The 288,358-nt window shown below is 40.6% G+C and overlaps 1 protein-coding gene across 1 annotated transcript; it reads right to left on the reverse strand.

The window, feature by feature from the left end:
* Nucleotides 1-15,008: 15,008 nt before the first annotated feature.
* cbln4 (cerebellin 4 precursor) lies at nucleotides 15,009-190,937 on the reverse strand. The gene is made up of 3 exons (XM_063031269.1): nucleotides 190,310-190,937; nucleotides 188,809-188,925; nucleotides 15,009-16,204 (listed from the first exon to the last, which is right to left on the reverse strand). Exons 1-3 carry the CDS (start codon nucleotides 190,580-190,582, stop codon nucleotides 16,007-16,009), a joined length of 588 nt encoding a protein of 195 aa, XP_062887339.1. The 5' UTR covers nucleotides 190,583-190,937; the 3' UTR covers nucleotides 15,009-16,006.
* Between the last annotated feature and the right edge of the window lie 97,421 nt (nucleotides 190,938-288,358).

The raw sequence follows: 288,358 nt of genomic DNA on the forward strand, positions 1-288,358 counted from the left end.
GCAGTAACACATTCAAGTTAAAAGCAAAGTGCAGCGAGAAAAAGTGGAGTTAAGAGAAAGCATAGCTCATTTTTATTCCTCTGAGTAGCAAGTATTCTTTGTAACAGGATAGATGATTGAGAAAGAAGAAAAAAATGCAGTAAACAAAAAAAATCACTGACTCATAAAGAGTGAATACTGGGTGATAATAATTATAAAAAGATCAAAATTGACATATCGGAAAGATTGACACATTTTGATTACACAATGGATACCTGGCTTGTGCACACTGAGCTAATTGAGCAGCATTTTGAAGGAAATTATATAGCTAATGAGAAGCAAGTACAAATTTTGCTGAGTTCATTGAAATTAAAGGCATGCAATTTTCTTCAAAGTTTAAATGCTCCAACCAAACCAGCTGAAATGAGCTTTGCAGATATGGTGAAAGTAATGCAAGAACCAAAACCATTGTTGATTGCAGAATGCTTGAGATTTCAGAAGTGGAATAAAAAAAGAAAGGGAGTCCAATTGACTGAAATGAAGAGATTGTCTAAGCATTATCAGTTCAATGGTGGGCTTAATGATGCACTGAGAAATAATTTAGTTTTTGGAAACTTACAAGAAAGCATTCAAAAATGTCTCCTAACTGATGCACAACTCATATTTAAAAGTGCAGTTGAAATTGCTGTATCAATCGAAACAGCAGAGAGAGATGCAATTGAGTTGCAGTCAGAAATGAAAGTGAGCGTGAACAAAATTGCAGCGTCTAAACAGAAACAAGCCTGGTGATCAGATTGTGTTACTGTTGTACCAGGGGCTCACATTCACCAGACAAATGTAAGTTTAAAGGAAAATTTGCAGAAAAAGCAACAAATTAGGATACTGACAAAGAGCTGTCGGGCAGACAAAGATAAGCAGGCTGCATAGGAAAGAGAAGAAGATCAAAAGTCAAATTGCGGATTTAAAAAGAGCACTAATCTGCTTGATGTCGATAAAAATCTGATAATGATGAGAGTGACACATGACTGAGTAACTTTCAGATTTACAATGTAAAAAATAACAAAGACAAGCAATATGGCTTACAACAGAAGTGAACGGCAAATTAATTAAAATGGAACTGGACACTGACTCAGCTGTTTCAGCCATTCCACAAAATTAGTTTGAATGGCATCTCAAGGGTACTGAACTGAAGCCTGTCGGTATCCATCTCAGTAGTTATGGTGAAGAAAACATTACTCCTGTGGGAATAACATTTTTAATAAGCATCCATTAGTCTCATGAGACCATGGATTTGCGCCTTGGAAGGTTTCCAGGGCGCAGGCCTGGGCAAGGTTGTATGGAAGACCAGCAGTTGCACATGCTGCAAGTTTCCTCTCTCCACGCCACCGATGTTGTCCAAGGGAAGGGCATTAGGACCCATACAGCTTGGCACCAGTGTTGTCGCAGAGCAATGTGTGGTTAAGTGCCTTGCTCAAGGACACACATGCTGCCTCAGCCAAGGCTCGAACTAGCAACCTTCAAATCTCTAGACAAACACCTTAACCACTTGGCCACACACCAACACAAATGAAATTTATAACAGTGAAATACAACAATCAACAAGCCACATTGGGCTTATATGTAGTAAAAGAGGAGGGCCTACATTGTGAGGTTGTGCATAGCTGAGACAACTACAACTTGATTGGAGAACCCCTGCAAGAGAATCAACTGACAGTAAATTAGGAAATGTACTGGATAGTGCCACAACAGTGTTCAAGAATGGCATTGGAAAACTCAAGCATATCAAGGATAAAATAGTGTCAAATGAAAACACCACATCCAAATTCTACAAAGCCTGTCTGGTTCCTTATACCATCTGTGATTCGGCAACCAGTGAGCTAGATCTCAGAGAGACTAAAGGAGTTCTTTACAAGGTTGACTGCGCAATGCCAGTGGTCCCAGTTGCCTAGAGGAATGGATTTGTCGGGATCTGTGGTGATGTTAAGGTCACCATGAACCCAATACTGAAAGTAGATCAATACCCTCTGCCTAGGATAGAGGATATCTATGCCAAGCTGCTTAGAACGAAACACTTTAGTGAAGTAGGTTTAACTGAGGCCTACTAGCAGATGGAGATTGAAGAAGAATCAAATGTGTTTCTCACCATAAACATTCACAAAGGGCTTTATCATTATAATAGGTTTATTTGTGGAGTACCATCTGCACCTACACTCTGGCAGAAGGCTATGGACTAGGTGCTGCAAAGATGTCCAGGCACCCAGTGTTACATGGATAACATCATTGTTACCAATGTGGTTGACAAAGAAAATCTCCAAAAAGTGCAATGTTACGATAATCATAGGAAATTTCAATACGCAGCTAGATTGGGAGAAAAAGGTTCCCAGGAGAGAGAATTTCTTGAATGCCTACAGGATGGCTTTTTAGAGCAGCTTGTGGTTGAATCCTCCAGGGGATCAGTTATTCTGAATTGTATGCAGTGAAATAAACGGGATTTGATTAGGAAGCTAAACGTAAAGAAACTCGGGGAAGCAGTGATCATAATAAGATAGAATTTACTCAGCAATTTGAGATGGAGAAGCTAAAGTCAAGTGTATCAATATTACAGTGGAGTAAAGGAATTACAGATGCTTGAAACAAGAGTTGGGCAAAGTTGATTGGACGAGGAAACTAGCAAGGGAGATGGCAGAGCAACAATGGCTGGAGTTTCTGGGAGCAATTTGGAAGGTGCAGGAGAGATACATCCCAAAGAAGAAGTATTCTGAAGGCAGGATAACGCAACCTTGGCTCACAAGGGAAGTCAAAGCCAACATAAAAGCAGAAGAGATGGCATATAACAGAGCAAAAATTTGTTGGAAGTTAGAAGATTGAGAAGCTTTTAAAAACCAACGGAAGGTAACTAAAAAAGCCATTAGAAGGAAGAAGTTGAAATGTGAATAAAAGCTAGTCAATAATATCAAAGAGAATACCAAAAGATTTTTTGAGATATATAGAGAGCAAAAGAGAGGCAGGAGTAGATATCATGCCACTGGAAATGACGCTGGAGAGATAGTAATTGGGAACAAGAAAATGACAGATGAACTGATTAAGAATTTTTCCTCACTCATCACTGTGGAAGACACTAGCAGCATGCTGGAAGTCTGAGAGCATCAGGGGGCAAAAGTGAGTGCAGTTGCTCTAGGTAGTGAGAAGGTGCTTGGGTAGCTGAAAGGTGTGAATGTAGATAAGTCACCTGGGCTAGATGAATGACACACCAGGTTTCTGAAAGAGGTAGCTGAAGAGATTATGGAGGCATTAGTGCTTATCTGGCATAGTTCTAGAGAAATGAAAAATTGCAAGTGTCACTCCATGTTTCAAGCAAAGGCGGAAGCAGAAGCAAGGAAATTATCGGCAGTTAGCCTTACCTCAGTGTTTGGGAGCCTGTTGGACTTGCTTGGTAAGGATGAGTTTTTGAGGTACTTAGAGGCAGATGGTAAAATTAGCCAAAGTCAGCAAAGTTTACTTAAGGGAAAATCTCGCCTGAGAAATCTGTTGGAATTCTTTGAAGGAGGACAAAGGAGAATCAGTGGATGTTATTTACTTGGATTTTGATAAGGCTATCGATAAGGTGCCACACATGAGGCTGCTTAACAAGATAAGAGCCCAAGATATTACAGGAAAAATACTAGCATGGATAGAAGGTTGGTAGACTGAAAGGAGGCAAAAATTTGAAATAAAGGGAGTCTTTTCTGGTTGGCTGCTGGTTGACCAGTGGTGTTCTGTAAGGCTCCGTTTTAGGACTGCTTCTTTTCATGTTATATGTCAGTGATTTGGATGACGGAATTGATGACCTTGTCACTGAGTTTGCAGTTGATATGAAGATAGGTGGAGAGACAGGTAGCGTTGAGGAAACAAGAAATCTGTAGAAGGACTTAGACAGATTAGGAGAATGGGCAAAGAAGTGGAAGATGGAATATAGTGTAGTGAAGACTATGGTCATGCACTTTGACAGTTCGAATAAAGGCGTAGGCTATTTTCTAAATGGGGAGAAATTTCAGAAATCAGAGGTGCAAACGCTCAGGATTCCTCATATAAGATTTTCTTAAAGTTAACTTGCATTTGAGTCAGTGGTAAGGAAGACAAATGCATTGTTAGCAATCATTTTGAAAGGTCTAGAACATAAAAGTAAAGATGTAATGTTGAGGCTTTATATGGCATTGGTCAGGATGTACTCAGAATTGTGAGCAGTTTTGGAGCCCCTATCTAAGAAATGACGTGCTGGCATTGGAAAAGATCCAGAGGAGGTGTACAAGAATGATTCCAGGAATGAAAGATTTAATGTATGAGCAGCGTTTGATGGCTCTGGTCCTGTACTTGCTGCAGTTTAGAAAAATGAGTAGGGATCTCATTGAAATCCATCAAATACTGAAAGGCCTAGATGTGAAGAGGATATTTTCTGTCGTGGGTGATTCGAGGACTAGAAGAAACAGCCTCAAAATAGAGGGGCTTACGCTTAGAACAGAGTTGAAGTGGAATTCCTTTCACCAGAAGGTGATGAATCTGTGGAATTATCTCAATTAGCTCTGAAGGCCAAATCATTGAGTATATTTAGAGCAGAGGTTGATAGGTTCTTGATTAGTCAGGACATCAAAGATTATGGAGAGAAAGTAAGAAAATCTCTGTGGAGAGGGAAAATAAGTCAGCCTTGATGAAATGGCAGAGTAGACCCGATGGCCCAAATGGCCTAATTCTGTTCCTCTCTCTCATAGTCTTAAGGTCTTAGAATACCTTCAAAAGCGTACCCACTACTAGCATCGGGCTCTAAGGCTTACAATTTCCTTGCTTATTCTTACAGCCTTCCTTAAATAACAGAACAACAGTCTCTCTCATCCAACCTTCTGGCAGCTCACCTGTGGCTAAAGATATTTTAAATATCTCTGCTAGAACGCCTGCAATTTCTACACTCACCTCCAACTAGTTAAGAGGGGACACTTAGTCAGGTCCTCGGGAATTAGATTATGAAGGACCGCAGTCCTCTTTTGTTGTCATTTAGTAATGCATGCATTAAGAAATGATACAATATTTCCTTCAGTGTGATATCACAAAACACAGGACAAACCAAGACTGAAAAAAACTAACAAAACTACATAATTATAACATATAGTTACAACAGTGCAACAATACCACAACTTGATGAAGAAGTCCATGAGCACAGTAAAAATTCAAAGTCTCTCAAATGTCCCACATCTCACATAGACGGGAGAAGGAAGAAAAACTCTCCCAACCATACCAGACCACGGTCCGACTCTGAGTCATCCGAAAACTTCGAGCTCTGATCAGCTCTCCGACACCGAGTACTGAGCGCCATCTCTATCTGAATGATTCGACCGCCTTCTCGGTCGCCAACAGCAGGCAAAGCCGGGGATTTTGAGGCCTACCCTCCTAAAGATTCCTGACCGCGCAGTAATGACAGCAGCGAATGAGCGTTTCAGAAATTTTTCCAGATGTTCTTCTGTACTTTCACGTCCATCTCCATCAAATCAAAATTGTCCACGGCCCCTATTTAACAAATACGATATCATTTTTCACCAGAGGGCTGCGCACACGCGGCGCGCTGCTTCTCTCTCCTCCCGCCTTATCCACTTAATCGTCTTAATTATGCACTTAATTTTCCTCAAGGCATCAAGAACCTTCTCCTCTGAAATCTATATACGGTCCATGACCTCCTTGCTGTTTTGCCTTAGTTCTGTAGACTCTGCGTCTGTCCCCCAAGTAAATACAAATGCAAGAAACCATTGAATATTTTCCACATTTCTTTAGGCTCCGTGCATAGATGGCCATGCTGGTCTTCAAGAGGGCCACTTGTACCCCTTGCTGTCCTTTGGTTCTTACTATTTAGGATGGCATTGTACTTGTATGCATTGGTGCCTCTGGGTCCAACTAAATGTGCAACTTTTCATCCTTTATGACTTTTTATGATCGCAAGATACTGCTGGATATTAAGAACATCAAGTACTGCAGCCCACCCCATCAGTGGGCTGCTTGATAGCGATGAAGCTGGAATTATTGCGTATCATTGTCATGTTGTGGCCTGGGCTTGTTGCACGCAGTTATTGTGCTGAAGCTGTGCACCGTCTTGGATATTTTTCTTGCGATTGTCAAACCCTGTTGGAAATTGGGAATGTAGAATTCTACAAGTCCGGTTCACTGGTTCATTGGCAAGACTGACGGTAGGGGAGTGGCATCACCTTGGTTGTGGGATGGACTAGGCCCTTACGCTGTGTGAATGTTTGCTGCAGCCACCCAGGGAGAAAATGCTGGAGCTGGTGTGGGAGAGAGCAGAGATCTCGGTAGGCATGCTGGAATGTGTACTGGGTTGGGTGCTGCTCTCCTGTGCTTGCTCAGTGCTGCTCTCCAGCGTTCACTTGGTGCTGTTTTCCGTTGTTTGTTTGGTTCTGCTCTCCAGTGTTCAGTTAGTACTGTTCTCCAGTGTTCACTCAGTGCTGCTCGCCAGTGTTCAGTCAGTACTGCTTGCCAGTTTCTACTCAATGCTTCTCTCCAGTGTTTGCTTGGTTCTGCTCTCCAGTGTTCGCTTGGTGGAAGAACAGACAAGACCAGGACAACATCCCATGCACCATCAATCTACAGGGTATGCCATTTAGGGACTTGGGCTATATTATTTTCTTTTGTGATTATGTTTTTCTGCTATCGTAACTATTTGTGCTGTGTGCTGCTGCTAATTTATTTTCACCTCGGCCCCAGAGGACTATTCATCTATGGCTGAATGATAATTAGATTTGAACTTGAACGCAGCCTTGTCCTTCACCTTGCCTGGTAGAGCAACCTTTTAGTCCTCCTAATTTTTCTTTTGTGCTCTCTTGTATTTCTTCTACTCCTTAAATACTTAATTACTTCCTTGCTGCCTAATCCTGCAATGCACCTCCTTCTTCTTCTCAATATCTCTTGAAAACCAAGTTAGCCTTGCCTTTTCTTCACAGGAACATAGAAATGTATTATATGATCTCAACTTTGAGCATCCTTTACTCAAATATCATGTTTGAATTTTGCATTCAGTGTTCTTCCTTTGCAGTTGTGCTGAAATTTCACTGAACAAAAGGGAATTTTGACACCTTACCTAAATTTGACTAAAACTTCCATTTTCAATCTATCTGTAATATTCTGTTAGAAATGACCATACCATTATTCAAATGGGGCGATGTGTACCTACTTCCATTTTTATTTTCAGAGCACCACTGGCAATGAATTTTCTTCCTCTATCTTTACCTTCGGTATTTCCTCAGAAATCCACGCTTTGTCTTTTCCTATTTTTCAACTACACACTGCCCTTCAAAACAGTTATCCAAAAATAGCAACAGTTTCCAACAGCACACTGACATCGCCTAATTCTACCTCACTAGATACTCTTTCAATCCCTCTCCCTCATTATCCAACATTCAGCACTGGATGCAGAAAAATATCTCTCCCAGAAATATACTTCCCATTATTTTTGGTCCCTTCCTGAGCCATGACTTCATCTCTCTCCCTACAGCTTTTTGGAAACAGATCCAAAGATAAACATTGGACTATATAACCTTGCCATAATAAAACCTTCTGTTACCACTTTCATAGCATCTCCCTTCACCCCATTCAATTTATGCAATTTCTCCTGGAATGTTGAACTGTGACTTTGCTACCTGTATAATTAATAATCTTATATATCTTAGGACAGTGCTAATTGTTCTACACTTTTGTAAACTTGCGTCCCAACTAGTGCCATATAAACTCTTAACTAGCATCACATACAGTACATTCAACCCTGAACTCACTGCCGTGGTTAAGCAGAGTTTCTATTTTAAAATGCTCAGACCTATATTCCAATATTCTTAGCTGTGACACTATTCTCTGTCTTCTATGGCAAGCCGAACCCCCTCAAAAATTCATTCCAGTTTGGAAGACGTGACTTGCCTCACACAAAGCCATACAGACTACCTTAATCAGGCCAAATCTTTACAAATGTGGTGAAATCCTATCCCTATGAATCATCACCAATAGCTTCCCAATCACTAAATGAGATTTACTGGCCTATAATTTCATGGATTATTATATCTCCTTTCATGAACAAAGGAACAACGTTTACTTTTCTGTAGTATTCTGTGTCCTCACTGCTGTCAGTGATGTTAGAAAGATCTTTGTCAAGGATTCAGCAATCTCCTCTCTCAGTTCTTTCAGTAACTTAGGATATATTTCTTCAGATGATGAGGAAGTATCCACTACAATGCTCTTCCAACTAACCTAACATATTAGTATGCCACACAACTTTCATTATCTTCCACATCCTTCTCCTTGGTGAATCCCATCACAAAGTAGACATTTTTAAAAATGTCTTGCGATATGCTTAAATGCAAGGAATTTCATTGCCCTCTCGCCCCTTCTATTTCCCTACTTGATTTATTTCCTGATTTTTCATATCGTTAATGGTCCTGTCTAGTTTTCACTATGTAAACCTTATACATGCTTCCTTTTTTTTTGCCTTTTGACTAAATTCACAATCTCTCTTGCCATCCAAGGTTCCTTTATCTTGTCCTTCCTCCTTATAGTATGGCAACATGCTGGCCCTGAAATCTGATCACCTGGTCTTTAAACAACTCCCACATACCAGATGGGGACCTGCCTAGATTATAAAAACTTCCAAAGCGGCCGATGTCTTTTCTTCGCTGTGTGCTCACTGTAAATAGTTGTAAGGGATAAGGTACAGGAGTATTAGGTCACATACCAACAGTTGTTACCCTACAACCATCAGACTTCTGAATCAGTGTGCATAACTTCACTTATCTCAACACTGAACTGTTTCCATTGCCTAGAAACTCATTTTCAAGGACTCTACAACTCATGCTCTCATGTATTAATTATTTAATTCTTTTTCTTCTTCTTCTTCTTCTTCTTCTTCTTATTATTATTATTATTATTATTTGTTCTGCCATTTCCACAGTTTATCTTTTTTTGCATATTGGATGTCTGTCAGTCTCTTTTGTGTGTGGATTTTCATTGATTCTATTGTATTTCTTTGTTCTACTGAGATTGCCTGCAAGAACACGAATTTCAGGGTATTATATGGTGGCATATATATACTTTGATAATAAATTAATTTGAAATTTGAAATAGACAATCAGTAATAGATCTTCTGAAACCTACTCTCTCAACATTGTTGGATTGTACCCAAATCACATGATATAATCCTTAAAGGGATAAACATTAATACTACCAATGATATGCACTGTACATGCTGCATTTTTTTGTAATAATGAGAAACAAAATCTATGCTTTGGCAGATAATTATATGAATACAATGCAGAACATACTCAGCTATTATGTTCTCACACTTTACTGCTGAATGATGCATCCTCTAGTAGCTCAATACCTGCTTTTATCCACAAAATTTCTCCAATGGTCTTCCTAAAATGATTCTGCTGATTGAGATTATTCATCCACCATAACCTCATATGATCTGGAGTGTGAGGTAGGTTGCAACACTGCTGCCTGATGTCTGATGCGGGTTTCATCCTCATTATAACTGCATCCCTAAATCATGACAGATCTTCAGTTCCTGTATGGCGAACGTGTCATTTTTAGATGCTTCTAGTGTCCTGTCATAATATATCTTTATTACTCCCATCCGCTAGACTACATTACTTCCAGATAGGGGTGTGACATCTCTCCAATCATATGATGAAAATAACCTGATATCTATCATAATTTTTTTGGACTTCCACTCTTGGAGAGCATTTCTACAGGTTTCAGTATAGTCTTGTTGTTGAACAACAGCAGGTCTCACTGTTTTTAATCTTAAGGTTGGTTGCCAGTTTTGAGGACATTGTACTTTGCTCCTGAGAGAGATGAAATATCACAGATTGCCCTTGCATCAGTACCTTAGTGTAAATGCATCCAGTGGGTCTTCCATCTTGGCATGAGGCCATTGTGTTCAAGTGGAAATCTGAATCTAATTTCCTCACAGCTTATTTCATCCACTCCTTGGACATTTGATCATCTCTTCATGGTGCCATATTTATAGGATTGAGTTTCCAGTCTACATGATGCACATTTTTCTCCAAACATGGTACATTTCTTTTACAATTGCTATATTTTTGTCCATGATACACGTAAGAGCTGTCTGACTTCAGCTGTACTTTCAGTATTCTACCTTTTGTCTTGTACTTCACTGCTTCCTCTCTTTTTGCTGACCACCCGACAATTCTCCAAGCTTTAAATGGTTCCACGCATCTCTATTTTATGTCATCTCTGTTTCGCTTAGTTGCAGCTCCCTCAGGTTGGATTTCCAGATTCCAGAAATAATCCACTATCGCAAGATTACCCTTCTAATCAGTGATTCCAGAAAAGCATTGATGCTTCTAATGTAGGGCGCTGATTTGAAACACTAACTCTTCATCTTTTTTTTCTCTCTCAGAGCGTGGTGGATGCCTGAATGCCTGGTATGGTGGTAAAGGCAAACATATTAGAATTTTTAAGATATATTTAGATAGGCACATGGATGTAAAGAAGATGGAGGAATATGGACATGGTTTAGGTAGGAGGGATAAGTGTTGGAGTGTTTTTGTTGCTTTTCAGTTGGTTTGGCACAAAATTGTGGGCTGAATGGGCTGTTCCTGCACAATACTGTTGTATTTTCTGCTTTATGTTCTACCTATGTTGTATGAGTTATGGAATATTTCCTTCTGATTATATCATCCCTGTTAAGAATTACAAAAGGATTTCTCCCTGTTTCTCTTTTCCTGATTATCTGGGAAAAACAAGTACTGGTCAAGTGTTTCATTTCTATCCAGCCTGCAATGTATTGATATTAAATGATGTTCCATGGTTTGACAAGACCCTCCTAGTCTATGAGATATAATTGTTTTTTCTGTTGATGATCAACTTAAGATATATATATTTATAAATTCTTTTATTTTTACATTTTCTTCATTCTTTAAGTGAAATGCTTGCTTAGAAACCCAATGGCTTAGGCGTCCTCCTTAGTGTGGCATGTATTTCACTTGAATTAGGCAGCTTGTGCATATATGGGTTACCTTAATGTTCAGGCAGAAAATCTAAATTTTATGGATTTATTATACATTTCTGACTCTGTATCACTATCACTTTGTAGGATTTAGGAGGATAAGTTAAACTAACTGATTGATTGCACAGAAGAGGGACAAATATCCTTTTCCTGTTTATGTGCCTGCCTTGCGGAGACAAGCATCAATGTTCTGGAGAGAGAGAGAAATGTTTTGGAAGCTGTACTCTGAATGCTGTTATAATATCTATAGTGAGTATCTGCTCACTTGCTACAATCTTTAAATGTCTAATTGTTCAATATTCCATTGCATAAAATATATTCATGCCATGTGCTTTAATCCTCTTGACCATTTTCGCTTTACCAACCCCATCTCATAATTTAAAACCAAACTGTTTTTTTTGTCAACATTCCTGTAAAGCATACTGGGTATGCTATAAACTATGCTAAAATCACTAGAATGTCTTTTCATAATCTACCATTTGGGCCATTTTTCACTTTAAACAGCTGATTATCAAACATGGAGTTTTTTTCTGATTTGATGACTTTTTGTCTATTCCTTTACAATATGAACCATTTTCATTTGAAACATTTATTTGCTTTCCTACCCCATTCTGAAGACTTTCTGTAACTGAAGATTTAGGATAGTAAAGGTGAGCCACATAATCTACAGCTCTACCACTCTACTTTTTAAGAAGGGAGGGAGACAAAAGACAAGAAATTATAAACCTAGGTAGCCTGACTTCAGCGATTGGGAAGATGGAGATCATTTTTAAGGATAAGTTTTCGGGGTACTTGGAGGCACATGTTGAAGCAGACCAAAGTCATCATGATTTTCTTTTAAAGGGAAATCTTGTCTGACAAATCTGTCAATGACTTAAATAATGGAATTAATAGCTTTGTGGACAAGTTTGCAGATGATATGAAGATAGGTGGAGAGGCATGTAGTATTGAGGAAGCATGGAGTCTGCAGAAGGACTTAGACAGATTCAGAGGATGGGCAAAGAAATGGCAGGTGGAATATAATGCAGGGAAGTGTATGATTATGTACTTTGATAGAAGGAATAAAGACATCAACCATTTCATGAATGGGGAGAAAATACAGAAATCTAGAGATGCAAAGAGAGCTTTTATTTTATTTATTGTATTTATTTAGAGTTACAGCGCAGAATAGGTCCTTCTGGCACCATGAGCTGCACTGCCCAACAATCCAATATCTAACGCTAGCCAAATCATAAAACAATTTACAATGACCAGTTAACCTACTAACTGGTTTGCCTTTGGACAGTGGGAGGGAACCAAAGGAAGCACACACGCACATGGGAAAAGCGTACAAACATTCTTGCAGAAGACAGCAGAAGTGAACTCTGAACTCTGACACACTGAGCTGGAACCGCTGAACTACTGTGGGAGGATTCCCTAAAGGGTAACATGTAGGTGGAGTCGGTGGTGAGGAAGGCAAATGCAATTTCGCATTCATTTCAAGAGGACTAGAATATGAAGGCAAAGATGTAATGCTGAGGCATTACATTGGTCAGACTCCACTTAAAGTGTTGTGAACAGTTTTGAGTCCCTCACCTAAGATGTGTTGGCATTGGAGATGGTCTAGAGGAAGCACACAAGCATGATCCAGACAATAGAAGGGTTAATGTACGAGGAGCCTTTAATGGCTCTGGGCCTGTACTTGCCGGAGTTTGGAAGAATAGTTGGGGGATCTCACTGAAACCGATGGAATATTAAAAAGCCTAATTAGAATGGATATGGAGAGGACATTTCCTATAGTAGGTGAGTCTAGGTCCACAGGACACAGCTTCAGAATAGAAGGACATCCCTTTAGAACAGAAGTAAGGAAGAATTTCTTCAGCCACAGGGTGGTGAATCTGTGAAATTCATTGTCACAGGTGGCTGTCGAAGGAAAGACACTGGGAGAATTTAAAGTGAAGATTGATAGGTTCTTAATTAGTAAGGGTGCCAAAGGTTACAGGAAAAGGCAGGAGAATGGGATTGGGAGGAATAATATATCAACCATGATGGAATGGCAGATCAGACTTAATGGGCCAAATAGTCTAATTCTGCTGCATACTTTAATACTCTGCGGCTTATGGAAATAGCACTCATTAGAGCCCCCCCCCGCCCCATTTTCCGCTGAGTCAGGAAGCAAGCAACTGCTCAATGTTCAACATGTCTAAAAGTGGGAATTCATTATGAACTATTGCAAACAAACGTTAAGTTTCAAACAGTAAAATTGAATATGATAAAGCTTCAATGCACTTCACAAATTTTATATTTATGTTGAAAATATCCACAACTGATTAGTTTTAATAAGCGTTCCACAGAACTGACATTGAGCTTAGAAAAACCTTGTTGACATGTAAGTCACCCAACTATCGTTCATTCTATTTTAGACATGATCTTTTGGCACAAATGGAATGGGAAATATGTCTGACATTTCTGTGAAGTTGTCTTACTAGGGTCAACATATTTATGTTCTTATGGTTAAGGATTAATTTTTGACATGTTTTGATTTATTAATATGTGCTCATGCAACTAGAATGAAAAAAAAAGTTTAACAAGATTGAAATATTCTCTGGAGACTGTTCATTAGAATTTTGTTTTTGTACTGTTCCTACTTCCATATCGTGTGGAAAGTATTATCGATCTTATCCACACTCATTATTTAAACTGCAATTGAAACTTCTAGTGGAGTTCAAAAGAGAAAGAGATCATTTATTTTTCAAATTATGAATATCAAACTCAATTATTATTTTAGTTCTGCTTTCAAATATTACCTGCACACTAATACAATTGCATTGCTCATTTGTTTCCTATATAAGTATATTAAAACCAACAGGAAAAGAATGTTTAATAGTTATCAATAAGCTCTTTTTGTACATCTTGCACACCAATGAAACAAAGATGTGTTTGTTATATTTGGCTCATGCTGCTCTCTTAACAGGTGATTACCAGATTTCTTGCTCTTTCAAACTTCTGAAACAACAACATTGAAACAAAAAGATTACAAATGCTAAACACTACAGATGCAGGAGATCTGAAAACCACTTTCTGCACAATTATAGTTGTATTTTTGCTATTTCCAGTTAGGGAAAAAACAAAGTCCAGTAGGAATGCTATTTCTTGGTGACCGTTGCTAACCGACAATGTGTTTGCATTTTGCTACCATTAGTTTATTCCAGGTTAATAAATTGATTCTGCCTCCATTCTGGTAAAATCAACACTATACTCAAATAAAGGGAATCTTCCTGTAAATATTAAGCTGAATAAATGTTTCTTGGGGTTCCAGCTGGGTATAGGTATTGATTATCCCCGATGAAGATGGCAGGGTTGGTCATCGAAACATCAGTTAATTGATATCTGTACCCAGACAGAAGCTTGAGAAGAGTTTATTCGTCATCTACGCCGGGAAGGCACTAGATCCTTTTTCAAATATTAAGCTATTGCTACAAAAGGACCAACCACAAATTTAGTATGCCAATACTGTGTTCAGAAATAATATATTTATGTTATGGACATTATTGAATAAATCATTTGTTCAATTATATTGTTCTTGCATCATTACTACGCTTAGTTAAATCTTTAGGAACAATGACATTATGAAGTTGGACTATTCTTGATCTGAAATACTAATGAACTCCTTCCCATTAATTTTGTCAGGCAAAACTATATAAAATATGTTGAACTCATCTATTTTGTTTCCTGTTCATTCAGTTGGGAAATGAACTAGATTGAAAATTATGCTAGCAAGACATTCCACTAAATTATCTGAATTCAGCTCAGTAGTAAAGTCAGTTTCAGATTCACCAAATCCTTACTATTATAATAATCAATGTTAAAATTCAAAGACTATGCTGTGGTTCTATGGGTAACAAAATGCGTTTATCACATTTATATAAACTTGATCACAGAAAACAAAATGTTTGAGAATCTAAACATGGAGCAATGTAGCTTTATTAATAAATGAGTCAAGCCTCTCATTTCTCAACAGTAAATGAGTCATGAACTGAAAAGAAAGTGCAACAATAAACAGAGTTGGGATATTATTGACCTTTTCCCACATGTTAACTCCGTGTATAGTCATTTCAAGTTTACATGCATGTGCCAGAAACAATGCTACCATATGTGGCTATTTTCACCACTTTCAAACTGCATCAGCTGGAAATCCTCTCTGATATTAAATGTTCTGAAGGCGGCATAACATCTGTACCATTAAGCAAATAATATTGTTCCACAGTATTCTGCTCATATTCTTGAATGTAATTAATAAAGTTCATTTGGTCTAAAATCATTTAATTTCAAAATAAGAGAATCCTCGGGTAGAGTGCATTGAAAACCTAAAGCAACAATCCAATTTTCAATATTAAGAATACATTATGACAAAGTAGAAGTGTACATCTATTTCCATGTATTTTAAGGCAATGTAAGCATACATAGCATGGTAATGAACATATTGCATCCCAAATCCACAATACATTTATGGTAAATTAGTATATTGTTCTCCTCATTCTGATATATTAAATAACAGAACAAAAATTTAAGCCATTTTAAATGCATTTAACCTTATTAGCAAGGCTGTTAAAGGCAAAATAATATTTGTGAAGGTACACAGACGTATTCAGTCCAGACAATTTGTCACTAATGTTACAGGCAAACTGTTTCACTTTACATCCACTGCAGCAAGGGTATGTACCATTTGTTTACCCTACTTTAAGTCCTATCCGGTTTGCAGGGAAGAGATAAGGGACTGAAAACTTCCCTTTTCTTCCAAAGGTCTTTAAAGCGGTTTGGAAAAGAAAACGGACAATTCAGATCCACCAGACTGTTAGCTTCATACGACCAGGTATAGTCCAGATTAAGATTTGGAACAATGATCCACAATTTTTAAATAATCCTCAAAAACAACATGTAGGACAATCAGTTCATATCAAGAAAATTACGTATGTGGATTCAAGGGTATTCAGTTGGTCTTTACAGAGGGAAAACCAAGAAGCCAGAAAATGTTGAATATTGCCATCCTCCAACCAGGTTACCTTTCTCCAGTTTCAGATATACTTTGTCTTCTTTGTCTAAGTACAACAGGACTCCATTAGTGGCAGCTTCACGAGTCACATCCTTATCCCCAGCAAAGGCTGAAATTACTGGTTTACCATTTAGCATAAGATTGACCTGTGATTAGAGAGAAAGAAAACAGTTGATTACCACATATTGAGAACCCAAAAATCATTTTAAGCAACAAAATATATACTCAGTCGCCACTTTATTAGGTATACCTGTCCACCTGCTCATTAATGCAAATATCTAATCAGCCAATCATGAGGCAACAACTCAATGTATAAAAGCATGCAGACATAGTCAAGAGGTTCAGTTGTTGTACAGACCAAATATCAAAATGGGGAAGGAATGTGACCTAAGTGTCTTTGACTTTGATTGTTAATGCCAAACAGGGTGGTTTGAATGTCTCAGAAACTTCTGATCTCCTGGGATTTTCATGCACAGCAGCCTCTAAAGCTTGCAGTGAAAAACAAAACAACATCCAGTGAGCAGCAATTCTGTGGGTGCAAATACCTTGTTAATGAGAAAACACAGATGAGAATGTCCAGACAGATTCAAGCTAACAAGAAGGCAGCAGTAAAAAATAACCTCAGATTACAACAGTGGTGTACAGAAGAGCATTTCTGAATGCATAGCCTTGAAATGGATGAGTACAACAGTGGAAAACCACAAACATACACTCAGGGGCTACTTTATTAGGTACAGGAAGTACCTATTAAAGTGGACATGGAATGTAGTGGATTATTATAAATCTGCCATATTCCAAACAGATTAACTTTTTATCAGAGCCGGATCTAACTGCCACCCTAAATCCTTAAATGTATTTTTCTATCAACATGATCTATTCTAAATATATTTGATGCTTAAAATTCCTTAACCAACTAACCTTGGCTCCAATGGTCAGCTACACCATGGATCCAAGCAACATCGCTGTTCAAGCTGAAACTAGTGACATCATAAAACTGGTTTGTTGTTAACTGATGTTTTGAAAGATCTTTATGCCTTTGTCTTTTCACTTGCTATGGTATTGCTTGCAAAGTACAAAAAGTTTGGGAACACTAAGCAGCAGGCTCAAAGGCAGCTTCAGTCTTGCTATTATAAGGCAATTGAATGGACTTCTTATGCAACGAGGATGAACTCAAACTCTCAATATACTTGGTCGTGGCTGTTGCACTTTGTCTGTGTTGCCCTTTCTCTGTAACTGTAACACTATAGTCTGCATTTTTATATTTTTACTTTTTACTGTTTGGATACATTTATGTATGCAATAATCTGTTTGGATAGCATGCAAACAGAAGTTATAAACCAATGATCAATTACCAATTATCAGCCCTAAAATACAAACTCCTTCTTAAAGCCTTACATTTCAGTATTGTAGATATCTTTATGGTGCTATATTTTTTAAAACATGACAAAATGCTATCATATTCATGGAATTCTTACCTGATTAGGCACTCATTACATGATAAGCTTTTTCAATTGTTCTATGTCTTTCACAGGTTGTGTTGGCTCAGGCAGTAGGATGCCTCAATGAACTGCATTAACAAAATCTATCCAAATGTAAAATCACAAAGGGTGATGAATACGGTACTGAAGGTGTTACATTTAAACTCAAGCAGTGTGTGGAATAAGGTAGGTAATCTTCTAAAACAGCTAGATACTGGTTGGAATGACATTGTGAGTGATGGCTGATAAGATCATACTTGGTAACTTAACATCCAAGAATACACATTGTATTAAAAGGACAGGCAGTTAGACAAGGATGTGAGGTGGGTCTGTTGGTAACAAGATGAAATCAGATCCTTAGAAAGAGGTGACATAGGATCAAAAGAAGTAGAATCCTTGTGAACAGAGTTAAGCAACTGCAAGGGTACAAAGACCCTGATGGGAACTACATATACAGGCCTGCGAACACCAACCAGGATACAGGTTACTAATTACAATGGGAGATAGAAAACACATGTCAAAACTGCAATGTTATGATAGTCCTGGGGGATTTCAATAGGTGGGTACATTGAGAAAATTAGGCTCATACTGGATCACAAGAGAGAGAACTTGTAGAATACCTGCAAGATGGTTTTTTAGAGCAGCTTGTGGTTGAGCCCACTGGGATGAAGGCTATTCTGGATTGGGTTTTGTGTAATGAATCAGATTTGATTAAGGAGTTTAAGGTAAAGGAATCCTAAGGAAGCAGTGACCATAATATGGTAGAATTCACCCTGCAATTTGAGAAGGAGAAGCTCAAGCCAGATGTATCAGTATTATAGTGGAATAAAAGGAATTATAAAGACATGAGAAAGGAACTGGACAAAGCTGATTGGAAGGGGACACTAGAAGGGATGATGGCGGTACAGCAATGGCTGGAGTTTCGGGGAGCAATACAGAAGGTGCAGATAAATACATCCCTAAGAAGAAAAAAATATACTTCAGGTCAAATGACACAACTCTGGCTGACAAAGGAATTCAAAGCAACAGAAAGACAAAAAAAAGGAGGGCATACAATAGAGCAAAAGTAAGAGGAAAGTTAGAGGATTGGGAGGCTTTTAAAAACCAAGTGAAGACAACTAAAAAGCCAGGAGGGAAAAGATGAAATATGGAGGTAAACTAGCCAATAATATCAAACAGAATACCAAAAGTTTTCTTTCAGATACAGGAAAAGTAAAAGAGAAGTGAGAGTAGATATGGGGCAGCTGGAAAATGACACTGGAAACGTAGTAATATGGGACAAGGGTACGGTACAGAAACTAAATAAGTATTTTGCATCTGTCTTTATGGTGGAAGATACTTGCTGTGTGCCAGAAGTTCAAGAGAGTCGGGGGCAGAGGTGACAGCAATTTCTATTACTTGAGAGATGGTGCTTGGGAATTTGAAAAGACTGAAGGTGGATATGTCGCATGGTTCTGAATCAGGTGACTGGGGAGATTGTGGAGGTATTGGTAATGCTCCTTCAGAACTCACCAAATTCTGGCATGTGTCCAGAGGACTGGAAATTTGCAACTGTCTTTCAATTCTTCAAGAAGGAAGGGAGGCAAAAGAAAGAAAATTATAGGTCAGTTAGGCTGGCCTCAATCTTTGGGAAGATGTAGGCATTGATTATTAAGGATGAAGTCTCAGGTTACTTGGAGGCACATGATAAAATAGGCCAAAGTCAGCATGGTTCCCTTAAACAAAAATCTTCCCTGACTAATCTGTTGGAATTCTTTGAGGAAATAACAGACTGAATAGAAAAAGGACACTCAATGAATGTGGTTTGCTTGGATTTTCAGAAGACCTTGGACAAGGTTCAGCAGCTGAGGCTGCTAAACAAGATAACAGCCCACGGTATTACAGGAAAGATACTGACATCAGTAGAAGATTGGCTGACTGGCAGGAGGCCAAGAATTGGAATAAAGGGGGGCCTATTTTGATGGTCTGCTGGTAACAAGTAGTTTTCCACAGAGGTCAGACTGTCGGGACTGTTGGGACTGCTTCTTTACACATTAGATGTTAATGATGTGGATGATGGGATGTATAGCTTTGCTGCAAAGTTTACAGAAGATACAAAGATAAGTGGAGGGGCAGGTAGTTTTGAGGAAATAGAAAGGCTACAGGAGGACTCAGATTAGGAGAATGGGCAAAGAAGCGGTAGATACCGTGTTAGGAATTGCACGGTCATACACTTTGGTAGAAAAAATATAAAAAGAGTTGACTACTTTCAAAATGGAAAGAAAATACAACATTCTGAGGTGCAAAGGTACTTGGGAATCCTTTGCAGGATTCCCTAAATGTTATTTTGTAGGTAGAGTCTGTGGTGAGGAAGGCAAATGTGATACCAGCATTCATTTCAAGAGGACTAGAATATAAAAGCAAGGATGTAATGTTGAGACATAATAAAGCACTGGTGAGGCCCCGCTTGGAGTGTTCTAAACAGTCTTGGGCCCTTTATCTAAGAAAGGATGTGCTGAAACTGGAGTGGGTTCAAGGGAAGTTCACAAATGATTCCAGTACTGAATGGCTTGTCATATGAAGAGTGTTTGATGGCTGTGGGCCTGAATTCATTACAACTCAGAAGACTGAGGGGTGACCTAATTGAAACCTATCAAATGGTGAAAAGCCTTGTTAGTGTGCATGTGGAGAGGTTGTTTCCTCTGGTGGGACAGTGTAAGACCAAAAGACACAGCCTCAAAATAGAGGGTTGTCCTTTCAGAATGGAGAAGAGGAGAAATGTCTTTAGTCTGAGAGTGGTGAATCTGTGGAATACATTGCACAGGCGGCTGTGAAGGCCAATCATAGTGCATATCTAAGGGTAAGGCTGATAGATTCCTGATTAGTCAGGACATGAAGGGATACAGGGAGAAGGCAGGAGTTTGGAGCTGAGAGGAAAAATGAATCAGCCATGATGAAATGGCGGAGCAGACTCCATGGGCCAAATGGACTAATTCTGCTCCAATATCTTATGGTCTTAATTAGAGTATAATTTTGAAATGTTTACTTCAATAGCTTACTGCAATTTTGGAAATAATGGTAGCCTGAAATTCTTTGCTGGCCAATAGCTGAAAACAAACTATATGATAACAACAGCCCATAGTACTCTACCTCAGAAATTCACTCCTCTGAAGTCAATGGAACGATTTTCAGATGCAGAGTGCCATGCACTGTGTTAGCAGGGATGATAAATTTCTTGGTAAGGATAGCCCATAAAACTTGTCAAATTATGGTGCAGAGACACACATTCGTCAACTCTATATGCTTTGTTTAGTAGAACTTGTAAATTAAGTAAGAGAGGTAATTAAAGGCAACTATCATTACATTGAATCCTGAAGAAGGGTCTTGGCCTGAAACATTAACTGTTTGTTCATTTCCATGAGCGCTGCCTGATCTGCTGAGTTCCTCCAGCATTTTGTGTGTGTTGTTTGGATTTCTAGTAACTGCAGAATTTCATGTGTTCATCATTACATTTACCTTCTTCCCATAGTGTAGTGACCTGAACTGCACACAGCAAGCTGTACCGTGACATACCTGCTCTTATATTCTACGCCACACAAAAAATCCACATGCCTTCTTCAGAAAATGTTGGAGGAACTAAGCAGACCAGGCAGCATCTATGGAAAGAAGTACAGTCGACGTTTCAGGCCGAAACCCTTTGCCAGTCCTGCCAAAGGATTTCAGCCCGAAATGTCGACTGTACTTTTTTCCATAGATGCTGCCTGACCTGCTGAATTCCTTCTGCATTTTGTGTGTGTTGCTTGGATTTCCAGCATCTGCAGATTTTCTCTTGTTTGTCATATGGCTTCTTCACCTATTTTTAAACTGTGGTGCATTTTTCATGGACTTCTTGTACACGGATGTCATTCTTCCCTCAGTACTCCCTTATATGCTACTATACATTGTGTATACCTACCCTTATTTATCCTCCCAAAGTATATCGCCTCATACATACTGTACCTCATACACTGTTGAATTCTGCCTATCATTGCTATGGGCCCTGTGTAACAGCTTCTTAAATACTTCAAGGAAGCATTTGTTAAGGGGAAACATCAGTGACACATGGTAGGAGAATATATTGGCATGATGCACATAGAAAATTGTATTTACTATATGTACTATGAACAAAGTTTATTTCTGGAAAAGAAGTATGGTGTCATGTTTTCCATCTAGTATCTTTTTAACCACTCTGCTAGCAGAGTAAATAAGGGCCCTTATTTTACTGATAGGTGGGACTGTTTGGTCAGCCCTTTCTGGCCATAGTAAAGAAAGAAGAGGAACACCAGCAGCACCAGGTAGGATATCTTGGAGGCCCAGGGAGTCTAACAGACCATTCTGTTCAATATTTCCTTGCATGGCAACCCACTTCATCCAAGAGATCAAGCTAGCTCACCATCATTGTTTTTTTTATTGTAATAATGACCTTCTTTTAATGAAGAGGCTATTAACAATATAAATGCTACCTTGCAAGAACCATATGTTATACACTTTATGTGAAAATTACACTTTCTAATTCAAAGTTGACCTAGTGTATATTCCTTTGCATGCTTCTTGTGTCCTTCTCACATGTCATCATCTATCTTTGTATTGTCCACAAATTTGGTTATAATACAGCCCTGTCTTCCACGTTATTAATGTTTGTTATAAATAACTAAGGTCTCAAAAATAATCCCAGAGCAGTCTGTTGGTTATAGCTTGCCAAGGTGAAAATGGCCTGTTTTTCTTTTGTTCATTTTTTGTTTGTTGGCTCATATTTTACGTTAATGAAACTTCCTGAAGAAAGATAGCTACTCACACCAGCTAGATTCCACTCAATAAGTTTCAGCTGTTACAAAAACCAACATTAGCTGAGGGAATTGAAGAGAATATATATGTATCACTTCAGTCGCATTTTCTCTGCAAAGATATAGCTCAGTACTGTCGCTGAACGGAAGGTGATTTTTGAGGGTTATACTGAATCTTCCAGCAGTATTGTTACTCAGCCTTTCAATATCTGAGAAGCATTCAGTCATTTATACCTAAATCTGTGTTGCATTTCAAGGTCAGCTTTTGTTTTCAGTCAGTGGTAATGTTCACGATCATCTTCAGTTTCAATATTTCCTTGGGTGACTGCCTAACATTTTAGCAGACAGGGACTTGCACCTATTCCTTCTGCATCAAGACTTCCTCTGCTGCATCACTGAAGCAAGGAACCTTGCAAATATATGCATCACAGCAGGTTCTAAAAAGTCGTTGATTTCCATATTGAAAGGGACATATACTTCACAAGGAGATATAAAACACTATTTTAAGTAGCTATTGAATGCTCATAAATCTTTCTCTCCAAACTGGGAACTTGGAGATGTGATTCAGTTAGAAGTTGATGACCTGACATATTTCAGCCTCTCACAGTTATTATTTGATGTGGGTCTCTTGTACTTCCATCTTGCAAAAAAAATCTTAAAATAAAAACCACAAAAATTGCTACATGTGCAATGATTTTAAAGAACACAGAGTAAATATCATAAAACTTTAAAAAATACTCACTATGGTATCTATATCTGCTCTCATGCCCTGTCAGCTCCTGCTGATAACCACAGTCTGCTAACCATTTCTCCATGCACTTGCATCACAGGATAAAAAGCACCAGCCAGAAACTCATTCCTGGTCACCAAAATAAAGCACATTATACAATACTTTGAATTTTGCCTTCAAAATCCAGCTCCTTTGATGCTGCCATACTGTCTATTTAAGACTACTGACTGAGAATTAATTATAAGGTTGTGACCTAGAAATCTAATCACTTACAGCAATTTTTTCTGCACTACAGCATTAATTTGCAGCATAAAATTGATCAAAAAGTGTGATCAGGAACTGATAGTGCTTAATGCAAATTTTCAATTATGCAACTCCATGTATGCAGAGGTTTCACAAACAAAGCAGAGCATAGGGATGTGACATCAATAATCGCACAATATCCATTGCTGCCATCCTTGGAAAACGGATTCGCTTCATGCAGTCAGCACACACTGAATGCATATACCAGGAAGTATGAATAGTGGGAGTGGGGGATGGTAGTGAGGCTTCTACTACAGATGCAAGCATCTGCAATTAGTGCAGGTTTATTGAGGGGGTTGCAGGTCAAATGGATGTGAGTTTATTATGTTAAATACAGCTGGTATAAGCTGGTTAAATTCTTGCAGCAACATTGGTGCCATCTGACTGAACAGCGACCACAGTGTTAGAATGACAGCAGTGGTCAGTGGTAGGTGGGAGCCTGTTTTTTGCCATCTCTCAGTCAGCACATCGGCTATATGAGTGACCTACTGAACCATCAGTTTCTCAAAATCCTCAAAGCACCAGACAAGGATACAGCATTCTGAGGTAGGATGGCAACCAGTAGAATTTGGAAGGAAGGAGTGAGAGTTTTTACTACACTCCTCATACATTAGATAGCTTCTGCACGTTTAGTAGAGAGGCACTGACCTCTGCCATTGGATGCTGCACACACTGGCTGGGGCCATGAATGCTGGCATTGTAGTAGTCACCACTTCCTTGCTGAGAAGCATCGGCTCCAGGCTCCATACAATGAACTGTATAACTAAAACTGGACAAACAAGTAAACTGGATATAGTTCAAGCATTTTGGGATGTATGCACTATCAGTCTTCATCTGTTGGTTATCAGATTTTAGTCTTCATGTGAGCTCTCCATTACAGAAAATTTACATAAACTAACCTTCCAGAGAGTTGGCACTTGACCAATATGAACCCTTAGCCTGGGCGTAGCCCACCCATGGGTGATAAATCACCATGTGCAGATCAACCCTCTAATTCCACTAAATGTCAGAAATTGAGCAGATGGATGAACTGACACACCAAGTTCCATGATCTTACTGATCTTGTTGAAATATACAAAATTCTCAAAGCAGTTGATTTTGCTGGCTTACGTGGCTAAAACCAAGGGTCATAATCTCAAGATAAAGGATTGATCATTCAGGACCAAGATGAGAAGGAATTTCTTCCCCCAGAGGGGAATGAATCTTTGGCATTTTTGACCTTAGAAGCCTGTGCAAGCACAATCACTAGGTATATTCAAGGCAGAGAGCAATAGATTTTTTTTTAGATATGAACAAAATCAAAGTAGGTGGGGGTTAATGCAGGAACTTTGTACTGAGGTAAAAGATCAGCCATGAAATTGAAAGCAAAGTAGGTATGAAAGGCTGAACAGCCTATATCTCTTCCTACCCATGATTTTAATGTTTTGTTGATGTCTATTTTCTCCTCAACTTCCAGGCAATTATATTCAAGATTTCCAGATTGTTTAACAGTACACTAGTGTAAAGGAAAATGGAATAATTACAACTCCAGATCTGATGCCGCACAAAAAATATATAAGATAAAGAACACAATAATTAAAAAAAACAATAAATATGAATACATAAGATAGCTAATATACATAGTTTGTTTATATGACCATATCATCCACAAAAAATATCAATAAGTTTACTGATGACAGAACTTCTGTTGACAGAATTTCAGATGGTGATGAAGACGAGTACAGGGGTGGGATAGATCAGCTGGTTGAGTGGTGTCCCAACAAAAACCTTGCACTCAATGTCAGTAAGACCAGGACATTGATTGTGGATTTCAGGAATGGGAAGCCAAGGGAATACACAACAGTCCTCATTGAGGAATCTCAGGAATGGGAAGTCAAGGGAATACACAACAGTCCTCACTGAGGAATCAGCAGTGGAAAAGGTGAGCAGTTTCAAGTCACTGGGTGTCAACATCACTGAAGATCTATCCTGGGCTCAACAAATTGATGCAATTACAAAGAAGGCATGACAGCGATTAGATTTCATTAAGAGTTTGAGGGGACTTGATATGTCATCAAAGACGCCTACAGATTTCTACAGCTGTATCGTGGAGAGAATTCTAACTGGTTGCAAAACTGTCGGCTATGGAGGGTGGGGGGGAGGGTGGAACTGCAAAATCAGAAGAAGCTGCAGTAAGTTGAAACTCAGTCAGCTACATCATGGGCACTTGCCTCCCCAGCACTGAAGGCATCTTCAAAAGTTATTGCCTCAAAAATGTGGCATCCATCATGAAGGGCCCTCTTTACCCTGGACCTGCCCTCTTCTCATTGCAACCATCAAGGACAAGATACAGGATACACACATTCAAGGTTGAGCAGCAGCTTCTGTCCATCCACCATCAGATTTCTGAGTGGACAATGAACCCATGAACACTGCCTCACTATTTTTTTTTTGCTCTTTTTTGCATTAATTATTTATTTTATTTTTTTTAATATACTTCTTATTGTAATTTATAGGTTTTTATTATAATTATGTATTGCAATGTATTGCTGCTGTGAAACAACACATTTCCCAACATGTGCCAGTGTTATTAAACCTGATTCTGACTCTGAGGTTATAATAGGCAGAGGCGTGGCAGTACAGAAGGAGACTGACAGGAAATAATAAAGTAGTGGTAGCGGGGTCTGTGGTGGAGGTGCTCATCAACCTAACTGCTTGGGGAAAGTAACTGATTTGAGTCTAGCAGTCCTAGTAGCCTTCTCTCTGATGGGAGTAGGGCAAACAGTCCATGAGCAGGGTGGGTGGGATCCTTCATGACGTTACTGGTCCTTGTCTTGCATCTTTGTGTGCATATGTCCTTCATTGTGGGTAACTGGTACCAATGATATGTTGGGCAATTTTGATTATCCCCTGTAGAATCTTTCTGTCCACTGCAGTGCAGTTTCCATACATTGCAGTGATGCAAATGTTCGGATGCTCTCTACTGTGCACCTGTAAAATGACTTGACTGTAGATGTGCATAGTCCAGGTCTCTACAACCACCACAAAACTAGAGGCATTGGTGAGTATTCCTGATTGTGTAGGAAGTGTTCTGGGATTATGAGAGATGCAAGATTTGCACTCCCAGGAGTTTGAAACTGTTAGCAATTTCCACTGCTGTGCCGCCAATGTAAAGAGTGGTGTGGGTAGTGTGTATTTTTAATGAAAAGTGCATGAAAATGGTGAGGAGATGTTGCAGGTGAGGTGGGTATTTGTAAACAACTTGTGCTTCATAAAGCAGAAATGACTGTGGGATGAGGAGGCTGTGCAATCTGAGAAGGAGACTGTGGTGTGAGCAACCAGGATCCTCCATGAATTCGGAGCCTCTGCTGTCCACTTACCCTGTGGCAGTCAAGTCCAATCATCACCAATAACCTCCAACCAGATGATTAATCTAATCAAACATATTATCTGTTGCTGCTGCCATTTCATAAAATTTTCATAATTTCTTACAGCATAGAACATACCCAACAACCCAATGCTACTTGCAAAAGAGAGAGTAGATTTAATAAATCTTGTAAAGTAAATGCATCCTATACCTACTAGATCACACCACAGCAAGAGGATGTGAAAAGACAGTGTGAGAGCACAGGAAGAGTGGAAAACATGCAGGCATGGCATTGCATTTGTTGCCTGATGGCTCTTGTTGCTAATTCCACTGACTTTGGACACCTGTACAAGTTCAGTCAATATTTTCCATCTCTGGGCACTTATCATCAGAGAATGATTCCATCAATTTAGCTCTATGTCTAGTACCTCATTCTGGGACCATTTCATCCATTAGTAACTTCCTGTGTGCATATATCCTTCCAGATAACTAACTCTTCATTAGGATCTACAGGCCAATATCAGTGAAGTGGATGTCATTAACTCACGCATTGTTGTCAGTGCACCCGTACAGCACAGTATTGATGGCTGAATCCAATGGTCAGCTCCTCTTCAAATGACACTGACATAACACAAAGTTATGGCAAGGGTTGGTTAAAGTTGTGCATGGGGTTGGAGAACGTATGCTAAAAGAGAAAGGATGAAGTCAGGCACTTTCTCTGCTCTCAAGTACTCACATAAGATACCAATGTAGTATATTTGATAGTTCAGTAAATTTGAAAAATGTAAGTACATTGCTTGATTAAGCATTTTTTGTTTGTTTACATAATTCATTCTGGATTATATGTGAAGAGTGTGTAAATACCAAATGCTATCATACTACCACATCATACTTCAGTGCCTCACTAAAAGAAAAACTAAGTAGACAAGCACCCTAGACTCCCATGTTTGTCTTTTGCTTAGCTTCTGGAGTTACAAAACATTACAGTGGCAACAGGGAGGTTTTAAAATTAACCGAAAATGACTAACTATTGTACCTGTTGAAGTGCAGCACGTTTTGCTTCGGAAGTGGGAGCGAGACATTTAAGTTACAAAAAAAAATGCAACATTTGTTTCATTGAAAAGGGAGAAAGATGGTCGAGTTTAAAAAAAGGCAGAAAAGAAACAAAATTAACAGGTTCATAAACAGTGAGTACCAGATAATAATGGTAAATTTAGTAAAAATCAAAAATGGCTGGCTATATTGGAAAGATAAATACATTTGATTGCACAACAGATAACTGGATGATGTATACTGAATGAATTTGAGCAGTATTTTGAACCAAATGAAATAGCCAATGAAAAGTAGGTGGCAGTATTATTAATTGCAGTAGACAGAAAAACATATAGATTGCTTAGAAGTTTGGCTACTCCAACCAAACCAGCCGAAATTAGCTTTGCTATTATCGTGAACATAATGCGGGACGATTTGGAACCAACAACCATTGTTGAATGAAGAATGCTTCAGATTTCATAGGCAGAATCAAAATGAAAGGGAGTCCATTTCAGCTTACATGGTTGAATTGAAAAAGTTATCTGAGCATTGCCAATTCAGTGGTGGGTTAATCATGCACTGAGAGATCATTTAGTTAGTGCAAACCCGCCTGGCCGAACAAATTGTGTTATCATTGTGGCAGGGGCTCACATACACCAGTCCAATGCATGTTTAAAGGACACATACAAAGAACATAATAAAATAAAAGGACTGCACAGAGAAGAGATAGACATAAAAAGTCAAGTGGCTGTTTCAAAAAGAGTACCAATCTACATGTTGTTGATGAAAAATCTGATAATGATGAGAGTGACACAGGACTAGTTAGTCTTGAGATTTACCATGTGAAAACTAACAAGAGACAAGCAATGTGGCTTACACCAGAAGCTGAAGGGCATATGAAACAAAATAGAATTGTACACTGGGTCAGCTGTTTTAGTCAATCCACAAAGTGAGTTTGAGTAGCATTTCAAAAATACAGAACTGAAGCCTGCAGATATCCAATTAAAAACTTATGCTGGAGAAAACGTAACTTCTGTGGAAATGACATTTGTAATAGTGAAATACAGCAACCAACAAGCAACATTGGTTGTGTGGTAAAAACAGGAGAGTCCGCATTGTGGGGCCATGAATGGCTGAAACAACTTCAACTTGTTTAGAGATCCATCCACAATTTGCATGCCACATCCCCTGCAATGAAGTCAACTGAAACGGAATTAAGAAAGGTAGTGCATGATGCCAGAGCAGTATGCAAGGATGAATTTGGAAAACTCAAACATAGCAAGGGTAAAATAGCATTAAGTGAAAATACCACACTCAAGTTTTACAAAGCTTCTCCAGTTTCTTATACCATCTATGATAAAGAACTACTGAACTAGATTGCACAGAGGTGGAAGGAATTCTTTCCAAGGTTGAGAGGAGCCCATGGGCATCACCAGTTGTCCCAGTAGCCAAGAAAAATTGGTCTTTCAGGTCTGTAGTGATTTTAAGGTCACCATTAACCTAGTTCTGAAAGTAGATCAATATCCTCTGTGCAGGATAGAGGATATCTATTTAAACATTTCTAGAGGGAAACAATTCAACAAAGTGGACTTAGCTGAGGCCTACCTACAGATGGAGATGGAAGAAGAGTCCGAAGTGTTTCTCAACGTAAACACTCTCAGTGGATTTTATCATGAGATAATAGGCTTATTTATGGAGTGGCATCTGCACCAGCACTCTGGCAGAAAGCTATTGACCAGGTGCTGCAAGGCTACCCTAGAACTAAGTGTTACTTGGATAACATCATTTTTACAGGTAAGGATGACAAGGAACATCTTTAAAATCTCAAGATACTGTTAAAAAGGGTAGAAGACTCTCGGGAGGAGGAAAAGATGGCAGCGCGACGCAGGGCGCTCAGCCTCTCTGGTGATGAATGTCTGTTATCTGTCAAGTAGGAGGCCGTGCACAATTCTGATTTGATGGAGGCAGACGTGAGAGCACAGAGGAACATCTGCTGAAAGTTCTGAAATGCCTGCTTCGCTGCTGCTTCTACTATGTGATCCAAAATCTCTGAAGGGGAAGGCCCCGAATCCTTGGCTTTACCTATTGCTTGGCAGCCGGGGCTGGGGTCAAAGGGCTTGGCAGAGATGGTGCTCGGTGCTTGGTGTCGAAGGGCTGGTCGGTGGCTCAAAGTTTTTGGACAGACTCAGATTCGGACTGTGGTTGGGTGCTTCCAGGATGCTGTATCAGCAAGTTTGCAGCGCTGGAAGCTCATAGTAGGGAGAGTTTCTCCCTTCTACCTTCTCCCTTCTCAAAAAGTTCTTTGAAACTTTTTTTTTACCGTGCCCATACTCTGCTCTTATCACATTACGGTATTGGTTTGCACTGTTGTAACTATATGTTATAATTACATGGTTTTTGTCAGTTTTAGTCTTGGTCTGTCTTGTGTTTCTGTGATATCATACCAGAGGAACATTGTATCATTTTTTGATGCATGCATTTCTAAATGACAATAAACGAGGACTGAGTGTCCTCATAATCTAAAAAAAAGATTATGGACTCAGAGCACAATGGAACAAGAGTGAATTTTTGATGCACAAGATTTACACAAGAGTGTTGAGAAAATTCATGCAGTGGTGGATGCCCCAAGACCAAGGGATGTGTCACTTTTTCAGTCCTCTTGAGGATTTGTCTATAATTATAATAAACTCTACCTAACCTGGCTACTATGCTCCACCACTTGAACTCTGTACTATAAATCAGGAAGAGATGGCTTTCCAAAAGGAAGAGGAAATTGTGATGTCAGACACTGTACTCAAACATTATAATTCGCAGCGTCTAGTGAAGCTTGCCTGTGATGCTTTGCCTTATCATATAGGTGAGAAATGTCACATGTTATAAGTGAAGGAAGTGAATGCCCCACAGCCTTTGCTTTCTGTTCCCCTACCCCTGCAGAGACAAATTACGCACAGATCGACAGAGGTATTGAGTCTGGTTTGGAGTGTAAAATGACATACCAAGTCTCTTCAAACTCTTAAAAGTTTTAACCAGTACTTGTATGGGAGGGAGATTACCCGCATTACTTACCATTAACCATTGGTGTCCATTTTCAATCCACAGAAAAGTGTTCCACTAAAACAGCAGCATAAGTGCAGAGATGGGCTCTGTTTTTTGGAGGTCGCAATGACAAGATTGAATTCAAGAGAACAACTAGTGATGGAAATCCTGATGTATTGTCCTGTTTATTTACATAATTCAGAGAAGTGGACACTCTTCATGATGTATCCTCTTTCGTGCAAGTCGGAAGTCCCCTATTACAGCAGAGATGATTCAAAGGGAAACCAGAGAAGACTTGATACTACCCCAGGTCTACATGGCACCCCAAAATAACTGGAATGTGTAACAGAAATTCCAGTTCCCCCATATTTACCAGTGCCCGAATGAACTTGTCCTTGCCAGGATTTGCCTTATGTGGGGATTGAGCATTGTTGTTCCATCCAAACTGAGTGTTGGATGAGCAACATGCTGGTCATTTAGGTGTTGTCAAAATGAAAGTGTTGGCTCAAAGATTTGTCAGGTGGCCTGGGATAGATCAATAAATTGAGCAGCGTTATCTCACAGACTGGTGTTCCAGAACACTTAGTCAGTGACAAATGACCACAGTTTGTTTGCAGAAAAATTTCAGTCATTTCCGAAAATGAACAGAATAAGATATACTACATCTGCATGGTTTCACCCAGCTATAAATGGCTCAGTAGAAAGTTTTGTTCAGAGTCTAAAGAACGCACTGAGCAATGTCAGCGGAACACACTGCAATGACACTGAACCAGAAACTCGCCAATTTCCTCTTTACTTATTGCAAAGCAACACCATCTACAATCAACAACTTACAAGTAATGCTGTTCCAGGGTCATCACTATGCTCTCACTTGGATCTTCTCAAGCCCAGTCTCAGAAAGGATATGCAGCTGAGACAAATTGAGGGCTCCTCAAACAAGAAGTTTTGACAAGCTGTCCTGATGAGGGACTACAGTGATGATCCATTTGGGTACTTGAAAAGATTAAGACAACTCTCCTATAGAGTGGAAGTTATGTCTGATATCGCTACACTGCAGTGGTCCCCAACCACTGGGCGGTGGACCAGTACCGGGCCGCAAAGCAGGTGCTACTGGGCCACGAGGAAACGATACGAGTCAGCTGCACCTTTCCTCATTCCCTGTCACGCACTTTTGAACTTGAACATAGGGTTGCCATTTGCTGGGACATCCCGTATATTGGGCTAAATTCGTTTGTCCCATACGGGACCGCCCTTGTCCCATATTTCCCCCGCTAAGGTAGAGCATTCCTATGAAACCTTTTGTGTCGAAATGGGGTAAAGCGCAGAAGCAATTACCATTAATTTATATGGGAAAAATTTTTGAGCGTTCCCAGACCCAAAAAATAACCTACCAAATAACACATAAAACCTAAAATAACACTATTATATAGTAAAAGCAGGAATGATATGACAAATACACAGCCTATATAAAGTAGAAATAATGTATGTACAGTATAATCGGGAAGATTAAGCCAAAACCGATTTGTGGAAAAAAAAACAGTACGTACGTGCATGCACACGTCACGCATGGGCACACAGTTGCCCACGCAAGGCTTCATGGTCATAGTGGTCTTTCCTGAGGTAAACACAAGTGTCCCGGGATTTGACTGCTACTTTTGTCCATAATTTGGGAGTGAGAAAGTTGGCAACCCTAACTGTAAAAGACATGTTGGGGTGAGTTTAACCTTACTTGAACACCCCCCACCCCCCGCCCCCAGTTGGCTGGTCCGCAAGAATATTGTCAATATTAAACCGGTCCACGGTGCAAAAAAGGTTGGGGACCCCTGATCTAGACACATCGATTAATTGAGGAGAGCAGAGTCAATTGTCAGAGAAGAAGTGTCCAGAAGTGTCCAGAGCTTTTAGAACCACTTCCTGCAGTCCCAGAGTCAACTCCTACAAACCCACAGAGGCGGGCCACAGAATGTGAGACTGTAACTCTGTATGATGTTCGATTAAGCATTCTTTGTTTGTTTACAAAATTTATTTTTGGGTTATAAGATCATAAGACATAGGAGCATAGGAGACCATCTGGCCCATCAAGTCTTAGAATTAGACCATTCAATCATAGTTGATGCTTTTTTTCTATCTCCTCCTCAACCCCAGTTCCTGGCCTTCTCCCCATAACCTTTGATGCTATATCCAATCAGGAACCTATCAATCTCGGCCTTAAATACACCCAATGACCTGGTCTCCACAGGTGCACGTGGCAACAAATTTCACAAATTCACCACCCTCTGACTCAACAAATTTCTCCGCATCTCTGTTTTGGATTGATGCCTCTCTATCCTGAGGCTGTGCCCTCTTGTCCTAGACTCTCCCACCATGAGAAATATCCTTTCCACATCTACTCTGTCTAGGCCTTTCAACATTCAAAATGTTTCAATGAGATCCCCCCTCATCCTTCTGAATTCCAGTGAGTACAGACCCAGAGCCATCAAACATTCCTTGTATGATAACCCTTTCATTCCTGGAATGATTCTTGTGAACCTCCTCTGGACCCTCGCCAATGCCAGCACTTCTTTTCTTAGATGAGTAGCCCAAAACTGTTCACAATACTCAGGGTGAGTCTTCACCACTGCCTTATCAAGTCTTAATATCACACCCCTAGTATTCAAGACCTCTTGAAATGAATGTTAACATTGCATTTGCTTTCCTCACCACCGACTCAACCTGCAAGTTAATCTTTAGGCTGTTCTCCACAAGGACCACGCATTTTCCAACATTGTATTTCATTTGCCACTTTCTTGCCCATTCTCCTAATCCATCTAAGGTCTTCTGCATCCTGTCTATTTCCTCAACACTATCTGCCTCTACAACAAGCTTCATATCATCTACAAACTCGTCAACAAAGCCATCTATTCCATCACCTAAATCATTGATATACAGCATCAAAAGAAGCGGTCCCAATACTGACCCTTGCAGAACACCACTAATCACTGGAAGCCAACCAGAAAAGGATTGTTTTATTCCCATTCGCTGCCTCCTACCTATCAGTCAATGCTCTAACCATGTTAGTAACTTTTCTGTAATACCATGGGCTCTTAACTTGGTAAGCAGCCTCTTGTGTGGCACCTTGTCAAAGGCCTTCTGAAAGTTCAAATATACAACATCCATTATATGACACCCAATCCAGTATAGCTGATCCCCTAGTTGGCTCAACCACAAACTGCTCTAAAAAGCTAACTCTTAGGCATTCAACAAACTCACTTCTTGAGATCCATTACCATCCTGATTTTCCCAATCGACTTGCATGTTAAAATCTCCCATGACTACCATAACATTATCCTTTTGACTCGCCTTTTCTATTTCCTGTTGCAACCTGTAGTCCACCTCCCAGCCGGTATAAAACTGCCAGCAATGTCCTTTACCCTTGCATTTTCTTAACTCAACCAACAAGGATTCAACATCTTCCAATCCTATGTCACATATTTCTACTGATTTGATGCCACTCTTTACTAGTAGAACCACACCACTCCAACACCAGCATCACTTTATATGTAAGAAGTGCCTGAATTGCATACTGTGTTACATCATCACATCATATGTAACCACCTCACTAAAAGACAAACTAAGTACACAGGTATTTCCCCAGGCTTCCATGTTTCTCTTTCACTTAATTTCTGGAATTACAAAACATAACAACCCACACATAAACTCATGCTCAAATGGAAACAAGGCAAAATTACTGCAGATTTCTTACACAATATCATTTTTATGCATGTTTTAGTGTATCACTAAATCCACATCACATGGGAATCATTGCTGAGTCACAACCTTATATTAAGAATGTTAGTTTATTCTACCTTGTCATTATATTTGTATCTAAATAAATGAATCATGATAAATAGAATATTAAGCAAAGCAATATTTATTTCTTACATGAGCTTCCCAGGATTCAATCCTCCCCATCCTAATCATTCATGCTTGTGGAAAAAAAAATCCAAGTTGTATTTTAAATCATTAATCTGAGTGATTAACCAACTCTTATTTTAAAGCCTAACCTTTGGAGCTCACAACTTAAGGGCGTACAGAGATTAAAAAGAATAGCTCTCATTGTCACAAAGGACTGACCGCCTTAAAATTTATTTTCAGTCAACACTGCTAAATATTCTATGGAGTAGCATGAATGAATTGTAATCTGTCTGTAAAATTAATTTAATAACACTAATTTGCAGCATTTAGTTTTTCTAGCAATGCATACATTTCCAGGCAAACAATATCTTCATCTCATTTAAGTTTTTACAATCTAATATAGGCCAAAACACAGTTTTTTTTCCAGCTCTCTCAAGATGAGGTGGGAATGTAAATACTTAACGTCTGTGGTACTTTGTGCCAAACAAGATCAAAACTCAGTAGTATAAAAAATATAACTACAATACAGGTGCACATTCTTTTATCCGAAATTCCGAAATCCAAAAAGCTCTGAAAACCGAAGCTTTTTTCGCCAACAGCTGACGACACTCAGGTGTGAAGTGGCAGCACTAGCAGAGGCCGCCAGACGTCAGTTGTGGCTCAGCGCTCGTATTGGTTACACATGCATTTGCTGTTCACTGATATTTTGTGTTCACTGTTGACTTTGTGTTTAATTTCACTGTGAAAATGTCAAAAAGAGCTACAGATACCCCTATGGATAACAATGAGAAAAAGAGAAGGAATCTTCTCTATCAATAGTGCAGAAAGTGGGGTTACTACAGAAGCTTGATCGTGGTGTGTCTGTGCGGCGTCTTACTGAAGAAAATAGTGTCGGAACTACCACTGTATATGATTTAAATAAACAGAAAGACAAGGTACTGAAGTTTTATAGTGACAGTGACAGTGATATTCTACATTTATTCCAATAAGTCATCTACCATGTGTTTGATTTGATTTGTTTGAAGCTGGATATTTTTATGTTTTATTGAATGTTTTTGTTGGAAATAAAATTTCTTCTCGTCATTATTCCCTAAACAATACAGTATAACAATTACTTACACAGCATTTACATTGTATTAGGTATTAAAGTAATCCAGAGATGATTTAAAGTATACGGGAGGATGTGCATAGGTTTGGTGCGCCACCGGGTCCTAGAGACCACTGCACTGAGACAGGTTAAATAAGGGACTTCAGCATACGTGTCTTTTGGTATCGGGGGGGGGAGGTCTGAAATCCGAAAAATTCTGAATTCCAAAATGCAACTGGCCCCAAGGATTTCAGATAAGGGATTGTGGACCTGTATAACCAAATGATAATCCCTCTTTAATTACAGTCTCTATTGTCTACACAAAAGATAAAATAAATACAATATTTTGCACACCTCTTCTGTGATGTATGCCTTCCAATGTCCTGATCATTGGGCTATTCTTGGATTTCTCTGCTTATACATATTTATAGGAAGTTGACATTTATATTTTGCTCTTAGTCATTCGACTACAAAAAATGTTTATTGTAGTCACACAACACACATCAAAGTTGCTGGTGAATGCAGCAGGCCAGGCAGCATCTGTAGGAAGAGGTGCAGTCGACGTTTCAGGCCGAGTCCTGACGAAGGGTCTCGGCCTGAAACGTCGACTGCACCTCTTCCTACATATGCTGCCTGGCCTGCTGTGTTCACCAGCAACTTTGATGTGTGTTGCTTGAATTTCCAGCATCTGCAGAATTCCTGTTTATTGTAGTCATATTTCTTTCTTATACTCAAATATTTATAGTGTCTTCTATTCATTACATGGTGTCATATTTAATAGTAATGGTCTCTGTGAAAGTTACCCCCTTGTTACCATTTGCTTTAATCCAATCACTCTTCTATGTTCTAAAAATATATTCAGAGAGATGTCAGATGGAAATCATTCAGCTAGAAAACAACAACAAATTCATAGATACATTAATTTTAAATAATTAACTGATATTTATGATGAAATAAGTCAACAAAGTATGTTTATAGTGCCGGACTGCAAATCCATCTTTACTGAAATTTGCACTTTATAATAACATGTAGCACACTTACAGAATGTAGCTCCCTTTATTCATCACAAGACAGCTGTATCTATTCCAGATAATCTGAACAAGTGTCCAGGATGAGAGTCTTCCAAATTAAATGCTTGTGAGTTTATATTGATTACTAGTCAGACTCATATATTTCTTGTTGTTTCCAGTCTTGGAGAGAAATAAATCATTCCCAGTTCCTTCTTATATTTTATGTACTTGCACTTCAGTTATTTTTCAAAAATATATGTGAATAAATTGTGCTTTTAAAGCTGAAATACAGATTTTCTTCAATTCATTTCCTTTAGTGAAAATATATAAAATGTGTAATGAATTTATCTAAACACTTGCTTTAGTCTATCAATCTTAATTTTGTCAATGAATCTGCATGTATTTAACAGAGACCTTCATCCTAAAATATATCCCTGTAATGCTGGAAACAAAATAGAAAATGGTGTTCTGTTTTTAAAGGTGGCAGATTAACAACTGTTAATGTTCAAAGGAACGTTGGTGCCATACAAAAATCACTGAAAATTAAGATGTAGGTGGAGCAAGCCATTAGGAAGACAAGCAGCATGTTGGATTTACTGAAAGAGGATTAGAGTTCAAATGTTATGACAAATGTCCTTTATCAGACTTTGTGGAATATAGATCTAAAATATTGGTATAGAAGTCTGGTCTTTCAACTAATAAAAGAATTTACTTCAAACAGAAGTACAATGAAGATTCACCAAATTGATTCTTGAGGTATTGACTTTGTTGTATGAGGAAAATCCACGCAGAATGTGCCAGGAAGCTTCAGGGTTTAGAGGAATAAAAGGATGAAAGGTGATCTCATTGAAACATACAAAAGTATTAAGGGGCTTAGAAGGTCAGGTAGCATCTATGGAAGGAAATGAACAGTCAATGTTTCAGGCTGAGTTTGTTCCATAGGGCTCAGCCTGAAATGTCATCTGTTCATTTCCCTCCATAGATGCCGCCTAACCTGTTGAATTCCTATGGCGTTTTGCATGTGTTGTTCAAGACTTCCAGCATCTACAGAAACTCTTGTGTCTCTTAGAGTTTCACAGGCTGGATGGAAGGATGGTGATTCGACTTGCAGAGATATCCAGAATGAGGGGTCATGTTCTAAAAAGGGGTTATCCATTAAGGATTAGTTGACAGGGAATTTCGTAAGAAACTCTCTACCCATTTGGGTTTTGAAGCTCAATCTCTGAGCATATTCAAGACAGATCGATTGTTGAATAGCCAGAGAAGCAAGAATTGAGAAACTATTGCAGGAAAATGGTACTAAAGTAATACATTAGCTCTGATCTCACTGAATGTTGGAATAGACACGGCATGCTAAATGGCCCACTATGGCTTCTAGTTTCTATGCTCTCATGTCCTTCTGAAATAAGGTAAGGATTGTTCAGATGAAAATACACTGAGGGCCTCCTAAGAACAAAGAGTAAATGTTGAACCATTGTATGATATGGAAAGGTAAAACAACATTCAATCCTAACAGCAATCTTTCTAAATTGGTGCACACAGTTTGAACATAGTTATAATTGTGGAATGAAATGAGATCACATAAATTTATAAGATGACAAATGGTTCACATTGAGCCATGACCAGTTCTATGGGCAATAATTGTAAAGTGTATCACTGCAAGAAGTGAAAGTTTGAAAACACTGAACAGGTTAGGCAGCATATGTAGACAGTGAAATAGAGTTAAGGTCTCATTTAATTGCTTCTCCCAATCTCCAATAGCTCCAAGTAGCATTTAGTTTTCTTACGTCTACTTTCAATTGCTTCTCTATATTCTCCTTGAGTAAGGACTCCGCAACTTTAGTTCTGGAAAATCAAAGGCAAACTGTCTACCTCATTGATATTTTCCTGCACCATACCTCGATGACTTCAATATCTAGAAACCTATTGTTGTCTGCTTTGTATGAACTCACTGACAGAGCCTTCAAGAGAAACATCTCTTGATGCTATTTATAAATGACCCAGTAATTATTCATTCACATTTTTTGAGAAATAATGACTTATTACGATGATTGGTTCAAGATTCCTTAGCCAGGATTCACATCATTCCTGCAAGAAATCTGTAAATTGCAACAAAATTTCTCATTTTTTAAACTCCAGAGAATATTGGCCTGATCTGCCGAAGCTCGCCTCATATGACACGTCTGCCATTAATGGAAGTAGTCCAGTGAGTGTTCACTGCATTGCCCTTATGACAAGTGTATTCTTTATTCGGACAAGCAGACTAAATCTGTATGTCTAAGGTCCTAGATATTTACAGCAAGAGATCTGTATTCAAATCCTCTTGCACTGAAGTCCAGAATATCATTTTCCTTCTGAATCAATTGTCTTACCTGCATATTGGCTTTCCGTGAATTCTGTACATGAGTACCTACATCCCTTTGAATGAACAGCATCCCCTATTCTTAGGGATAGGACTTATGAGCCATTAGAAAAACATTACTAAATTCATGATGGTCAGGATCACTTTATGCAGGGGAGGTTCTGTTTTGTTAATTTGATTGAAATTTTCGAAGAGATAACGGTGGTGATTGATCAAGTTGATTGTCATTCAACTGTACACATGTACAATGTACAACAAAACAACACAACATTCCTCCAAGACCAAGGTGCAAACCTCAGTACAGTGCATGAAATAATGCTAACACAATGATATTAACAGAAAATAACAAAATATTCTGTGGATTTAGAAGTTGACATAAAGGACTATACAACATATAGCTAAATATACAGTACAACAGAATAGTGCTGTTATAAATGATGTGTACTGGATGGTAGCAAGGTGTTCAAAAGTCTCACAGCCTGGTGGGTGAAGCTGTTACCCAGCCTAACAGTCCTTGCTCTTATACAGCGGCACCTTCTGCCTGGTGACAAGAGGTCAAAGAGATTGTAGGACATATGGGAGGGGTTTTTGATGACGCTGAGGACTCTGTGAATGTAGTGCTTCTGGTATATGTCTTGGATGGAGGGAGAGAGGCCGTGGTGATTCTCTCAGCAGTTATCACCATGAGTTACAGGGTCTTGTGGTGAGGCCTTGTAATTCCTATACAGATGTTGATACAGCTGGTCAGGGCACTCTTGATGGTGCTCCCATAGAATGTAGGGCAGGGAGGCTTGATCTCCTCAATCTTCTCAGGAACTGGAGGTACTGTGTGCTTTCTTGACTGAAAGGATGGTGTTGAGGAACCAGTTGACATCATCTGCTATGTGCACTCCAACAAACTTGGTGCTGATGCGCTGTAGGAAGTGGTCAGTCTATACCTACGTGAAATATCATCCCTTTAGTCTGGTCCATGCTGAGACTCAAGTGGTTTGCGCCAGTGCACAAGCTGCTCTACTTCCTCTCTGTATGCCAACTCGTCATTGTTTCTTGATGAGGCCAGCCGTTGTTTTGTCATTAGGAAATTTTATGATATGGTTAGAGCTGGATCTAGCAATACAGTTGTGCTTCAGCGGTATGAATTGTGGGCTAAGCGCACAGCCCTGCGGGGCACTGGTGCTTAGCATGATAGAGCTAGAAATATTGTTGTCAACATGGGCTGCCTAAGGTCTCTCCAAAATCCATTTACAGACAGAGACATTGAGTTCCAACAAGGACAATTTATCCACAAGCTTCTAAGGACTAATCGCATTGAATTCAAACCGAAGTTGATGAATAGCATTCTGATATCAGAGACACCATTCTCCAACTGGGACTGGGTAGAGGGCAGAGGTCACTGCATTGTCAGTGGATGATAATACCTACATGGATTCCAATAAGCTGTTTGACAAAGTCCTATTGAAGTTGATGACCGGAAAATTAAGAAGCACAGGATATACTGTATATACACACATATTGGCAGAGAAATGGCAGGTGGAGAGTAACCCAGGCAAATGTGAAATGTGGCAGATTGGGAGATTGCATGTCAAGAGACAATACACAGTTAATGTCAAGACACCTAACAGTGTTGATAAGCAGAGGGATTTTGGAGTCCAAGTGCATAGTTCCCTGAAAGTAGCTACATAGGTTAATTCCATAACTCAGAAAATATCTAAATCCACTGCAGTTCATCTACAGAATCAATAGATTTGCAAATGATGCAGTTTACATCAATTAGAACTTTATGCTACAGAAACTTGTCATATGTATAACATCTCTGAGCTTCTGCAAGGGAAACTCTCCAAATTTAATATACCAGGTCCTATCATCAGGTGGGTCTCAAACTTGCGCTCTGACAGGAGGCAGTATATGAGACTAGGTAAGCACATCTGCACATCCTGCTCATTCATCAGTGATGCACCACCTGGTGTTCTATTCCCTCTCCTATTTTCTCTAGGCACCAACAACTGTATCTCCAATCATCCATCAGTTAAACTGATAAAGCTTGTGAACATCTCCTCTGTCATAGGACTAATCACCAGAGGCGACGAATGCAAGAAGCACCAGGAAGTAAACAAGCTAGTGTACTGGTGTATTCACAATAACTTGGAGCTGAATGCTCTCAAAACCAAGGAGATGCATATCAACTTCAGGAGAAATGTGTCTATTCACCACCCACTCATTTAACAATCCTAGTTAGCATCATTTCAATATTAATGCTTCTGGGCATCATTATTTTGCAGGACCTTATTTGGAAAACCATATTCCCTCCATTAACAAAATGGCTCAGCAGAAGATGTTCTTCTTGTGGCAGTTCGTAAAATTCCACCTTCCCCAGAACATGCTGGTGCACTCTACGCTGTCATCATAGAGATCATCCTCCTATCATACATTACTGTCTAGTTTGGTGCAACATCTTCTCACAATGTACAAGAACTACAGCAAACTGGCTGGTTAGCTGAAAAGATCATTGGCTGCAGTCTACTATCATTGCAGGGCACGTTCCCTTCTGGAAAGCCCTACAGTGCTATTAAAATAAAAACCACGCCATCATAAAAGTTTGCTGGCCGGTGATGTAATGACATCCACACTGGACGTTGAGGCGAATGGTCACAAATTCGAATCTGGCCAGCTCTTTTCACACCTTCCATAGAGCTGGGTTGGCGCCAGATGTGCCACAAGGCATGGAGAGGAAAAACAATCATTTCTTCCCCCATGCAGTTAATCTGATCAATCATTCTAAGAAGCACCCCCCCCTTCACTCTATCTATTATTTCAGTTCCTCCAATCTAAACACTAAGACATTTTTGTAATTTCCTCCACAATCTCCAACAGCACAGGTGCACCAAAAGGGAGTGTGCGTAGCCCCCAGTTCTACTCACTTTACACTTATGACTGGGTGGCTCAGCACAGCTCCAATGCCAATTTTAAGTTTGCTGATGACACCACTGTCATAGGCAGAATCAAAGGTGGTAATGAATCAGCATATAGGATGGAGATTGAAACTCTGGCTGAGTGGTGTCATAACAACAACATCTTATTCAAACAAGAGAAAATTTACAGATGCTGGAAATCTGAGCAACACGGTCAGGTTGATGAACTCAGCAGACCAGGCAGCGTCTATGGAGAAAAGTACAGTCGACAATGGTTTTGGCCTGGAATGCCAACTGTACATTCTTCCATACATGCTACCTGGTCCGCTGAATTCCTCCAGCATTTTGTTTGTGTCAATCTCTCACTAAATATCAGCAAGACCAAGGAGCTGATTATAAATGAGCATGGTCCATGAGCCAGTCCTCATCGAAGAATCAGAGATGGGGAGGGTTAGCAACTTTAAATTCTTTGGTATTATTACTTCCAAGGACCTGTCTGGGGTCCATCACGTAAATTCAATTACACAGAAGGCAAGGCAGCTCTTTGGCTTCCTTCGGAGTTACAGACATTCAGCATGAAAACTAAAACTTTGACAAACTTCTGTAGATGTGATGTGTAGATTGGCTGCCTCTCAGTCTGATATGGAAACAATGTCCTTGAATGGAAAATCCTACAAAAACCAGTGGATACGGCTCAGTCCATCAAGGATAAAGCCCTCCCAACCATTGAACACAGCAACCCTAATGAAACAATGTTGCAGGAAAGCAGCATCCATTATTAGGGATCCCCACCACCCCGGACATACTTTCTTCTCACTGCTGCCATCAGGAAGAAGGTACAGGAGCCTCGGGACTCATACCAACAGGTTCAGAAACAATTACTACCTCTCAACAATCAGGTTCTTTGTCAAAAGGGGATAATTACACTCACTTGCCCTATCATTGAAGTGTTCCCACAACCAAAGAACTCACTTTCAAGGACTCTTCATCTCTTGCTCTCGATATTTATTGCTTATTTATTTCTTTTTTTTTCTTTTTGTATTTGCACAGTTTGTTGTCTTCTGCAATCTGGCTGAATACCCTTGTTGGGTGGTCTTTTATTAATTCTATTATAGTTATTATTCTGAAAATTTATTGAGTTTGTGGTGACATATATGTACTTCGATAATAAAATTTACTTTGAACTTTGAATTTGTAATGATGCTATTTATGTTGCAAATGTATGCTGGTATTTATGCACATTTTATTTCATACCTATACTTCTAACTTTATTTTTATATAATTTTTCATCTTGTATAATTGCTGAATATTTCATCTTTTGCTGCACATAGTGACAACACACCATAATAATTTCATAATACATGTAAATACATATGTGAATGAAATTGATCCTTGATAGGGTGGTAAAGTTGCATATGACATACTTGCTTATATTAGTTGAGGAACTGTGTTCAAGAGTTTGGGAAGTTATGTTGCAGCTTTATAAAATTCAGGTTGGACTACACCTGGAGTATTGCATTCATTTTTGGTTGCCCCATTTTAGGAAGGATGTTGAGGCTTCAAAAAGGGTGCAGAAGAGGTCTTCAAGGATGCTACCTGAATAAAGGGTGCGTGCTATAAGGAGAGAGTAGAAAAAGTTGCATTGTTTTCTGTGGAGCAGTGAAGGCTGAGGAGAGAACTGATAGATATTTATAAGAATATGAGAGGCATTTCCTAGGATTTAAAAGTCTAATACCAGAGGGCATGTATTGAAGGTGACAGGGGAAAGTTGTGGGGCCATGTTTTTTTTTACACAGAGCAGTGGGTACTTGGAATGTGTTGCCTAGGGTTATGGTGGAGGAAAATACAAAAGGGAGTTCAAGAGGCTATTAGGTAGACATGTGCATGTGCACGAAAAGGGAGGATTTGGACATTATGTAGACAGAAAGGATCAGTTTAATTGGGCCTTGAATTTCTAATTTATTAAGTTTGGCACAGTGTTGTTGCCCAAAGAGCCTGCTTCTGTGCTGTATTAGGTTCTATGTTCTAAAATTCCATCTTACATATTTCTGTCCGTTCACACAGTTTGTCTATATCCCTTTAGAGGTTATTTATATCATCCTTCCTATCCATAATTCTACCTAGTTTTATCTCATCAGCCAACTTGGAAATTTCATCCATGTAGCTAAACTGTGGACATAGATTATGAATTATTAGAAACTAAGGTCTGATCCCCTTGTCATAGCCAAAAAAACCTGAGGATGGCCTATTTATTCCTATACTCTGCTTCCAGTCAGTTAACCTATTCTCAAGCTGTATTGTAACATTGCCTCTAACCTAGTGTACGCTAACATTGTCAACCAAACTTCTATATGGGACCTTATCAAGCCCTCTGAAACTCTAAGTACACCACAGTTGTTCCCTGTAGTTCCAGTTATATCATCAAGGAAAACCAACCTGTTGATGAGACAAATGTGATTTTGCTTCCACGTTGAATCCACTCAATCTTAGTATTCCTGGAAATTCCAGCATTTGACATAAGATTGTCAAGTTTGTAGTTTTGTTTTCTCTCTCCCTCCTTTTCCAAGTAGTGAGTTCACTTTTACTACCCACAAACCCACAAGGTTAATTCAAAAGTCAACTTTGGATGATGATAACTACAACACCCACTATGTCTATATGACCTACTTATAAACTCTTGAATTATACATCATCAAGTCCTTCATATTTGCTTTGTCTCACAAATTTCTGTAGCACTTTTTTTAAACTAATACTTAGCTTCAGCATTTTCTCTTTGTATGTAATACTCTTGCTCCTCCAACATTTCTGATGGGTTTTTGTGTCTTCTTCCATAAAGATACATCAAAAATAGTTGTTAATTCTTTTGCCTGTTCCTTATTTCCCTACAGTAAGGGACCCTAATGGATCCTTTCCTTTTTGCAGACTTGAATAAGTTTTTACTGAACACTTTTATGCTCTCTGATAGTTTAAGTTCCTTATCATTTTTATCAGTTTCTTGTTTCTCCTTAATGCAATATATCATTCATTAAATATCATTGATATAATGTCAGCTGAGTAATCAGATATAACCAATTCACAGAGGCTCTTGGCTTTTAGACAATAGGCTGCTTACCTACATCCAATGTAACCAATACAAGTAATGTTGCTGAGAATAATTTGTTTATATTTACTTCAAATTTATCATTGAAATTTTGAAATGCTTAGAAAAACTACCATTGATGATGCAAGCAATTCCAAAAGGAATTTCAATTCTAACTATTAAGGAAATGGATACCAATAATAGATCAGCTATGCTAGATGACAAACACTATTAAATATGCAAACCAGTTCTAAAGTATAATTTATTATAATTAGTATTAATTATAAGGGATCCAAACAATAAAATCAACAAATAAAATCAAATAGCTTTAATGGCAATCTTTATGGATAATTCTGTGTTATTTTCTGGAGAAAAGATCTGCCACTCTCTGTAAGTGCTTGTTCTTTAGCTTAGTATCTTATAGCTTCAGTAACAAAAATTAATTTTCATCTCAGTGTTCATGGTTATTATTCTCCTGATTTTTAAATTTATTGTAGTTCAAACAACAGAATCTGTCTCCATGCCAATAATTTTCAAAGTGTAATATATGTGTGTAGCCACTGATATACCATTGCAAGGTTTAATTTATTTTTCTACTTCAGTTATCACATGAATTCTGTATTATTTTACTTTTCTGCATCAGTGCTGTAAAATTTGAAAATGAAATGTAATTTTTCCCTTTAAAATTAAGGCTTACCTCAACACTACTAAAGGCATCTACTCCTTTTGTCTTGTTATTGAATTTATGTCTTAAAAACTCCTACAACACACAGCAGCTTATTTTAGTGATGGTCACCTTGAAAAATATAGAATTAAGGGAGTCTTCAGTGGCATTTTCTACTGAATCAAACAGTGGCATTTTCAATTCCCTTTAACTTTTATTCAAATGCTGCATGTAGTAGGTAAACTCATAAAATGCACTTAATATGATAAGATGAAAGATTGCAGGTAATGAGTTAAGAGGATTATGTACAGAATAGGGAAAATGCCTGTTTACAATTGTTCAGCTATTCTCTTTGTTATGTTCTTTCCTTCAGAAGTGGCTAAAGGGACTTGATTAAAACAGTACCCTAAACGAATTTGCTAAGCCATTGGGACTCTTCTACATTTCGTGGCATATTCCATCACAAGAGAAACTTGCCAAGGATGAACATGGTATTCCTGCCTTTTACACAATGGCTGGTAACCCATAGTTATCTTTCAGAATCCTAGGTTGCAAGCCAATTACAGGAGTTACTGTGCCAGTACAATACCAAAAACCCACTGCTGTTTACAAAATATAAATCAATATCTGTCAGTGTGCCAAACTAATTTGTTTTTTGATACCTCAGAAGTATCAAGAAGGGCATTGTCTCAGGACAGGATGTAGAAAGCCTTTTTCACCTTTTCTCCACAAGGTTGTAGCTAAATATTAGGATTTTAAATGTTTTATCCGGACAGTCAACATCAGTATACATTTTACTCATAGCTTAATTTAAAAGTTATCTATTCCAAACTGAACAAATTAACAGAGATTGGCACGAAGAGCAGGAAATGTATACTCAGTACAAACAGCAAAATATTGCATCTTGGGACTCTAGACTGGATGAACAGATTTTTCTGAGCATTGGATATTTCTTCTCTTAGTACACAACCACATTTTACTTCAGTTTTTATAACCATATAACCATATAGCAATTACGGCATGGAAACAGGCCATCTTGGCCCTTCTAGTCCGTGCCGAATGCTTACTCTCACCTAGTCCCACTGACCTGCACTCAGCCCATAACTCTCCATTCCTTTCCTGTCCATATAGCTATCCAATTTAACTTTAAATGACAACATCGAACCTGCCTCAACCACTTCTGCTGGAAGCTCGTTCCACACAGCCACCACTCTCTGAGTAAAGAAGTTCCCCCTCATGTTACCCCTGAACATTTGCCCTTTAACTCTCAACTCATGTCCTCTTGTTTGAATCTCCCCTACACTCAATCGAAAAAGCCTATCAATTCTGTCTATCTCCCTCATAATTTTAAATAACTCTATCAAATCCCCCCTCAACCTTATACGCTCCAAAGAATAAAGACCCAACTTGTTCAACCTTTCTCTGTAACTTAGGTGATGAAACCCAGGTAACGTTCTAGTAAATCTTCTCTGTATTCTCTCTATTTTGTTGACATCTTTCATATAATTCAGTGATCAGAACTGTACACAATACTCCAAATTTGGCCTTACCAATGCCTTGTACAATTTCAACATTACATCCCAACTCCTATACTCAAAGCTCTGATTTATAAAGGCCAGCATACCAAAAGCTTTCTTCACCACCCTATCCACATGAGATTCCACCTTCAGGGAAATATGCACCATTATTCCCAGATCCCTCTGTTCTACTGCATTCTTCAATGCCCTACCATTTACCACGTATGTCTTATTTTGATTAGTCCTACCAAAATGTAGCACCTCACATTTATCAGCATTAAACTCCATCTGCCATCTTTAAGTCCACTCTTCTAACTGGCCTAAATCTCTCTGCAAGCTTTGAAAATCTACTTCATTATCCACAACTCCACCTATCTTAGTATCATCTGCATATTTACTAATCCAATTTACCACCCATCATCCAGATCATTAATGTATATGACAACCAACATTGGACCCAGTACAGATCCTTAAGGCACATCACTAGTCACCGGCCTCCAATCTGACAAACAGTTATCCACCACTACTCTCTGGTGTCTCCTATCCAGCCACTGCTGAATCCATTTTACTACATCAATATTAATACCTAACGATTGAACCTTCTCAATATTTATACCTAACAATTGAACCTTCTCAATATTAATACCTAATGATTGAACCTTCCATAGTCACATAATAAATATTTCTGTTCCATAGTCACATACTGTAATAAATATTTTTATAAACCTAATAATATGAAAGGGCAGTGTATATACCCACCCTGGATCTGGTTGCAAACCTACTCACTGTCTGAACCCCTGTCCTGGCCACACTCCAGAAATATAGCTCACCTTCTTGGCTAGTGAGTGAGAGAGATGCTAGCTAGACTATCAGGATTTCTGAATAAAATGATGCCAAATTATCAGAAATTTACTACATTCTATAATTCCATGGACCAAACATGGCTCCAGCGTGATCAAGTGCCAGTTAAACTTCAAGTTGAACCCAGTTTATTGTCATCTGCACAAGAATAATTACAATGAAAAACCTGATTGCAACAGGCACATAGGGACAGATAAAACACAGAAAGAAGTCTAACTGTCAACTTTTTTTGTCTTTTAAACTACTTAAAGTACAAAAACTTATTGTTCTTCTTCACCCCTCTCACTCCTCAAGCAGTAAAGATGATCAGCACCTCCACCCATTAACCTATCCTATCAAACCCCCCACAACCAGATCATTTCCTGTCAGTCACCTTATGTACATTCACTCCTGCACATGGCGTCCCTTTATGTACATACAATCAATATGTGTCTTAAGTATTTATATTTATTGTGTTTTTTATTATTGCCTTCTTCATCTTATTGTGCCTTTTTGTGCTGCATTGGATCGGGAGTGGCAATTATTTCATTCTCCCTCACACTTGTGTATTGGAAATGACATTAAACTTTCTTGAGTCTTGAATCCTGAATCAATGCTGAGAATCTTAATTGCTTCTTATGTTTGAAAAAAGGACTGAAATATTATAACAATACCTAACCTCATTCAATGGTACACTACAATCTCAATCTTAACATAAGAGGCACACTGTGAAAAAAAGAAACGTTCTGAACTTGGCAGATGACATGAGAAGATGTGATTTATTTCCCTTGGGGAAAGATCATGTTCCTTCATAACAGTTGTTCTGCATTAAATCTTTTGAAGCCAGCCCTAATCCATGTTGAGTTACAAGACACAAATTAAGCTTGGTGATGACATTTTACAAAAATACACAGAGGTTTTGTTGTAAGATACGCTGTCCATCAACTTGATGTGTTAGACAGCAAAGATCTTTACATGGAAAATCAGGATAATGAAAAGAAAAATACAATACATACCACATACTGAATGAGTTTCTGTTAAAAACTAACCTCCTCTGGTATTACCCAGAAAAGTCCAAGAATACAACCTGAATCCTTTAAGAGCAATGAGGAACTCTCCTGCTTCTATTCAACCTGAAGTTTTCTTTTCATTAATTATGTCTTACACTCATCTCTAATACACAGATTGGTTAAAATCTTCCACCTATACCATAATTTCTGTACAACTCCGTGTTGCACCTCAAACCAGCTTCCCATCTTTCTAGTTTCCATTTCTTTTTTTTTCATTCTATATTTGTTTTTTTCCCATTGTGACCTCTGTAAAATTCCCCCATCTTCTTTTATCCCTTTCTATTATATACCCTGCTACCTTCCTCTTTTTGATAGGGTTTTGTAGAAAAGAACAAATTAGAATCCAACAGTAAAGCTGTTGGAGTCTTTCGTTATGGCAATCCTTTTGTCTCACATACAAGTGCATTAGTTTGGTTCCACTTATCTTTCTCAGTTTCACTTGACTTTTCCCTGTTCCTTCAGCAGAGGAGATCCTGAGCTTCCTGCTGCCCAGCAGTTTAGTTCCCGCTCCCATTCTGACCAGTGTAGCTGCCACCTCATGTAACAACCATCCCCTCCCCTGCACTGTGCTATTGAAACCCAATGGAAGACTGAGTAATAGCATCTCATCTTTGTCTGGGCACATCACAATCTTTGAATTCAACAATTTCAGGCGACTTGTTTTCTCCATTTAGGTCAGATTTGACAGTTTTGATGAAAGATAATTCATTTGTTATGTAAACTCATTTACTCCCTCTATTAATTAGACAATCAAGATTTGAATAGATCGCACTCAGCAGAAAGCAGCTGATTGGGCAGTCGAAGTCAGGTGACCAAACATTTTGAAAAGCTCAAACAGATAAATAGAGGGGTAGCTCAAGCTAAGCGGCCAGTGAAGGAGTGGAGCTTTGAGGCTCTGACTTGAGAGGCTTCGACGAGAAGATGCAGAGGAGAAGCTAGCTCGCAGTTAGTTTTTACAATGTCTCCTGAGACGGTGATGTGCCTCTCATGTGAGATGTGGCAGTCTTGGGGGAACTCCCCTCTCCCGCAGAGTCATATCTGCCAGAAGTGCATATGGCTGGGCGATCTGGAAGACCGTGTAAGGAATCTGGAGCAGCAGCTGGATGATCTTCGACTCATAAGGGAGAATGAGGCAGTCATAGATGAGAGATACAGGGAGGTAGTCACACCTAGGCTGCTGGAAGCAGGTCGTTGGGTGCCAGACTGAGGGGGGAAAGCGAAGGTGAGCAGACAGGTAGTGCAGAGCACCCCTGTAGCCATTCCCCAAATAATAAGTTTACCATCCTGGATACTGTTGGCGGGGACGACCGACAAGGTGTGAGCCACGGTGGCAGGGCCTCCGGCACTGAGTCTGACCCTGTGGTGCAGAAGGGTGGGACGGAGAAGAGGAGAGCTGTCGTCATTGGAAACTCTATAGTCAGGGGAGCAGACAGGAGATATTGTGGACCTGAGAAGGACACCCACATGGTTTGTTGCCTCCCGGGTGCCAGGGTCCTGGATGTCTCTGACCGGGTGCATGACATCCTGGTATGAGAGGGAAAACAACCAGAGGTCGTGATACATGTTGGGACCAACGACATAGGCAGGAAGAGGGATGAGGTCCTGAAGTGTGAGTTTCGGGAACTAGGCAGAAGGCTGAAGAACAGGACCTCAAGGGTGGCGTTCTCCGGATTGCTGCCAGTGCTACGTGACAGTGATGGTAAGAATTGGAGGAGATGGCAGTTGAATGCATGGCTGAGGAGTTGGTGCAGGGAGCAGGGTTTTAGATTTTTAGATCATTGGGATCTCTTCTGGGGAAGGTGGGACCTGTACAGATTGGATGGGTTGCACCTGAACTCAAGGGGGAGCAATATCCTTGCAGGTAGGTTTGCTAGCATGGTTCGGGAGGGTTTAAACTAATTTGCGAGGGGGATGGGACCCAGAGCGATAGAGCAGTGAAAGAAGTGCATGGAGTAAAGCCAGATCTAACATACAGAGAGACTTTGAGGAAAGAGAAGCAGAATAAACGGTGTAAAGACAGTAAGGTAGAAGGGCTGAAATGTGTGTACCTCAATGCAAGAAGCATCAGGAACAAAGGTAATGAACTGAGAGCTTGGATACATACATGGAATTATGATGTAGTGGCCATTACAGAGACTTGGTTGGCACCAGGGCAGGAATGGGTTCTCAATATTCCTGGATTTCAGTGGTTTAAAAGGGATAGAGAGGGCGGCAAAACGGGAGGAGGGGTGGCATTCCTGGTCAGGGATACCACTACAGCTACAGAGAGGGTGGGTAAGAAAGCAGGATCTTCTTTTGAGTCAATATGGGTGGAAGTCAGGAACAGGAAGGGAGCAGTTACTCTACTGGCGGTATTCTATAGGCCCCCTGGTCGCGGCAGAGATACAGAGGAGCAGATTGGGAGGCAGATTTTGGAAAGGTGCAAAAATAACAGGGTTGTTATCATGGGTGACTTTAACTTCCCTAATATCAATTGGCACCTGATTAGTTCCAAGGGTTTAGATGGGACAGAGTTTCTTAAGAGTGTCCAGGACAGATTCCAGTCACAGTATGTGGACAGGCTGACCACGGGGAATGCCATACTAGATCTAGTACTAGGTAATGAACCGGGTCAGGTCATAGATCTCTCAGTGAGTGAGCATCTGGGGGACAGTGACCACCACTCCCTGGCCTTTAGCATTATCATGGTAAAGGATAGAATCAGAGAGGACAGGAAAATTTTTAATTAGGGAAAGGTAAGTTATGAGGCTATAAGGCTAGAACTTGCGGGTGTGAATTGGGATGATGTTTTTGCAGGGAAATGTACTATGGACATGTGGCTGATGTTTAGAGATCTCTGGCGGGATGTTAGAGATAAATTTGTCCCGGTGAGGAAGATAAAGAATGGTAGGGTGAAGGAACCATGGGTGACAAGTGAGGTGGAAAATCTAGTCAGGTGGAAGAAGGCAGCATACGTGAGGTTTAGGAAGCAAGGATCAGATGGGTCTATTGAGGAATATAGGGTAGCAAGAAAGGAGCTTAAAAAGGGGCTGAGAAGAGCAAGAAGGGGGCATGAGAAGGCCTTGGTGAGTAGGGTAAAGGAAAACCCCAAAGCATTCTTCAATTATGTGAAGAAAAAAAAGTTGACAGGAGTGAAGGTAGGACCGATTAGAGATTAAGGTGGGAAGATGTGCCTGGAGGCTGTGGAAGTGAGTGAGGTCCTCAATGAATACTTCTCTTTGGTATTCACCAATGAGAGGGAATTTAATGATGGTGAGGACAATATGAGTGAGGTTGATGTTCTGGAGCATGTTGATATTAAGGGAGCGGAGGTTTTGGAGTTGCTAAAATACATTAGGACAGATAAGTCCCCGGGGCCTGACGGAATATTCCCCAGGCTGCTCCATGAGGTGAGAGAAGAGATTGCTGAGCCTCTGGCTAGGATTTTTATGTCGTCGTTGTCCATGGGAATGGTACCGGAGGATTGGAGGGAGGCGAATGTTGTCCCCTTTTTCAAAAAAGGTAGTAGGGATAGTCCGGGTAATTATAGACCAGTGAGCCTTACGTCTGTGGTGGGAAAGCTGTTGGAAAAGATTCTTAGAGATAGGATCTATAGGCATTTAGAGAATCATGGTCTGATCAAGGACAGTCAGCATGGCTTTGTGAAGGGCAGATCGTGGCTAACAAGCCTGATAGAGTTCTTTGAGGAGGTGACCAGGCATATAGATGAGGGTAGTGCAGTGGATGTGATCTATATGGATTTTAGTAAGGCATTTGACAAGGTTCCACATGGTAGGCTTATTCAGAAAGTTAGAAGGCATGGGATCCAGGGAAGTTTTGCCAGGTGGATTCAGAATTGGCTTGCCTGCAGAAGGCAGAGGGTGGTGGTGGAGGGAGTACATTCAGATTGGAGGATTGTGACTAGTGGTGTCCCACAAGGATCTGTACTGGGACCTCTACGTTTCGTAATTTTTATTAACGACTTGGATGTGGGGGTAGAAGGGTGGGTTGGCAAGTTTGCAGATGACACAAAGGTTGGTGGTGTGGTAGATAGTGTAGAGGATTGTCAAAGATTGCAGAGAGACATTGATAGGATGCAGAAGTGGGCTGAGAAGTGGCAGATGGAGTTCAACCCGGAGAAGAGTGAGGTGGTACACTTTGGAAGGACAAACTCCAAGGCAGAGTACAAAGTAAATGGCAAGATACTTGGTAGTGTGGAGGAGCAGAGGGATCTCGGGGTACATGTCCACAGATCTCTGAAAGTTGCCTCACAGGTGGATAGGGTAGTTAAGAAAGCTTATGAGGTGTTAGCTTTCATAAGTCAAGGGATAGAGTTTAAGAGTTGCAATGTAATGATGCAGCTCTATAAAACTCTGGTTAGGCCACACTTGGAGTACTGTGTCCAGTTTTGGTCACCTCACTATAGGAAGGATGTGGAAGCATTGGAAAGGGTACAGAGGAGATTTACCAGGATGCTGCCTGGTTTAGAGTGTAAGGATTATGATCAGAGATTAAGGCAGCTAGGGCTTTACTCTTTGGAGAGAAGGAGGATGAGAGGAGACATGACAGAGATGTACAAGATAATAAGAGGAATAGATAGAGTGGATAACCAGTGCTTCTTCCCCAGGGCACCACTGCTCAATGCAAGAGCACATGGCCTTAAGGTAAGGGGTGGGAAGTTCAAGGGGGATATTAGAGGAAGGTTTTTTACTCAGAGTGGTTGGTGCGTGGATTGCACTGCCTGAGTCAGTGGTGGAGGCAGATACACTAGTGAAGTTTAAGAGACTACTAGACAGGTATATGGAGGAATTTAAGATGGGGGCTTATATGGGAGGCAGGGTTTGAGGGTCGGCACAACATTGTGGGCCGAAGGGCCTGTACTGTGCTGTACTATTCTATGTTCTATGTTTAACACTTCCAGAGCAGATGGGCATTTTCTACAGCTTCTGACCTGCAAGGCATATTATTACAAGTTCCTTTATTAATTCTCTAACTACTCATCATCCAATTGCTTTATCAACAGCTTATTACCACAGAAACCCTGGCCTTGCCCTATAAGAGATCATTCCCTTCTCCTAACCCTCTCTTCCCCACTCCTCACCCCCAAAATTTCTGGGACTTAACATTAACTGGCTTTCACTCTATTCCACTTCTAGACACTAGACACTAAACTCTAGAGACTAGAATACTACTGCACAGTACAGGCCCTTCGACCCTCGATGTTGTGCCAACCCATATGATGAAGGATGTTTCTTGATGCATCTACATTGCCTATCTGCTGAGTGTTTCCAGCATTTTTAATTTATTTCACTAAGTTTTTATCATTCTCTGACGCTAAGTTGAAATTATTTACTGAAATATAGAGGTTTTTTCCATATCTTTTAGATAAAACCTAGAACACTACTGCACAGTATGGACCATTGGTCCCCCAATGTTGTGCTGACCTTTTAACCAACCCTTTCCTCCTACATAGCCCTCCATCTTTCTATCTTTTGAAATATTAAGACAATATATTTTTTATTTAAGACTTGACCCACTATTTTGGAACAGACTACGTCAAACAATTATGAAAAAAAATCTCATTTCTCAAAGCCATTGCTGACTCCTAAGTCTTCAGAATCCTCTATTAACTTCTGACATATTGTTCGCTTATTTCTTCTGTCCCTCCTTCAACTTGTGTCACTTTCTGCTAAACTTTTCCTGTCTGAATCCCTTCACCTCTTGATGCTTTTTGTTGATCCGTTGTTAAAAAAGGCTCTAACTCGGGAAATTATAGTTCAGTGAACCTGATGTGAGTGATGGGTAAGTTATTGGTAGGTATTCTAAGGGAGCAGATATATAAATACTTGGATAGACAGTTCCTAATGAGGGACAATCAACATGGCTTTGGGCATGGTACATTGTGCCTAACCATTTTTAGGGAGTTTTTTAAGGAAGTTACCAAGAAATTTAATGTAGAAATGGTAGTGGATGCAGTCTATATGGACATTAGCAAGGCCTTTGACAAGTCCAGCATTGGAGGTTGGTCAAGAAGGTTCACTCACATGGTATTCAAGATGAAGTTGTAGATTGGATCCAACATTGGCTTTGGAGGAGAAACCAGACAATTGCCACTCTGACTAAAGGCCGGTGTTTAGGAATGCCCACAAGGATCAGTGCTGAGCTCTCTGCTGTTTGCGATCAATATCAAAGATCTGGATGACAATGTGGTAAACAGTATCAGTATATTTGCAATGACGCTGAGACTGGGTGTGCAGTGGACAGAAAGGAAGTCTATCAAAGATTGTAGCAGGATCTGTGGCTGCTGGAAAAATGGCAGAAGGAATTTAAATTAGAAAAGTACAGGATGTTCTACATTTGGAGGACAAAACAGAGTGGGACTTACACAATGAACGGTAGGGGACTGACGAGTGCAGTAGAACACACAGGAATCTGAGAATACAGATTCAAAGTTCCTTCAAAGTGGTGTCACAGGTAAATAGGGCTTTAAAGAAATCTTTTGGCACCTAAGCCTTCGTAAATTAAAGAATTGAGAACAGGAGTTGGGATGTTAGGTTGAAGTTGCATAAGATATTGGTGAGGCTCCTGTTCGGAGTATTGTGGGCAATTTTCATCACCCTCCTACAGGAAATATATCAATGAGAATGAAAAAGCACAGAGAACTGTACGCTGCCAGGGCTGAGGTCCTGAGTTATAAGGAAATGTGGAATAGATTGTGACTTTATTCCGTGGAGCACAGGAGAATGAGGGAAGCTTTGATAGAGGTATACAAAATTAAGTATCATAGTATGATTGAGTTCAACTTGAACTCTGATAGGGAGAAAGTAAAGTCTGACATAGCAGTATTTCAGTGGAGTAAGGGAAATTACAGTGGTATAAAAGAGGAGTTTGCCAAAGTAAATTGGAAGGGGCTGCTGGCAGGGATAACAGCAGAGCAGCAATGGTGTGAGTTTCGGAGAAAAATGAGGAAGGTGCAGGATAGGTGCATTCCAAAAATGAAGAAATGCTCAAATGGCAAAATAGTACAACCATAGCTGACAGGGGAAGTCAAAGCTAATGTAAAAGCACGAGAGGGCATATACCAAAGTAAAAATTAGCAGCAAGATGGAGGATAGAGAAGCTTTTAAAAACCTACAGAAAGCTACTAAAGAAGTCATTTGGAAGGAAAAGATGAAATATGAAAGCAAGCTAGCAAACAATATCAAAGTGGATAGTAAAAGCTATTTCGAGTATGTAAAAAATAAAAGAGAGATGAGAGTGGATATAGGACTATCAGAAAATGAGGCTGGAGAAATAATAACTGGAAACAAGGAGATGACAGATGAACTGCATTAGTCTTCACCGTGGAAGACACTAGCAGTCTGCCCGATGTTGTAGTGTGTGAAGGAAGAGAATTACTGTAAGTGCAGTTACTAATACAAGGGAGAAGGTGCTCAAAAAACTTAAAGACCTAAGGGTACATAAGTCACCCAGACCAGAAGAACGGCACTCTAGGGTTCTGAAAGAGGTAACGTAGAGATTGTGGAGGCATAAGTATTGATCTTTCAACAATCATTGGAATCTGGCATGATGCCAGAGGACTGGAAAATCGCAAATGTCACTCTACAATTTAAGAAAGGAGGAAGGCAGCAGAAAGGAAATTATAGACCAGTTAGCCTGACCTCAGTGGCTGGGAAGAAGTTGGATTCAATTGTTAAGGATGAGGTTATTGAGTACTTGGTGATGTAGGACAAGATGGGAGATAGTCAGCATGTATTCCTTAATGGAAAATCTTGTTTAATGAATCTGTTGGAATTCTTTGAGGATTTACAAGTAGAATAGATGAAGAGGGTGAGAGGATTTTGTATATTTGGACTTTCAGGAGGCCTTTGACAAGGTGTCACAAATGAGGCTGCTTACCAAGTAAAGAGGATTGGCTGATTGGTAGGAAGCAGCTAGTGGGAATAAAAGGATCTTCGTCTAGTGGTGTTCCATAGGAGTCAGTGTTGGGACAGCTTTTTATGCTGTATATCAATGATTTAGATGATGGATTAGATAGTTTTGTAGCTGCGTTTATAGATGATATGAAGGTTGTTGGAGGGGCAGGTAGTCTTGAGGAAACAGGTAGGCTGCAGAAGGACTTAGACAGATTAGCAGAATGGGCAACCAAGTGGCAAATAAAGTACAATGTTGGAAAATGCATAGTCATGCACTTTGGTAGTAGACTATTTTGTAAATAATAGAGAGAAACTCCAAAAATTTGAGATGCAAAGGGACTTAGGGGTCCTTGTTAACTTGCAGATTGAGTAGGTGGTGAGGAAGGTAAATGCAATGTTAGCATTCATTTCAAGAGTTCTTAAATACAAGAGCAGGGATGTGATGTTGAGACTTTATAAGGCACTGGTGAGGCCTCACCCTGAATACTGAAAACAGTTTTGGGCTCCTCATCTAAGAAAAGATATGCTGGCATTGGAGAGGGTCCAGAGGTGGTTCACAAGGATGATTCCAGAAAGGAAACGGTTTTCATACGAGGAATGTTTGATGGCCCTGGGCCTGTATTCACTGGAATTTAGAAAGATGAGGAGGGATCTCATTGAAACCCTTCGAATGTTGAAAGGCCTAGACAGAGTAGATGTGGAAAGGATGTTTCCCATGGTGGGGGAGTCTAGGACGAGAGGACACAGCCTCAGGATTGATGAGCATCCATTTAAAACAGATGTGGAGAAATTTCTTTAGCCGAAGGGTGGTAAACTTGTGGAATTTGTTATCACAGGCAGTTGTGGAGGCCAGGTCATTGGGTATATTTAAGGCAGCGATTGATAGGTTCTTGGTTGGACATGGCATCAAAGGTTATGGGAAGGAAGGCCGAGGGATGATGTTGAGGAGGGGAGAAAAGGATGAGCCATGATTGAATGGCAGAGCAGATTCGATGGGCCAGATGGCCTAATTCTGTCCCTATGTCTTAAGGTCTTATGATCTTATTGTGAGGGTATAGAGAGGATAAATGTTAGCAGGCCTTTTCTACTGAGGTTTGGTGAGACTAAAACTTAAGGTTATCAGTTAAGAGTGAAAGATGAAATATTTAACAGGAGTATGAAAGGGACCTTCTCCATGCAGAGGGTGGTGAGAAGGTGTAATGAACTGCCAGCAGAAGTGGTAGATGTAGCTTGCTTTTAACACTTAAGAGAAGTTCAGATAAGTGCATGGATTGGAAGTGTATGAAGGACTATGGTTCAGGAGCAGGTCGATGGAACGAGGTGGAATAATAGGCCAGGGTAGTCTAGATGGGCTGAATCGCCTGCTTCTGTGCTGCACTGCTCTGTGACCCTATAATTCTATCCCCTTTCCTTATGATACATCTTCCACATGATATAAATGGAATGGCAGAATTTTAGCTTCCCAGTGCAGGAGCGGAAGCAGGGCAAACCAGTGGATTGCAGACTCAAAATTCTCTGCAGCTGTTTGTCAACAGCCCAGTAATTAATGCATGGCATTAGCTTGTCATTCTCATGCTACATGACTAACTTAAATAAAAAAAAATACCTTAGAACAGTGGTCCCCAACCACCAGGCTGCAAAGCATGTGCTACCGGGCTGCGAGGAAACGATATGATTTGGCGATATGAAACGACATGAGTCAGCTACACCTTTCCTCAATCCCTGTCACGCACTGTTGAACTTGAACCCCCCCCGCCATCGGCTTGTCCACAGGAATATTGTCAATATTAAACCGGTCCGCGGTGCAAAAAAGGTTGGGGACCCCTGCCTTAGAATATCCCAAAACATTTTAAAGCCAACAAAGTTATGTTCATGTTGCTGTCATGTAGGGAATACTACTGTCAAATTCTGCAGGCAAGCTCCAACAAACAGCAACAAACAGCAATGGTTTTCTTTCTCAAACATACTTCCATTTCATTTTTCTCATGACATGGAAGGACGCTGCTTAACCTATTGAATTTATGTCCACTTCTCACATATTCCTACTAAATTCCCTTGTTCTCCAATCACCTACCAAGGAGGATTTATAGCAGTCAAGCAATCAATCTACTGACCAACGATTCCTTGGAATGTGGAAGGAAACTGAGCATTCAAAGGATATACATGCAGGCACAGGGAGATGATGCAAATGTCACATTGACAGCACATGAGATCAGGTTCAAACCCCAGGACACTGGAATTTTAGACGATAAGACCATACGAAAAGGAAAAGGAGTAGGCCATTTGGGCTATTGAGTCTGCTCCGCAATTTCATCAAGGCTGAACCATTTCCCTCTTTTTTGCCTTCTCCCCATATCCCTTCATGCCATGACCAATCAAGAATCTATCAACCACTGCCTTAAATATACATAAAAATGTGGTCTCTACAACTATCGATGCCAATGAATTCCACAGATTCACCACTCTCTGGCTAAAGAAATTCCCCCTCATCTCCATTCTAAAAGGACGCCCTCTATTCTGAGGTTATGCCCTCTGGGCCAAGCTTCTCTCATCAAAAGAAACATCCTCTCCTCATCCATACCAACAAGGCCTCTCACCATTTGATAAGTTTCAATAAGGTCAGCCTTCATTCTTCTGAATTCAAGTAAATACAGGCCCAAAGACATCAAACACTCTTCGAAGTACAAGCTGCTCAATCCTGGAATCATTATTCCTCAACCTGATTTGAACCTTCTACAGTGTCGGCATATCCTTTCTAAGATAAGGGATCCAAAACTGCTCCCAATAACCAAAGTGAAACCTCACCAGTGCTTCATAAAGCCTCTACATTACATCCTTGCCTTTATAGTGTTAAAGCTAAAGTCTGTCCCGAGCCTTCTGGCCCATCAGGCCGGTGCATATGCTGGTTTCTGTGGCGTGAAGCAACTGAGAGTACGAGACTCCACCCCCCCCCCCCCCGGATAGGTCACCAGTCTATCGCAAGGTTAACCCCCAGCATTTTGCCGGCACCCATTTTCAGCTGGGTGGACTGAAGAAGTGTGTGGTTAAGTGCCTTGCTCAAAGACGCAACATACTGCCTTGGCCGAGACTTGAACCCACGACCTTCAGATTGTGAGCCCAACGCCCTCACCACTTGGCCACGCGCCTTTATAGTGTAGTCCTGTTGAAATAAATGCCACCAACAACTCAAGCTGCAAATTAACCTTTAGGGAATTCTGCACAAGTAATCTCAGGTCTCTTTGCACTGTAGATTTTTGAACTTTCTCTCTATTTAGAAAATAGTCGACTCTTTTATTTCTTCTATCAAAGTGCATGACTATATACTTCCCAACACTATATTCCATCTGCCATTTCGTTGCCCATTCTCCTAATCTATTTAAGTTCTTCTGTAGCCTCCCTGCTTCCTCAAAATGACCTGCCACTCCACCTATCTTCGTATTAGCTGCAAACTTTGCAACAAAACCATCAATTCCATCATCCAAGTCATTGATGTATAATGTAAAAAGAAGCGATCCCAACGCAGAGCCCTGTGGAACACCACTAGTCATTGGCAGCCAACTAGAAATGACTTCCTTTATTCCCACTCTTTGCCTCCTGCCAGTCAACTGCTTTATCCATGCTAGTATCTTTCCTGTAAAGTCATGACTCTTAACCTATTAAGCAGACTCATGTATGGCCTTCAAACGCCTTCTGAAAATCTAAGTACACAACATCAACCAATTCACATTTGTCTATCCTGCTTGTTATTTCTTAAGTGAATTCCAGCAGATTTGTCAGATAAGATTTTCCCTTGAGGAAACTTTGCTGACTACGGGCTATTTAATCATGCACATCCAAGTACCCCAAAACCACATCCTTAACAACTGACACCAACATCTTCCCAGCCAGTGAGGTCAGTCTAATTGGCTTAAAGTTTCATTTCTTCTGCCTTTCTCCTTTCTTGAAGAGTGGAGTGACATTTGTAATTTTTTAATCTGCTTGAACAATTCCATGCTTGATCTTTCAATTCTTGAAAGATCATTACTAATGCCACCACAATTCCTTCAGCCATCACTTTCAGAACCCTGGGGTGTATACCATCCGGTGAATTATCTACGTTCAGACCTTTCAGTTTCCCAAGAACCTTCTCCATAATAATGGCAACTTCACACACTTCTGACCTCTGACACTCTGGAACTTTTACCATATTGCTAGTGTCTTCCATAGTGAAGACTAATACAAAATACTTATTCAGTTTGTCTGCTATTTCCTTGTCCCCCATTATTACCTCTCCAGCATCATTTCCCTGCAGTCTGATATCCATTCTCTCTTTATGTATCTGGAAAAACTTTTGGTACCCTCTTTAATGTTATTGGCTATATTATTTTTTTATTCCATCTATTCCTTCTTAATGGCTTTATTAGTTTTCTTCAGTTGGTTTTTAAAAGCTTCCCAATTCTCAAGAAGAAGAAGGAGAAGAAGAAAGCGCTTAACTCCAAGTGGAGTCATTGGGACGCCATCATAATGGCGTTTTTTTAGCAGGCTTTCTTATTTTTACAAGGCCGAATTGCTAGCTCGACACTCAACCCAGCAATAGATGGAAAGCGTGCAAGGGGGCCGGCTGGATTAGAACTCGGGAGCCTTCACTCCGAAGTCCGGCGCTGATGCCACTACGCCACCAGCCGGCAACCCAATTCTCAAACTTCCCACTAATTTTTGCTCCATTATATGCCCTCTCTTTGGCTTTTATGTTGGCTTTGTCTTCTCTTGTTAGCCTTTAGGATACTTCTTCCTCTTTGGAATGTATATATCCTGTGCCTTTTGCTTCCAGAAATTCCAGCCATTTTTGCTCTGCTGCCATCCCTGCCAGTGTTCTTTTCCAATCAATTTTTGACCAATTCATTCCCCTTTCATGCCAGTTTGTAACGGTGCTACAACTTATTCCGTATACCCCACACATTCAAATATAACACCTTTAGTCATGTATCCACCTTTTTCAATTTTGTCCATCTTTTACATTGCAACTCATCCTGTTGACTGCAATTTTACTGTATCATTAGCCTCTCATTGCTAGTCTCACTATATAGTGCCGTTGTTTACAAATTACCTTGTCCTCAGCATTATCACTGCCATCCCCCTGCCAAATTAGTTTAAAAGCTTTTGAACAACTCTAGCAAACCTGCCCACAAGGATATTGGTCTCCCTAAGGTTCATGTGTAACCTGTTCCATTTGAAAAGGTTATACCTTCCCCAGAAGAGGTCCCAATAATCCATAAATCTGAACCCTTGCTCCCTGCACTAGTTCCTCAGCCACGCACTCACCTGCCAAATCTTCCTACTCTTACCCTCACTGGTGCATGGTACTGGCAGCAATCCAGAGATTACTACCATGGAGGTCTTGTTTTTTAGCTTTCTTCTTAGCTCCCTGAAGTCTCTCTTCAGGACCTCCTCACCTTGTCTAACTATGTCATTGGTGGCAATATGCACCAAGACTTCTGGCTGCTCACTGTCCTATTTGATGCAACAGTGATCGACACTGCCTAAGCATACCATCAATGTGTTGCAAAAGTCCATTAGTGATAAATATTGGTTAGGATACCAAAGGATGTCAATTATTGGAGGGAGCAAACTAAGTCTAGGTTTAAACAATCAAATGCATGACTGAGCTGCTGTCAATGATGTGTTCCCTCCTTAATGCTCTAATACATCTATCTAGATTTTGGTGCTCATCTTGAGTGAGATATGAACCCACAACTCCTGATTTAAAAGTTGCCTACTCTCTCTACTACCTAAAAGTGCCCCTCACAGCATGCGCCTCAAATAGCCTCTGACAACCAAGTCCAACTCCTGGCCTTCTCATGTGGCTTAGCCTCCAAGCCCGGTGGATTTGTTGCTACTGACAGGAGAAGGGGCGAAGGCGGGTCCTGGCGCCTTAAAACTAGTGCTTTGGGTAGATGGGAAGGCAGTCCATCTAAGAGAGGGAAAACTCTGATTTCAAACCTCTGCTGCCTTGTGGCCATACCCACTCATGGGAAAGGCTTCAGGAGTAAATCCTGAGGACAAATCCGGAGCTGGAGTCCCTTAGGCAGCCCGATGTTGCCTTCAACCTTGTTCTCGCAACTCCTGCAACGGCACTGGTGCCAAGCTGTATCAGCCCTTGCCCTTCCCTTGGACAACATCGGTGTTGTGGAGAGGGGAGATTTGCTGCATGGGCAACTACCGGTCTTCCATACAACCTTGCCCAGGCCTGCACTCTGGAGACCTGCCAGGCACAGATCCATAGTCTCGTGAGACTAATGGATGCCACCACCACTCTCTCGTAACTGGCTCTACAACCACTGTGGTGACGACTATCCCAATTCAATATCTGCTCTTTCATTAAGAGGCATATCGCACACATTAAATCTGATGGTTTCTGCAGTCGAGACAGTCACAGAAGGAAAAGCAGCCACTAGATTTAGCACAATTGCTGGAAATCATGCTGGGAGCTTTTTAAAGACCGGGTGGGGGCATCTACAATAGAAATGATCCTTAATATCATGCACTATATACATAGCGTTATAACAGATGCCTGATGGACTCTAGTTTGCAAACTCTGCTCTATGGACTTAAGTTGCCACCAAGTTGCACACATCATCTATTGTAGATTGGACTTCCTGTGTATGAGTGACCATTGCATTACATTTGCTGTAAATTCCTATTTTTTTCTTCATCTCTTTTCACCTATACAGTTACGCATGCACAGAGGTCAGTTACTTATAGAGTCATGGACTTGTAGAGGATAGATCAAGCCCTTTGACCCACTGCACTAAACATACTATTTCATTCTCCCCACATTCCCATGATCTTTTCCCTAGTTCTGGCACTCACCTTCAGACTACACACAATTTATAGCAGACGAGTAACCTACCAACTTGCATGTCTTTGGGACGTGGAGGAACGCAGAACACCCAGGAGAAAACCATATAGTCATAGTGAGAACATCCAAACTTTAGACAGATAGTACTGGAGGCAAGGAGTAAACCTACATCACTTTGGGAAATTGTGCTATTGCACTGCCCAGAAGCAGACCATAAACTCAAGTACATGCTGAATTAAGGAGTTCTTCCTGGCTCCAAACAGGCAGCAATCTCAAGCTGCTGTTTGAGATCAGTCAGTACACCTTCTTTTCTTAATGCGGGTGTAACATGCTGTAGGGTTTCACTGATAATGTAACGGTTTCTCTATAGCAGCAATGTTTGGGTTATGACTAGAGATAATGGGGTTTGGAAGGCTGTTGTTCTTTCTTGTGAATCTGGAAGAGAGAGTTTCACAGTCTTTTGCTGGAGAGAGATGAGGAGAGAAGACGCGAATGGAGAGAGTGGGTAGACCGCCAGACTTGGAGCGAGGGTCCTCAGGGCAGCGAAGATCGGAGAAGGTCGATGGTGGACAATCGGCTTATCAGTGAGCTCCAACATTGCGCAACAGACTGTTTAATAAGATTGGCCCTATGTGCAGTTTAAGATGTGGAACATTAATGTACATTATGACATTTCTATAAGTGAATGCTTTTAGATGCACTTATGGAATATGATTTGCAACATGTATTAGAAAACAAAAAGTGACTTTAATAATTCACAGGCTTTGATTCAGTATCAATAAACGTATGCAGATTGAAATGGCTATGACATATCTGTTTTAATTTATAATAGTATGAATTTGAATTGATAGATGTTTCTGACTCATCACTCTGCAATGTAAATGAAAATGCTTTCTTTTATTAATGAATTTTCTCTGCCAGTACATTTCCCTGACTACTTATCATACAGTAAAGTTTATAAATTGTTAATATTTATGACTTCCAAGCTGCTTCTTCACTACATTGAGTTTTCTCCTCAATAATTCTTCTAGTTTTAATTTCCCGCTGAGCTTCCATGTCCCTTTAGTTTACAAAAAGTGAAAGCTAGGGAGGGGCAGAAGGATAGGCATTAAGAGTGAGGTGGCTGCAGTTTTCTCAGTACTTCCTGAATGCTCTTTCCTTTGTATACATAGAATACCAGAAGTGTACATTTCCACTTCTCAAACCCATCATACTCAAAAGTAACTTAAAAAGAAAACCATCAATTTCAAAGTTATTACCTCTCTATTTGTAATTGGGCATTGTATGATCATTTCTCTCTAGATCAAAGCCATACTGTACAATGTCATGACAGAATTAGCAAGAGAAATTTAGCCCATTACTCCTTCTTTCCTCTTTTGATGATATCAGGATGAATTGAGTTGGGGATAAGCATCCATCACCTAAAAACCCACATGGACAAAATAAATGGGAAGAAAACTGGTGGATCAAATAGCCCACAAGCTCCCTTTCCTTCCCTTTCCATGTAACCCACATTCCACATACTCTCAGTGGCCACTTTATTAGGTACCTCCTGTAGCTGTAAAAGTGGCTACTGAGTGCATGCTCCTGGTCTTCCGCTGCTGTAGCCCATCCACATAAAGGTTTAACATGTTGTGCATTCAGATGTGCTCTTCTGCACACCACACTTGTAACACATAGTTATTTGTCTTGCTGTCACCTTCCTGCCAGCTTAAACCAGTATAGCAATCCTCCTCTGATTTCTCTCATTAACAATGTGTTTTTGCCCACAGAACTGCTGCTCACTTTGTTTTTCTCACAATTTACTGTAAATTCTACAGAATGCTGTGCATGAAAGTCACAGAAAGTCAGCAGTTTCTGAGATACTCAGACACTGGATCTAGCACCAACAATCATTCCACAGTCAAGGTCACTGAAATCACATTTCTTCCCCATTCTGATATTTGGTCTGAATGACAACTGAACCTCTTGACCATGTCTGCGTGTTTTTATGCATTGAGTTGCTGCTACATGATTGGCTGATTAGATATTTTTATTAACAAGCAAGTGTACAGGTGCACCTAATAAAGTGGCCATTAAGTGCACATAATCAAGGAACCTCAGGACCAATGCATAACATGAATAAACAAACTCACTGGTGTGCTCTAAGCTTACTGTAAGTACATTAACACTATATATAGAGGATGGGAAAGAGAGAGAGAGAGATGGGAGGAGAGGGCAAGGTCAAGAAAACGAATGAGAAGAGAAAATTAAGGACCAAGAACTCTATTAGTGCCATTAAGCAGTTCACAAGCAATTTGCTTATAGTATATCTAAAAAAAAACAATTGCATCCTAAGCCTATGGCTCTATACATTGCTGTACAAGCCCTGGATTAAGTATACCTTTCACCCTCAGTGCACTGACAGGATGCATTAAGACAAGTGGGTATGTTCAGACTAAAGGGATTTGCAAAAGATTCCTGCAGATTAAGGAGAATATTTGGAAAGTGTGATCGATAGAGTGATTGGGTCAGGGTTCAGTGAATGGGTGGGGGTAGAGAGGAGTCAAGTTCCAGTACGAGTTCCATTGGTCGAGAGGGATGATGATTGTTGGTTTGTTCGATTTTTGGTGGATTAGTTGGTAGATGGGAAGATTAGGTTGGAGGTTTAGTGAAAAGTGTTTGGTTCAAATGAGTGCTATCACTCTGAGGCAGCAGTGAGAGCAGGGAGCTTAAAGAAAAGCCAATTAACTGAATTATTTAAAGGTATATTTGTTGGATGCAGGAATTACCTGGGATCTTCTAGTGAAATCCAATTTAAAAAGCAGATTACTTTGTTAATGTAGAATTTGCCCAGTTTTAAATCACTTTCTATTTATTATGTATATCAGATCACATAAAAACAGGAAATATCATGATCTTACAAGGCTGTAGTGTGCCATCTAGAGTGAACCCTGTCCATATGATGCTATGGTATGTGAAAATTAAGCTAACTGTAAAATCAGAAATTACAATGTACACAACAGATTTCACTATACATTGTAGATTAATAACTGATCTCCTGCATTGGGATAACATTGTGAAGTGTAACTCAAGGCTCATTACTTAATTTTGCTTAATAATATAAACCACATTGTGTGTTTGCCTCTTGAAAAGTCATTTTACAAGTGGTTAGCAAACTGTCATAATCTGAATTCTAGCTTTGGAAGTTGTGTAATTGTTAATAAAAATTTAACTGCCAACAATAATTTGGAAACTTTAACTACAGTTGATTGCTAAAGGGGGCTGATTTTGTTCTTACCCTTTGATGTTAAGATAGCATTAATCTTAATGATGAATAAACTGTGTCAACTTCCTGATTTAATGTTAACTAAATAAAAGACCCCACATTTGAGTGTGCTTCATTTAGAATGTTTACAAGTTGGATGACAGATGGCTGTCAGAATCTAATTTGCTTTTTATCTGGGACTTTATCATTATTATTAAGATTGACTGCCTTCCTCTTCAACAGTGGCAGGCTCAAAATTGAAGAAGAGAAATATCATCGTCAGAATTTCCAATCATTGTCATTTAAATATTTCAGTAAACATGCTCTCATTTGGAATTGTCTCTAAGTTTTGCACGAGTTTTATATCCTACTCACAGTTGCAATGCTGATTAATCACTCAGCACTGAAGGCTAGGCATAGGAAAACAGGAACTAATCGATGTAAAATGGCCAAGGCCCATCCAGTTCACATTTTAATAGCAGTCAACTTCTGTGATGATAATGGAGTGTTGGCCGGACACAGCAATCAGTCTCCATCAATTAGTCCATAAACAACCTACATGATGCAAGGAAAGCCCGGTAGCTTTGAAAGGCTCATGTCCAAAGTCATTAGTCTCCTTTAACTTGCTGCACTTCTCACATAGCACATTCTAAAATTACTTTGAATCTTTCACTATCGACATAGTTTTTTTAATGGAAATATTACTTTATGAAATGCATCTAAATTATATTTAAACAAATCAATAAAATATTTCTACCATTTCTCCAGGGACCCGGTTCCATTGATTGACCACATTCACCAATGGATTTGAGTTTAATCCTCTTCAGGAACTTGCTGTGACTTTTTCTTCCATACTCTGATCCAGGTGAAAATGCTTAGTATAGCCAATATCATCTATTCCCTTTAGAATCCTAGGCAGATCATTCATATCACATGCAACACACCAGTGAGATTGTGTGCAGTCTTAAGGTTAAGCTTCTTTAAAGGGTAGAGTGCACTGATAAAATTTGATATGAATTTCAATTATATTGACTTTATTTTCATTCCCTACACAACTGAGTAGAAGTGCAAAGCACAGTCTGAGTTCACAAAGTTAAATTGATTCACTGGCCTCCAAGTATAAGACATGCATGTATACTTTGACATCTACATCCACACAATGCATGGTTAATGTTTCTGCTGCAACTTTAGAGCTCACATGAACACGAAAGTACACTCATGGGGTTTGTCTTGTAGGATGATAGTCTGTCTGCTTGAGATTGAGTTTGGGGACATCCTTCTCTCTGTCCATTGATACAAGCCACCAATTTTCTCTAAGCAAATGAACAACATGTTCTTTCCAAGTAAAGCCTTTCTTTTTCTATTTGGCATGCAGGGTGGAGGTACACTTTCTGCTTCAATATTGTAGGTTTTCTAACTCCAACATCATAATGACCAATCACCCATTAGCAATACTGGTTGCTCTTTCATGTCAATGTCTCATCATGCCCAGTCTGATCCTTCAATACAATTCCAATATATGAACTGCCCATTTTCTCAATGTGAAATGGTGTCACACAGGTTAAGTATGAATTATAAATCCAAAGAATCATACAGCAGAGAAACAGACCACATCAGTCCAACTTGTCCATGCGTACAGCAATTTTATATACACTAATTCCATTTTCCTTCTTTAGGCCTTATTCCTTTATGCCCTTTCTTTCTAAATACCTGTCCAAAGCCTTTTAAATGTTGTAATTTTATCTGTGTCTGCCATATCTTTTTGCAGCTCATTCCAGATAACCACCACCCTCTGTGTGAAAAACTTACTCCTTGACACACCTTTAAATATTTCCCCTTTGCATTAAACTTGTACCCTCTAATTCTGGACTCCTCTACCCTAACTATGCCCCACAAAATGTTACAAACCTTGAAAAAGTCACTCCTCATCCCCTATGTTCCAGTCAGTGTAAATGCAGCCTTATCCAACCTCTTCTTATAACTACATCTCTCCATTTCAAGAAATATCCTAGAGATTCAATTCTGTATTTTGTCTCTCAGAAGAAAGCGAAGAGATAACCTCACTCAAGCAAATAAAGGGCACTAAATTATAAGACATTGTTATAATTCCCATCATCATGATGGAAAGACAAAACTAGAGAAAGCTTATTTCCATTGTCCCCTTCTGAGTCAATGGGGTTATATCCTGCTCTCAGGTACCACTGGTCATAAGATTTTAGTGACAATAATTGAATGTGGCACAGATATTAGAGAGATTCCAGCTAGAAAATACCCTATTGAAAAACCTGAATATGATCTTCTGGGAAGACTATTCCACATTCCTAACAAACTTCCTCTCTCATTTTTTTCAACAGCTTGTTTGCTCTATGTGACCTTCTCCCTTTCTCCTAGTTAGAGGAATCTTATTGATGGGCCTTGTCAACTTTGAGCCATATCAACATTACATGCTAATTATATAGACAATAAGCACAGAAACAGTTTATTTTGCCCACCATATCCATGAAAGCCATCAAGTACCTACCCATCCTAATCGCATTTACTAGTGTTTATGGCAGAGTACTGGAGCAGGGACCCAATCACAGACCAAGTACTATACACATTGTGATATTTATTCAGTAACAAATCCAGAGGGGCAACAAAGTTGGCATCAGAGTTCAGGCAGAGATCAAAAAATACAGAGAAATCCAAAAATCAGAATCAGGACACAGGCAGAGTCAAAAACTAGAACAATCAGGATAATCAGGTAGGGTCAATACTCAGAAAGACAGAGTTTAGATATGAATGCTGGAAAGGCTCAGGGAAACTCACTGGCACAATCTGGCAAAACACAAGTGAAAACATAAGATTAAAATACACTGAGCAATAATCAGAGAGGCAGATGATAGGTGGAGCACAATGAGACACAGGTGGCAGCAATACAGGAAACAGGTGAGGGGTAGGGTATTCAGTGATACAGGGACCAGAGTAGAACAGGGGCAGGGATAGGAGCACATGAGGCATGAACACAAACAAGGGCACATGGCAATACAAAAACACAGAATGATAGATGGGAAACGACAGAGTTCAACTGGAGGTACTGACAGTTTGGTCTGCCGCCTAATATACCTTGATAATGCAAGTCTTAGGAGATTAATATGAATTGGTTGAGAGTATCTTCTTATCTGTAGGATAAGATGTGATCTCATTTTAGGGCATATGGGAAAAACAAGAATATAAAAAATCTCAGTGAAAATTCTAAAAGGGATTACAAAGGTAAATAATGAAATGCAGAAAAAATAGTATTAAATCTAAAGAACTGTTTCATGAGTTTAGGGTCATTGTGTTTCTTCAAGATTGATGTAGGTATTGTTTTTTACATTAAAAGAGAAGTTACCGGATGCGGGATTTGAGGCACCGGGTTAGCCATGATCTTACAGAGAAAAGATCATGGAGAAATAGGACATAGAGACAGGCCACCAGTCTACCAAGTCTGCACTGACCATCAAACTCCCATCTTAACATTAATATGATTCTAACTACACACACAAAAAATGCCGGTGAATGCAGCAGACCAGGCAGCATCTAGAGGTATAGTCGATGTTTCGGACCGAGACCTTTCGTCAGGACTAACTGAAAGAAGAAATAGTAAGAGATTTGGAAGTGGGAGGGGGAAATCTGAAATGATAGGAGAAGACAGGAGGGGGAGGGATGGAGCTAAGACCTGGAAACTTGATTGGCAAAAGGGATACGAGGCTGGAGAAGGGAGAGGATCATGGGGTGGGAGGCCTAGGGAGAAAGAAAGGGGGAGGGGGGAAGCCCAGAGGATGGGCAAGGAGTATAGTGAGAGGGACAGAGGGAGAAAATGGAGAGAGAGAAAAAAATAATTAAAATAATAATAAATAAATAAATAACGGATGGGGTATGAAGGGGCTTTAACAGAAGTTAGAGAAGTCAATGTTCATGACATCAGGTTGGAGGCTACCCAGACGGAATATAAGGTGTTGTTCCTCCAGCCTGAGTGTGGCTTCATCTTGACAGTAGAGGAGGCTGTGGATAGACATATCAGAATGGGAAAGGGACGTGGAATTAAAATGTGTGGCCACTGGGGGATCCTGCTTTCTCTGGCGGACAGAGCGTAGGTGTTTAGCGAAACGGTCTCCCAACCTGCGTCGGGTCTCGCCAATATATAGAAGGCCACATCGGGAGCACTGGACGCAGTATGTCACCCCAGCCGACTCACAGGTGAAGTGCCGCCTCAGCTGGAAGGACTGTCTGACACCCTGAATGGTGGTAAGGGAGGAAGTGTAAGGGCATGTGTAGCACTTGTTCCGCTTACAAGGATAAGTGCCGGGAGGGAGATCAGTGGGAAAGGATGGGGGGGAGGACGAATGGACAAGGGAGTCACATAGGAAGCGATCCCTGCAGAAAGCGGGGCGGGGTGAGTGGAAGATGTGCTTGGTGGTGGGATCCCATTGGAGGTGGCGGAAGTTATGGAGAATGATATTTTGGACCCGGAGGCTGGTAGGGTGGTAGGTGAGGACAAGGGGAACCCTATTCCTAGTGGGGTGGTGGGAGGATGGAGTGAGAGCAGATGTGCGTGAAATGGGGGAGATGCGTTTGAGAGCAGAGTTGATGGTGGAGGAAGGGAAGCCCGTTTCTTTAAAAAAGGAGGACATCTCCTTCATCCTGGAATGAAAAGCCTCATCCTGAGAGCAGATGCGGCGGAGACGGAGGAATTGCGAGAAGGGGATGGCATTTTTGCAAGAGACAAGGTGGGAAAAGGAATAGTCCAGGTAGCTGCGAGAGTCTGTAGGCTTATAGTAGACATCAATAGATAAGCTGTCTCCAGAGACAGAGACAGAAAGATCAAGAAAGTGGAGGGAGGCGTTGGAAATGGATCAAGTAAACGTGAGGGCAGGGTGAAAGTTGGAGCCAAAGTTAATGAAGTCAACGAGCTCAGCATGCGTGCAGGAAGCAGCGCCAATGTAGTCATCGATGTAGCGAAGGAAAAGTGGGGGACAGATACCAGTATAGGCTTGGAACATGGATTGTTCCACAAAGCCAACAAAAAGGCAGGCATAGCTGGAACCCATACAAGTGCCCATGGCTACACCTTTAGTTTGGAGGAAGTGGGAGGAGCCAAAGGAGAAATTATTAAGAGCAAGGACTAATTCCGCTAGACGGAGCAGAGTGGTGGTAGAGGGGAACTGGTTAGGTTTGGAATCCAAAAAGAAGCAGAGAGCTTTGAGACCTTCCTGGTGGGGGATGGAGGTATATAGGGACTGGATGTCCATGGTGAAAATAAAGCAGTGGGGGCCAAGGAACTTAAAATGATTGAAAAATTCAGAGCGTGAGAAGTGTCAGGAACATAGGTAGGAAGGGATTGAACAAGGGGGGATAAAACCTTGTTGAGGTATGCCGAAATGAGTTCGGTGGGGCAGGAGCAAGCTGAGACAATGGGTCTACCTGGACAGGCGGGTTTGTGGATCTTGGGTAGGAGATAGAACAGGAAGTGCGGGGTGTGGAAACTCTAAGGTTGGTAGCAGTGGATGGGAGATCCCCTGAGCTGATAAAGTTGGTGATGGTATGGGAGACAATAGCCTGGTGCTCCTTAGTGTTGGTGTGGGAGACAATAGCCTGGTGCTCCTTACTAAGGAATGTGGGAGTAAAGCAGAGTTTTCAGGGGAAACCAATGGGGTCGGAGGGAGAATATGGAAATTCTACAGATAGCATCAAAAGCAGAAAAATCTTGAGGTGGCAAAACCTCTGCTCTTGGTTCCATTCCATATTTTGTCAGAAGCTAATGAATATTTCCAAGTTTTTTTTTGTGTCTCGTTGTCTTTTTTTGAAGTAGCCATTAACTTTATTTTGTGCAACAAAATGAAAATATAGGATTAGACACAATTACAAATTTTGTGTTTAACATTTTGGGAGATAGAGAGGAACTTTCTATTCCTGTAAGAAAAACGTTGGGAGTGTAACAATTGTCTGGTTCTCCACATAGTGTGTTAGTTATCATCTCCATCCAGAGTCAATTTAAATTAGCTTACTTTTAAAGGCACTTATATCTGTCCGAACATCTGAATGAATGTATAGTATTTGCAAGAGTTACATTAGATGCAGTTGTTCTTAAATCATTTCCCATGGGCCATAGTGCCTCTTATTTTTCTGTATTGATCTATTTTCTATGTTTTGCTTTTGTAGTGCATATGTCACACATTTGCATCTGATGTTTTTTTCTCTATCAAAAAGCTCTTAAGTGCACTAATCTATGCAAATGTGAATGAAAGTACTGCAACAAGATAAGGAAAAGCAAAAATCTGTAAACACAAGAGATTATGAAGATGCTGGAAATCCAGAGGAACATACAGAAATTGTTGAGCAAGTCAGGCAACATATATGGAGAGGAATAAATAGTCGATGTTTTGGGAGGAGATCCATTACCAGGACTCCTTTATAAGCTGCTGGTCAATGACTTCACAGTAACATAGGTGTTCAAATCTCACTTCTCTTCAACCAAAGATAGAGCCTTCTTAAATAAGTTAATTGAAAAATATACCCACATACCCGTTACCAGGCTAACTTAACTTACTCTAAGAGTTTCTCTTCTGACATCTCCCTCTTCTTTAGTGCTGTCATTGGATGACAGAGAAGAATTATCTGTTTGCTTCTTCAGAATTAGTATCAGCTTTATTATCGCTCTCATATGACATGGAATTTGATGTTTTGTGGCATCAGTGCCACAATAAAATTACTTAGCTACAAAATAAATAAATAAATACATACATACATACATAAATACATAAATAAATAAATAGTGCAGAAAAAAATGGAAACTTAGGTATTGTTCATAAACTGCTCAGTAATCTGATGGTGCAGGGGAGAAGCTGTTTTTGAATAATTAAGGGTGTGTCTTCAGGCTCCCGTACCTCCCTCCTCATGGCAATAACAAGAAGGGAGCATGTTCTGAATGGTGAGGATCCTTAATGGTGGATGCCATCTTCTTACGACATCCCCTCTTGAAGATGTCCTCGAAAGAGGAGAGCGTTGTGCCGGTGATGGAGCTGGCTTCTTCAGCCTCTTGCAGTCTTGTGCACTGGATTCTCCATACCAGACTCTAATGTAAGAAATCAGGACAGTCACTATAGAAATTTGCAAGACTCTTAAGTGACATACCAAATCTCCTCAAACTCCTGACAAAGTAGAGCCTTCTTCATCATTCTGTATGGGATTTTGCAGGAATGATATTGCATGATGTTAAAATCATGCCTCATGAAGCTAGTTGCAAGAAGCCTGTAAGCAAAACCAACTCTGCGTGAATTAACCCTAGAAAATTTATTTCATTGAGCTCATTGGAATGGGAAGTTTTTTACACAATGCTTTATCAACATTGAAGAGTTCTCCGAAATATACTTAATTATCTGAAGCAAACTGTTTAGATGTTTCCTATGGATCTTCATGTACATTTTGTTACTACTTTTGTGATTGTAAAATCTTCAAAGCAATATATTAGCAATAATAAAAACAATATAGTTTAATCCAAGAGTCTCAGATGAAAGCACAGTTAGAAGTTCCAAAATGTGTTGACATTTAGTTCATCATGACTAGCTGTTCAGTAAAGAACCTCAGTGTCAGAATGGGCCCATTTCTTGAATTGACTCTAGGCTATCTCATTCTGGATTCTTTGCATTATTATGGTGTCACTGTTAACTTTAATAAGTAAATTGTGTCTGGCGAATAAGGTGATTGCAGGTGAGAAGGGTTTGGGAAAAGTTGTAGAGAGCAGCAGCTTGGAAAGATGTATTATTTATAAATCCTGACCAGTAAATCATTTTCTTTTCATAAGCTTATTTATTACATGCTGACTTGTAAATTTTCCCAATTTCTTTTCATCAAAACAATTGAATCAGCACTTATTAAGCTGTGTGTGTGTTTTTTTTTTCCATTATTGCTGTCTGTGCAATCAGGTTAAAAAAAACACAATTGTTGACAAACTCAGAAGTGCTGAGTGTGTAGTGCAGTGTAAGTGATTAGGTTTATTATATTTCCCCACTCTGAATTCCACTCCCATCCAATGCAGGAACATTTAGTTGGTGAAGTGTAAGAATGACAGTGAAGCTGATCTTTTCAACCCCATGGTGCTGCAAAAACCTGGCAAGTTAGGTACTTCAGACCATTAGATAACCTGGAGTACTGGGTGCGATTTAGTCCCCTCATTTAAGAATGGAAATACTGGCACTGGAGGTAGTCCAAAAGATTCTTGAGTATTTTTGTTTAAGAGGGTTGTCCTAAACCACTTGGATCTATATTCTTTGGATTGGGAAGAATAAACAGTGACATCATTGAAAGCTGTAAGATGAAGGCTTTGCAGGGAAGCTATCTAGATGTTTCCATTGGCAGGAGAATTACAATTGAGGAAACATGGTAATGGGATTAAGGACTGATTATTTAAAACTGAGGTGTCTAGGAATTTCTCATGAAGGGTGGAGTGGAGAGAGTGAACAGTTTCAAGTTCCTGGGTGTCAAGATCGCTGAGGATCTAACCTGGTCCCAATATATCGATGCAGTTATAAGGAAGGCAAGAAAGTGACTATACTTCATTAGGAGTTTGAAGAGATTTGGTATGTCAACAAATACACTCAAAAACTTCTATAGATGTACTGTGGAGAGCATTCTGACAGGCTGCATCAATGTCTGGTATGGGGGTGTGGAGGGGGGCTACTGCACAGGACTGAAAGAAGCTGCAGAGGGTTTTAAATTTAATCAGCTCCATCTTGGGTACTAGCCTACAGAGCACCCGGGACATCTTCAAGGAACGGTGTCTCAGAAAGGTAGCATCTATTATTAAGGACCTCCAGCACCCAGGGCATGCCCTTTTCTCTCTGTTACCATCAGGTAGAAGATACAGAAGCCTGAAGGTACACACTCAGCAATTCAGGAACAGCCTTTTCCCCTCTGCCATCCGATTCCTAAATGGACATTGAACCCGTGAACATTACCACATTTTTTTAATATATATTATTTCTGTTTTTTGCACGATTTTTAATCTATTCAATATACGTATATTGTAATTTATTTATTTATTTATTTATTTATTTATTATTATTACTTTTTACTTCTATATTATGTATTGCATTGAACTGCTGCTGCTAAGTTAACACATTTCATGACACATGCTGGTGATAATAAACCTGATTCTGATTCCGGGTCTCTGGAATTCTCATACTCCAGAGGGTACTTGAAGAGAAACCAAATACATTTTTGTAAGATTCAGGAATTGATTCCTGGGGCATATTAGCTATGGCAAGGAAGGTTTGAGGGGCTAAGTGGCCTACTCCTGCCTCTGTGTTCCTGTCACTGAACTCAGCTCTTCTCTAGAATCAACTCATTTGTCTGTTGTCGATAGATATATAACAGTATCAAAGGTTACGGGGAGAAGGCTGGAAAATGGAGTTGAGAAGGGAATAAAAGGATCAGCCGCTATTGAATGGCGAAGAAAACCTGTTGGGCCAAATGGCCTAATTCTGCTCCTATGTCTTATGATCTTATGTTCTAAGTGATGTTTATTTTTCACCATGATGCCATATAATTGTAACTGTTGCATTAGCTGTAGAATGACTCATAATAGAAATCTGGGACATAAGGTATAATGACGAAGGATTGGGTCCTCAATGTGTATATAAAAGGGAGTGGAGATTTAAAATCATGTGACATTTTAGCACAAAACATTACACATTTAATATTTTGAAAGGAGATCAATAATTGTATTTTGAATCCCTAAAGTATAAATTGACCATGTAAGGACAATATAATTCATATTTTATTACAGGAAATTTTTGATAGAAATAAGTTATGACTATGCAGATTAAAAACAAAACAGAAAACACTGGAAACACTCAGGAGGTCAGACAGCATTAGCTGAGAAAGAAATGGTTAGTGTTTCAGATTCAGAAGCCCTGTTAGAATCTGAAGATAAAAGCAAATTAGTTTTCGGTAGTAGGGATGGTGGGGGAGGAATGGATAGAACAAAAGGATTATTACAAATAGGGTGAATCCAATTGGCAGAATGTGTAATGAAAAGAGATATTCCCTTTGTTCTAGCTATCCCTTTCCCATTTTTGCTTTTCCTCAATACTAATTTCTTCTTTCTGAGTTATCATGAAGAGTTCCAGACCAGAACCATTAACTAGTTTTCTTTCCTCAGGTGCTACCTGATATGTGCCCAGCATTTTCTGTTTTTATTTCAGATTTTCATAGTCTTCAAGTGTTTTTTTAAATTACTGTGATATAAATCTAGGATGCATGCCTTGATATTACATCCACCTTGTTCGCTATTTGTTAGGTTATCTCGTACGATTCAAACTCATTATTATATTAGTTTATTTTTGTGAAAGGGAAACTAAAAGGAAATGAAGTGCTTAGTGGTTTAGTGTTTCAGGTTTCAATAATTATTAATAGTTATCAATAATCTTAAACTACAAATATAATTAATTACTTGCATTTGGAACATAAATAAAATAATTTATCTGCTTATTCTTACCACTGGGTTGAATGGGATGTGAATTCACAGTTTCCTTGGAATCAATTCCAATGCATGCCTGTTTAATTCTAACACATATTCTGATTGACAGGTAGTTATACTTTGCCAAGATGAAAATAAACTTAATGTTCTTTATTTGTTGCTAACATTGCTGTTCAATTGACTGCCCTTAATTGCTCGTTATTCACTGTGACAAGCAGGTAAATATGCAGTATTTCTCCACTTCAATTGTTCTTTTTCTGAACTCATATCCTGTTGCTACACTATTATAAAAAAGTGCTGGAAATCTGCAGATTAGAAAGAGAAAAGCAGGTGAACATGCTCATTGTTCTTACAAAGGAGTTTTTTAGATAACAGATAGCAACATTATAAAATGCAACATTTGCAATATACTACCAACTTAACATAGAATGAAACAAGTCCATTCAGAATATCTTTTGTAATATCTGCCAAGTGAGCGAACATCAGCCTTAATCACAATTCCTGACTTACTTTGCTCATCTTCATCAACCAAACAAGGTATCAGGATTCAGATCACACCATCAAGTTATGACTTCATCTTCACAAATGTTTTACAAATTGCCTCAGGAGATTGTATGCACGACATGACTAATGAAGACTAACAACTTCTGATCATCCATAGGAGAACAAACAAAAGTACATTTTTTTGAGTTTTTGAACATTATCTTCTCACAGAACTTGTCTTCCAAATAATTTGATGCTTTTGTTCCAATATTTGATGCCTGTGCAACAACAGCCTGCTGGTCTCATCAAGTTCCTGTCAAGGAACTGCTGGGGTAGGAAGGCCAGATAGAAGCCATACTGACTGACAGCCTATGATGAATCTGGAGCATTGATGATAAGAATGGTTCCAGGGGAATGGGAGTCATTTATCTTTCACTTCTTGTTTTATTACAGAACCAAGAGAAGTAAGATACCCAACCTGCTTTCAACTTCGGAAAATATAGTTTTGAAACCCCAGTATATTGTCTGCTGATTGGAGTAATTCACTGAATGAACAAGGTTAAAGTCTGTAGTGAACTATTAATCTTGATGAAGCAAACATTCAGAGCAAATGAACTGAATTTGCAATTTGGGCTTAAACTGAGTGTGAAGCACGTAAGTAGTTAGTCAGTATGGCCATGACCAGGTATATATGTACAGGAAAATAGCCTTCACAATGATTGTTTCTGATCCTCTTAACAGACCAAAAACATTCATAGAAACACATGGTCCCTTTGTGACTATTGACCAGCATTTTACACAGTCATCAACCACTCTCCAAATTTCCTTTGAGATTACAACTTCACCTGTGATCACTTGCCCCTCCTGTGCAAGGGGTATCCACTTCTCTTAAAGGCATTGCCCTTTTCTTACCACAACTCGACCTGGAAGCAGTATTCCCAAACACTATTTGACAGGTACAGATGTGGGAATGTTGAATGTGATGTAAAACACCTACAATAATCAGCACTCATCAGACAGCAAATTGCTGCACCTGCGCACATGCACGTTAGTTCAGTAGTTAGCAAGCTGTCACCGAGACCATCTGGCTCCTTCTGACAGTCGTTCAGCAATGTAAGCTTGACGTTTCTATACTTATGCACCAGATACCCAATAACCATGCTAAAATAGCTATGGGAAATCTGTTCAAGAGTAATTAACTTTTAAAAGTGAAGTACATCTTAATTACATCACTCCAACTTATATGCCACCATAAACTAATTTTTACAAGTGCAAAATAAGCAGTCAAGCCTGGCATTCTGAATAGTTTCTAGTTGAGAAATCTCTGAAAAATTGCATGCTCTGACATTAAAGCTTCAATTCATTCTCAACCATAGCTTTACTCCTGGAATCCAACTCACCAGGTTATATGCTCAGAAATAGGCAGAGTAAATAAGGGGGAGAAACTTCCTAATCTGTAATGAAGTCAAGTGGGGGATGTACAGAATTATCCACAGCAGACACAATGAGCTCAAATAACGTGTTTTTTTTTCAAGTGTTCTTTCCACATCTATCTACTAAGAAAACTTACAGAAAGCTGTAATTTAGAAGGATTAACTCTTAACTGTGTGGCAGCTGTAAAATGACCATCATTGTTCACAGACAGTGCTGCAATGACCCCAGCAACAATAATTAAAACATGCAGAATTAATATTTTGCAGTTGTGAAGGTTAATTATCTGTAGCAGAAAAGAGAGTACAATGTAATTAAGATGTATACTTTTTAAATGTAACCACAGTTAAAAGGAATACCCATACCCTTCCCTGGTATGTTCAGATAAGTACAGAAACTTCATAGCCTTCACATATGCATTGCTTGTGAAACACTGTAACAGCAAAATCTGTGAAGAATCAGGACAGTCTGGAAAAGAACTTGCAAACTTCAGAGTTAATCTGTATGTGTGCAGATGCTGGAACTTGTTGTCTGATGATTGCTGATATTGCAGGTATATTGCGTCACATCCTGCAGTCCCACACGTGCAAGTTCAACACGGAAGTCCAGAATACGTTCATCAATTCTGCACTGTGAACAAACATTGGACTCTGGATGCAGTTGTACCAAGTAGCAAAATCTGCCTGAAAGTTTGCACTCTAGATTCATCCTGGGGCATAAACTGTGTCTCCATTTGGGGACCAAACTATGTTTTTGACAGATTAGAGGTTTAGTTAATTTAAAAATCAGAATATTGACTTTCCCTTTCCATGGCTGCTACCTAAATTGCTGAGATTTTCCAGCATCTTACTTTTAGTATAGTTAATTTTCATTTTTAACTTCATTCAGTCAAATGTTTTAGTTGGTTTTCACTATTTTGCATTTAATACTATTGAATAAATAATATTTACTAAATTTTGACTTTTTTCATGTCAAATATCAAAGACATTCTGAAACATTCATAATTTTTGAGAAGTTTAGCAGCTGGCTAAACTGGGCATGGCTTAACAAGTCAACAGATCGTTTTCAGTTATTTGTGCCTTGTAGCTCAGTTACCTTATAAAACTCGTGCATCCAGATCTCACCATTAAAGAATGTGCCAATAAATTGATACTGTACTAAAGGTATTTGGGAAAGTTAGTTGTAAACTAAGCATTGCAATTTGTGATAAGTGAGGACAGCTCACCAATGGTTTTAGCAGATGTCTTGTGCCATTAACTTTTTAATATAAGTGGGCATGCATAAATTCATCATCATTCTATGACAAAACTTTTAATACAACAGCAAATAAAGTTCTATAACAGCTTATCTAATGCTTTGAGGGTTAGAAAAATCTAAGTTTTCGAATTTACCTTGCAAAATCATCTTTGTATACTCTTGTAGCTTATTCCAAGAAAAAACATTCAGTTCATTCTAAACATTTTTCAATATAAGACATATAAATTAAACATTATTTTGTTAATACATAGTACTAATTACAGTAACTGTGGTAACATTTTTATCACAAGCAGAAAACTCATATTCTGATGGTTTATTAAAATATTATTTATGGATTATAATTCAGACTGGCATCTAATTTATTCTTTTAAACTAGTTATTGTTGTAAGTTAGGTTAAAAAACACAACAAAATATAAAATCATAACTGGTTTATTTTATATTTACCTATTTGCTACTGTCAATTTTCCTTGGAAATCTATGAATGAGTTTTCAACTGAAGTGTGATATGTATGCTTGAGGAAGTTAGTCTGATTACTGCCAAAATATATATTCTAGGCCTTTCCAATCATCAGCAAAAATAGTTGTGAACCTCTTCAAGTTAAAAAACAGTGTAACTGTAAAACATAAAAATTTTAATTAGAATGTCAAATGATTAAACTTTGATGATGTACAAGGGAATTTACCCAGAGAAATTTAATATAAATCCAGAACTTAATGGATACTAAGGTAAAATGACATATTATGGGAACAAATTTAAAAGATCGAGAAATAGATCTGTCTTTGCTGCAGTAAAATTAAAAATAATGTTCAAAGCTATATTCCTGCTGGTCTGATACTGTCAATGGGAAAATATCTCAAACAGTGAAAGAAAAAATAGTAAAATTGTCAGCAGTAAGCTCAATATGAGTTATGAAAGATAGATTCTATCTGATAACTAAGAATTCTTTGATAATTTCGGAGTTCTGCATATTGTGTTCAGAAGGAATTTTCATCACATCCGTCATGGGAGCCAAACATTCAAGCTACGGGATCAAAGCTAATGTATGTATTTGACAATTATTTTCCTCAGTGATGGGAGCTAAATTATAATTATAAATGCTAATGCTATGTAAATGAATATGATGGATTATCACACCCTTATTACATGTTAAGTGTATCACATAATGAAAACACCTTTCCATTTGATTGAACAATGTTGGATAATTCCCCCAGTTCCTCCCCTGTCAATCATGTCTGGATACATCACCGCTGTAAGGTATCAGGTCACTGGGACTGATTTTATCTGCATTATTTTTATTATGCAACTCTTTATAACTTTGCAGGAAAACTAAACTTCTTTCATCAGGAAATGTTCCTACACATCTGATTTCCTTTACATTCACTCCTAGTCATTTATAAATATTGTTTTAAATTGTCTCCGGTGTGTGAATGTTTGGTGCTATGGAGTGGATAATCGATAGTAGGAGATAGTACATCTTCTCCCCACTTTCAACTTATTTTATTACTGTCATATGAGGTATTACAGGTAATATGAGCAGAATTGCTGAAATTGTAAATTACATAGAGTTGTATGGAAAATTACTGACATATGGTATGAGTTGATTACTGCGATCTCCATCACTAAATCTAGCAACTGAGTAGCCAAGATGATCCTTATGATTTTAGCAATGTGACAGCTTTTTATAGTTTTGCTTCTGATCAGTTTATAAAGTGATGGTCAAGTATATGGATTCCTGTAAAAATGATTAATTGATGAGCCTTGATAAAAGTCCCAAGTCAGAAATAGCTGCCATATCCCAGAAAACAAAGGGTGCATTTATAACTTAAAGAACCAAAATTACAAATAGCTACAACAAGAGGAGAGTAGAGGGAGCAGCAAGAGAAGGAAAAAATTAAAAACAAGAGAGAATACCTTATAGGTTCCTAAAGCAGGGATTTGGTGGTGGTACTGCTGTGTTGAAATTACTGGATTGATAATACAGAGACATGAACAACAATCTAGGGATTTAACTTCAAATCCCTGTGGCTGCTGAGCAATTCAGATTATATACTGAAATTTCAAAAGGAAACTAGTCATTAATAATCATGACTGCATGACTACTGGGTTGTTCTGTAAACATGTCTGATTCACTATTGTCCTTTATAGAAGGATTAAGCTGCACTTATATGGTCTGGCCTATATGTGACTCCAGACCCACCAGCGTGCTTGCCTTTTAAACGCACTCTGAAATGGCCTAGTAAACCATCTAATGTGAAAGTAATAAATGCAGCTTTGCCAATTATGCTTAGATCTCAAAAAATGAATAGGCAAAAAATATGCTTGCAGTCTCCAGACAATCAGGGCTAAAACAATAGTAACAAGTAGCTGTCCAAAGATGTGCTAGTTAGTAGGTTAATTAGTTACATGAGTATAATTAGGTGGCATAAGCTCTTTGGGCGGGAAGAGCCTGTTACTAAGCTGTATATTTAAATTTAAAAGCAGTATGTAACTAGATATAAACATACAACTTCTATAAAGCTAACAAGGATGCCAAGAGACAATACCATTCCAAAACTGAGTCCCAGACGAATTGTCTGTCAGTTGTGGCAGGGCTTTCTTGCAATCATGGGCCATAAAGTAAAGGCAGTCAGCATTACTGAAAATAGCACATTCCTTCCTAATGAACATAATGGACTTCAAGCATGTTCTGAACAGAAGGGGATTGGAATGTCACCATGCAAGCCAACAGCTTCCGGTGCACTTGAACCCACAGTTAGCCTTCCAGAGTGTGAACCTGCAGAAAGCATCTGGCCTGGAGAATGTTCCTGGCTGTGTCCTTAGACACTGCACAGATCAGCTTGCATGGTATTTGCAGATATTCTTAACCTCTTCCTGCTTCAGTCTGAGACCACATACATCTCAATACCAGAGTAAAACAAGGTAATGTCTGTTGATGTCTACAGTCCAATGTCTGACATCCATCATCATGAACTGCATCAAGAGGCTGTTCATGGAACAGATTAACTCCAGGGTTCCAGTCTTGACCCATTACAATTTGCCTACAGCTGAATCAGGCCATCTCCATGGCCCTGCAATCATGCCTGGAATATCTGGACAGCAAAGACACCTACGTTAAACTATTACACGAGGAAATCTGCAGATGCTGGAATTTCAAGCAACACACATAAAAGTTGCTGGTGAACAAAGCAGAGTCAATAAAATGAAAATACCTGGGATCCTCAGAAGGTCCAGCTCTTGGCTCCATCCCTCCCCCTCCTGTCTTCTCCTATCATTTCAGATCTCTCACTCCCCCTCCCACTTTCAAATCTCTTACCAGCTTTTCTTTCAGTTAGTCCTGACGAAGGGTCTCGGCCTGAAACGTTGACCGTACCTCTTCCTAGAGATGCTGCCTGACCTGCTGCGTTCACCAGCAACTTTTATGTGTGTTACATTAAACTATTGTTTATTAACTGCAACTTTGCCTTCAATTCATTCATCCTAAGCAAACTCATCTGCATACTCGTGGACCTGGGACACAACACCTCCCTTTGGGACTGGATTCTTGATTCACAATCAATAAGGGTAGGCAACAACACCTCCACAACTATTCTCAACACTGGTGCCCCATAAGGCTGTGTTATCAACCCCCTACTCTGCTCCTTCCACACTCATGAGTACTCCAACTCAACCTGCAAGTCTTCAGATTATCCCTCTGGAGTGGACCCATATCCCTAATAACAATATGACAAAGTACAGGAAGGAGATAGAAAGACCAGTGATATAGTGTCATCACAATAATCTTTCCCTCAATGTCAGCAAAACAAAGAGCTGGTTATTGTCTTCAAGGGGGAGGCACTGCACATGCTCCTGTATACATCAACAATGCTGAGGTTGGAGGGGTTGAGAGCTTCAAGTTCCTAACAGTGAACATCACTAATAGCCAAACTTAGTCGAACCATGTAGGCAGCATGGCCAAAAGAAGCTCACTAATACCTCTGTTTCCTCAGGAGACTAAAGAAGATTATCATGATGTTCACCCACCCTGGACATTATCTCATCAACTGACCAATATATATAATGTTTCACTGCATGAGACAATAAGAAAACAAAACCAATACACTAATGAAGTAATATGTATGAAATATTTACTACATTTACAGACAGACATAATTATGTTCATTATGTTCATGAAAAACCAAAAAGTTCATGAAAAAACAAAATAAACTTCCAAGTTGTACGTGAATAGGAAGGTGCATAATTTATTCAGTTTATTCTGGAGAGGAAAGGTTAATTTTTTAAAATTTAGAATCATAAAGTGAAAAATGGAGGCATTCTTTGTTATTAACAAGAAGTAAATATGATAGCATTGTTAGCTGTATAAACTTGAACATTGTTAGCTGTATAAATCTCAGCAATAACTCGGAAAATATTCTTGTGTGTTGCATGTAGGAGAATAACAAATCCATCATACAAAACATATTTACAATTATTCTCCTTCTAAAGAATGTGTTTTTCTGCTGTAGTTTTGAACCTGCCACAGAAATATTGAGCCAGCTGAAATAATTAAAAAGAATACAAAGTGATTTAGGTTCTTGATTCAAAAAGAATAGAGAATGCAGGCTTGAAGAAAATGGTGGAAAGCAGAAGATTACAAATCAGTCTCACTACAAATGCTGAGCAAAACTTTCATTTCCATTTCATGTTCTTGGGTGAAATTATTTTTGCATGGTATATTCAAAGCTTTATGGTCCTTTAGTATTTCCTCACTATACCTTGCTTTAATCGTTGTATCATTCTATAACCTCTTGGTCAACCCTTGCCTATTGAGAGCCTTGATCCTCCAAAGCATTTGAAGTATTATCACTGCTTGATTCTTCTGTAAATCTAATTGAAGACGTTCTGAATCTCATCTCCCTGTGGGCTGTGTTCAAAGTTTACATTATTGTTTACAGATTCCTCAGTGGCATTAGTCTATTCTATTTCTATAAACTCTTAAAGCCCCACATTGTAGTCTTTTCCCTGTAGTCGAGCCCCTATGAATTCCTTATCTCTACCTCATGGTTCATGCAGAGTTGCAACCATTCATGGCCCTTTGCTCACAAATACTCTGACTTGTCTCATCCTTTTCTACTGTCAGAAGCATCCAGCAATTCCTAACTCTTTCATTCGCTCTTCAATATTTCCATCACTCTTGAATCCCAATACGACTGTTGTTGCTAATAAAAGAGAAAAATAACCATTCCTTAGTATTTTTCACAAGTGTTTGTGAAGAACCTTACAACTCCAGATCTCATTTTCCCAACAAGCTTCTCTGTGTTTACTTAGAAGTTGATCCACAGTCTTTAGCATTGAGCACACCACAGATAAGCAAAAGCAAGTTGCATTCTACTTCTGAAACCTGGTTGTTTTGAAGTCAATTGGAGTACAAATATCACCATTGCTATAAAGCCAGCTATGTGCTGTCACTCAGGGATGACTTCTGGCATAGAAATTCAATTCCACATGAAAGCATGCTAAAATGCCACTATGTTGGGTGCCTACAGATGTTTGTTCCGGCACTGTATTTATAAGATTTTTCTATGCATAATTTAGGCAAAGCTTTAGGCACCTAAGTAGTGTCAATTATGGTGTTTTCTGCATTGGCAAACATTAATCCTTGAGTCCAGGTAATCCAGAAATGGTCCCAATAACATTCAGAATTGAAGCAGAGTTGCAGCAGCTCACTTATGCTCTATCTCCCTTCAAAACCAGCATTTACTTCCTATCTCTAATAGCAAACTGTTGTAATATACAGTAAAGGTAATTAAAGAACCATGTGATTTTACAGCAACCCAGCAATTTATTACTGATTATTATGTATGATTATATAAACATTTGAGATTAAAATGTTCAGTTATCATGCTTCAATTCAGAATTACTTCTTGGAATTCTGGGTTTCCAATCTAGCATATTGACCATGGTATAAAAAACTGGCAACATCCTGTATTTCCCATCATCTGTCAACTCTTAGCATGACAACACTCCTACTCCTGCTGTTTCAAATCCAGCTGTGACCTTACTGATGCCCATCAGCTGATCTGCCAAGGCTGCTAAATGGATGGTTCAGTACAAAATACCTCTGCACAAAGATGATAAGGTCACTAAGGTCACCCTTCACTGGAATAAAGATCCCTTCATTAGACACTGGATATAGTGCACAAGCATATATGAGACAGGTATTAAGGGTATTCACAAAAGGTCAAGGATTGTGTAGTTTTGTTCTTGGTAAGAAACAGTAGAATGCTGATTTGCTTGCTTCTATTCTAGGAGGTAAAGATGATCAGAATCAGAGAGACTGCTACATGGGATTTTGGTCAAAATGAGAAAATGAGAATTTGACTTTCTTTTCATTGCTTATAATGTGGACACATTGACAAAGGGAGTTAGTATTTGAAATGCTTCTATAATTGTCTTTGAGGGTCATGAAGATTACCCTGCTAATCCTTGCCAGTGTTTATGTGACGGAAACTCCAAAAAAGAAAATTGGCAAGAATTGAGGACAAAGAAATATTTCAAGTGTGTATATTATTTGCTTGATCCACCTTCCAGGTGCTGAGTCATGGTTTTATAATACATTCAATATATATATGACTGTACTTTAGAACTTGGGCATGCCAATTTCAGGCTAATAAGTTTGCCAAACTTAAATCATGAATATATGGTCCCGCATGGGAGGCTGGTCAAGAAGGTTCAGTTGCTCAGTATTGAAGATGTGCTAGTGAATTGGATTAGACATTGAGTTTGTGGGAGAAGCCAGAGAGTGGTAGTAGATGGTTGCCTCTCTAACTGGAGGCCTGTGACTAGTGGTGTGCCACAGGGGTCAGTGCCTTATCCGTTGTTGTTTATCATCTGTATCAGCAATCTGGATGATAATGTGGTTAACTGGATCAGCAAATTTACAGATGACACCAAAAGTGGGGGTGTAATGGACAGTGACAACGACTACCACGGCTTGCGACGGGGTCCAGACCAGCATGGAGAAATGGCAGATGCAATTTAATGTAGAAAAGTGTGAGGTTTTGCACTTCAGTAGGACCAACCAGAGTAGGTCTTGCGCAGTGAACGGTAGGGCACTGAGCAGTACAGTAGAACAAAGGGATCTGGGAATACAGGTCCATAATTCATCAAAAGTGACATCACATGTCGATAGAGCATTAACAAAGCTTTAAGTATATTGGCTTTCATAAATCAAAGTATTGAGTACAGGAGATGGGATGCTATGTTGAAGTTGTACAAGACATTGATGAGGCCTAATTTGGAGCATTGTGTGCAGATTTGGTCACCTATCTACAGGAAAGGTGTAAGTAAGATTGAAAGAATGCAGAGAAAATTTACAAGGATGTTGTCTTGTCTGGGGGACCTGAGTTACAGAAACAGATTGAATAGGTTAGGCATTTATTCTTCAGAGAAGATTGAAAGGAAATTTGAAAGAAGTATAGAAAAGTATGAGATGTATTGACAGGGTAAATGCAAGCAGGCTTTTTCCACTGAGGTTGGGTGGGTCTACAATGAGTGGTCATAGGATAAAGGTGAAAGTGAAAAGTTTAAGGGGAACATGAGGGGAAACTTCTTCATTGAGAGAGTAGTGTAGAGTGGAAAATCTGCCAGCCCAAATAGTGCATGCAAGATCACTTTCAATGTTTAACAGAAGTTTGGATTGGTACAGGGATGGTATGGATGGCTATAGTCCTGATGCAGGTCAATGGGAGTAGGGAGTTTAAATGGCTTGGCACAGATTACATAGGCTGAGGGGTCTGTTTCTGTGCTGTACTTTTCTATGACTCTATAATCTATGAATGTACACACACCTTTGTAAAAGATATTTTGGTTGAATAGTACAGCACAGGAACAAGCCCTTCAGCTCAAAATGTCTGTGCTGACCATGATGTTAAATTAAACTAAACCTATCTCCTTCAACTTGCCCCATATCTCTCCTTTCCCTGAAAGTTTCATGTTCCTCCCTGAATGCCTCTTAAATACTTTTAGATTGTATATCCTACCTTATTTAGTTGAAAGTAACTCAATACACAGATTTCAAACAGTCCAGCTTATTTTGTATTTCACAGCCATAAATCAAGTAAGGTTGAAAATTATTTATATTGTGTACATGCTTGCTCTCTATAATTGGAATTGAAATTGGTTTATTATTATCACACAAACCAAGATACAGTGAAAGGCTTGTCTTGCATATTAGTCATACAGATAGAATCATCATACAGTGCATTGAGGTTGAACAAGGTAAAACAATATCAATGCAGAATTCAGTAAGTATCGTACAAGTGAATAATAACATGCAAGATCATAGCAAGGTAGATATGATGTCAAGAGTCCATCTTATCATACTAGAGAACCACTTAATAGTCTTATATCAGTGGGATACCAGCAGAACTGAAAAGTCTGTGCTAGATGGGCTACTCCCCAGGGTTCTGACAGAGGTGGCTGGGGAGATTGTGCAGGTAATAATCTTTCAAGAATCAGTAGATTATGGCATGGTTCCAGAGGACTGAAACATAGGAAATAAAACTCTGTTCATCAATAAGGGAGAGATGCAGAAGAAAGGAAATTATACACAAGTTAGCCTGATCTCAATGGCTGGGAAGATGTTGGAGTCGATTGTTAAGGATGAGGTCTCAGGGTACTTGGAGGCATATGAAAAAATAAGCCAAAGACAGCATGATTTCCTTAAGGGAAAATCTTGCCTGACAAATCTGTTGGAATTATTTAAGAATAGACAGAGGAGAATTAGTGGATGTTGTGTACTTGGATTTTCAGAAGATCTTTGACAAAGTAACGCACATGAGGTTGCTTAACACGATAAGAGCCCATGGTATTACAGGAAGTATACTAGAATGGATTGGCAGGAGGCAAAAATTGAGAAAAAAGGGAGCTGTTTCTGGTTGGCAGTCGGTGACTAGTGATGTTCCACAGGGGTTAGTGTTGGGACCGCTTCTTTCGATGTTACATGTCAATGACTTGGATAATGGAATTGATGGCTTTTGGTCAAGTTTGCTGATGATACAAAGGCAGGTGGAGGGTCAAGTAGCATTGAGGAAGCAGGAGGCTGCAGAAAGATTTAGTCAGATTAGGAGAATGGGCAAAGAAGTGCAGCTGGAATACAGTGTCATGAGGTGTATGGTCATGCACTTTGGTAGAAGGAAAAAAAGCATAGACTATTTTCTAACTGGGCAGTAAATTCAAAAATCTGAAATGCGAAGGGACTTGGGAGTCCTCGTGTGGGATTCCCTAAAGGTTGAGTTGGTGGTAAGAAAGGCAAATGCAATTATTAGCACTCATTTCAAGAGGACAAGAATATAAAAGCAAGGATGCAATGCTGAGGCTTTATAATGCACTGGTGAGGCCTCACTTTGAGTATTATAAGCAGTTTTGGGCTCTTTATCTATGAAAGGGTGTGCTGACATTGGAGAGGGTCTAGATGAGGTTCATGAGAATGATTCCAGAAATGAAAGGTTTATCATCTGAGGAACATTTGATACCTCTGGGCCTGTACTCTCTGGAATTTAGAAGATTGAGGGGATATTTCATTGAGACCTATCATATGTTGAAAGGGATAGATTGAGTTGATGTGGAAGGGATGTTTCCTATAATGGGGGAGTCTAGAACCATATGGAACAGCCTCAGGGTAGAGGGACGTCCATTTAGAACAGAGTTAAGAAAGAATCTTTTTAGCCAGACGTTGGTGAATTGTTGAATTCATTGCACAGAGTCTGTGGAAGCCAGCTCATTGGGTGTATTTATGATGGAGAAGGCAGAAGAATAGGGTTGAGTTGGAAAGGGGATCAGCCATAATGAAATAATGGAAATGAAATGACTCAGGGGGCCGAATAGCCTAATTCTGTTCCAATATTTTATGTTTTTATGGTCTTATCGTCAGAAACTGTACTCAGCTTACTGGTGTGACTTTCAGGCTTTTGTAAATTCTTCCCAATGGAGAAGGGGAGAAGAGAGAATGACCAGGGTGTGTGGGGTCTTTGGTAATGCTGGCTAATTTACTGAGGTAGTGTGAAGCTTACACAGAGTCCATAGAGCAGAGGCTGATTTCTATGATGCGCTGATTTGTGCTCACAACTCTCTGCAATTTCTTGTCGTCATGTGCAGAGCAATTGCCATACCAAGCCATTATCATCTAAACAGGATGCTTTTAATGGTGCATTGATAAAAATTGGTAAGGGTCAATGGGGATATGACAAATCTTTTAGCCTCATGAGGAAGTAGAGGCATTGGTGAGCTTTTTTGTCTTGGCATCTATGTGGTTGGATCAGGACAGATCACTCCTGGGAATGCAAACTCCTAACATCAAAACTGTTGATGCAGATAGGACCTTGGGCACCACTCTTTAAATGAAGACAACGACCTGTTTTGTCGACATTGGAGGAAAGGTTGTTCTCATAACTCCATGTTACTAAGCTCTCTATCTCCTTCCTGTACTCCACTCATAGTTATTTGAGCTGCAACCCACTACAGTGGTGCCACTTTCAAACTTGTAGATGGAGCTAATGCAAAATTTGGCCACACAGTCATGAACTTACAGGGTGTAGAGTAGGAAACTGGTGATTCTACCCTATGGAGTTTTAGTGTCGAGAATAAACGTGGTGAAGGTATTGCTACCTTTCCAGTAAGGATTGTGGTCTGTTGGTCAGGAAGTCAAGGATCCAGTTGCAGTGGGAAATCATTTTAATAAAGAGCTCATAGATTATTCAAAACAACATAAAGCAAGATAGAGCAAATACCTACATAAATAGCTAGCACTTAGAGTTAATACTTACTCTATGTGCTCATTCTAAATGGCCAAATTGTCTTCATTTTTGTAGGTAAAATTGTGGCTTCTTGCAGTCAAAATGACCTTCTCAACTTTCCACCAATGACTGGATCAGGGTCAAATCAACAATTGCTTATCTTCTTATTAGCAACTTGATGTTAAGTACTAGCAGTTTAGTGCCAAACCGCAGATATTTTCCATCATTAGTAATAACAAGTTGGAATTTGCAAGGCCTGAATCTGGAGGCCAAGCTCTACCATTCACGGATACCCTTTGATACCGGACAACTGTGTTGCCACCTCCTGATATTCATGCCAGAAAAATGGCTCATTCAACCAGTGACAGGTCAAATCTGCCATTGGAAAGTTGAGCTTAATTCATGTGAACCCATTTTCACAACATATGGCAGTAAATTTCACAGTATATACCAGTGATGTTAAACCCAATTCTAATTCTGAATCCAGAGGAATGACTAGGAGGAAAAAAACAGTAACTTTTATTCTGTTTTGCTTAATTCTGGTTGCTTGAATATTTTTAGCACACCTAATCAAATTATTTATTTTAATTACTAATTAGAACTTCTAAATTGCTGCATTGATTTTTAATCAGGAATAGTCAAAAGCATTTTGAAATCTCTGAACACTTTGGAAAAGAGTAGACATTCAGGTAGTTGTTCTGCCTTTTAATAGCTTTTAAAAGTTTTGGAACTTTTCAATGGTCAACACTTTTCCGCCATTCTGTGGATGTCTTAACCCATTCATATAATTGAATTACATCACCCAGGGCTCCACCACTCTTCTAAGCTTCATCCTCAGGATGCAGCAATGAATACCCGAACAAACATTATCTGATCCACAGAAGTGTAGTGTTTATACTCATAATCTGTGGGAACAAGTTCTGGTACATTTCATTTTATCTAAATTTTACCATCCAAGTTATTCCTGAAAACAAAACGCTGAGTCCATGCTTAATTTATTTTTGATATTTTACACCAAAGATTAAGTCTGTATAGCTCTTCCTAATTCATTTTCCTCAGGTCATATGCATGAAGAGATGGCTTCTCAGTTTACGGAATGGATCGAACTACTGATACGGAAAAGGCAAAAGGTGGCGGTGTATGTTTCATGATAAACTCTCAGTGGTGCTCCAATGTAGCAGTTTAGTCAAACTTGTGTTACCCGACCTTGACCATCTAATGATCAAATGGCATCCATGCTATTTACCTAGGGTGTTCTCCTCCATAACCCTGACTGCAGTTTACATACCACCAGCGGTCAACTATAATCAAGCACGTAAGATACTGCATGATGCCATCTCTAATTACGAAACAGTTCATCTCAATGCATTTCAAATGATAGTCAGGATTTCAACTATGCTTGTTTGAAGAAAACCCTGTCCAATTAATATTAGCATATAACCTATAGCACCAGGGGTCTAAATACTAGACTATTGTTAAGCTAAAATAAAGAATGCCTACTGTTCAATGCTGAGACCACATTTTGGTAAATTGGATCATTTGACTGTGCTCCTACCGGTATACAGGCAGAGGCTAAAGAGCAAAGTTCCAGAGATTAGGACAACAAACAGGTGGTCAGAAGAGGCAGAGGAGCAGCTATGGGATTACTTTGAGTCGGTGGACTGGGCCATGTTTGAGAACTCATTTGTAGATCTGAGTGAATGCACCATGGTTGTAACTGACTTTATTAAAACAGTTGTAGACAAGTGAGTCCCCATAAAATCATTCAGAGTCTTCTCCAAGCAGAAGCCCTGAATGAACAAAGAGGTGCATAATCTGCTAAGAGTCAGATCAGAAGCATTGAACAAATTGGAAGAATAGGAAAAAAAATGGCAGAGGGAATACAGTTTTGTGAAATATATGATAATGCCTTTTGGAAAAATGAACGATAGTGCGGGCTATTATTCAAATGGAGAGGAGGTTCAAACATCAGAGGTACAGAGGGAATTAAGAGTTCTCATGCAAGACTCCCAGAAGGTTAATTTACAGGTTGAGTCTGTGGTAAAGAAGACAAATGCAACGTTGGCATTTATTTCAAGGGGAATAGAATATAAAACCAAGGAGGTAATGCTGAGCCTTTAAGGGACACTAGTCAGGCTGTACTTGGAGTATTTATCTCTATAAATATCTCTATATTTATCGCGATAAAGTTATTAGAGACAATAATTTATCTCTAATTTATTAGAGATAAATTCGTATCTCTAATATGAATTTAGAGATCTAATTTGCAGTAGGTTAGTAAATGCCTATTGAAAAAAGTTTGAGTTTGGGCACAAATCCACTCTATTATCCTTACTTTCTATAAGGATAATCCCCACCTCCATAATTTCTATTCAGAGACATCACTTTTCACAATGTTTACTGCTGGAGACGACTATTTACTGCTTAATTGTCTTTTTCAGTAAAGCAGCAGGAAAAACATCAAAGTATTGGCCTTGCCTAGATCTTCCCATTCCTTCAACCTTATGGGCTGAAGTAATTAGCTTTTATGCAGTTGTGTGTGATTGATTGTACATTTAAAACACGTTCTAACATTTAAAAAAACACTTTGGCTTTAAAAGTTAAACGTGCTTTGCTATTTATTTCAGAGCTGAATATTTTTCCCTAAGGTGGAAGGGAATTACAATAATTTCTGGGTCAAATTCAATCAGGTACATCCAGGCATGACATGCTAATATGCCAGAGACTTGTTTCTGTCATTTCATCTCGAACATTTCTTTAGAGTATCAGAGAAGGTGCAGAACTAGATGCAAGATCTCAGTCCAAAATGTCAACTATCCCTTTGCCCTGACAGATACAGTTTGACCTGCTGAGTTTGTCCAACTTATTTTACTGCAGAAGTTTATTTGTTGATTCAGAGATATGCAAATACTTAGGCAGAATTGTAATTGCACTACTGTGCACTATGATCTAAAGGGATCCTACCTGAGAAAATCTTAGCCACAGCTAATACTCTATCCACTAACTTCTTGACAGACTGCCAGCCATCCCCCTGCAAGCGCGTGTAAGTCAGTCCGTGAAGCAGCGGGAGTATTCAAAAGAGAGCAGTTTTACGTAGCGGGCGACGGAGTAGAGGGAAACAGAGTAGGAAGGCTTTGGCTTGAGAGGCTTCGGCGAGCAGATGCTGAGGACGAGCTTCACTCGAAGTAAGGTCAGGCTGGGTAAGTTCCTTTAAAAGGTGAATGGTCTGCAGTGGTATTTTATTTGAAGCAAGGAAGGCGGCGAGGCTGTAGCGTATTGGGTAGGTCATGGCAGCTGAGATCGGCCCCATGGTTTGTTCCTCCTGCAGCATATGGGAAAACAGGTGTACTTCCAGTGTCCCTGACAACTATGTGTGCAGGAAATATGTCCAGCTGCAGCTTCCGGCAGACCGCATTGAACAGCTGGAGCTGCGATTGGATTCATACTGGAGCATCCATGATGCTGAGAAAGTCGTGAATAGCACGTTCAGTAAGTTGGCCACACCGCAGGTAAAGGCTACACAGGCAGAAAGGGAATGGGTGGCCACTAAACAGCGTAGCAGTAGGCAGGTAGTGCAGGAGTCCCCTGGGGTCGTCTCCGTCCTAAACAGATATACTGTTTTGGATACTGTTGGGGGAGATGTCTCATCAGGGGAAGGCAGCAGCAGCCAAGTTCATGGCACCATGGGTGGCCCTGCGGCTCAGGAGGGAAGGAAAAGGAGTGGAAGAGCTATAGTGATAGGGGATTCGATTGTAAGGGCAATAGATAGGCGTTTCTGCGGCCGCAAACGAGACTCCAAGAGGATATGTTGCCTCTCTGGTGCAAGGGTCAAGGATGTCTCTGAGCGGCTGCAGGACATTCTGGAGTGGGAGGGTGAACAGCCAGTGGTCGTGGTGCACATAGGTACCAACGATAAAGGTAAAAAATGGGATGAGTTCCTATAAGGTGAATTTAGGGAGTTTGGAGATAAACTAAAAAGTAGGACCACAAAGGTAATAATCTCTGGATTACTACCAGTACCACATGCTAGTCAGAGTAGAAATAGGAGGATATTTCAGATGAATATGTGGCCTGAAGAATGGTGCAAGGGGGAGGGATTCAAATTTCTGGGGCATTGGAACCAGTTCTGGAGGAGGTGGGACCAGTACAAACAGGACAGTCTGCACCTGGGCTGGACTGGAACCAATGTCCTAGGGGGAGCGTTTGCTACTCTTGTTCAGGAGGATTTAAACTAATGTGGCAGGGGGATGGGAACAAGTGCAGAGAGACAGAGGGGTGTAAAATGAGGGTAGAAACAAAAAGTAGTAAGGTGAAAAGTAGAAGTGGCAGGCCGGCAAATCCTGGGCAAAAATCAAAAAGGGACACTTTTCAACATAATTTTATAAGGGCTAAGAGTGTTGTAAAAGCAAGCCTGAACACTTTGTGTGTCAGTGCAAGGAGCATTCCTAACAAGGTGGATGAATTGAATGTGCAGATAGTTATTAATGAATATGATATAGTTGGGATCACAGAGTCATGGCTCCAGGGTGACCAAGGATGGGAGCTCAACATTCAGGGATATTCAATATTCAGGAGGGATAGACATGAAAGAAAAAGAGGTGGGGTGGCGTTGCTGGTTAAAGATGAGATTAACGCAATAGAAAGGAAGGACATTAGCCGGGAGGATGTGGAATCGATATGGGTAGAGCTGCATAACACTAAGGGTCAGAAAACGCTGGTGGGAGTTGTGTACAGGCCACCTAACAGTAGTAGTGAGGTCGGAGATGGTATTAAACAGGAAATTAGAAATGTGTGCAATAAAGGAACAGCAGTTATAATGGGTGACTTCAATCTACATGTAGACTGGGTGAACCAAATTGGTAAGGGTGCAGAGGAAGAGGATTTCTTGGAATGTATGCAGGGTAGTTTTCTGAACCAACATGTCGAGGAACCAACTAGAGAGCAGGCTATTCTGGACTGGGTTTTGAGCAATGAGGAAGGGTTAGTTAGCAATCTTGTCGTGAGAGGCCCCTTGGGTAAGAGTGACCATAATATGGTGGAATTCTTCATTATGATGGAGAGTGACATAGTTAATTCAGTAACAGAGGTTCTGAACTTAAAGAAGGGTAACTTTGAAGGTATGAGACGTGAATTAGCTAAGATAGACTGGCAAATGATACTTAAAGGATTGACGGTGGATATGCAATGGCAAGCATTTCAAGGTTGCATGGATGAACTACAACAATTGTTCATCCCAGTTTGGCAAAAGAATAAACCAGGGAAGGTAGTGCACCCGTGGCTGACAAGGGAAATTAGGGATAGTATCAATTCCAAAGAAGAAACATACAAATTAACCAGAAAAAGCAGCACACCTGAGGACTGGGAGAAATTCAGAGTCCAGCAGAGGAGGACAAAGGGCTTAATTAGGAAAGGGAAAAAAGATTATGAGAGAAAGCTGACAGGGAACATAAAAACTAACTGCAAAAGCTTTTATAGATATGTGAAAAGAAAAAGATTGGTTAAGACAAATGTAGGTCCCTTACAGTCAGAAACAGGTGAATTGATCATGGGGAACAAGGACATGGCAGATCAATTGAATAACTGCTTTGGTTCTGTCTTCACTAAGGAGGACAAAAATAATCTTCCGGAAATAGTAGGGGACTGAGGGTCTAGTGAGATGGAGGAACTGAGGGAAATACATGTTAGTAGGGAAGTGGTGTTAGGTAAATTGAAGGAATTGAAGGTGGATAAATCCCCCGGGCCAGATGGTCTGCATCCCAGAGTGCTTAAGGAAGTAGCACAAGAAATAGTGGATGCATTGGTGATAATTTTTCAAAACTCTTTAGATTCCAGATTAGTTCCTGAGGATTGGAGGGTGGCTAATGTAACCCCACTTTTTAAAAAAGGAGGGAGAGAGAAACCGGGGAATTATAGACTGGTAAGCCTGACATCGGTGGTGGGGAAAATGCTAGAGTCAGTTATCAAAGATGTGATAACAGCACATTTGGAAAGCGGTGAAATCATCAGATGACGTCAGCATGGATTTGTGAAGGGAAAATCATGTCTGATGAATCTCATAGAATTTTTTGACGATGTAACTAGTTGAGTGGATAGGGGAGAACCAGTGGATGTAGTATATTTGGATTTTCAAAAGGCTTTTGACAAGGTCTCACACAGGAGATTAGTGTGCAAACTTAAAGCACACCATATTGGGGGTATGGTATTGATGTGGATAGAGAATTGGTTGGCAGACAGGAAGCAAAGAGTGGGAATAAACGGGACCTTTTCAGAATGGCAGGCAGTGACAAGTGGGGTACCGCAAGGCTCAGTGCTAGGACCCCAGTTGTTTGCAATATATATTAATGACTTAGACGAGGGAATTAAATGCAGCATCTCCAAGTTTGCAGATGACACAAGGCTGGGCGGCAGTGTTAGCTGTGAGGAGGATGCTAAAAGGATGCTGGGTGACTTAGATAGGTTAGGTGAGTGGGCAAATTCATGGCAGATGCAATGTAATGTGGATAAATGTGAGGTTATCCACTTTGGTGGCAAGAACAGGAAAACATATTATTATCTGAATGGTGGCCGATTAGGAAAAGGGGTGGTGCAACGAGACCTGGGTGTCATTATACACCAGTCATTGAAAGTGGGCATGCAGGTACAGCAGGCGGTGAAAAAGGCGAATGGTATGCTGGCATTTATAGCGAGAGGATTCGAGTACAGGAGCAGGGAGGTGTACTACTGCAGTTGTACAAGGCCTTGGTGAGACCACAGCTGGAGTATTGTGTGCAGTTTTGGTCCCCTAATCCGAGGAAAGGCATTCTTGCCATAGAGGGAGTACAAAGAAGGTTCACCAGATTGATTCCTGGGATGGCAGGACTTTCATATGATGAAAGACTGGATCGGCTAGGCTTATACTCTCTAGAATTTAGAAGATTGAGGGGGGATCTTATTGAAACGTATAAAATTCTAAAGGGATTGGACAGGCTAGATGTAGGAAGATTGCTCCCGATGTTGGGGAAGTCCAGAACAAGGGGTCGCAGTTTGAGGATAAAGGGGAAGCCTTTTAGGACTGAGATGAGGAAAAACTTCTTCACACAGAGAGTGGTGAACCTGTGGAATTCTCTGCCACAGGAAACAGTTGAGGCCAGTTCATTGGCTATATTTAAGAGGGAGTTAGATAAGGCCCTTGTGGCTAAAGGGATCAGGGGGTATGGAGAGAAGGCAGGTACAGGGTTCTGAGTTGGATGATCAGCCATGATCGTACTGAATGGCAGTGCAGGCTCGAAGGGCCGAATGGCCGACTCCTGCACCTATTTTCTATGTTTCTATTTTAATGACTTATTCTCAACCACATTCTCATCCAACTGTAAGGCCCCAATTCACAGTATGTGGACATTGTGCCCAGTCATAGCTTAGGCCACAGTTCTTTGATTCCAAGGACATTGTGTATATCCCCAATTACATTATTCAGATCCCATTTACTGCTGCATAGTCTAGACATCCCACTCTGCATAAACTCATTTCAGGGAGGTAGCACCATCAGTTTGTGGGAGACTCCTGGAACTTGTGGGAGAGGTGGGATGTCTGCAATAGAGTAGCTCCTTAGCAGCTAGCCAGCTAGTTTAAATAACGTTAGCTATGCTAATGAACAAATGACAACTGTTAAACTCACCTCAACATGTCTTTTACAGTCTTAACCCACCATGGGCAATAGAAAAGTCACTTTTTCCAAACATTGCAGTGAGCAACACTGTCATTATTTTTGACCCCTATTAAGCAGGGATATGCTTTAGCGTAGTCTGGGGTGACGTACGTTTTATGTTTTCTTTTTTTGGAACACTCTGCCACTCTGAATTTTTTTGGAACTCTCTCGCTCTTGCTCTTGCTCTCGCTCTCATTCTCTCTCTCGCGCTTGCTTTCTCGCTCTTGCTCTCGCTCTCTCTCTTTCGTGTGCGCGCTCTCACGCTTTCTCTCGTGGTCACTCTCACTTGCGCTTGCTTTCTTGCTCTTGCACTGGCTCTCTCGTGCGCTCTCTCGCAAAAAATTGATATCCGTGATGTTGTATATAATTTGCGGGCATCGGGAAGCCACCATTAATATGCGGGAGACTCCCGGAACTTCCGGGAGAGGTGGGATATCTGATAGTCTCAAGTGACCTCAGTGCAGAACTCCAGTTACTATTCACAGTGGAAGTTAAGTCACTGTTTACCTCCCAGAGACTGAATAGTGGCTTCATCAACCACTAGGTCCCACTCTAACAGATGTTGTTATTGCTAAGGAAAAGAGTATGAAATGAAATGGACGAGAAAAAATGCAATCACTTTTCAATATTATATGTCAATAAAATTGACAGTTTAGGTGACGTTTATCTCCTCAAATAATTGTTCTTTCACGGCCCCAGGTTTGTCTCTTTATGAACTGGTTTCTAGTTCATTGTTACAACATTTTGCTTGAACACAATTATTATAATTCTAACCAAATGACAGGCAGGTGTCCTCCCCAAGACCTTGCCAAAACCCTGGATACAGCCTGCATCTTGCTCCTAGCTGCACACACAAAATGCTAGAGGAACTCAGTAGGCCAGGCAGCATCTATGAAAAACAGCCAAGACCCTTCTTCATCAGAATACCACTGAAAAATTCAGAACCAAAGCCCAAAACTATCGCGCATGATGAAGGGTCTCAGTCCAAAATGTCAATTGTTTTCTTTTTTCTCTTAGATGCTGCCTGGCCTGCTGAGTTCATCCAGCATTTTTATGTGATGCTTTGGATTTCCAGCATCTGCAGATTTTCTCATATTTGTCTTGCTCCTAGCTGCAGGTTTTCTTTGCATGATCCACAATGGTACAGAAGATGAAGGGAAGTGTGTGAGGGCTGTCAAGTCACCCACAGTACTTTCGAACTTTGATTCTGAATTTTTCAGTGATGTGTCAATGACCAAACTGATCATTGGTACAATTAGAGATCAAGCTGCCATAGTGGAGTTCTATTGCCTCAATAGAGCATTACTAAATACTGATTAAGAATTACAATGATAATGGCTAGAGTTATAATAATTGTGTTCAAACACGAAATTGTAATACTGAACTAAAAATCAGTTCATAAAATGCCAAACCTGGGGCCGTGAAACAACAATTACTTGAGAATATAAATTTGTCACCTAAACTGTTATGTTTCTTTACATATAGTATTGAAAAGTAATTCTCTATTATTATTTCATCTATTTCATTTGTAATACTCTTTAACAACCTCATCTCAATCATTATCTTCAACAGTCAGGCACGAATCCTTGCTTGTTTTTTCTATGGTTGAAGGTACCGGTGAATTAATGCAAATAATAAAAGGTGAGTTCTAATTGAAAGTTAAATTTTAAGTTTGTCTCCTGCTGTAAAATTACAGGAGAAAGGAATTATAATAATTAATATTCATATATTTAATCATCCAAACAGAACTATTTTGTGATTATCTTTAATCATCTATCTCACTCATGCTGTAAGTAATATTATTTCTTACTGCACTAAAATCAGTGAGCACAACACTGTCGGGTAGGAATCAGTGCATTTGTGTTATTGGACCTGAGAATCTTTCTGTGCATATCCTGTAAAAATATCCAGTATAAAGCTCAACAGCCCAATGTCCTGGGCAAAAAAAGTATATTGGAAATGTGCATGTGCAGGCATATAAGAGAGTATCAGCTGGAGATATATAATCTCAAAAGCGGTCATTTTGATGTGAGGCAACAGTGGCTGGAGACTCAGATGTGTTGTTTAAACTCGTCTAGATTTTATTTCTGTTCACTGGATGCAGCAGCATCTTCGTGGCCAACCAAAAGTGTTTTAATCTCTATTAAAAATTTCTTTTTACAATTGCAAAGCAATGTTGGGCATTAACAACTTCAAGCACTGCAGGTCACAGTCACTCACTGGCGAAGGACGGTGCAGACCATGTTGTTGTCCACTACAGAAAGGCATCAGAGTCAACGTGCAAAGGTGGTGTGCAGTTTAACTGCAAATGATTGTCCTGGGCTTTTCTCTTACAACTGCAAGACTCTGATACTGGTAATGTCAAATACTGCAAATCTAGTTCACTGGTTTATTGGCGAGATTGATGGCGGGAGAGCTGCATGACCTCGGTTATAATGAGGACTAGGCCTCATGCCTCAGAATTGGCTGTTGTAATAGTCCAGGAAGGGAAACATTAGAGGTGGTTTAGTATGGCATTCAATCTCAATTGGGGTTTCTTTCTTTTTCAATATTTTTATTGATTTCTATATAGAAGAACACAGCGTCCAAGAGAATAAATATTATGAAACAAAATAAAAAGTATAATAATACCAGATACAGTATATTGAATCACATTAACAAACTCCTTACCCTATATTCATATAGATTAGATTAATTCCTATATTAGCATAGAAACAGTTTTATAAAAAACAAAGATCTATACCCACTACCAAAGTCGAGGCTGTTTTGGGAAAAAAAACCTTATCAGATAATAAAATACGCTATTAACCAACTTCTGTACTTTAACAAGAAGTCAAAGATTATGAAAATAATTTTAAAATGGCCCCCACATATTTTGAAAATCTTGGTTAGATTCAGAAATTGAACAACGGATATTTTCTAAATTTAGGCATGCCATAACATCCGGTAACCATGATTAGGCGGAACAGCATCTTTCCATTTAAACAAAAGCATCCTCCTAGCCATAAGAGAGATATAAGCCAGAATGTGCAAATCAGATGTCTTCAAGATGATATCTTTCCTTCCAAAAATACCAAATAGGGCAGTCAGAGGATTAGGCTTAAAATACAATTGGGGTTTGGACCTTTGTGTTGGTGCTGCTCCCCAGTGTTCGCTGGCTAGGAGACAAGCTGGGTTGTGTGAGTGTAACCGTACATTCATCTGTGTACTGCTGAGAACTGCTTGTTCTTGCCGACAATACTCATGCACTATTAATTCATAGGACATGTAACCTAGGAACCTGGGTTATATAGAACATAGAAATCTATAGCACATTACAGGCCCTTCGGCCCACAATGTTGTGTCAACCATATAATTTACTCCAGAAACTGTCTCGATTTTCCTTACCGCATAGCCCTCTATTTTTCTAAGCTCCATGTACCCATCTAAGAGTCTCTTAAAAGACCCTATATATATATATATATATTTGTATGACTGTATGTTTACTGCTATCTTGTATGTGCTATATTTGCTTTGTGCTGTGTATAACTGTTGGTGCTATACTTTGCACATTGACCCTGAAGGAACACTGTTTCATTTCGCTGTATTTATGCATATTCATGCATGGTTGAACGATAATTACCATAAGACCATAAGACAAAGGAGCAGAAGTAGGCCATTCGGCCCATCGAGTCTGCTCCTCCATTTTATCATGAGCTGATCCATTTTATCCTATTTAGTCCCACTGCCCCGCCTTCTCCCCATAACCTTTGATGCCCTGGCTACTCAGATACCTATCAATCTCTGCCTTAAATACGCCCAATGACTTGGCCTCCACTGCTGCCCGTGGCAACAAATTCCATAGATTCACCACCCTCTGACTAAAAAAATTTCTTCGCATTTCTGTTCTGAAAGGGCGCCCTTCAATCCTGAAGTCATGCCCTCTTGTACTAGACTCCCCCATCATGGGAAACAACTTTGCCACATCCACTCTGTCCATGCCTTTTAACATTCGAAATGTTTCTATGAGGTCTCCCCTCATTCTTCTAAACTCCAAGGAATACAGTCCAAGAGCGGATAAAGGTTCTTCATATGTTAACCCTCTCATTCCCGGAATCATTCTCGTGAATCTTCTCTGTACCCTTTCCAATGTCAGCACATCCTTTCTTAAATAAGGAGACCAAAACTGCCCACAGTACTCCAAGTGAGGTCTCACCAGCGCCTTATAGAGCCTCAACATCACATCCCTGCTCCTATACTCTATTCCTCTAGAAATGAATGCCAACATTGCATTCACCTTCTTCACTACTGACTCAACCTGGAGGTTAACTTTAAGGGAATCCTGTACGAGGACTCCCAAGTCCCGTTGCAGCTCAGAACTTTGAATTCTTTCTCCACTTAAATAATAGTCTGCCCGTTTATTTTTTCTGCCAAAGTGCATAACCATACACTTTCCAACATTGTACTTCATTTGCCACTTCTCTGCCCATTCTTCCAATCTATCCAAGTCTCTCTGCAGACACTCCGTTTCCTCAGCACCACCGGCCCCTCCACCTATCTTCGTATCGTCAGCAAACTTAGCCACAAAGCCATCTATTCCATAATCCAGATCATTGACGTACAATGTAAAAAGAAGCGGCCCCAACACTGATCCCTGTGGAACACCACTGGTAACCGGCAGCCAACCAGAATAGGATCCCTTTATTCCCACTCTCTGTTTCCTGCCAATCAGCCAACGCTCTATCCACGTATGTAACTTTCCCGTAATTTCATGGGCTCTTATCTTGTTAAGTAGCCTTGAACTTGAACTTAAGAAACAGCTAACCCAGAACAAACCAGTTAATGTTATACATATTGGGTTTCATCTTCAAACCAACATATTTGATCAAAGTGCTCAGTTCTCTTTGGCTCTATTCACACTGTATTGTGTTCTTGGGTAGAAATGTTCTGGCTCTGCATCGAAGCTAAATTCTTCAGGTAAAATCTGTGCTCTGAGACATATATGGATACCATCTTAATTTCACAGCCTATTTTCTGTATTATACATATTCTCCAGCAAATATGTGATTGTAGTCACTATGGTTTGCTCCTTTTGCTTTCAAGATACTCTATTTGGTTTGAAGAATCAGGGTGGGTTATTGTTGGGTGCATTTTTTTTAGAAATGTAATTTATGCTACTATCTCATTTCCAGCTCTACAGACTTAATAAAAGAAGCATGAAGTGTGAATGATGTCAGATTTCTCAGTGTGGTTTCGATATTTTTACTGCAGTTTTGAAATTGAGGAGACAAACAGTGTTGAACAATGAGTACTCCGTGTAATGTAGCCTAAACAGTACAAAATTCAAAAAGAGGATATGTAGGTTAGAGTGCAAGGTGATTGCTCTGCAATAACTAATCTGCTGACACCATTACTTCCCTGAGCCACACTTGTTCAGTGAAACGAGGTAGGAGGTTATCATTTCTCACAAGGTAGCAATATTACATAGCAGGTTCCTTGAATCTTTTGACAGCATCATCAGAATTTCAGCCTTTTATGCACATTGTGGGCTAAACTGAACAGTGCTGAAAAGGATCTAATGGGATTGCAATGTATAACTAACCTGCAGGATGCACTCAATATTTGTATTGCTTTTTCATTAATACCTTCTTTATTGCCTTGATTCCATGGAATACAATGTTATGAGGGATTAGCACCAGGTTAACCTAGGTGGTGATGTATAAAGCTGTGATTACAACTCAAAGGTCTTCTAGGTTGAAACCACTGGAGGAAATCACTGTTGATGCCTTAGCATTTGCAAGATTTGCAGGAAGGATGGTAGAACGTGAGCGAGAATAGGCACCACAGCTTTCAAATGCATTACTACAAATCTTAGTAGACAAGCTGGGACAGCCGGAAAAGTTTCCTCCATCTTCAACCCTCCAGTCAAATGCTAATGTGGCAATAGTTAAGATGAAAGCCAGGACAGTGGCGTCAAGTACACCTGCAGTAATAAGAAATGTTCAATGACCTAATATCTGTTGTCTAGGTAAGTGAGAAACAATTTCAAGTGGCCAACTTCCATAGTCTTTAAATAGAATATAGCACAGGATCACCGCTTTCAGCCTGCTCATCACCATCATCAACAATCACTCGTAGTCAAGAATGATTCTTCTCCTGGTGGTTGATCTGGTCACGTGTGGGTCTTACGATGACTGAAGAAGCCAACCCGTGATCCACAAGTCCTATCGCAGTTTTGGCAGGTGTAGGTCATTGAAGTGGTGGATGTAGCTGGTCGGGCCTTTCCCAGTCTCTCCTTAGTCTCAGCGGCATGGTGGAGGTACTCTTCAAGCTGTGCAGTCCCCTCATAGACAGTCCTTCTCCAGCTTTTCATATCCTGTGCTAGTTTTTCCCATCCATTCAAGTTGATGTGGCACTTCCTCAAGTGGTTTTTGGTATTGTCTTGGAGGGTTTTTTCTGCCCTCCAGGAGTGTACTTTGCATCCTTCAGTTGGCTGAACTTGGATTTGTTTAGGGAGGCAGGAGTCAGGCATATGGATGATGTGGCCAACCCATAAAAATTGGTTTTGAGTCATAATTGTGGTTATAGAGTTAATATTAGCTTCCTCCAGGATGCTGGAGTTAGTACACTTGTTCTTCCAGCTAACTCTCAGAATCTTTTGGAGGCATCTTTGATGGTAAGCTTCTAGGGATTTTATATGCCTGCTGTATGTTGTCCATGACTCTGCTCCATATAGCAAGGAGGGGAGGACTATAGCTTTATAGACAGGAAGATTAGGGTTGGTCTTGCTCTCCTAATCTTCAGAAACCTCCCCCCCCCCCCCCGCATCTCAATCTGGCAAAAGCTCCACTGGTACAGCCTATTCTGCCATTTATTTCAAGGTCAATGTTGGCTCTTGAAGGAAAAAGACTACCAAGATATGAAAAATTATCAGAGTTCTCCAAAAGAATATTGACAACTTGGTTGACTGGAGGTTTAGGAGCTTGATCTGGAGCAGGGTGGTGCAGGACTTGGGTTTCCTTGATGTTTAGATCAAGTCCCAGGAGCTTATATGCTCTGGCAAAGTCATCCATTATGCACTGCAAATCCTCCTCAAAGTGAGCGACAATGGCGTTGTTGTCCTCATATTGGAGATCCATGATGGAAGTAGTTGACACTTTACTCCTTGTCTTGAATCTATTAAGGATAAAGAGCCCTCCATCTGTCCTATCTGCCCAACTGTGATGTGGTGCACAACTAATGGCACATAATCCTTCCTAAATACCTCCATAGTGTTTGCCTCTACCACCACCCTGGCCTGTATTCCAGGCACCACCACTCTCTGTGTAAGAAACCTACCCCACAGAATGCTCCCCCTCTCACCTTAAACACATGCCCTCTAGTGTCTAACATTCTGACCCTCGGAGAAAGGAACTGGCAGTTTACTCTAACTATGTCTCTCATAATATTATAAACTACTATCATAATATTATAAACTACCAGCTACCACCCTGCTGCAGTGTAAACAATCCAAAGGTTTCCAACCTCTCCTCATAGCATATGTTGTCTAATCTAGTAGGCATCCTTGTAAAGGATGACAGGTGTATGGGGTTGAGTGGGATCCGGGATCAGCCATGATGGAATGGTGGAGCAGACTTAATGGACTGAATGGCTTAATTCTGCTCTTATGTCTTATGGTCTTATGGTAAACCTCTTGAGCTTATTCTCCATAGCTCCATACACAAAATATAATGGGGTGCAATACTCCAAGTATAGCCTAGCTACTGTAGCATTTTATAAAAATTCAACATGATTTCCTGATAATTGAACTAAGTGCCCTGACTAATAAAGGCAAGCTTACCTATACGCCTTCCTTAACACTCTCTCAATTCACAGCAGTTCAAATTCAAGAATTAAAATCAAGGCATCCAATCCCAAAGTCACCAACTCATGTTGTAACCCTTTGTACTCAGAGCACAGCGAAGCAGGATGTGATCTGCTGCAAACTAGCTGAATGGAACAAGCCTATTTGTGTCATACACAAATATTTGATAAGTGGGTTGTTCTGTCAACTCCGAGGCAGCAGTCATTTCAAGATTCAAGATTAATTTATTATCAAAGAATGCATAAACTACACAACCTTGAGATTTGCTTGCTCAAAGGTAATGACAAAACAAGAAACCTGAAAGAACCCAATTAAGGAAAGATAATAAACCTCAATTGGCACAAGAGAAAGGGGAAAAAACCGTGCAAGCGATTGAAGTGAGCAACAACATTCTGAACCAGACTGAGTCCTCAGATTCCAACCTCAGAGCAGGCTCAAAGCCTCGCTTTATCAGTTGATCATATTAGCAGGCACGGCGTACAGCAACCGGGGCAGTCTTCATGGCCTCGGCACCATGGAGATGACTATCACGGAGAAGGAGCAGAATCAGCTCTCATCCTGACAGATACCCTGTCTTTTCCGTCTATCTGATCCAGCATTCAAATTGACCCAACAACAGAACAGCAAAAGGCTCCACGCCCTGGAGAGAGGAGTGAACATTGCAGAAAGCGAACAAGATTTCAACACCTGCGAACATAGAATACCTCAGGTATTCAATGCCTCAAGTTCCATTGCAGGACAAGCGGAATATGTGACTACTGCAGTGAAAACTCGAAAACTTACCTAGGAAACTCCCCTTTCTAGATCTTTCTGTCTCTGTCTCTGGAGACAGCTTATCCACTGATGTCTACTATAAGCCTACTCCCCTTTCTAGATCTTTCTGTCTCTGTCTCTGGAGACAGCTTATCCACTGATGTCTACTATAAGCCTACTTCCAGCATCTGCAGAATTCCTGTTGTTTGCTAGGAAACTCAGATTGCTCTCATGCAAGTTCAGCCTTCAAACAATTGAGCTGGGGCTGCCGGGATCATGAAGTTTGATACAAGGTGGAGGGGAAGATGGGGGTGCCACGCAGTGCGCGCGGCCTTTCCAGTGATACCTGTTATCTGTCAAGTAGGATGCTGTGCACAATTCTGATTTGATGGAGACAGACGTGAGAGCATGGAGGAATATCTGGTGAAACTTCTGAAATGCCTGTTTCGCTGCCGCCGCTACTGTGTGATCCGAAATCTCCGGAGGGGAAGGCCCCGAATCCTCGGCTTTGCTTGTTGCTCAGCGGCCAGGTCGGGGTTGAAATGCTCAGCAGAGGTGGTGCTCGGTGCTCGGTGTCGGAGGGCTGGTCGGAGGCTCGAAGTTTTCGGACGGACTCGGAGTCGGACTGTGGTCGGGTGCTTCCAGGATACTGCATTGGCAAGTTTGTGGCGCTGGAAGCTCATTGCAGGGAGAGTTTCTCCCTTCTACCATCTGCGTGAGATATTGGGGCTATCGGGACTTTGAGATTTTTTTAACCGTGCCCATGATCTGCTCTTTATCAAATTACAGTATTGCTTTGCACTGTTGTAACTATATGTTATAATTATGTTGTTTTTGTCAGTTTTAGTCTTTTGGTCTGTCTTGTGTTTCTGTGATATCATACTGGAGGAACATTGTATCATTTTTTAATGCATGCATTTCTAAATGACAATAAAAGAGGACTGTGTGTCCTCATAATCTAATCTAATCTAATTGGTAGAAGGGTGCTAGTACAATATTTCACTAATATATCCACCCACAGCTACAGAGGGAAACAATGAGAAAAAAACAGATGCTGGAAATCAATGGTGAAAACAGAAAATTAGATCCTCTCTTTATCCTCTGACTTCTAGGAAGTGCAGGCCACTTTTCCCTCAACCAATTAATATTGCAGATGTATATAAGCACATCAGCTGCCATATTAGACAATAGACAATAGACAATAGGTGCAGGAGTAGGCCATTCAGCCCTTCGAGCCAGCACCACCATTCACTGTGATCATGGCTGATCATCCACAATCAGTACCCTTTTCCTGCCCTTTCCCCATATCCCTTCACTCTGCTATCTTTAAGAGCTCTATCTAACTCTTTTTTGAAAGAATCCAGATAATTGGCCTCCACTGCCTTCTGAGGCAGAACATTCCACAGAACCACAACCCTCTGTGTGAAAAAGATTTTCCTTAACTCCATTCTAAATTGTCTACCCCTTATTCTTAAACTGTGGGCTCTAGTTCTGGACTCCCCCAATATCAGGAACATGTTTCCTGCCTCGAGCTTGTCCAATCCCTTAATAATCTTAAATGTTTCAATCAGATCCCCTCTTATCCTTCTAAATTCCAGAGTATACAACCCAAGTCGCTCCAATCTTGGCAGTGCTAACATTCAAATTAGCAGATGTTACAGAGATAAACTTTGCACCTTCTTTCCCTCAGTGGTGTGGAGGTAGAAGAGCATGAAGACCCACACTCAATGATTCAGATGCAACTTTTCTCCCTCTGTCATCAGATTTCTGAACAATCCTTGGACCCATGAGCTCTACTTGTTATTCCATTTTTTTGCACTTTTTTTGTAATTTATAGTAATTTTATAACTTTGCATTGTATTGCTGCCACAAAACAACAAATATCATGTCATATATGTCAGTGATAATAAATCTAATTTAATTCTGGTGCATCAGCTATAAAAACTATAATTTATTTTCATTATATTTATGAATGGTGACTGCGGTACAAGTCACAATATTATTGGAAATTATTCTGCCATGCATGTATTTAATTATTAGTTGTTTAGTTATTATTCAACATATTATTTTGTCTCATCCGTGTGCAATTTGTTTTTCTGATTTTTGTTTCTGTTTATTCTGCTTTACGGGTGTAGCTATTTTGATTGATAGTCAGGATGTGAGCACTACTGCGAAGACACCCCAGGTACCCTCTAGAAGATGCCTGCCTTCATAAAGTACCGCCGTCGGTAGTATGAAGATATTACCACTCCTCCCTCACCTGTGCCCACATCCAATCCATCATTTTGACCTTAGTGTCTAAGAAGGCCTACCCAGAAATAATAAAGGAACAGGAATATATGTCCACATTAGGATGGTGTTTGATTTAAAGGGGGAACTGAGAAATAACAGCGTCCCCAAGCAGGTGAATAAAATTTGAAATTAATGAAGGATTAGTATAAATGAGGGGACTCAGTGGGCTGTTTCCTTGGTGTATGATTCTTGATGAGCTAGACGACTTGGTTCTTTAAGAATTTTTCATCAATTAATAATATCATGGCTGATCTGTTAAGTATTCCCCAGTACACTCCCCAGCCTTTGAGAAAGTCCCAAAAATTCATAACACTCAGAGAGAAAACCTTGTGCTTACTGTTGTCTTAAGTGGGCAACTCCTTAATTTTAAGTAGTGACCGCAAGTTATTGATTCCCCCACAAGAGGAACCATTGTCTCCTCATGCAACTTCAAGTCTCTGCAGATCTTAAATGGTCAACCAGGTTATTTCTTATAAAGTACGCTGCCCAAAAGGAGTCTTCTAAACCTCAGTTGTAGCCTGTCCAATCATTCACAGGCAATACAACCAGTACAGCAAACCTTCTCTGAACTTCTTAATATGCTTCCTTAACTAACTAGATTATTATTGTGCACAGTACACCAGACGTGATGTTCATGAATGTCCTATATAACCGGAGCAAAAACTCCTTAATTGTATATTCATTTTCCCCAAGCAATAAATAATAGCATTCTGTTAGCTTTCCCAATTACTTGCCTTGTACAAGTCATGTACAACAACACCCAAATCCCTCTTCATCTCAGTGGTCTGCAATCTATCACCCTTCAGATAATATGTCTTTATTACTTTGTTTCAAATTCAATAGTGTTCAAATATCTCTATCAAGAACCTAATTTATTAACAAGTTGTCAGAGGTCTTCAGGGTATTTTCAGAATGGGGCTTTGGCAGCTTGAAGATTATTTGCTCCATGGACAAGGTGCAGAAGGTCAGATGATTACATGCTTCATATTGCTTAAAGAGATCCAATATGGTCCAGCTCAGATATAGTATCAAAATAGAAAAAGTGTTTGTGTTCTTTCAGCACCCTCAAGGTAACATTCTATTTGAACTTTGGCCCAGAATATTATGGAAGAATGCTGTATATCAGTAGTATCCTGTAAATAATCTCCCATATCATGAGTGCTATGAAGGTAGTGCTCTGGAATTAGTGCTCTGCTGTTAATGCTCTAGCATTTTATCATGGGTGCGACTGAATTTTTGAACCTATGGTATTAAGTCTGAGGAATGGCACTCTATGCTTAATAGCATTTTTGGATCTGATATTACTGGTCATGTAGCTTTCTGGATGGACTAAGATTTCTACAAGGCCTTACTGTCATGGTCCCATTTGGCAATTCCCCATCTAGCTATTACCTCCATAACTGGGCCTTAATCCACTCGTCTAATTTCCAAATCATTCCCCATTCCACTAATTACACCACACCTGGTTCCCACTAGTGAACATAGGATGAAACTGGGCGCCCACGACCAACTGCTCAGAGAGGTCACGAAAAACCTTTGTGCACTGTCCACGAATGTGAGGACGGTCAGTGAGCAGGTTGACCGGGTATCCGCTTCCCTTACTTCGTCCCTTCCAAAAACCCTGACTGACCAAACCACTAAGCCTGGGATGGCTACGACCCTTGGATCGGCAACACAATCCCCTTGAGAGACGTACGTACCCGAACCAGAACCCTACGCTGGGGACCTAGGAAAGTGTTGGGCATTCTTATTACAATACTCTTTGGTCTTTGAGCAACAGCCACATACGTTTGCCTCGGACAGATCAAAGATTGCATACATCATGGGGGCTGCTACGAGGGGATGCCTTGGCATGGGCCACCGCGATCTGGGACAACCAGCCAGAGGTCTGTTCCTCCTTCCCCTCCTTCGCCTCTGAAATGAGGAAGGTCTTTGAATAGCCCGTTCACGGTAAGGACGCTGCTAAGCACTTGCTAACTCTCTGTCAGGGTTCGCGAAGCGTGGCAAAATACTCTGAGTTCTGAACATTAGCGGCCGACTCTGGGTGGAATGACGAGGCAAAACGGGAAGTGTTCCGACAGGGCCTCTCAGATGAGATAAAAGATGAACTGGCAGCGAGAGATGACGCGGACAGCCTGGACTTTCTGATCTCTCTAGCCACCAGGCTCGATAATTGACTTCAAGAGCATCTGAAAGAAAAGACCAGTCGCCCCGCTCCTCGGATCATCCCACGTCCCATCTTAACATCTTCAGCCAGCCTCCCTTCCCCAGCCGCTCCAAGTAAAGCTCCGGCTCCGACCGTCCCCACTACCCTGGGGGAGGAACCGAGGCAGCTGGGACGGGACCGTCTCTCCCCTACCGAACGACTTAGGAGACGGAGAGCTGGGGATTGTTACTATTGCAGCCAGATGGGACATTACAGGGATACCTGTCCTCTGCGGCCAAAAGGGAGGGCTCACCAGTAGACCGCACCTGACTTGGAACCCCTCGACTTGTCCGGAGTCCCCGCAGAATACCATGTCCTGGGACAGGTATTCAGCAAACAACGGGCTCTTTCCCTGCCTCCGCACCAGCCGTATGATTGCGCTATCAACCTTCACCCCGGGATCTTGTTACCCAGCAATCGTCTTTATAACTTATCCCGACCAGAGAGCGAGGCCATGGAGAAATACATTAGTGAGTCCCTTGCAGTGGGCATTATTCGACCTTCATCTTCCCCGGTGGGCGCCGGTTTCTTCTTTGTACAGAAGGATGGGTCACTTCGTCCCTGTATTGATTACCGAGGCCTAAACAATATAACAGTTAAAAATAAGCCTGCGGATCCAGCACATTATCCTCCGCAAGTTCCGCCACCTTCAACAGGAACCCACCACTAAGCACAGCTTTCCCTCCCCACCCCTCTCCGCTTTCCGCAGGGATTGGTCCCTCCACAACTCCCTTATCCGCACGTCCATCTCCCACCTGGCACTTATCCCTGTAAGCGTAAGTGCTACACCTGTCCCTACACCTCCTCTCTTGCAACCAATCAGGGCCCCAAACAGTACTTACAGGTGAGGCAACACTTCACTTGTGAGTCTGCTGGGGTCATCTATTGCATCCGGTGCTCCCGGTGCGGCCTCCTCTACATCGGTGAAACCCGACGCAGACTGGGGGACCGCTTCGTCGAGCACCTCCACTCTGTCCGCCACAACAGACAGGATCTCCCAGTAACCACCCACTTCAACTCTGCTTCCCACTCCCATTCAGATGTGCCCATACATGGCCTCCTCTACTGCCATGATGAGGCTAAACTCAGGTTGGAGGAGCAACACCTCATATACCGTCTAGGTAGTCTCCAGCCCCTTGGTATCATAGAATTCTCCGACTTCCGGTAATTTCCTCCCCCTCCGTTCTTCTATGCCTATTTCACTCTGCCCCCTCCCCCAGCTGCCTATCACCTCCCTCATGGTTCCACCTCCTTCTTCTACTACCCATTGTTTTCCTGCCTATGATGTCACTGCTTCCCCTCCCCCACCCGTTTGTCTTTCAAATTACTGTTTTTTCAACTGAACCGACAAGCATTCTTCAAATCCTCCCCCTCCTTCTTTCTTCAATCCTTACGAAGGGTTCCGGCCCGAATCGTTGACTCATCGTTTCCACTGATGCTGCCCAAGCTGTTGAGTTCCTCCAGCGTGCTGTGAGTTAAAAATAAGTACCCACTACCCCTCATTAACTTAGCATTTGAACCACTTCACGGAGCCACCATTTTCTCAAAGTTGGACCGTCGTAGCGCCTACCATCTAGTCAGGATGAGGAAGGGAGACGAGTGGAAGACGGCCTTTAATACACCTTTGGGCCACTTTGAATACTTGGTTATGCCGTTTGGCCTTATCAATGCTCCCGCCGTTTTTCAAGCACTAATCAATGATGTACTGAGGGATTTTATTTTTCACTTCGTGTTCGTCTACCTAGTTGATATCTTAATATCTTCTAGCAGCCCCCAGAAACACATTCACCATGACTGTCTGGTCCTCCAGAGTCTGTGGGAGAACAAGTTATTTGTGAAGGCGAAGAAATGTGAGTTCCACGTCTCTTTAGTCAGCTTCCTGGGCTACATCATTGAGAGCGGGCAGGTGAGGGCAGATCCCGAGAAGATCTGGGTGGTGGAAGAATGGCCCAGACCCATGACCCGCAAGCAACTTGAGCGGTTTTTGGGGTTTGCAAACTTTTATCGCCGATTTATCAGGGATTACAGTCGGGTGGCGGTGCCCCTTACCCGACTTACCTCGCCTACCACACCTTCTTGTTGGGACTCCGAGGCTGATTCGGCATTCACTGACCTGATGAGGCGGTTCACAACCGCTCCCATCCTGGTCCAACCAGACCCTTTCCGTTAATTCATTGTTGAGGTTGACACCTCCAACTCCAGGGTAGGAGCAGTCCTACCCCAACGATCAAGTCCGGATGTAAAACTTCATCCCTGTGCCTTCTTTTCTCGCCGACTGTCCCCAACCAAGTGGAATTACGATGTGGGGAATCGGGAACTACTGGCGGTCAAGCTAGAATTGGAGGACTGGAGGCACTGGCTGGAGGGAGTGGAACACCTGTTTATTGTTTGGACTGATCATAAGAACCTGGGATATATTCAGACCGCCAATGTTTGAACTCCCACCAGGCCCGTTGGGCATTATTTTTTGGACGGTTCAAGTTTTCCCTCACATACCATCCAGGATCCAAGAATGGGAAATCTATCGCGCTCTCCCGCCAATACAACTCCAAGGAGGACACTGCCAGCCTAGAGGCTATCCTCCCAACATCCTGTGTGGTGGCAACCCTCACTTGGGAGATTGAGTCCATAGTAAAGGAAGCCCAACGGGATGACCCTAACCCTGGCAATGAACCCGCCAATCGCCTTTTTGTGCCTGATTCCGTCAGATCTCAGTTCTCCGGTGAGGGCACACATCTTGGTTCGCCTGCCACCCCGGGAGTGATCGGACCCTGGCTCTCCAGAGAAGGTATTTTTGGTGGCCTTCCATAGAGGCAGAACATGTCTCTGCATGTTCCATCTGTGCCTGTGGAAAAGCCTCCCATTGGCCACCTGCAGGATTACTTCATCCCCTACCTGTCCCTGGTCGTCCTTGGTCGCACATCATCCTAGATTTCGTCACTGGTCTACCCCCTTCACACGGAAACACCACCGTACTCACTATGGTAGACTGGTTCTCCAAGACGGTGCACTTTGTAGCCCTCCTTAAATTCCCTTCTGCTCAGGAAACCGCAGACCTTCTCATCCACCACGTCTTTCGCCTCCACGGAATCCCTGCGGACATCGTCTGCGATCAAGGTCCCCAATTCATCTCGCAGGTATGGAAGGCCTTCTGTCAAGCCTTAGGTGCCTCGGTCAGCCTGTCATCCGCTTCCACCCACAGACAAACGGGCAAACGGAACGGGTCAACCAGGACTTGGAGGCGACGGTACATTGTACTACAGCCAAGAACCCGTCTACCTGGAGTGACCACCTCATGTGGGTTGAGTACGCCCACAACTCTCTGGTTAGTACTGCCATCGGAAGGTCTCCCTTTCAGTGCTCCCTTGGGCACTGATCCCAGCTGTTCTCCATGCAAGAAGAGGAGATTGCGGTGCCGTCTGTTCAGGCCCATATCGATCAGTGCCGCAAGGTTTGGGAGGACCTGCTCAGATTAGCCAATCACAATAGGAGGATTGCCGATCGACACCAGCCTCCTGCGCCTGAGTATCGACCTGTGCAGATAGTGTGGCTTTCATCCAAAGATATTCCTCTCAAAAACGATCCTAAGAAACTCGCTCCTCGCTTCCTGGGACCTTTCAAGGTTGAAAGTATCATCAACCCCACAGCAGTCCCACTTAAACTACCAAGATCTATGCACATCCACCCTACTTTTCATGTTTCCCAATTAAAACTACTTTCCGTCAGCTCCTTGCGTCCTCTGACCGAAACCCCTCCACCCACCCGGATCATCGACAACCATCCGGCATACACCGTCCGGCGGCTACTAGATGTGTGTCGTCAAGGCAGGGGCCTCCAATACCCGGTCGATTGGGAAGGGTACGGCACAGAGTAGCGTTCCCGGGTTCCCCACTCCTTCATCCTACAGCCTTCCCCCATCCAAGACTTCCATGGGGACCATCCGGACAAGTCTGGAGGATCGCCTGGAGGCTCCCGTTGAGGGAGAGATAATGTCATGGTCCCGTCTGGCAATTCCCCATCTTGCTATTACCTCCTTAGTTGGGCCTTAATCCCCTCGTCTGATTTCCAACATTCCCAGTTCCACTAACTACAGCACACCTGGTTCCCGTTAGTGAATACAGGGTAAAACTCAGGCGGCACAGACATGCTTTGCCAATTCGTTGGTCGACTCTAGTGTGAGTAAATCTCATTTCCTGATTCCTTGGGACTGTCAGTTCTAAGCGCCGCATCATTTCCTGGATTCTCTATATAAACCTTGTCTCTGTGTAAAGACTCTCCTGGATACCAATTCCCCGTTCGCGGCGGTGCTAACGCCTCACGACTCTGCCTCCGCGCCTATGTCCTGCGCTTGGGTTCATCCTCAGCCTCGTTCTTGCAACACTTACCGGTAGCTATTGTTTGTAAATTCCTCTAAACCTAGGCCAGTTCTGAGCAAATTCCATGAGAGGTGTCAACCTGCTGAAATACTTGGACAGGTAATTGCATTTTAAGTGATTTCAAACTATATTTAAAATACTGTTTTTCCACAATGTATTTTTTGGGTCTGAGGTTATTAGAGGAGGTTTTGAGCAACTGCATATTCTCTGAATGCATTGTCCTAATAAGTACTTTAAAATGCACTCTGCTTGCATCCAATCCCAAAAGCAAGATGTGGTTTAACTGGTTTTAACTGAGAGCATAATGCTGAACAAGTGACCAAGAGATCTTCAGCAGGAAAACAAATAACTTATTTCTTACTTCAATATAAAAGTAGCTAACCAGAACCCATCTGGCAAAGTTGCAAAGATACAGAGTCCCCTTTCATAGTAGTTGACCTCAAGCTTCCAATCTTTCTGTAAGTTTATATAATTCTTACACTACAATTAATTTAGAGGATTCCCTGTTACTGGTTTATAATGGAAGTAACTTTCATAAAGATATCTTTAGCAGAAGAGATGAATGAAAATGTATTCCATTTATCTGGCTTCAGAGTTTGCATACAGACACAAAAGAGTAGAATGCAAACTACACTCAGCACCTTTAATGAAATAGCTTGCAAGTTATTCAATCCTTGTCATACGGTAAATAGATAAACAAGCATCCAAATGCCATTTATCAGCAGGAGAACTGTAAGCACTTTGGTTTTTAAAAATCTGATGCTAAAGCATGCCATAGCCATTTGAGGATCAAACAATAGTTAATGAACCATATCCATTGAAAATAGTGAGTGACAGTGGAGTTTAAATGTTGGGTACCACTGTTGATTAGAATCCCACATCTGATTTAATGCTATTACCAATTCAGATCAGTGATTTGCTGGTCAGTATGAAGGTTCAGTTAAATGAATGCTATGTACATATTTATCATAATAGATTGAATTTAGGTCAGACTTAATCTCTTAAGAATTTCATATCATTTTAATTACAAAACATTCATGTAAATTTTATTAAAGAGTAATCTCCAGGCATTTAAGGTGTCAGTACAATTTACGCAAATACCTTAGTGAGATACACAGGTATTAATATTCCCATTCTTTGAAGATATTGCTATCACTGATGGTGCTAGGAATCTAGGATTGGTAGCCAAAATGTTTTTTCATGTAGTTCTGTTCTATAATCCTAACATCAGGCAGGAGTTATCACAGCATTAAGACAAGAACTTCTTCTTAGGATGGTAAAGAGCTTCTACCCCCATGAGACTACTGAACTTCTTTCCACCGCCCAGGTCTCATCAAGTATGGAACAGAGTACAGTCGACATTTCAAGCCAAGGTCTTTCAGCAGGACTGAAAGGTCTCAGCACGAAATGTCAACTGTGCTCTTTTCCATAGATGCTGCCTGGTCTACGAAGTTCCCTTGGCATTTTGTATGTGTTGCTTGGATTTTCAGCATCTGCAGATTTTCACTTTTTCATCACATACATTGTTTACTTTTGACTTGCATTGTTAATGCATTTGATTATTTGTGATAATATTACCTTTGTGTTGTGTGTGAGTTACATGTACTGTGTTGTGCACTATACGTTCACTGAGATACAGTGCAATATATTAGGTCTGGAAGAACGTCATTTTGTGTGGCAGCAAACTGTACATGTATGAATGATAATAAACAAGAACTTGAACTTAAACTTGAAGGAATTATGGCCACAATGAAGATTAAACTAATATTGGGTAAAAACAGAAGAATACAAGACTTAAAAGAATTTTAAATTCCATTATAATCTACCAATATAAAGTTTACTTCCAATTGCAAAACTAGACTTCTGATCATTCCTCCTTTAAACAATAGAGTTCTATTGCAATTGTTACAGAGTAGGTTATGTATTTTTACTTTTCCTTGCACATAAATCCTCTTTCAGTCTTTAAGTGAGGTTTGAGAGAAAAGTATATGCATTGTTGGAATCAAATCTTTAATTTGACATTTGCCATTAAGTACACCGACGACTCATGACAGTCAGTTGCCAAACCATAGTGTTGTGGCAGTCCAGCTATACATATTCCACATGTAAAATATTTTGAGACTACAACACAACTCCTGTATTATGAATTTAAAGGTCATGGTTCATATACTTCAAAAATGTGTTAGGTCTACCTGCTGTTCAAAATGATTCAAAAGCCATTGCAAAACCACTTTTTGTGAGCTTACTTAGCAATCAAGAGAGTTAAGCTGTATGAATACTCTATATGCAGACCACTCACATTGCCAGTCATTTGACTGCAGCTCTCAGGACTTGTGTAATATAATAGAATGTCACCACTCACTGCATTTATTGGAACTATGTGGGTTTAGCACAAAAATCAATCATGCCATTCTGTGTTTGCTTTCTGTGCAGAGGCAGCAGTTCCGAGAAATAAATTACCTTGTAATTAGACACAACAATAACTATTAGCCCCCCTGTAACCTCAGGAACTGAAACTAAATCTTTAATTTGAGTCAAATCTCCAGAAATCTCCAAAAGCATTACAGAGTATTTACGGCTCTGCATGTAGTCACCAGATTGCGCACTATAAAGTCCCACAATTTGCAATGAGATATATGACTTGCTTGTGTATCGTGTCTTTTAAAGGATAAACTTGTCCAAATAATTGAAATACTTGTTCAGTTTCAAAACCTGTGCGGAACAGTGCTTCTGCCTCCGAGCGTCAGTGTTTTGGGTTTCACCCTATTCTCTAGTGCTGTCTATGTGGAATTTGCACATCCACCATAAAACTTTGTAGGTTTCTCCCAAGGGTTCTGATTCTACCTTGCATCCTAAAGATATGCAGATTGATCTGGGAGCATGTGAGTAGTAGAATCTGGGAGGAGCTAATCAGAATGTTGAGACAACAGGTTACAGGAAAAATTAATGGGGAAAATGGGCTACTCTATGAGCTAGTACAAACCACATGGGCTGAATGGCCTCCTTGTCTGTCAGAGTAAATGCATACAGAATAGTACAATAAAAACACCTGCACATGTTTCTAGAAAAGCACCAGCTTAGCCGCACCTGGTAAAGTCTGTGCTCTAAGGAGCTTAGAACCAATTAAATATTTTTAGTCACCAATGAACTTTGAAATATATAATGGTGTCTGAGGAAAATTGGACCATAGAATTATAGCATATTTGCAGAAGCAGGGATTATTTCAATCTTGATCCTTCATTCTCATAAATATTGAATTGTTGTAACTAAACCAAATCACAGAACAATCAGAGCCTAAGTAATGCTTACTAACAGAGACTTGGGTTCCTTAAGATGGGTGGTAGTGGGGATAAGCTCCCACTACCTACTAAATGCTCCCAATGGTGTGTGCCTCAAATAGCCTCTGACAAACCAAGCCCAGCTCCTGTCCTTCACGTGTGGCTTGGCTACTAAGCTTGGCTGAACCGTTTCTACTGACAGGAGAAGCGACAAAGGTGGGTTACTGGCACCTTAAAACCAGTCGCTTTGGGCTGAGGTTGGTCTCTCATCTAGGAGAAGGAAAACTCTGATCTCAAACCTCTGCTGTCTTGTGGCTATACCCACTCATGGGGAAGGCTTCAGAAGTACTGTAATTCTGAGGTAAAAATCTGGAGCTAGAGTCCCTAAGGCAATCCTACGTTGAGTTGAACGCTGACTGGAAACTCCTGCAATGCTGCTGATACCAAACTGTATCGGTCTCTGACATTCCTTCAGGTTCATCAGGTGCGTGGGGGGGGGGGGGTGGTAGCTTTCCACGTGGACAACAGTTTGCTCTCTATATCGTACTTCCCAGGCTTCTGTGTCTGAACAGCTAGGTTGCAACATCTATGGTCAACCCTGACTGACAGAGGCCTTGCTGAAGGGAGCTTTACAGATTGGAATGTGCTGGAAGCTTAATGCAGATGGCATCTCAGGACTGTGTTACATACAATGCCAGAAACTACATGTAAACACGAAGCATATCATTTCAAATACAGCCAAGAATTTTGATACAGTAATAATATTATTTTTACATACAAATCATACATTAAAGTGATTTAACCACGGTTAGATTATGCTAACAATCATTTCCAAGTGAAATCTCCCCTCAGGAATTTGGCCATTTAATTCACTGAGCAATCCACCCTAGCACGCCTGTCAGTGTTAGTCACGTACCTGATGATAAGTGACGCATCACACGATTCCTCCCTTCCTGACTTAAATTGAAGCTCTCAAGAACCATCTATGACCTTTGTTGAACACTCACAGTACAAGTAGGAGTACATGGGGCATGAATTTATTACACTTGTATCTGTTCAAACGGATCCTCCACTGACATCAGGAGACCTGACAAGGCAGCTTTGGAAATACAGCAGGCTGCTCAACACCTTCCAAAGATCACAGACTGTGTTATATTGACACATGTTCAGCATGCCAAATCAAGATGAAATCCAAGTTCTTAGGCAACAGCCTGTACATTCTCCACGTTGCAAACCTAAGCAAGATAATATGTCAAATTAAGATATATATATATATATATATATATATGAGTCAGGGACCCAAAACTACCATACAGCTGTAATTTTATCAAAAGTTTGTGTTTTCTACTTAACCATTATCCAACATGCACTTCCAGTGAGGGTGCAATAGTGATTTATCGATGGATAACAATGAGTTAAGTCTCATGCTGTTTTGGCATGCTGAACATGTGCTCAATATACTACACTCTGAACTTTGGAAAATGTTTGCATATCAGTGCTGCAGCTAGTAGAGCCACTGCCTCAGAGCACCAGAAATCTAGGTTCCGTCCTGACCTTGGGAACTGCCTTTGCATATTGTTCCAATCACGATATGGGTTTTCTCCGGGTTCTCCAGTTTATTCCCACGATCCAAAGGCATATAATTGGGTAGGTGGATTGGCCACTGTAAATTGCCCTTTGTTTGTTGGTAATTGATCAAATTTGAGGGGAGTTGACAAGAATGTGGTGACAATTTTAAAAAAAGGATTAATGTGGGATTAGAGTAAAAGGATGCACAATAGTCAGGCTAGACTTATCGGGCTGAAGAAGGCATCTCCATGCTGAATCTCTCTATGAGCCCTGTGGAACGGCCTGCCAGGGGTGGTGGTAGAGGCAGATACATTAGGACCATTTAAGAAACTCTTAGATAGGCACATGGATGATAGAAAGATGGAGGGCTATATAGGCAAGAAGAGTTAGATTGATCTTCGAGTCGGTTAAAAGGTCAGTGCAACATTATAGGCCAAAGGACCTGTACTGTGTGGTAATTTTCTATGTTCTATGTTTTATGAGTCTCCGAAGAGAACAAATTTTAGCAAATAACACACACAAATTGCTAGAGGAACTCAGCAAGCAGCATCTATGGAAAAGAGTAAACAATCAACGTTTCGGGCCGTAACCTTTCAACAGGTTGAGACATCAGAGCAAGAAGGTGGGGGGAGGTGAGGAAGTACAACTGGTAGGTGACAGGTGAAAGTCGGAGAGGGGGAGGGGTGAAGTAAACAGCTGGAAAGTTGATTGCTGAAAAATATAAAGGGCTGGAGAAGGGAGAATCTGATAGGAGTGGGCAGAAGACTACAGAAGAAAGAGATGGGGGAGGAGCATCGGAGAGAGATACGCAGGTTTGGAGATGAGGTGAGAGAGGGAACAGGAATGGGAATGGTGAAGGGGGCCAATTACCAGAAGTTCAGGAAATGTCTGTTCATGCTACCAGGTTGGAGGCTACACAAACGGAATATAAGGTGTTGCTCATCCAACCTCCAACCAGAACCAATGAGACATGCTCCTTCTTAAAGAAAGGGGTTTTCCTTCCTCCACTATCAGTGCTGCCCTTGCCTGCATCTCTTCTATTTCGTGCACGTCTGCCCTCACTCTATCCTCCTGCCACCCCTCCAGGAATAGGGCTCCTCTTGTCCTCAACTACTATCCCAGTAGCCTCCACATTCAGCACATTATTCTCCATAACTTCTGCCATCCCCAACAGGATCCTACTACAAGCATATCTCAACCACCCCCGCATTTCACTTTCCACAGGGATTGCTCCCTACGCAACTCCATTGTCCTTTCATCCCTCCCCATTGATCTTCTTCCTGGTGCTTGGCCTTGCAAGCAGAACAAGTGCCATATTGACCCCTACACCTCCTCCCTCACTACCATTCAAGGTCCCAAACAGTTCTTACAGGTGAGTTGACACTTCACCTGTGAGCCTGTTGGGGTCACCTATTGTATCTGGTGCTCCCAGTGAGACCTCCTGCATATCAGTGAAACCTGAAGTAGATTAAGAGGCGGCTTTGCTGAGCACCTATGCTTCGTCCGTCAGAAAGTCAGGATCTCCCGGGGGCCACCCACTTCAATCCTACTTTTCACTTCCATTCCAACATGACAGTCCATGGCTTCCTCTAGTACTGTGATTAGGTCATACTCAGATTGGAGGACCAACACCTTATATTCTGTCTGGGTAGCCTTGAGCCTGGTGGCATGAACTGTGATTGCTTGAACTTCAAATAATTACCCCCGTTTCACAAGTCTCATTCCTTTTTCCCTCTCTCACCTCATCTCTTTACTGACCTTCACCTCCCGCTGGCACTCCTCCCCCCTTCCCTTTCTTCCACAGGCTTCTACCCTCTCCTATCAGATTCGCTCTTCTTCAGTCACCTTCACCTATCAGTCTCCCAGCTCCTTACTTCATTCCTCCCCCTCTCCTGGTTTCACCTATCACCTACCACCTTGTACTTCATCCTCACCTTATTGCGCTAAATTCTCATCTTTTCTTCCAGTCCTGATGAAGAGTCTCAGCCCAAAACAATGACTGTTTACTCTTTTCAGCTGCCTGGCCTGCTGAGTTCCTCCAGCATTTTATGTGCATTGCTTGGATTTCCAGCATCTGTAGATTTTCTCATCTTTGATTTTAACAAAGGTCTATCCAAATTATAATGATGCAGCTCAGATTAAATCACATTTCAAGAGACATATTTTCATATGGGGAGAGACCATAATAGTTACTGTAAAATTTATTGTTTCATAAGGGATCCTCTTTATTTGTCTCCCATGAACAATTTTCCAAAAAAATTAAAATACTGTAAAATTTTGAAAATATTTCAAATGTGGAGAGAGAAACACAGTTAATATCTCTGATAACATATACAGCAGTGGAGGAACTCAGCAGGTCAAGCAGCATCTATAGTGGGAAATGGTCAGTTGACATTTTGGGTTAATTCCCTTCATCCGGGCAAGATGAAGCCCAGATGATATCCAGTCCAGGTGAACAGTCTCAACCCCAAAACTCATCTGTCCTTTCCCATCCATAGATGCTGCCTGACCCACTGAGTTCCTCCACTTCATGTGCTGCTCCAGATTCTAGCGTCTGCAGTCTCTTGTGTTGCTAAAAATTTAGATAGGTGACCTTCATGAGAAAAGTCAGAAAATGAAAAAATTAAGACTGCAGAGAAAGGAGAGGCAGAATTGCAGTTCCGTGCCTGCACATTTCCAGCATTTTCTCATGGGCTTGAGACCGGTTGTACACTGAATATTGCTCACCCAACATTCTTACCCTCGCTGATGTATACTGATTCCATTGTTTGATAACTCTTGTTGAAAATCCGGTGCCTAGAAATGCATTTTCCAGTGATTGCTGCCTTCTCTGCTTCACCTCCAAATTTCAATGGTATTGAAATCATTGGAAGTGAGCTTCACAAGTGGAAAACTATGCAGTCCCACTGTTACATAACATATTTTCTTGTACTGACTGAGGATGAATTCTTAGCCACTTATTTTGAAATAGATCTGTGAGTTTAACTTCATAATGTGTGCCCACAATATCCACCCCCTATTAAACCAACCTTACTTATTGAGTAATGTTCTGCACAAGCTAGGAGATCAAGAATTAAAGTATTGTGCCTGCTCATTTTGCAGAATAATTGTATTCCTTGTCACTTAAATGCAGAACTCATGACTCTTTGCCCCATTGCTTCCTCTTGATCCCTCAGCTATAAGTTATATTCATTGGAACTATCACCTCAAATCCTTATGCTGACAGAAGTCTGCAGAAAATCCATCTATGTGACCTCATTTCAGTTCAGTTTTTCTAATCTCCCTTTCCTGCCTAGGAAGCATTTTGGAATGTCCCTACACCAAAGAAATGATTAAATACAGGATGCTATTGCTTGGGGCGCCAGCTTATACTGCAACTAATGGATGTTAAGCACCTTAAGATTATTGTCACTGCCTACTGATACGTATATTAAAGGTACATATGACAAATTGACTTTAGGAAATCTTGTAATGTAAGTAAGATGCATTGGTAGAACCATTCTTTTAATGTGTGGTATTCTGAATTGAATAGCAATTTTGAAAGAGAATCTCATAACAATCTGGGAAACCGTTTTGCTCATGGGGTCTGTACTGGCTGCCTGGGGAGTGATTCCATTATTGACATTCACCCATTATATTTCCTTGTACCCTTATTCTCTCTCATTGTTCCCACTAACTTCCTTCTCATTTTTTTGCCACTAATCTTCACAAAAGGGTAATTTATGGTTGTCAGTTAAATTACCAGAGCATCTCGGATGTGGGAAGAAACCAGAGGATCCAAGGGAATCCCACACAGCCACAGAATGAATGGTAAACTTTACACTGACAACCATCAGGGTCAAGGATACTGGGTCTGCTGAGCTGTGAGGCAGCAGTACTACCTTCTGCACCACCATGCAGCCTACGAAAATGAAACAATGCACCTGGAAACCACTCATAAAGTCTGAACTCTTTTTTGAGGTTCCTGGACATTTATTTACTCAATAGTTAAGCAGATAACATAAGCAGATGGAAGAACAAATGAACTAAATGGCAGTCAGATTTGCCAGGTCTTTTTTATTGTTTCTATATGCTGGTTCTTGATCAATTATTGAAATTATGGAACATTGAGAAATGTGTCAGACCAGAACAAAACCATATAAAGCATTAATCATTCTGCTTATATTGACCAGTCAAGGTCAATTTACTATTTCTTTCTGCACAGTCTCTCCTTTGGAAGGTTTCATACCACCAGCATAGAATTTAGTGTGTTAGGCAAGTCATACTGTATTATTGCTGTTTTGTATCTTTATTTGCTCTTAGCATGCACGGAGCACTCTGAGCTGCCTTTCAAAGGTGGTATGGGGTTACTTATTGACTTCCACTACATGTGGGTTAATGAGATTTCTACAGCGGAACTGCTAAAATTCCTCAAAATTATCCCACTGGGGTAGACTCTCTTCCAACTCTTTACACTTACATCTGTCCTACAAAGTCATTAACATTACAGATGTCACACCGTGCTTTTGATCAGCGGCAAAGGATCGGCGCTTAATGATGATCTCATAAAATGCTGGCCACAAAGATTAACCAGGCTCTCTTACACTGATTGCTCTCTTTTCATATGACACTTATTTTGGAAAATCTGTAGGAGATTAACGGCACACAGACACAGTAAAACCAGCAAACATCCTGACAAGTCCTGACAGGCAGCATAACAGGAAATAAGAAGGGACCATGTGTTTATAGACACATTACATATAAAAGGTTAACACACTGGATTCAGGTATCAGTGGAAACAGTACAAGTTATTTTAAAAAGTGAGTTGTTTTTAAATATCAGTAAGACAAATGAGATGGTGATGGCCTTTAGGAAGACCAAGCCTGCACTGCTCCCTGTTACTATTGATGGTGAGGATGTGGATGCGATGAGGAACTACAAGTACCTGGGGGTGCACCTGGATGACAGACTTGTATGGAGCACCTGCACAGAAGCTTTGTACAAGAAGGGCCAGAGTAACTTTTACTTCCTGAGAAGACTGAGGTCCTTTGGAGTATGGAAGCCTCTCCTTCACACGTTCTACCAGTCTTTTGTCACCAGTATAATCTTCTATGCGAGGGTGTGCTGGAGCAATGGTATCAACACAGTGATGCCAGCAGGCTCAACAAGCTGATTAGAAAGGGTTGCTCTGTTATAGACATCAAACTGGAAAGCTGTGGTAGAGAAAAGGACCCTATGGAAAATCCTGGCAGTTCCGGACAATGTTTCTCACTGTCTGCATGTCACTGTGGCTGAACAGAGGGGCACTTTTAGTAATAGACGAAGACAACTGTGCTACTCTAAAGAGTTCTATATGAGATTATTCTCACCCTTGGCCATTAGGCTCTATAATGAGTCAACCTATAGCCAAGGAAGTGACCACCCGTCCCGTTAGCCTGCTTGAGATAACTTTTGTTTATTCTTTTTTACTTCTCTTCTAATTGTACGGGGTTTCTCCTTTGTTATGTTAAATGTAAAATGGCTTCATTGCTATGTTAATCTTTTAAATTACTGCGTATGTGGATTAAAATGGCTTCTATGTTATGTTAAATGCTGAGAAAGTCTCCAGCTAGACATTTGCTTGGGTTAATACAGAGAGCAGAGGTACTACCAGCCAATGGGTGCCAATGTTATTCTTTCTTGGGGTGATATGCTGTCTCATATGACTGGGAACCAGGGGCTTTTGGCGGGGAGTCAGAGGAGAGACCGTGAGGACGAAGGACGTGAGGGAAAACTTAGGTCCATCACTCTAGGTGTTCCCGAGCCGTGAGTCGCCGGGGTCAGAGGGGTCCCGAAGAAATTCCTGAGCTCCAACATGTTCATGAAGAACTTGAACTTTGATAAGTCTGGCGCCTTTTCCATTCCTTTTTTTTATATTGAACTTATATTAATTTCATAGACTTAGTAGTATCTATAAAGTGTAATTGGTAAAACGTACAGTGTGTGCTGGCTGATGATTGATGTTTGAAGCTGATTTCAGTGTCAGTTGTACAGCAACCGACGTAACCGGGAGCATCCAGGCGTGTGGTGGACAGGGTCTTCCCTAGACATATACCAGCCAATATAGCTGAGTGTTACGTAATATTTGTATATTTGTATTTCTGGGCACTTGGAATGTTGCTGTGACACTGTAATTTCCTTTGGGATCAACAAAAATTCTATCTATTTTAATGTCAAGGAAATACATGAGGAATTGCATGCTAAATTGGTGCAATTATATTTCTAGTCCCTGTGATGTTTCAAGCCTTTAAGTATCTTATTGTGACACTGAAAACACAGTTAACACATTTAACAAAGTTTGTATTTTCAGTAGCACTTACAGACAATCAAGCATAAACATTCGAAGTTCCCATCAAACTACCAATTCTGACTTCATTACATTGATAAAGAAAACAACATATCTGGTGAAAGAAAACCCCAACAATGACAATGATGTCTGGATCTTTGTGTTCAATTACAGACCCCAGAAGATACTTTCTGTTGTTCATATCTTGGACCTCTCTAGTATTGCAGGGGCCCTGGCTGAAATATTTAAAATGTCGCTGTCTACAGGTGAGGTGCCAGAGGATGGGAGAGTGGCTCATGTTGTTCCGTTGTTTAAAAAAGGATCGAAAAGTAATTCGGGAAATCATAGGCCAGTAAGTTTAACGTACGTCGGTAGTAGGTAAGTTATTGGAGGGAATACTAAGAGACAGAATCTACAAGCATTTGGATAGACTGGGACTTATTAGGGAGAGTCAACATGACTTTGTGCGTGGTAGGTCATGCTTGACCAATCTATTGGAGTTTTTCGAGGAGGTTACCAGGAAAGTGGATGAAGGGAAGGCAGTGGATATTGTCTACATGGACTTCAGTAAAGCCTTTGACAAAGTCCCGCATGGGAGGTTAGTTAGGAAAATTCAGTCGCTAGGTATACATGGAGAGGTGGTAAATTAGATTAGACATTGGCTCGATGGAAGCAGCCAGAGAGCGGTGGTAGAGAATTGCTTCTCTGAGTGGAGGCCTGTGACTGAGGTGTGCCACAGGGATCAGTGCTGGGTCCATTGTTATTTGTCATCTATATCAATGATCTGGATGATAATGTGGTAAATTGGATCAGCAAGTTTGCTGATAATACAAAGATTGGAGGTGTAGTAGACAGTGAGGAAAGTTTTCAGAGCCTGCAGAGGGACTTGGCCCAGCTGGAAAAATGGGCTAAAAAATGGCAGATGGAGTTTAATACTGACAAGTGTGAGGTATTGCACGTTGGAAGGACAAACCAACCTAGAACATACAGTGTTAATGGTAAGGCACTGAGGAGCGCAGTAGAACAGAGGGATCTGGGAATACAGATACAAAATTCCCTAAAAGTGGTGTCAAAGGTAGATAAGGTCGTAAAGAGAGCTTTTTGTACATTGGCCTTTATTAAACAAAGTATTGAGTATAAGAGCTGGAATGTTATGATGAGGTTGTATAAGGCATTGGTGAGGCCGAATCTGGAGTATTGTGTTCAGTTTTGGTCACCAAATTACAGGAAAGATATAAATAAGGTTGAAAGAGTGCAGAGAAGGTTTACAAGGATGTTGCCAGGACTTCAGAAACTCAGTTACAGAGAAAGGTTGAATAGGTTGGGACTTTATTCCCTGGAGCGTAGAAGAATGAGGGGAGATTTGATAGAGGTATATAAAATTATGATGGGTATAGATAGAGTGAATGCAAGCAGGCTTTTTCCACTGAGGCAAGGGGAGAAAAAAACCAGAGGACATGGGTTTAGGGAGGGGGGAAAAGTTTAAAGGGAACATTACGGGGGGCTTCTTCACACAGAGAGTGGTAGGAGTATGGAATGAGCTGCCAGACGAGGTGGTAAATGCGGGTTCTTTTTTAACATTTAAGAATAAATTGGACAGATACATGGATGGGAGGTGTATGGAGGGATATGGTCCGTGTGCAGGTCAGTGGGACTAGGCAGAAAATGGTTCGGCACAGCCAAGAAGGGCCAAAAGGCCTGTTTCTGTGCTGTAGTTTCTATGGTTCTATGGTTCTATTTAAAGCCTTGCTGCCATTACAACCACAAACCACAGGTGGGAGGAGAAGATGGCAGTGCACCGCATGTGCGCAGCTCTCCGATGAAAAATTATGTTGTATCTGTTAAATGGGGCCGTGGACAATTTCTGATTTGATGGAGGTAGATGTGAAAGCACAGAGGAACATCTGAAGAAATTTCTGAAACGCCCATCCGCTGCTGTCGTTACTGTGTGGTTGGGAATCTTTCGGCCTCAAAATCCCCGGCTTTGCCTGCTTTTGACGACCGAGAAAGAGGTCGAATTGCTCGGACAGAGATGGAGCTCAGTACTTGGTGTCAGAGAGCTGATCAGAGCTCGAAGTTTTCGGATGACTGAGAATCAGATTGTGGTCAGCATGGCAGGGAGAGTTTTTCTTCCCTCTCCCGTCTGCGTGAGATGTGGGACATTTGAGAAACTTTGAAATTTACTGTGCTCACGGACTTCTTCATCAAGTTATGGTATTGTGCACTGTTGTAACTGTATGTATAACTATGTGGTTTTGTCAGTTTTTCAGTCTTGGTTTGTCCTGTGTTTTTGTGATATCACACCGGAGGAAATAATGTATCATTTCTTAATGTATGCATTACTAAATGACAATAACAGGGGACTACGTGTCTTCATAATCTAAAAAAAAATTCTGCATCAACGGATGGGCTGTTTGCAGGCTTCGTTACAGCCAAGTTTAACTCATTTAGTCTATTGTCTGTTTTACACAGTCAGATGCAAGAGAGTAAGTGTTCTTTCTACACAAATATTTTCACATATAAAAGACTGTTCCAAGGGGTTACTTCTTAAATACTGAAATCACCTACACTTTTAATATATTTTAATAAAGAATGGCTAAGTTAAGACACTTCCAGTAAATTTAGCAGATGCCTGAAGCACTTGTGAAGTGGATATGACATGCTGGTGAAATATATTCCAGCCAACAATAAATTGAGTATCACACTGCTGCCTTTGGCCCTGCCTTATGAAGAGCACCACTACAGAGCTTAAACACTTTGCTGAAGGGTCATGTAAAACCATTTAAATGTATGAGAAGCTATGCTTTGCTTTGTAATGTAAACCTTTGGCAGTGAAATGAGAAGCTTTAGTTTCTCAGTCAGTTGTATCTGCACTAATTAGATATATGTTTCCAAAGATGCGTGGGAGAAAATCAATTATGTGTAATATTACATTTATTAATCCTACCAGGAGATTCTCATTCTTATCACTGTAACTTCATTTTTGACATGGTTTAATTCCAATCCTGTCTTTGCCAGTTGTTCTGATCATTGGTAACATTCAGCAGGATAATTATGTCCTGCTTTGTATTAACATCATAATTTCAGTAAGCCTCTGAAATTTGACTGAATCCTGATTCAGGCATTTGGTATTCTAAATATGAAAAACGAATTCTTCATCAACTACTGATCTATATGAAAAATCTAATGTTTAACACAAGTCAACAATTTAAGAATATATTCCAATAATTCAATAGAAATTATGTTTGATTAATTTGTTCTTGGTGGTGCTTGAGGTGCTGGAGTGGCAAGTGTAGCTACAGTTAACAGAGCTGGCACAGGGCTCCAGTGAACCAGCAGTTGGTGTGAAATCTGTGTATGCCCAGAGTGCTTTAGCTTTCTCCCACATCAAAAAATCCATTAAAATTAAGACATAGGAGCAGAATTAGGCCACTCAGCCCATCAAGGCAGCCCTGCTATTTCAACATAGCTGATTTATTATCCCTCTCAACAACATTCTCATGCCTTCTCCCAGTAACCTTTCACACCCTGACTTATCAAAAATCTTTCAAAATCCACCTTAAAAGAACCCAGTGACCTGTCCTCCACAGTTACTTGTGGCAACAAATTCCACAGATTCACCACCATCTGGCTAAAGAAATTCCTCCTCAGCCCCACACGAAAAGGGCACTCCTCTATTCTGAGGCTGTGTCCTAGACTCACCCACTATAGGAAACACCCTCTCTAAATCCACTCTATCAAGGACTTTCAACATTCAATAGGTTTTAATCAGATCCTCCCTCATTATTCTAAATTCCAGTGAGTACAAGCACAGAGCCACCAAACACTCCTTATATGATAAGCTTTTCATTCCCAGAATCATTTATGTGAACCTCCTTTGAATCCTTTCCAGTGTCAGCACATCCTTTCTTATATAAGTGTAGGGTTTCTTCTTCTATGTTACTGCTAAGGCTAATAAAAATGGCTTCTTCGTTATGTTAGAATAAAATGGCTTCTTTGTTATGTTAACTGCTGAGAAAGGCGTCCTCTCTAGCAGCTATTTTTGGGTTATAATTACTCATAACAAGAACTGTATTCATTTGCTAACCAATTGGGATAGATGTTATTCTTTCTTGTGTGTCTGTGAGCTATTGTTTTCGCGGGTTTTGAGGAGAAGGTGTGATGAGGACAGAGAGAGGAGAAGCGATGCTGTAAGTTGGGCGATGGAACGGACCCCGAGTGGGAGTCCGAGGCCCAGGGTCTTTGGCGAGGAAAAGAGACTAAGACAGACTCATGTGGAGCGTCTGGTCAACCACTGTGGATGGTCCCATGTGGCCGGTCGAGGAGGTCGGAGGGGATCGAATAGTGGAAAGAAGATTCCGTTAATTGAGCTCCAACTGTTGTGCACAAAGTTGTTGAACTTTGATAAGATTGGCACCTTTTACTTTCCCTTTTATATTGTATCTCTATTAATTACATAGTTCCAGTAAGACTTATAAAGTGTAATCATTTAATCGCATATGGTGTACTGTCTGTTATTTGGCGTGGTGGGTCACATCACACAGCATCTACACAAACTGATTACTCAGTTTGGCGGGACCGAAGGCTGCCCCCCTAGACAAAAGTGAGCTGAGCAAGCCTGAGGCTTATCAGGGGGCTACATAAGGGCCCAAAACTATTCACAATACTCCAAGTGACATCTCACCAGTGCCTTATAAAGACTCAGTATTACAACCTTAGTTTTATATTTTCGTCCTCATGAAATGAATGCTAACGTTGCATTTGCCTTCCTCATCTTTGGGTCAACCTGCAAGTTAACCTTTGGGGAATCGTCCATGAGGGCTCCCAAGTCCTGTTGTACCTTGGATATTTGAATTTTCTCATCATTTAGAAAAAAAGTCTGCGCTTTTGTCCCTTCTACCAAAGTGCATGACCATACACTTCCCGACACTGTATCCCAATTGTCTATTCTTTGCTCATTCTTCTAATCCATCTAACCTGTATTTTGGAGGGGTAGGGAGAGCTTGGTACATATGTCTTGGTACATATTGGTACCAATGAAATAGGAGGGAAAAGCTAAGAGGTCCTGAAGTGAGACTTTAGAGAGCTAGGCAGAAAGCTGAGAAGCAGGACCTTCAGGGTAGTAATTTCTGGATTATTACCTGTGCCACGTGCCAGTGAGGGTAGAAACAGAATGATTTGGTAGATAAATGTGTGGCTGACAAGCTGGTGCAGGGGGCAGGGCTTCAGGTTCTTGGACTATTAGGATCTCTTTTAGGAGAAACATGACGTGCACGGAAGGAATGGTTTGCACCTGAACCCTAGGGGACCAATATTCTCATGGGCACGTTTGTTAGAGCTATAGGGGAGGGTTGAAACTAACTTGGCAGAGGGTTGGCAACCAGAGTGTAGGGACTCAGGAGAGGATGGATGGAAAACAAAATTGCACCCAGCAGAGTGAATATCAGTGCATTAGGGATGCAGAATCAAAAAGTGTACTAATACATCACTCAACATGTTATATCTCAATTCACAGAGTATAAGAAACAAGGTGGATGATTTGCTGCACTTTTATAGATTGTTGGGTAGGATGTTGTGGCCATTACTGAATTATGGCAGAAGGAAGGATGTAGTTTGGAGCTGAATGTCCAAGGATACATGTTGTATCGGAGGGATAGGAAGGTAGACAAAGGGTGGCGTTGCTCTGCTGGTAAAGAATAGCATCAAATCATTAGAAAGATGTGACATAAGATCAGAAGACTGGTGGTGATGTAGGTAGTGTTGAAGAAGCAGGTAGGCTGCAGAAGGACTTAGGCAGATTAAGAGAATAGGCAAGTGAGTGGCAAATGAAATACAATGTTGGAGAATGCGTGGTCAGGTACTTTGGTAGAAGAAATAAATGTACAGACTATTTTCTAAACAGAGAGAAAATCCAAAAAACTGAGATGCAAAGGGACTTGGGAGTCCTTGTGCAGAACACCGTAAAGGTTAACTTGTAGGTTGAATCGGTGATGAGGAAGGCAAGTGTAACGTTGGCATTCATTTCAAGAGGTCTGGAATATAAGAGCAGGGATGTGATGCTGAGGCTTTTTAAGGCATTGGTGAGGTCTCACCTTTTGTATACTAAACAGTTTTGGGCTCTTCATCTAAGAAAAGATGTGCTGGAGAAAATTCAGAGGATGTTCACAAGGATGATTCAGGGAATAAAAGGTTATAATACCGGGAATATTTAAAGGCTCTGGGTCTGTTTTTGCTGGACTGTAGAAGGACGACAGGGGAGCTCATTGAAACCTTTCATATGTTGAAAGGCCTAGACAGAGTAGGTATGGAAAGGATGTTTCCCATGGTGGGGGAGTCTAGGACAAGAGGGCACAGCCTCAGGATAGAGGGGTGTTCTTTTTAAATAGAAACACAGAGAAATTTCTTTAGCTGGAGGGTGGTGAATTTGTCAAAGGTGACAGGGAGAAGGTCGATGAGTGGGGTTGAAAAAGGGAAATAAAAGGATCAGCCATGATTGAATGGCAGAGCAGAAATGATGGGCCAATTGGCCTAATTCTGCTCCTATGTCTTATGGCCTTATGGTCTAATATCCTTCTGCAGTTTCCTTGCTTCCTCAAAACTACCTACCCTTCTACCTTTCTTTGTGTTGTCTGCAAACCTGGCCACAATGCCATCAATTCCATCATCAAAATCATTGACATATGATCTAAAAATAAGTAGTCCCAACACCACCCCTGCTGAACAAAATTGTTATTGATAGCCAACCAGAAAAGGCTGCTTTTATTCCCACTCTTTGCCTCATGCCAATCAGCCAATGTTCTATCCATGCCAGTATTTTCCCTGTAATACCGTGTACCCTTATCTTGTTAAGCAGGCTCATGTGTGGCACCTTGTCAAAGGCCTTCTGCAAATCCAAGTATGCAACATCCACCAATTCTCCTTTGTCTATCATGTCTGATATATCCTTAAATAATTCCAATAGATTTGTCAGGTAAGAGTTCCTCTTAAGGAATCAGTGCTGAAGTTGGAATATTTTATCATGTGCCTCCAATTACCCCAAAGCCTCATCCTTAATAATGGACTCAAACATCTTTCCAACAACTTAAGTCAGACTAACTGGGCCATAATTTCCATTCTTTTCCCTTCCTCCCCTCTTAAAGAGTGGAATGACATTTGCAACTTTCCAGTCCTCCTGAAAATTTCCAGAAGCTATTCATTTATGAAGAATCACTGCTAAAGTCTCCACAATATCTTCAGCAACCTCTTTCAGACTCATGAGGCTTAATCCATCTTGTCTAAGTGATGTATGTACCTTCATACCTTTCAGTTTCACAAGCACCTTCTCCGTAGTAGTAGCAACTGCACTCATTTCTGCCCCCAAACACTATTGAATTTCTGGCATGCTGCTGGTGCATTCCGCAGTGAATTCTTGCGCCACACACTTCTTAAGTCCATCCGCCATTTCTTTGTCAGATATTAACACCTTTCTAGTGTTATTTTCCAGCAGTTTAATATCCACTCTCACCTTTTTTGCTCTTTATATATTTGAAAAACTTTTGGTATCCTCTTTTATATTATTGACTAAGTTACCTTCATATTTCATCTTTTTTCTCCTTATTGCTGTTTAGTTGCCTACTGTTGTTTTTTTAAAACTTCCCGATCCTCTAACTTCCCACAATTTTTGCTACATTATATGCCCTCCCTTCTGCTTTTATGCTGTCTTTGTCTTCCCTTATCACCCACAGTTGCCTCATCCTCCCTTTAGAAAACTACTTCTTTGGAAAATATATATATGCTCCTTCCGAATTGCTCCCAGAAACTTCAGCCATTCCTGTTCAGCCATTGTCGCCACTAGTGACCCTTTCTCATCAACTTTGGTCAGCCCCCCTCCCGTGACTCTGTAGTTCTCTTTGTCCACCGTAGTACTGATACATCTGGTTGTAGCTTCTCCCTCTCAAACTGAAGGCTGAGTTCTATCATATTATGATCACTGCTTCCTAAAGGTTCCTTTACCTTAAACTCCTTAATCAAATCTGGTTCATTACACAACACACCATCCAGAATTGCTTTTTTCCTACTGGGCTCAACCACAAGCTGCTCTAAAAAGCTATCTCTTAGGTATTCTACAAATTCCTTCTCTTGGTATCCAGCACTAACCCATAACTATTGTAACATAATCCTTTTTACATGCCTTTTCTATCTCCCATTGTAACTTGTATCCAACATCCTGCCTACTGTTCTGAGGCCTGTATATAACTCCGATCAAGTTATTTTTACCCTCGCACTTTCTTAACTCTACCCACAAGGATTCTACATCTTCCAATCCACTGTCATATTTTTCAAAGGATTTGATTTCACTTTTTGCCAACAGAGCCACCACACACCCTCTGCCTACCTGCCTGTCCTTTTGATATAATGTGTATCCTTGTATCTTAAGCTCCCAACTATGATCTTCTTTCAGCAATGACTCAGTAAAGACCACATTATACCTGCCAGTCTCTAACTGCACTACCAGATCATCTGCTTTATTCCATATACTGTATGAGTTCATGTATAACATCTGAATTCATTGTGGTAAGTTAATTGGTTTCTATGAATTACACCTTGTGTAGTAGGTGACAGAGAATCAAAGCATCTGAAATAGAATGGGTTACAAAAAACTAAGCGGGGAATGCTGTAAAAGCCAGCATTAACTTTACTGTTTGAAAGACCCACTATGAGAAAAACTGAGAAAAAATAAAAATAAAATACAGATAGAGTATATATCAAACTTGATTTTCCAGAAGGAATTTGATAGCAATTATCAACCTGGTCCTAATATATCAGAATGAATTAGAAGAGTGAAACAAGAAGGTGAACGTCTACGCTGTCTCAGATCCCATTGTTCTCAGACAGAGCTTTGTGGATGATCTTGCAGGTACTGTCCTACAGGATCCGCAGAGTGACCACAGTCCATTGTAACTCGAATCCGAGGAGAGATTCTTGCATTCCCTACCAAGAGGAGCAAAGATAGCTTTGATGTAAATATGAAATTCACCACAAACTTAAGGTGTTAGCGGATTGGAAGTTCCATCATTCCTCGCAGTAAAAAAGAAACAACTCTAAGGGTGCCTGAAGATGGAAGTAAAGCCAACAAGTGACCTAAAGAAAAAAATAATGGATGGAAAGAGCACGGAATATTCAGCAGCTCACTGACAGACATGACATGCATGTATTCTTTAGCTACAGTATGTTAAGCTCATCAGTTGCTCTAACTCTCAAGACACCCACCTACTTTAGGTGAAGAACAGAGGTGAACTGATCAAGAATAGGGAGGAAGTCAATGCCCACTCAAAGGAATGTTTTGAAGGCTAAACTTTAATGGCTCCAGGGGCTGTGATGTGTTCTTTGTGTGAGATGTGGGAATTCTGGGAGACAACTAGCCTCCTGGATAACCACATCTGCATCAGGTGCACCGAGCTGTGTTAACAGAGGATGTGTTAAAGAACTGGTGTGGCAGCTCAGTAATCTTCAGCTCATATGTTAAACTGAGGAGGTAACTGGTAGGAGCCACAGAGAGGCAGTCACCCCTAAGTTGCAGGAGGCAGGTAAATGGGTGACTGTCAGGAGAGTGAAAGGATATGGGCAGCCATACCCCTGTTGCTGTTCCCCATAATAATAAGTATATCACTTTAGATACTGTTAAGGGGCCGACCTACCAATGGAAGCCATAGCTACCAGGTCTCTGGCACTGACTCTGGGGCTGTGGCTCAGGAGGGAAGGGAGGGGTGGAAAGAAGAGCAGTGCAGGAGTGATAGGGGATTCCATAGTTCGAGGAGTAGACACAAGATTCTGAGAATGTGATAGAGATACTGGGATCATCAGTTGCCTTCCAATTGCCAGGGTCAGGGATGTCTTGGATTGGGTTCACAACTTTCCAAAGTGAGTAGTCAGTAGTACCCCATCTGTTACTTATTTTTATACACACATTCTTTCTCTCACTCTCCTTTTTCTCCCTCTGTCCCTCTGAATATACCCCTTGCCCATCCTCTGGGTCCCCCCCCCCGTCTTTCTTCCCGGACCTCCTGTCCCATGATCCTCTCGTATCCCTTTTGCCTATCACGTGCCCAGCTCTTGGCTCCATCCTTCTCCCTCCTGTCTTCTCCTATCATTTTGGATCTCCCCCTCCACCTAAAACTTTCAAATCTCTTATTCACTCTTCCTTCAGTTAGTCCTGACGAAGGGTCTCGGCCTGAAACGTCGACTGCACCTCTTCCTATAGATGCTGCCTGGCCTGCTGCGTTCACCAGCAACTTTGATGTGCGTTGCTTGAATTTCCAGCATCTGCAGAATTCCTGTTGTTGAGTCAGTAGTATTGGTACATATTGGCACTGATGACATAGATACAAAAGGGAAGGAGGACCTGAAAAGAGTATTTATGGAGCTAGGTAAAAAACTGAAAAGCGGTACCTCCAGGGTACTGACCTCTGGATTGCTGCTTGTGCCACGTGCCAGTGAAAGTAAGGATAGGATGATTTGGCCAATGAACATTTGGCTGATGAACTAGCGCAGGGAGCAGAGTTTCAAATTTCTGGATCATTAGGAACCAAAAGGGATGGGTTACGCCTGAAACTGACTTGGACCAATAATCTTTGCTAGAGCTGTTGGAGAAGGTTTAAACTAATTTGGCAGGGGGATAGGAACTGAATTGAGAGGGCTGAGAATAGGGCTGTTTGTATACAAGCAGAGGCAGTGTGTAGTGCAATTGTCAAGAAAGTCAGGCAGATGACAGGGCAAGATTGCAGTCATTGGGATGAGTTGCGGTGTAACAGGGGGACAAAAATCAAGAAGGGTGACAAATACAGGACTGAAGGCCCACAGCAAACAAAATATTTTTTTTCTATTGATAAGCAGCACAGAGTAAGTCCTTTCAGCGCTTCGGCTGTGCAGCCCAACAATCCCTCAATTTAATCCTAGCCTTACAGTGATCAGTTAGCTTATCAACTTGTACATCTTTGGACAGTGGGAGGAAACCAGAACATCCAGGGGAGATCCACGCGGTCACAGGGAGAACACTCAAACTCCTTTCAAGCAGTGATGGGAATTCAACACAGGTCACTGGTACGGTAAAGTGTTGTGCTAACCACTAATGGTATGATAATAAGATAGATGATCTTGTAGTGCAATTAGAGATTGGCAGATGAGATGTTGTAGGCATCACTGAATCATGGCTGATAAAAGATTACAGTTGGCAACTTAACATCCAAAGACTCACATTCTATCGAAAAGACAGACAAATAGGCAGAGGTGGTGGTGTTGCTCTGTTGTTAAAAAAAAATGAAATCAAATCCTTAGAAAGAGGCGACATATGATCAGAAGATATAGAATCATTGTGGGTAGAATTGAGGAACTACATAGGTAAGACTCCCTGATGACAGTTATATACAGGCCTCCGAACACTAGCAGAATGTGGGCTACAAATCGCAATCATGATAGAAAGTGCATGTTACAGTAGTCATGGCAGATACAGGGAAAATCAGGTTGGTTCTGATATTGGATCCCAAGAGGGAGAATTTGTAGAATGCCAACAAGATGACTTTTTAGAGCAGCTTGTGTTTGAGCCCTCTAGGGGATGAGTTGTTTTGTATCGGTCATTGTATAATGAACCTGATTTGGTTAGGGAGTTTAAGGTAAAGGAATCATTAGAATCAGTGATCAGAGAATTCACCCTGAAATTTGAGAGGGAGAAGCTAAAGTCAAATATATTAATATTACAGTGGAGTAAAGGGAATTACCAAGGCATGAGAGAGGAGTTGGCCAAAATTTATTGGAAGAGGATACTAGCAGGGATGACAGCAGAGCAGCAATGGCTGGGGTTTCAGGGAGCAATTTGGAAGGTACAGGAAAGATAGATCCTAAAGAAGAAGGATTCTAAAGGTAGGATGATACTACAGTGGCTCACAAGAGAAGACAAAGCCAACATAAAAGCTGAGAGAGGGCATATAATATAATAAAAATAAGTGGGAAGTTAAAGGATTGGGAAACATTTAAAAACACACAGAGGGCAACTAAAAAGCCCAGAAGGAAGGAAAAGATGAAATATAAAGGTTAGCTAGCCAATAATATCAAAGTAGATACCAAAAGTTTTTTTTTCCAGATACATAAAGAGTAAGAGGGGCAACAGTAGATGCTAAAGAGGTAGGAGTGGGTGAAAAAGAAATAGCAAATGAACTGAAATAGAATTTTGTGCCAGTATTCACTACAGAAGGCATTAGCAGTATGCCGAAAGTTCACAAGTATCAGAGAGCAGATGTGAGTACAATTGCTATTACTAAGGAGAAGGCACTTGGGAAGCTGAAAGGTGTGAAGGTAAATAAATCACCTGGACCAGATGCACTGCATCCCATGGTTTATAAATAGGTAGCTGAAGAGATTGTGAAGATTGCGAAGTAATGCTCTTCAAAGAATTACTGGATTATGGTATAGTTCCAGAGGACAGGAAATTAGCAAATGTCACTCCATGCTTCAAGAAGGGACGAATGCAGAAGAAAGGAAATTGTAGGCCAGTTAGCTTGACCTCAATAGTTGGGAATGTGTTGAAGTTTATTGTTAAGGATGAGGTTGCCCGGTGCTTGGAGACACATGATAAAATAGGCCAAGGTCAGCATGGTTTCCTCAAGAGAAAATCTTGTCTGACAATCAATGGATATTGTGTACTTGGATTTTCAGAAGGCCTTTGAAAAGGTGCCAGACATGAGGCTGCTTAACAAGAGCCTGTGATATTACAGAAAAGATACTAACACCAATAGGTGATTGGCTTTTGGCAGAAGGAAAGAGTGGGAATAAAGGGAGCCTTTTCTGACAGGCTGAAAGTGACTAGTAGTGTTCTCCAGGGATTGGTGATGGGAGCGCTTCTTTTTACATTATATGTCAATGTTTTGGATGATAGAAATAATGGTTTTGTGGCCACATTTATGGATGATAGGAAGATGGGTGGAGAGGCAGGTAGTATTGAGGAAGCAGGGAGGCTGCAGAAGGATTTAGACAGATCAGAAAAATGAGCAAAGTATTGTCAGATGGAATACAGTGCCGGAATATGTGTGGTCATGCGCTTTGATAGAGGGAACAAAAATATAACATGTATTATTTTCTAAATGGGTAAAAGATACTAAAATCCGAGGTGCAAAGAGACACGGGACTCCTCGTGCAGGGTTCGCTATAGGTTAACTTGCAGGTTGAGTTGGTGGTGAGTAAGGCAAATGCAATGTTAGCATTTATTTCAAGAGGACGAGAATATAAAAGCAAGGATGTAATGCTGAAACTGTATACGCCACTGGTGTGATCTCACTTGGAGTAGTGTGAGCAGTTTTGGTCCCCTTATCAAAGAAAGTAAGTTATTGGAGTGGATTCAAAGGAGGTTCACGAAGATAATTACGGGAATAAAAGGGTTATCATATAAGGAGCGTTTGATGGCTCTGAGCCAGTTCTTGCTTGAATTTAGAAGGTTGAGCGGGGATCACATTGAAACCTATCCAATGTTGAAAGGCCCCACAGCGTGAATGTGGAGAGGATGTTTCCTATAGTGGGGAAGTCTCGGACCAGAGGGCACAACCTCAGAATAAAGGAGGAATTTCTTTATCCAGAGTGTGGTGAATCTGTGGAATTCATTGCCACAGGTAGCTGTGGAGACCAGGTCATTGGGTTGTCTTAAGTTGGAGGTTGATAGATTCCTGATAAGTCAGGGTGTGCAAGGTTAAGGGAGAAGGGAAGAGAGTGGGGTTCAGTGGGAAATGGATCAGCCAGGATCAAATGGTGAGTCAGACTTGATAGGCCAACTGGCCTAATTCTGCTCCTATATGTCTTATGGTCTAATGGTATTTTAATTTACATAAGCTTGCAATAAAACTACATCTCCTTATTTAGGGAAGGATGTTATTGCATTGGAAACAGTTCAAAGAAGGTTTACCAGATAGAAAACTCAAATAGTCAGGCTACCCTGAGAAATTAGTAACCACTAAAACTTAGAACAGTGAGAGGAGTCTTTGAAATATATAAAGTCTTGAAGACCCATGACAGAGCAAACATGGAGAAGATACTTCCTCTTGTGGGAGAATCGGAAACAAGGGTTGCCTGTATAAAAATGAACTTGGAGAATCCATAAAACTTTCTTAAAGTCCAGAGGATACAAAGTCCATCACTGCTTTTTAAACTGGGTAGATTATTGATAGCCAAGGGATGTGGGGTTCACTCCACTCTGAAATGGAGAATAGAGGTTACAGTGAGATCTGCCTTGATCTTATTGTATGGTGGGGATGAGTGACCTTCTCTTACTCCTATTTGCATAGATTATTCTCATATTTTTATTGAGTTAAATAAATGAAGAATATAAAAAATATTTTGAAGAATTAAAAGCACAATCAATACTCTAATGAAATTTAGTGAATTACTGCAAGTGCTTGCTTGCATCTATCTCCTTTCATCGATATGGCAGAGAGGTCCAAGCAAACGGAGCCAAAATCCATATGCTAGCCAGCCTAGTGTTAGCCTGCTGGAGGAGCAGATGGGAGGTGTACCTGTCCTATCTTCAGCATGCCTTCTGGTCTGCCACTGTCTTCAGGTAATTCCAGACTTCTTTATCTGACACAGCACTTTAGATGAGCATCTAGAAGTTCTCCTCAGAGTTGTCAGCTGTCTGTCATTTTGATTTGGCCGAAGATTTTAGAGCATTTCTCCAGAAATACTATACATTTATATGTTAACAATATATTACAACGTATTACAGCACCAGACAGAACATGTCAGCGCTAATGTTGCACTGAAACATCTGACCACTATCAATGCATTCCAATACCAGCCTCAAAGAACCAATGTATTCCAGAGCACAAGGAGTGAAGTAACATAGATAAATCAGAACAAATGTGCAGAGCATAGATAAATCACAACTTGATCTCCAGTCGATGAATATACAGTGGATTCTGGTTAATTGGGCCATCAGTTAATTGGGCAGCTGATTATTGGGGAGAGCTCTTTAAGAACAAAAACTAAATTGTGAAAATAGCTGGACACACTGTCACTTAATTTGAGCAAGAGACTGTTGCTGAACAGTTTCTAACTAGTGCCAGTCATATGCACGTGCATGGCCATTAGACACTACACTGTGCTTAGAGCAATCAGTTTTTAAATAGTATCATTTGTGTGTGTTCAAACGCAATGATTTTTGTCATTTACAGCTGGTGAGAAATAAACAGTAAGACAATTTGGAGCCACTTTGCTCACCACAGTTTCAAGCATTTAGGCTTGAAGATGCCAGAAATGGCTGGGAGTGAAAACGAAATGATTTCATAATTTCAAATAGTTAGGAATTATGAAAAATTCTAAGGTATTGACAATCATCTTTAATGTTACAATGAAAATGAAGATTTGGAGGATGCAATCATCCAAAGCATTGCCGGAAGGGAATCCATTATCTGCACAAGGTGTCTGTGCTGATTTTTTTTCATTTACAGTCAATCAAAAGACCTGAGCAGCGTACACTGGATTAATTCCTCCATCGATAACTATTAGGAAATAATACACAGTTTTATAGTACTGTAGAGGGATTTATGTTGTTCCAATTTCTTCTGTATTTCTGTGGCTGAAGAGATTGTGGAGGCATTAACAATTATCTTTCAAGAATCAATGGATTCTGGCATAGTTCCAGAGGACTGGAAAACTGCAAATGTCACTCCATTCTTCAAGAAGGGAGAGAGGCAGAAGAAGGGCCAGTCAATTAGCCTGTTAGATGTTGGAGTTAATTGTTAAGGATGTGGTTTCAGGGTACTTGGAGAAACATGATAAAATAGGCCAAAGTCAGCATGGCTTCCTAAAGGAAAAATATTGCCTGACAAATCAGTTGGAATTCCTTGAAGAAATATCAAGCAGGATAGACAAAGGAGAATCAGTGGATGTTGTGTACTTGCATTTTCAGAAGGCCTTTGACAAGGTTGCACACATGAGGTTGCTTAACAAGTTAAGAGCCTATGGTATTACAGGAAAGATTCTACATGGATACAGCATTGGCTGATTGGTTGAAAAGAGTGGGAATAATAGGAACCTTTTCTGGTTGGCTGCCATTGACTAGTGGTGTTCCACAGGGTTCTGTGTTGGGACCATTTCTTTTTATGTTATATGTCCATGATTTGGATGATGAAATTGATGGCAATGTGGCCAAGTTTGCAGAGGATACAAAGATAGGTAGAGTGCAGGTAGTGTTGAGGAAGCAGTGAGGGTACAGAAGAACTGAGACAGATTAGGAGAGTGGGCAAAGAGGTGGCAGATGGAATACAGTGGTAGGAAGTATATTGTCATGCACTTTGATAGAAGAAATAAAAGCATAGTCTATTTTCTAACTGGAAAGAAAATTCAAAAATTTGAGATGCAGTGTGACTTAGGAGTCCTCGTACAGGTTTCCCTAAAGGTTAATTTGCAGGTTGAGTCAGTGGTGATGAAATCAACTGCAATGTTAGCATTCATTTTGCTAGGACTAGAATATAAAAGCAAGGATGTAATGTTGAGGCATTATAAGGCAATGGAGAGGCATCATTTGGAGTATTGTGAACAGTTTTGGGTCCCTTATCTAAGAAAGGATGTGCTGATATTGGAGATGCACAAAAATGATTCTGGGATTGAAAAGCATATCATATGAGCAGTGTCTGATGGCTCTGGGCCTGTATTCATGGTAATTCTGAAAAATGAGGGGGAGAACTCACTGAGAAGCATCAAATGTTGCAAGTTCTCAGTAGAGTAGATTTGGAGAGGATGTTTCCTATAGTGGCAGAGTCTAAATTAAGAGGACACAGCCTCAGAATAGAAGGAAAATTCTTTAGCCGGAGAGCAGTGAATCTGTGGTATTCCATGCCACAGATGGCTGTGGAAGCCAAGTCATTGGGTATATTTAAGGCAGCTGCTGATAGATTCTTGATTAGTCAGCGCATGAAGGGATACAGGGAGAAGGCAGGATATTGGGACCAAGAGGGAAATGGATCAGCCATGATGAAATGGCAAGGCAGACTCGATGGGCCAGTTGGCCTAATTCTGCTCCAATATCTTATGTTCTTATGGTCTTATAAATTGTTACTCAGTTAAACGGTGGTTTGTCTTTTTCATACCTTTTAACTATTTCCACAAATCTTTGGCTAATTTGAAAACCACTTAATTGGACCAAAATGTATTTGTCCATATGTATCACAATTAACCAAAATCCACTGTATATCAGTGGTGTCCTCTGAGCAATAATATTCTGTGTCACTCTCCCAAAACCACTAATATATTACATTGTTGACAGAGATTTAGTGGTATTGCCAGACTATTATTTTATTTCAATACTATTTCTGCAGCAGCAATATATTTTCATAGGCAATCCAAAGCTCAGTTGCATTATGATACTAAATTAGAAATATATTACAGAATAGCATCAAAACTGAAGATATAATCTTATCTCTAGAGTCCCAATACTTAATTATATTACCTCAAGAAATATGGTATATCCTATGCTCTGACACTAGCTGAAAATAAGTACAATAATTATTATTAACTTAATTTAAGTTGGGTGGCAGGTTTGAGATATGTCTCTAACAAAGGAGGTGCAAGGAGCTCCTTCCCTCTGCTAAGCTGCCGGTCACCCTTGGGCAAGGTGTAGCACCCCCCTCCACCCCCAATCAGGGTCACAGGAAGCCACTGGAGCAGGTAGTGGATGGCCATATGAGCAATTGGTGCAAATCACAAGTCCTGGTTATGCGACCACTGACGCCAGGCAGTCAGTCTCTGAAGAGTATTAATAAAGGCTGGGGTCACCCATTTTGTAAAGGCACTGCCCAGAAGAAGGCAATGGAAAACCACTTCTGTAGAAAAATGTGCCAAGAACAATCATGGTCAAATGATAACCCATGTCTAAGAATACGACACATATTGATAATAACGATGATGGTAATTTATGTATACCTGCAGCTTCACGGTAAGTTACAAAAATATTACGTCAATACTTGCTAAGTTAAACGAGATGGGATTTATTTATCTATTTAATCTATACTCTTGATACAAAATAGTTCCTTAATTAAGGCAAAGAAAAGTTAAACCTGTATATCATGACCCTGTTAAAAAATAAGACAGAAGCTATTCTACCCATGATAAAAGTGGGAAAAAACTGACATAGACTAGACCATAAGGTCACTTAACTGGAACTGCCAAATGCACCTTTTACTATTAAAGGCGAGTGTACTAAGTAGCATCAGCTCATAGATTTAAAATTCTGTGGTTCGTGCTAATGGCTAAGTATAAAAAAGCTTCAGACTTACAAAACCCAGTAAAGCTTATTTAAAATTGTCCTGGAAGGCTCCAACAATCTTTTGAGAGTTGTCAATGTCTTCAAATATTTCTTTTAAGAGTCACAGATGGTCAGAGTTATTTAATACAATTCAAATAGATTTAAACAATTAAAATGTATTAAAAAGGGCCGGCTGGTGGCGCAATGACATTGGCACCGGACCCGGGAGCGGGGGTGCCCGGGTTCAAAATTAGTCCGGTCCGCTCCCGAGTACACTTTCCATCCGTGCCGGGTTGAGTGTCGAGATCGCAACTCGACCTCGTAAAATAAAGGGAAAGTACTGCAAAAATGTCTGTGAGAGGAGTGGCGTGTCACACAGTTTCTCTCTCTCTTTCCTTGTAAAAGCCATGAAAAAGACATCATCATCACGGATGCACGCATACGCACGCGCCAAAAGAAATTTATTAAAAAATAAATGCATTTAAACTATCTTAAGCCATGAGAAGTTGGCTACATATGTAAAGATAAAGTAAAACAGTCACCAGTACTTGTCTCTTTAATGAGGATGAGCCACCCACTCAGAATATTAGTGCTCCATCCCTGGATTCAGAAGCGATCCAATGCCATTGCAAGATGTCAGATTACCCATATTTGACTTCCAGTTTGTCTCTGACTTCCAGCTGCTGAAGTCAAAGACAGCGAAGAAGCTACTTTGATTAGACCTCTAAAGAACTAGAGATAGGTATAATTCAGACCTGTAGTCCTTTGGTGTTTTCTGGTCGATTGTCTTTTTCTCCAATGTAAACACAGATGCAAAGTTATTGTTCAAGATGTCCACTACTTATTTTAATATACAAAATTACTGTTAATCAGTTTTCAGGAGTTTGTTACCCCATCGCCTTTTATAGGTTCAAATAAACAACAGTTTTGATATTTTCTCAGATTATTTAAGTACTATGTTTTTACTTTCACTGATATTAATTTCTACTTTTTTCTACTGTTCTTTTTTACTCTCCTGGTGACCAGGAGACTATGTTGTTGTTTTCTTAGTTTGATGTAATCCCAAGTTTCATGTCCTCTTTGGCTTTTTTCTGCAAGTGAAGCTCTTATGCTTGTGGATGTAAACTAATCTGTTTATAATTAATCTCTTTTCTGAAGGCCTCCCGCTGATCTTCCTTTATCAGTTTTGCACAGTTTGATGTGCACAGTTCCATCTCATCGCGTTAAAGTTAGTCTTACCTAAATCTAGAATTTTAGCAACTGTTTCATATTTCTCCCTTTCAAACGCTTCACTGAACTCCATCATCTTGTGATGCCTATCAGATTAATGCTTGTGCATTGTATAATAAAGATTAAAGTCAATTTCTCTGCTAAAAATAAGAATTAAAAACGGTTGCAGTTATAATCCTCAAGACATTTTGTTTCTGCAAACCGGGGTAATTGCATTAACCCATAACATTCTCAATGGAATTCTTTACAATGCTTCTTTCTTCATATGAGAAGAATATGTGTTCAATTGCATAACCACCTCTGTGGTTGGTAGATTTAAGTCCCACTTCAAAGTGGCACTCTGTGCAATGCTGACAGAGCGCTGGACTGTCTGAGGTATCATCCTCTAGGTGAAACATCCAAATAAAAACTCATCCACTCTCACATAGTACTGTACCTTATCAAAGCAGAGGTGGGATCTTCACAAGAAAGCATCCACCAAAATCCAAAACTTTAACAAAAACACAAAGATAGATTGGTTGGCCATTTTCACATTGCTACTTATAGGACCTCATCTTGCATAATTGGTTTCAATGTTTCCAAATTTTATGAGAGACAAAATATTTAGCGAGTATTTAATTATCTCTAGAGTATCCTAAGTTTGTGAATGGCACAATAATAACACAAGTTGTTTGTATTTTCTTTTTCATAGATAAGTTATTTCTTCAGCGGTTTGATCGGGGCAAGACTGTGCAAGCGCGTCATGGGCACTAGCCTCCCGGCATTAAGGATATCTTCAAAAGATGATGTCTCAAAAAGGCAGTATTTGTCATTAAGGATCCCCATCACCAGGACACACTCTCTTTTTATTACTTCCATCAGATAGGAGGTAAGGAAGATTGAAAACATATACTCAACATTTTAGGAACAGCTTCCGCCCCATCACCATCAAACTCTTGAATGGGCAATGAACCAACCCATGAAAACTACCTCACTATTTTGGTCTCTTTTTACACTACTGCATTTCTTATTGTAATTGATAGTATTTTTTATTATTACAATGTACTGCTGCCACATAACAACAAATTTCACAACATATGCCAGTGATGTTAAATCTGATTCTGATTCTGCATTGGCGAGAAATGTCTTATAAGGTTAGATTAAATGAGCTAAGACTTTTCTCTTTGGGGTGTATAGGGATGAGGGGTGACTTGATAGACATGTACTAGATTATAAGAGGCATAGGTTGAGTAGGGAACCACAGACTTTTACCCAGGGTGGAAGTAATTAATACGAGGGGGCGTTAGCTTAAGGTGATTGGAGGAAAGTATAAGGGGGAGGTCAGAGATAGCTTTTCATGCCTGAGTGTGGAAGAAGAAGCAGATATGTTAGAGACACTTAAGAGACTCTTGGGCAGGCACATAAGTGTAGAAAAATGGAGGGCTATTTGAAAGGGAAGGTTTAGATTGATCTTAGAGTTGGTGAAAAAGTCCACACAACATTGTGGGCTGAAGGGCCTGTATTGAGTTGTACTGTTCAGTGTTCTATGCTCTATGTTAAAAGCTGAAGCTATTGATCTAATGAAGGTCAATGGTTTGTGGGAGCAATGGTTACTTCCTCCAAACCCACATGATCAACATGGAGTATTCCAGTGCCCCATTTTTGGCCTCCAGTTTTTGTTCTTGTTACACCCATGCATAACGTGTTTTGAAGACATGTATCCATCTTTAATGCATACGGAGAAAATACTGGTCCCTCAACTTCTACATGGAAAGTAAGAAAATACTACAGATGCTAGAATTCTTTAAAAAGAACAGATGATGGAAATACTCAGCAGTTCAGGTCAAATTTCTTTTGCCTCTTTCTCAGTTTTGATGAAGCACCTTTGATCTGAAATGTTGACCTTGTTTCTTTTCCCACACATCCGGACTGAACTGCTGACTATTTCCAGAATTTTCCAATTTCTGAATTTTTTCTACATTTTTATCACATTTCGCACCATTTCTCTTTGAAACATTAAGAGCTAGATGAGCTGGAACTCCTTGACAAAACTAAATTCTCTTTCCTCCTGCAATCTCCCACATAGCACTGTCCTCAATTATATCAGCAGTATCAGGCTAAGCCCAGGAGCCAAGTTACTGCACAAGACTCTTTATATTTCACTCCTGTAAAATTCTCTGCAGCATTCCTCATTCATTTTTATCTCGGTATCTTTATTATCTCATGTTTTGCAACAGTATTGTTGCCAGATTCCTTCTTCCACTTTCATAGACATTGAATAATAGAATCAAAGAGACATATATGGTAGTTATTCAGCACAGAAACAGACCCTTTACCCCTCCATTTTCATGCTGATCACTAAGTAATTACCTAACACTATATCCTGCTTTCTGAATTCTCATTTTTTTTTTACTGCCTTGATATAATTATGTACAGAATGATTTGTTTGCATAGTATGCAAACAAAAGCCTTTCACCATATTTGGTACCCGTAACAATAGTGAACCACCTTCAATTCCAATTTGAATTCCATTTCCAATACTAATCCTGTTTACCAGCACGTGTACCCATGATTGTGTAGCCAATTTTCCATCTAACTCAATATATAGGTTTGCTGATGACAAGACAGTTGTAGGCCGTATCTCCGGTAATGATGAGTTTGAGTAGAGAGAGGAAATTAAGAACCTGGTGGCATGGTGCGAAGATAATAACCCATCCCTCAATGTCAGTAAGACGAAGGAATTGATTGTTGACTTCAGAAGGAGTAGCGAACCGCACGGCCCAATTTACATCGGTGGTGTGCAAGTGGAACAGGTCAAAAGCTTTAAGTTCTTCGGGGTCAATATCACAAATGACCTGACTTGGTTCAACCAAGCAGAGTCCACTGCCAAGAAGGCCCACCAGATCCTTTACTTCCTGAGAAAGCTAAAGAAATTTGGCTTGTCCCCTAAAATCCTCACTAATTTTTACAGATGCACCGTAGAAAGCATTCTTCTAGGGTGCATCACAACCTGGTATGGAAGTTGTCCTGTCCAAGACCGGAAGAAGCTGCAGAAGATCGTGAACACAGCGAAGCACATCACACAAACCAATCTTCCGTCTTTGGACTCACTTTACACCGCATGCTGTCGGAGCTGTGCTGCCAGGATAATCAAGGACACGAGCCACCCAGCCAACACACCTTTCGTCCCTCTTCCCTCTGGGAGAATACTCAGGAGCTTGAAGACTGGTACGGCCAGAATTTGGAACAGCTTCTTTCCAACTGTGATAAGACTGCTGAACGGATCCTGACCCGGATCTGGGCCGTACCCTCCAAATATCCGTACCTGCCTCTCAGTTTTTTTTGCATTACCTTACTTTCCCTTTTCTATGTTCTATTTATGATTTATAATTTAAATTTTTAATATTTACTATTCATTTTTAATCCAGGGATTGTGAAGCGCAGAATGAAATATCGCTGTGATGATTGTATGCTCTAGCATCAATTGTTTGGCGACAATAAAGTAAAGTAAAGTTACTTTCTATACATTGGCAAATCAAGTGCTTGACTAAAACCTTAGAAGTTGTGATAGCACGGGAATTCACTGTCAACTTAGCCAGTGCAGCTCAGATTCCAAACGTCCTGTATCAGAAAAGGTTCTTCCTCAGACTACCTCTAATCCTCCTTTCCCTTACCTATCTGCTTTGGTCTTAATTATTTCTGCTATGGAGGAAGGTTTCCTGTCATAGTTTTGTTCGCCACTATCAGAATCCTTTAGGTTCCTCTACTCCAATGTAAATAAATCCAGCTTACCCAGACTCTCTCCATTAATAAAGAACTCCTTTTTTTATTTCAGTACTATCACATGCTTCCAAATACAATGACAACCCCCTCCCCCATGTTATGGCCATTTGAGAAATAGAAATTAGCTCTTACAGAATTCATAAATCTATATGCAAATATTTGAGTTAGGGAATAGAATACGGTCTCACAGAACTTATATTAAAATATTAGCAAATAAGCAATTTTTATTAGCATTTTTGAAGTACATGCAGATGATGTGACTACGTTACATAAAATCGTGATTAAGATCTTTTCTAAGTTACTAAATTTCACGTCACATGTCAGTGATAATAAACATGATTCTGATTCTGAATACAACCCAACTATAATGTGCAAATTACCTGTAGTGTGGTGACTGAACTGTACACCATACACACAACAACGTGTTCCAACTACCTCAAAATTTTCACCTGTAGTACTGTATGTCACCCTTCGCCTGTTTCCTTCAGCTAAGAAAAGTATTGGCTTTCAGCTCTGCACGTGACGGCTGGTTCCTGCATTGTCAGCAGTTACCTCAGATCATAATTCATTGTCTAGAACCACTGGACATGTAGAGCCCTCCTGCACTTGCTAGGCTGTCCAATCACACACAATCCAACACAAAAACACGAGAAAATCAGAGCAGGTGTAGGCTATCGGGCCCCTCAAGCCTGTCCATCAATTACTATGATCATGATTGATCAAAGTTGGCATCAAGTCTTCTGATGTGTTATACCTCCATACACCTCTGTTCCACAAACTATCAAATATTTATCCACATCCACTTCAAACAGTTCTAATAATCCAGCTTCTACAACCTTCCAGAGCAGAGAACACTGGGAGAAGAAAGTTGGTGAATGTAGTCACCCTTTTTCATCTATACTCCAAGGAATTCAGGTCTAATTCATTAGAATACTAGAATATTAGAAGTACTCTGTACTTCACCCACTTGCAGTCTCCCTAGATTTAGATGATAGCCTGTTCTTTAATTTCCTAAATGCCTGACCTCATATATCCCTACATTAAACTCTATCCAGTCAATTGATCTATCTTCCATTGCCAAATCACTATATCTGTATTTGTGTCCTTGTACCTATTTTCAAATCATTGGCAGATTTCAAACCATACATACTACAACTTCCTCCAAATCATGAGTATAAATAGAGCACAATTGTAGGCCAAGAACAGATCCCAGCAGTGAGTTACCTCTTTCCAGTTGGAAAAAGATCCATGCATTCTAATTCAAACAACAGGAATTCTGCAGATGCTGGAAATTCAAGCAACACACATCAAAGTTGCTGGTGAACACAGTAGGCCAGGCAGCATCTCTAGGAACAGGTACAGTCGACGTTTAAGGCCGAGACCCTTCGCCCTTCATCCGAAGGGTCTCAGCCTGAAACGTCGACTGTACCTCTTCCTAGAGATGCTGCCTGGCCTGCTGCGTTCACCAGCAACTTTGATGTGTGTTGCATGCATTCTTACTTTCCATTTCTGAAGAGGCTGCCAGTTTTCACTCCATTCTAAAACATTTCCTCTGATACCACAGAGCTAATCAACACCTCCCCCTATTAACTGTATTTCCTGCCAGTCACCTTATGGACATACAACATAAGCTATCTTATATAATTATACTTGTTGTGTTTTTATTTTTATTTTGTTCTTTATCTTTTGTTATTTTTGTGCTGCATCGGATTCGAAGTCACAATTATTTTGTTCTCCTTTACACTCGTGTACAATGAATAACATTAAACAATCATGAATCTTAAATTATGCACCAGTCTCCTTATGTGGTACCTTGTCAAGTGCTTTCTGGAAAAGTTTATATACCACCTCTACAGGTTCCCTTTCATTAGCTCTCTCTGCTGCATCTTCAAAAAATTCAAGCAAATTTATCAAACATGATTTACCTTTCATAAAATTATCTTGTCGAGGTTTAATTATATTCAGCTTTCCTAAATGATTAGCTGTATCCTCTTTGATGATTGATTCCAGTAACTTGTCAATATTAGCCATTAAAATTACAGGCCTGGAATTTGCTGCCTTCTGCTTTTCTCCTTTTTGAACAAGGGAGTCACATTGGCAGTTTCCAAGGATTTGGAACCATCCCAGAATTTAACATGCTACAAAGGTTTCCAGCCTATTGGTCCACCATTTCTGCAGTCACTTTGTGAGAGTTCTACCACACTTTATTTCAAGTTAGCTGGTCTGATTTTTTACGATATTAACAGTGTCTTCCACAGTGTGAATTGATATAAAAATTATTCCAACGTATTTTCCATTTATTTGTTTGCTGTTATAAATTCACAGCAAATTTAGAGACCCCACCCTCTTTCTATGTGTACTGTATGACCACAGAAATTACTACTGTTTGTTTTTATATTACATGACAGATTTCTCTCAAACTTCATTTTCTCTCTTGTGAACTTTTTGGTCTTCTGCGGATGGATCCTAAAAACATAGAACATAGAAGAGTACAGCACAGCAACAGGCTATTCAGCCCACAGTGTTGTGCTGAACCAGCTAAGAAGCAAATCAAAAACACCCAGGCAATAAACCCTCCTACCTACACCATGATCATGTCTCTCAATCTTCCTTACACCCATGCCCCTATCCAAAAGTCTCATAAAAGTCTCTGATGTACTTGCCTCTACCACCATGCCAGATAGTGCTCTTAGGCATCCAAGGCTCTCACATCCCCTTTGAACCTTCTTGCTCTCACCTTCAATACATGCCCTCTGGTATTACACAGTTAAACACTGGGAAACAAATACTCCTTGTCCACTCTATCTATACCTCTCATAATCGTTCAAACTTCTATCAAATCTCCCCTCAGTCTCTGGCACTCCAGAGAAAACAACCCAAGTTTATCCAGCCTCTCATGATAGCACCTGCCCTCAAAACCAGGCAGCATCCTGGTAAACCTCTTCTGCACCCTCTCCGAGGCCTCAAAATCCTTCCTATAGTGGGGAGACTAGAACTGTATGCAATATTCCAGATATGGCCTAACCAGGGTTTTACGAAATTGCAACATAACTTCCTGACTCTTGAATTCAACGCCTCGACTAATAAAAGCAAGTACTCCATAAGCTTTCTTTACCACTCTATTGACCTGTGTAGCCACTTTCATGGAGTGATGAATTTGAACCCCAAGATCTCTCTGATCAGCAATACTGTTAATGATCTTGCCCTTTACTGTCTACTGTCTCCTTGCATTTGCCCAACCAAGCTGCAACACCTCACAGGGATCTGGTTTAAAATCTATCTGCCATTTCTCCGCTCATATTCGCAACTGTGCTGTTGTGCTGTATTCTTTGCTAGCCTTCTACGATATCTACAACTCCACCAATCTTGGTATCACCTGCACACTTACCAATCAACCGATTACATTATCATCCAGGTCATTTATATACAGTACAAGGATCTGTTCTGGGACCTCTACTTTTTGTGATTTTTATTAACGACCTGGATGTGGGGTTAGAAGGGTGGATTGGCAAGTTTGCAGATGACGCAAAGGTTGGTGGTGTTATAGATAGTGTAGAGGATTGTCAAAGATTGCAGAGAGACATTGATAGGATGCAGAACTGAGCTGAGAAGTGACAGATGGAGTTCAACCCGGAGAAGTGTGAGGTGGTACACTTTGGAAGGACAAACTCTAAGGCAGAGTACAAAGTAAATGGCAGGATACTTGGTAGTGTGGAGGAGCAGAGGGATCTGAGGGTACATGTCCACAGATCCCTGAAAGTTGCCTCACAGGTAGATAGGGTAGTTAAGAAAGCTTATGGGGTGTTAGCTTTCATAAGTCAGGGATTGAGTTTAAGAGTCGCGATGTAATGATTCAGCTCTATAAAACTCTGGTGAGGCCACACTTGGAGTACTCTGTCCAGTGCTGGTCGCCTCACTATAGGAAGGATGTGGAAGCATTGGAAAGGGTACAGGGGAGATTTACCAGGATGCTGCCTGGTTTAGAGAGTATGGATTATGATCAGAGATTAAGGGAGCTAGTGCTTTACTCTTTGGAGAGAAGGAGGATGAAAGGAGACATGATAGAGGTGTACAAGATAGTAAGAGGAATAGATAGAGTGGATAGCCAGTGCCTCTTCCCCAGGGCACCACTGCTCAATACAAGAGCACATGGCTTTAAGGTAAGGGGTGGGAAGTTCAAGGGGGCTTTTAGAGAAAGGTTTTTTACTCAGAGTGTGGTTGGTGCGTGGAATACACTGCCTGAGTCAGTGGTGGAGGCAGATACACTAGTCAGGTATATGGAGGAATTTAATGTGGGGGGTTATATGGGAGGCAGGGTTTGAGGGTTGGCACAACATTGTGGGCCGAAGGGCCTGACTGTGCTGTACTTTTCTATGTTCTATGTTTGTTCTATGTATTACAAGCAGCAGAGTTCCCAGTACAGATTCCTGTGGAAAACCACTAACTACACACCTCCAGCTAGAATAAATCCCTTCAAACACTACCCTCTGTCTTCTATGTGTAAGTCAACACTGAATCCAAATAGCCAATTCACCGCGGCTCCCAGGCATCCTAATCTTCTTGATTAGCCTCCCATGAGGGATTTTGTCAAATGCCTTACTAAAATCCATGTAGACATTATCCCTACGCTTATCAATCTCTCTCGTCACCTTGTTAAGTAACACAATCAAGTTGATCAGACATGACCTGCCCTGAACAAAGCCATGCTGGCTCTCCCTAATTAGGTCATGAGTTTCCAAATGCTCATACTCTATGAGTGGGGATCTCATTGAAATTTTTCGAATGTTGACAGAGTAGATGTGGAAAGGATGTTTCCCATAATGGGAGACTCTAGGACAAGGGGGTGCGGCCTCAGGATAGAGGGGTGCCCATTCAAAGCAGAGATGTGGAGGAATTTGTTTAGTCAGAGGGTGGTGAATTTGTGGAATTTGTTGCCACGTGCAGCTGCAGAGGCGAGGTCATTGGGTGTATTTAAGGCCAAGAATGATAGGTTCTTGATTGGACATGGCATCAAAGGTTATGGGGAGAAGGCTGGAAACTGGGGTTGATAAGGAGAAAAAAAGGATCAGCCATGATTAAATGGCGGAGCAGACTCGATAGGCTAAATGGCCTAAGTCTGTTCCCACGTCTTATGGTCTTATTGTCTTATAGTCTTTTCATGGTCCCCCTGGCTTTCCTAATTTCATTCTTCAGTTCTTTTCTGGCTTCTTTCTCTTCCCCATGTCTTTCGTTTGACTCTGACTTCTAAATCCTTACATACTTTTCCTTTTTCTTCTTGACTAAATTCATCACCTCTTTAGACATTCAAGATTCTCTAATCTTTCCATCCCGATCCTCCTTCTAACAGGCACATACCTTTCCTGTACTCTGTGCAATTGATCTTTAAACTCCTTCCAATGACTGACGTGGACCTGTCAGAGAAAAGGAGTTGCCAATCAACACTTCTTAGTTCCTGCCTTGTAATTTGCACTACTCCAATTTAAAATTCTTCCACAAGGACATACCCTTAGCAATAGCTACCCTGAAAATTGTGGTCACACTTCCCTAACTGTTCACCTACTGTTCAGTCGCCTAGCCAGGCTCAATACCCAACATTCAGTCCAATATGGCCCTCCTCTCAATGGACCGTACACATATTGATTTGAGAAACCCTCCTGGATACACTTAATAAATTCTGCCCCTCCTAAACCCCTTACACTAAGAAAGTCCCAGTTTATATTGGGAAATTTGAAATCCCCCAAGATAACAATTCTATTATTTTTATACATTTCCTTAGTCCGATTACATATCTGTTCCTCTATGTCATGGTGGATATTAGGGGGTCTGTAGTACAATCCCACCATTGTGATTGCACTCTTCCTATTTCTGAGTTCTACCCAAATGGACTCAGTGTCTGATCCCTCTATTATGTCTCCCCTGAATCTACTCCTTTTATACTGTCTCAGAATTCTGGTCTGCCACCTGCCCTTGCCACCTTAATTTTCAATGTAATATTATATTTCACCTCCTTTAAGCATGGACTGTGCCTCCTTCTCATAGAATTTCTCTTTTTAATTGGGTTACATACTTGATCTGCATTATTGACCAGCTATTTCAATATCTGCCACTTTTCCTCTACTGACCTATCTCGTGGCTTTTCTACCCAGTCCACTGTAAAGAATTCCACCCTCATACCATTATAAGTGTCTTTATTTAAAATGAAAATACAAGTTATGGTGTTCATCCTCAAACTGCATTCTAGCATATGTTGCCACTAATGCCCCGCTCCCCCCAAGGGTCTTGAACCATGATGTTCTTTACAAACTTTTCCTTACTACGTAAGACTAAAATAACCTGTCCCTAGGTAAGCTCAATAACATATTGCACTTGAAAGTAATTCTTGGCACATTCTACAAGTTCTTTTACAATAGCCTTGCCATATCCGATTACCATTATCTTTCATTATTCTCCATACAGGGTCTGCTCTTTGGAAATTGTCCAGTCAAGCTCTCCCAAGAAATGACTCCTGCAGCAGATACCTACACTGCGGAGCATTGAAGTGCAATGTGCTACCAATGACTATACTTTAATATTAATTAGCCAAATTCAGTTGAGCTCTCTTCTAATAGAAATAAAAGTCAAAGCTACTGTGACCTAAACCCAAAACTAAGTTGAAGTTATTCAAACATAATTGATTGATTTGTATACAGTTATGTTTCAATTAATCATTTATGAAGGATTTAATGATGATGCTGATCAACAGGTACCAGACGAACAAGCTCAATATTCCAGCACATGGACATAAGGCCATAAGATATAGGAACAGAATTAGTCAGTTTGGCACACAGAATCTGCTCTTCCATTTCATCATGACTGATCCATTTCCCTCTCAGCCTCAATCTCCCGTCTTCTACTTGTAATCCTTCATGCCCTGACTAATCAAGAACCACCATTGATGTGTGGGTGTAGAACCCAATGCTTTTACAGGTCAATTCTGAAAGCATTGTGGGAGGCAAGCTAATTGAGCCCTTTGTTCATAATTATAACATGACACTCAGAACTAGACTGATTAAGTTTAATAATTTTTTTCATGAAATCTCTCTCAGAACTTATGAGGAAGGACAATAATTAAAGCAGATGTATATGACAAGTTCTCCCGGTGGGAGGTATACATACATCGTGACAAGAAGGTGTCTTTTGCTTGGAACAAAATTCATATTGTCATCGAGTAACTGCTGAAATTAACTGATTACCTGGTTTGGTTTGATTTATTATTTCAGACGTGAAAAATGGCCATTTCTGTCAGAATGATAATTTGAAAAACTACCCTTTGATTTTTCAATTTTATTGCCAACATTTCCTTTTGGAGTTGAAGACTTTGATCATTGATCATACTCAATGCAGAGTGAATTATTATCTTGAAATATGCATTATTTTAAAGTACATCTAAAAGCAGCTGTTGTAACAGCAGAAAAATTAAATAAGCACATTCCATAAAACTTTGGAAGGAGCATGATCCTAAAGAGATCGCAAGTTACTCACTATATTTGACCAAAGACTATTAGTGATTCCTGAACACTATATTCTTTTCTAAACATTTTAATTTACTGTTTAACAACCCTGTTCTCTCTTCCTCAGTGGGATATTTGGTCATTAGTTGCTGGACATATGAATAGAACTGTTCCTATTGAAAACCCGGAGAAGAGTTGGAACTTTCCCACCATTGCCTCTGGACAATTTCCAAAGACCATGTATCACCTGATCTTTACTCATCATTTGCCTCTCTGACTTTCCTCGCTGAGATGCCTGCTGTTATCAGAAATCCAAATGACCCAGTTCCCTACCCTATACCTTCATTGTGCTCAAGACACAGGCTCATTTTGTTTACATGTTAGTCATAGTGATGCTTAATATACCATAAAACCATGAGACCATTAGATATAGAAGAAGAATTAAGCCATTCGGCCAATTGAGTCTGCTTCACTATTCTCTCATGGCTGAATTATTAGCAATCTTATCCTCATGCTACCTGCATTGGGACAGGGCTATTATCTACAATTGCTTAAATGCAAGCAAAAGAATACATAAGGTCTTGTATTCTATCCAAACTGCCCCTTAGCTCCTTTAACTTAAACATATTGAACAGTGGGATTGAAGAATGTTTCATTAAAAAAAACCTTGCAAACTTAACTATTTAAAGCTGCAAGCTATTTTTAAAAATATAAAAATAGGTATATTTATTACAAAGTATCAGAAGAAACTATGCTTGAAATGACCAAAGGATACAATACTATCAGAGCCCCTCAAACACTTGGACCAGAATTCATTTTTTTTTTTGTAGAAACAGTAAGCAAAATTTCTACTCAAGAGTATTATCTCAAACTTGATCAAGGAAAGGCAGTGGAAATGGTCTACATGGAGGTTAGCACGGCGATTGACAAAAGTCCCACATGAGAGGCTTGTCAGGAAGGTGTAATTACTTAGCATTCAGGATGAAGTAGTAAATTGGATTCAACATTTGCTTAGCAGGAGGAGTCAGAGAGTAATAGCATATGGTTGCCTCTTTGACAGGAAGCCTGCGACCAGTGGTGTGCCATTAGGATCAATGCTGGGTCCGCTGTTGTTTATCATCAATATTAATGATCTGGATGATAATGTGGCTAACTTGAACAGAAAATCTGCAGATGACACCAAGATTGGGGGCATAGTGGACAGTGAGGAAAGCAGTAAAAGCTTGTAGCAGGATCTGGACAAACTGGAAATGGACCACAGCAAGACAGATGGAATTCAATGCAATTGAATGTGAGATGTTGCATGTTGGGAGTACAAACAATGGTAGAACTTACACTGAATGGTAGGGCACTGAGGAGTGTAGTTGAACAGAGCAATTTGGGAATACAGATCCATAACTCCTTGAAAGTGGTATCACAGGTAAATGGGGGCATAAAGACAGATTTTTGTACACTGGCCTTCATAAATCACAACATTGAGTACAGAAATTCGGATATTATTTTGAAGTTGTGTAAGATGATTTTAAGGCCATATTTGGATTATTCTGGTCTCTTACCTACAGGAAAGATATCGATAAGATTAAAAGAGTGCAGAAAAAATTCACACGGATTTTGTCAGGAATTGAGGATTTCAGTTATAGGGAAAGGTTGAATAGGGACCTTATTCCCTGGAACATAGGAAAATGAGAGATTTGAGAGATATATACAAAATTATGATGGATATAGATAGGGTACATGCAAGCAGGCAGCGAAAAAGACTATCAAATGTTTTAACAGAATTTGGACCAGCTAGAAAAGCTATGAGGTTGCACTAAGGGGGGGGGGGCGCGGGCAGGTGGCAAACCTGGATAGGACTTACATTGTGAGCAGTCTGGCACTGAGTACTGATACATAATTCCTTGAAAGTGGTGTCTCAGAGGGATAGGATCATAAAGAGAGCTTTTGGCACATTGTCCTTCATAAATTAAAATATTGAGTTCAGGAGATGGGATGGGTTAGGTCTAATTTGAAATATTTTGTGTGCAGTTCTGGGCATCTACCTACAGCAGAGATATCAATAAGATCAAAAGAGTGCAGAGCAAATTTGCAAAGATATTGCTGGGACTTGAGGACCTGAGTTATAGGGAAAGGTTGAATAGGCTAGAAGTTAATTCCCTGGAACCTAGAAAAATGAGAGGAGATTTGACAGAGATATACAAAATTGTGATGGGTATAGATAGGGTAAACGGAAGCAAGTCTTTTCCACTGAGGTTGGGTGAGACCAGAACTAAAGGGCAGAGGTTAAGGATAAAAGGTGAAATATTTAAGGGGAAACCTTGGGGAAACTTCTTTACTCGGAGGGTGATGTGAGTGTAAGAAGAGGTGCCAGAGGAAGAGGTGGATGCAGGTTCAATTTCAACATTAAAGAGAAATTTGAATAAGTACATGGATAGGAGGCAGAAGGAGAACTATGTTCCAGATGCAGGTCTGTGGGACTAGGCAGAATAATAGTTGAGAGGATTGTTTCTGTACTGTAGTGTTCTATGACTCTATGACTCTAATTAGAATATTAAAATATAAACAAAAGGGCTTCTTATCTACCATTGGTAGACTGGGCTGGCTTGCAGCATTTCTCAATGACAGGGAGATCTAAAATATGATTCAGCCTTTCAAATGAGCAGCTTCAAGCTCAAACTCATGAGAATAAACCGTGTTCTTAATTCTCTCAATTAATTACAACCTCTGGAAAATTGAGAACTGCAAATTATACATCTTGTCCTTTGACTTGCAAGAGGTTATTGAAGTAATAGCCAAGGCTCTAAATGGTTCAGTTAAACCCCACCACAGGAGATATGCATTTTTGTTCAGATAATAAAATAAAAATGTTGATTACAAAATAAAAAGTGCTATTGTGCAAAAGTTTCCTGGAAGCATTGGGTTGTTATTAAAAAGAGCATTTGGTTCAGTAATTCTGCCTTTGAAAGTTGATCTTTTTTTCAGGATTTGCACATTAGTCTCATAACTAGCATTTATTGCCTATCCCTGACTGCAATAAACACTGGCCATGAGAGCAACCCTGCATCTGTTAAAGCCCTTAAGAATCCTACATATTTTAATTAGATCATCTCCCAATTATCTAATCTCTAGGGGCCATTTCCCAATCTTCATAATCTTTCTAGTATGTCAACCCCTCAGTCTAAGCATCAATCTAATGTGTTTTTGTTTCAGTGTCTGTACTACAACCCTTAGCAGATCCATACATAATACTTCAGATGCACTTTCAACAGTGTTTTATCTAATTCCAATATGACATTTTCACTCTGATGGCTGTGTCCTCGTACAATAAAGGCCAATACTCTTTCACTTCCTAGTTGCTTGCTGCAGCCACTTGCCAGCTTTCAGTGATTCTTCTGTAAAGGACAACCAAGTTCTGTTGATTACCAACAGCTAGTATAATTTAAAAAATACTCCTCTTTTCTGAACTTCCTGCCAAAGTGGATAACATCACGCTTTCAATATAATATTCCATCTGCATTATCTTCGGCCTGTTCACTTAGACTCTTCCTGTCCCCTGAAGCTTTTCTGCATTCTCACAGATCACATCAACACTCAAATTCTATCATCAGATTATCTATATCCACCGCACTTGGATTGCTCAATCAAATCACTTATTTCAATTGTGGACAGCTGGCAATTTGGTTCCCTGCAGCATCACTCAAGTTATAGCCTTCCAACCACGTAACAATCCCTTCCTTTCTACTCAATATATTCTTGAATTTCAAAATTCAAAGTAAATATGCCATCAAAGTACATACATGGCATCATATACAACCCTGAGTTTCATTTTCTTGTGGGCACTCACAATAATGCAAAGAAACACAATAGAGTCAATGAAAGACTGCACAATAATGGGCAAACAACAAGTGTGAAAAAGAATAATAATAATTAAACAAGCAAACAAACAAATAAATGAATAAATAAGCAATAAATATCAAGAACATGAGATGAAGAGTCCTTGAAAGTAAGTTGAAAGGTTATGTTCAGTTCAATGTTGGGTGAGTGAAGGTAAGTGAAGTTATCCCTTCTGGTTCAAGAGGATAATGGCTGAGGGATAATACAAGTTCCTGAACCCGGAGGTGTGTGTCCTGACACTCCTGTACCTCCTTCCTGATGGCAGCAGTAAGAAATAAGATGGTGGTAGTCCTTGATGATGGATGTTGCTTTCCTGTAACAACAATCCATGCAAATATGCTCGATGGGAGGGAGAGTTTTACCCCTGCCGGACTGGGCCATATTCATTACCTTTGGTAAGCTTTTTCATTCAAGGGCAATGGTGTTTCCATAGCAGGCTGTGATGCAACTAGTCAGTGTACTCTCCTCCACATCTCCACAGAAGGTTGTCAAAGATTTAGATAACAGGCTGATTCTATGCAAATTTCTGAAAAAGTAGAAGCACTGTCATGCTTCATAATGGCACTTACGTGCTGGAGCCAGGACAGATCCTCTGAAATTCTGTCCATTAACTAATCTTCAATCTACATATTCATACACATCACACTCAATTATGTGCTCTTATTTATTTAATAACATTTTCTATGAAACCTTATCAAAAGGTATTCCAAAGCTAAGTCCAAATATACCAGTCAATAAATTTGATTACTGAAAGCAGATTTCAAGATGTTTAAACTAGTGGTACAACATGTTTGGGTGGGATGACTGCTAAAAGTTATTTGGGTAAGAACATGGTCAGGAGGGGCTTAGACCATAAAACATAGGAGCAGAATTAGGCCATTCAGCCAATCGAGTCTGCTCCACCATTCCATCATGGCTGATCTTGAATTCCACTCAACCCCATACACCTGCCATCTCACCATATCCTTTGATTCCCTGACCAATCAGGAAACTATCATCTTCCGTTATAAATATAACCATGGACTTGGCCTCCACCACAGTTTGTGGCAGAGCATTCCACAGATTTACTACTCTCTAGAATTCCCTCCATTCTAAAATGACGCCCCTAAATTCTGAGGTGGTGCCCTCTAGTTCTGGATACCCTCACAATAGGAAACAGCCTTTCTACATCTACCCTATGTAGTCCTTCAACATTCAACGTTCAACTTTCAATGAGATCCCCCTGCATTCTTCTAAATTCCAGTGAGTAAAGACCCAAAGCTGCCAAACGCTCCTCTTATGTTAACCCCTTCATTACCAGAATCTGCCTCTGGATGCTCTGCAATGACAGCATATCCTTTCTGAGTTATGGGGCTGAAAACCGTTGACAATACTCCGAGTGCAGCTTGACTAGTGTCTTATAAACCCTTGGCATTACCTCCTTGCTTTTGTACCTTATCAAATGCCTTCTGAAAATCCAAGTAAATGACATCCACTGCCTCTCTTTTGTCCACCCTGCTTGTTACTTCCTCGAAGAGCTCTAACAGATTTGTCAGGCAAGATTTCCCCTAACAGACGCCATGCTGACTTTGTCTTATTTTATCATTCATCTCCAAGTACCCCGCAACGTCATCCTTCATAAAAGATTCCAACGTTTTCACAACCACTAAGATTAGGCTAACTGGCCTATAATTTCCTTTCTTTTGCCTTCCTCCCTTCATAAGGAGTGGAGTTACATTTGCAATCTTCTAGTCCTGGGGGCCAAGTTATTTTTGAAAGATCATGACTAATGCACCTGCTATCTTCTCAGCAGCTTCTCTCATGACTATGGAATATAGTCCATCTGGTCCAGGTGATTTATCCACCTTAAGTCCTTTGAGTTTGCCTAGGACTGTTTCCTTAATAATAGAAATGGCGCTCACTCCTGCTCCCTGACACTCATGGAGTGCTGGCACACTGCCAGCGTCTTCCACAGTGAAGACAGATGCAAAGTACCCAATAAGTTGATCTACCATTTCTTTGCCCCCCATTCTTTCCTCTCCAGCATCATTTTCCTGTGGTCCAATATCAACTCTCACTTCCCTTTCACTCTTTATATAACTGAAAAAAAAACTTCTAGTATCCTACTTTATAATATCGGCTAGTTTGCCCTCATATTTCATCTTTTCCCTTCTTATAGCTTTCTTAGTTGCCTTTTGTTAGATCTTACAATCATCCCAATCATCCAATTTCCCACTTACTTTTGCACAAGCTGGTCTAAAAAGCTATCTCATAGGCATTTAACAAACTCCCTCTCTTGCAATCTGACACCAATCTGATTTTCCCAAACCCTTTGCATATTGAAGTCCCCCATTACAATTGAGTTATTATTCTTATCACATGCCTTTTCCAGCTCCATTTGCATCTCAACCCCACACTTCAGCTACTATTTAGAGGCCTATATATTATTTCCATAATGCACCCACAAAGATTCAATCTTCTCTGACCCTATGTCACCACTTTCTAAAGATGTAATTCCATCACTTACCAACAGAGCCACACCACCTATGCCTTCCTGCCTGTCCTTTCAAAACAATATGTATCCGTTGATGTTAAGCTCCCAATAAGGGCCTTCTTTCAGCTATGCCTCAGTGATGCCTACAACATCATATCCACCAATCTCTAATTTTCCTGAGTCCATCTGCCTTATTCCAAATGTTACACACATTTAAATACAGTACCTTGAATAATGCATTCTTCGCCCTTTTGAATTTTGCCTCTATGGAACAATTTAACGTTTTGCCCTGTCTGTATTTGTACCCTATCATTGGCTTATCCTTCCTTCCATTCATGTTTCAACCATCATCTACTTGTAAACCTGCAGGCTTATCCTTAGTTCTATCATACTGGTTCCCATCCCCCTGCCATGGAAGTTTATGGTCCAAATGTGGACAAATGGGACTAGCTTGGTGAACATTATGGTGTCATGGATGAGATAGGCCAGAAGGCCTGTTTCCATGCTCTATTAATCAAAGATAATCTATACAACTCGAACTACTATATCCATGAAACATGCTCTACTGTAACGACCCATTGCTACACACTGATTTTTTTAGATCACAAATTTGAAGGGGAAATATTAAAATTTATTAGCTGCAAGCCGATGATGTGTATATCTTTCAGAGTCATTGAATTATAACTTGTGGTTTTATGTTTTATGGATATATATGTACACACTTTATCTGCCCCAAAATCTCAATGACAGTTTGGATCCATATCATCTTGTTTTTGATGTTAATACATTCATGGTCACTTAAATTAAAACACACTTTCATTTTCAAAACATTACAGACTTTCTATTCCTATCCCAGCCAAACCAGCATTCAGCGTTAATTTGTTTTAGAACATAGAACATAGAATAGTACAGCACAGTACAGGCCCTTCGGCCCACAATGTTGTGCCGACCCTCAAACCCTGCCTCCCATATAAGCCCCCACCTTAGATTCCTCCGTATACCTGTCGAGTGGTCTCTTAAACTTCACTAGTGTATCTGCCTCCACCACTGACTCAGGCAGTGCATTTCACACACCAACCACTCTCTGAGTAAAAAACCTTCCTCTAATATCCCCCTTGAACTTCCCACCCCTTACCTTAAAGCCATGTCCTCTTGTACTGAGCAGTGGTGCCCTGGGGAAGAGGCGCTGGCTATCCACTCTATCTATTCCTCTTATTATCTTATACACCTCTATCATGTCTCCTCTCATACTCCTTCTCTCCAAAGAATAAAGCCCTAGCTCCCTTAATCTCTGATCATAATGCATACTTTCTAAACCAGGCAGCATCCTGGTAAATCTCCTCTGTACCCTTTCCAATGCTTCCACATCCTTCCTATAGTGAGGTGACCAGAACTGGACACAGTACTCCAAGTGTGGCCTAACCAGAGTTTTATAGAGCTGCATCATTACATCGTGACTCTTAAACTCTATCCCTCGACTTATGAAAGCTAACACCCCATAAGCTTTCTTAACTACCCTATCCGCCTGTGAGGCAACTTTCAGGGATCTGTGGACATGTACCCCCAGATCCCTCTGCTCCTCCACACTACCAAGTATCCTGCCATTTACTTTGTACTCTGCCTTGGAGTTTGTCCTTCCAAAGTGTACCACCTCACACTTCTCCGGGTTGAACTCCATCTGCCACTTCTCAGCCCACTTCTGCATCCTATCAATGTCTCTCTGCAATCTTTGACAATCCTCTACACTATCTACAACACAACCAACCTTTGTGTCGTCTGCAAACTTGCCAACCCACCCATCCACCCCCACATCCAGGTCGTTAATAAAAATCACGAAAAGTAGAGGTCCCAGAACAGATCCTTGTGGGACACCACTAGTCACAATTCTCCAATCTGAATGTACTCCCTCCACCACCACCCTCTGCCTTCTGCAGGCAAGCCAATTCTGAATTCACTTGGCCAAACTTCCTTGGATCCCATGCCTTCTAACTTTCTGAATAAGCCTACTGTGTGGAACCTTGTCAAATGCAATAAGCCTACCGTGTTTTGTGTTTTTTTTTCTTCTGTGGTCAGATAGCCAAGTAACCAAGAAAACAAAATAATCATAATGTCAATATTAAAGTAGATGTGATAACAGCACATTTGGAAAGCGGTGAAATCATCGGACCAAGTCAGCATGGATTTGTGAAAGGAAAATCATGTCTGACGAATCTCATAGAATTTTTTGAGGATGTAACTAGTAGAGTGGATAGGGGAGAGCCAGTGGATGTGGTATATTTGGATTTTCAAAAGGCTTTTGACAAGGTCCCACACAGGAGATTAGTGTGCAAACTTAAAGTACACGGTATTGGGGGTAAGGTATTGATGTGGATAGAGAATTGGTTAGCAGACAGGAAGCAAAGAGTGGGAATAAACGGGACCTTTTCAGAATGGCAGGCGGTGACTAGTGGGGTACCACAAGGCTCAGTGCTGGGACCCCAGTTGTTTACAATATATATTAATGACTTGGATGTGGGAATTAAATGCAGCGTCTCCAAGTTTGCGGATGACACGAAGCTGGGTGGCAGTGTTAGCTGTGAGGAGGATGCTAAGAGGATGCAGAGTGACTTGGATAGGTTGGGTGAGTGGGCAAATTCATGGCAGATGCAATTTAATGTGGATAAATGTGAAGTTATCCACTTTGGTGGCAAAAATAGGAAAACAGATTATTATCTGAATGGTGGCCGATTAGGAAAAGGGGAGGTGCAACGAGACCTGGGTGTCATTATACACCAGTCATTGAAAGTGGGCGGTGAAAAAGGCGAATGGTATGCTAGCATTTATAGCGAGAGGATTCGAGTACAGGAGCAGGGAGGTACTACTGCAGTTGTACAAGGCCTTGGTGAGACCACACCTGGTGCAGTTTTGGTCCCCTAATCTGAGGAAAGACATCCTTGCCATCGAGGGAGTACAAAGATGGTTCACCAGATTGATTCCTGGGATGGCAGGACTTTCATATGAAGAAAGACTGGATGAACTGGGCTTGTACTTATTGGAATTTAGAAGATTGAGGGGGGATCTGATTGAAACGTATAAAATCCTAGAGGGATTGGACAGGCTAGATGCAGGAAGATTGTTCCCGATGTTGGGGAAGTCCAGAATGAGGGGTCACAGTCTGAGGATAAAGGGGAAGCCTTTTAGGACCAAGATTAGGAAAAACTTCTTCACACAGAGAGTGGGGAATCTGTGGAATTCTCTGCCACAGGAAACAGTTGAAGCCAGTTCATTGGCTATATTTAAGCGGGAGTTAGATATGGCCCTTGTGGCTACGGGGATCAGCGGGTATGGAGGGAAGGGTGGGGCAGGGTTCTGAGTTGGATGATCAGCCATGATCATAATAAATGGCGGTGCAGGCTCGAAGGGCCGAATGGCCTAGTCCTGCACCTATTTTCTATGTTTCTATGTTTCTATGTTATGTTTCTATCATACTTCTAAACCCCTTCTTCTCTTCCTGTGGATATTCCAAAAAGAAGCTTCACCGCCGTGTCTCAAAACAGAGCTGCAAATAGACTCTTTCTAGCCACCCAGAACTTGGGATAATTTGCTGGATTGTGGGGCATGAGAAAAAAAAGGAGCATTTGTCAAACATATTTTAATCCTTTCAAGTATAACGTGTCCACTTGCTTAGGTTGTAGCCAGTGGCACTCACCCTGGTGAAAGTGCTTGAGATGGTCGCTGACATCCACCAACGCTCCTCCAGGAACAGCAACAGTCTGTGTGCTGATTCACTGAACTATATTCCACCTTTTGCTGACACAATGCGTTGGACCTCTGCTGGACAGCAGATTATATTTACTCGTATTATCCATAGCTGCAGATTGCAAGCAATTACTTTGAAATAATTAATAATTTACACAAGACATTGAAAATGCAAATCTGAATAGCCTGGAAGCATTCCCAATCAGCAGGGATCACATGGGTTTTGGCAAATTTTAGTTAATTACTAGTTTAGTTAAATTTTATTTTGTAAAAAGATTATCAAATGTCATAGAAGGAAAATAGTATATTAAATAGTTAACATTTGATGTTCAAAGCTCATTTCACAAATTATTGAGCTGACCAGTAGAATCTCCCTTTTAACCAGTATTGCCATTTCACAAAGCCAGAATTATCTTGTAAGTGACAATGGCGGCTTTGGTAGCAGACCAATGTTTTAAGCATTTCCATATTGCAATGGATCTTTATAGGTTTGTATTTCATGACATACAACGTACCGAGCAGAAACACGGGGGAAAAATTCAAACTGATGCTGATCTGATTTTATTTGCACCTGAACTATTGTTTGCATCAATGCTAAAACACTGTCCAAGAAAGCAGAATCCATCATCATGGACGCTCAACATCTGTCCATGCTCTCTTCTCCCTACTGCTAACAGGAAGAAGGTACAGGAGCCTTGGGTTCCACATCACCGGGTTCAGGAACAGTTATTAACCTTTAACCATCAGGCTCCTGAACGAACATTAGCTCACTTTGACAATAAATTTACTTTGAACTTTGAACAAGGTTCATACTTCAGCAGGACCATTCAACAATCTTGGCTAGATCATGTTTTTCCTTCATCTGCATTGGGTATCTGCAGCGTTTCCACTTTGTTTTACATATCTTGCCTTACTTCTTCCAACAAAGTTAGTTAAAATCAGGAGATCTATAAGACATGTTGCCAATACTCCTACATCCTTTCACACTAGTATACATCAAAATCTAAGCATGTGTTCATAAGATTCATCAGTTAACTTCTGGAATATCATCTAAGCCTAGTCTAGGCCACCCCTGATAGTTAAACACAAGTGCATATAATGATCAAATCTGGGGATCCCAGACACGCTTGACACCAAGTTTTGCAAGTGATTGTTGACTGTCTACTCCCATTATTGCCATAGCTTGAGTCAGTCTGTCCAGTACACACATCTCTTCATCGTACAATTTAGTAATGGATGCACAGTGCACTCAGCCGATGAGATACTAGACAAGACAGAATTCTCTGGTCATAAATTATTTATTGAATTTTATAAAACATTGTATAAATCTGAGTGCAACTCATTGTAGGAAATGCTTTGGAGTTTTTCTTAAAGATTAAAGCTAGTGACATTTTTCTGTAAATTACCAGGGAAAAACATGGTATTTAAGAAAAGCTAATCAGCAGGTTTTCTCTCAATAAAATATTTAGCTTGGAGTCTTTGTAGAGCTTAGAAATAATGGCCAATTGGTTCTTTATGACAAACTGGTTGACATCCATACTTGAAAATTAACTGATGTATAAAATTGTAAGTATTGCATTAATCAAGTTATTTTCTTATGAGGAAGAAGACTATTTGCCTCCTTTCAAAAATGAAATATGTGTTCATACACACATTTGTGGATATATTTTCATAAGAGATTGTGAGTGGGAAGAGATGTAAAATATCCAATCAAGAGGAAGGAAAAAAGCTGACTTAAGGGTTAGAAGGCAATGATCAGACAGGGCTCTAGAGAGTTATAAACCAGCCAGGAAGGAGCTTAACCAATGATTTAAGAATGTAGAAGTGGGCACAAGAAGGCATTAGTGAGTAGAATTAAGGAAAATCCCAAGGCATTCTATATGCATGTATAAAAACAGGAGAATAACTAGAGTGAGGGTAGGACCAATCAGGAATAGAAGAGGAAATATGTGCCAAGAATTGGAGAAGATATGGGAGATCCTAAATGTATATTCTGCTTCAGCATTCAACAGTGAGCAGAACCTTGATGTTTGTGAGGAGAGCTTCAAATAGGCTGATATGCTAGAACTTTTCAGGTTAAGAAAGAAGATGTGCTGGAACTCTTGAAAAACATTAGGATACCTACATCCCTGGAACCTGATGGGATACACCCAAGGCTACTACGGGAAGTGAATGAACAAATTGCTGTGCCTTTTGTGATGAGATTTGTGTCTTCCCTGGCCATGGGATTAGTATCAGAAGATTGGAGGGTGGCAAATATTTTTCCTTTGTTCAAGAAAGGGAGTAGTGATAACCTTGGGAATTATAGACCAGTACAGCTTATGTAACAGATGGGAGAAGATTGGTAGGGATAGGATTTATGAGCATTTCGAGAAGCATGCTGTAGTCTGATTAGGAATATTCAGCATATCTTTGTGAGGAACAGGTCATGCCCCACAAACCTGACTGAATTCCTTGCGGATATGACAAGACACATAAATGAAAGTAGAGCAGTGGATGTTCTGTACATGGATTTGAGTAAGATATTTGACAAGGTTCCCAGTGGTAGGCTCATTCAGAAAGTCAGGAGGCATGTGAGATCCAGGGAGACTTGTCTGTGTGGATTCAGCATTGTCTTGTAGATGAAGCATGTTCTGGCTGGTGCTGATAACCAGCGATGTTCTGCAGGGATCTATTCTGGGATCCCTGCTCTTGTAATTTTTTATAAGTGGCTTGGATGAGGAAATAGAAGGGTGAGTTAGCAAGTTTGCTGTTGACATAAGGTTTGGTGGTTTTGTAGATGGCGTAAAAGGTTGTCATAGGTTACAACAGGACATTGACAGGATGCAAAACTGAGCTGAGAAGTGGCAGATGGAGTTCAATCCAGAGAAGTGTAAAATGTTTCACTTTGGAAAGTTGAATTTGAAGGCTGAATACAGGACTAGTGGTAAGATTCTTGGCAGTGTGGAGGAACAGAGGATTCTTGGGGTCTATATCCCTAGATCCCCCAAAGTCACCATGCAAGTTGATATGGTTGTTAAGACAGTGTATGATGTATTGACCTTCATTAGTTGGGAAATTGAGCTCAAAAGCCACAAGGTAATATTGCAGCTCAATAAAACTCTGGTTAGACCACACTTTGAATATTGTTTTCAGTCTGGTCATCTCATTATTAAAAGAATGTTGAAGCTTTAGAGGGGATGCAGAGTAGATTTATCAGGATGCTACCTGGATTAGAGAGCATTTCTTATGAGGATAGATTAAGCAAGCTGGGGCTTTACTCTTTGGAGTGAAGGAGGATGACAGGTTACTTGATAGAGTTGTAAAAGAAGATAAGAGGTGTAGACCAATAGTTGACCAGAGGCTTTTTCCCAGCATGATAATTTCTAATACGGGGAAGCATAATTTTAAGATGATTAGAGGAAGTATGGGAGGATGTCAAAGGTAAGATTTTTTCTACAAGGATTGGTGGGTGCATGGAATACATTGCCAGGGGAAGTGCTAGAGGCAGTTACATTGGGGACGTTAAGAGACACATGGATGATGGAAAAATAGAGAGCTATGTGACAGGGAAGGATTAGATTGATCTTAAACTAAGTTAAAATGTTAGCACAACATTGTCTGCTGAAAGACCGGTACTGAGCTGTAATATTCTAATTTCTACCTGGTATTAAAAGACATTAAGGTTAACCTTCAGGCTAGATCTACCACAAGACTTTTAGAACCATAACACTTCTCAACATGTAAAATATGTATCTTGCCTAGGTACAAAACACCCGGGTAAAACAAAGACACAGTAGTTTGAATCCCATACCTGCAAAGGAGATATGGAGTATATTTGTTGTCAAATATAGCATTAGTCTATTCAAAATAAAACATTGATTCAAACCTAAAATCAGTAATGGTTTCAGGTTTGAATCAAAGCTTGTGAGAATAATATAAATTAATACCATTTTCCATGGGGGAATATTTTGTCAATAATTCAAAATTTTGAGAATAATGTTGATTAATATCATTTTTCACAGGGGAGATCACCAAAAACACAATAATTAAATGTTACTTTCACAAGTTCTGGTTCATTGTTTTCAGATGAAATGAACTTCTGGGTCCTTGGAAAACCTTTAATAGTATTGCAATGCAATTATTTATTTAAATAAATTAAAATACTTTGAAGAAATTCTGTAAAATCCCACAGGAAAACATTTGAAATAAAACAGAATGTGTTGGAAACACTCAACAGGTCAGGCAGTATCAGTTGAGAGAGGAAACAATAAATTTTAATCACTTTTCCAAAAATATTAACCACTGATTTTCAACAAAGAACAACCAGCTTGAGAGAGTGGTAGGACCAAGCTTCAGAAACCCTCAAATGTACATTGGGACACAGCTAGAATGTTATGATCAACTCTTTTAAATCACTCAGTTTAAGAGCATAACGTATTGATAAGATTAGCAATGTTTGTCCTGCTGGAGTACCATAGCTATTTGGAAACTGATTTAACTGGAAGCAAACAGGGAGTTTCATGCACCAATTTGGCTCTCATCTCATGAGTTCTAGCACTTACGTTTAATTTCAGGTTTCCAGCACCTGCAGTATTTTGCTTTTGGAGCATATTTAAAAGCTAATTCAAAAGTAAACCAAGTATAGTGTTTAGTTTAATCTTACAAATAATGGATACCAATGCATATTGTTTCATATAATAGAAATGTGGATAAAAATGCACGAGAAAATTTTGTAGTTCCTTCTAGACAATAGTGTCACAGAAACCCATTTGTTGAACTTTGTCAATCCATATCAGAACATATTGCTGGAGCTGATGGCTTTGTTATTTTCACCATCCAGTGGAGGTCTAAGCCAGTGAGAGGTTGACAGAGTTTTAATTCCCACTTACTGAAACAAGTTCTTCCCAACAGGGTTTCATTCCTGAGAACAGTTCATAACCTAAACAGTTAACAATTTCGAAATACTGGATGGAAATATATCTAAATTAAATCACTGGCCAAACTAGCACAGCATATCATTAAACAAGGTTATCTAACTCAAACATTTAGATGTTGCCACAAACCAAGTTTCCTCAAGCCAGAAGATAGCTGCGCTGGACAGCAGGCAGAAATCCACACCACCAGTCTTTCAAATACTCACTTGTATGTATTGACTGTACAGAAGTTGGTCATTCATAACCTAGGGAGGAATTTCAGAGTGGGGACTGTCCCCGGAGAGAAGAAAATCAGAAAGTACAGGTAAGCACTAATAGCTAATTCTGGATGAATCAGTGAAACTATACCACAGGCAATCTAATTTAATTGCCATCGATAAAGATGCACTGAAAAGCAAAGGATTTACATTATACTGAGTTTGGATGCTTAACAAGCAATTTAGAGGAAGATTATATAAAAACACCTCAGAAGGATTTTAAAGGGTCATATTACCATTCTGGAAAATTCGACGGAGACTTGAATTCATAGCATAACAAAAGTGAAATACTGTTATGATAATGTTGTCTTCAAAATGTCTCTTTTAGGAAACAACTATTGTCCATACCTAAAACATCAAAAGAACACACCAGAATATGGATACTTTTCCTTTGCATGCATAGTTCTGATCTGTTTTTATGTTGTTTGAAGGGTGTAGCAAAGTGCTCATACTCTGGTTAAGGCATTAAAAACAGAACAATTTATTTCTCTCAGTGCCAATGTGAAGAATAAAGTTACATTATAAAATACACTTGACTGAGATCAGATATAGGGAAAGACATGTTTTGTTTTGTAATGTTTTGAGAATTCTTCTCGTACTGTGCTAAGTTTGGCTGCTAAAACATTACTTTAGAGGACGGTTACATAAAAAATGTTAGGGAATTAAATCATAGTGAAAAATGATTTCAAATTTGTTTGGAATTGAATTTTCCTTCATATTTATTGTAATTTCACAGAACAATTTAATCTTATATCATTATAACTAAAATTCATTAAAATGTTTTTGTTGTATGATTTTACAACTTGTAAGTTTGTATCTTGGTATACAACCAAAATTAGGACCATTCAACAGTGTTCATGAATTCAGAAGCTTGACTGCTTTAATGCCAACCCCATTTTCAAATAATGTAAAACTCTGGCAAATTAATGTTACAGTTTTCCTTATGATAATTGGGTTAATAATACCAAAAGCACAATAAAGTCAAGTATCCAACAGGCCTGGGAAGTACACACAGTTTCTCCCAACATCCAGCTTGATAAGGAGCAATGCAGATGGGGTGCATTAGGTGAGCAATGTCGATGTGAGCCTCTAATCTTTCGGGTGCTAATTTAAATAGATATAAGGAAATGACTTGACTGTCAGAAAGGAAGTTTCAGATCTGGTCTTAGTGATTTACAACTTCTTAAAAATAATCGGTTTAGCTATTGAACTTGAATCACGTCTTTAATGGTATATTAATGAAGCAAAATGTGATAGGCTAATGTTTTATACCAGCACATCAACAGCTACAAACAAGTCTTCCACTAAGTGAGTCCTTCAGTTCATGTGTTGTACTATTGTTGAGCATGCAAAGGAAAATAGCTGACCCTAGGGAGAACCTCACTGGATTGCAGTCAACAAAGAGAAGAGCTATGTGGCAGAAAGATTGACATGTTTGATTACACAACAGATAACTAAATTTTGTATACTGAGCAAATAATGCAGTATTTTAAAACAAAGGGAATAGCCAATGAGAAGCAATGGCTAATTTTGCTGAGTGAATTGGATTTAAAGGCATACAGTTTGCTTATAAGTTTGACTGCTCCAACCAAACCAGCTGAAATAAGCATTGCTGATATTGTGAAAGCACTGCAGGGACATTTAGAACTGAAACTATTGTTGATTGCAGAACACTTTAGGTTTCATAAGCGGAATCAAAAGCAAGGGGTGTCCATTTCAATGTACGTGGCTAAAATGAAGAGACTGGCTGAGCATTACTAGTTCAGTAATGGGTTTGATGATGCACTGAGAGATGGCTTAGTTTGTGAAATCTTACAAGAAAGAATTCAAAAATGGCTCCTAACTGAAGCATAACTTACATTTAAAAGAGCAGCTGAACTTGATGTATCAATGGAAACAACAGACAGACACACAACCGAATTGCAGGTAGGAAGGAAAGTGAACATGAACAAAATTGAAACATCTAAACAGAAATCGGCATGGCCGAACAATAGTGTTACTGTTGTGGCAGGGGCTCACTTTCACATGACCAATGCAGATTTAAAGGTGAAACATGCAGAAAATACAAAGTAGAACACATAATTCAGTTCTGCCTGAACAAGAGCAGTTCAGGCAGACAAAAATAAATGGACTACGCAGAAAAGAAAAAAAGCTAAAAAATCAAATTGCAGTTTCAAAAAGAACACTAATCTGCAGACTATTAATGAAAAATCTGATAATGATGGGAGTTACCGTGTAGCCTTGAGATTTATCATTTGAAAACTAACATGTGACAAGCAATGTGGCTTACATCATAAGTGAATTGTAAATTAATTAAATTGGAATTGGACACTTTGTCAGTTGTTTCAGTCATTCCACAAAATAAACTTGAATGGCATTTCAAAAATACTAAACTGAAACCTACAGGTATCCAACTCAGAACTTACACTGGAAAAAAGATAATTCATGTGGGAATGACATTCATTAGGGTGAAATAAAACAACCAGCAAGGCACATTAGGCTTCTATGTGATAAAAAACAAGAGGGCCCACAGTGTGCGGCCATGATTGGCTGAAACAAATACAACTTGTTTGGAGATCTATCCATCATTTTCATGCCACATCTCCTGCAGTAGATTCAACTGAAAGTGAATTAAGAATGGTTCTGGATGATATCAGAGCAATGCTTAAGGATGGCATTTGAAAAGCCCAAACATATGAAAGATAAAATGGTGTTAACTGAAAATGCCACACTCAAGTTTTGCAAAGCATATCTAGTTTCTTATACTACCTGTGATAAATTAGCCAGTGAGCTCATTCACATGAGGGTGAAGAAACTCTCTCCAAGGTTGAGTGGAGCCCAAAGGCAATGCCAGTTGTTACAGTATTCAAGAAAAATGCATCTACCAGGATCTGTGGTGATTTTAAGGTTGCCATCAACCCGGCACTGAAAGTAGATCAATATCCTCTGCTCAGAATTATGGATATCGTTGCAAACCTTTCTGGGAAAACACTTCAGCAAAGTGGACTTAACTGAGGCCTACCACAGATGGAGACGGAACAAGAGTCCAAAGTGTTTCTCTCCATAAACACTCACAAAAGGCTTTTTTGCTATAATAGGCTTATTTTGGAGAATCATATCCACCTGCATTCTGGCAGAAATCAATGGACAAGGTGCTGCAAGGCTGCCTAGGCACTCATTGTTATTACTGGTAAGAATGACGAGGAATATCTCCAAAATTTCTTGATAGTGTTACAAAGATTGGAAGATTATGGACTTAGAACACAATGCAATAAGTGTGAATTCTTCAAAAGAAGCATTACTTACTGCAGTCACACTATTGATGGACAAAGATTACACAGGTGCACAGAGAAAATTCAAGCAGAGGTGAATGCTACAAGACCACAGGACATGTCATCATTGCGACCCTTTATAGGATTTGTCAATTACTATACCAGGTTCCTGCCGAGCCTGGCTACTGTGCTTCACCCCTTGAATTCATTACTACAAATTGGGAAGAAATAGCAATGGACAAAGCAGTGTGATGTGGCTTTCAAAATGGTAAAGGAAATGGTAATGACGGACACTGTACTCACACATTATGATCCACATCATCCAGTGAAGCTTGCCATGCACTGTTCAGTGTGCCAACACGCCCAGAAGAAAGGTGTCCAGAGCTGTCAGAACCACTTCCTGCAGACCCAGAGTCAACTCCTACAACCACCATGGAGGAGGCCCCAGAACCTGAGATTGTTTCACAGCCACAAGTCTCACCTGCCAAGCAGAGTGACCCCCCTTGTCAGGAAAGAAGTTATCCCACGAGAGTAAGAAATATATATATATAAAATTAAATCACAGTTGATTTAATTTGGCTTTATTGACACTGATCAACAGAAAAAAGATTCTTTTGTGTCAAAGTAAATCTCTACAAAGTGATCTAAATTAAGTACAAGTATAATATACAAAATAATTGATTGCATAAGTATTCACCCCCTTCAATCCAGTGTTAGGTGGCACTTCGGCAGCAATTACAGCCTTGAGTCTCTAACAGATTTTTACATCTGGACACTGTAATGTTTTTCCCCATTCTTCTTTACAAAACTGTTCAATCTCTGTAAGATTGCATAGGGATTATGAGGGAACAGCCCTATTCAAGTTCAGCTACAAATTCTCAATTGGATTGAGGTATGGACCACTTAGGACATTAACTTTGTTGTTTTTAAGCCACTCCTGTGTAGCTTTGGCTTTATGCTTGGGATCATTATCTTGTTGGAAAACAAATCTTCTCCCAAGTCGCAGTTCTCTTGCAGACTGCATCAGGTTTTCCTCCAGAATTTCCCTGTATTTTGCTGCATTCGTTTTCCCCTGTATCTTCACAAGCCTTCCAGGGCCTGCTGCAGTGAATTATCCCCACAGCATGATTCAGCCACCACCATATTTTACCGTAGGTATGGTGTGTTTTTGATGATGTCCAGAGTTTGGCTTATGCCAAACAGACCATTTTGTCAGATGGCTAAAAAGATAAGTTTTGGTTTCATCAGACAATAGAAGCTTCTTCCAGCTGATTTCAGAGTCTCCCACATGTCTTCTGCCAAACTTTAGCCAAGACTTCATGTGAGTTTTTTCCAACAGTAGTTTTCTCTTTGCCACTCTCACATAGAGCTGTGACTGGTGAGGCACCCGGCCAACAGCTATTGTATGCACAGTTCTTCCATCTCAGCCACCGAAACTTGTAACTCCTCCAGAGTTGTCACAGGTCTCTTGGTGGCCTCCCTCACTAGTCCCCTTCTTGCACTGTCACTTAGTTTTTGAGGATGGCCTGTGCTAGGCGGATTTACTGCTGTGCCATATTCTTTCCATTTCTTGAAGTCTGACTTAACTGTACTCCAAGGGATATTCAGTGACTTGGAGATTTTCTTGTATCCATCTCCTGACTTGTGCTTTTCAATAACCTTTTCACAGAGATGCTTGGAGTGATCTTTTGTCTTCATGGTGTAGTTTTTGCCAGGATACTGACTACCAGCATTGGTCTTTCCGGATAGAGGTGTATTTTTACTACAATCAATTGCAACACCTTAACTGCACACAGGTCTCCAAAATCAGATCTCAATATAACTAATGATGTGACTTGTAAAATCAATTGGCTGTATGAATGATGTGTTGGTATGTCATATTAAGGGGAGAGGAATACTTATGCAATCCATGATTTTGTGTTTTTATTTGTAATTAATTTTGATCACTTCGTAGATATCTGTTTTCACTTTGACGCGAAGGAGTCTTTTTCTTTTGATCAGTATCAAAAAAGACCAATTAAATCCACTGTGATTCAATGTGGTAAAACAATAAAACATGAAAACTTCCAAGGGAGGTAAGTACTTTTTACAGGTACTGTATACATCTAAGCAGGGATGATTGTTGTTTATTTAATATTTAATGTAATATTTCAGTGATATCATAAATATATTAAGTATTCTTTATTTGTTTAAGTAATTCATTAAATGAATTGCATTCATTATTACACTACCACATCACACATACGTGCCTCACTTACAGAAAAAATATGGAACTAAGATATATTATTCCAAGCTCTGTTTTTCCTTCAATTTGTTCAATATGTTGGAGTTACAAATCGTAACACACCTTGACAGTAAATCCCTGTACCTAATGCCTGCCACGAAAGTCTGTGTCCACATTTCCCGTAAGTTTATGTGTGACCCTGATTTAAGTCAGGAAGGGTGAATCTGCTGGACAAAGCATCCAGTACTCATTTGGTGGTACCATGCATGAGGTTTTGTGCAGTAATATCTGATCTGCTCAGGTGTGCTGGTTAGAAATAACTCTGTCCTTACAAACTTGTCAGATGGCTTACCTAAGCTGTCAAGTATTTTGAAGGCTTTTGAATTCCCAGATATTCTGAAGCACTCAATAACTTTCCAAAAATCAAATAGAAGCATTTCAAAATTTGCTAAATGTTAAAAATTAAAAAGCTAAATATTCTAAAATACTGAAAAAACATTTATTTTCAAAAATTAAAAGCATTAAAGGAATTGCAAATATTACTAACATGTTACCTTTCTGTTCTCACATTTTAGTCAAATAATTCAGCGTTTCTACATCCTGCACTGGGTCTAACCTGTCACAGGTTCTGCAGGCTGATACACCAGACTTAGTCCAGGGGAATGCAGCAAGTTCTGTCAAACATAATGTAAAGCTTAGTGGTAGGACATATTCCCTGCAGAGTTTGGTCAGAATGTTCAGGACTTTGCATTTGTGCAGGAGTTCCAAATACTGAAACTTGCAGGGGGGGGATTGTTGGCAATTTGCCACACAACAGGGGCATTACCCGGAATGACAATTTGGCTCATTATGACTATTGCCAGAAGTGCAACTCAGCAAGAAGACTAATTCTATGATGGCAATATGTCCAAGAGCAAAACAAAAATCTTGAAGATTGGAATGTTTGCAAAATGCAACCTGAAACTGATGAACGTATTTCAATGAAGTCGATTGCTGTGCCTCAAACAAATATTATACTCTGCTTTAACATTGTTGAGATTTAGTTAATTATATTATGCAATGAAAATTTAAAGGATATGCTGCAACTGTACTTTTCATATTGCGCTTTACATGGTATGAAGCTAGTGATACACAAGCTGTCAGATTAAACTGGAGTCCCTGCTATTAAACTTAGTTTCCTAAATATTAATGTCTGAAATCAAAATGAAAAATCACTCATTGCAAAGAGCTGCAATATTCGCAGTCCTCACAGAGATGCAGCCATGAATGTGCTCTAAATGAACCTTATAATGTTCTTTCTGGAATTGCGGGTATTGTTAACTACCACTAATTTAGCCAAACTGATATGCCAATAGTGGATGAAGTTCTCGGAGGCAGGATACCATATGATAAAACCTCCAGGGATAGATTTCAATAAAAGACAGCTACCCAATCCCGCATGCTTCTTCTTGGAAAAATGTGTATCAGTTAATACAAGACAGAATAACATCTTTGAGAATGATTTACCTGCGATCAGTTTACTTTTTGAAGACCATCAACCTAGAACATTAATCACTGTAAAGTCGAAACAGCATGGGACTTACACTACAAATGGTAGTGCACTAGGGAGTGCAGTGGAACAGGGGGCCTAGCAGTACAAGTACATAGTTCATTGAAAGTAGCATCATAAGTAGACAGGGTGGTAAGAAAAGCACTGAACACACCAGCCTTCATCATTCAGGGCACTGAGTATAGGAGTTGGATGTTTATGTTGCAGTTTTATAAATCACTTTGGAGTACTGTGTATAGTTTTGGTCACCCTTTCATAGGAAAGCAGTAGTTAAACTGGAAAGAATGCAGAAAAGATTTACAAGGACCAAAGGGCCCGAGTTTCTGAATATGGAGAGATTGGTCACACTGGGACTTTACTCCTTGGAGCCGAGTAGAATGAAGGGTGAAATCATGTTGGTAGCAGTCTTTTCCCCAAGAGAGGGGAGTACAAAACTTAGTGTGAGAGGTGGAAGGTGAAAGGGAAACAATTTAAAAGGGGCTTGAGAGGCACCTTTTTCATGTAGATTGTGGGGAGTGTATGGAATGAGCTGTCAGAGGAAGTGGTGAAAGCAGGTATGATAGTATCATTTGAGAAGCATATCGAGGGGCAAATCTTTGAGGGATGGGATATGGGCCAAACGCAGGATATTGGGAGGTCAGCATGAACAAACCTGTATCTCTACCATATTGCTCTATGCCTCTATGTTGCAACACTATAATAGCTCTTGGTCTTGACTTTAATTCAGCTGACTCCACAAAAAGATGATGAGGTCTCTGGCTGCTACAACAATTGATTTTTGTCTCTCAAATCAATTTTATGCAACTATTTGTGGTTTACCTTTTCTGACAATGTGCTTCCAGTCTCTCCTACCACTTTTAATTTGACTTTTGTCTAAAAAACCTCTGATGCCTGCTGACACTTAGACTTTATCCCTGATCAATAATTTATTCCAAACTATAATTTCAACCACCATTGATTTTGTTAGGATATATTTTTCAAACTTTGCAAGCCTGTATTTTCTTAACATCCTGAACTTCAGTTTCATTAACTTTATAACTAATTTGCAGCAACTTAATTTAAGATTTTCATTAATTGATATTTATTGATTTCATAATGAACTGACATAAAAAAGAAATATATAAAATTTATATAGGATTGTTCAAAAAATAACATCCCAAAATGCTTCATGATCCATGACCTGACTTTAAAATATATTCACTGTCAGAAATTAGGGATTACAGCTGCCATTATGGACACAGAAAGGATAATCTTTACGTGGCTCATCATGTAAGCATAAGCCAACTATAAAAAAAACATCAATTCCAAGTTTTCTTTTCAAAGGATCCCAGTACAGCTACAGATTTCATAATTGTGTTCCTAAACCCAGTCCACCATGAAATGCCACACACCACTCTAAACCAGAAACTACTTCGGATAATCACCATTGAGCACAGCTAGAAGTCCATACTACAGGACACCATTTTAGAAATGAGAAGTGAATATTATGAATCTGACCAGCAATGAGATAGTCATATAAATACATTGGGCTACACAACCATGGCAAAAGCAACATTTGGAATGAAAGAAGTATGTAGAAATAGCACTGGGTGAAATACTGGAAGCTAATATGCTCAAGAAAATGGTTATGATGACAGAGGGAAGAAATGGTTTGACACAAAACTGAAAGGAAAAGATAAAGAAGAGCAAAATGGGCAATAAAGTGCATAATAAATAATGCTGTCACTCAAGCAGGATGGATGAGAGCTCCAGTGAATAATAATGGAAGGACTGAGTTATTGGAATGCGGTGTTAGAGACGAGAGAATTGAAACAATAGTCAGTTATTCTGAAATTTACAAAGATAGACAGTCTTCACTGGGCCCGGCTCAGGTTATTCTTTGGAAGTTTATTTTAAATAAATGTTACCACTTGTCCATAAGGAATGGATATCTCAAAAACACTATGCTTTAAAAAATGAATGGGCATAAGAAAATCAAGACACATATAGCAAGAGGTAGAAAATGATATTGTCTCAGAGAAGCTAATGAAGATAATGATATAATAAAATTTAAATGTTTCTCATTGAGACTTTTGAATAATGTTCTATCCTTAAAACTGGAAATACTTGAACATGTCAGCTAACATGTGGAATGACAAGAGAAGTCCTGTGCAGTAATTTAAAACCAATCCTCCTAGTGGTCAACATGAAGTTTGATTGACCATCCATTTTACACCACTTTAGCTCACCGAAATAGAAGAGATAAACTGGGAAATAGGTAATATGAATGGCCTATCAATTTTTTTCAATCGCTTCAGTGGTTTTATAACATTACTCCCTCACTTCCAAAATAGCACACCAATGCAATCACTTCTATATGCTTTTGTTCATGGCTGAAGGTGCATTGTGAAGAAAATATCAATTGTGGCAGTGAAAAGGAATTAGTTTAACTTTGGCCACTGCTAGGTGATAGAGAGGGATGGGATAAGGGATCCTGAGATTAGTTCCAAGTGGGAACATTTAGCAAGAAAATTGTTAAACCTGGAGTAATTAAAATTACTATTCTTAAGGCAACAGCAATGGTTGATATATCTGTAATAGTCAAATTTATCGCTATCTCCTAAACTCCCATCCCTATATTTGATTCTGCTGATCAGTTACTCGTGAATCTCAACCTTCTACTGCAAGGATTGTCACAAATTCTATCATCCATACTGCATACTTTAGAGTTGGTCTTCTAAACCTTCCTCTCACCCTCCAGCACACCCATCTTATTAACATTAGTTCCCTAGTTGGCTCAGCATCCACTTAACCTGTTTTCATAGAGTCCCGCTGGCAAATGTGCAGCCTCTTCAACATAAAATTGAAGCTTTCAGACCTAGATTACAGTAACAGGGAGAAATCTGGGTCTGTAGTGTACTTTACTTCCATCATTAAGACCTCCATCACCCTGCACGTGGCCACTTCTCATTGCTACCAGCAAGGAGGAGGTACAGGAGCCTGAAGACACACATTCAGGGTTTTCAGGAACAGCTTCTTCCTCTCTGTCATCATATTTCTGAATGGACAATGAAACCATGTACAAACAAATTTCACAACATATGCCAGTGATACATAAACCTGATTCTGATAGAGTCATTCAGGCTCTTCAGCCCAAATGATCCATGCTGTTCAACATGACCATCCAAGATATTCCCATACATGATAACCTTCAAAACCGTTCCAATCCATCTACCAAGCCAAATGTCTTTTAAAATTTGTTATTTTACATGCCTCAACTAAGTCTTCTGACAGCTCATTCCATAGAGGTGCCATACTTTATGTCAAATGATTGGCCCTCAAGTTCCTCTCAAATTTTATCCCTCTCTTGTTATACATATGCCCTCTAGACCTTGGTGTCCCAACAGTGGGTAAAAGACTGAGTGCTTTCACTGTAAGCTCACATCATTTTACACATCTCTATAAGATCACCCCTCAGTTTCCTATGCTTTAAGGAGTGAAGTCCTAACCTAACCAATCTCTCCTTATAACTCAGTCCCTTAAGTCTTGGCAGAATTCTTAATCTTTTCTGCACTCTTTTATGACATATTTCCTATAGCATGACAACCAAAACTGAACACAATACTCCAAGTGCAACCTCACTAGTGTGCTATACAATCACAGCATGACCTCCCAACTTTTATGCTCAGTGTCCTGACTTCTGAAGGCCAGTGTACCAAAAGCTTTCTTCACCTGTGTACTAGTGGCTCCACTTCAAGTGAACCATGAACTTGTACACCAAGGCCTCTCTATTCTACAACACTACCCAGGTCCCTCCTGCTCAAGGTGAAAATCCTATCTGGATTTGCCTTTCCAAAATGCAACACTTCACATTCATCTGAATTAAACTCCATTTGCCATTCCTAGTCTATTTATTCATTGTCCGCTACACTATCTACTTTAGTATCATCTGTAAGCTTACTCCTTGATAAAAATGACAAATGACGATGGACCCAGTATGGACAACTGAAGTATACCACCAGGAATGAGCCCCCAGTTCAAGGAGCAAATATGACCTTCTGCTTTCTACCACCAAGCCAATTGTGTATTCAACTAGCCAGCTGTTTCTGGATTCTATGCAACCTCACCTTCCAGAGCACCATACAATGTGAACCCATATCAAAGGCTTTACTGATGTTCATATAAACCGTGTTTACCACCTGGCCCTCATCAAAATTCAGTCAAGTGTTCAAGACATGCACAAAGCCATGCTCACTATACCTAATCAGCTCCTGCCTTTCCAGATGTATTTACCATTTATCCCTCTGAATCCTCTCCAGTAACTTCCCAACCACAGATGATGCACTTACTGACCTATAGATCGCAGAGTTTTCTTTGCTGACTTTCTTAAATAAAGCCACAACACTTGCAACCGTCCAGTACACCGGCATCTCATCTGAAGCTAACAATGATGCAAATATCTCAGCCATTTCTTCCCTAGCCTTCCAAATTACCCTTGGATACCATGGTCAGACCTGGAGATTTGTCTTACTTCATACCTCTAAAGACACCCAGGACCTTCTCGGATGTAATGTGAGCTATCACAAACACCTCTCCATTTGATTTTCCAAGTTTTGAAGTCTTCATGTATTTCTCCACAGTAAGAACAGAGGAAAGATATTCATTAAGGACCTACCCCATCCCCTGCCACTCCCTTCGGGTCTTTGAAGGGCCCAATTCTCTGTGTAGTTACTTTCTGTAGTCTCGTTATAAAATCTCTTTAGATTTTCCCTTGTATTCTCTGTAAAAGTTATCTCATGCTCCCTCTTCTTCCCTCTTGATTTCTTTCATGTGTACAAACCTGCATTCCCTATACTCCTCCAGGTATTTACTTGATCCAACCATGACCCATGCATCCTTCTTTTTTTTCTGCCTAGGACTTCAGTATCCCTTGCCATCAGGGTCCACAGCTCCTACCAGCTTTGTGCTTCACTCCAATAGGAACATGCAGACCTTGAGCTCTCACAATTTCACTTTTAAAAGCCTCCCAATTGCCTGTGGTCCCTTTGCCTGTATAAAAAAAAACATGCTGCAATCAACATTTGCATGGAGTCAAAGTGCACCTTGCCCAAAATTAGAATTTGAACCTGTGAAACAGTTCTGTCCCTATCCATAACTATTTTGAAACCAATAGAATATGGTTACTGTCCCAAGCACTCTCCTAATGTCACTTCAATCACATTGCCCCCTCTATCATCTAAGAGTAGGTTGCACTTTGACCTCTCCTTGTAGGATCCTACTTCGACAACCATAGTATTCTTAAAACTCTGCACAATCTTGCTGCATATTAATTCTTCTAATTCCTGTTGATAATTTGGGGGCCTATAATACAATTCTAACAATGTGCAAAAGGCCCTAAAATTAAGAAAACTTCAAATAGATCTTTCTGTCTATTAAGGGAATAAGAGTAACTAGAGAGAGAATAGGGCCCCTCAAAGAGCAAAGGAGACACCTTTTGAGGAACAAATAGCTCATTATAAGTAAAGCGCAAGGGTAAATTTGAGGAGGGATGGTTGGTTGGATTAACACAACATCACTTCTATTTTGGGATTTCACTGATTACGATACAGAACAAAGAACCTCTCATTAAAATAAGTATAGAAATTCTAAATGAAGCAAACACATACAGGTTATCAGCTAAAACATGAATAATTTTAAAAACACTTTGCCAATTTCTTATATTGATAGACTTGGGAAAATATACTAGTGTAGACCTGGATTCTGTTAAAATAGTTTTATCTGCTAACAAGATAAGAGCCCATGGTGTTAAAGGAAAGATGCTAGAATGGATAGAAAATTGGCAGACTGGCCAGAGGAAAAGAGTGGGAATCAAGGGCCTGTTGTGGTTGGCTGACAGTGACTAGTGGTATTCCGCAGGGGTTGCTATTGGGGCTGCTTCTTTTCACGTAACACGTCAACAATTTGGATTGATGGAAATGATAGTTTTGTGGGCAAGTTTGTAGATGATACAAAGATAGGTGGAAGGTTAGATAGAGCTGAGGAAGCAATGGAGTCTGCAGAAGGACTTAGACAGATTGGGAGAATGGGGAAAGAAGTGGCAGATGGAAAGTAGCATAAGGAAGCGTTTAGTCATGTACTTTGGTAGAAGGAATAAAAGTGTAGAGTATTTTACAAATGGGCAAAAAATTCAGAACTGAGGGGCGAAAAGGGACTTGGGAGTCCTTGTGCAAGATTCCCTAAAGGTTAAGTTGTAGTTTAAGTCAGCGGTAAGGAATGCAAATACAATGATAACATTCATTTCAAGTGAACTAGAATATAAAAGCAAGGATAGGATGCTAAGACTTTATATGGCATTGGTCAGGTCTCACTTAGAGTATTGTGAGCAGTTTTGGGCCCCTTATCAAAGAAAAAATATGCTGGCATTGGAGAGGATCCAAAGGAGGTTCACGAGATAATTCCAGGAATGCAGGTGTTAACGTTTAAGGAGCAGTTGATGGCTCTGGCCTTGTACTCGCTTGAGTTTAGAAAGATTAGCTGTGATCTCATTAAAACCGATTATATATTGAAAGGCTTAAATAGAGTGCGTGTGAAGAGGATGTTTCCTACAGTGGGTGAACCAGAGGGCACAGTCTCAGAATGGAGGGACATCCATTTAGAACGGAGATGAGGAGGAATTTCTTCAGTCTGAGGGTGCTGAATCAATGGAATTCGTTGCCATGGACAGCTGTGGAGGTCTAGTCATTGAGTATATTTAAAGCAGAAGCGGATAGGTTCTTAATTAGTCAGGGTATAAAAGGCTATAGGGAGAAGGCAGGAGAATGTTCTTGAGAGGTGTAATAAATCGGCCATGATAAAATATCGGACCAGACTTGATGGGCTGAAAGCCCTAATCCTGCTCCTATACCTTATGGTCATGTGGTCTTCAGAGAGAACTCCTCCAGTGAACATTTGGTGCTGACAATTAATTCTGATGTTCATCAACCTTCCTAAGCAGCACGATTTACTAAAGACACGAATTACATATGAACATAAATGATTTAATGCTTCATTACACAAGTGTCAATGGGAGGCATCGTAAATATGAAGGAAGTCAGATGTTTTAGATGACCAACTAACAATGGTGGAAGTCAAGCATCAATATCCACTGTTTAAAGCTAAAATCAGTGCTAACGGATGAACTAAATGATACTGAAAGAGATGGCTGATGCTATAGGGTACAAACTACGAGAAAACATGAGAAGAAATGAAGACAGCTGAAAGATTCCTTATAAATTGTCTATAGCCAGAGTGCTTCTGGATCTGCTTTGCGCTGTTGTGATCCTAATCAAATTCTCTACACACTGGTCAATGAATCCTGGATTTATTTTACCTACAAATAGTTCCAATTTATCAACTGCAAATTCCAGTGGCAGCTAATTTTAAGAGAAAATAAAACGTACCTATAGTGGGGTTGACCCCAATTTCCTATCAGTAATATGAGCATATTTCTTACAGGAAATAACATAAAATAACAAAAGTTCACAGTTTAGAAGATATTTTAAATATTCTATAAAAATAATGCAACATTGACGTATCTTTCAGTGATCCAGCGACATCTATGGTAGACTTATGACAACAAACGCGTTTAAAATTCATTATTTCATCAAGGTATTATAAACGATTTTAGAATTCATCTGGAAAATATGCATGGTATATGCATTGGGGTTAAAGTTTTTGTTCCGCATTTTAATAGGCAGGAAAGAAATTCAGAACAGTAAGGGTTAACTGATCGAATTGCCGCGTTGCAAAATGTCAGCAGCTATAAATACAGACATACAGACCTGGATCGTCTGACTCTGGTATACTTTGATAACGTGGAAGTTGAAACTGTAAATGCCTTTTCTTGGAGCTACAAAGACTGACTCCAGGGTGAAACAATTACCCACGTTCACCAAAATCTGTAAGAGAGTCGAAAGGAAGTCAGTCAGTCCGATTTGGAAACCGGGGTTGACGGTGGGAGTGGCGGGGGGGTGGGGGTGAGAAGCTTTGGCTTTCAAAGCTACCGCAAAATTTATAATAAATAACATTATCGTACTGTGTGGAACTACCTAAGAACCACTAAACGTGGAAAAAAAATCATGAACTCTTCACTCCAGTATTTAGATTTTGACACCTGGTAGAGATAAGACCGCCACATCACTGGCTGATTCTTAATGTTTAATGTAAATCTAAAGTTTAGTAAATTGCTATAATTTTCAACTCGTTTGGAATAGTATCCTTTAACTATTTTGGAATGCACCTGGCTGATGTTTCTAATTGCAGTGGATTCTTTCTTCATCAACCAAGAGCATGCAAATCTCACTGAGGGCTACTTTCTAGCCATGATAAATGCTTGGATCCAGAAGTCTCTCCACTTGTTGTGATAATTAAAACCTTGTGTTTTTTTTTTCATCTACATCTCTGGAACAAATTGCTGTAGTAATTAGGCCAACTGACTTTAAAGAGTGCATGAAGTTATTAACGCAGAGCGAGCATCCAATGCCCCCGACGCGGCGCGCTTTCTTTTAGCAAAGCACACCCACCCAATCCCACCCGGGAGGCATCATTCCACAATCTGAAACCTGAATCCGGCGTCGCTGTTCTCCAGTAACTGTATTTATCTATTAAAATGCAAACGGGCAGTTTCAAAATCGAGCCTCGGTGAGATTGCGAGAGTGGGTTCGATGCTGGGATTTATTACCTATTGGAACCAATGAATATTAAAGTGCAGATAATATGTTATTTTAGTGAATTGTTTTATATTTAGTTTTTGCTGTTAGTATCGAATGCCAGTGGCTCTACAACTTCCACGATTTACTTGGTAATGATTTTTTTTTGAATCACTTACGTTGAAAACATTCTCGTGAAAAGTCATTTTACAAATGCAGCCCTTACATAGTAGGTTACTGTTTCACCGTAATCTCTATCGTTATGTTTCAGTGGGTTTAACGTCAGGTATAATATTCTAACCAACACAATCGCTCCCATTCTCCCTCACCATTTACACTTGTTGCGCTTTTTATCCGTTTGAGCTCTATTTTAAACAACCCCGTTTAAAACGGGATCCTTTTCCAGACAAGAGTGGACAACCGGACCTTTGGAGAGAATCGCATGCTGAATGCTTAACCCTTTACGCAATACAATTACATCCCTATGCTTTCATAAGAGAACTCTTAAATCGCCCTGTTTTAACAACATAGCAATCTCGCCGTCGTTATTAATCCGTGTTTAAAAACGTTGGCTCTGAAGAGAATCCCCGTGTTGTGTGTGTGTGTGTGGTTTCTCTCCAATGTCTCCGGTTACCTGGTCGAAGTAAATGATCCGAGTTTTGTTGCTCATCTCAGATGGTTCGTGGTTGGTGCTCCTGACGGCGGAAAATGCCACTTTGGAGTTTGCAGCGCGGACAGAAATCCCAAGCGGGGAGGAGGAGGATGTCTTGGAGTCACCGGTCGGGTTGGAGTCGCAAACCACCAGGCACTTGCCTTCTAGGACTATGGGCTCCGTGTCGTTCTGAGCGAACACCGGCACGGTACAGAGTGCCAGAGCCCCCATTGCAATCAGCACCATGGACAGCATTGTCTCCAACACGGCCACGCCGATAAACCAACAAGCCCAACAAAAGCTCGGGACTAAACCTTCTCGCCCTGCCGCACTCCCGCAACACACTTCGTTTCCTCCTCCTCGGGTTCCTGCTGTACGAGCGAAAAGCAGCTCCACTTAATCTGTTCTACATCTGGATATCCCAGTACGAATTAGCAGAACCTCCTGCAGAAAATATTGCATTGCACCTTAAAGTCCACCAGTCCCTGTAGTTCGCTCTTCTCCAAGTAAAATAAAACACCTTCTTATCTAGGAGTCCCGATCTGAATTATTGATGGGGAAAACGATAGTCAAACAAAACATGATTTGATGTTGTCGCATCAGTACGTATTTCCCCTGCCCTACTTCGGACGGGACACAAAGCCAGACTCCCGAGGTTAGCGCTGGTTCTGGTTCCTGTCTACCGAGCTCGCTGTCTGCTTCAAGTGGATTCAGTGTAATCGGCAGTCCCTCCAGTTTTATGTCACAGACCTTCACTTCCAAACCTGTGAAGAGTGGCGCTAATGAATACTCTTAACAAATTCTGCCTGAACTGTAATGATTCTGTTCAGTAAAATATCAATAAAAAGAAATGAAAAACTCAAGCAATGTTTGTAATGAATGAGTGAAGGTTTGTCTTAATGTTACTGATAATTGCATAATACTTTATTGGCAAAGGTATGTTGAACACTTGCTTACTGAAGTAGCTTCATTCCTTCTACACTTTTCGTTCTATATAAAAAGAGCACAAATGAGCCCGTTTGTGCCATAAAATATCCGAAACGTTTCTAAAGTCGAGTATTTTCATACCACAAAATTAACAATGGAAAATAATTTTAAGCTTTTCAAACTTCATAGTTAGAAACGTTGAGTTATAACTCCTTTATGTGGCTTAGTGTTGTATATATAGGAAATACTAAACAATCTTTTTTTTTGTCTTGACGAATATTAAAACCATTTTCATTTGAAATATGAATCCTGAGGAACTTCAACGGTACTTAGTGCAGTGGCTGGCTGTTTCAATGCTCAATGACGCCGCCTTTTGGTAACTGCTGTTATTGCCCCATACTCGTCTAAACGTCCAAATCCTCTCGTCTATCAAGAATACCAACATCAATATCAACATTTTGAGAATTATAGTAGGACAAGATTGTACAGGCGGAGGTAAAAATTAAGTCATAGATGCTATTATGATCAAATCCCAAGTCAAAGAGTAATGTTATGTTATAGAAAAGGAGATATTGCAAATATTCCACAAGTCAAATCATTCTTGAGAATAAAAATATAGGGCTTTTATTTCAATGGTCATTCATCACACTAGGAAATATTCTTTTTGATCTTTTACTTACTCCTTATTCTGATGACGGGTCATTGACCAGAACTGTTAATTCAGATTTTCTATCAAAAAATGTTATCTGACCAGCTACTGACAGCATTTTTTATTTTATTGTAGATTTCCAGCATATATATCTTTTATTTTTTTCAGATATGCAACTGACTTGAAACATAATTAACATAGACTACAGAACAAAGAACACTTCAACACATTTCAGGCCCCTCAGCCCACTATGTTATACTGACTTTTTAACCTACTCTAAGATCAAACTTACACTTCCCTCCCACATCATCCATATGCCTATCTAAGATTTTCTTAAATGCCCCTAATGTATCTGCCTCTACCGGCAACCCGTCGCAGAGTTCCCATGCACTTACCACTCTCAGTGTAAAGAACTTACAGCTGACATCCCCACTAAATTCTCTCAAATCAGTTTAAAATTATGCCCCCAGTAATAGCTATTTCTGCCCTGGAAAAAAGCCTCTGTCTACCCCTCGATGTATGGCTCTTATAATCTTGCATCCTTCTCTGAAGTCACTTCTCATCCTCCTTTGCTCCAAACAGAAAAGTAACAGGCTTAACCTATCCTTATAAGATATGCTCTTCTTTCCAGATAGCATCCTGATAAATTGCCTCTGCACCCTCTCTAATACCTCCACACCTTTCCAGAGGCAACCAGAGCTGAACACAATATTTTAGGTGTGGTCTAACCAGGGTTTAAAGTGACATTACTTTGTGGCTCTTGAACTCAATCCCCAACTAACGAATGCTAACACACCATATATCTTCTTAATTACCCTATCAACACGTGGCAATTTGGAGGGATCTATGCACAAGGGCCCAAAGATCTATCTACTCCTCCACATTGTCAAGAATCACGTCATTAATTCTGGATTCTGCCTTCATATTTAACCTTCTAAAGTGAATTGCTCCACATTTCTCTGGTTTCAGTCTACTCTGGCAATTCACAGCTAAACTTCTCATCCTGTCAATATCCTATTATATCCTAAGATAACTTTCTGCACTAACCACAACTCCACCAGCCTTTGGATCATCTGCAAACTTCCTAATCCACCATACCACTTTGTCAGTCAAGTCACTTATAAAAATCATAAAGAGTAAGGGTCCCAGAACAGATCCCTGTGGAATACCACTGGTCAGCAAACTCCAGGCAGAATACACTCCATCTATGACCATCCTTTGCTTTCCATGGGCAAGCCAATTCTGAAACCACACAGCCATGCCACCCTACTTTCTGAATGAGCCTACCATGGATAACCTTGCCAAATGCTTTAATAAAATCCATATACACCACATGTATTATTCTAGCTTCACTAATATGCTTTGTCACATCCTGAAAGAATTCGATCAGGCTCATGAGGCATGATCTGCCCCTCACAAATCCATGCTGACAAACTACATTCAGTGAAATCAAACTATGCTTCTCCAAATGTTTCTTTGTTGTGTCTCTAAGAATCTTCTCCAATAATTTGCCCATCACTGAAAAAAGAATCATTGATCTATAATTGCCAGAGTTATCCTTACTCCCTTTGTTGAACAAAGGACGAACATTTGGCACCCTCCAGTCCTCTGGCACTACTCCTGTGGCCAGTGAGGGTGTAAAGATCATCTCCAAAGGTGTTGCAATATCTTCCTTCACTTCCAGTAATTTCACATATATCCCATCCAGCCCTGGGGCTTACCTGTTCTAATGTTTTTCAGAAGTCCGGCATTTCCTCTTTCTTAGGGCTTCTAGCATATCAGCCTGTTTTCTTCAAAATGTCACAGTATTTGACTTAATTGACCATTTGGTCAAAACTCACTTTTAAAATTAGTAATGCTTAGGCATATTTTCTTAGATTAGATTAGATTATGTCATTTATTGTCATTTAGAAATGCATGCATTAAGAAATGATACAAAGTTCCTCCAGAGTGATAGCACAAAAAAGAACAGGACAAACCAAAGGCTAATACTGAGAAGACCACATAATTATAACACGTAGTTACAGCAGTGCAAAGCAATACCATAATTTGATAAAGGGCAGACCATGGGTACGGTAAAAGAAAGTCTCAAAGTTCTGATCGACTCCCGATAGACCCGATAGCAGGCGGCAAAATGGAGAAACTCTCCCTGGCATAAACCTCCAGGCGCTGACAACTGCCAAAGCATTGGAAGCATCCGAGCACAGCAGACTCTGAGTCCGTCCGAAAACTTCAAGCCTCCGACCAGCCCTCCGACACCGAGCACCATCTCGGCCGAGCGCTTCGACTCCGCCCCGGCCGCCAAACAATAAGCAAAGCCGAGGACTCGGGGCCTCTCCTCCAGAGATTCTGGATCATACAGTAGCAGCAGCAGCGAAGAAGGCATTTCAGAAGTTTCTCCAGATGTTCCTCCGTGCTCTCACATCTGTCTCCATCAAAACAGGATTGTGCACGGCACCCTACTTTACAGATAACAGAGTGGCCGCTGCGCACTGCGTCGCATTGCCATCTTCTTTCCTGAGTTTCTTCCCCAATAATAATGTCATTAGGAACATGGGAACATATATAAAAGCAGGCCATTCAGTGAAATCATGTCTTATCTACCTCGCTGTTCCAGTTGCCATTTTCTTTACTGCAAGCAATCTTTTGTACCACTTAGTATAAATCTTTGAGTTTCCGTCTTCAACATTTAAAATTACTGATATCCATAACTTACCGATGAAAATTGAATACCCATAACTTTACAACGAAATATACATTATGTACAGTATGTGAAAGAAAAACCTAATCTGTTTGTTAATTGGCCTTGTTTTAACTTTAGGCTTTGCCCCACAGTTCTGGGTTCTGACAACAGAAAGATTGTGTTCTGTATTTGCCAAGTTTATTCCTATGCTAAACCACCGAACTGGATCATCTCACCATCTTCAAAATTATAAGGCATTCATATCTAGACTATGTAAACTATGTCTATCATTGATATATATGCACAATACCACTTCTAGGAACAAATTATCTGTCCTACACTAAAATCAGAATTAGAATCAGGATTATTATCACTTTTTGTATTATGTGAAATCTGTTGTTTTGTGACAGCAGATATAAAATTAATATAAATTACAAAATAAGTAGTGCAAAATGAACAATGAGGTAGTGTTCACAGAATCATGGAGTGCCCAGAAATCTGATGGTGGAGGGAAGTTGGATCCCCAATTTCCTCACTTACAGACCCCAACAGCAGCTCTGCAATCCACATCCCTACAGGTCCACCCAAAAGCCGTGTGCTTAGCCCTCTACTTTATTTGCTCTACCCCTATGACTATATGGCTAAGCACAACTCCAATACCATATTTAAGTTTTGTTGATGACTCCACTGTCTAGGCTGAATCAAAGGTGGTGATGAATCAGCATGTAGGAGGGAGACTGAAAATCTGGCTGAATGGAGCCACAACAACAACCTCTCACTCAATGTCATCAAGACCAAGGAGCTGATTATTGACGTCAGGAGAAAGAAACCAGAGGCCTGTGAGCCAGTCTGCATCAGAGGTGGAGCCAGTCAGCAACTTTAATTTCCTCAGTGTAATCATGTTAGAGGATCTGTCCTGGGCCCAACACTTAAGTGTAATTATTAATGAAGCACAGCTTCCTTAGAAGGATACAAAGCTTTGGCATGACATTTATGACTTTGACAAACTTCTATAGATGTGTGATGGAGAGTTTATTGACTGGCTGCATCACTGCCTGGTATAGCAAAATGGCTTAAATGGAAAATCCTACGAGAAGTAATGGATACTACCCGGTCCATATTAGGTAAAGCCTTCCCTGCCATTGAACACATCTACATGGAGCAGTGTTGCAGGAAAGCAGCATTCGTCATCAGGGACACACTTCCCCCACCCAGGTCATGCTCTCTTCTCAGTGCTGCCATCAGGAAGAAGGTACAAGAGACTCAGGACTCAATCCAGCAGGTTCAGGAATAGTTATTACCTCTCAACCATCAGGCCCTTGAACCAAAGGGTTCAGTCAAATTCACCTGCCCCATCACATCACTGAACTGTTCCTGTAACGTATGGAATTACTTTCATGAACTCATCATTTCACGTTCTCAATATTTATTATTTATCTATTTATCTAGCAATCCATAATACTTATTTATTTGTTTATTTATTTTTGTTTATATCTGTCTCTATTTATTTATCTATTATTGTTTTTCCTTCTTTTATTTTCACAGTTTGTTGTCTATCCTGTTGGTGTGGTCTTTCATTGATTATATTATGGTTATTAGATTTATTGAGTACGCCCACAAGAAACTGAATGTCAGAATTGTATATGGTAACATACATGTATTTTGATAATAAATTTACTGTGAATTTTTTGAATTTTGAAGAAACAGTTTCTGAATCATTAAGTGTGGGTCTTTAGGTTCCTGTATCTCTTTCCTGTTGGTAGTAACAGGAAAGTGGCACGTCATAGTCCTTAGGCACCATCTCTTGAAGATGTCTTCAGTGGTGCAATGGGTTGTGCCCAAGATGGACTTGATTGAATATATAACACCTTGCATTTTCTTATAACCCTGTGCATTGGAACCTCCATATCAGGTGGTGATACTACTAGTCAGCATGCTCTCTACTGTACATCTATAGAAATTTGCAAGTGTCTTTGATGACATACCAAATCCCTTCAAACTCCAAATGAAGCAGAACTGCTGGTGTGCCTTCTTCCTGATTGCATCAATGTGTTGGGCCCAGGATAGATCCTTTAACATGTTGATAGCCAGGAAATTAAAACTGAGCATGAATCCAGATCCAACTGTTCCATTTTCATATTCCATCTTCTTTATGCTTTGTCCTTAAAAGTTTGACATTTGACTGCCCACAATTTTAAGCCAGTCACATTAAACACAACATTATGAACAAAACACATAAAATGCTGGATGAACTTAGCAAGTCAGGCAGATTATATAAATGAATAGTCAACATTTTGAGGTGAGACCCCTCATCAGGAATGAAAAGGAAGAGGGAAGTTGCGAAAATAAGAGCTTGGGGGGAGGTTAAGGACGCCACACTAGAAGGGGAAAGCTGAAGACAGGTGAATAGGGGAGGGGAGATGAAATAAGAAGCTGGGAGGTCTGGAGAAGAACGAATCTGATAAGAGAGGGAAGTGCAACATAGGGAAAAGAGAAGGAGGACTGGCTACGGGGGAGGTGATAGGCAGGTGAGGAGAAGAGCTAAGAGGCCAAAGTGGGGAATTGAAGAAGGAAGGCGGGGGAAAGAATTATCAGAAATTGGATAGAAATTCAGATTCATATCATCAGGTTGGAGGCTACTTAGACAGAATATAAGATATTTCTTCTCCAGCCTGAGAGTGGCTTCATCATAGCAGAAGGGTCATCAGTATAGCACAGAAAGAGTTGGAGAACATTACCAGGAAAGGGTTGGGACATGTACTGTCCCACGCAGCCAATGAAAAGTCAGGCATAGCTGGGGCCCATGTGGGTGTCCATGGCTAAACCTTGAGACTGGAGAAAGTGGGAGGAGCTGGAAGAGAAATTGTTGATGGTGAGGACAAGTTCTGTCAGATGGAAGTGGGTAGTGGAAACTGAATGAGTCCGCTGTCGAGAAAGAAATGGAAAGCTTTAAATCCTTTGTGATGGAGCTCTTAATGGTTAAGGCTTTCTTCCCACCCAGTTTCCTGTAAACATGCCATTCCCAGGATGAGGCTTTCCTTCCAGGACATCAGAGATGCATTCCTTCTTCAATGAATAGGCTTTCTCTTCCTCCACCATTGATGGTTCCCTCAGCCACATCTCCTTGATTTCCCAGACATCTGCGTTCAACCCATCTTTCTGCCACCTTAATGGAGATAGAGTTCCTTGTGTCATCATTTACCACCCATGAGCATCTGCATCCAACACATCATTTTCCTCAACTTCCTCCATCATCAATGGGACCCTACCACCAAACACACCTTTACCTTTTGTGAATTGACATTGTGGCCCTTGCCCATCCCCCACATGAGTCATCTGTTGTCAGACCCCAACCAACACATATTCCACTCTCCCCTCCTACCCCTCCTCACAGTCCCCCACCCTGCTCTCATGACTATACCCCTTCCCCACACAAAACCACCATGGTGGGCTTCACAGCTGAACAGGTGAGAAGACAGTTGAAACGTCTCAACCCAAGCAAGGCAGCAGGACCGGATGGTGTCAGTACCAAGGTGCTCAAAGCCTGTGCCCCTCAGCTATGTGGAGTACATTGCCATGTATTCAAACTGAGCCTGAGGCTCCGGAGGGTTCCTGTACTGTGGAAGACATCCTGCCTCGTCCCTGTGCCGAAGATGCCACGCCCCAGCGGCCTCAATGACTACAGACCAGTGGCAGTGACCTCCCACATCATGAAGACCCTGGAGAGACTTGTTCTGGAGCTGCTCCAGCCTATAGTCAGGCCACACTTAGATCCCCACCGGTTCGCCTACCAGCCCCGACTAGGAGTTGAGGATGCCATCGTCTGTCTGCTGAACCGTGTCTACGCCCACCTGGACAAGCCAGTGAGCACTGTGAGGGTCATGTTTTTTGACTTCTCCAGTGCATTCAACACCATCCGCCCTGCTCTGCTGGGGGAGAAGCTGACAGCAATGCAGGTGGCTGCTTCCCTGGTATCATGGATTCTTGATTACCTGACTGGCAGACCACAGTACGTGTGCTTGCAACACTGTGCGTCCGACAGAGTGATCAGCAGCACTGGGGCTCCACAGGGGACTGTCTTGTCTCCCTTTCTCTTCACCATTTACACCTCGGACTTCAACTACTGCACAGAGTCTTGCAATCTTTGGAAGTTTTCTGATGATTCTGCCATAGTTGGATGCATCAGCAAGGGAGATGAGACTGAGTACAGGGCTACGGTAGGAAACTTTGTCACATGGTGTGAGCAGAATTATCTGCAGCTTAATGTAAAAAAGACTAAGGAGCTGGTGGTAGACCTGAGGAGAGCTAAGGTACCGGTGACCCCTGTTTCCATCCAGGGGGTCAGTGTGGACATGGTGGAGGATTACGAATACCTGGGGATATGAATTGACAATAAACTGGACTGGTCAAACAACACTGAGGCTGTCTACAAGAAGGGTCAGACCCATCTCTATTTCCTGAGGAGACTGAGGTCATTTAACATCTGCGGGACGATGCTGAGGATGTTTTACGAGTCTGTGGTGACCAGTGCAATCATGTTTGCTGTTGTGTGTTGGGGCAGCAGGCTGGGGGTAGCAGACACCAACAGAATCAACAAACTCATTCGTAAGGCCAGTGATGTTGTGGGGATGGAACTGGACTCTCTGACGGTGGTGTCTGAAAAGAGGATGCTGTCTAAGTTGCATGCCATTTTGTACAATGTCTCCCATCCACTACATAATGTACTGGGTGGGCACAGGAGTACGTTCAGCCAGAGACTCATTCCACCGAGATGCAACACAAAGCATCATAGGAAGTCATTGCTGCCTGTGGCCATCAAACTTTACAACTCCTCCCTTGGAGGGTCAGACACCCTGAGACAATAGGCTGGTCCTGGACTTATTTCCTGGCATAATTTACATATTACTATTTAACTATTTATGGTTTTATTACTATTTATTATTTATGGTGCAACTGTAACGAAAATCAATTTCCCCCGGCATCAATAAAGTATGACTATGACTACCTCCCCCCAACTCTCTGCATTCCATAGGGATTGCTCCTTCCATGATTCCCTTGTCCATTCATCCCTCCCCACTATTCTCCTTCCTGGTACTTATCCCTGTAAGCAGCAGAGGTGCTAGACCTGATTATTCACTTTCTCCTTTACCTCCATTCAGGGTCCCAAACAGTCCTTCCAGGTGAGGCAACACTTCACCTGTGAATCTGTTTTGGGGTTGCCTACTGTATCTGGTGCCTTCTCTACTCTGGTGAGAGCTGGCAGAGGTTAGGGGACCACTTTGCTGAGCACCTCAGCTCTACCTGCGAAAGGCAGAATTCCACTCCCCATTTCCATTCCAACATGTCGGTCCATAACCTCCTCTTCTGCCACAAAGAGGCCACTGTCAGGTTTAAGGAGCAACGCCTCATATAGCCTCTTGATAGCTTCCAAACTAATGATATGAACATCGATTTCTCCAACTTCCGGTGATTTCCTTCCCCTCCCCCTTTGCTTTTCTTCATTTCTCCACTCTGGCCTCTTACCTCTTCTCTTCAACTGCCTATCACATTCCTCCTCCCCATTCCCTTTCTCCAATGGTCTATTGTCTTCTCCTAACAGATTACTTCCTCTCCAGTGCTTTACCTTTTGCACCTATCACTTCCAAACTTCATACTTCCTCCCCCCTCCCCCACACAACTGGCTCACCTTTTACCTTCCAGCTTTTCCTTCTTCTCCTCCCCCCACCTTCTCATTTTTGCATCTTCCCCCCTGCATTCCAGTCCTGAAGAAGGATGTTGGCATGATACATTGACTGCATATGCATTTCCTTAGATATCGCCTGACCTGCTGAGTTCCTCCAGAAATTTTGTGTGAGTTGTGTGAATTCCAACATCTGCAGAATTTCTTGAGTTTAAAACATTATGATTTGTCCTTCAGAACTCAGGTAGATAATTTCATACTCTCCCAGATAGTACTCCATTTCTTAAAATTTTGTGTAACTTCTTGGCCTTTGGTCCATTGTAACTTTCCTCACTCTCTCAGATATGTAACTTGCTAGTTCAAAGGTCGAATTCAGTGTCAGAGAAATGTATACAATATACATCCTGAAATGCTTTTTCCTCACAAACATCCACAAAAACAGAGAAGTGCCCCAAAGAATGAACAAGTTAAACGTGAGAACACCAAAGAAGCCCCTCAGTTCCCTCCCCCCGCGCTTAAGCGGCAGCGAGCAACAATCCCCCTCCCCCCACCAGCAAAAAAAAAGCACATCTGTACCATCACTGAGCCGAAGCATGTGCTAAGCAATAGCAAAGACACACACCAAAGTTACCCCAGACGCTTCGCATTTCATCCGACACTCGGCAAACCACAGGTTCTCTCTCTCCCTGGCAAGGAAGAGGGAGGTATCCCCCATTTTCACAGTGAGCTGGAGACATAACAACAACCCACTGGTTTACGATGTTAAAAATCCGTTTCATCGTTTTTTTTGAGCTCTGTGTCCGAAGATCAAAAGGACCTCAGGTAGATAGTTTTCAGATTCCAAACTTAGGTATGGTTTTCAGTTCATCTATCCTACCTGTTAGTCATTGTCAATACAGCGAGGCCTAGCCCAAGGACTGCTCAGGAAGATTGGGAATATAATAAAAATATCAGGCAGCCTGGACTCTTCAATCTCTGGTGTATGTATTTTCTCTGTTCTGACATCAGTTGCACTCAGGCCCCAATTCCAGGGGAAGTCAGTGTAGAGCAGTAGCGATATCTTCAAACTGGTTGAGTAACAGAATATATTGTAAAATTCTCACAGATAGAATGCCAAGTAAAGCTTTAAATGCCTTACAGAAATGACAAAATAAAGATAATAGCATATAGATGAGACTCAGGAGCAATGAAATTTCATAAACCATTAAAAAAAAATGCATACACAGGGAAATCTGCGGATGCTGGAAATTCAGGTCCTGACGAAGGGTCTCGGCCCGAAACGTCGACTATGCTTCTTCCTATGGATGCTGTCTGGCCTGCTGCATTCCACCAGCATTTTATGTGTGTTGCTAAAAAATGCATATATTGATTTTAAACCATAATACTTCAATATCAGAATCATCCATATCCCTCCATTCCCTTTAAATTCATTGTGCCTGTCTAAAATTCTCTTAAACTCCACCAAACTGCCTGCTTCTTCTACAATCCCTCGTCATCTAGTCCAGACACCTACCACTCCACATAAGAAGCTTCATGCTGCTTTAAGTTTCCCCACTCTAACCTTAGAAGGGTACCCTCTGGTATTTAACATTTCAATCCTGGGGTAAAGAGTCTGACTGCCTACCTGTACGTTATTTTTAAAACCTTTATCAGATCTCCACTCAGTCTCCAATGCTCTAGAACAACCTAAATTTGTCCAACTTTTCCTTAAAGCTCATACCTTGTAATCCAAGTAGTAACTTGGCAAATTTCTCCTACACCCTTTAGAGCGACAGCCAGAACACAATAGTTCAAGTGCGGTCTGACTAGTTGCAGCATGACTTTCTTACTCTTATACTCAACATCCTTACCAATGAAGGCAAACATTCCACACAGCTTCTTTACCACCTTATCCACTTGTGAATCACTTTCGGGAAACTATAGACCTGGATTCCGAGCTCCCTCTGTGACTCAGTGCCATTAGGGGTTTACGATTAACTGTACATTTCCTTCTACCATTTGACCTTTCAAGGTGCAACACCTCACATTAGCCTGGATTAAACTTGGTCTGCCTCTTTCTGCCCATATCTGTAACTGGTCTATATTCTTCTGTCCTTTACACTATTCACAACTCCGCTAATCCTGGTGTCATCATAGGAAATCCACCTAGCAAGATTTTCATCCAAATCATTAATATTTATCACAAACAACAACAACTGATAGTTGCAATCATCACTGGTTATGGACCTCCTGCCAGAATGACAGCCTTCCATCTCTGCTCTCTGTGGCAAGCCTGTTCCGAATTCAAACTTGCAATTCATCCTGGATCCAATTCACCATTGTGTCCTGCATCAACCAACTATGATGAACCTTGTCAAAAGCCTTGTTAAAGTCCTTGCTGATGATGTCCACAACTTTACCCACAACAAGCATATTTTCACTTCCTCAATAAAGCTGATCAAGTTTGTAAGACATGATCTGCCCTGTACAAAGCCATGCTGACAGTCATTCAGCAGGCCAATTATTTCCAAATGTTCGTAACTCCTATCCTTCAGTATCCTCTCCCACTAACCCACTACTGATGTGAGGTTCACTTGCCTACAGTTACCTAGATTATCTCTATTTCCTTTATAGACCAAAGCAGAACATTTTCTCATCTCCAGTCCTCCAGAATCTCACCTGTTGCTAATGAAGACACTAAGTTAATGTACAAAGCTCCAGCAGTCTCCTCTCTTGCTTCGTTCAATATGCCATCAGGCCCTGAGGATGTATCCACTGTATTGCTTTTTGGAAGACCCAGTATTACCTTCTCCCCAATCTCAAAATGACCCAGCACATTAGCATTCTCCACTGTCTTTTCTGTCCTCCGTTTCCTTCTCCTTGGTACATACTGACACAAAGTACTCATTCTATACCTCAGGCAGTTGCTCTGGCTCCAAGCACAGATTCTCTCCTTTATCTGTGAGTGGATCTATCCTTTCCTTAATATCCTCTTTTTCTTAATATAAAATGCCTTTGGATTCTCCTTGATCCTACTCATTAAGAACATTTCATGGCATCTTTTGGCCTTCCTAATCACCTGTTTGAGTACATTGCTGCTATCTTTATATTCTATGGGGGTTCAGTCTGATTTTAGTTTCCCAAGCCTTACAAATAGTTTCTTTTTCTTCCTGACTCAATTTTGGAACTTTTGGGTTATCCAAGGCTCCCTTACTTTTCCATCCTAGTTGTTACTTCTTACCAGAATATGCCGATAGTAAATTCTGATCAGCTGATCTTTAAGCAACTTTGCAGATCAGGTGTTGATTTGTCCAACAGCAGCTGCTCCCAGTCAATGCTCCCTAGCTCCTGTCTTATCCTGTTGTAAGTTTCCCTGTTCCAATTTCATACCTTCCTGCAAGATCCAAATGTATTCTTATTCATAATTATCTTAAAACATAATGAGCTTTGGTGAGTTATCCCAAAATGTTCACCCACTGTTAGGTCTGGTAACTGGCTTGGCTCATTTCCCCAAACAGGTCCGGTATGTTTTCTACTCTAGTTAGTGTCTCCACGTACTGTTTCAAGAGTCTCTGCTGGGTAAATCGAAGAAAGCCTGCTACATCTAAGCTCCTTGTATTAAGTAAGTTTAGCCGAGGGAATTAAAATCCTCATTCTTATAAGGCTGAGGAAGAGAGTGTGCTAAATTGTACTTAGAGTGTCACAAAACTCATTTACATCTCATGTTACACAAAATACTGTAAAAATCTTAGGATATTTTACACAGAGGATAATCTGTACATTTGTAAATGAGCATGAGCAAAACTAAAACTATAAAAATAGTGGAGTCTTTGAAGGGACAAAGAACCACCAAGAGAAAGCTAGGAAGGCAATCTAAGACCTAAGGGGATAAAGGCATAATCAGCAATCTTAGGACAAATGGATGAAAAATATGGAAAACATCAGGGAAGATATAAATCAAACTTTGCCATAATTTGTCTTTTTAATTCTAAGTAGAAAGGTTTCTGGGCCAGCCGGTGGTGTAGTGGCATCAGCACTGGACTTCGAGAGGGAGGGTCCTGAGTTCAAATTTGGCCAGGTCCCAACCTGGGCAGCAGAGAGATCTGCCCAGAAGAGCTGGCAATCTACTTCTGTATCTTGCCACGAAAAGCCTATGGACAACTAAACGATTGACAGCAGCTCGACAGTACTCAACAACAGTAACAGAAAGGCTTCAAAGATGAGATGCGTGACAAATTATCAAAATCAAAGTGTGTGTTGTCTGGAGATCTGTCAAAAAGATATGAGCTCCATTATTACAATAACCTTTTCACAAGCAAACAATGCGGGATGTGCACCCATGATAGGATGAGGGAAGGATCCGTTTCTCTGTCCTTTATCAGCTAGGTATTTTTCTTGAAATGGCATGGACATGTAAACAAACTCATCAAATTTGATACACTTTAACATTAAAAAAGACGTAACTTCAGGAGAGATGCAATTTTAGTTTACTTATGTGGACAAGGCAAATATTGCATCAGAGTTGGAAAAGAGCACAGCTAATGCAAGATTAAATACTTTCCCACTTCCATTACCTGTTGAAAACCCGAAACTCTTCTTTAAATAGCTTCTTCATTCTTTATTTATTCATTCAGTGACATGGGTCTTACTGGATATGGCAGTATTTGATATCTATCTATGATTGCCACTAGAGTGATGGCTTGGCTGGTTCACTGTAGAGTACTTGTTAGAGTCAGTTACATTGATGAGGTAATGTTTTGGCCAAACTGTGTAATAAGAGTAGCTCTGGTGGTAAATATCCTGGAGGTTTCAAAAAGAATAGAGTAGGAGCAACATTTCACATAATTGTGTAGTTGTTTACACGGATCTCATGGGTATGTGTGTTAGCTGGAAGTATCCATACATTTTATCTACATTTCTGGCTACGTATTGCTAGAATACTTACGAGATAGGTTTTTAGATCAGCTTGTGGTCAAGCCCACTAGAGAAAAGGAAACTCTGGATTCAGTGTTGTGTTAGTAAACTGATTTGATTAGGGAGCATAAAGTAAAGGAATCCTTAAGGGACATTGATTATAATGTTAGATTTCACACTGAAGCTGAGAGCAAGAAGCGATAATCAGGTGTAACAGAATTACAGTTGAGTAAAGGTAACTACATAGGCATGAGAGAGTAGCTGGTCAAAGTTGGTTGGAAGGGGATACTAGCAGAGATGATGGCAGAGCAGCAATGATTGGAGTTTCTGGGAGAAATTCGGAGGGCACAGGATCAGCTCATCCAAAGAAGAAATATCCTAAAGAGAAAATGAGGCAACCAGGGCTGACAATGGAAGTCAAAGAAAGTATGAAAGCAAAATAGAATGTATAATATATAGCAAAAATTAGTGAGATGAAAGTGGATTGGAAAACTTTTAAAAACTAACGGAAGACAACTAAAAAAGCAATAATGAAAGAAAAGATGAAATATTAAGGTAAGATAGCTTATAAAAGAGATTACCAAGCTTTATTCTGAAATATAAAAAGTAAAAGAAAGGTAAGATTGGACAGTATAAGACCATAGACATAGGAGCAAAATTAGGCCATTCAGCCCATTGAGTTTTCACAGCCATTACATCATGGCTAATTTATTATCCATCTCAACACTATTCTCCTATCTTCTCCTTGTAACCTTTCACACCCTAACTGATCAAGAACCTATCAACTTTCGTTTTAAATATACACAATGTCTTGGACTCCATAGTAGTCTGTCGCAATGAATTCCACAGATTCACCACAAAGAAATTCCTTCCTATACCTGTTTAAAAGGGACTTTGTATTCTGAGGCTGTGCCCTCTTGTTCTAAACTCACCAAACAGAGGGAACATGCTCTCTGCACCCACTCTGTCTCAGCCTTTCATTAGATAGTTTCATTGAGATCCCCCTTCATTCTTCTAAGCTCCAGCAAGCACAAGCCCAGAGCTTCATACGGTAACACTTTCATTCTGGACCATCTCCAATGCCAGTATATTCGTTCTTAGATAAGGGGCTCAAAATTGTTTGTGTGATATGACAATGCATTACAAAGCCTCAGCCTTACACCTTTGCTCTTATGTTCTAGTCCTCTCGAAATGAATGCTAGCATGCCTGTGCCATCCATGCCACCAATACAACCAGCAAGTTAACCTTTAGGGAAGCCTGAACAAAGAATCCCAAGTACCTCTGAACCCCTAGTTTTTAAATTTTCTCCACAGTTAGAAAATAAACTACACTTTTATTCCTTCTACTGATGTGCATGATCATATAATTCCCTACATTGTATTCTATCCGCCACTTCCTTGCTCATCTTCCTAAGGTGTTTAATCTTTCAACAGATTCTCTGTTTTCTCAACACTGCTTGCCCCTCCACCTATCTATGTATCACCTGCAATTTTGGCCACGAGGCCATCAATACCTTTATCCAAATCATTGACGTAATGTGAAAAGCAGCCATACCAACTGTGTTTCCTGCGGAAAACCACTAGTCACTAGCAGCCAATCAGAAAGCGACCCCCTTATTCCTATTCTTTGCCTCTTGTCAGTCAGACAATCTTCCATCTGTTCCTATAATACCATAATAATAATCTGTTTTTAAGCAGCCTCAAATGTGGCACCTTATAAAATACCTTCTGAAAATCCAAGTAACCAACATCCACTGAATCTCCTTTGTCTATCCTGCCTGCTACGTCCTCAAAATATTCCAACAGATTTTTCAGACAAGATTTCCTCTTTAGGAAACCATGCTGACTTGACCTACTTTATCATGTGCCTCCAAGAACCCTAAAACTTCATCTTTAATAATAGACTCCAACATCTACCTAACTGCTGAATTTAGGCTAACTGGCCTACAATATCCTCTCTTCTGCATCCATCTATTCTTAAAGAGTGGAGTGAGATTTGCAAATTGCCAGTCCTCTGGAACCACTCCAGAATCCAGTAATTTCTTGAAAGATCATCAACAATGCCTCTACAAGCTCCTCAGCTATCTCTTTCAGAACACTGGAGTGTAATTCATCTGGTACTCATGATTTATCCACCTTCAGACCATTCATCTTCTCCTTAGTAATAACAACTACACTCATTTCGGCCCAGTGACACTCTGATTTTCTGGCATACTGCTAATGTCTTCCACAGTGAAAACTGATGCAAAATACTTATTTGGTTCAACAGCTATTTCTTTGTCTCCTATTCCTCCCTCTCTAGCATCATTTTCCAGTTGTCCAATATCCACAGTCACCTCTCTTTTACTCTTATATATCTGAAAAAACTTTTGATATCCTATTTTATATTATTGGCTAGCCTACCGTCATATTTCATCTTTTATCTCCAAATAACTTTTTAGTTGTTTACATGCAGAACTTTCATAGGTTTCAATAGGTACATTTAATGTCAGAGAAATGTATACAATATACATCCTGAAATTCTTTTTCTTCGCAAACATCCATAAAAACAGAGGAGTGTCCCGAAGAATGGATCTTATTTAGATAATCTGCCATGTAATTGTTACCTTGCCTGCATCTTTTTCCAGGGGTCTGATGAGGGTTGGCTGATTTGGTAGAAAGTGAAATCAAATCCTTAGAAAGTGGAGACATTTGATCAGAAGATATAGAATCCTTATGGATAGAAACTGTAAGGGTAAAAAGATCCTCTTGGAAACTCCAATATACAAGCCTCCAAAGAGTAGCCTGCATGTGGGGTACAAATTAAAACAGGAAGTAGAAAAGCAACACACATAAAAGTTGCTGGTGAACGCAGCAGGCCAGGCAGCATCTCTAGGAAGAGGTGCAGTCGACGTTTCAGGCCAAGACCCTTCGTGTTGGGATAGTCATAATCAATGTGCAGGTAGTTTGGGAATATCATGTTGGTGCTGGATCTCAAGAAAAGGAATTGTAGAATGCCTAAACAAGAATATGACAGAAAAGATACTAGCATGGCTAGTTTGACTGACTAGCAGGAGGCAAAGAGTGCGGAAAAAATGTCCTTTTCTGGTTGGCTGCCAGTGACTAGTTTCATTCTGCAGATATTGGTATTAGGTCTGCTACATTTCACATTATATATCAATGATCTAGATATCAGAAATGGTGGCGGACTTCCGGTTGGCAGCCACATGGAGTAGTCACAGAGAACGGGCACTCTATCCTACTTTTTTATTTCCACACTCCTTCTTCCCCCTTTTCTCATACCAAACTGTTGGACATTTTGCTCTTCCCCCTACCTGCGACTATGCTCATTTCACAATGACCTCAAAGAATACTAAATCTGGGAAAAAAGACGATTCGGCGGCTGGTTTGTCAATTGAGGCTATCTCCATGCTGCTAGACCAACACCGTGAGGCATTACCGGCCGAGTTTAAATCTTCTTTTAGCCTGCTGGAAACGAAACTAGACCAAATCCAATGCAAAGTGGAGGACCACGGCCAACACTTACCCTCTCTCGAGCTCGCTACGGACAACCTGAGCCAGCACGTCAGTGAGCTGGAAAATATCTGCTCTAGCTTATGTGAAAACAATATCAAGCTGATAGCTAAAGTTACTGACCTGGAAGGCCGGAGCAGACAGCGGAATGTACGCATCCTGGGCCTGCCGGAATCTATTGAAGGCGGGCATCCTATTGAATTTTTTTCCAGTCTGCTTTGTGAGATCTTCAGGAAGGAGATGCTCCCATCCCCACCGGAGATTGATAGAGCCCACCACTAGCAGCTAAACCAACCCCAGGACAGAGACAATGCCCAGTCGTTCTCCACCTGCACCGCTACCAGATTAAAGATCTGGTTAGAGAGGCCCGGCAGAGAGGGAAGCTAGAATACCACGACCAGCAGATTCGGATTGTAGAGGACTACTCTCCCGAAGTGTTGAGCCTGCGAGCCAAGTACAGATAAGTAATGATGGGGCTATACAACCGAGGACTAAGGCCTTCTCTACTATACCCTGCACGGTTCTGTATCACACTTCCCAGCGGTGACAAGAAGTGGCTACGCTCGGTGGACGAAGCACAGAAATGCATCAACAGCCTCCCCACTACACCGAATTCTTCATAAAATACTTTTCTCCCATACTTCTGCCAGGTAACGTTAGCAGTGCTTGGATAGCGACGTCTGGTCTGGCTTAGCCGGGTTAGATATTGACTACCACGATAGGTGGAATAATATTAATTCAGACTCTTGAGAGAGTATTTCCTTTTATCTTCAATTCAGTGAATTCTACAACCTTTCATGGGAGGAGCAGTGGGTAAAGTCTGTTTATTTATTTTCTTCAAATATCAGTTTATATTTCTGTTTTATGGTTCTTTTTTAGAGCTACGTTTAATAAGCTTTGGGGGAATTGTTTTGTGTCTCACTAAGCACAATGTCAGTTTAGGAGTGTTGAATGCTTACTGTTTCCTTTAAATATCAATAACGAAGTTGAAGATGACACTACGAGTGACAGGAAGTTGTACTGTTGGCTGATTATTGTTCTTAAGAGCTTGCTGCTATGCTCTCTGGCAGCTGTCTTGTTGTGGGTTGGGGGTGTAGGTGGGGGGAGGGTACTCCAATGCCGGTACTGCTTTAAGAACCTTTAGAGGTCCTTGAAATACAGGATTTATTTCTGCCCTGTTTCTCTTTGTTTTATACTTTTACCTCAGAGCTTATACCCGAAATCTTGACACCACTTATGCCTAGCAAACTGTATCTCTTTTAAAGGAGAATGGTTAGTCCGTTAAATTTTGTAAGTTGGAATGTCAAGGGGCTGAATCACCCTGTTAAAAGAAGGAAGGTGTTCTCACATCTCAAACAGTTTAATACAGCAATTGCTTTTCTACAAGAAACACACATTCGCAGTTCTGACAATTCCCATCTTAAGTCACAATGGGCAGGGCAGCACTTACACTCCACTTCTCAGGCTAAAGCCTGGGGGGGTCTCAATTTTCATAAATCAAAACATTCTCTTTGAGCTCCACAATACAATACAGGATATAAACAGCCGTTTTGTCATTGTCTCAGGGAAATTATATAATACATTGGTAGTGTCAGCTAACATATATGCTCCTAACTCAGATGATGTGGATTTCTTTGAACATTCTTTTTCTGCGCTGCCTGATCTGAGTTTGTACTCTTTCATACTAGGTGGAGACTTCAACTGTTGGTTAGATCCAGTGCTAGATCGATCGTCTCCTATTCCCAGAGTACTAAGCAAATCTGCCTCATTAATTTAATCCTTCCTCTCCAACTATGGTATCTCTGATGTATGGCACTTTCTCCATCCAAATAAGAGAGAATATTCTTTCTTCTCACACATCTATCACACCTTTTCTGGAATTGACTACTTTCTAATTGATAACCAGCTGATTCCATCAGTCCGTTCCTGTGTTTATCAGAACATATCAAACCACGCTCTGGCTGTCCTGTCGATAATTCTTCCTGACCTTCCTCAAATAAATAAGTATTGGCGTTTTAATTCAACCTTACCGTCAGATAATGATTTTGTAAAATTTATGGAGGAGCAGATAATCTTTTTCCTTAATACCAATATGTCACCTGAAAACTCAAGCCTGGTTGTCTGGGACACTTTGAAAGCATACCTCAGGGGTCAAATAATTTCCTACACTGTGAACACGAAAAGAAAGACCCATAAAGAACGATTAGATCTGGCCATTCAAATTAAAGAAATAGACCAACAATATGCTCAAATTAAAAATCCAGAGCTGTACAAAAAACGAGTGGAACTTCAAACTAAATTTGATCTTATTTCCAATTGAACGCCTACTTTTGAAGAGCAAGAGCTGGTTCTATATCCATGGTGATAAATCTGGTAAATTTTTAGCCAATCAATTAAGGGGCCTCAAAGCTAAACATCACATTACAAAAATTCGAATGGAAGATGGAAGCTTCACCTCGAATCATTCTGAAACCAACGACACATTCAGGAATTTTCACTCCCGACTTTACACTTCTGAATCCCCAAATGATAACATTTCGGTCGAGAATTTTTTAAACAGCTTAAATATTCCCTCACTTTTTCCTGATCTCAAAATAAGACTGAATGAGCCAATATCATTAGAGGAAATATCCTCAGCCATCTCGTTACAGCAGACCGGTAAATCTCCAGGACCCGACAGGTTCCCTGTAGAATTCTTTAAATCATTTTTGTCACTGCTCTTACCTCAACTAACCCTGGTTCTATCTGATTGGTTTAAACAAGGTAAACTGCCAGCATCATTTAATGAGGCATGCATCATTCTTCTAGGGAAGAGAGGCAAAGATCCAACAGAGTCCTCCTCATACAGGCCAATCTCTCTGATAAATGTCGATGTCAAAATCTTAACTAAAGTTTTGGGCTGTAGACTGGAGAACATCCTACCCTCAATTATATCTGAAGACCAAACCGGTTTTGTCAAAAACTGCCTCCCCTTTTTTTAACATATGCTGTCTATTAAATATTTTATATTCACCTTCAGTTGGGATCCCTGAATGTGTCATCTCCTTAGACTCAAAGAAAGCGTTGGACCATGTGGAATGGAATTATCTCTTTACTGCTTAAGAAAAATTTGATTTTGGACCAAGTCTTATCACGTGGATTAAACTGTTATATTCGCGTCCCACCGCCTCTGTTTTGACCAACTCTCAGCAATCCCAACCTCTCAACCTCAAACGTGGAACCCACCAAGGGTGCCCTTTAAGCCCTCTACCTTTCGGTCTGGCCATTGAGCCACTGGCTATTGCCTTCCGCATTTGTGTGGATCTGACGGGGATTTGAGCACAAAGTCTCCCTTTATGCTGATGATCTTTTACTTTTTATATCAAACCCGATCACCGCCTTACCCCCCATGTTCTCACTCCTTAACAAATTTAGCCAGTTTTCAGGATACAAATTTATTTACACAAGAGTGAACTTTTTCCAATAAATGGAGAAGCACAAGCATCAGAGTTCCATAACCTCCCTTTAAGGTAGTGAATAATCAATTTACTTACCTTGGCGTCACAGTATCAAGGAAGCATAGTCATCTTTTTGGAGAAAATTTCATTAATTTGTTAAATCACACAAAACAGAGCCTAGCACAGTGGTCACTCCTGTCCATATCCCTGATGGACCGAATTAATGTTGTCAAAATGAACATCCTTCCTAAATTCTTATACCTTTTTCATCCACACCAACTTTCATTCCTAAAGCCTTCTTTGACTCGCTAGACTCAGTAATATCGTCCTAAATATGGAAGGGCAAGCGTCCCCGACTGAATAAAGTCCATCTTCAAAAATGTAAAAGTATTGGGGGCATGGCTTTGCCCAATTTCCGCTTGTATTACTGGGCAGCTAATATATGCTGTCTCATCTTTTGGTGTCATTTTTACAATCAATCTGACTGCTCAATATGGGTGACAATGGAGCTGAACTCTATTAAGAATTTCTCCACCTCCACACTTCTTGGATCCGCACTCCCTTTTCTTACGCCTAAACCAATTGTTGATCCTATTATCAGGCACACCCTGAGAGTATGGGCTCAGTTCAGAAAGCATAGTGGTCTCCATAGCTTCTCTCTTTCAAGTCCTATTCTATATAATCATCTCTTCCAGCCTTCTATACATAATTCAACATTTCAAGACTGGTACAGAATGGGCATCAGGCGCTTTGAAGATCTTTTTATAGACAACTGCTTTGCATCACTTGAACAACTGCCTGCAAAGTTTAACCTACCCAACACTCATTTCTTCAGTTATTTGCAAATTGGACATTTTATCAGCCCTTTGATATCAAACTTCCCTGAGGTACCCGACACAAATGTCGTTGATATGTTTCTCTGCATGAATCCGTCGCGCAAAGGTCTAATATCTACTATTTGCAACAAGATAGCAGTCTTGAGGCGAGCTCCCCTTGACAAAATTAAAACTGCCTGGGAGCAAGATTTAAATTTCTCACTGTCAGACAATGCATGGGATTCAGCTCTTAAGTTACAAACGTAGTTAACTCAACCTCTTTATGTGCCTGCCACTTTTTGTTACAGTTCAAAGTCATACACAGGGCTCATATGTCTGAAACTAAATTATCTCACTTTTAGCCAGATGTGAATCCCTGCTGCGACAAATGCAAAAGGGGCGAGGCTTCCCTTATTCACATGTACTGGACATATCCTATCTTGGAAACATACTGGAACGATGTTTTTCAAACTCTATCCCAAATAGGAAAGGTACGCCGCATCCAGAGTTTCTCCGGTTAGTGGACGATTTCCCTCCACACCTCTCTGACATAGTGGGGAACCGCATATGAGGCAAGTTACAGCAGTGATTTGCCATTGCCTTCTGCCAGGTGAGTTTCCAAAGAGATCACTAGCTCGTAACCCAGCACAGATGGAAAGGGTGCAGGGGAGCCGACTGGATTCGAACTCGGGGCCTTTCGTCCGGAATTCCGACACTGATGCCACTACGCCACCAGCCGGGTCCTATCCCAAATACTTAATTATAATTTTGAACCTAACCCTTTGATTGTTCTTTTCAGCACCCCGGGAGAGGAGGATACGCACCTAAGTCCGACCAAATGTTGCACACTGTCTTTTGCCTCTCTTTTGGCCAGATTTGCTCAGGTGGAGGGATGCTACCCCAGCCACCCATGCTCAGTGGTCAGGGATATCATGTCCAGTCTAAATCTTGAGAAAATCCATTATTCAATTCTCAACTCGGACATAAAGTTCCAAAAGGTGTGGGGACGCTTTCTTGAATACTTTCAGAATTCTTAGCCAAACTAAAGGTCCATCCTTTCTTCCTTTCCTCTGCACATAAATCCCTGACTTTCAGCATTTCCCGGTAAAATTCTACTGACTATACCAATGCAGCTCTGCGGGGACAAAGGTTCTGTTTACCCTTTTTGCTAATACAATGATGGCTTGGAGATGGGGATTGGTGGAGAGGGTTGGGGCAGGGAGGCAACTAAAGCATGATTGTATTATGGGTGCATCTCTTTCATAGATGTGAATTGTACATTTGATACATTTGTTATGAACTGCACAAACCTTCTTTATACTATCCTGACGAAGGGTCTCGGCCTGAAACGTCGACTGTACCTCTTCCCAGAGATGCTGCCTGGCCTGCGGTGTTCACCAGTGACTTTGATGTGTGTTGCTTGAATTTCCAGCATCTGCAGAATTCCTTGTGTTATACTATACTCTCTTTATTTATAAAACCAATAAAAATATTTGAAATAAAAAAAAAAGAAATGGTGGTTTTGTAGCCAAGTTTGCAGATGATGGACAGAGAAGTAGGTAGTATTGAAGAAGCAGGAAATGTACAGGGCTTGGACAGATTAGAAGAATAGGCAAGGTTGTGGCAGGGTGGGAGGTGTATGGTCATGCATTTTTCTAAACGGAGGCAGAGTTTGCAAATTGGAAGAGCCAAAGGGTAAGGAAGTCCAAGGGCAGGATTCCCTGAAGAATAACCTGCAACCTGCATCTGTATTTTGGAAGGCAAAGGCAAAGTTGGCATTCATTTCTAGAGAACTAGAATATAAGAGAAAAGGATGTAATGCTTCGCTTTTATAAAGTATTGGTCAGTCCATTTTTTTTTAGATTATGAAGATAATTAGTCTTCTTTTATTGTCATTTAGTAATGCATGCCTTAAGAAATGATACAATATTTCCTCCGGTGTGATATCACAAAACACAGGACAGACCAAGACTGAAAAAACTGACAAAACCACATAATTATAACATATAGTTACAACAGTGCAACAATACCATAACTTGATGAAGAAGTCCATGAGCACAGTAAAAGTTCAAAGTCTCTCAAATGTCCCACATCTCATGCAGACGGGAGAAGGAAGAACTCTCCCTGCTATGCCAACCACAGTCCAACTCTGAGTCATCAGAAAACTTCGAGCTCTGATCAGCTCTCCGACACCGAGTACTGAGCGCCATCTTGTCCGAACTATTAGACCTCAACCTCGGTCGCCAACAGCGGGAAAAGCCGGGGATTTTGAGGCCTACCCTCCGAAAGATTCCCGACCGCAGCAAACGAGCGTTTCAGAAATTTCTCCAGATGTTCCTCTGTGCTTTCACATCCATTCTCCATCAAATCAGAATTTATTTGGAGAATTGTTAGCAGTTTTGATCCCCGTATTTAAGAAAGGATATGCTGGCATTGGAGCATGTCCAAAGGAGACATGATTGACTTCCAGAATGAAAGAGTTAATGATGTGGCGTGTTTGATGGCTCTGGCTTTTACTTGCTGGAGTTTATTGAAAGGTCGAGATAGAGTGAAAGTGGAGTGGATGTTTCCATTATTGTGAGTGTCTAAGACCGGGGGCTCTGATTCAGAATAGAAGGATATCCTTTTGGAAAGCGATGAGGAAGAATTCCTTTAGACAGAGGGCAGTGAATCTGTGGAGTTCATTGCCACAGACGGCTGTGGAGCCCAAGTCCCTGGGTATATTTAAAACAGTGGTTGACCGGTTCATATGTAGTATGAGCATCAACGCTTAGTGGGAAAAGGCAGAAGAATGGGGTTGAGAGGGAAAATGATCAAATGGTAGAATAGACATGATGGGCCAAATGGCCTAATTCTGCTCCTTTGTCTTACGGTCTTAAGAATTAGCCACGATTTGGTGAGGATGGTCAAATAAGTTTATCCCTCACATTAGTTCTGTCACAATCTGCCACTGAGCCAGTCTAGCACCAGTGTCCTTTAAGTCTTAGCTAGTTTGATGTGTGCTGATACTACCAAACGCAATTCTCAGCGATGGATAGTCAAACGACCCCCACTCAAAATACATTAAGCATTTTTTGCTGCTATCAACAAAATGTCAACTCTTTGTGTCAAGCCACTTCACCCGTGTCCTTGCTACTATCAGGAATCATTGTGGTAGGGCACAGACTGATCAGCTGTGGGAGTATAATGAGTGATAGTCAGATTGAAGCTTCCTTGTCCATGTACAATATGGGCAGATGTAATGAGGCTTCGTAGAGTCTAGGGTTTCTGTGGAAGGTTCTATGAGTACCCCGTCCAGTCTTTATACCCTGTTCCACTTCCGCCTCCGCTAGGTCTGCCCTACTGTTTAGACAAGAATTACATAATTATCAGTATGATCTGATTCTGAGGGAATAACCATGTCAGACTTTCGCTTGACTAATTTATGAAGTAGCTCTCTTAATTATGTACCAAAATTGTTAAAAGAAAAAGTTTCAAGGTTCATTTGTTATCAAACATCATTCGAAGAGAGAGACACTGCTCGAATGCAGAGGCTTACTTTCTGGACACGGCAATAGGCTCCTTCCTCTCCAGCATCAGAGCGAACCCATCAGCGAATAAAAGGCAGGTAGTTGGTGCACACCTTCCCCATTCATCTTGATCCTTCAACCTTGCTCATAGCTTCAATCAGTGAATAATGGAAGCACTTCCCAGGTATGCATGAGAAGGATTTTTCAAAGTCCATCCAAGTCACCTAATTAACTTTCTGGATGATCACTCCGCCACTGGGTATTATTTTGACAGCACAATACAAACAAGAAATCCCTTAGAGATAAATAGTTTAAAAATTCCTTACACAACTGTTAATGTACCATTTGGATCTTTTAAGAATTCTGAACTTGAGCTTTGGATTCACGGATACATAGTATTTCCATTCCAATGTACAATCTATAGCTAAATAAATTTCTCCTCAACACAGCTCTTGCATATTTAAAGGAGAACAGACATCTTGGTTTTGTAACAACATTGTATTCAGTTTCATTCTAGATAGGATTATGAGATTGCATGCAGCACACAGTAGAATTTTTCCATCAGCTAAATAATGCTTGTTTGATTATGAATATGACATTTAAATGATTGAACAATACACCATTAAAGTTTTCCAATAACGTGTGTTTTTGCACTTTTGGCTAATTAAAAATTATGTTCTGAGCAATCTATGTCACATTGGAAAGTCGAAGCAGACTGTCTAAATCATTTTGCTAGCCTGCTGCTCTGAGCAATATAATGCAGAAAGGTACTAAGTGGAACCGAAGGGTTTGAATTTCTAATTAGACCTCCAATTGGGCATTAGTCAGGTATGAATCATGACACTTGCCCAAGCATTAGCTTGATGACCCTTCCTGGAGTTTGCAAAAGTTTTTACCTAATGTGGAGAATTTATTGACTTTGGCTGTCCCAGGTATTAGAACTATAGCTTGGAAGAGTAAGTGGTAACTATATCTAAACAATTGTGATTGACAAACCCTAAAAAGTATGTGTCTAGCTCTGCTCATTAAAGTGCCAATGGATATTTACAAAAGTAACTGGTATTTTTTAAATACCTATTTCAGACATTGCAAATGTTGTTCTGGTAACAAAGCTATTCAGAAAAACGCAGCCTGCCAGAATATCTTTAAGAGCAGGTATCCCAGCCTATATCAAATGGTAGGTCAATGCACGACTGAAACCCACCATTTTATGGACTGTTTGGTCAGTGCAGGTGGAGTAGAAGGAGTTAGTATTGAAAGGGAAGGTGTTGCTTACTAATCCAGGCAAGATCCTTGAAACAATGAAAGATGAGACTGCAGACGCTGGAATCTGGAGCAACAAACTGTAATGTATGGATCAATCTTTTTTAGGCAATAAACCACCCTCAGCACTACATATTGGCGTGTTGTCTCTGCGTGCACTGTTGTCTACGTACGTGCATTATTCTCTCTCTCTCTCTGCAATGTGAATACAGCAGTTAAATCCATCTCCCACATGCATGCTTTTATTTAATATTTACATAGTTGTGCACAGGCACAACAAATTGGTGATGAATATGAGCCTGAATGTCAGAAAATATCACAAATTGCATTGACAGTTACAGATGAAACAGCCAGAGTTAAACAGCACGAGAAGGCAGTCACAGATGCTAACAAACGTGTGAGTACAGAGCATCTCACTCAATGGCCTTCCTGTCATAACCTTTGATGCCCTGACCAATCAGGAAACTATCTATATTCACTTTAAATATACCCACAGTTTTGGCCTCCACAGCTGTCTGTGGCAGAGCATTCCACAGATTCATGACTCTCTTGCTGAAAAAAAATCCTCCTTACCTCTGTTCTAAAGGATTGGGATACTGTACAGAAAAGTGGCAGATGGAATATAGTGTTGGGAAATGCTCAATTTTATGGCTGTGCCCTCTAGTTCTGGACACCCCCACCACAGGAAACATACTCTCAACATCTACCCTATCTAGCCCTTTCAACATTCGGTAGGTTTCAATGAGCTCTCCCCACATTCTTCTAATTCCAGTGAATACAGGCCCAAAGCTACCAAATGCTCCTCATATGTTAACCCTTTTCATTCCCAGAATCATCTTCGTGAACCTCCTCTAGACTCTTTCCAATGACAACACATTGCTTCTGAGATTTGGGGCCCAAAACTGTTGACAATATTCCAAGTGTGGCCTGACTAGTGTTTTATAAAGGCTCAGCCTTATCTCCTTGGTTTTTACATTCTATTCCTCTTGAAATGAACCCCAACTTTGCATTTTCCTTTTATACCACAGACTCAACCTGTAAGTTAAACTGTTGGGAGTCTTGCAGAGGACTCCTAAGTCCCTTTGCACCTCTGATGCTTGAAAGTTTTCCCCATTTAGATAATAGTCTGCACTTTTGTTCCTTTTACCAAAATGCTTTATCATGCATTTCCCAACACTATATTCCATCCGCCACTTTTTTGCCCAGTCTTCCAATTTGTCTAAATTTTTCTGCAATCACTTTGATTCCTCAGCACTACCTACCCCTCCACATATCTTTGTATCATACGCAAACTTTGCCACAAAGCCATCAATTCCATTATTCAAATCATTGACATACAAGGTGAAAACTAGCTGTCCCAATACTGACCCCTGAGGAACACCATCAGTCACTGGCAACCAACCAGAAAAGGCCCCCTTTTTTCCCACTTGCTGTCTCCTGCCTGTCAACCATTCCTCTATCCATGCCGGTATGTTTTCTGTAATGTAATGGAATTTTATCTTTTTAAGCATCCTCTTTTGTGGCACCTTATCAAATGCCTTCTGATAATCCAAGTTAATGACATCCATTGCCTCTCCTTTGTCCACCCTGCTTGTTACTTCCTCAAAGAACTCTAACAGATTTGTCAGACAAGATTTCCCTTAATAGAAACCATGCTGACTTCAACTTATTTTACCAGTAGTCTCCAAGTACCCCAAAACCTCATTAAACAAAATGAAGGGGAAATGATTTTTTTTGAAAAATGAGTCAAATATCCAACCATAACTGATTATTAGTGCAATTCATAAATTTCATATCTATTTTAAATCAGTAGGTGCTGGCCAAGTGTGAATCAGGTGTGAAAACAGGAAATTGTATAGATTTATAAATAATGACATTAGGACTCATTTACAAGATTATTAATATTGAGCAGAATATTCTGTTCAGAATATTCATTTAGATGGCCAGCTCCCTAATTAAATAAAGTGTTAACCCCTATAATGAATTTAAACTGGGATTCCAGAATGCTCATTTGAAGATTCTTCTGATCACTTTTTAGTAAACAACTAAGGCACAAAATCTAAGACATCATGGCTGAGCAAGACATCAGCTGAACTACCTTTGAAAGGTTGACTTTTGGCATTCTCAGAAAATGCTGATTCCTTTATGTGATAACCAGGCAGGTTTAACCCTGGATTGCCTTCCATTGCAAGTATACTGCTAAACCTAAGCAGGATCACCAAGCAACACACATAAAAGTTGCTGGTGAACGCAGCAGGCCAGGCAGCATCTCTAAGAAGAGGTACAGTCGACGTTTCGGGCCGAGACCCTTCGTCGATCACCATGGACAGTTTTGATTGCTTAAGGGAATTTTAGGGTAACACCCACAAAACTCACGAGGAATTCACCAGGTCAGGAAGCATCTATGGAAAGGAACAAAGAGTCGCCATTTTGAGCTGAGACCCTTCTTCAGGAATTGTAGGGATATTTTTCATTATTTTTGCTTTCTAATAAGCCTGCATGTTGACTGCTTTACAAAAATACATTCATTCAGTGTCAAAGGGTGATCTTGAACTGTCATTTGCCTGTCACATGAATTTTCCATTTTACTCCCACTATGACCTCTCCACCTTCTGTCTTTTTCACTATTTGAATAAAGCCCAATGTAAGTTCAACCGCAGATAAGATAAATTTAAGATAAGAATTCATTCCTGGATCTGACAGAACTGGTTAGTTCCAAAACAGTCATTTGTCCATAAAATTAACTCACTTTTTCTATCTCCAAAGATGTTACCTGATCAGCTGAGTATTTCCAACATTCTTTTTTATTTCTGTTTTCTGACTGCTGCTGTATTCTGCAACTCATATTTTAGCATTGTTTTTCCCCTCTCTAGTGCCCGTCACTTATTTCCTTCTATGTCAATAGTTCAATAGTTCCATTTAGTATTAGAGAAATGTATGCAGTTTACATCCTGACATTCTTTTTCTTCAGAGACATCCACAAAAACAAAAGAGTGCCCCAAAGAATAAGTGACAGGTAAAACGTTAGAATCCCAAAGCCCCCCTACTACCCATAAGACCATAATACCATAAGACAAAGGAGCAGAAGTCGGCCTGTCAGCCCATCGAGTCTGCTCCGCCATTTTATCATGAGCTGATCCATTCTCCCATTTAGGCCCACCCCCATGCAAAAGCTGAGCAAAGCAACAACCCTCCCCCACCCTCACATACTTCTGCAAAAAAAAATCAGCACCCTCCACCAACCAAGCATGCAATAGCAAGGCCCCCAATAAGGACCATGATCCGCAACAAAAACTAATCATTCACCCGGCAATTCAACATATCACAGACTCTCTCTCTCCATAATAAAGGGATAAAGAAGTGTCCTCTTTCACAGTGGTGGAGAGGTATAACAAAACAACTCCTGATTTATGCTGTTAAAAGTGCCACTTTTTTCCTGAGTTCTGTAACCGAGAATTGACAATATCTCACCCACTAACGAGAGAGAAAGAGCTCAGCTGGCTGAGTACGCAGCCTCCAACAGCTGATCCACTGTTGCCAATGTTCTGTTCTCTCTCACGATGCCTCCGCTTGCAGCACCGGCTGTGAATCAGCCTATCCACATGGCTGCAATAGCGCAGAACCCCAAAGACATGCTCATCTTCTAGGAGATGTACTTAGAATATTGAAAAGTGAGCCCCCCGCGCCCCCCCCCCCGGGAGTGGGTTCCAACACCGCAAAGAACCGAAGTCTGAGTGTAACTCCAGGTCAGGAGTCTTCAACTGAACCCCATCCACCCTGAAAGGGAAAAGGAGAGACATCAAAGGTAGAAATTAAGCTGTTTTCATAGAGGAACATGAAGGAGCCGCAATTTAGCACCATCATGACTCCGCTTCCGCCTATATATATCTTACTCAGACAGTTGAACTATGATTAACAAGCATACATTGCCCACACTCAGTTCACCAACAACGCTTATGTCACCTGGACAACTGTCTCCAGTCTTTAACAGACATTTCTTTTGATTTCTGTATTTCAATCCCTCACTGTAGTTTAAAACAGGCTCATTTTCTCACTGTTCCAGTCCTGATGAAAGATTATCAAAAGTTAATTACATTTCTTTCCACACAAAAGTTACCTAACCTACACAGTACCTACAACATTTACTGTTTCTGTTTCAAGTTTCTTGCGTTGCCAATTTCTTTTATATTGATTTATTTTATTTATTGCACTAATCCTATTTTTCCTGGGTGCACTGGTCATGTGTGTATTGTGATTTACCAGGTATTGTTGTTACGTGGGAGAACCTGCAGGGATCTTTTGAACCATTTTCAACTGACATTAGTAGTGTGGTTACATATTTAAAAGATTAGAAAAGGAAAATGAGAAAGTCCATCATAGAACAATATTTAACAATTGCATCAATATTTGTGTTTTGCACTTGGAAATTTGCTTGTGTGTGTTTTTTAACCTAGATTCTTCTTCAAAGTGTAGTGTGTTGTGCAGGACAATATAATATATAATAATGACATGGGTTCATTAGTCATTGTTAATTGTCCTGTGAATAGCTCTCAGTTAAATCGTGGTTTTGGGGGATTGCTGGGGCAGCACGGCTGGAAATGCTGGAAGGGCCTATTCTGCATTGTATCTCTAAAAAAAATAATTATTCACTTGCTTCAATATCAGTAATTGTAGTTCGCTCAGCTCTTCAGTATACTACTGTATCTAATTTATATTCAATGCTATCATGCATAGCAGTATTATATAAAATGGAAATGAACAATTAAATTGTTCATTCATTGCAGTTTTGTGACTACCTGTTGAAGTGAGGGAAAAACACATTGTGAAATAATTGACAGTCATGACTCTCGATGGCTACATTTTATGCAGACAACTCTAATCATGGCAACCTAAAATCTGAGGTATACGGATAATTCATTTTCAGTTAGACATGTCTCGAACCCCACTTTAGGTAATGCAGAATGTGCCTTTGTTTTTCATTGTAATTAAAGACTGAATAAGCCATATATTATTATGATTTTTAGATGCATTGTGAAATGGAACTCACAACAATCTATCAAACCTGCATTTAAATGAAATTGACTGGATATATTAGAACAAAGTAGCAATATGATAATGTCGGGTTGAAACTTTCAAATCAAAAAAACTTTGTGTAATCAGCTTCTTAATTCCATACCTTCCCTGTCTTCTCTGTCTTGCTGAAATACCTTATTCAGGCATTGCTGTAAAGTATTATTCCATTCCTTTTGTACTGGCCCAAAGGTGGCATACCGAAACAATCAAGATATAGTTAAGTGGGTGCTTCATCAAAATTAGAACTGAAATACAGAGATAATGCATCACATACAGAACATTTAGATGATATATCATGTCACTGCTGACAGACATAGGTTTTTGATTTCTATCACATTTTAAGAAGGATTAAAATTCAAAACTAATATTTTATGTGTGAGGATCTATTAATATTAAAGCTTTTCACTTCTTTCACTTTCAGTTTCAGAATATTCTCTTTACTTTACAACATGCAATGCTTTGTAACAAAAACTAAACTGCTGGAAGCTCTCGGCAGGTTAGATGATATCACTGGAAGAGAAACAAAGATAATATTTCAGGTGAAGTACAAAAACTGCTGGAGGATCTCAGCAGGATAGGCAGTGTTTATGGAGGGGAGAAAAAAACAATTGATGCTTCAGGATGAGACATCTTTTTTATGCTGTTATGCTCTATGACTCTATGCCTCTATCTATACACCCCGGTGAATATTGGGGGACTGCTTCATTTAGCATGTCCACTCTGTCCTCCCTAACAGGCAGAATCTCCCAGTGGCCAGCCATTTTAATTCCACTTCACATTCCCTCAGTGATGTGCCTGTCTCCGGTATTTCCTACTGCCTCACTGAGGCCAGATGTGTCTATCCCCAGCTTTCTCTACTTCCACACTGCCAGATGTTCCTATCCCCAGCTTTCTCTACTTCCACACTACCTCATCCTGAATGCCAAGCAACTTAACCTTCTTGACCAACCTCCCATGCGGGACTTTGTAAAAGCCTTACTAAAGCCCATGTACACAACAATATCCACTGCCTTTTCTTCATCAGTTTTTTCTGGTAACTTCCTCAAAAAACTCTATAAAATTAGTTAGACATGACCTACCACACACACAAAGCCATTTGATTATCTCTAATCAGTGCCTGTCAATTCAAATATTTACATATCCGGTCTCCTAACAACTTTCCCACTACTGATATCAGGCTCACTGGCCTATAATTTCCTGGCTTATTCTTAGAGCCCTTCTTAAGCAATGGAACAACATTTATAATAATTATTATCATTAGTCATAGTAGTATTATTATTGTTGTTATTATTATTATTACTGGATACACTGAAACAAAAGCTTGGTGCATACAAAACCAAGCTAAGTAGATACATGAAATGTGCCAGATGAAGTAAACAGAATTATCAGTTCAGAAACAATGAACAAGATTTATACAGGACATTGAAACTAAATATGATGCACCAAAATATCACCAACCTTAGCACAGAACTACCAACTAACAGCGATGATGAACTTGTGGTCTAATATCTGGTCAAACGGGGTGACACACAATCAAGAAGCAAGCTGAATTAGGGTGGAAAACAATGCACGCACACAGTTAAAGAAACGCAAATACTTGAAATTACAATGGATATGCTGAAAGAGGTTATAAAAATATCCACAACTGGAAAAGTACTGGCAGTGATATATTCATAATTATTGGTAAAAAGTTTACTTGCCTTCATCCACATCTATAAATGCATAATCAACAAATTTCTTAAAAATCCTGTAAAAGTGCCTATATTTTTGACAGAAGGTAAAACATATTTCTTACCTAAAGCAGAAATCACAAAAGGTCCATCAAAATATTGTCCTATTACTTGTTTATAAACTATATATAAAATTGTAACATCATGCATCTCTCAACTAATCACCACTCACTTAAATGACTATAATATACTTCCAGAAGAGCAGAAAGGATGCTGTAAGGGTATGAAAGGATGTAAAGGACAACTGATAATGGATTCCATAATTCTAAATCAAGCTCGGCGGAAAAGCAGAAATCTTCATGTTGACTATCAAAAAGTATTTGACTCAGTCCCACATTCATGGTTAATAGAAGTTCTTAATATATATAAACTACACCCAATACTCGTGAAATTCCTTCAAAGTCTGATGAAGCACTGACATTATATAATCACCCTATTAACAACCAAAAAAGAACAACCACCGATATCAAAATAAACCAAGGCATTTTTGCAGGGTGACTCTCTGTCCATTATGGTTTTGTCTACATTAAAATGCTTTCTCTAATGTATTGAATTGGATGAAAATTGGGTATCAAATCAGAAACGAAGATACAAGTTATAACTTGACATAAACTATATACATGGATGATTTGAAATTATACGCTCCTTCATAAGCAATTAACTCAAATAGCAGAACTATTTTTGAAAGAAATAAACATGGACTTTGAGCTGGATAAATGCAGACCATTAAACATAAAGGAAGGTGCAATTGAGCTAAGAGAATATAAAACAGAGCAGCAGGATACATTACACCTGATGGATGAATATAAAATATGAGTGTTTGGATATCAACAAGCAAAGAAAATAGACGACAGTGTGATAAAGGGAAAACTCCCGATGGAATTTATTTCAAGGCTTAAGAAAATCTGCCAAACAGAGCTCAACATTAAAACTATGACAAGGCAATAAACACTTGCACTGTACCCCTATTAATGTATTCCTTTGGAATAATACCTGGGTCCAAACCTGATCTGGAAATTTTACAAAGAAAACTAAGAACTAAAATGACAAATTTCAGAAAATATTCTGCACACTCGAACGAACTTAGATTAAGAATACCCAGGACCTAAGGGGTAAGAGAAATAACAGACATTAAAAACCTACACAACAGTCAGATAAAACTTCTAAGGATATGTTTTCATCAATGAAAAGAGGATTCAGCACTCCTAGCAATCATATGCAATTTTAATAAGAAGTACCCACCACTTCACTTAAATTAAAGCACAACCCAGAAAAGTGAAGTATTTATCACAACAGAAGAAAAAGTTCACCAATAAAAGGGCATGACCCTCCATGGTAGCCATCCCCACAATCTGAGCAGACTAGATGTCGACAAGTAAGTGTCAGACACCTCGCTCAGAGTTGGGGACCTCTTCCCAGAAACAAAGGTATTCCATGTGGCAATACAGGACCAGTCTACCTCCTGTCTTCTCCTATCATTTTGCATCTCCCCCTCCCCCTCCAGCTTTCAAATCCCTTACTCACTCTTCCTTCAGTTAGTCCTGACGAAGGGTCTCGGCCTGAAACGTCGACTGCACCTCTTCCTATAGATGCTGCTTGGCCTGCTGCGTTCACCAGCAACTTTGATGTATGTTGCTTGAATTTCCAGCATCTGCAGAATTCCTGTTGTTTGCTGATAAATGACCTACAAGTTTGAGACGATAAATGCAGAAAATGCAAAGAGAAACCAGAAACAATCTAATTCATTATAGGATCCTGCAACATTTAACTCAATCTGATTACTTACACAAGCACAATCAAGTGGCAAACGTGATTCACCAAAATCTTGCTTTAAAATATAAACTGATGAAAGACACCATGCCTTCCTGTAAATACAAGCCTGATTGGGTATCAGGATCAGAATCCCACAAATTATATTATGACTGATCCATTATTAGAGATAGGGCAATCCATAATAACCGTCCCGATATACAGGATAAACAAGCAAGCACAACTTACTTAATAAGTATAGCCATTTAAATGACACATGCGTAACTTACAGAAATCAACAAGTGAAAAGCACCAGAAATATGTTGAACTAAAAGGGGAAATTGAATGATTTTAGAACACGAACAGGGTATTCATTGTCCCAATAGGAATATCTACACTGGTATCATCCCAAAGTCACTGCACAATAGCATTAAATGATTAGGGCTACACAGCAATCCCTACGTAAATCTTCAAAAAGCCACAATACTAAACACTGCTAGAATAGTCCAAAAATTCCTAGCAATTGAGAAATTAGTGTGCTTGGCTATGCTCCTACCTCAGCTTTTACCAGCAAGAGCTGAGAAAAAAAAAATTTAATAATAAAGAAACAACCAAACAAATTATACCTTGACACGCCTTCTACACATGGATGATTTGAAATGATATGCACCTTCATTAGTAAAACTAAAGTAATTAATTCAAAACAGAACTATTTTCGAAAGATATAATCATGAACTTTGGACTGAATAAGTACAGAACATTAAACATAAAGAAGGGTGCAATAGAGCTAGCAGAATACAAAACAGAGCAGCAGGATAAAATACAACTGGTAAATAGATATGAAACATATAAATATTGGGATATCAAGAAGCAAAGAAAATAGATCATAATGGGATAAAAGAGAAATCTTTCAAAAGAATTTACTTCAGGGCATAAGAAAATCTGCCAAACACAGCTCAACGGTAAAGATATAACAAAGGCAATAAACACTTTTGCTATACCCATATTAATTATATTCTTTTTGGAATCATATTTTAGTCCAAAACTAATCCAGAAAATTTACAAAGAAAAATAAGAAATGAAATTATGAAAAATGAAATGAAACATTATGTACACCAAGCACATTTAGATTAACACTGCCTAGGACAGAAGGTGGAAGAGGAATAAAACACATTAAAAATTTACACAACAGTTAGATAAAATTTCGAAGGATATACTTTCATCGATAAAAACAGGAATCAGCACTCCAGCGAGCACATGCAATTCTGGTAAGAGATATACACCACTAAACTTAAATGAAAGCACAATCCAGAAAAATGAAGATGTTATTACTATTGAAGTAAAAGTTAACTAACAAAAGAGCATGACACTGCATGAAGACAGCCTCAGGATCTCAGCAGACTAGATGTTGACAAGAAAGCCTCGAATGTCTGGCCCAGAGTTCGAAACTTCTTCTTAGAAACAGAAGAGTTCCTTGTGACAATACAGGAACAGGTGGTTAACATAAAAATCATCAGACACACATGGTAAAAGACCAACAAATTCAGTATAATAAATACAGAAAATACCAAGAGAAACCAGAAACAATCCAACACTTTACAAACTGCAAACAAGAGAAAATCTGCAGATGCTGGGAATCCGGGCAACTTAACGAAGGAACTCAGCAGGCCAGGCAGCATCTATAGAAAAGAGTCAATGTTTCGGGTCAAGACCCTTCAGCAGGACTGGAGAAAAAAAGATGTGGAGCAGATTTAAAAGGTTGGGGAGACCACTTTGCTGAGCACCTACGCACCATCCAGCAGAAGAAGGTGGATCTCCCAGAGGCCACGCATTTTAATTCCACTTCCCATTCCCATTCCGAGATGTCAATCCATGGTCTCCTCTAGTGTTGCAATGAGGCCACATTCAGGTTGGAGGAACAACACCTTATATTCCATCTGGGTCACCTCCAATCTGATGGCATGAACATCAATTCATTGATTTCTCAAACTTCTGATAATGCTCTCCCACTCTCCTTCACCATTCCCCATCCCCTTTTCCTTCTCTCACCTTATCTCCTTGCCTGTCCATCATCTCCTGCTGGTATTTCTCCCCCTTTTTCTTGTTTCCATGGTCTTCTGTTCTCTCCAATTAGATTCCCCTTTCTCCAACCACCACCACTGGGAAACTCTGTTGATCACCCTCTCTATTCCAAAGTATCATACAGAGATAAACAAGCAGTCTAGTTGGGGCTACCAGTCTGTGACCAGGCCAATATCTCCATGCTCTGCTGCTATTTAATGTCCCATTATTCTTCATCCAGAGCCACTTTTCTTCGTTAGAGCATTGAGCTCAAATTTTTAAATATCCTATATATTTGCCTGTGATAGAATTCAAACTTGTTTCCATAACTTTAATTGTTGGATTCACTTTATGAAGTCCATGCATTTCTTTTAATTCTTGTACATAATCTTGTGCTGCCCTTTTTGATGCTTCTGTCGATGCATTCCCATGGTTTTCAATTGAGTCCATTTTGGAATGGCTTTTACATTTCAGTGTAGCCACTTCTGATACAATTGTACCATATATCATCCATCAGATCTTATTTAATTGACCATTCTTGGGAGTTCCCACAGCCATGAGATATCTGCTTTGCCTCAATAAAGTTCCAAGTCCTGAAAAGCTCCATACGTGCAGTACAGTCTTAGGCACATAGATAGAGCTAGGGTGCCTAAAACTTTTGCATGTTATTCTATTTGTCAACATGAAACGAAGAGCGGGTTTGTAAATCTGATATTGCGAGAAAAGATATTGCGAGCGGTGAGGGTGGAGCGCCATAGGACGTGTGTGGAACAGACGGCAGAGAAGGAGTGCCGGGGCGGGGTGTGGCGTGGATGCAGACACACCAGCTCTGAGACACTAGGCAAGGTCATTTGATTACATACAATTGGTTTATCGATCATTTCCGAATGTTTCTCTGGTGCGTCTGACTCTCTCCCCTCTCCCTTCTCCTTTCCCCAACCGTGATGCCCCTTTCCCACGCTCAGTCTAGAACAGAGACCCACATCAGAATCAGGTTTATCATCACTCACATATGATGTAAAATTTGTTTTTTTTGGGGGGGGTGGGCAGCAGCACAGTGCAATGCATAAATTTACTATAGTACTATGCAAAAGTCTTGAGCACTCGAGTTATATATTTGTGCCAAGACTTTTGCAGAATTATGGATACTGAGAAACTGTGTAGGTATCAGCTGCCATTTTCCAGGCTTCATTTTGGGTTTTGATTCCTCCTGTTGTGCAGAGATACCAGGATCTATACTTCCAAATGCCAGCACTCCATAGAACATAGAACATAGAAATCTACAGCACATTACAGCCCAACAATGTTGTGTCGACCATGTAACCTACTCCAGAAACCGCCTTGAATTTCCCTAGCATATAGCCCTCTATTTTTCAAACCTCCATGTACCTATCTAAGAGACTCTTAAAAGACCCTATTGTATCCGGTTCCACCACCGCTGCCTACAGTGCATTCCATGCACCCACCACTCTCTGTGTGAAAAACTTACCCCTGACATCCTCTCCGAAGTTATTTCCAAGCACCTCAAAACTATACACCCTTGTGTTAGCCATTTCAGTCCTGGGAAAAATGCCTCCAGCTATCCGCACAATCAATGCCCCTCATTATTTTATACACCTCTGTCAGGTCACCTCTCATCCTCTGTTGCTCCAAGGAGAAAAGGCAAAGTTCACTCAAATTATTCTTGTAAGTTATGCCCTCCAATTCAGGCAACATCCTCGTCAATCTCCTCTGCACTCTCTCTATAGTATCCACGTCCTTCCTGTAGTGAGGCGACCAGAACTGCACAATGTACTCCAAGTCATAGTCATAGTCATAGTCATACTTTATTGATCCCAGGGGAAATTGGTTTTCGTTACAGTTGCACCATAAATAATTAAATAGTAATAAAACCATAAATAGTTAAATAGTAATATGTAAATTTTGCCAGGAAATAAGTCCAGGACCAGCCTATTGGCTCAGGGTGTCTGACCCTCCAAGGGAGGAGTTGTAAAGTTTGATGGCCACAGGCAGGAATGACTTCCTATGACGCTCGTGTTGCATCTCGGTGGAATGAGTCTCTGGTTGAATGTTCTCCTGTGCCCAACCAGTACATTATGTAATGGATGGGAGACAGTGACCAAGATGGCATACAACTTAGACAGCATCCTCTTTTCAGACACCACCGTGAGAGAGTTCCAGTTCCATCCCCACAACATCACTGGCCTTATGGATAAGTTTGTTGATTCTGCTGGTGTCTGCTACCCTCAGCCTGCTGCCCCAGCACACAACAGCACAGTCTGACCAAGGTCTTCTATAGCTGTAACATTACCTCATGGCTTTTGAACTCAATCCCATGAATGCCAACACTCCATACACCTTATTAACAACACTGTCGACATGCACAATAGCTTTAAGTGTCCTATGGACACAGACCCCAAGATCTCTCAGATGCTCCACACTGCCAAGAGTCTTACCATTAATATTATATTCTGTCTTCATATTGGACCTACCAAAGTGAAGGAACAGCAAGTTTATCTTACTGACATATAGAAAGGATGGGAGGGTGAAGGAACCATGGCTGATAAGAGTTGGAGAAGATTTAGCCAAGAGTAAGAAGGAAACATACTTAAGGTTAAGGAAGCAAAGGTCAGAGAGGGCTCTTGAGATTAGATGGGAAAGAGACTAAGAAGGGCCTTAGGAGAACTAGAATGGGCCATGAAAATATGAACAGGATTAGAGTAAACCACTAAGCTCTCTACAAATACAAGAAGAATAAGAAGATAATTAAAGAGAGTAAACATGTAAAAGAGAAACATGTGACTGGGGTCAGTAAAGGTACTTCAAAGGTTCAAAGGTTCATTTATTATCAAAGTATGCAACTCTGAAATTCTTCAGTTCTCTGAGTCGCCATGAAACCAAGAAAGAAAAGAAAGGCAGCATAATCATCAACCCCCAATTCCCACCTCTCCACAAAAAGAATGAACAAAAACAGGATAGGCATATCAATCCCCAAATTCACCCTCCTGCATAAAAGCCGAGCAAAACAGATCAGGCACATCAACTACCTCCTCCCCAAATCCCTTATCCCACACAAAAAAAACCCCAAACAAAACAGATCAGGCACATTGATCCCCAAATCCCTCCATGTCAAGGATTCCTAATGCAAGTACTGCACATAACAATGCCTTTATAGTTTGAACCACTTCCAACTCGTCTTCAAGGATTGACGGTGGATATGCAATGGCAGGCATTTAAAGGTTGCATGGATGAACTACAACAATTGTTCATCCCAGTTTGGCAAAAGAATAAATCAAGGAAGGTAGTGCACCCGTGGCTGACAAGAGAAATTAGGGATAGTATCAATTCCAAAGAAGTAGCATACAAATTAGCCAGAGAAAGTGGCTCACCTGAGGACTGGGAGAAATTCAGAGTTCAGCAGAGGAGGACAAAGGGCTTAATTAGGAAGGGGAAAAAAGATTATGAGAGAAAACTGGCAGAGAACATAAAAACGGACTGTAAAAGCTTTTATAGATATGTAAAAAGGAAAAGACTGATAAAGACAAATGTAGGTCCCCTGCAAACAGAAACAGGTGAATTGATTATGGGGAGCAAGGACATGGCAGACCAATTGAATAATTACTTTGGTTCTGTCTTCACTAAGGAGGACATAAATAATCTTCCAGAAATAGTAAGGGACAGAGGGTCCAGTGAGATGGAGGAACTGAGCGAAATACATGTTAGTAGGGAAGTGGTGTTAGGTAAATTGAAGGGATTGAAGGCAGATAAATCCCCAGGGCCAGATGGTCTGCATCCCAGAGTGCTTAAGGAAGTGGCCCAAGAAATAGTGGATGCATTAGTGATAATTTTTCAAAACTCGTTAGATTCTGGACTAGTTCCTGAGGATTGGAGGGTGGCTAATGTAACCCCACTTTTTAAAAAAGGAGGGAGAGAGAAACCGGGGAATTATAGGCCGGTTAGCCTAACGTCGGTGGTGGGGAAACTGCTGGAGTCAGTTATCAAGGATGTGATAACAGCACATTTGGAAAGCGGTGAAATGATCGGACAAAGTCAGCATGGATTTGTGAAAGGAAAATCATGTCTGACGAATCTCATAGAATTTTTTGAGGATGTAACTAGTAGAGTGGATAGGGGAGAACCAGTGGATGTGGTATATTTGGATTTTCAAAAGGCTTTTGACAAGGTCCCACACAGGAGATTAGTGTGCAAACTTAAAGCACACGGTATTGGGGGTAAGGTATTGGTGTGGGTGGAGAATTGGTTAGCAGACAGGAAGCAAAGAGTGGGAATAAACGGGACCTTTTCAGAATGGCAGGCGGTGACTAGTGGGGTACCGCAAGGCTCAGTGCTGGGACCCCAGTTGTTTACAATATATATTAATGACTTGGATGAGGGAATTAAATGCAGCATCTCCAAGTTTGCGGATGACACAAAGCTGGGTGGCAGTGTTAGCAGTGAGGAGGATGCTAAGAGGATGCAGGGTGACTTGGATAGGTTGGGTGAGTGGGCAACTCATGGCAGATGCAATTTAATGTGGATAAATGTGAAGTTATCCACTTTGGTGGCAAAAATAGGAAAACAGATTATTATCTGAATGGTGGCCGATTAGGAAAAGGGGAGGTGCAACGAGACCTGGGTGTCATTATACACCAGTCATTGAAAGTGGGCATGCAGGTACAGCAGGCGGTGAAAAAGGCGAACGGTATGCTGGCATTTATAGCGAGAGGATTCGAGTACAGGAGCAGGGAGGTACTACTGCAGTTGTACAAGGCCTTGGTGAGACCACACCTGGAGTATTGTGTGCAGTTTTGGTCCCCTAATCTGAGGAAAGACATCTTTGCCATAGAGGGAGTACAAAGAAGGTTCACCAGATTGATTCCTGGGATGGCAGGTCTTTCATATGAAGAAAGACTGGATGAACTGGGCTTGTACTCGTTGGAATTTAGAAGATTGAGGGGGGATCTGATTGAAACGTATAAGATCCTAAAGGGATTGGACAGGCTAGATGCGGGAAGATTGTTCCCGATGTTGGGGAGGTCTAGAACGAGGGGTCACAGTTTGAGGATAGTGGGGAAGCCTTTTAGGACCGAGGTTAGGAAAAACTTCTTCACACAGAGAGTGGTGAATCTGTGGAATTCTCTGCCACAGCAAACTGTTGAGGCCAGTTCATTAGCTATGTTTAAAAGGAAGTTAGATATGGCCCTTGTGGCTACAGGAGTCAGGGGGTATGGAGGGAAGGCTGGGTTCTGAGTTGGATGATCAGCCATGATCATAATAAATGGCGGTGCAGGCTCGAAGGGCCGAATGGCCTACTCCTGCATCTATTTTCTATGTTTCTATGTTTCTATGTTTCATTAAGAGTCATAAGGTCATCTGAGAACTTGCTGCCCTTCAACATTTTATTGAGTGGTTGTACAATTTCAGCATATGAAACAATGTATATGTAGTTACACAGACCTAGAAGTGATCAAGGTTGCTGGAATGTTGCAGGTTATTGCTGATTTGACAGCCTTTGCATGATCCTCAGTAATCTCCCTCTTACCTTGGGAAATTTTCTGTCACAATTACTTTTTCTTGTTACAAGTATGCTTTGTCCAAACTTGATTTTGGAGGAAAAATAATCAAGTAAGTCACCTCACATTCATGCTGGTGTGCAGTGGTCAGAAATCATCCACATACTCTGTGATAGTTGAATGAATTACTGTTATGTCGCTCAGATACTGCTTCAAAGCATGTGGTAGACAGTGGGGTTGTTTTGCAGACCTGATGGCAGACTTGTCCACTTGTATTGTTGTCAATTAACAGAAAAAAACTAACTATAATTGATATGCAAACCAGAATCCATTTGCAATATCAATAACACAAAGCCATTTGTGTGATGATTTCAGTGCATTGAAAATAGTTGGTGAGTTGATGTTAATGCTTTGATTAGCAACACTCTCATCCATTGTTAGTCAGCAGGTGTCATTAACAAGCCACTCTGGACTCTTTAATGGACTGTGTGTTTTAACAAGAATCCCTTGTTTCTCTACCTGGTTGACAATAGGTAAAGTATCTTCCATTACGTCAAATTTATTCCAATTTGGTTTTGTCAACCATATCATTTTAGCAACATTTGGTTTCAGGCTATTTCAAATTGAAACTCCTGAATACTTCAACCATACTGTTCTGTAGAGTTCCTCATATTGACAAACATCATTAGAATTACTTTGCTTGCAATCAACTACCTTTTCCCAATGAGTCTGTATTGAAGTCTGTTCTTCCAACCACCTTGTAGATTTTGTTTATTATCTCCTATATTGTGCAAACTTTCCATCAGTCAACTGTTTGATTTGATGAGGGGAAACACAATAGCCAGAATTTGGATACCATCATATGGCTGTAGGCTTTATATGTTTTTAATATGTTGAAGTTCAACCGAGTCTCTGAACCTCCTTTTTTTGGATGTAAGGCTTGTTTCGAGGTCTCTTCGTGAAATGCTTGGAACCATTTCAGTCTTTAAAGGCAATGTTATGCAGTGCACCTGCGTAAGGAATTCTTGATGCAAATGTGCTCATTCTGCAACAGACAGGATTTCCTGGTGGCTAACTACTCCCCATTCCCATTCCAACATGTCTGTCCATCTCTACTGCCAAAATTAGGCCAATCTCAGGTTATATTCCACCTGGTTAGCCTCCAACCTGGTGGTATGAATAGGTATCTCTCTAACTTCCAGTAATCTCTACCCCCCACTCTCTTTTCAATTCCCCATCCTGGCTCCCCTCTTACACCTTCTCTGCTCCTCTCCTGCCTATTACCTCTGTCTGGTGCTCCTCCTCTTTCCCTTTCTCCCATGGTCCATTGTCCTTTACTATCAGATTACGTCTTCTTCTGCCCTTTACAGTTTCTGCCTATCACCTCCCAGCTTCTCACTCCATCCCGCCCCCCCCCACTCACCTGGCTTCACCTATCACCCACCATGTTGTACTCCTTCCCCCGCCCACCTCACTGTTTCCCTTTTCATTTCCATCCTGATGAGGGGACTTGGCCTGAAACATCGACTGTTTATTCCTTTCCATACTGTATATGCTGCTGGGCCTTCTGAGTTCCTCCAGCACTTTGTCAGTTAGCGCAATGCCATTATAGGGTAGCGTCAGAGTTTGGAGTTCAATTCCGGCATCATCTTAAAGAGTCTGGACACCCTCACTATAGAGTGTGTGGGTTTTCTCCGGGTCCACTGGTTTCCTCCCACAGTCCAAAGATGTACCAATTAGTAGGTGAATTGGTCATTGTAAATTGTCCTGTGGTTAGGCTTGGGTTAAATCCAAGGTTGCTGGGCAGTGCCTATTCCACACTTTTTCTCTAACCAAGATCTGCAGAATCTCTTGTGTTTATGAAGTAGTGTAGAGTATTCCCTTGACTCTCACACTTCCTTAAATGGTATGCTGAAGTAAGAACTGGGTGCTTCGCCGATGATTAGGAAAGTATGGAGGAAGGCTTTACTTGCTGGTAAATGTGCATGCTGAAAATTTCTCCTCTGGCTAGGATTTTTCCATGTTCTTAGATTTTTGCCACCATATTGTTGACAATACCAAATTGTTGGATTTGGAGATGTGAACATCCAGAAGATCTTCAGAAGTTAAGAATGAAGCATAAACCTTGAGGTTGTGGCCATTTTATTAGGTGTCCATGACAAAGAAATAACAATAATCAATTCACTCTACTGTAAGGAATGGAGAGAACAAAGAATGAATAAAAACCAAAGACAAAGAAGCTAGGTTCATCTTATACATAAAACAAGCTCAGATTAGACAGTCAGAGAACATTCCACTGATAAGAGGTAACCTATAAAATAGTCAGTAATGGTGTGACACAGGCTATAGATAAACTTTCACAAAAATACAGAACTAGCTATGTTAAATTTACTGAAATTTCACTGAACAATTACACACGCGAAGTGATTATATAAAAATATAAGCATGCATGAAGAAGTTAAACTACAAAAAAATGAAGATATTAGCCGATAATCCAACACAGTTGAGTATGATGGGGAGGCAAGCACCTTAGAGACATCAATAGTCATGCACCACCTCAAAGAACTGTTGGCCAGATATGGCATGCTGAAGGTGCTGATTATCAATAATAGGCAACTGTTCACAGCAGACAAACTTGTGGGATTTTCAAACGATTGCAGTCGCATCACTGGATCTCATCACCTCAAATTCCACAGAGTGATGAAAAAGCAAAGGAACCACTGAAGAATGCTAAATTATTGCACTTAGCTTCCTATATTGTTCTTGGCCTTTGGCCGTATCTCACAATGTGTACCCCTGTGGACAGACGCACCAGTCAATGAACAACAATTTTCAATACAGCCATAGAGAGGCAACCAAAAGTGTCAAAGAGAGCAGGTTGTAAAAAAGGTAGGCACAATACCAGAAAGGATGCACTAGAGATCCAACAATACCTAGAATTTGTAAAATGACCCTAAGATATAGGAGCAGAATTAAGCTATTTGGCCTATCGAGTTTGCTCCACTCTTTCATTATAACTCAACCATTTTCCCTCTCAGCCTTAATCTCCTGCTTTCTCCCAATATCGTTTCATGCCCCGATTAATTAAGAATCTATCAACCTCTGCTTTAAATATATCCAATGACTTGGTTACCAGAGACACCTGTGGCAACAAACTCCAAAGATTCACCACTCTCTGGCTAAAGAAATTCCTCCTCATCGAAGTTCTAAAAGGACACCCTCTATGCTGAGGTTATGTCCTCTGGTTTTAGACTCCTCCATCATAAGAAACATCCTCTCCACATCCACTCTATCAGGGTTTTTTAATATTTGATAGATTTCAATGAGGTCACCCCCTTATTTTTTTAAATTCCAGTGAATAGAGGCTCAGAGTCATCAAATGCTCCTCATATGACAAGCCTTTCAATCCCGGAAAAATTTTTGTGAACCACCTTTGAACCCTTTCCAATGTCAGGGCATCTTTTCTCAGATAAGGGGCCCCAAACTGCTCACAATCCTGTAAGTGAGGCCTTACCAGAGCTTTATAAAGGCTCAACAATACATTATTGCTTTTATATTCTAGCCCTCTCAAAGTGAATGCCAGTATCACATTTGCCTTCCTTACCACCAACTCAACCTGCAAATTAACCTTTAAGTTATCCTGCAAGAGGACTCCCAAGTCCTTTTGCACCTCATACTTTTGAATGTTTAGATTAAAGCCAATATCTGACCAGAACAGACTTGACATGGATTACTACAGAAAAGAGAGCTCCATATTGGAGGAACAGCTACCATTTCAAGAGACAATAAGACCATAAGACATAGGAATAGAATTAGGCTATTTGATCCATTGAGTCTGCTCCTGCATTCCATCATGTCTGGTTTATTATCTCTCTCAACCCTCTTCTCCTGTCCTCTCCATATAATCTTTGACCCTTACTAATCAAGAACCTATTAATCAGGCATTCAGCTGCCAATTCATCCAATTTTTATCCTTATTGGTAAGTGACAGCGGCAGCATTCCAAAGATTTTTACTACCCCTGAGGTCCTGCTTCTCAATTTTCTACTTAGTCTCCTATATTCTCTGTTCAAGGCCTCATTCGTTTCCTTCCTATGTCATTGGTACCAATATGTCCATTGATTTCTGGCTGTTCACTCTCCCCTTAAAAGAATGCCCTGGATCAGATTCAAGGTGTCCCTGACCCTGGCACCTGGGAGACAACATACTACCCCAGGGTACCTCTTTCACGTCAACAGAATCTCTGCCTCCTCCTCTAGTTATCAAATTCCCTATGATAATTGCAGTCCTCGTCTCCCGCCCCCCACCACCCTTCTGAGCCACAGAGCCAGACTCAGTGCCAGAGATCTGGTTGCTGAGTTCAATAGGTCTTCCAACCACCCCTCCCAACGGTATCCAAAGTGCTATACTTATTAGTGAGAGGAACAGCTACGGGTTACAATTCCCTATTCCCTTTCTCTCTTCTGACAGTTACCCAACTACCTGTCTCCTGCAAATTAGGGGAAACCATCTCCTTATCTATAACCTCCTTATTCTCTCATATTAACCAAAGGTTATCCAACTCCAGCTCCAGTTAGGACTCCAAAAAAGATTGATTGGCTGAAATGGATATCAAATTAGCAGCGGGTGCTGCACAAGTTCTGCAGAGGGGGACAACTACCACATAGTCACATGTCCCAGAGAAAATGCTAACAGTTTGGACCAGCTTTGGAGGGTTGATTCAGATACATGGAGGACATGGTGCACTGGGCAATTTGCTTTCCCTTTTTATTTCTCATTATTAAAGAGGTTGCATTATATGCATTTTATGTTATATTGGTTTTCAGGCAATAATTGCTACTCTAATGCTCTCATCCCTTGAAGAGTAGTATTATATTACTGTATATTCTAAGGGCTGCAATAATATACCATAGTTTGTATCAAAGAAGGTCACAATAAGAATTCTGTATGACCTTAGGAGATATTGTTTTATTAATAAATATGTTGATAGTTTGAATCATTGACTTTTTTCCAGTATCTTAGAGAGTGAATGAAAAATATTATGAGGCTCCATTATACCTAGTTCTACCTTGAGTCAGCCCTGCTCTGCTGGGGGAAAAGATGACAGCGATGCAGGTGGATGCTTCCCTGGTATCATGGATTCTTGACTACCTGACGAGCAGACCACAGTACGTGTGCTTGCAAAACTGTGTGTCCGACAGAGTGATCAGCAGCACTGGGGCTCCACAGGGGACTGTCTTGGCTCCCTTTCTCTTCACCATTTACACCTCAGACTTCAACTACTGCACAGAGTCTTGTCATCTTCAGAAGTTTTCGGATGACTCTGCCATAGTTGGATGCATCAGCAAGGGAGATGAGGCTGAGTACAAGGCTACAGTAGGAAACTTAGTCACATGGTGTGAGCAGAATTATCTGCAGTTTAATGTGAAAAAGACTAAGGAGCTGGTGGTAGACCTGAGGAGAGTTAAGGTACCGGTGACCCCTGTTTCCATCCAGGGGGCCAGTGTGGACATGGTGGAGGATTACAAATACCTGGGGATACGACACGGTCAAAGCACACTGAGGCTGTCTACAAGAAGGGTCAGAGCTGCCTCTATTTCCTGAGGAGACTGAGGTCCTTTAACATCTGCCGGACGATGCTGAGGATGTTGCTGTTGTGTGCTGGGGAAGCAGGCTGAGGGTAGCAGACACCAACAGTATCAACAAACTCCTCCGTAAGGCCAGTGATATTGTGGGGATGGAACTGGACTCTCTCACGGTGGTGTCTGAAAAGAGGATGCTGTCTAAGTTGCATGCCATCTTGGTCAACGTTTCCCATCCACTACATAATGTACTGGGTGGGCACAGGAGTACATTCAGCCAGAGACTCATTCCACTGAGATGCAGGACAGAGCATCATAGGAAGTCATTCCTGCCTGTGGCCATCAAACTTTACAACTCCTCCCTTGGAGGGTCAGACACCCTGAACCAGTAGGCTGGTCCTGGACTTATTTCATAAGTTACTGGCTTAATTTACATACTACTATTTAACTATTTATGGTTCTATTACTATTTATTATTTATGGTGCAACTGTAACGAAAACCAATTTCCCCTGAGATCAATAAAGTATGACTATGACTATGACTATGACTATCCAATCCAAAGAGTACCAAAACTTATTTGGAAATTTCCTGAGATACCTAGAAGTAATGCTATAACACAATGTGTGCCAAATGGTAGTGGAATGAATTGCTGTAGCAGGTGTAAAATATTAAACCTGGTTAAACATCTCTTATATACATAGATAGATAAATATTTCATACAAAAAGATGTACTTGAGTGAACAGATGGTTGCTTATTTTTCACTAAGCTACCATATACCAGTTTTCTATTCCAAACCATGTTACTTAGAGTTTTTCATCCAGTTCTGATATCTCATTCAGATCACATTTTATTTTGAATACTTGTTTTAGAAGAAATCCAATATTTTATCCACAGCTGTAAGGTTTTAGTACTGAAAATGCTTCCACGTCACTTTTCAACCCAATCAACTGACTGCCGACACCTTTTGCAATGAAAATGCTGAGCACAGCATCCCGAGAAATGATTGCAAGTCAGATTGACCTATTCAGTCAATACATAAAACCAGAGCATTTTCAGTATGGATCTCTCTGGGTATTGGACAAAAATCTTCTTTATTTACTCTGCTGCAAACTCTAGATCTCTTCAAATTAAAAAAAAATGTTGATCAGACTACCAATTGAAATTGTTTGATGAGTCTACTTGCATCCATACAAATGTGTAATTATGTGGGTTACTAACCCAGATGAGAGTCTAATAATATTCACTCTAGAATGTAGTCCTTCATGAATTGAAAACAACAAATATTCTGTTGAATAAATGAGATATTAGATGCTTGTCCACTTGCTATTAAGATTAGACCTACCCCAAGTGACCTGAACTGCATGCTCTGAATTGCGAACATGAAATAGATTTTTTATTTGATATCATGGCATAACAAATCCAGCTTCCAGTTCCTGCATGGCTAAATATGAAACGCATGCAGTTAACAGAACAAATGTTTTGACTAGTGTATTTATGGTTTAATATATCAATATAATAGAACACTTTCACAACACAACAGAGGATTCATTAGTTCACAATGCAACTGTGTGTCACAGTAATGGTTTTTAAGGAAAGTTAGTTGACAGAACAATAAATGTTGTCAATATCAGTCTAGAAAAAATAATAAGCTAGAAACATCTTTCATGTTGTCAGAGTGTCTATTATACATAGTTACTGGCTAATTGATTGATTTTTTTTGAAAAGCATATTTACTTCAGGCATAAATTGAAGGTTTTAATAAAAACAAGTGTTCAATAATTTCAGTTAATATGAAAGTTAGCTAATTGGAAATTAGATGTTTGGCCCCCGACATATTACAATTGAGGAATGGTGTTAGCAACATGTAAAATACCAACTATAACAAAGAACTTAAGTAGTAGGACATTAAAAGGCCTCTAGCAAAGTGTGGTGTTCATTATTGTACTCATACCTGAATTAATTCCATAAACATAGTACACCCATGGAAACAGCTGACTGCTTCAGCAGAATCTCTTGAAGAATAAATGCATCAGGTTGTAAAAATTACGGTTCAAAATAATTATTTCACAGTGCACAATAAACAAATGATCCTTAACCAGTTAGTATTTGAGTAAAAATAGTGCCTTAAAGATTGTTAACAGTAGTATTGACTTGAAGTAGAATGGCTGGTTTACAGCAATGAAAATACAAAATTATGTTTGCTTGTGTTGTTCTAATATAGAAATGTTAATTAACTAATTTTCCCACTGTGTGAATTTAGTAAATTGATCTATTATTATTCTATGTACTGAGGTACAGTGAAAAACTTTGTTTTGCATACTGTCCATACGGATCATTTCATCACATCAGTGCATTGAGGTAGTACAAGGGAAAAGCAATAACAGAATCCAGCATAAAGTGTTACAGTTACACAGAAAGTGCAGTGCAGGTAAACAATAAAGTTCAAGACCCTGACAAGGTTAATTTTCAGTTCATCTTTATCATACAAGTGCAGCTAAGAATCTTATAACCATGGGATAGAAGCTGTACTTGGGCCTGTGGTGCATGCTTTCACACTTTTGCATCTTCTGCCCAATGAGAAGGGGAAGAAGGGGAAATGGCCAGGTAGGTGGGATCTTTGATTATGTTAAGTGTTTTCCTGTGGCAGTGAGAAGTGTGGATAGAGTCTGTGGAGCACACATTGGTTCCCATGATGTGCTGAGCTGCGCTCACAACTCTACAGTTTTTGCTGTGATAGTAAGAGCATTTGCCATATTAAGCAGTGATGCATTCAGAAGGATGCTTTCTAAGGTGCATTGATAAAACTTCCTTACAGTCAATGTGGACATGCCAAACTCTTTAGCCTCCTGAGGACGTAAAGGTAATGGTGCCCTCTGTTAACTTTATTATGTTAACTTACGATAAACTAATCAGCATTTATCTGTTCACTTACTCACTTTATGTTTCTTGCTACATAATCGCTACATTAATCCAACTGTAGAGAGTGAGGAACTAATTTTTGGTATACTTTAATCTAGTCTGCATTGTCTACTGACTGCAGATTGTGGGCTTTGTTGAGGAAGGGATGATTTCATTTTAAATATTTGCTAATTTAGCTTCATTGTTAGATTGTATTTTTTTAACCACATAGGCTAAATTTGCTAATTTAAAGTGGTAAACACGTAGCTTGCTAGATAATTTGACTGCTAACTTAGTTCAGCTCACTCAAAAAGTGTGATACCAGGGAATGGAAGCTTGTGGGTTGTGCTAAGTAACAATATGTTGTAAACACGAGGAATTCTGCAGATGCTGGAATTTCAAGCAACACACATCAAAGTTGCTGGTGAACGCAGCAGGCCAGGCAGCACCTCTAGGAAGCGGTACTGTCGACGTTTCGGGCTGAGATCCTTTGAAGGGTCTCGGCCCGAAACGTCGACCGTACCTCTTCCTAGAGATGCTGCCTGGCCTGCTGCGTTCACCAGCAACTTTGATGTGTGTTGCAACAATACGTTGTGTCCACTTAACATTGATAACGCAGTGCAGACTCTAGTAAGTTGGGGATCTTGGTGTCTGAAAGGTAATATTCTATTATAAAGGATGCATCATTACATTGTATTAAATACCATTTAGGCAAGGGACAGATGCCATATTGCAGTTACAGTATGTGAGAGCCAATGGAAACCACATTGTGATTGATGTACTGCATATCTGAAGCTCAAGAAAACTTTCTCTCAGAGTTAGTAAGCTGTGCCACAAGAATTCAATCAGCAACATTCATCAGGAAAGTAACTTGGATACTTTGTTTTAAGATATAGTCACACCCCTTGAATGGAATGATCTGCTTGAAACTGTAATATTGATGTGACTTGGACACCGCTGTAGATTGAACAACCACCCTCATTCAACAGACTTTCATTTCACTTCTCTATGTCCTGACGTCATACGCACTCTGACGCTACAAATACTCACACAATACATTACATCCCCCTTCTCAAGATTTTTTTTTCTTTTTACAACGCTGTGAATTACCAAAACAATCCCTCTAATATGTCCTTCTTACAGTGCAACAACCATGGCATAAACTAAAAAAAATCTTAACTTCTTGTACTGTATTCTGCATTGTGTCTTACAATACTAACAGCAGTGTATTTTCTTTTACTAACATCAACTAATAAACCTTTTATTTCACACCTTGGAACTTATGACATGTGTGACTTTGCCTCAAACTGTGTGAGACTGTATGTATGTCTAGTCTCTATATCTAGCTGGAAGTCTGACTTGTCTCCCAGACCGTGTGTGATACAGCTGTGACTGTGCTTGTCCTTCATCCGTGTCAGTCTCTCGAGTGGCCTCTGTGTCTTTGGGAATGAATTTGGCAAGATACTGTATCATGCCCATGAACCTCAATAGTTCTTGCTTGTCTTCAGGTGGTGGTAGCTGTACTGCAGCTCTGACCTTTTCATCATCTAGTTTTAGCCCATCAGCGCTGAGTACACGATCTATGTATTTGATCTCTGTAGTTCTGATCTTACATTTACTTTTGTTCAGTTTCAGGTTGTACTCACGTGCTCCCTCCAGGAGCTTCCTCAGTTTCTGATCAGGTTCTTCAATTGTGTCACCCCATATCAGCAAATCATCAATGATATTGACCACCCCATCCAGGCCTTCAATCATTTGTGCCACGGATCTCTGGAATACCTCTGATGAAGAAGGAATCCCAAAGGGTAGACACAGGAAACGATATCTCCCTATGGGCGTGTTGAAGGTACATAATTTGGAACTTTCTTCATCCAGCTTGATCTGCTAGAAACCTTGATTTGCATCTAATACGGAAAAGTATTTCGTATTAGGCATGCGGGAGACAACCTCTTCAATCATGAGCAGTGGATAGTGTTCTCTTTTGATGGCTTGGTTGAGATCTTGTGGATCCATGCAAATCCTCGGCTTTTTTCCTGTGACCACTGTCACCATACTATTCACCCAGTCGGTCGGTTCTATTTGTCTTGTTATGACTCCCATCTGTTCCATTCTGTGTAGCTTCTCCACTACTTGATCCCTGAGAGCTACTGGAATCTTTCTTGGGGCATACATGACTGGTGCAATAGTTGGATCAATCTGGATATGGTGTTTCCCTGGTAAACATCCTAATCCAGAAAACAAGTTATCAAAGTCTTTGAGAATGTCATTTTCTTTTTCAACACCGTAGATTCACTTCACCAGGCCTAGCTTTGTGCATGTTGCTTTGCCCAGTATTGCTGGAACATGTTGCCGTACTATTTCAAACTCGATCTTGTATTGTTGACCTTTGTACACACAGGTGAGTGCTTTTTTGCCCAGAGGTGCCGTCTTCTGGCGGAAATATGCAACAAACTTTCAGGTGGATTTTTTCAGTCTTCCTCTGATGTTCAGTGAGTTGAATGTTTCTGCAGACATTACATTGCACTTTGCCCCAGTGTCAAGCCTAAATGTCACATTCCTCCTGTTTATTATCAGATCTTGAATCCAATCATCTTCATTCTCCATCTCTGCATTGTCAATATTCTTGATGCATACCTCCTGTTCCACTTCAACTGTGCCAATGAACATGTCACTGTTGCCCTCACTCTGTTCCACAGCATGCATTTTCCTTGCGTGCTCCTTCAATCTGCAAAGTGATTTCTTTTCTGGTATAACTTGCATGTCTGACCAAAGGCTGGACATTTTCTGTATCCATGTTTATAACCACATCTGTTGCAGTTAACTTCCTTTTGATCATCCTGTGGAGCTGGCTTTGTCCTACTCTTGTCAGTTTTCACAGTTTTTATTTTGTGCACTTCAATCTCTTCATTGAGCACTTTAACCTGACTTGACGTGATCTCGCTGGCACGAAAAATATCAATCGCCTTTTCTAATGTAAGATCCGCCTCTCTCAATAGCCTGCCTCTCACCTGATCATCCCATATGCCGCATACAATCCTGTCACGTATTAAAGGGTCATGCAGTTGTCCGAACTCACAGTTTTTTGCCTTGTTCTTCAAATCTGTTACATAGGCGTCTATGGTCTCTATTGGTCCTTGAGCCCTCGTGAAAAACTTGCGTCGGATGTACAGTAGGTTTTTTCTCGGTTCGCAGTAATCTTGAAACTTTTTCTTCAACACTTCAATTTTATCTTGCTCATCATCTTGGAAGACAAACGTGTTGCAAACCTTTATTGCCTCTTCCCCCGCCACATGCAGAAATGTAGCACATTACATTTTCTCTGTCTTTTCAGTTACGCCGGTAGAGGTGCAAAACAGCTCAAACTTCTGGATCCTTATTTTCCAGTTTTCAGCAAGATTACCTTGTAGGCTTAAACTTGACGGTGGCTATAACTGTGACATCTTTTACGTGTCTTCTCTTCCTTTTTTTTGCAATTTCTTCTGACACCGTGTAATATTGATGTGACTTGGACACCGATGTAGATTGAACAACCACGTTTATTCAACAGACTTCCATTTTACTCCCCCACGTCTTGACGTCATACACACTCTGACACTACAAATACTCACACAATATATTACAGAAACATGGTGGGATATTACAATGGGGAGGCAAGCATGGGTATCCAAAAGTATCCTGACAGTTCCCCTGAGCTCCCCAAAGGTGCATAATAGCTGGCAAGAATTGAGAGAGCGTGTATGATGGCTATTCGCTTCCTGGGCTGGGCACTTTTTGTTTTTTTTTGCAAAGCTCACTTCTAAACACAGCAGCTAAAACTTCCAAAATCACAAACAGCTTGAAATAAACTTCCAATTAATATGCAACACACATCAAAATTGCTGGTGAATGCAGCAGGCCAGGCAGTATCTCTAGGAAGAGGTACAGTCGACGTTTCAGGCCGAGACCCTTCCTGACGAAGGGTCTCGGCCTGAAACATCGACTGTACCTCTTCCTAGAGATGCTGCCTGGTCTGCTGCGTTCACCAGCAACTTTGATATGTGCTGCTCAAATTTCCAGCATCTGCAGAATTCCTGTTGTTTGCATTGTTCCAATTAATATGCTTTATTTAGCTTCTGGTTGTAACTGGGAGTTATTCTTCTGTTCCTAAAATATACATGGAAAGCAGTAAACAACTTGAAGTTAATACACAGCTTTGCAAATAAGCTCTGTAAATAGCAGACGATCTGTTTGTGGAAAGTAAGATGAAGCTCACTGCAACTAGTTTCTCTTTGCTCAAGAGATGTGGTATAACACAATTGGCTATTTAATTTGGCTTATTTCAAAACAGACTAGCTAAGTTGCTCATTTCTTTATTTATTTATTTATTCGTTCATTCATTTAGCCATACCACATGGAGTAAGCCCTTCCAGTCTTTCAAGCCACATCTCCCCACAACCCCACAACCCCACAACCCCAATTAATCCATACCTAAGCATGGGACAATTTATACTGACCAATTAACCTACCCAGTACCTCTTTGGACTGTGAGAGAAAACCAAAGCACACATTCCTCAGGGAGGGCATACAGAGGTGCCCTTCAGAATGGAACCAGAATTGAACTCCAAACGCTGGAACTCCCTGAGCAGTAATAGTGTCGTGCTAACCGCAACATACCATGGTGCCACAGTTCAAGGAAGCTTGCAGATCAGATGGATAATATCATTCAGCATATAAATTAACTGATGTATTTATAGTTGGAAGTTTTATGTACTCAAGGGAGCTACCTTCAGAGCAATAGTTTGTAATTATATCTTCAAAAAGATTTTTGACCTTTTTGTGTAAAAAGAGTTTCAGAGGAAATATCATATGCATATGAACTACTAGCTGGACTATCTTCTTCTTGATAGGGAGAGGGCACCCACTGCTTGGATAGTGGATATTGGCAGCTAAACTTGCCATGGAGAATAAACAGAGAAGTGAACTATTCTTTAAAGATTGGATAGTTACAGTATAATCTCCCTTTAATGAGAGTACCTGTGGCTGTTTATATCCGATAGGGCTTACAGTCTTCCTTTGAGCTTAGAACTTAATACAGTTACAGTTGGCACCCAATGTGGTTATGTTATACCAAAAATATTATTTTAGAAAGAATCATTATTTAGCTGTAGTCTTGACAAGTGCTATGGCACCCTACCTAATATTATAAAATGGTTGACATACTGGTTTCCAGCAGTTGCGCAGGTAAATCCTGGTCGATATTATGAATGAATTAATAGTATAGCAGAAATAAGGGATAAAACACTGACTGCTCCTGAAACTGAAAACAATGAATATTTTATTTTATTCTTCAAGTCAGAGACTGGAATGATGATGGGGTAGAACTCAGAGTAGGATGCAGATTAGACAGAACAAATCCTGCTGTACTACCTACTGGTTTCAGACGATCACAATTTGTGCCAGATTCCAATAATGTAGCAACAATTCATACCTGGAGGCTTTTTAGATGGAAACCAAGCACCTGGGTGGGAACTACATGCTCATGAGATAGAACATGGCAGCCCGTATCTTAATCCTGATGCATGAGGTAGTGCCCACAGTAGTAAACCCTAGAGGTACAAATGAATCTTGGAGAACAGATGCTTTTGAACATGCATTAGAAATACTGAAAATATTGACTAGGGCCAGTAAAAGAAGAATACAGGGACAATTTCCTGCACAGGAGCTGCTGCATCTTCCCCAGTACAAACTTCCCATCAAGGAACCTTTGATTATTCAGAGTTTGCAGGCAGTATGCACCATGCCTCCAGCTGATTCTGAAGGAATTCTGAAGCAGCTACTTCAGAATGCTGGGAGGTTACAGGCCTTCTGGGCCAGTAATATTCTCCAGCATATTCAGCAATTCTTGTTAATGTTATTTCCTATATCTTAGTTCCACATCCACACAATGCAGAAATCCATATCAGATATATGCATGAATTTATATGCGAATGAATGTTGGAGATGTACATGGAGAACTTAGTACCATACTGAGTAAAATAGTCAAAAGCCAGGGCTTATAAAATCGGTGAACAAATGACCAGGGCAGACTGGGATCTAATTCATTCTATAATGTTATCTCTTTTCTCAATTGAAAACCTCCACACCATGTGCATAATATCCCCTCATCAACACTCAAAACACAAACTACTTCAGCTTCTTGAAGAGATCCTTCACATTCACACAAGGGTAATGAGGTTTTAGCATAGAGTCCTTTCCTTTTCCCTCTAAAGGGAATGTAAGGTCAGTAACAAAGTCATCAAACTACCCTCATTCCTCTGGCTGATTGAATTCACAGTGCTCTCCACCACCAGCCTTTCAGCAGGGAAGATCCACCACTTCCTTTGAAGAAGAAAATCTTAGACTATGATACTCCTTGAGGGACAAAGGGAACTCTCAGAGGACCCATCTATATTATAGCGAAGAGTAGGAAAATGAGTACACACCACGAGGCCCGCCTCATCCTCCACTCTCTAAAAATAGAAAGGGACAGGACCCATCCCAAATGTCCACTCCACCCATGCAGTTCAGGGAATACAAAATGTATAGACGGAGAAGGCCAACATTAATTAAATAAAAAAATGCACAGAATTTTAGCAACAAATTTACTTAAAGTGTCGCATCTGACAGATACGATAAAGGCATACTTAGTCTCACCTTTCCAAATAGCAAAGCTTGTAACTTTCATAAAATTTGACCTTGTAGTTTTGATACAGCAAAAGACATCACAATAAGTTCCGCAAGGATTAACTCGTAAAGATGTATAAATCTTGAATACCGTAGATTTGGCCAATGGCTTCTGGTCACATCCACCTTTTGAAAGTGACAAAAGCTATGTAATTAACATTTAAAAAATCTTAGGTTCCTCCTACAAAAGTGGTGTTGGGTAAAGCCCGCCCTACCATTGTGCACATCCACATGGAATACTGTCACAGGAGAGCATCCTCCATTATCAAAGACTTCCTGTCATGGTCCAGTCCATGGATTCCACATTCCGGTTGTTTCTGTTTTCCTGTGTTTCGTTGGGCGCCTTGATTGACACAACCTGATTCTCATTTCGGGCTTGCAACATAAATAGCTCCGGGGTTCAGCTATTCCTTCGCTGGACCGTCCCATCAGAAACCTGTCAGAAACTCTCTCCAAGAAGCTCAGCAACAGAAACTGTGTTGAAGAAGGAGTTCCGGCTCCGTGTCCAAGTAAGGAGACCCGGCTCTGTGTCCAAGGTTGAGTTCCAGCTCTGTGTACATGTCCGAGTTTCAAGTCAAGTTAAGTCAAATCAAGTCAAGTCAAGTCCAAGTTTCAAGTCAAGTCAAGTCCAAGTTTCAAGTTAAGTCAAGTCCGAGTTCCAAGTCAAGTCAAGTCAAGTCCGAGTCCCAAGTCAAGTCAAGTCCAAGTTTCAAGTTAAGTCCAAGTTCCAAGTCAAGTCATGTCAATTCCAAGTCTCAAGTCAAGTCAAGTCTGAGTTCCAAGTCAAATCAAGTCAAGTCAAGTCAAGTCCAAGTTCCAAGTCAAGCCAAGTCAAGTCCGAGTCCCAAGTCAAGCAAAGTCAGACTCCTAGGTCAAGCCAAGTCTGAGTCCCAGGACTAGCTAAGTGCATGTTCCAGGTCACGCCTAGTCCAAGTTCTAAGTCAAGAGCCAAGTCAAGACCCAGGTACCAAGTCCCTGTTAAAGACCCGACTTCCCAGTCAAGTCCAAGTCCCAAGTTCTAGTCCTGGTTTTCCAGTTTGTTATTCTACGTTTACGTCCATGATGCCATTTTGTCCTCGCTCCTTGGCCCCCCTGGTAATTCTTAATAAACTTAGTCTTGTTTATACTACTACAGTGTCTGTGTCTTGCACTTGGGTCCGCTCCCAATGCCCCCTTGTAACATTTCCATCTTCCAGATTATGCGTTCTTCTCATTCCTGCTATCAGGAAGAAGGTACAGGAGCCTCAGAACCCACACCACCAGGTGCAGGAACAGTTATTACCACTCAACCATCAGGTTCTTGAACCAAAAGGGATAACTTCACGAAACTTCCCCAGCACTGAACTGATCCCACAACCTATGGACTCACTTTCAATGATTCCTTCAGGCTTCTGTACTTCCTCCTTAATGGTAACAATGACAAGAGGGCATTTCCTGGATGATGGGGATCCTTAATGATGGATGCAACTGTTTGAGCATCGCCTTTGGAAGGTGTCCTTGATACTGGGGAGACGAGGCCCATGATGGAACTGGCTGAGTTTACAGCTTTCTGCAGCTCTTTACAATCCCAAGCAGTGCCCCCGCCATACCAGAGGGTGATGTAATCAGTTGGAATGTTTTCCACAATACACCTGTAGAAATTTGTGAGCGTCTTTGGTGACATCTCAGGTCCCCTCAAACTCCTAATGAAATATAGCAGCTTTCAAGCTTTCTTTGCAATTGTAATATGGTAGACCCAGATCTTCAGAGCTGTTGGCACCCAAGAATGCTAAACTACTCTCCCATTTCCACTGCTGATCCCTCAATGAGGATTGGTGTGTTTTCCCTCCACTTTCCCTTCCTGAAGTCTCAATCAATTCCTTGATCCTACTGATATTGAGTGCAAGGCTGTTATGACACCACTCAAAAAACTGATCTATCTCATTCCTGTACACTTCCTCGTCCAGCCAACAATACTGTGTCATCAGCAAATTTATAGATGGTGTATGAGCTGTGCCTAGCCACACACTCATGGGTGTAGCAAGAGTAGGGCAGTGGGATAAGCACACATCCTTGTGTACGGGGTTTTTCTTTTTTTTTGTCTGTTAAATTTAAGATGGCTTCTTTGTTATGTTATACTGGGGAATGCTGAGAAAGTCTCTAACTTGACAGTTGTTTGGGTTATTATAGATAGCAGGGTGCTATTAGCCAATGGGTGGTCATGTATCGTTTTGTTTTCGGATACCATGCTGTATCATATGACTGTGGATGGGGTTTTTGGCAGGGAGTCGGAGGAGAGACGGGGAGTTGGAGGAGAGACGGGGAGGATGGCAGACGTGCGGAAAGGGTCCGGTCGATCACTTCGGGTGGTCCTGAGCCGTGAGTTGACAGGATTTGGGTGGTCATCAGGAATCGATTGAGCTCCAAAGGTTGCGCGCGAAGAACTTGGACTTTGATAAGTGTTGGCGCCTTTTCTTTCATTACTTCCCTTTCTGTATCGAATTAATATTAATGTCATAGAATTAGTAATATCTATAAAGTGTACTTGGTAAAACGTGCTGGGTGTGCTGGCTGATGATTGATGTTTGAGATTGATTCGGGCGGCAACTGACTCTGTGGGAAGCGTTGAGGCAGGTGCTGGGTGGGATTTCCCCTAGACATATACGAGCCAATATAACTGAGCATTACACTTGAAATGTGCCAGTGTTGATTGTCAGAGAGGAGGAGATGTTATTTCTAAACCTCACTGACTATGGTCTCCCATTGAGGAGGTCAAGGATCCAGTTGAGGAAAGAGCGACGGAGGCCCAGGTTTTGGAGCTTCTTGACTAAAACTGATCGTGTTGAATGCTGAGCTGTAAACAATAAACACCAGCCTGATGCAGGCACTAGGATTATGGCAAATGGCAAATATTTTTACAAGACAACATGTTAAAATGGGTATGTATTCCTGGGAGCTATGACATACAATCCTTGCCTGTCATGGAAGATGCAGAACCACCTTCTCCACAATCAAATATAGCATGACATACTTCAGAGAATTCTTTTCAAATATGGTACTGTGATGGATCAGCAATGAAATTCTGGAAAGATGGATCCAATCAATTATAATAACTTCTCCTGATTAGAAAAGGATTTTTTTTTATTTGGAAACTAAATTTGAACCACTTGAGCTTAAGGGAATCATGCAGCACTACTTGCAGAAGCTGTATGTACTGACTCTAATTATGTTAGGAATTCTTTAGAAAGGTATCTTCCCATCTGATTAACCACCAGATGGAGAACACACAGAGGTGAACTGATCCACATTCGTCCAGGTGGAAGAATATTTATGAATTATCACTGACTCAACCATTACTATACGTGTTACACATCCAGTGCCATTCTGTAGGACTTTAATGCAACTATGGTAATAAACTAGGCCATAAGCAAGTAAAGCAAGCTGTCCAGTTGTACCTTACTATGGTAAGGGAGGCCAGGGTTTTCGTAGTAACTATAAATAACAAGGATTCTTGTTTTAAGAATTCTTCTAGATACTTCCAAGCTCAATTCCAAAGCATTTCCAACATAGAACAAATATAAAGCTGATGGTGAAGGTAAGGCTAGGGTATGCTGCCCTAAAAAAAGATAAGAACAAGTACCTCCCGGCTGCTGACTCAAAAGGCTCATCAAGAATTTAGGTACAATCATGGTAGCAGACAAGCCACTCATGAGAAATTAGCCATGCTATATTGGTGGCCTAAAGGTTGAGTGATAGTAAACTATTCATTGCAAATAGTAAATAATATCTGGCCTATAATAAAGGAGCAGTCACAAGTCCACCTCCTATAAGACGAACAAAACTAACTGCACCAATACAGGTGTGTGCAAATTCATTATATTGGCAAATTTCTGGCATCCCAAAGCAGCCCACCCTCACCTGCAGAAATGATTAGTAACACCATAACAAAAATGAAAGATTCCAGCCCAGATATTGAAGGTAAACTAATAGAGGAATCCCTTAACAAGGAACTCTCTGCACTTGAAGAAAAGTATAGATACTGTGTTAATGGGAATCATTAGACTTGAACATTGCAACAAAAAAAAACAATTTTTTAATGAAGACTTTTCCATGAGACAGATATCTGATTGCAATTTCCCTTTATGGCCAACTAGTATATGAACATACTTACTACAAATTTTTTAGATGTTTCCATTTCTCTAATTATGGCCACTATTTCACTCCATTGATAAATGTCAAAGTAACATGGCTATTTTCTGCATTTTTGAGTCATGTTCTAAATGGTTCAGTGAAGCTCCTGATCTGAGCTTCTGCATGGGAAGGTGATGCACTGAAGCAGAAGTTAAGATAAAACAAAAATATTTTTCTCCCTGGTCAACTGAAACTGATAAGTTCAGTAAGTTTTTCAGAGATTTTAGTCCCATAAACTATTGTATCTACCCAGATTTCCTATTTACTTTTAATGAGACAGTCATGAACAGCTTGTTCTGTGATGCGATTAATATCTTACAATGAAAGTTACTGCAGAATTATTGGAGTCCTTACAAATGCAATTATATTTCGGATAGATTTCGACTACATGTTGAAAAATGGGTAAATAAGCCATGATAAATTTTACTGTTGGAGACCAACTGATAATGCTAAATTTTGGGCTCACACTGGTAACATTACTTCCCTAATAGACAATGTTACATACACAGACAAGTCTTCAGTTGTTGCTGTGTATTCAGTAGCACGGTGCTATCATGCAACTGATTGAAAAGCTACAAAGCCTAGGCATCTCTACCTCCTTCTGCAAATGGATCCTCAACTTCCTAACTGGAAGACCACAATCTGTGCCAAATGGAAATAACACCTCCTCCTCGCTGATAATTAACACCGGCACTCCACAGGGATGTGCACTTAGCCCTCTTCTCTACGGCCCCTACATCCATGACTGTGTAGCTAGGCATAGCTCAAACAGCATCTATAAATTTGCTGATTGATTGCAGAATTTCAGATGGTGATGTGAGGGTGTACAGGAGTGAGATATACCAGTTTGTTGTGTGGTGTTGCAACAACTCACTCAACATCAGCAAGACCAAAGAGCTGATTGTAGACTTTAGGAAGGATAAGGCGAATGAACACAAACCAATCCTCATAGAGGTCTCAGAAGTGGAGAGAGTAAGCAATTTCAAGTTCCAGGGGACCTAAGGCTCTCTGAGGACCTAACCTAACACAACATATTGATGCAACTATAAAGTAGGTAAGACAGTGGCTATATTTCATTCAGAGTTTGAAGAGATTGGGTTTGTCAATTAAAATACTCAAGCACTTCTACAGGTGTACTGTGGAGAGCATTCTTACTGGCTGCATCATCGTCTGGTTTGAGGGGTAGGTGGCTACAGCACAAGATGGAAATAAGTTGCAGAAAAATCAGTCAGCTCTGTCATGGGTCCCAGCCTCCATAGTATCCAAGACATCTTCAAAGAGTGGTGCCTTAGGAAGGCTGTGTCCATCATTAAGTATCCTCACCACCCAGGACATGTCCTTTTCTAAGTGTTTTCATTGGGAAAGAAGTACAGAGCCTGAAGGCACACAGTCACCAATTCAGCAACAGGTTATTCTCCTCTGCCATCCAATTTGAACCCATAAACACTACCTTTCTACTTTCTTTATTTCAGTTATTTTGCACTACTTATTTTAACGTAACTATTATATATATATACTTAATATAACTCAGGTTTTTTAAAATCTATATTTATTTATCATGTATTTCATTGTACTACTGTCGCAATGTTAACAAATTTCACGACATATGCTGTTGATATTAAACCATTAAAACTGATGCTGATTCATCAACAGGCAGAGAGAAGAAATTAGATTTGGCCCTAAACAACTTCCATGTTTTAAAAAATATATTTTTAGAGTAAAGCTGCCAATGCAGCCATGCCCTGATGGTGCTCACTCTCATAATAGCACTGATGTTATCCTTCGTTTCCCTCTGAAGGTGGAAATTTTTGATGACGAAGGTAGTTCAGACATATTGCCTTCGGAGGACCACCCACTTTTTAAGGTTTATAGCGGAGGTGACTCTTGGAGTATTTTGATGTTCAATCTATGTCGCATACCTCAAGACAGAAATGCAAGTCCCATTTTAAAGAACGATTTATGATAGATGCAACAAAGAATACTCTAGAAGCTCTTGATATTTGCCAACAATGGCTAGAAGAAGCTCCGTCAAATTAAATGAATATTTTTCCATACATTGTGAAAGCAACTGAACTAACACAATCAGATAAGCAAGACATCTCCTTTCACAAGTTTCCTTTGTAGACCCCTACTGAGCCCCTAACTGGCTTAGCACTCCTGTTCTCCAGCTATAGCCAAGACCTTCCCAGCTGTTGCAAATTTACCTTCCACAGCAGCAAATACATTTTCTGGGTGGATTGGCACTGCTTTAAATTGGGTTACAGCCAAAGTGGTACACCAGCCCTTTCACCTCCTTTCAGGGTCACAAACAGTCCTTCCGGGTGAGGCAACACTTCACTTGCAAATTTGTTGGGGTAATCTGTTAAATCCAGTGCTCCAAATGTAGCCTCCTCTACATTGGTGAAACCTGTTGTAAAATGGGGGACCACTTTGTCGAGCAACTCCACTCCATCTACCAAAAGTGGAATTTTCCAGTAGCCAACTGTTTTAATTCCCACTCCCATTCCCGTTCTGACATGCTGGCCCATGGCCTCCTCTTGTGGCACGATGAGGCCTTTTCAGGGTGGAGGATCAGCACCTGATAGTCCAGCTGTGTAGCCTCCAATCTGATGGCATGAACATTGATTTCTCCTTCCGATAAAAAAGGTCCCTTCCCCTTCCTTCTTCTTCTATCCCACATGGCCTCATTCCTCTTTTCACCTGCCTAACACCCCTCCCTGATTCCTCTCCTTCTTTCCTTTCTCCCACAACCACCCTCTTGTCCTATAGATTCCTTCCTCTCCAGCCCTCTACCTTTCTCACCCTTCCAGCTATCCTCCTTCCCCTCTCCGCACCTTTTAATTCTGATGTCTTCCCCCTTCCTTTCCAGTCCTGAAAAAGGGTATTGGCCTGAAACATTGACTGTTTATCAACTTCTATCGATGCTGCTTGACCTACTGATTTCTTCCAGCATTTTTTATACGTTGCTACAGATTTTCTTTTTCTATGTTTTCCAATGGACATTTCCCCTAGCCATTACAATTATTGGGCTTTTGTCGTGCTCTTTCTGTTGGGATGTCAAAGTTTACAAAAATGAAAGTTTGGTCACTTCTGCTTTTTGCATAGTGGCTCAACTCCAAACACCCTGACTTGCACTGCTATAGGTTAACTGTGTGACTATTTCTGCTTTGCTAAACCTTACCTCATGCTTGCCTCCTTTGGTTCGTCCTCAAACCTGGAAGAGTGAAGAGCCAGTACTACCCAGATCGTGTTATTCTTGCTCCTCTCCTTTTCCCGATCACTAACATTGTGTATGGGTATGCATGCTTTTCTCCTCACCTTGAGGGGGATTTGGGATGTGCCTGACATGAATAATTCTTCTAATAACACAGTCCCATGGAAAGATGAGTTGACAAGCATTATTTTTCACTTACCTATTTGGATATTGTATATTTACTTTTTAACACGAGTAACTTTTTTATATACTTAGTACTTAATATTTTATATAATGTGAAGAAGAAGAAGAAGAAGAAGAAGAAGAAGAAGAAGAAGAAGAAAGCCCTTAACTCCGAGTGGAGTAATCGGGATGCTGTCATGACAGTGTTTTTTTTAGCAGGCTTCCTTCTTTTTATGAGGCTGAATTGCTAGCTCGACACTCAACCCAGCACGGATGGAAAGCGTGCAAGGGAGCCGGCTGGATTCGAACTTGGGAGCCTTCGCTCTGAAGTCCGGCGCTGATGCCACTACGCCACCAGCTGGCATATTTTATATAAAGTACTGTGTAAATTTGTTATTCACTGCTAATGATGGCATTTAACTATCAAAGTTTATACCCTTGATCTTTTGTGTGTTATGTTATACAATAGTGGAAGACTTATGTAACCCAGGGTAACTAAACCCCAAGGTATTATGTTAGAGAGCTCCACCTGAGGAGGGATGAAAATGAGACCTACGGGATTGCAAAGAGAACTTGGAATAAAAAATAGCTGTGCAAGAATGAGACGTGGCTGACCCAGGTGTGGACAAACAACAGAAACACAGCAAACTATTAGAAACTAACAAAAGACATCAACTGTTAAAAGTGGAAATGGAAGTTAATATCCCTACCCTACTTATTGGAAATCCTCAGGTGAAACCCCTGGAGGACAGATGATATCAATAAAAGATCTATTAAAGCTATGGCTATAATGAGGACTAGCTATAGCAAGACAATATCAGCAGAAACTGGGGTCCAAGATCTCTACCATGAAACCAGGAGTTAGTTCTGTTAAATCAAACCAAGGGATTTGGTCAAGTTTTTTTTTCTGTGTTGGTATTGTGAATCGACTTTCCATGGATGACCCACCATTTCATCCAATGAACTAAGAAACAAGTTGGTGAGCCATGCAAGATCAAAGGACCAGTGCAGGAACAGAATGCTTCAAAATGTGATGCAGTATGTTGGCATACAGTATGTTCAGAGCACACTCCACGTCCGCCTGGGGGGGAATGTAGACCACTGTCAGTATGACCAAGGTGAATTCCCGTGGAAGATAGTAGGGACGACACTTCACCGATAGGTGTTCCAGGTCCGGGCTGCAGGAGCTTGTCAGTGCCATTGTGTCCAAGCACCACACAGTGTTGATCAGTAAATAAATATCAAATGCTTTCATAGGCTTCTTAATACAGTCGGATGTATAATTTCATTTCTCATTCAAAGGATCTGAATTTGATTTTCTGGAAGAACTGATTATTTTTGCAAGGACTTTGATAAGTGACTGAATGAGATTTACTTTGTTTAAAAGTTGTGACGATGGAGAATTGTCCTGAAAGGAGTTCAGCTGTGTGTCTGTGTGTGTGTATATATATATTTTGGGGGGATTGAATTTGAATTTGTATACATACAAACCTGAAACTAAAACTGAGGTTAACCATAAAACTTAAAAATTTGAATTCAATTAGTTTCCTAACTAACCAGGGTTAGTCTGTATACCCTTAAATGGGGAATAACACTAGATCTAATGAGTTCGAGAAATTGGAGCAATAAAGGTTATTCTATTGAATCTTACTGATTCTAACTAAAAAGGAATTTGGTTTTCATTTGATAACTGAGATTTGGAGCCTAAACGGAATGTTGGAATTTTGAATTGTTCTTACTCATGACAATATTTTGTATATATTGCTATTATTTTACAAACAAAACTTACCTCAAGTCGTATGTAATTCTATTCACTGCCTCCTTCTGATACCAGAAGCACCTGGTGTAGTACTACGTAATTTGATTTTTCTCATAATGAGTGCGGCAACCAGTCACACGAGATAACACAAGCACTGCACAGGTTTTACACTTACTGGGAGGAGAAAGATGGATGACCCTGAGAAATGCTATACTCCTGATAACCTTCTTACCTACTCTGTTGCAATTTTTCAGAAATGGTGATGTAATCCTAGGGCCTCCGAAGTCTACAAAGCTACCTTGTTACAAGGTAGAACTATATGAATGCATTTGCTATTTGCTTATTATATGTGAATAAGCATATATTGTGCATGTGGTACTCTTACTATGCAAAACAGGGACCAGTAAGTACTGTTTGTACATTAATACTGCTATTTGTGCTGTACCTAATGTTACAAGAAGAATGCCCAGGTTTTGGAGCTCGTTGATCAGTAAGTACTGAGCAACGATGATGTTGAACACTGAACTGTAATCAATAAACAGCAGCCTGACATAGATCTTGCCTTCTTCCAGATGATCCAACGCAGACAACAGAACCAGTGAGATTTTATCCGCTGTAGACTTGTAGTGGCAACAGGCAAATTTGCAGCGGGTCCAGGTCCTTGCTTAGGGAGGAGTTGATTCTGGCCATGACCAACCTCTCAAAGAACTTCATCACAGTAGATGAGAGTGAAACTGGGAGTAGTCATTATGGCAGCTCACTCTGCTTTTCTTGAGCACAGGTACATTTGAAACAGCTGGGAAACTCTGACTGCAGCAGGGAGAAATTGAGGATGTTCCTGAAGACTGTTGCCAGTTTGCTGACACAGGTCTCCATTGCCCCTACTACGTACACTATCAGGGCCTGACACTTTGAAAGATGTTCCGATGTTGCCCTCTGAGACAGAGATCACAGGGTCACCAGATGCTGCAGTGATTTGCACTGGTGTGGATTATTCTTCCTTTCAAAGAGTGCATGAAAGCCTAACTTGCAAACCTTGCCCGAGTTGACAAGCAGCTAATTCCATCTCTAACATCAACCAGAATTTTTTAAATTTTTCTCTTAAAATAGCCTTCTGTGTGTTGTACCTGGTCCTCTTGTATAGTTCTGGATCACTGGTCTTGAATGCCACAGATCCAGCCCTCAGCAGACTGTGAATTTCTTGTTTCATCTATGGTTTTTGGTTTGGTTTGTGTATACTTTCGAAGGTACACACTCATCCACACAGGTCCTGATGAAGTCAGTGAAAACTGTAGCATATTCATTCAGACTCAAATGCGAATCCCTGAATAATGTCCAGTCCACTAATTCAAAGCAGTCCTGTAAGCTCTCCTCGACCTTCCTCGACCATACCTTTGTCGTTCTCACCACAAGTGCAGCAGTTCTCAGACCCTGCCTTTATGCTGGAAGTAGAAGTACAGGCAGCTGATTGGACTTTCCAAGCACAGGCACTGGATAGCACGGTAAGCAATCTTGATGCTGGTGTAGCAGTGGTTAAGCTTGCTGGCTCCTTTGGTTCCATGAGTGATAGTTGGTCAGCGACTTCTTCAAGCCAGTCTGGCTGAAAACCCCTGCAATGATGGTGAAGGCATATGGATGCAGTGTTTCCTGACTGCTCATCATGATGCTCATCTCCTCCAGTGCCTGCCTGATGTTGACCAGAACGGGAATGCACAGTACCTCCAGCATGATGGCTGAAAACACCCTCGATAGATAAAATGGATATTATTTGTTTGCTGGATATTCAAGGTCAGGTGAGCAGGACTGAGACAGAACCAACAAGTCTGTATACCATGAGGAGTTAATCATGAAGTTTACTCCACCTCCTCAGCCTCTAAAAGACTCAGCTATCCTGTCTTTGTGATGGATGGTGAAGCCCTCAAGCTGCAGCACTGTGTCTGTCATGGCGGGGATGAGCCACGTTTCATGAGACAAACTACACAGCAGTTCCAGATGTCCCTCTGTTACTGCAATCTTGCTCTGATGTCTTCAATTTTATTCTCCAGAGATTAAGCACTTGCCAGCAGGGTAGTTGGGAGTGAGGTCTTCAGGGCCCTGTGTTTCAGTCTTATTTGTGGCCTAGCATCTATTCTGCATTTCATTTTCCTTAAAGGGGAACTGCACTTGCAATCCGAGTCTGCATTCCGTGGTCTGCCAATTTTGAGGATTGATAGATTTTTTTTAAATACCTTAAAACAATTTTGCTTACTTGAGTACTCATGGCTGTGACTGTGGATTTCAGCTGTAGTATTCTTAAATAGGAATAGTTGATCATTCACTTTGGAGCTGCATACAAAGAGTTGGCACTTTCCTGAACCATCTTGGATATTCATAGAATTAGAGCATTATATCTAACAGAAACAGGTCCTTCCACCCAGATTCATGCTGACTAAATTGGCGACTTGAGCTATCCCCATTTCCTTGGGTTTAGTCCATATCCCTCTAATTCTATCCCTGTACGTGTCCTATCCATATACCTGGTTAAATCTCTTATAAATGTTGTATTTGTACCTGCCTCTACAGCTTCTTCTCATAGTTCATCCAGATATCCACCACACTCTGTATAAAAAAATTGTCCTCAGATCCCTTTTAAGTTTTCCCCCTAAGAAGAATAATGTGGGTTGCCTTAATGACTATCGCCCAGTTGCACTCACATTGACACGAGTTAAATACTTTGAGAGGTTGGTCATGACTAGACTAAACTCTAGCATTAGCAAGGACCTGGACCCAGTGCAATTTGCCTATTGCCACAATAGGTCAACAGTATACATAATCTCAATGGCTCTCCACACAGCTTTAGACCACCTGGACAATGCAAACACCTATGTCAGGATGCTGTTCATCGACTATAGCTCAGCATTTAATACCATCATTCCCACAATCCTGATTGAGAAGTTGCAGAACCTGGGCCTCTGTATCTCCCTCTGCAATTGGATTCTTGACTTCCTAGCCGGAAGACGACAATCTGTGCAGACTGGTGATAACATATCCTTCTCGCTGACGATCAACACTGGTGTACCTCAGGAGTGTGTGCTTAGCCCACTGCTCTACTCTATATACACATGACTATGCGGTTAGGCATAGCTAAAATGCCTTATATAAATTTGCTGACGACAAAAGTATTGTTGGTAGAATCTCAGGTGGTGACGAGAGGGCATATAGAAGCAAGATATGCCAACTAGTGGAGTGGTGCCGCAGCAACAAAATGGCACTCAACATCAGTAAGATGACAAGAGCTGATTGTGGACTTCAGGAAGGGTAAGATGAAGGAACACATATCAATGCTCATAGAGGGATCAGAAGTGGAGAGAGTGAACAGTTTCAAGTTCTTGGGTGTCAAGATCTCTGAGGATGCAACCTGGTCCCAACATATCGATGTAGTTACAAAGAAGGCAAGACAGCAACAATACTTTATGAGGAGTTTGAAGAGATTTGGTATGTCAACAAGTACACTCAAGAACTTCTATAGTTGTACCATGGAGAGCATTCTGACAAGCTCCATCACTGTCTGGTATGGAGGGGCTACTACACAGGATCGAAAGAAGCTGTGGAACATTGTAAATCTAGTTAGCTCCATCTTGGATACTAGCCTACAAAGTATCGGGGACTTCTTCAAGAAGCGGTGTCTCAGAAAGGCAGCGTCCATTATTAAGGACCCCCAGCACCCAGGTCATGCCCTTTTCTCATGTACCTACTCAGGTAGGAGGTACAGAAGCTTGAAGGCATACGCTCAGCGATTTCAGACCAGCTTCTTCCCCTTTGCCATCCGATTCCTAAATGGCCATTGAATCTTTGGACAACACCTCACTTTTTTTTAATACACAGTATTTCTGTTTTTGCTCTTTTAAACAATCTATTCAATATATTTATATTGTAATTGATTTACTTGTTTATTTATTATTATATTTTTTTCTCTGCTAGATTATATGTTGCATTGAACTGCTGCTGCTAAGTTAACAAATTTCACGTCACATGCCAGTGATAATAAACCTGATTCAAAGGTTCAAAGGTTCAAAGGTCCAATTTAATGTCAGAGAAATGTATACAATATACATCCTAAAATGCTTTTTCTTCACAAACATTCATGAAAACAGAGAAGTACCCTAAAGAATGAACGATAGTTAAATATGAGAACCCCAAAGTCCCCCCTCCCACCAGCTACCCCCTTTTTACGAGCTCCGTGCCTGAAGATCGAAAAGATCTTGGGTCTTTGGGCCCACAGTGAAAGGCTTTCCGGCCTCCCTGACGACACACTAGCCTCCTGCCATGACACCAACCCTCGATCCGCCCATCTCCAGAGCCCCGAGATCCTAGGCTTCCAAACATGAGGCCAACTCTCAGGCCGAACCTTTGGCGTGCTGAACAACAACGGCCGGTCCTGAAACCCCACGAATGAGTCCATTCCTGTAAAGAACCAAAGTCTGCATGTAACTCCAGGTCAGGGTCTTCAAAAGAACCCTGAAAGGGATAAATAGAGATATTAAAGATGGAAATGGAGCTGTTTCCAAAGATGCAAGCAAAGGAGTTGCCATTTAGCACCATTGTAACTCTGATTCTGATTCGGATTCCCTCTTACTTTAAATCTGTGCCTTTTAGTTTCAGACTTTCCAACCCAGGAAAATGACTATGACCAATCATCTTATCTATGCCACTCATGATTTTATATAACCAACACACTTCGAAGTTGCTGGTGAACGCAGCAGGCCAGGTAGCATCTCTAGGAAGAGCTACAGTCGACATTTCAGGCCGAGACCCTTCGTCAGGACTAACTGAAGGAAGAGCTAGTAAGAGATTCGAAAGTGGGAGGGGGAGGGGTGGAGCCAAGAGCTGGACAGTTGTTTGGTAAGAGGGATATGAGACAATCATGGGACAGGAGGCCCAGGAAGAAAGAAAGGGGGAGGGGGGGAAACCCCAGAGGATGGGTAAGGAGTATAGTGGAAGGGACAGAGGGAGAAAAAGGAGAGAGAGAGAAAGAATGGGTGTAAACAAATAAATAATGGATGGAGTACGAGGGGGAGGTGGGGCATTAGCGGAAGTTAGAGAAGTCAATGTTCATGCCATCAGGTTGGAGGCTACCCAGAAGGAATATAAGGTGTTGTTCCTCCAGCCTGGGTGTGGCTTCATCTTTACAGCAGAGGAGGCCTTGGATAGACATGTCAGAATGGGAATGGGATGTGGAATTAAAATGTGTGGCCACTGGAAGATCCTGCTTTCTCTGGCGGACAGAGCGTAGGTGTTCCGTCTGGATAGCCTCCAACCTGATTGCATGAACATTGACTTCTCTAACTTCCGCTAATGCCCCACCTCCCCCTCGTACCCCATCCATTATTTATTTTTATACACACATTCTTTCTCTCACTCTCCTTTTTCTCCCTCTGTTCCTCTGACTATACCCTTGCCCATCCTCTGGGGTTTTCTCCCCCTCCCCCTTTTCCTTCTCCCTGGGCCTCCTGTCCCATGATCCTTTCATATCCCTTTTGCCAATCACCTGTCCAGCTCTTGGCTCCATCCCTCCCCCTCCTGTCTTCTCCTATCATTTTGGATCTCCCCCTCTCCCTCCCACTTTCAAATCTCTTACTAGCTCTTCCTTCAGTTAGTCCTGACGAAGGGTCTCGGCCTGAAATGTCGACTGTAGCTCTTCCTAGAGATGCTGCCTGGCCTGCTGCGTTCACCAGCAACTTTGATGTGTGTTGCTTGAATTTCCAGCATCTGCAGAATTCCTCGTGTTTGCATGATTTTATATAGCTGTTTTAGGGAACATACTACCTTACTTTCATAATCCTTCATAATCCTTCTCAAGCCGATTATCCCTTCTCAGTTCTTGCCTTTCAATATTTCAGAATCCTTTTCAGTAAATTACAATATTAGGCTCACTGGCCTGTAGTTCACTGGTTTGCCCTTTCTTGAATAAAAAAAATAACATGAACCACCTTTCAGTCTTCTCTGCCAGTCCCTCTGAAATCAATTTCCTAATTTCCACAATGTCCTAGGATACACTGAGTCTGACCCTGGAAATTATTACACTTTAATATTCTTTAAGATCACTGGCAGCTCCTCTTTAGCAATAGAAATATGTTCCAAGATATAATTGTTCATATTGCTTAAATCCTTAGCTTTCACGACTATACTCCACAGTAAATACAGTTGAAAAGAATCTCACCCATCCATTGTAGCTCCACATATAGATAACCACATTGATCCATAAAGGAACCTATTCTTTCCCTAGTTATGCTTTTGCACTGAATATACATGCAGAATGTCTTAGGATTCCTCCTTATTTATCTGCAGAGCTAGTTCAGTCTTTCGCCTCTGAAGCTCAGAAGAAAGAGAAGAGGTAATGTGGAAGCATACAGAATTCTGATAAAGCCCTTCAGGAGAGAATTATTGATGATGCTTCCCCTGGAACTTATGGGTATATAGAATTAAATGTCATAGTATCAAGGACTGAAATCTATGAAATTTCTTCTCCCAGGGAACACTGAATCTTTGCTTCCAAGAGATCCAGTGAGTGAATGTATTCCAGACATAAATCATTGAATGTTGGATATTAAGGTATTCAGAGGTCATGGGGTTTACATTGGAATGTGGTGCCGGAGTGCTTCTTGAATGGTAAAGCAGGTATGAAGAGAGTTTTTCTTTTCTGTTTCTTATGCTCTTAATTGAAGTAAAGTATCACATGTATATTTCAACTGCCTACTGCAATAAACATAGAACATAAACAGTACAGCTCAGCCCAGGTCTGTTGGCCTGCAATGTTCTGCCATTCTTTTAATCTATTCCAAGATCAGTCTAACCCTTCCCTCATACAAAGCCCTCCACTTTTTTTCATCCATGTTCCTATCTGAATCGTTTAAATATCTCTAACGTATCTGGCTCTACCATCACCCCTGGCAGTGTGTTCCATGCACTTACTATTCATGTAAAAGACCTACCTCTGTATCCCCTGTATACTTTCCTCCAATCACCTTAAAATTACGCCTTCTTGTATTAGCCATTACTGCTCTGGGGAAAAGGTGTTCACTGTCCACTCTATCTATGCCTCTTATCATCTTATAGTCATCTCTTGTTGCTGACTTGGAATTTTCTAATTCTGACAAGTTAACATCATATGCACAAATTAGTTATTTAATATTATAAATTGGTTAATTATTCTTGATAGAATAAATCAGTTGACAATGAATTGGTAGCATGTTTTACATTACCGCAACAGAAACAAAATTATGACTAATATATAAAGTGCAATTGTTTCATTGTAACCTGATTTACACCTTCTCATAAAAAGTAGATCTGTGTAGTTAGAATAAGTTTTGAAATTGGAATCAATTAAAAAAAAACCTATGAGCACCATCGTGTTATTTCACAATTTCTTAGTTATAGTCCTCTTTGCGGTGATTTATTCAAAGCCTGAAATCTTGAGTTTTGATTCCTCAGAATGACCATAAATATATTGCTGAGCAAAGAATTGTTTTTAAATAGTTTAAAGTATCTCTGGGCAGATATTCAGGTCCTCTATTGGTTGAGGTTGACTATGGTTGGTGTGTTCTAGCAGCTTCCGTGATATGCAAGCCAGGGCAGTACGATGTGGAGAGCAATCTGTTGCCCACGCAGCAGGCTCCCCTCTCCATGCAGCTGATGAATCCTAAGGAATGGCAGAGACTGATACAGTTTGGCACCAGCGGCATCGCAGGAGTTGCCGGTCAACACTGAACTCAGCATAGGACTGCTTAGAGACTCCAGCTCCAGATATTGACTTGGGTTTTACTCTCAAAGCCTTTCCCATGAGTTAGCATAGTGCAAAGCACCAGATGTTTGAGATCAGAGTCCTCCTTCTGTCCACTTCTGTAGAAATGTTGCTCTGGTCAAGGTTTTATGTGGGATTTGAAATTCAAATCGAAATCAAGGATAATATCCAGGCTTGTTACTTCTGATTATACAAGGCACACTAAGTTCCCAAGTTTAAAACTTTTGGCTTCATTTTCAAGTTATCATCATCAAATTCAACCAAGATATACACTTGTGTGTCTCCTGCATAATGTGGAAATCAAGCCTATGCTCGTTAATGATGTCTCCTAAGAGGGGCATGTACTGTATAAAGAGGATAAAAGGGGACCATACCAGCTTCTCTGAGCAACACAAAAAGGTACAGTACATTATAAACTTGATCTCTAAGATATATGAGTGAAACCAATTAAGACACTACTTGAGAGGCCAATCTAGATCTTAAAACATTCTAGGAGAATATTGTGGTCAATTGTATTGAAGACAGCACACAGATCCAGGAGAATTAGAACTGAGACCCTGTTGGCATCAGTGCTGAGCCCAAGGTTGCTGACAATTTTGATATAGGCCGTCTCTGTGCTGTGGTTTGTTTTAACTCCTGAGTACAACTTTTCTAGAATATTGTTTTCATTCAGAAAGTTGTTGAGTTGGTTGAAAGAAGGGAGGTCCATCTGAGGATCAGGCTCCATGATACAAATAAGCTGTATCAAGGAGCACAGATGAACACAAAAACGCCTTACTCTGCCTTTCTCAGTCACCCTCGTCAACTGTGTACCTCAACCTGCCAAGTCATTGCCCCCAATCTCCCTATCACTTCTCTTTACCTCCTGCTTTCCCTGGTTCTTGTCCTTTATAGTTTCTTCTTCATATTTCATTTCCTCTTGGCCTCTACTCCCGTTTTTCCCTTCTGATTCTCTCTGTTGGGCCACTCCCTATTGCTGACCATCTTTCCTTTTTCATGACAAATCTGCTGCTATAGCCTAAAAACCAGCTCAGATTTCCTAGGACCCCTCTCCCAGAGAAGCTCAGGAGCATGTTTAGTTGCCTGTCTGCTGCTGCTTGAAGTACTCTGCGGGTGGGTTTCCCAACTGTGAGTAGCAGGTTCATCGGAGCAGAAACTGACATTTAGATGGGATAATGCATCAGTTCAAATCTAAGTCATGACTGGTAGGCATTTTGGAGGGACAAGGGACTGCAGATGCTGGAATCTGGAACTCAGCAAGTCAAACATTATCACTGACAAGAAAGTGGGGAGTCAACATTTTGGGATGAGTCCTTTCATCTGGTCTGAGCAATGGTTCTCCATTTTGCCTTGTTATACCATTGACCATTTCTCAAACACATAAAGGCAGGCATATATACACACAATAAAAAACATTCTAAACCAGATTTAAAGAAAAGACCGTATCTTCTGGACATCTGGCTGTCAGAGTTCAGAAACCTCACTTGTGCGTTGCTATACCATGACACCTTTCATGATCCTCTGTCTCTATTCATAGATCACCCTAGTGGCTGCTGCATGCCTTCTGGATGCTGTGGAAAGATTACTGACCTCAGAGAATAATACTCACTCACTCCAGATCTAGATGTGGGCTAACCACGCATTATGACAAGGATTGTTGATGGGTTAACAAACTACTAATGGTCTTGAGGATGTTTGTAACTACACAGAATGTTTGCCCATTGTGAAGTGTTACTTCGTCTTTCAGTTGGCACCTCAGTTAAGCCAGTAATTTGATGAAGTGATACCCTCCAAATCTTTTTGTGTACTGCAATCATTAAACATGATGGCAGAAAATTAAGCATTCCTTACAACCATCATATGTTAGTTGGCTTCCACACATGCTGCAATAGGAGCTGAGACTGCAACCATCATAAAACATTGAATATACAACATTGAACAGCCCATTTGGTCCACAATATTGTGCCAAACTTTTAACCTACTACAGGATCAATCTAGTGTTTCGCTCTCACATAGCCCTCCATTTGTCTTTCACCTATGTGTAGCCTGGGGGGAAATACTCCGCAGGACACCAAATACTTTCATTCCTATATCTGTTTATTCCTATATCTGTTTTTGATGTTTTAATGCAGAAGGAGAATAGCAAAATAAAAACACAAAATTAAAAATACATAGTTCCTGCTGTTACAATCTCAGCTTAATTTCAGCCCATACCCTTGTTACATATGCAGTATGAAAATAAATAAAACAAAATATACAAAATCAATACAGTAGTGGCAATTCTGGAAAAAAATACAGAAAACATTAGAATCTACCAACCCTGTACCTTACACATAACATCAAAAATATGAATAAATGCATCACCAGCTAAGAGATATACTCACTTTGGCACACGTGCTTAACATCCAAACACATACAGGCTAGACTCTGAAATGAGTTCTCCTCGCTCACGCTACTAGGCTGATAAGGATCTTCGCACAACCAAACTATATAGTGCCGATACCTTGCTTGGGAAAATCTTTCCTCACCAAACCTGGGAAAGCACCCGACCATCGTTCTCTTTAGAACAAGGAACTCCTCTTTCTACTCCACCCGTGCAAAATGATGTCATTGTTTCCTCTTAAAGGAACAGACAGCTATTTTAGCATTGCCAAGGTAAATACATTAAGTGTACTTCAGTAATAAAAAATTATATTCTGCAGTCACCTGGTTACATTCTCCCCTACATACAGGTAAGCATCCTCAATTACCCAATCACTGCAAAGGTACTTTTAACCTCTTTAACTACTTCTCTGAATAGAACTGAACTTAGACTGGCCAGTATCTGTGGCTCTGCTGCAGGAGTTATGGAGGCCACACCTAGAACTGACCTTGGTTCGTGATGTGGGTTAGAGTGCAGTCCAGCATTTACTCTTTTATTCCTGTGGGGTGCTGCAACAGGAAGACTACCAGCATCTGACCCTGTATCAACCTTTACAGGTGCTATAGTCTCGTTCCAGAAGTTTTGCTGGGTCAAGATTCTGTATACCCTGTTCTGACACATCTACTAATATCATCTCTGAATCCTCAGAATCTGATTCATATTTCAGGGAAGGACTACCCTGAATTACAAGAGCTTGCAGTCTCCTTTGAGAAACTGGGGTGGGAACTTTCTCACAGGGCCTGAAGTCTACTCTGTTCATCCTTTTGATAGGCCCTCCCTCCAAAGGTTCCACAGTGTATGTGTTATCTATTACCTCTACCAGTCTGTAGACAGTTGATTTCCAAGCATCATGGAACTTATTACAGCCTAATGGCCTGTTCCTAAGGTAAACCAGTGTATTTACGTCAATCTTGGGACAATGAATTTTATTCTTCTGTAAGGCCATGTGTTCTGCAGCCTTCTGTATGGAGTATTTTTTTGCTCTGGCATAAGCATCACTCAGTTGTTTCTGGTGTATGACTGACCTGTTATATTTCCTGTCCACAGACTGTTCCTGCCCCAGCAAAGCATCTACTAGCAGGTGGGGATCAACACCAAACAGTAAGTAATAAGGGGAATATCCGGTGGTGACGTGAGGCATCATATTATACACATACACTAACCCGGGTAAATGCTCTGGCCACCTGTGTTTCTTTTCTGGAGGCAACATACGCAACAAATCATGCATCGTCCTGTTGAAACGCTCACACTGAGTGTTGCCAGAAGGATGATGAGGTGTAGCATGGCTTCCCTGTACCCCGTACAGTTTGCAAAGCTCAACTATGACCTCACTTTCAAAGTTATGACCCTAGTCAGAATGCAACCTCTCAGGAACACCATACTTCATGGACCATTCCTTCAAGAGCACCTTTGCTGTGGTACCACCTTTGAATCCTGAGTTGGGAGTGCTTGAGTGAATTTTGTAAAGATGTCTGTGACTACTAAGATATTCTCACGCCCATCAGTTGCCGGCTCAGGCACAGTGAAATCTACAACAGCAACATTGAGCGGCCTAGAAGCAAGAAGTGATTTCATGAGGGGATGGATCTTAGGGCACGGCACTTTAGTAAAAACACAACGCGGACAAATTTTGATCCACTGTGCCACATCCTCGTGCATGCCCACACAAAAATATCTGCTTCTCAACAAGTACAAAGTAAGCTCTATGCCTTGATGGCCCATAGAGTCTTGTACGTACCCTAACACTACTGATCCAGCTGGTAGGTAGCAGAAGCTGATAATACTCCCTGTGGTTCCCATCCTCAACTACACGATACAGTAACCCCTTACGGCCCCTGATACTGTCCCAGTGCTTTAACAGAAACAAAATTGGTTTAGGCAGAGCTTTATGTTCCTTGCTATTCAGCTTTCTTTTTCTGTCCCATAAGTTTCTGAAGACACTTAACACACGGTCTTGCTGCAGAAAAGTGTGCAAATCCCCAGCAGGATACCTGGGAAGATTGGGGTGTTTCCTTGCATCAGATCACTTACATCACTGGTACCAGCTTCAGGAGCTCGAATTTGCTTAACTTTACAGCTTTTAAGACCAGCTGTAACCAGTGCTGACTCAAGAGCAGTGCCATAATTTATCAGACTACAGATTGCCACAGATTGTCAAATGCAGCACCCTCTGAGACAGGATCAGGGTCCCCTGCAAATGACTGCCGAGAGAGAACATCAGCTACAGTATTGCTCTGACCCGGACGAAACTGGACATCAAAGTCAAACACTGACAGCTGTGAGATCCATCTCTGCTCAATTGCTCCCAACTTGGCAGTTTTCAAGTGGGAAAACGGATTATTGTCAGTAATTACAGTGAATTTGGAACCCAATTAGTAACCACAAAACTTCTCTACCATAGCACACTTAAGTGCAAGCAGCTCTAATTTCATGCTGCTATAATTCCTATCATTGTTTTCAGCATTTCTCAATCGTCGGCTTGCATATGCAATAACCCTCTTTGTCTCTTCTCGTTGCTGATATAAAACAGCTCCTAGTCCATGATTGCTTGCATCGGTCTCCACTATGAAAGGCTGTGTGAAATCGGCAAAGCTAAGGATGGGTGAACTGGTCAGTTTCTCTTTGAGCTAGTCAAAGGCAATTTGACATTCTTCCGTCCAAGACTGTTTTAACAGCTCAATTTCTTTACTAGGACTCCCCGCACGAAGACACAAATTCACTACATCATGCAGTGGACCTGCAATCTTTGAAAACCCCTGAAAGAACTGTCTTTTGTAACTACAAAAGCCAAAAAGTTACCTTAAGTCTTTGACTGCAGACGGTACTGGCCATTGGAGAGCAGCCGAGACCTTCTTGGGATCGGTGCCTATCCCCTTGGCTGATATCTGGAGTCCTAAGAACTTAACCTCTGACTGCAGAAAATGACATTTTTTCCAATTTCACCTTCAGCCCAGTCTCCTTGAAGCACTGAAGCACAGTGTCAAGCCTCTCCTCATATTCTGGGAAAATTGCAAATGGACCAGAATATCATCCAGCTACACTAGCATAATTTGGAAGACTAAATCATTCATGGTTCCTGATTAAGTCTTTGAAAAGGCGTCAGCCCATTGCAGACCCCAAACAGTATGCAAAGATATTCATATAGACCACACGGGATCAAAGAAACCGTCTTATGCCTATCGAACTCCTCTACCACTACTTGGTGGTAACCACTCACGAGCTCTATCGTTGAGAAAAACTGTGCTTCCCACAGAGCATCAAAACTTTCAATACATGGGAGTGGGAATGGTTCCTTTTCAGTCTTAAGATTCAGTCTCCAATAATCTGCACACAGTCTTATGCTACCATCAGCCTTCTGTACCAACACTACAGGTGAGGCATACGCACTATTGCTCTCCTGAATCACACTCTTCTTCAACAACTTTGAGATGTGTTCTTTCACTTCAATGTACTGATTGGGCGGAACATGATGGTATGGCAGTGAAATGAATTTGTCATCCACTAACTGAATTTCATGCTTGATCTTGTCAGTGTACCAATGTCTTTGTCTTCGACTGCAAAGATATCTAGGTTCTTAGCCCGTAAAGCTCTTAGCTGAGCTTGTTGTCCTTCACTACCCCCAATGTTGAGTTTTTCTAGAATTGACTTTAACTTGGGGTTACCGCCCTCCTCCTTTACACCAGCTGTCAATTGTTCAATGCCAGCTGAGATCCGCTGAAGTCTTACAGCAAATTGCTGATCACTATCTACGAATTCTACCTTTGATACTATACCCATATGGATCCTAGGTGACAGCCATACATCCTCTTGAGAAAGGTTTAAAACTTGTACTGGTACTGTATGACTACGAGAGTCAATGAGCATGAGAATAACTACAAGATCACCTGGTAGAGGGGTGTTAAGTGGCTCAAGTAACATCTTATTGTCAGTACCTGCATCTCCAGTGGACTTTTCTAGCCACAATGCTAAGTACGGATTCAGCAGGTATGTGATCAGTACCTTTTCCCAGTACTCGGACTACAGCTTTCTTTTTGCTGGTGCACAACTGCACTTTCTGGAAAGCATCTCTCCAATCACATCCAGCTTTCCTTCTAGGGTTGTGTCACGCTCGGCGTAGACAAGTTGTCTACATTGGCTTATAATATTCATGCCTACAATTCATGAGATGAGTTGTTCAGTGCTAAAAGGATCTCTGACTACTAGAAATCCACAATTTGGTATCCTCACGCCCATTGCTTGAACCTCTAGATCTAGATACCCAAGATAAGGAATATCAAGACCATTAGCAGCTGTTAACCTAAGCCAGCCAGCTGTTGACAACATATCCTCATCCTCTCCATTCAAGTGTTCTTGAAAGAACTACTCAATCATCGTGCTCACTTGACGACCTGTGTCTAACAGACAACGGATAGAGACACAGATATCTTAAGCTCAACGACAGGACATGTTCCTACGGCACGTTGCAGCAACTGATCATGGGATGGGGGTACTTTATCTGAATCTGTGAGGTTCCCCCGTATTGAACAACTCACAACAACCTGAGAGCTGGAGGATCTGGGCTCTACATCTCTCACACTTCACTTCTGTGAGAAATTCTTTACTACATGACCTCCCACCTGACACTTGAAACATATTGGTTGCCTCTCCATTGTAAAGCTAGACTGTAACTTGGGTCTACTGCTTGAAGCATGTGCAACTCCTCTCTGTATAGCAAGATCTTTCACTGCTTGAGTCAACTCACTAATGGCTTTGCCCTGCCTTGCGACTACTTTAAAGACATAATCTAGAGTGCCAGACTTAGATTCCTGAACTTTGAGAGTTGAACACCGTGCCTGGCTACTGCTACACTTTGACATTACAGTTTTTGCATTTCCTGAGGACTCTTCTAAAAACCACAGACGAGCCTTCTCTCGCACTCTATCATCGAGGACTCAGGGTTGTTCTGCATGAATTTGTGGAGCTCCCGTGCAAGGAAAGGATCTCTGATGCCCTCTATAAATTGATCTCTGTGTGTCACCCTCTTATTGGCCACAGCATCAGGGAAACGTTTCAGTAGCAAGTTAAGAGCTTGAGTAGGGCATGTGAAAATTCTCTTATCTCTTCACCCTCATGTTGTTTGCAACTATAGAGGCTATGCAACAGCTGAGGTGTACTACGGTTGTCACTAAAAGATTCCCTGAGATAGGTAAACAGGTCATCAGCCTGGTCTTCCTCAGCATCACTTGCATACGTGCTTCTTCTAGAGCTGCATCCCTGAGCAGTGACATAAAAAAATCGTACTGATCCTGGTCAGACTGATTTGTAGCACAAAGCACCTGTCTGACTTCTTTAATAAATCATCAACAGACCTCCCATCTTTCTCAACATCCCCTGTAAATGGCACGATGTGTTTTCCCCTTGGAAAGTATACATAGGAATTCTTGCTTAATTTATCAGTAGTTGCCATGGCTTCCTCATGCCTACTACGCAACTCTCTAATTTGTTCATTCAAATCAGGTTCAGTTTGCTCATTCTCTGGATGTAACGTTATGAAAACTCAAGTCTTTAAAGTCTCTACAACAAGCCTGGAAAAGGGTTGCTGATGTCTCTTGCAGAAAACACGATGACTTCACAGCCACATTTGCTCTGGATCAATGTTGAGTTTTTCTAGAATTGACTTTAACTTGGGGTTACCGCCCTCCTCCTTTACACCAATCTGATGGCATGAACATTGACTTCTTAAACTTCCGTTAATGCCCCACCTCCTCTTCGTACCCCATCCCTTATTTATTTATTTATTTATTTATTTATCTCTCTTTTTTTTTTCTCCCTCTGTCCCTCTCACTATAACTACTTGCCCATTCTCTGGGGTCCCCTCCCCTTTCTTTCTCCTTAGTCCTCCCGTCCTATGATCCTCTCCCTTCTCCAGCCTCGTATCCCTTCTGCCAATCAACTTTCCAGCTCTTAGCTCCATCCCTCCACCTCCTGTCTTCTCCTATCATTTCGGATCTCCCCCTCCCCCTCCCACTTTCAAATCTCTTTCCATCTCTTCTTTCAGTTAATCCTGATGAAGGGTCTCGGCCGGAAACATCGACTGTACCTCTCCCTATGGATGCTGCCTGGCCTGCTGCATTCACCAGCATATTTTATGCGTGCTGTATGATCTACCCCACTCCTGATACCACATTTTGCAACCTGAGGGAAAATACACATGCAGGATAACAAATACTTTTTCAGGTCTTTAATTCCTTTATCTGTTTTAGATGTTTTAATGCAGAAACAGGGTATCAAAATAAAAACAACAAAATTTATTTTAGAGATAAACACTTCCTGCTGTTACAATATCAGCTTCATTAATACGTACACACCCTTAATACGTATGCAGCATGAAAATACAAATGTTGTAAATAAAACAAAATATACAAAACCAATACAGTAGTGGCAATTCTAAAAAAAAAGATACAAAAACATTAGAATCCACCAACCCTGTACCTTATACACAACATGAAAAATATGAATAAATACATTTCATTTTAATTAAGGGATGTATTCACTTTGGCACACAGGTGCTTAACTTCCAGACACATAAAGGCCAGACTCTGAAATGAGTTCTGCTCATTCACACTACTAGTTCGATCAGGAACTTCACACAACCACACTATCCAGCACCGATATCTTACTCGCGAAAATCTTTCCTCACTGAACCTGGGAACTTAACGTATTCTATGCAAGATTCGAACAGAAGAGGAGCGTCCCACTCCCTCCGGATGAACCGGACCTGGTGGCATCGAGATTCATCATCACCGAGGAGGACGTTAGAAGAGCCTTCCTGAAGATAAATCCAAGGAAGGAAATGGGCCCAGATGGCGCCCCAGGACGGGTTCTCTAGGACTGTTCAAGCAAGCTAGCTGGAGTGTTTGCTGACATCTTCAACTGCTCCTTGCTTTAGTCTAAGATCCCCTCGTGTTTTAAGAAGGCAACGATAATCCCAGTGCCGAAGAAGAGCAAGGTGGCATGCCTTAATGACTATCAACCTGTGGCTCTGACATCAATTGTTACGAAGTGCTTCGAGAGATTGGTTATGGCACACATCAACCACAGCCAACCGGTCAACCTCGACGCTTTGCAATTCGCCTGCCGGAGCAACAGGTCAACGGCAGATCCCAGCTCTCTGGCCCTACATTCCTCCTTAGAACACCTGGAAAGTAAAGATGCATACATAAGCCTCCTTTTCATTGACTACAGCTCTGCATTTAATACCATCATTCCAAATAAACTGATTCCTAAGCTCCGGAACCTGGGCCTTAGCACTCAGATCTGCAGCTGGATCTTCAACTTCCTCACAGACAGGACTCAGGCTGTAAAAATAGTGGACAAGCTCTCCTCTACAATCATTCTGAGCACCGATGCCCCACAAAGCTGTGTACTCACTGTACACCCATGATTGTGTAGCCAGGTTTCCATCAAACTCAATATATAAGTTTGCTGATGATACAACAATTGTACGCCGGGTAATGATGAGTTTGAGTACAGAGAGGAAATTAAGAACCTGGTGGCATGGTGCAAAGATAATAACCTATCCCTCAACGTCAGCAAGACGAAGTAGTTGGTTGTTGACTTCAGAAGGAGTAGTGGACCACACAACCCAATTTACATCGGTGGTGCGCAAGTGGAACAGGTCAAAAACTTTAAGTTCCTTGGGGTCAATATCACAAATGACCTGACTTGGTCCAACCAAGCAGAGTTCACTGCCAAGAAGGCCCACCAGCACCTTTACTTCCTGAGAAAACTAAAGAAATTTGACCTGTCCCATAAAACCATCAGTAATTTTTATAGATGCACTGTAGAAAGCATTCTTCTAGGGTGCATCACAACCTGGTATGGAAGTTGTCCTGTCCAAGACCGAAAGAAGCTGCAGAAGATCATCAACATGGCGCAGCACATCACACAAACCAATCTTCCATCCATGGACTCACTTTACACTGCACGCTGTCGGAGCAGTGCTGCCAGGATAATCAAGGACACGACCCACCCAGCCAACACACTTTTCGTCCCTCTTCCCTCCGGGAGAAGGCTCAGGAGCTTGAAGACTCATACGGCCAGATTTGGGAACAGCTTCTTTCCAACTATGATAACACTGCTGAACAGATCCTGACCCAGATTTGGGCCATACCCTCCAAATATCCGGACCTGCTTCTTGGTTTTTTTGCACTATCTTACTTCCCATTTTTCTATTTTCTATTTATGATTTATAATTTAAATTTTTAATATTTACTAATTTTAACTATTTTTAATATTTAATATTTGTAATCCAGGGAGTGTGAAGTGCAGAATCAAATATCACTGTGAATATTGTATGTTCTAGTACCAATTGTTTTGGTGACAATAAAGTATAAAGTATAAAGTATAAGTATAAGTAAGTATAAAAGCACCCAACCATCGTTCTTCTTAGAATATGGTAACTCTTCTTTCTACTCCACCTGTGCAAAATGATGTCATCATTTTCTCTTAAAGGCACTGGCAGCTATTTTAGCATTGCCAAGGTAAATACATAAGTGCACTTTAGCAATAAAAAATTATGTTCAATGGTCACCTGGTTACATATGCCCCTGTCTAAGATTCTCTTAAATGTCCCTAATGTATCAACCTCTAACACTGTCCTTAGCACCCACCACTCTCTGTGTAACACACCTGTACCATATCCGACCAATTGATTGAGCCTCCAATGTACAAGGAATTCTCTCTTTTGGACACAGGTTTCCGCATGTGAATGTTCTTCATCCTAACAGGCTCGGTTCATTGCTTTCACTTGTTTAATCCTACTCACTGAAGAATTCTCATGTCCCTTTCTAGCTCTCTTAAATCCTTTCATAAATTCCTTCCTGGGTACTGTATAACACTCAAAAGTGCAGTCAGATCCTTGCTTTGTAAATGTTAAGTAAGCTTCTTTCTTCCTCTTCGCTATATGTTCCACATATCTTGTCAACATTCACTCTACCATCCTTTCCCTGCCTCACTGGACAAACCTAGTCAGAAACTAATGAAAGTGCTTCCTAAACAAATTTCACATTTCTGTCATGTGTTTCCCTGAATACATCTGTCCCAGCTTATGCCCCAAATTTCCTGTCAAATAGCATCATTATTCGCCCTCCCCCGATTAAGCACATTTCTATATCTACTTCTCTTATCCCTGTCCTCGGCTTTTGGTAAAGGTCAGGGAGTTGTAGTCACTGTCAAAGAAATTCTTATCTACCGAGAGGTCTGTACCTGACCAGGCTCATTGCCTGGGATTAGATCCAGTATAGCCTCTCCTCATATTGTGTCAGAAGTCTTTTTTGAACACACCTAACAAATTCTGCCCCATTTAATCCATTTGCAGTAAGGAGGTACCAATCAATATTAGGGAAGTTGAAGTCACCGATGCAAAAGCCCTATTATTTTTACACCTTTACAAAATCTGCCACCTGATGTGCTCCTCAGAGTCTCCATTGCTATTGGGAATTGAGGCAGCATCATGAATATGTCTGCTGTTGGAGTTAAGCTTTCTTCCCACACTGAAATGTTTTGGTTATCGGTACTGTGCAAGCACTTGTTGGATGGTTGTGCTGAAGTGTTTCTTCCACCTTGGCAGGGCAGGCAGGCATTCTGGCAATCTTGTTTACATAATAGACATTCGATCCACCGGAAATCATTTGTAGGATGCTTTATTTTAATCTTCATTGGATACCCTTGTCACGGAACTCAAGTTCAAACTTTCCATCCTTTGAGAAGTTTGCTCCATCCCCAGTTGTTGTCCACCAATATCTAATATTTTAGCATGTGTGAATTCCATCTGGTGCTATCCTTTTGAATTAAAATTTGTGTCAATATTTGAGTTGACAGCTACAAGTGCGAAATTAAGAGGAATGTGTCTTCATTATCACTGTCCTCCCAGGTCTACTGACATGGAAAAGGATGGAACTGTTGGGTATCTGAAAGAGGGGAGATAGAAGGATTAGCTTATTTTAAGATGAGGAGAGAGGAGCTAAAGGAAACGACACTTACAGATCATCTGCAGCTTGTAAATCTGAACAGGTTGCAGCTTGAAGATCTGTGGATTGTGAAAAGGGTTAGCTAGGCTAACATCAATTGACTAAGCTGAACCAGTGTCTTGGCACTCAGCCTTGAATTGGTGGTCTGGGCCGTATTCAGGGGTTGATCTTCAAATCTGTGTGCTGCAGTTGTTACCACCTTTATTAAAACCTGTGTAGATGAGTGAGTGTCTACAAAGACTTGCTGTACATTCCCAAACCAAAAGCCATGGATGAACCAGGAAATACGTCATCTGCTGAAGGCTATATCTGTGGCATTCAAGTCTGGCAGCCCAGCTCTGTACCAAAAGACCAGATATGACTTGCGGAGGGCTATTTTAAGGGCGAAGAGATAATTTCAAATGAGGCTGGAGGCGACATTGGATGCATGGCAACTCTGGCAGGGTTTGCAAGACATTACTTCCAACAAAACAAAACCCAATAGCATGAATGGCAGCAATACTTCACTACCAGATGAACTCAACACCTTCTATGCTTGCTTTGAAAGGAGGAATGTAACTACAGCTGTTAAGATCCCTGCTGCACCCAATGACCCTGTGATCTCTGTCTCGGAGGCCGGTGTTTGGCTGTCTTTAAAGAGGGTGAACCCTCGCAAGGTGGAAGACCCCAAGAGAGTACCTGGAAAGGCTATGAAAACTTGTGCCAACCAACTAATAGGGGTATTCAAGGACATTTTCAACCTCTCACTGCTATGGGTGGAAGTTCCCACTTGCTTCTAAAAGGTAACAATTATACCAGTGCCTGAGAAGAATAACGTGATCTGGCTTAATAACTATCGCCCAGTAGCACTCACATCGACAGTGATGAAATGCTTTGAGAGGTTGGTCATGACTAGACTGAACTCTTGCTTCAGCAAGGACCTGGAGCCACAGCAATTTTCCCATCGCCACATTAGGTCAACGGCGGACACAATGTCAATGGCTCTTCATATGGCCTTAGGCAATAGACAATAGGTGCAAGAGTAGGCCATTCAGCCCTTCGAGCCGGCACCACCATTGATCATCCACAATCAGTACCCTTTTCCTGCCTTTTCCCTATATCCCTTCACTCCGCTATCTTTAAGAGCTGTATCTAACTCTTTCCTGAAAGAATCCAGAGAATTGGCCTCCACTGCCTTCTGAGGCAGAGCATTCCACAGAACCACAACCCTCTGTGTGAAAAAGATTTTTCTCAACTCCGTTCTAAATTGTCTACCCCTTATTCTTAAACTGTGGCCTCCGGTTCTGGACTCCCCCAACATCGGGAACATGTTTCCTGCCTCTAGCGTGTCCAATCCCTTAATAATCTTACATGTTTCAATCAGATCCCCTCTCATCCTTCTAAATTCCGGTGTATACAACCCCAGTCACTCCAATCTTTCAACATAGACCATCTGGACAATACAACACCTATGTCAGGATGCTGTTCATTGACTATAGCTCAGCATTTAACACCATCATTCCAACAATCCTGATTGATAGGTTACAGAACCTGGGCTTCTGTACCTCTCTCTGCAATTGGAGCCTCAATTTTCTAATTGGAGGACCATAATCTGTGCTGATTGGTGGTAATATCTCCTCTTCGCTGACGATCAACACTGATGCACCTCAAGGGTGGGTGCTTAGCCCTCTGCTCTACGCTCCCTATACTCATGACTGTGTGGCAAGGCATAGCTCAAATACCATCTATAAATTTGCTGATGATACAACCATTGTTGGTAGAGTCTTAGATGGTGACGAGAGGGCATACAGGAGCGAGATATACCAACTACTGGAGTGGTGTCGCAGCAACAACCTCAGTGTCTGCTATGGAGGTTGTCGGCTCTATCTTGGGTATTCGCCTAAAAAGGACCCAGGACATCTTCAAGGAATGATGTCTCAGAAAAGCAGCGTCCATTATTAAGGACACCCAGCACCCAGGGCATGCCCTTTTCTCACTATTACCATCAGGGAGGAGACACAGAAGCCTGAAGACACACACATATTAATTCAGGAACAGCTTCTTCCCCTCTGCCACCCGATTCCTAAATGGACATTGAACCCATGAGAACTAATTCAATTTTTTAAATATATTATTTCATGATTTAAATCTATTCAATATACATATACAGTCATTGATTTACTTATTTATTTACTTTTATTTACTTATTTGTTCATTTATTTATTTCTTCTGTATTATGTATTGTATTGAACTGCTGCTGCTAAGTTAACAAATTTCATGATACATGCCGGTGATAATAAACCTGATTCTAATTCCGATTTAGTTAATGCTTAGCATGATCTCTTTTATGGAATTGTTGGCAAGAACAGTGTTTAATGCACATTCCTAAACATCTTTGGAAAATTGGAATAAGCCACATTCGTAAATCTTCCTCTTCTTCTTCATCTTGTTTTACGGTGGTTGGCACCCAGCTTAATGGTGCATTACTGCCACCTTCTGCACTAGAGTGTGCAATAGACTTACATTCTAAATCCCTTCACCCAATCTCACACACACACACACACATACCCTAACCTACACTTTATCCTCCCATCTTTGGCCATCCTAGTACCCTATTCCTGCTTATCCATCATATCCTATAAAAAAACCCTGTACCCCTTAAGAAAGCTAAACATATCCTAACCTGTGCTCTCTCACCCATCTTTTAATGTGAATTCCTGCACCCCCAGTTCCCTTAGATTAATTCTCATCATCTCTCTCTGTATCCCATACTTTTTGCAACTCAGAACTACATGTTCTACTGACTCCTCTTCCTGACATTCCTCACACAATCCTGTCTGGTGTTTTCCTATCATTTTCAATGTTTGTTTAACACACAGTGCCCCAGACTTAACCTAGTCCATACAATTTCCTCTCTTTTGTATCCACTACCTACCCTAGTACCTGCAACACTTTTCTGTATTTGATATAAATGCCTCCCTTTCCCCTCCCTGTCCCATCTTTCTTGCCACATTTGGTTGATTTTTTTTCCCAGATTACACACTTAACCTCTGCTTTACTGATACTAATGTGCATTTCTATATTTTCTTTCTTTAACTTTGCCAGCTCATCCACCCTCTCATTCCCCTTCACTCCTACATGTGCTGGAACCCATAGAAATTTTACCTGACCTCCCTGATTTGCAATTCTTGTGTCTAACTGAAGGACTTCATAAAGTACCTCTTGCTGACTGTTTGAGTGAAAAGACCTTAAACTTGCTAGAACTGAGGATGAATCTTAGCAAATCAACACTTTTGATTTGTCTAACTTTTTCCACCCATCGCAAAGCAACCAACACTGCCAGTGCTCCACTGTAAACATGCCTAACTTATTAGGTGGTCTTCTGCTGATTCCAATTTCTTTTGCTGGTATAGCCACCCCAAATCCTGTCACTCCTGTGTCAGGATCCTTAGCACCAGCTGTATAAATCTGAGTATAATCAATATACTTTTCCATCACATGACAGTTAATGCACTGACCAAATCAGTTTTATATTTTCCGATCCTTTTTACCTCTAACAAATGCCAGTCAATGTCAGGCCATACAAGCTTCCATGGAGCTACAATCGGATAAACTACTGAAGGACTTATCCTAAGATCAAACACTCCACATTCTTTAGCAATATCATTCCCAACGCAACTGAAGTTATCCCTCTGAAACTTCCCCTTTCCCCAGGACTCCTGCAACACTCCTTCAGCTGGGTGAGAATCATTGTGCCCCTGCAAATTAGCCCAGTAGTTTGCCATCAATTGCATCCTTCTTAGTTCCAAAGGCATTACTCCCATTTCTACCTGTAGGGCTGATACTGGTGATGCTTTAAAAGCCCCTCTACACACTCTCAAAGCCTGAGCCTGAATCACATCCAGTTTCCTTATAAGAGACCTAGCTGCTGATCCATATGCTATATTTCCATAGTCCAACACAGATCTTACTAAAGCTACATACATTCGCTTCAACGCTGAACAACTTGCTCCCCGTTCCCTACCGGTCAAATATCTCATCACATTTATTACATTTTTACATTTCTCCTCAACTTTCCTGATATGGTCTGCCCATGTTAATCACTCGTAAATCTATGGTCCACCTTTGTGCTGACCATGATGCCAACCTAAACTAAATCCATCTGTCTGTATATCAATGGTATGAATGCATATAAATATGACTTGCAAATTATCAGCAATTCTTTTACTACTCCCATAATTTCATATTCTGACCTATGAATGATAGAAGAATGAGAACAAGTTTCAAAGGAAAGCATTCCCATGTCCTTTTTCCTGTTCCCTCTATGAATCTCCTGCCAACTCTGATTATCAGCAACTTGTCCGGCAAGTGAAAGTAGTAAGTATTGTTGGCTTCGTATGCTTGCTAGTAACTTAGTCATCATGTTGAAAATCTAACAATATGTGAAATCTGAGAGTTTTGAATGGGCATTCACTTAAGCTAACAGAGAAGTAAGTTCTAAAGAGATATGTGGGGCAAATGTTCTTACATGGAGAATTGTGAGTGGTTGAAATGTGCTGCCAGGCAAATAGGATAGAGGTATTTAAGAGGTTCTTAGACAAGAATATGAATATGCAGGGAATAGTGAGATATTTCCACAAATTCCAAATAGTCATAGTCATACTTTATTGATCCCGGGGGAAATTGGTTTTCGTTACAGTTGCACCATAAATAATAAATAGTAATAGAACCACAAATAGTTAAATAGTAATATGTAAATTATGAAGTAAGTCCAGGATCAGCCTATCGGCTCAGGGTGTCTGATCCTCCAAGGGAGGAGTTGTAAAGTTTGATGGCCACAGGCAGGAATGACTTCCTATGACGCTCTGTGCTGCATCTCAGTGGAATGAATCTCTGACTGAATGTACTCCTGTGCCCACCCAGTACATTATGTAGTGGGTGGGAGACATTGACCAAGATGGCATGCAACTTAGGCAGCATCCTCTTTTCAGACACCACCGTGAGAGAGTCCAGTTCCATCGCTACAACATCACTGGCCTTACGAATGAGTTTGTTGATTCTGTTGGTGTCTGCTACCCTCAGCCTGCTGCCCCAGCACACAACAGCAAACATGATCGCACTGGCCACCACAGACTCGTAGAACATCCTCAGCATTGTCTGGCAGATGTTAAAGGACCTCAGTCTCCTCAGGAAATAGAGACGGCTCTGACCCTTCTTGTAGACAGCCTCAGTGTTCTTTGACCAGTCCAGTAGATGTAGGATGGAGAGCATTCCATCTGGTTGTATCATAGCCTGATACACAAGATCACAAAGAGGCTACAGAGGGTTGTCGACTCAACCAGTTCCATCAAGGGCACAGTCCTCCCTGCCATTGAGGACATCTTCAAGAGGTGGTGCCTTGAGAAGGCGGCATCCATCATTAAATACCTTCATCATCTGGGGGGGTAGGCCCTCTTCACAGTGCTGCTATTGGGGAGGAAGGACAGGGCAGTGAAGTTTCATGCTCAGCAGTTTACGAACAGCTTCTTCCCCGCCCCCACCATTATATTTCTGAATGGTCCAAGAAACCATGAACTTACTTCACTACTTCTCGCACTTTTGATTTATTTTCATGACATATAGCAATTTTTATGTTTTATAATGTCCTGCTGATACAAAACAACAATTTTCACAACATAATAACCTGATAACAATAATAAACTGAATCTTATTCTGCCTTGGACAGGCAGAAGGGATTAGTTTAGTTGGGTGTTTAATTGCTAGTTTAATTAATTTAGTGCAATATCGCGGGCCAAAGGACCTGTCCTTGTGTGGTACTGTTCTACGTTCTATGATGTAGAGTTTGCAACATTGCAAGGAGATGATGAAACATCTAATTATTAGCTCAGAGTTCTGATTGACTGAGCTTCTATCTCTTTCATTGACTTCCTTGATGACTATGTCTTCCAGGGAGGCCAGCATTCTTCACAAAGCTCTCCATGCAGTTTCTCCAAATTGTGGGGCTGACCTTTGCCCTTGTTATGTCATTCTCTACTGCTTCCAGGGTAAATTCACTTATGGTATTATTGTTTATATCTCGTCAACCACAATACAAATTGCCTGCAGTAGTGTAGCTAACCTTGACTGAAGCTAACAACTCACGATATTGAATTTCTGCTGAAATGCCCCACCATAAATCAGTTATGAATAAGTGGCATTAACTTATTGTGCTATGGAAGCAGGCATTTTTTTTGTATTTTAGAGTTTCAGCACGCAAAAGGCCCTTCCAGCCCTATGAACCTACCTATTTAACCCGAGCTTAATCACAGGGTAATTTACAATGACCAACTAACCTTCTAACTGGTACATCTTTCAACTGTGGGAGAAAACTAGAGCCACTGGGAGAAACCATGTGCTCATGGGAAAAAAGTACAAACTTCTTACAGAGGATGCTGGAATTTGACTCTGAACTCTGATGTCCCAAGCTATAATAGCATCGCGCTATCCACTACTTTACCGTGCAGAACCAAGATCCCAGGCCTACGTTCAAAGCTATTCCACATTTGAGTAGGAGAATTGTCAGCATTCCAGCCACTGAAAGTGAACTTGGTGCCATGTATGGCTTAATGAATTACATGCTCAAAAAACTTTACAAGTTATTGGATACTTTTAAAGAAAGGTAAGCTCTTTCTCTAACCTGCTGACGGCAGCATTCCACCCTACAATCATCAATGTAACAGTAAAAATGTCATTAACCAACATTTTGTGGAACTCTGTGACAGCGAGCTTGGATAGAAAGGACACACAGAGATTTATATACTATATTTCACGCCTCTAGGCTATCCCAATGCATTTTATAGTCCATATTAAAGTTTGGATTATTTTCTTGAAAATTAGCAAGAATGTTGGAAAGATTTTTTGATAGATAGGTGTTCTAAATGGAATAAGTTAATTCTTTAAGGTACCTATCTCAGACTTGTTATAAAATTAATGCACATAAATAAGCCTTATAAATTATGACCAATTTACAGTCTAACTAAACACTAAACCACCATTTGTGAATTCGGAGATATAGCTACCTTGGTTCTCCTCCATTCCTCTATGTAATCATTGCTCAGAAAAGTCTTTGCATGGTCATAATAAACCAGAGGCCACTTTGTTCGGTTGCTAAATTTAATGTTTTATATCTGAACAAAAGTGCTTTCGATTCTTTGAGGGATTTCATAATATTTGCTGTTATAGTTAGTTATCCCTGCTCAGAGTACAGTTTATGGCACAGAATTCCCAAAGGGAATACATTGATTGTCAAGTGAGGAAAGCTGAAGATGTGCAAATAACTAAACTGGGAATGGTTAACATTCCCCCACCCCTAGTGTCAGACATCAGTAAAGGTTGTCGACCATGGTGGATTTAAAATATGGAAAAATACATTGAACTTGAATGGGTCAAGGACAGTGGAAGCTGACAGATCAATTTTCTTTGTTCTGCCAAGTGCTTGGAGACGGAGGATACCATTTTGTGGAACTTTTTTACATCCTCCATTTTGTGAGATGGTGTTTCTTTGTTTTCTGTGTTTTAATGTAGACACAATGATGTTTCAGGTAATCTGCCGGACTGGAGATCATTTCCAAATAAGATATTATTTGTGAGGTATTCTTTGATACAACATAACATGCAGGTTTGTGAATGTTGGAGTTGGTACCTGCCTGGAGTGATTTGAGCTGGTTGCTGAAAAGAACAAAGAGCCATAAATTACCGATTGTCACTTGCTGGGAAGAGGGATGCAGGCCTGGAGCAGAGCTAATAAAAATGTGTTAAAGGTCAATCAGATGACCGAGAGCCAATGACACTGGAAAGCAATATTTGAATTGGTAAGTAACAAGTATAAAAGTGGATACTTTGAGTATGCCACCAGCAATAACTCTCTCAAGAGACCCACCATCACAAGAAAGAACCTTTATGCCAGGAGCTGGGCGAAGAAAGAACCTGGCCAACGGAGACCCCCTATTTCGGTGTTATAAATTGGACAAAAGGTCTGAGTGAGTATTGGTACAGTAGAATTCATGTTCTAAGCTGTTGGCCCAGGGTCACTATAGTTACATTGTTGTTTGTACAGAGACAATAAAGGGAGAGCTTTAGAAACACAGAAATATTGAAAACCTACAACACAATGCAGGCCGTTCTGCCCACAAAGCTGTGCCAAACATCCCCTTACCTGAGAAATTACCTATGGTTACACATAGCCCTCTATTCTTCTGAGTCCGTGTACCTGTCCAGGAGTCTCTTAAAAGACCCTATCGTATCCGCCTCCACCACTGTCGCTGGCAGCCCATTCCACGCACTCACCACTCTCTGCGTAAAAAAAAACTTACCCCTGACATCTCCTCTGTACCTACTTCCAAGCACTTTAAAGCTGTGCCCTCTTGTGCTAGCCATTTCAGCCCTGGGAAAAAGCCTCTGACTATCCACATGATCAATGCCTCTTGTCATCTTACACACCTCTGTCAGGTCACCTCTCATCCTACGTCGCTCTGAGGAAAAAAGACTGAGTTCACTCAACCTGTTCTCATAAGGCATGCTCCCCAATCCAGGCAACATCCTTGTAAACAACAGGAATACTGCAGATGCTGGAAATTCAAGCAACATACATCAAAGTTGCTGGTGAACGCAGCAGGCCAGGCAGCATCTCTAGGAAGAGCTACAGTCGACATTTCAGGCCGAGACCCTTCGTCAGGACTAACTGAAGGAAGAGTGAGTAAGGGATTTGAAAGCTGAAGGGGGAGGGGGAGATGCAAAATGATAGGAGAAGACAGGAGGGGGAGGGATAGAGCCGAGAGCTGGACAGGTGATAGGCAAAAGAGGATACGAGAGGATCATGGGACAGGAGGTCCGGGAAGAAAGACAAGGGGGGAGGTGACCCAGAGGATGGGCAAGAGGTATATTCAGAGGGACAGAGGGAGAAAAAGGAGAGTGAGAGAAAGAACGTGTGCATAAAAATGAGTAACAGATGGGGTACGAGGGGGAGGTGGGGCCTTAGCGGAAGTTAGAGAAGTCAATGTTCATGCCATCAGGTTGGAGGCTACCCAGACGGAATATAAGGTATTCACCGTAACTTCCGCCACCTCCAACGGGATCCCCCCACTAAGCACATCTTTCCCTCCCCCACTCTCTCTGCATTCCGCAGGGATCGCTCCCTACACAACTCCCTTGTCCATTCATCCCCCCCATCCCTCCCCACTGATCTCCCTCCTGGCACTTATCCGTGTAAGCGGAACAAGTGCTACACATGCCCTTACACTTCCTCCCTTACCACCATTCAGGGCCCCAAACAGTCCTTCCAGGTGAGGCATCACTTCACCTGTGAGTCGACTGGGGTGATATACTGCGTCCGGTGCTCCTGATGTGGCCTTTTATATATTGGTGAGACCCGACGCAGACTGGGAGACCGCTTTGCTGAACATCTACGCTCTGTCCGCCAGAGAAAGCAGGATCTCCCAGTGGCCACACATTTTAATTCCACATCCCATTCCCATTCTGACATGTCTATCCACGGCCTCCTCTACTGTAAAGATGAAGCCACACTCAGGTTGGAGGAACAACACTTTATATTCCGTCTGGGTAGCCTCCAACCTGATGGCATGAACATTGACTTCTCTAACTTCCGCTAAGGCCCCACCTCCCCCTCGTACCCCATCTGTTACTCATTTTTATGCACACATTCTTTCTCTCACTCTCCTTTTTCTCCCTCTGTCCCTCTGAATATACCTCTTGCCCATCCTCTGGGTCACCCCCCCCCGTGTCTTTCTTCCCGGACCTCCTGTCCCATGATCCTCTCGTATCCCCTTTTGCCTATCACCTGTCCAGCTCTCGGCTCTATC

Source organism: Mobula hypostoma, chromosome 2 (assembly GCF_963921235.1).
Source record: "Mobula hypostoma chromosome 2, sMobHyp1.1, whole genome shotgun sequence".
NCBI classification, from domain to species: Eukaryota; Metazoa; Chordata; class Chondrichthyes; order Myliobatiformes; family Myliobatidae; genus Mobula; species Mobula hypostoma.

Excerpts from the sequence above, each read along its gene's own strand:
- cbln4 (XM_063031269.1), bottom strand. The coding sequence starts at position 190,582 with ATGCTGTCCATGGTGCTGATTGCAATGGGGGCTCTGGCACTCTGTACC. Across the intron at positions 188,926-190,309 it reads GGATCATTTACTTCGACCAG|ATTTTGGTGAACGTGGGTAA; the intron begins GTAACCGGAGAC and ends ACTCTCTTACAG. Across the intron at positions 16,205-188,808 it reads ACCAGAGTCAGACGATCCAG|GTCAATCTTATGCTAAATGG; the intron begins GTCTGTATGTCT and ends CTCTAATCACAG.